This window comes from Chaetodon trifascialis, chromosome 24, assembly GCF_039877785.1.
Source record: "Chaetodon trifascialis isolate fChaTrf1 chromosome 24, fChaTrf1.hap1, whole genome shotgun sequence".
Classification (NCBI taxonomy): Eukaryota; Metazoa; Chordata; class Actinopteri; order Chaetodontiformes; family Chaetodontidae; genus Chaetodon; species Chaetodon trifascialis.
In genome coordinates, this window is record NC_092079.1 from 1,149,484 (window position 1) to 1,406,811 (window position 257,328).

Consider the following 257,328-nt stretch of genomic DNA (forward strand, 5'->3'; position numbering starts at 1 on the left):
CAAATGAACTGAATTTCTACCCCCTGCAACTGAATTACTGTTTGCTCAAACAATATTTCATGTCTTTTACACGTTTCAACTATTTTCTCAATATGTATTTTCCATGTAATCTTCTTGTCAAAGCAAATCCCTCAGTACTTAAAGCGATCTACTGTTTCTAGATCTTGTCCATGTAGTTTAAGACTGATTTGGTTTTGTGTTTTCCTTTTAGAAAAGATGACTGCCTTTGTCTTTGTAACTGAGAACCTGAAGCCCCATTCCAAAGCCCAGCTTCTACCTTCCTTATTAGGGCCACGGGGCAATCGCCCGAGGCCTATTGCCCCCTACAGCTCTGAAATAGCTATGAAATAACTGTAGGGTAATAGGGCTCGGGGCTTCGCTTGCACTGATTCTCATGATGTGCCTGGCTAAATGATAGGACTTACGGTTTTTGACTTGTGAGCCTCTGAGCGAGGAGAGTACCTCTGACTTGGCCCATAAGGTCCAATACAAATCAAAAACAGGAGAGACAGAAACCAACCATGTATTTAACTCGATGTAAAATCCGCATTTTTGACCACAGCGAAAAAAAGAAAGTGATCAGCATGTACAGCAAAGCCTTGTGGCTCTAATGGTGAAGAAATTTCGGGAATAGGAGTTTTGGTCTTTGAGTGAGAAGCGTTTGTTCGGGGGGTGCGCAGAGGCCAAATTCAGACGTTTCTGTCTCTGCTCCTCATTGACTCCAATACAAAGATTTTCTGAGAGAAGCAGAACGGACCCCTGTTTTAAACTCTCAAGTGTCTGCGAAATATTGACTTCAGAAACACCGAAATCACACCGAATCGTTCAGGAAGTCCTGACAACAATGACGGTCTGTGTTTTTTTCTGATAGGAGCTACCGTTTGGTGATCATAAGCCCAAATGTCAGACCAGTGCAGAGGCAGAAAATCACTTTTTCTCCCTCTGAATGCATGTGTGTCTGCACCTGTGTCTGAGTGGGTGACATCATTGATCAGGCCACCTCAAGTTGCCGTGGCAACCTCCGAGCCTCTGTACTTCTCTCAGCACTCCTCTCCCACATACACACACATATGTAGCTTCAGCTGCAGCTATGCAGTGGCTTGACAATGAGCCACAGCCTAGCCTATTACTGGTGAGGTAATGAGTGATGTTGGCCTGTTAGCATTAGCCACAATGCTAACATGCTAATGCTAATATGAGGTCCTATTAACTTCTTGGTGCATGGAGGTTTAACTTTCGATGTCAGGTTGTTGTGCTAATATGCAAATGATTAGCATGCTAATGCTAACATGCTAACCTTGGCTAAAATGATTGTTAAGGGCATTCTAATGGTGGCTCAGATGTTTTTAATGTGTTATTTGACACACTAATGTTAGCATGCTAATGCTAACATGCTAACCTTGGCTAAGATGATTGTTAAAGGCATTCTAATGATGGTTCAGATGTTTTTAATGTGTTATTTGACATGCTAATGTTAGCTTAGCATTAGCAGCTGTCCAGCAGTAGCCCCCGTGGCCCTTTCATAATTTCCCAGGGGGAAATTGTCTAGTTTGTTCTTGTAATTTCCAAGCATTGAATGCCTCGTTCCCTCTCCTTTTCCACAAAACTCCATCATCTGCTCATAAAGATGTCCGTATGGACCTGTCTGTATTAATGAATATCTCATTGATCATTGATCTGAAAACAAAAGTGGACTTATAATAGAGCCCTGAGCAGTTCCATTCTCTACTATGTATTTCCACTGTAAGTGTTTCCCCTCTCACTGACGTCATCCTGTCTGTTAAAAAAGCTTAATCCACCTGTACATTTCCCCCTTATGCCCATATGGTACAGTCTGATTAGCAGCCCCTCCCTCCACATCGTGTCTCAGGCTTTGTCCACATGGAAAAACAGCCACTACATTCTCTTTATTTCCCTGAGCTTTCCTGATTTCATGTTGTAAACACAGAGCGGGATCGACAGGACTCCTTCCTTTCCTGAATCCTGTGAGGATTTTCCTTGGTCAAAAATAATATTTCAGGACTCAAGGTGCAGAGCAAAGACAGAGACAATGTCGCAAAACACAAACTAGATTTATTACAAAAAGGAGGAACAGAAGGCGAACTCAAACTGAGTGGAGATAAGCAAAAACACCACGCTGGAACTGAGGCTGAGAGGCACACCGAGCGGGACTGAGCACACTGAAAGAAAGAGCAGAACAAAGAGAAGTCCAAAAACCCACTGGATAAGTCCCAGGACAAAAGGCTTTTCTTAGAAGTTACTCACACTGAGACAGGACAGACACACGGTACAGATCAGGACGAACTGGCAACTACAAGACCAGAGAGCGTCCCCTAAATGCTGCCAGCAATCAGCTCCAACACGCCTCAGGTGTGCAGGTAATGAGGTCGTCATGGGGGAAGGGCTGCCCATTCTCAGACAGACAGGGGAGACAGACCAACAGACAAAGAACACTGGGGACAAAGGAAGGGAAGGGACACTGGGAAAAGACACATCCTAACAAATCCCCTCTGATAGCATTTTATTTCTCCCTCCTTTCTAAATAACAGAGCAGCCTTTCGCTCATCCATAATTTGACCAACATGTGATGTTCGGGCTCTCGGTCTGTAACTCTTCCAAACTTGGATCCTGACCTGGTTTACAGACAGGAACAGTTATGGACTCTTTCCACTCATCTGGCAACTTCCCGTCTTCCCACATCCTGTTATACAATTTCAGTCACATCTTTTGACTTTGGTCACTGAGATTATTGAACATACAGGAACTTATTTGATCTTTTCTCGGAGTTGTCTTTCCAGATTTTTTAAGGCGTTATTCAGCTCTGTCATTGAAAACTGCAGCTTCACTGTATTTTCATCCTCCTCTTCATCCTGTACAGTCTCCATGTTTCTTCATATTGTCCCTCCTCTACCTCTCTTTTCTTCATCACTCACTCAAATTTGCTGTGCTATGCACTTTAACAGAAGTCTTTGCTCATAGTTCTGCTTTTCCTCATTATTTCTGACCATTTTCTGATCACTGTTCATTATTGGCTGTCCACACTCTTTCCTATTGGCTGACATTGCTTTCATCACAGCCCACACTCTGTCCAATGGAGTCCTCATTCCAATGACTCAACACCTCCTCCAACACTCTCTTCTTGTATTCCTTATTACTCTCCTCACTCCTGCTTGTTGCTTCTTGTAAACGATTAAATTGTGAACAGAAAGATTTTTTAAAGGATTTGTTTGGAGCCTTTATTGCTTTGGTGCATTTGCTTCATTCAAATCTCCACACCAGATTACTTTCCCTCTCCAATCATCTCAGATGGATTCCATCTTTTCTTTGTCTGATTGCTGACAGGGATTATAAAATGAATGATCTTCATACTTCCTGCCTTCATCCACACCTCAGTGACGACGACCTCTGACTCTTGTGCCATCACTTTTTGCCTGAATTTCATACCTTGTCTAATGAAACCACCATTTCCACCAGGTCTGTCTTTCCGAATGCTGGAGGATCCTTTCATAATAAAGTCCAGAGTTGGTTTGAGCCGTGTTTCCTGGTTTTGCTGCTGATTCCCTGATATCTCCTTTAACTCTTGTCCATTAGCAAAGAGACTTCTAGCATTGCGTTGCAGAATGAGCGTTATGGAATAAGTTGCTGCCTGCTGGCTGACGTCTCGTCTCCTTGACTGAGGTCTGGGATGTATTTTTTTCCCAACATCAATCTTTCATGTTCAAGAACTTTGCTGCTGCTTTCACAATGATCTCGATCTTTTCACTTTCTCTTCGTGCTTGTTCTGAGTAGTTAATGCCAAGAACAGAACCAGTCAGTCAGTGGTCAGTCGTGTCTGATGATGCGTGGACTTTCTTCCTGGTGTTGAGCCGTAGGTCTGTTCTCCTTTCTGTTTTCCTTGCCAACCATCTTCACGGCCTCTGCATCAGTCACTCTCTGTTCTGCTCTCACCTGCTGGATTTCACTCTGTTTCTTCACTCTGCAGCCTCCATATGCTGCTGTGTGATTTCCTCCACGATTACAGCGTTTAGCTGCTGTGTTATCCCACATTCTCCATCAGCGTGCTCCCTCACACCTTCCACACCTCTGCTTCCCTCTGCACGCCGTGGCACCGTGTCCATATCTTTGACATGTGAAGCGTCTGAGTGCAGGTGGAGGTACGCTCCAACCCTGAAGCTCATGTGTCCCACCATGACCTGATCAGGGACAGTCTGCTCTTTGAACTCTGTCACTGCTGATGTTCTGTCAGTTTTCTCATCGTTCCTGAACGCCTGCAGCCTTTTATTGCTGCCACATTTCCTCCTTTGATCAGCTTCTTCACCTCTGCCAGCATCTCCTGCAGCTTTTCCTGATATCAGTCCTCTGACGCCGCTTCCCCTCCCACTGCTTTCCTCTCTGCTGCTTCTTTCTTGCTCACACTTTGTAATGGAGGTGCTTTGTCTCTCTGCCCAGCATTCTTACATTTCACACACAAACTGCCGTCTCTGAACACTTTCGCCACTTCAGTATCTGCAAGCGCTTTCTTCAAAGCTTGGTTTGTTAGAGTGATCGGACTCACAGGTGAAATATCACGCCCTGCTTTCAGTTTCACAATAATCTTGTTCTCCTCCGTCATGAGTTTGTTCCTCACATCATGTCGCTCTTCATCGTCTGTAAGACACCGTTTGTTTGTTTGTTTGTAGGCGTTCTTCTTCCTGCTTTCTGTCTCTGACTCTGAAGTGGAGTCCAACCCATCATCATCATCATCATCATCATCATCATCCTCATCATCCTCATCATCATCATCCGATCCACCACCACTGCTACTTGCCATCCAGTCATCCTGCTGCCATCCATCACAGTCCAGATTATGTCAAATCCACCAGCTCATTTTTTATGTTTGTTTGTTGGATTTATCTCTCTCGCTCTCCGTCGACTCTCAGCTCGCCTTCATCTGGATTTCCTCCTTCTCGCTGAGACCTGGATTTAATCTGCAGAGTTGTGCCCTCTAGTGGACCGTTTCTCAGAAACATCTCACTTTTATTCCTTTTGCTTTTGGTTCTTTTATCAGGAAGATGTTTTTGGTGTTTCGCTGGCTTCTCGTTGCTTTTAGCTGCATATATTCTCATCTCATCCGCATCATCAGAGTCTTCCTCAGCATCATCCTGCAGGAGAACAGACCTCCAGCTGACCTTTGCCCCCCGCATCCCTTCAGGAGGTCTGAGGAGGAAGGACACTCACAGACAAAGGGTCACCTATTATTGAAACTGACCACCATGAACACAGAGTCAACAGAACAAAGACATTATTCTGTGTCCTCTCCATCATCTCTGTTCACTTCTTGTCTGACTTCCTGTCCAAATGTCCTCAGCCTGTGCACTTCCTGTTCAGACAGACCTCCTTTCCCTCTGCACTTCCTGTTTGACCTGGCTGACTCCATCAACAGCTCTTTGTCTGGGAAATACTTCTCCACTTTCACACCTTTCACATGTTTTGGTTTCCACTTCATGTTGAACATCTGACTGAACTTCAAAACAAAGCAGCTGATTCAAGCCTTCAAAATAAAACATGAAGACCTTTTGTCTGAATTCAACATTCAGACATCAAACAGCAGCAGAAACAGCCCGTTTGGATGAACATCGTGTCTTCTTTGGAATATTTGGATGAACTTAATGAAGGTTCAGCTGATTGATCGACTGAATTTTTGACCAAAGTTTTGCAGTTTTAAGATGAAATTTGACATTTTTCAGATCAAACTGTTGAACAGAAACTTGAAATAAAGACCAAATGGACCAACTGGATGATTTAAATGCAGCTCGGTTCAATAATTCAGCAGCAACAAACGACTCAGTGATTTCAGCTGTGACTGAATGAAACTAGTTTCCAGTAAAGTTTGAATGAAACGGAACAAAAGTTCATCTGATTTCATGAATGTGATGAAAGAGGAAGAGACTCAGCGTGTGTTTGTGTGTTCAGGAGGCTGAAAGTGACGATGGAGCAAACAAAAAGTCAGAATTTAAGAAGAAAAAGTGACATATTTTAAACGTCTGGAGGACAGAGTCACACCACAATACACAACAACACACAGAAACACACACAGAGACTCAGTCAGTACGACGCTGCAGGAAAACGGTGAAAAGGTGAAATATTTTGTGGGAAACATGGAGAGAAGGTTGAATTTTAGAGGAAGTTTCTGAATATTGAGCAGAGATTTTGCAGGAAAACCAACGTTTGTTGGTGTGTTTCAGCTTCATCTCAGTCTGCGCTTTGGCTGTTTGTCACACGGTGGCCAAAAGTATGTGGACGGCCGAACTTTCACTCAGTGTGTGATTAACGTGACTGTGACACCGTGTTCATGACTGTGCTGCACATCAACCTCCAGTCTTCTGCGCTCAGCCTTTGCAGCAGATATTGGAGCTGCTGTTTGATCCTGATCGGACACCAGAGCATCACTGAGGTCCAACGCTGATGTCGGTGATCAGCATGAGAAACGTTTCTCCGTATCTTTCAGCTGAGTCCGGTCAGCAGTCCTGACCTGAAGAAAGACCATAAAACACTCACAGCAACATTCAGCTTTGACTGCAACAAGATCCACAACTGAAATCAACACACAGCTGAAGGTTCAAGCCAAACAGCGTTTCCAGACTTTAATGATCACAGCTTCCATCTTTAAAGGACTGGAAGTGGAAGAAGTTTACAAAGTAAATGAGCAATCTTTTCAATCGTGTTCAACAAAGTTCATTGATCAATTTATTCCAATAACCTGAAAGACTGATGTGACTGAGATCCTGCACAGACTCAACTGATCTGTTCAGCAGTGTTTGTCTAACAGGAGGAGACTGTCCCTCCTACAGACGACACAGAGACACTGAGGAACCAAACCAGGACCAGAGCCCAAAGCCAAAGCCAGGATAAAGAGGTTCAGTGAATGTGGTGTTGAAGGTGTGGAGGTGGATCAGTGAGTCAGAGGAGACTCTGTAGAAGGACAGAGTGCCAGCAGGACAGTCCACATACACTCCTACTCTGTGAGAGACAGAGGAGGAGGAGGAGGAGGAGGAGGAGGAGGAGGAGATGGATGTTGTTCTGTCATTGTGCCAGACAAAGTCAGGACCATCATCAGAGCAGAACAGACTCCAGGACTGATCATTCAATCCAAACAAACACTCTTTACTGTCTCCTTTCCTTTTGATTCTTCTGTAACTCACTGATACAAAAACGTTTCCTCTCCACTCGACCTCCCAGTAACAGCGACCAGTTAAACCAGTTCCACACAGCAGCTGAGGCCAGTGGTCAAACCTGTCTGGATGATCAGGATATGACTGATCCTCCTCCACATACGTCATCGTCCTGTTGTTGTCAGACAGTTTGATCTCTCTGTTCACTGTGTTTGTGTCCAGTTTGAGTTCACAGGAATCTGATGGAGAGAAGAAGAAGAAAACAGCTGCAGTTATTGATCGATCAGCTGTTGATTGATGGACAGTTTGATGATGACATCAGAGATGTGAATGAGTGATGTCACAGTTTGAAGATGGCTGAATGTGCTCTGCTCTGTTGTCATCAGTCAAATTAAAGACACACTTACACTTCCTCAGACATGGGCTCAACCATCGGACTCCAGCAGGCTCCACCCTGAAAGGAGGAGGGGGGTCAGAGCAGCACCTCCTCTTTCAGCATGCAAACATGGACGTTACATCACTCTCACACACACAAACACAACATGTTGATGCGGCCTGCTTCTCCCTCTTCAGCTCTGCTCAGACACTGACAGCGACACTGATTCTCTCTCATCATTAAATCTGCCTTCATCAGCTCATTTCCTCATTTCAATCTGTTGCTGACTTCTATTCTGAGCTGCTTCACTCATTGATCGCTCTCTTGCTCTCCCACCTGTGATGATCAATAATCAGTCTGACTTTGTCTTCACTCAACAAACCAACAGAGCTTTAATCATTGACTGTTGGACACAATTGTCCTCATCATGTCCCATATGTGACCGTGCTTCATGTCTTCATTACAAGTGTGAAAACTGTCAATGAATTCAACATCTGAGACGAGTCATCACGACTCTGTTGTGTGGAAATCTTTTCATGTCAAACTTCCTGAAGTTCACCAGAACAAGAAGAGCCACTTGACGGGCTCTATTTTCGACTCCGCCGCTGGCGCGGCACAAAGTCAGGTCCACTGCGCCGATGGGGCATGGCGGCGCAGACTCTGGTATTTTCGTGTGCTGCGCCACATCTCCACCTCCTTCTCATCTCAGTCCCACCCAGCGGCGCAACTCGGAAAGAGGGAGGGGAGAAGGCGTGGAGTGGGTTCGGCACAGCCGAGTCAAATCTTCACCAATCACAGCAGCTCCTCGCCTCATCTTTAAGAACCCCACTGGCCAGGCGCATGGCAAGTTTCCAGGAGACTGACGTCACTCATATCTCCTGACACCCGTTTGTAGCATGTGCGCACTAATCTAGGGCTAGTTCAGAAGATGAAGATGAGTTTGGCTCTCGGAGTGAAGAGAGGAAGAGACTGAGACAGAACTTGCTGTTTAAAATGGTATATTGAAAAAAATAGAACAAACAAACAAAGGGAATGGCCACCCACAAACAGAAACAGAAATCCCAAATTCAAACCAACATTCAATACAATCTGATCAGTTCAACAGTTCAATGAGCCCCATCAGCCTGGTGAGTTCAATCGATTCACACAAGGAGCTCAACAAAAGTTCAGATTTGCCCACAACGCGAAGGGCTGCAACATAATGACCGGAGGCGGCCTGAGTGTCCAGAGGGGCAGTGTCCAAAGTGGGGGAAGGGAATGTGTGTGTGCATGCGTGTGTGACAGGCCGCTCAAGCGCACAAGCTGCGGGGGCATATAATGAGAGAAGAACTGGCTACAATAAAGAGCCTCCTACCAGCCCGACCAGAGCAGGAGGATCGATTCCTGGTAAGTGAGTAGTGTAGCAGGTGACTTGCAGACTCACTGCCCAACGTGCATAGATTCAGTTCACATGGATTAGCTCGCCACCTGGCCAGTTCCGCAGTTTAAACGGATTTACTGCTTTGTCTTCCGGCGCTGGTAGTCGGCTCCTGCAGCGTTTGTCTATCTTCGCGTGCCCCACTCGCATCGCCCCACTGACTTCCTGCAGCGCTGTTTTATGGACGCGGATAGGCCGCACGCGGTCATGTGATGGCGTGACGTATGACGCCCAGACTGACGCTAGGAGACCGCTAGAATAAATGCATGAACTCGTTTTTTTCCACATTTGTTTATCTTTTCTCAGTATATATATATATAGTTTTATATTCTGTACTATATTTTGTTTATATATATGTAAGGCAGCTAATTGATGGCGGGCAGTTGCCTCTTTATGTCAGAGGGCGGCACTGTTGTGCTGTTTATTCTATAGCAGATTCGCTCTGTTTGTCCCCTTAAGGGCACCGTAGCTTGGAGATTTGTCTCCGTGTAGACGCCATGTTTTTTTAAGTTTATTTTTACTTGCTCCGCAAGGTGTTGAGACCAGCAGCTACTGCAAATGCAGACGGCAGAGTTGAAGAGTGTGAATGTGGAATAAAAGGGCAGCCAAGGCCTTGAACCACAATCCCAAACCCTGTGTCCGGTGCCTCCTTCTCTCCGCACAACACTCCACCACAAACACAAAATAAATCACAACGCAGAGTCCAGGGGTGGTGCAGAGAGTCTGACAGCAGGCAAGCAGAGACAGTGGGTTACTCTCAATATAAATATTTTGTTTTTATATTTGCTTTTTATATATATAGTTCTCTCTCTTTTCTTTCTTTTCTAATTTTATTCTAATATGAGGTCCTTAGATGGTAAATCCTCGGCCTCCTCCTCCTCATCCTCATCCTCCTCAAAGCAATGATGTACTCCATCTTTGTAGATAACGTTAAGCATTACTATGATAACATTTGTATTTGGAATGAAATGACGTGGGTAACAACGGACAACGATCATCACACGTTTTTCCATGTGTCTGTCTCTCTCTGTCTCTCAGTGCTCTGAGAAAAATGCAGTATATCTGCTCTGTAGGATGCCACGGCTGTTTCTGGTTGGCACAGCGACGTTAACCGATTAGTTCTAATCCCTGTTTCACCTGTGTACATTCAGTCAGGTTGAGTGACCATCACGCGTGCCCAACGCGCTTTCGATGTGGTCACATGAGAGACGGATCAAAATATATAAATTTAGGTCTGACTGTATGCGCTGACTCAGATCGTTGCATTGAACTACGGCTGTTGCTAATAATTGATCGCCGTGAAATGCCAGACACTGTGGAAACCTGACTGTGAGGTGTTGGTGACGTGAGCGCACGACTCCGCCGGTTTACGAAAATCCACTTGCGCCGCACCGAGTTGACCAGGTCTGAGGTGGCGAGCTTTCAGCGCACTTTTACGCTCATTATGCCGACACCTCCCCCCTACTGCGCTGCAACGCCCATCCTGGCGCACCTCTGTATGCCTCGGTTTACCAAAATACCAAGTGCGCCATGCGCCTGCCTGCGCCGGTCGAAAATACTACTGCGCCGGTGGCGCATCCTGCGCCGCGCTGGTGGCGGAGTCGAAAATAGAGCCCGACGTCTGCACAGGGAAATATTTACAAGTCATGTTTGCTGTGAAGACCATGTTCAGTCCAATTGTTGTCCACTGATGAAGGAACAGTCCAACATTTTGAGAAAAACACTTGAATGAAGCATCTCAAAAGTCCTGCTCTGTCCTGTGGCTGTCAGGTTCCAGTAGTTTGAACTAAATACAACTGCTTTGGACCTATTGGAAGCTTGTTTTTATTTCTTTGAGGACAAAAAGGACATTTGTCACACTGACAAACAGTTTTACCATGCAGCAATCTGTCCAAACTGCATCAATGATGACCAACAGGTCATCATCATGTTTGTTCCTGGAGATGTTCTCCTTGAGACCTCCAACACAAATATGTCCTTTTCATGTTCAACCAGTGTTTATGTTGTGATCAAAGGACAAAGGTTTCCTACATGTCTGACTGTTCATGTCTCACTCACGTCCACCATCAAGCAAAAAGTCAGACAACATGTTCCAGCTCTTCCTCCTCTTTCACACTGACTGACTGTGGCTGCAGCAGCCTCTTCATACCTGACAGTGTCCAGTCTGCAGTGAGGATCCTCCAGTCCAGCAGACAGCAGCTTCACTCCTGAGTCTCCTGGATGATTGTAACTCAGGTCCAGCTCTCTCAGATGGGAGGGGTTGGATCTCAGAGCGGAGGCCAGAGAAGCACAGCCTTCCTCTGTGATCAGACAGCCTGACAGCCTGAAAACACACACAACAACACACATGGAAGATCATCTGAGGGTACTGCTGTCCGTCCAATCGTTGCTCTCAGAATGCAGAGATCTGATAGGCTGAGCAGCATCACGTGGGAGGAGTTACAACACATAATAATTCTCAACAGTTTCTGTGTTTCAGGTCAACGACTTCACACTCGACACTTCACTTCCTGAGTTCCTCAATGACACCTTTGTGCTAATTAATCACAACTGAATCAGGAATAAAGTGACGTCCACTAATCAAAGTCACATGACAACAAAACATAAATGAGGATTTCCATCTCAACCAGACTTCATTCATAAAAGGTACATTGAGAGAAAACATCTGCCAATCAATGAAAGTCTGCGTCAAATGTGTGGACTTCTGAGGTTAAAGAAAGTCTCAAAATCATCAATCTCAGTCAGAGATCTGAAAATAAAGAAACCAGACTGAAAGATTCAAATCCTGACATGAGAGAGACTGTTTAAACTAAATGAATCTCTAAATGTATAAAACTAACTTAAATCTGTCAACACAAACAGTAACTTGATCTGACCTGAGAGTTTCCAGTGCACAGTGTGGACTCTCCAGTCCAGCACACAGCAGCTTCACTCCTGAATCCTGCAGGTTGTTGTTACTCAGGTCCAGCTCTCTCAGACTGGAGGACTGGGATCTGAGGACTGAGGACAGAGCTTCACAGCTTCTCTCTGGGAGGTTACAGCCACTCAGTCTGAAGAACAAGAAGAAAAAGAGCATTTATTTCAAAATGTTGAGTCTCTTCTCAGCATGTGTTCAAATCTTTGCTGTTCCATCATAACATGTTGCAGATGTTCATTCATTGTCTTCATGTCTGTAGAAACACAGTCATGTATCCTCCATGAGGGGACAGTGTCACACCTGAATCCACTTCCTGATCTCATGTTTAAACCTGCTGGATGAAGCTTAAAGTGAGGTTAAAGAGAGGTTACAGCCACTCAGTCTGAAGAGACACAGGAAGGAAGCAAACAGTAAGTTAGATATCAGAGTATTTATTGATGAAGAAACTTCACTATCTCTGTACTTACAGAGCTTTCTTGGAGGCTTTGACCACTGGCAGCAGCATCAGAAGAGCCTCCTCTGAAGCAGAGAATTTCTTCAGGTCAAACACGTCCAGATCTTTTTCTGATGACAGTAAGATGAAGACCAGAGCTGACCACTGAGCAGGAGACAGTTCATCTGTGGAGAGTCTTCCTGAACTCAGAGACTGTTGGATCTGATCCACCAGAGAACGATCATTCAGTTCATTCAGACAGTGGAAGAGATTGATGCTTTTCTCTGCAGAGGGGGTCTCTTCAATCTTCTTCTTGATGTACTCGACTGTTACCTGATTGGTTTGTGAGCCACTTCCTGTCTGTGTCAGCAGGCCTCGTAGGAGACTCTGATTGGTCTGCAGAGAAAGACCCAGGAGGAATCGGAGGAACAAGTCCAGGTGTCCATTTGGACTCTGTGAGGCCTTGTCCACTGCACTCTGGTAGAAGTGTGTCTCTGCAGATTCATGGTAGGTTGTTTGTTCTTCTGACAGCAGATTGACTCCAGACTTGATGAAGGTCAGATGGACATGAAGAGCAGCCAGAAACTCCTGAACACTCAGATGGACGAAGCAGAACACCTTGTCCTGGTACAGTCCTCTCTCCTCTTTGAAGATCTGTGTGAACACTCCTGAGTACACTGAGGCTGCTCTGATATCGATGCCACACTCTGTCAGGTCTGATTGGTAGAAGATCAAGTTTCCTTTCTGCAGCTGCTCAAAAGCCAGTTTTCCCAGACACTCAATCATCTTACTGCTCTCTGGAGTCCACTGAGGATCTGACTCAGCTCCTCCATCATACTTGATGTTCTTCACTTTGGACTGAACCACCAGGAAGTGGATATACATCTCAGTTAGGGTCTTGGGCAGCTGTCCTTTCTCTTTGGTCTTCATCACATCCTCCAGAACTGTAGCAGTGATCCAGCAGAAGACCGGGATGTGGCACATGATGTGGAGGCTTCGTGATGTCTTGATGTGGGAGATGATTCTGCTGGCCTGCTTCTCGTCTCTGAACCTCTTCCTGAAGTACTCCTCCTTCTGTTCATCAGTGAACCCTCTGACCTCTGTCACCATGTCAACACAAGCAGGAGGGGTCTGATTGGCTGCTGCAGGTCGTGTGGTTATCCAGAGGCGAGCAGAGGGAAGCAGGTTCCTCCTGATGAGGTTTGTCAGCAGCACATCCACTGAGGTGGACTTTGTAGCATCAGTCAGGATCTTATTGTTGGTGAAGTCCAGAGGAAGTCGACTCTCATCCAGACCGTCAAGGATGAACAAAACCCTGAACTCTTCAAACCTGCAGATTCCTGCTTCTTTGGTTTCAGGAAAGAAGTGATGAACAAGTTCCACCAAGCTGAACTTTTTCTCTCTCAGCACATTCAGCTCTCTGAAAGTCAACGGAAACATGAACTGTATGTCCTGGTGGGCGTTGTCTTCAGTCCAGTCCACAGTGAACTTCTGTGTTAAGACCGTCTTCCCAATGCCAGCCACTCCCTTTGTCATCACTGTTCTGATTGGTTCATCTCGTCCAGGTGAGGCTTTAAAGATGTCTTCTTGTCTGATTGTGGTTTCTGGTCCGTGTGGTTTCCTGGAGGCTGTTTCAATCTGTCTGACCTCATGTTCATCATTGACCTGTCCAGTCCCTCCCTCTGTGATGGAGAGCTCTGTGTAGATCTGATTCAGGAGGGTCCACTTTCCTGCTTTAGCGATCCCCTCAAACACACACTGGAACTTCTCCTTCAGGTTACATTTAAGTTTACACCCACAAACAGCAGGACTTCCTGAATGAAGACACAACAAATAAATCAATGAGTGATTGTTAAAGTTCAGATGAGAATTTAATATCCTTGTCTGAACATATTTTGGACATCAGTGAATGTTCATTGATCCAGCAGTTAAACCTTTAGAGAAATCCTCTTACTGCTCTGCAGACGCTCAGCCAGCTCCTCCTCCTTCATTCTCCTCAGGAAGTGCAGCGTGATCTTCAGAAATATCTCTCTGCTGCTCCTCCTCTGCTCTGCATCCTCATCCTCATCCTCCCCCTGACTCTCTAAGCATTCTGGGTAATCTGGACTCAGAACCATCATGATCTTCTTCAGCTCGTTCCTCACAAAAGAGACAATGTTCTCCTCCAGCAGCTGGAACAGAAGATGATATGAATGACACAAAGTGAAATCATGGAAGCAAACATCAGATCCATGTTGGACAGACTGATGGTCCACTGGTCTAAAAAGTGCAGTGTGGACACTATTGTGGACAGAACAGATGTGAAAGCAGCTGTTGTACATGTACAGACCAGATGAGTCTGATGCTGCTGGGCAGACTGACCACTGGGAACCTCTGAGCTCTCCTGGTGGACTCTGTGGAGGAATCATGAAGAATTAGCTCACATCATGCCCGTCCAGACAGTGACAAACACCAGCTGAAGGTCCTTTGAGCTAAAGTGTTGATTCCAACATTGAATCAGATGGTTTCCACTGACATTAAAGTGTCGCTCGTACTGCTGATCCCACCGTGAATCAACAGTCCAGCCTGCATTTCTGTGCAGCTTTCACTTTACTGTGTTGGTTGAGCAGCTTGTCTGCTTGAGTCCCTCCAGTTCTTATTGAGCCCTATAATACTGTGGACAGCATCACACAGCTCACACAAGCTAACTGGATGCTACCTGTCCAGCACAAACTGGCAGTGAGTCCCAATAAAGTGAGTGAAACCTGAGCAAAGCAAAGAGAGAAGCAGAGAATACTGGATGAAAGCAAAGCTGAGGCTGATTTCACATCCAGCTGTGTTTCTCATGAAAGCTGGAACGTTCTTCTCTGGACGGCATGAAGGAAACAGCTGCAGCTGTTGCTCATACAACTTGTTCTGGCTCTTTCTTTTATTCTTGGACAACATGTATTTCTTCTTGTCCACTTTTTGGACACACAACACATCTTTGAGCTTTGTCTCCTCCCTGAGGCACAACTCCAGCCTGAGGTGAGATGCCATGATGCCGCCGTCAGTGTTGTTCTTGACTTTGTGAATCCATCAGCAGCATCAGTCACAAACAGATTGTGTGTTTCCACACACTCTCTGTGTTGCTTCACTCTGTGTTTCACAGCAGCTGATCTCAGTCCAGCTGTTATCACTGACATGTTTGTGTTTGTGTTGACACATGACTGAAAAGCACAACATGTTGATTTGATGGAGGAACTCAGTGGAATCAGGGTTAGTCTTCGTTAGTGTAGCAGAACCGGCCTCCAAATGACCTCTTCCTTTCCCTCCTTTTTGTTGATACTCAAGGGAAATGCAGGTGTAAACCCGCCAACTATAGATTATAGATCTGGTTTACCTATAATGCAATCTGGTTTCGAAGAGAGACAGGAAGTCTGGCTCAGTAAACTACTTTACTCACACACTGAAGAAAGAAAGCCAAAAGGTCAACGCCTATCTCTAAATCAGGATGTCCCACTCTATGCTAATTACTTCCCCAATAGCCCGAGGACTCCATACAACAAGGCTGCCTGAAGAGACAAATGGCAGGCCTCAGAGGAATCCACAAACATCAGCAAATGCTGATGGGTCGTAAACCGGACATCCCTTGAAGCAACTAGTGACTCATGTTTGTGTGCTCTTTCCTCAACACTCCAAGATAACCAGATTTTATGTCAAACTTAACTTTTCATGTTTTCAACTTACAGGACTCGGGGTACGCATAATATTGATGTTTTTCCCGTATCTCTGACCCGAAGTATGACCAAGTTGTGATTTTAACGGTTTTATAAAAAGTTGTATGAATAGTCACCACAAAACTATACTGCCATCCAGAGTTTCCTAACCGTCAGATTGAATATGCTTGACTTGGTACATTTATCGATAAGTAACCGTAATCGTGATAATCATTTTTGGCAAATATAATCTGCCTCTCTTTATTATTACCTTTATTTTTGTATTAGTTATTCATTGAGTTATTATACCTGTTGGGATAAAACTGTACCATGATTGTCATTTAATGTTGTTCCCCAACCATAGAAAGTATCTAATGCCTGCTGTGAACAATGTTGAAATGCCATTGAAAATTTGTCATTGAAATTACATGTGATTGACCATAGTGAGAAGCAGATGAGCCCCTCTTTGATTAGTTCAGCTCCATGAGGCGAGATTACACCGCGCGTCACAAAGAGTCTCGCGTGATTCGATGGCCTGCCTTTCGACACGCCCCGGAGCGACCTTTAAAAACTGCGTGTAGTGCGCTTTACAGTCAGTAGATTTTTGGTTTTGTTAGTTGGTTTTAGTTCTGTTCCTTTGTTTCTTTTCACGTCTAGTTACTCTCAGCTGAGTTCTTTTCTTTGCTTTTGTCTTAAGTTTTGCACAGTCGTTTTGCTCCTTAAGTTTTCGTCTTCGAGCTACTCCAAGCCATTCCGAGTAGCGTAAATTATCTTCAGAAGACGTATTCTTATAATTTGCCGTAAGCTTCAAAGTTAACTTCCTCTTTAGCCCAACGTTTTGTTTTGTTTTTCATCAGTAAATTTAGGCAAGTAATACTAATTTTGTAGCCTTCTTCGATCGGCCATCGAAGAGACTCTTAATTTGTACTATCAGTCTAAAATAATCCGTCATGGACTCAACCGAACCAAACCCTGCGGTCAGCTGTTGATCCTTGGTCCGGTTCACAACCATCCGGAGCAGTCCATCATCTGTAACCGACCGCCGAATCAGTTCCAGAGACGCCCCGTTCAGCACCAGCTCGTCATCTTGGAGGCCTGGGCCTTCCACCAGATCACCAAGCAGATCGAGCCACGGACAAACATCTGGAACGTCTTCGAGCCAGTTCGGAGCAGAGCACAACGGGACGCCAGCAACCAAGTAGGCACGCTAAGCGGGTTTGAATAAGAGTTGGTCCGTGAGGTTAAGAGTAGGTCAATTCGTCCAAATTCTCTCCATTAATCGTTCATTCCCTTAACTCTGCGTTCGCGTCCCCATTATTCCCTTTCGACTGCCTCTCACTATCGCCAATTCATTTACCATTGTGTTGCCATAAGTTTCTTGTGTGTTCTGTCATATCACCTCCCATCTTCTGTGTTATTATTCATGGTACATTATCCATTATCCACAATTCTGCTTAATAAATGATATTTTGATTTAAGTCCTGGTTAGACGGTGTCCTTTTGAACTGAATATATACGATCCCTGTATCCAGAATTTACACTTCAGGTTATCAGACTGGTTTACTGTTAGTCCATTCGTTAGTATTTATCAGCGTTATAGCAGTTAATTTCTGCAGTCCTTCTTAGCTGAGGAAGATGGTGCCCCGACATTTTATCAACGAATGCAACATCAAATTAAGGTAGTACACACTACATTAGCATCTGTTAGCCTCAATCATGTCACTGTTTCATACTCATGCAGTCATCAGTCAGAACGTGTGTGTGGAGGAAATGTTCAACTGGAGTCAAGAGCTGAAGACTGGTTATACTGGGCAGCTTCCACATGTGAGAATAGAAACGACTGAGAAGAAGAACGACGCTGAAAATAAAGGTCAAACTGTCCAACACGATTTTAACACTGAGAACAACTTACTGTCTGTCAGAGACATGTTGCTGTTTAAAGTCAATGAAGTCAACCTTTGACTGGGCACTCTTCAAGGACACACAGCTGGGTTCAGGTCCAGGTCCAGCAGAGGGTTTTCTGCCATAGATCCTGTCAGACACACAGGAAGACCACCATTATCCTCAGCTTTCATTGTCCACATGTGGACATGGCAGTGCTATTTAGGAACAGACTGGACAAATGTCCTTTAACACTAATCTAGCCCTAACCTTCATTGTCATTCTAGGACAACATGAACATTAGAATGACAACTGGTCAGACTGGATTAAATGAGGACAAACATCAGCAGTGGACAACATGAGGAGGACATATGGACATTTCAGGTCAAATTGTCCAACACGATTTTAACACTGAGAACAACTTACTGTCTGTCAGAAACATGTTGCTGTTTAAAATGAATGATGACACCCTTTGACTGGTCACTCTTGAAGGACACACAGCTGGGTCCAGGTCCAGGTCCAGGTCCAGGTCCAGGTCCAGGTCCAGGTCCAGGTCCAGGTCCAGGTCCAGGTCCAGGTCCAGGTCCAGCAGAGTCTGGTGGGTCCTGCTGCTCTGGCCTTCAACACAACACACACGGAGCTTTGAGTGTGAATAATGATGGTGGACAGATTCGAGTGCTCTGACATGGAGACGAGTCCTGGACAGTCAGAGATCCTCGTCTCACCTCTGAGCTTCGGTCTGGACGTCATCGTCCCCACACAGACTGGTTTTAGAGGGACGGACTCCCTCCTCTCGGTCCTCACACCGATTCATGCTGCTGAACTCACGTCAGCTCACACACACTTTGATCTGGAGAGGAAACACAAATCATCCATGTGCACATCAGCTGAAATCATCCTTTCACGGTTTCTCCTGTCAAATATCAGCTGCTCCTCCTCTGATTGGCTGTTATCTCGTCTCTCATATCAGTGTCAGCTGAATGCAGTCGGACAGCAGCGTGAGGCCGAGCTGCTGTACTTCTATCAGTCCATTAGATGGCGCCATGAAGCTGCAGTGAAGTGAACACACACTTGATGCCTGGACCACCGTTGACATCCACTGACACACACTGACTGAATCTGACAGGAAGCCTCAGTTTGTGGAAGATTCAGTAAATTCAACATGACTGAAAGTTTCTTTAAGCCTCAATGATCCTCGATCATCGATAAGTGAAGGAGAAAGTCAAATATTTACTTTCTACTTACTTTATATATTTAGGAGAAACAGAAAATAGCACAAATATTCAAGTACAAGTACAAGTACTTCCAGACTGTACTGAATTACACTACTTGAGTTTGGAGAAAAGATGGACGGAGCTGCAGATCGATGCCGTTTGTGCTGAAGCTAAGCTAACGACAGTTTGAGTAAAAAACACGAGTTACTTTACCTTCAGCTGGAGCTTCAGAGGAGAAAACAAACTGCTACACACCGAAGACAGGAAGTGAAATTAAAGTTCAGACAGGAAGGAGCAGAGAGAGAGAGAGAGAGAGAGAGAGAGAGAGAGAGAGAGAGACATGAGTCGAGCTGAGGACAGAAAACTCTGAGCCTCCATCAAGTGAGAGTAAATCAGGCAGGAAATGAGACACAGACACAGTCTCATGTCCTTCACAAAGAGCTTTAATCTCCTTTATCTCATCAATTTCTCTTTAATCCTCAGAGAAAAAAACAAAAAGCACATTTTATGACTGAAAACCTTTATTTCAAATGTGCATCAATGACAGGAAACAGGAAGCAGAAAGTCTGAACGGCTCCAGCTTTTCATTCTGCCTTTTATTCACATTTCTATATTTCTGAAGTACTCACATCAACATTGTACTGCAGTACAAGTACAGAAGGAGCCTACTTAAAGAACAAAGTAATAGTACTCGTTCTGCAGAATGGATCATCTCACAGTACTTTTATACTGCAGTTTCATCTGTAATTTTACTTCATCATTAATTATCTGATCATATTTTGAGAAATAATGTGAATCTCCAAAGTAACTGAAGCTTTAGAAGAAATGCAGTGCAGAGCAGAAGAAAGTAGCAGGAAGTACAAATACTAAAGTAAAGTACAAGTACCTTACAATTCTTAACCCCCTCCGCTCCACTTCACAGACTACATTCACCTCCCCTCACGTCACTCTACAGGAGCCACCCCCAAGTCCCCCCCAGCCTCTCCATGACAGCCGACCAGGTGAGGAAGGAGCTCAGGAGGATGAAGGTGAGGAAAGCTACAGGCCCGGATGGCATCAGCTCCAGACTGCTCAGGGACTGCAGAGATCAGCTCTGCGGGGTCCTCCTGCACATCTTCAACACAAGCCTCAGTCTGGAGAGAGTTCCTGCCCTTTGGAAAACTTCCTGTGTAGTTCCTTTTCCAAAGACTGTGCAACCCAAGGAGCCCAACCACTTCAGGGCAGTGGCCTTAACCTTCCACCTGATGAAGATCTTGGAGAGGATTATACTGAACCACCTCCGTCACCTGGTGGGCAGCACGCTGGAGCCCTACAGTTAGCATACCATCCAAGCATCGGTGTGGAGGATGCAGTCATCTACCTGCTCCATCGACCTCTTTCTCATCTGGAGCACACTGGAAGCATGATGAAGGTCATGTTCTACGACTTCTCCAGAGCTTTCAACACAATCCAACCATCACTGCTCAGGGGCAAACTGGGAGGGGCTGGTGTAGACTGCCACCTGGCTGCATGGACCATCAACTACCCCACCAACAGACCACAGTATGTGAGGCTTCGCGACTGCGTGTCCAATGTGGTAATTTGCAGCACGGGGGCTCCACAGGGGACAGTGCTGTGCACTTTCTCTTCACCCTCTACGCATCAGACTTCAGACACAACACCAACAGCTGCCACATCAGAAGTTCTCCAATGATACAGCCATCGTTGGACGTGTATCACAGGGGAATGAACTGGAGTACAGGGAGGTTGTAACCAACTTTGTTGACAGGTGTGGACTGAACCACCTGCACATAAATGCCAGCAAGACAAAGGAGATGGTGATTGATTTCTGAAGGAATGTACCACAGACTACACCAGTGAACATCCAGGGCTCGGACACTGAGATCGTGGGGGATTACAAATACCTGGATGTTCACCTCAACAACAAACTGGACTGGACAAACAACACAGACGCCCTTTACAGCAGGGCATACCTGCACCTGCTCAGAAGACTGAGGTCCTTTGGAGTTTGTAGGACACTGTTAAAACATTTTATGACTCTGTGGTTGTATCTGCAGTTTTCTGTGCTGTGGTCTGTGGGGCTGTGGGAGCTCAGAGAGGGACAGGAAAAGACTAAACAAGGAGGTGGGTGAGAGGAGGATGTTAGCCAAGCTGACATCGATCATGGACAACTCATCCCACCTCCTGCATGAGACAGTGGGGGGCTTCAGCAGCTCCTTCAGTGACAGGCTGCTGCATCCAGTCTGTAAGAAGGAAACTGCCACAGGTCCTTCATCCAACATCTGTCAGACTGTTTAACTCCAGCATCATGTCATGTCACTCTTTGTTGATGCTTCTTTCTTTCTCAACTCTACATCATTAACCTGTTTTTGATTTGCACTACTGTTCAAGGCTAACATCTGCTCTAATGCTAACATCTGCTCTAATGCTAACATCTGCTAACATTTGTCCATCTCACCTAGTGCAGTTTCTAAATTTCTTGGTTGTATGTTTCTCTCAGCTGTGCAGTAATACCATTTATGATCCAAACTGGGAAATGTATTTTAATAAACTGTTTATATTGTGCAAATACACAGACCCAGTATTTCCCAAGTGAAGTAGTATTTTCCTAAGGTGTAATACAACACGTCATGTCAGTAGTTAGTTTTTCTCAATAATACTACGAGCAACACTTTTTTATGGCAGTAGGATTCTTTGGCATTTATGTTTTTAACAATCTGCATAAAGGTACAAAGTCCATCCATCCATCCATTTTCTATGCCGCTTATCCCTTTCGGGGTCGCGGGGAGCAGAAAAGAAGCACAGTATGTCGTAGGTACGAACAGCTCTCTGTATCCTCCTCAAGAAGGGCAGAGGTGAATCCACACTTCCAAACAGACAATAAAACAGCATACAAAGGAAATCAACAACATATGTGTCTACATGATATCATACAAAAAGAGTATGCAAATAATATTGCCTTGGCAAGGATGGCTCATGCTGGTGATAACAAATTTCTCCGAAAGAAGCACATGTCAGCTGTTGGTTAGGGGACACATTGAACTTTGCTCCATCAGGCCCGTGTGTGCAAAGAAAAGTATATCCATTGATTGACTTGTCTTCGGGTGCCGATATAAACGCCGAGAATATATGAGCTGACAATGCGCGACGGAGTTGGTCGTGATAAAGTGATGGACGGATTTAAAATTAGAAACACCACCGTAACAGCGAAAGGACTGAGTAATGATGAGTTGGTAGTCTCATTTATAAACCTACCAACCTACACAGAGGACGAGGAGATTTTGGAGAAACTGAGGGAGTGGGGAGTAAAGGCGCTCTCCCCCATTAAGAGACGCATGTGGCCAGGTACTGAAATTGCAGACGGAACAAGATTTCTAAAAGTGAAATTCACAGACACCGTTAAGTCGCTGCCTTATTCTACTAAATTCGAGACGGCGGCCGGATCAGAATACTTTCGGGTTATTCATGACAGGCAAGTGAAAGTGTGCCGCTTGTGTATCCAGCCAGGCCACATCGTGCGAGACTGTCCTGCTTTCACATGTTTCGTGTGCGGGGAGCAAAGCCACTACGCCAGAGAGTGTACTGGGAGCCAGAATACATGCTTGACATGCATGGAGAAGAGCAACAGGTGCATCTGTGAGGCGGCGTCAGGAGGAGAGCCGACTGACAAGAGCTACGCTGAAATCGCTGAGGAAGGAGAGACGGAGAGAGGAGGGGACCCCGGTGCGCACGGGAGAGGACGAAGGCTTCCCACAAGGGCTGTCGGCAGGGCTGGAGGAGTCCGGAGCTGGCGGCGGAGGATCTGATGAGGACGTCTCTAGGAAGGTGCGGTCCGAGGACGGCAAGGAGCGGAGGAGATCGGCGGCAGCCCCCCTCATGGTGATGAGCCTGCTGGATGGCCAGACAGACGGCCCCGAGGATCACCTGTCAGTGGTCACGAGAGAGGGACCGAGCAGTGACAGTGGTGCGGATGCGGAGAGAGACGGCGAAGGAGGAGAGGGAACTTCTGAAACCGGGAGGAAGAAGATGAAAAGCTAGAAGATCAGTTGGGGTGTGATGTGGACTCCGGAGAGGAGATGGATATCACGGAAGAAACGATTAGGAAGATCAAAAGAAGGAAGCCAGAAATGAGAAAGATGAGCAAAAAAGACAAGGTATGAGGGCTGACCTTTGGACTGAGAGATAAGAACAAAGCAATATTAATTGAGAATGCGTTAAAGGCAGACATAGTGTGTCTGCAAGAGACGCACTGGACGGATGAGATGATGGAACAGATGTAGGTGAAGTGGACGGGAGATATTTACGCAAATCATCGTGAAAGGTGGGAGGGTAGGGGTGGGGGTGTGTGGTGTCTGAACTCAAGCATGCTGACAGAGGAGGCGTACAGGAAAATGATCAGAAACTGTGTGGAAAAGGGGAAAAATCAGCTTGAGTATGAAAACAATGTGTGTGCATGGTGGGAGATGATAAAAAGGAAAATAAAACGTAAAAGCATTACATATGCAAAACAACATAGCTTTGAGAAGAAGGAAAAGGAAACCTACTTGAGGGAACAACTAGAGTGTGAGGCGCAGAAATTGGACCAACACCCAAATCATGGGAGCGCACGATTCCTGAAACTCCAAGCTGAGGTTGAATCACATGAGAAGGAAAAATGTAAAGGGGCCATCATAAGGAGCAGAGCACAGTATATGGTGGAGGGGGAAAAATGCACGAAATTCTTTCTGGGTTTAGAAAAAAAGAGGCAAAGAAAAACTTTCATAACAGAAATTGAAAATGAGAAGGGCGAGAAAATAAGTGATTTGGTGGGAATATTAGATGTGGTAGAGACTTTCTACAGGAAACTCTTTCAAAAAGATAATACTGAACAAAACTGTATCGAGAAAGTTTTGGGGACAGTGAGTGCAAGGATATCCGAGGAAGACAAACAGGCATGTGATGGAAATATCACTGTAGAAGAAATTAAATTAGCAATCAAACAAACAAAACCCAACAGGAGTCCCGGATCGGATGGATTAACACGAGTTCTACAAAACCTTTTCAGACAGTCTCGCACCAATTCTGTTAAAAGTGTATACCTGTATGGAGGAAAGGGGGAGGTACCAGATACTATGGCTACGGGGGTAATCACCATCCTGTATAAAAACAAAGGCAGTCCAATGAAGCTGGAAAATTACAGACCACTCAGTTTACTAAATACAGATTACAAAACAATTGCAAAAATTCTAGCAAATAGAATGAGAGAGGTTATAGGGAACATTATTGCACCGACGCAAGCATACAGTATACCAGGGAGGGAGATCACAGACACCATATGCACCATTAGGGATGTAGTGGAGAGGATGGACAGGGGAGGCCAGACAGGGCTAGTTCTGAATATAGATCTGAACAAAGCGTTTGATAGAGTGGAGCACAATTTCCTGGAACAGACAGTAAGTACTTTTGGATTTGGGCATAGATTTAAAAATTGGATCATGCTGTTGTATAGAAATGCAAAAAGTCAAGTAAAGATAAACGGAGTGCTCACTGATCCCTTCCCTTTGGAGAGGTCGGTCAGACAAGGATGCCCTCTGTCTGCAATGTTATACACGATAACTGCCGAACCTTTGGCAACACTGGTCAAAGGTGATTCTTCCTTGAAGAGTATCCAGACTCCGGGTGATGCGGGCAGCCTAATCCATCAATATGTGGGTGACACAACGTTCACAGTAAGGGGATGGGAGGACATTAAGAGAATCACGGACCTCATGGACATTTATGGGAGAGCGTCGGGAGCAAAGGTGAACGTTGAAAAATCAGAAATCATGTGTGTGGGGCAGGTGGAAACTAACAAATGCAACTTGCCATTCAAAATAGTGACGGACTATATTCGAGTGCTGGGAATAAACATAGGAGTGAAAGCAAAGGAAGCCAGGGATGCCACATGGATAGGGACATTGAACAGAATAAAACAGACGTTAAATTTTTGGAAATCAAGAGGCCTGAAATTCAAGGGGAAAGTAGTAGTGGTTAATGCATTGATGTTATCGAGACTGAATTATGTGATGGGGGCGCTGGATATGCCAGAGTGGGTGTTACGCGATATACAAAAAACTGTAAATGACTTTCTTTGGGGAGGTAAAAAGTGGATGTTTGGATGCTGTTTGAATCAAGGGTGAGGAGGGAAGTGTCATCTATGTGTAAATATTTGTCAAAGGAAATGTATGAAAGATGGTATGTGAAAGGATGTAAACTAATCTCGGTTGATGATAAGGGAGGGTTTAAGATAGACTTTTGAGTTAACGTTTTTTTCTTCTATGTTACTATGGATTCAGGTCGTGCTATACTGAGAGGTTTGTCTTGTATGTTTATTTATCTTTTGCATTGCTAGGGTGTTTGGGATTTCTGTGTATGTATGGGAAAAGAGGATGTAAATTTATGTAGTAAGAAACATTGTGAGACTGAATGTGAATATTTCTTGTTTGTTAATTTTTTTGATAAATAAAAGAAAAAAAAAAAACAACGCCCGATCTTGTCCAATCTCGGAAGCTAAGCAGGGTAGGACTTTGATAGTAGTACTTGAATGGGAGACCGCCTGGGAATACCAGGTGCTGTAAGCCTTTTCTTCTCGACTTCGGTGCAATGGCCATCCACACTGAGAAGAAAGTAGCACCACGGAACAGGGGGCTTGCAACACACAAGTGAAACCATGAGAGGCTGCTCACTCATTGTACCTTATTTATTAATAGTGGGCTACTGTTAAGTCAGTTTCACTGTTATTTTTCCTTTGATTTTGAGACAAACATTTGTCAAATTCACTTCTGATGTATCTTCCTTTTATCAGGCCAGAATTTTTGTTTCACATTCATGTTAAATATTTTAAAATAATGTTTGCATGGCAATTGCAGTTTTGTCATAAAGATTTTACTGATTATCTGTTGCTGACTTTTTGTCTCTCTCTTTCACCCACCCTGTTTATTTGCAGTGCAGTGCTGCAGATCAACACTGACTTTAAGTTTTGATCAGAAATGTGTTTAAAGTTGATCATAAAAATTAACTGCAATTCTGTATTGGTGAACAAATGAGCTCTTTAAGAGATCACCAATAAAAGTTTTACTGGAGTCAAATAAATGTTACTTGATGGTTTACAAACAGCTTATTAACCATTTACAAAGTATAATGAACATATGTTGCAACTTTACGATAACCATCAAAGTAATGATTATAGATGGTTTATAAACAAAATATTAACCATTTACAAATTATAACAAATATCTGTTGCAACTTTACAATAACCATCTAAGTAATGTTTATAGATGGTATATAAACCAAATATTAACATTTACAAGTGCTACAAATAAGTGGTCTTCTACATATTTAATCTTTATAGATGTTTTACAACTAATTTCTTAAAGGTATATAAATCATTAACAAACGCTTAATATAGTGTTAAAAATGTTACGAGTGCAACTATAAACTGTTAATAAATAGTCCATTAATAATTAATAAACATTACTAATTCTAATTTAATTGTTTGTTAATGGTAAAGAAACTATTAACTTACATTAATAAACTAAATATTTGCAATTTATAAATTATTGTTAAACATTAATAAATCATCTATGTACTATTTATAAATGGTTTATATGCAGTTTATAAAAATTATTAAATATTAATAAACTATCTGTTAATCATTTATAAATGGTCTCTTAACCATTTATAAATGATGGTTATCGTGAAGTGTTACCCAAGAAGCTGCCACTCCATCTGAAAAACAGGCATGGAGTGAAAAAGGAGCCACAAAAGATTCTCTAGGGCTCTGGAGAAATCATGAAGGAAAAATAGTAGCTCCGGCTGGACTACTAAATATGCTGTGTCAAGAAGCACACAGCAGAGGTCACTTTGCTAGTTCAAAGGTGACAGCTCTCATTTCACAACATTGGTGGCACCCCCATCTTAAAGACATCACCACATATTTTGTGCAGTCTTGTGAGATATGCAATCAGTTCAATCCAAAGGTTTGCCTCAAAGCTGGGTTAGGCAGCTACTCTTATCCTGTCTGTGAGTTCTGAAGCTGAATGGTGTTAACAGGGCCGGAGTGGGACTCATTTTCAGCCCTGGAGTTTCATGCCTCAGACCGGCCCACTTTAGATCACAACCTATTATTATTAAAATCATGTATACATTTTAAGTTTACCATAGCGCACTGTTATGTAAAGCCTTGTAATTCAGTGTATTTTTCTAAAATATTTCCAATTCAGTGCAAGTAAGGGTTGCTTCACAATGTAGATTTATATCAACATGAGTGCACAACCTCAACATTATTCATTACAACACATCCTTTTCAACAATATCTGAATCTATATTCTGTTCAGTAAGTGTTCGTTTGGACATCGAAAGTGGTTATATTGGAACTACTTCTTGCTTGTTCACACACTCTGTTACAACAGCTCACCTGTTCCTTCCAGAGTGGCATCGCATCATACTATAATTTAAATAACGTTATGTTATACCACAACGCTACACAATTCATTGACATGATAATTAACTTGAACGGTGGTTTGCAGACAAAGTTCAACATCTTGCTGTGCCCGTTTCATCATCCTCATTTGTCGTTTCCAACTACAAGCTCATTTTACTGAAAAAGTTGTCAATTTTAGCACATTTGGCTGCGTCTGTTTCCAAAGCTTTCCTCTTTTTAATTCTTGCCTTCTCCGCGCCACCCTTGCTCTTCCTATTTTCCATCTTTCAAACACCACTGACCGAGCGCACGGACGTGTTACGTCAGGGTGCGTTTGCAAAAAAAAAAAAAGAAAGAAAGAAAGAAAAAGAAAAAAGTGCAGCAGCAGCGACAGCGATAGCAGAATACATGATCAACCCAGTGCCATGACACTGGCCAAAAATAAAAAGAACAGTGAACATGGCCCTCGCGGCCCAAACATCAGACCGGCCCACCGGGAATGGTCCCGGTCCTCCTGATTAGCCACTCCGGGCCTGGGTGTTAATTTTCTGCATGTTACGCTCTTGAATTTGAAGCTTCCTCTTTAAATCTGTAAATCAGTGCTGTGAAGTGGAGTTTTGTTGCGCTCATTGATTAGCGAATGGCTCCTTCCACCTTTTGCTTTTTGTGACGTGCTACAAGTTTCCCAGCAGAGCGACGCCCTCATTGAAATCCCCCCCCAAAAAATAAGGATTCAGTTTCATTGTTCTTTCAATGCATTTAGTCTCTGAATGTAAGGGAACATTTGCCTCATAAAGGCTCAACATGGCGCATGGCTCCAGCTGTAGCTCATTGGCTAACAGTTCAGCACCTTTGCAGCAGGTGCACTGTTGTACCTGGATATAAAGGTGCTTTTTGTCACTTGGGGTACAGAAATGTTCTTTCAGAGGTAACAGACAAGAAAGAGCCAAGATGTCTCATCATCCTGAGTCATTAAAACAGAAATGAATTCCAATGGACAAAGACACCATGACAAAGACACAAACATGTGTCCGTCCTGACAACACTGGACAAAAGTCCAATCTGACGGCCACAAGGGTGTTTGATGAGACCCCAAATCTCACAAAGCTGTAAACTTCAAGCACTTGTAGATCACAGTAAAGCAGCATTTCAGCCGTTATGCACACAAAACACAGCAGGTGTTGGTGTCTGATGAAAATACACACTCAAATCTGAAGAGAGAACCACACAGACGGTCTCAGCAGTCGAAGAACAGAGGGTCTGTTATAGCTGTTCATTGTTTTGTTCATCTTTAGTTCATATCATGAAGTCCCTTGACTCCATCTGACGTCTGCAGCATCGTTCCTTTTGCTGCTAAACAGCTAAAATAACCCACTGACCGACTCTGTCAAGTCGTCTGACTGCGATCATCATCAGAAGCAGCCAGACCAGCTGTCTTTGCAGCTGCAGTGTCCCGAACCAACGAAGCAGCTTCAAACAGACCTGCAAGTTCAGGCTCGTAGAGTGTTCAAAGTTTACTTTCACTTCCTGCCTTCGGTGTGTCGCAGTTTGTTTTCTCCTCTGAAGCTCCAGCTGAAGGTATAGTAACTCGTTTCAGGTGTTTTTCACTCAAGCTGTCGTTAGCTTAGCTTCAGCACAAATGGCATCGATCTGCAGCTCCGTCCATTGTTTCTCCAAACTCTGAGTTTAACTGTGAACTCTGGATGCAGAGCCAGTTGATCCTCAATAGTTGATGTGGAGACAGCAGGAAGGAGCATTCAGAGGCTGTGAGGAGCTGAAAGCTTTTATTTCTCAGTTCAATCTGTAACTGTGTCACTAAATGAGTAAATGAATCTTCCACAAACTGAAACTTCCTGTCAGATTCAGTCAGTGTGTGTCAGTGGAGGTCACACTCGTCCAGGCATCAAGTGTGTCTTCACTTCACTGCAGCTTCATGGTGCCATCTAGTGGACTGATAGAGGTACAGCAGCTCGGCCTCACACTGCTGTCTGACTGCATTCAGCTGACACTGATGTGAGAGACGAGATAACAGCCAATCAGAGGAGAAGCAGCTGATATTTGGACAGAAGAAACCATGAAAGGATGATTTCAGCTGATGTGCACATGGATGATTTGTGTTTCCTCTCCAGATCAAAGTGTGTGTGAGCTGATGTGAGTTCAGCAGCATGAATCGGTGTGAGGACAGAGAGGAGGGAGTCCGTCCCTCTAAAACCAGTCAGTGTGGGGACGATGACGTCCAGACCGAAGCTCAGAGGTGAGACGAGGATCTCTGACTGTCCAGGACTCGTGTCCATGACAGAGCACTCAAATCTGTCCATCATCATTATTCACACTCAAAGCTCTGTGTGTGTTGTGTTGAAGGCCAGAGCAGCAGGACCCACCAGACTCTGCTGGACCTGGACCTGGACCTGGACCTGGACCTGGACCTGGACCTGGACCTGGACCTGGACCTGGACCTGGACCTGGACCCAGCTGTGTGTCCTTCAGGAGTGACAAGTCAAAGGGTCACCTCTTTGACTTTAAACAGCAACATGTTTCTGACAGACAGTAAGTTGTTCTCAGTGTTAAAATCGTGTTGGACAATTTGACCTGAAATGTCCATATGTCCTCCTCATGTTGTCCACTGCTGATGTTTGTCCTCATTTAATCCAGTCTGACCAGTTGTCATTCTAATGTTCATGTTGTCCTAGAATGACAATGAAGGTTAGGGCTAGATTAGTGTTAAAGGACATTTGTCCAGTCTGTTCCTAAATAGCACTGCCATGTCCACATGTGGACAATGAAAGCTGAGGATAATGGTGGTCTTCCTGTGTGTCTGACAGGATCTATGGCAGAAAACCCTCTGCTGGACCTGGACCTGAACCCAGCTGTGTGTCCTTGAAGAGTGCCCAGTCAAAGGTTGACTTCATTGACTTTAAACAGCAACATGTCTCTGACAGACAGTAAGTTGTTCTCAGTGTTAAAATCGTGTTGGACAATTTGACCTTTATTTTCAGCATCGTTCTTCCTCTCATTCGTTTCTATCCTCACATGTGGAAGCTGCCCAGTATAACCAGTCTTCAGCTCTTGACTCCAGTTGAACATTTCCTCCACACACACGTTCTGACTGATGACTGCATGAGTATGAAACAGTGACTTGATTGAGGCTAACAGATGCTAACGAAGGCTAACCCTGATTCCACTGAGTTCCTCCATCAAATCAACATGTTGTGCTTTTCAGTCATGTGACAACACAAACACAAACACAAACAGGTCAGTGATAACAGCTGGACTGAGATCAGCTGCTGTGAAACACAGAGTGAAGCAACACAGAGAGTGTGAGGAAACACACAGTCTGCTTGTGACTGATCACTGCATGAAAAACCACATTTTCGACCCGTAAATCCCCGCGAAGTTCGTTGATTTTCGGCGATTTACGGCAAGTTTACGGGGAACTTCGCCGGCTCCGAAAATTGTCGGAAACGAACCATCTGTCGGCGGGGGGCGTGGTTAATCGCGCCTTCGCGAAGGTGCGAATAGCTCTAATTAGCACATGAATGCTACTGACGTTGATCTACTCAGGCTGGCCTGCTGACTTCACAAACAACCATTGGATGATTCCACAGGCATTTTAAAAGGAAACCATCATGTGATTGGATGACAACTCTGCTGCTATTGGTCATCTGTGCGCCACAAATAATAATAATAATAATAAATGCATATTAATTTAAATACTATATAATAAATTCATATATTGAAAATAATTATTATATTGTTATATTTATGTATATATAAAATATAAATGATATATATTTTTTATTTGATTGATGATTCATTGATTTATTTGGCGATCCAGCTTCTACACTACCACACAGTAGAACACAAAGAACACAGTTGACAGAAACATTTTGGAAAAAAGTCTTTAATGAAATTGTGACACACACATTAACAAGGATCAACCAAGAAAAATTAGTGACTACTGGGGAAAAAAGCAAGGAAATGTGCAGAGGGGTTCACTGATAAGAGTCTCTGGGTTGGGCCATGCCGCTCGACCATGGTGCATGAAAAAGAGTCTAAGGCCTCTGGAAATGCTTCTTTGCTGCCTTTGGGTCATACTGGTTTGGAGCATGTCGCTTTGAAGGGGACTTGATGCGAAGCCTCTTGTGGTGTGTCACCACATACTTTGGGTCACTCTCCAGCCGCTCTTGCAGTGTCTGGCAGAGTTTGGAGAGCTAGGACACTCCTTCTTGCTTCCAGCAGCTGTAAATACAGGTGTTAATATAATATTAGTATTGCTAAGAAACAATAACACATGATAACATATGTGACCATGTTTGTCAAAAACAATGCAGCTAATTAATAAAATTCAGCCCATTTTTACATTGTTGTGAAAATAAAGCGCCATTCATGGGACTCTTACCCGCTTCCTTCTCTGTCTGCTGCGAGCTGAAATCTTCACAGCTGCTGCCTGAACTGAGAGAGCTGGCTGGGCATACCTGAAGCACCTCCACACCATCTCATAATATGTCTTACAGGCCGCTGGAAGAAAATATATATTGGTTTGAAATAATTAAGACAGGCTTCAGTAAAAACAACAACAAGAAACAACAGAAAGGGTTTAAAACAACAACAACAAAAAACAACTTACATAAAAAGACTGCTGTCCACACCATCCATGTCTGGACTCCCAGTTAAAGTCGCCATCAAATATGACGTCACCGTTTCGTTGTGGGGCGAGTTTAGTCTGTAAAACACAAAAAGTACAGGTCACGCAACGTTTATATTTACTTACATTCTGCAGAATATTTCCTGTGTATTTTATTAACTTACCCCTGCTCATGTTCATATCGCCTGTTGTGTCCGTCACTATTGTGCAGACGTCGCACCTTTTCCTTTAAAATACAAAATACATTGTAATGTTAAATGCAACGTGAACGATTACCAAACGTTCGGAACGTAGTAGCGCCCTAAAAACTGCACAATGGAGTACTAAATGCTAACGTTACTTACGTAACTTACGCACCCGTCTCTTCGTCTCCGCAGCTGCAGTTCGGTCGGGGCTGCTCCTCCAGAGCGAGCAGTCTGGGTTTTATCACCGCCATTTTCCTCGCCAACTGCGCGGTCAGCTGCGTTAGCAACCGAGACAATCCACTGAAGGCGCTCAGCAGTTTCTTCTCTAAATTGTTTGGACTTTCTGGATATGGTCGCTCCGCAACCAGGCCGTCCACTCGTCGCAGAGGAGTGCCTTCTGGGATGAACTGAAGAAGACGTCCGGCCATTGTATGAACAGAGTTAAAGTTTAGCAGGATCCGAAACATAACTGTTGTAATCCAAGCTCGATTCGCGTTCACAGACGCGCCGAGGTCGTTTTCTGCCGACGTCATGCGTCAGAGGAGGCGTCCAATCATATGCGAGGTCGTGCTCTCGGAATTTCTCGCGAGACCATTTTTGTTGCGTAGAATGAAAAACATGCTGTGATTTTGTTAGGTACTTTGATTTTCTATTTTTGTACCAGAATATTTTATAAAACATGTAAACATCATCGAAAATAAAGAAAGAAAAGTTACTTTGGTGTGTTCCCTTCTTATTCCTACTTAAAGAATCATCAGTGGACTTACCCTGCTGGAATTTTGTAAGCTAATCACACAAGCATTGTTCATCTGGTGTTGTGGTGGCAAAATGCGAAAAATTGTGACCAGTGTCCAAGAACTGTAGATGCTTTAATTTTCACAACTTTGATTTAGCAATTTAAGTGGAAAATTAAAGGCCTTTGAGAGTCAGGACACTTATCCTGTATGTAACCTACAAAATTATTTAAACACACTTTTAAATCCTCATGAAAAAAAAAAACATCTTTGTATTCTGCAGGCACAGAACACACACACACACACACACACACACACACACACACACACACACACACACACACACACACACACACACGCACACAAAAAAAATCCAATTTGCATTTGTATAGCTTCGCAGCATTTACATTTGCATTTTAACATCTCATGGTCACAGTGGCTGAGAGAGAACTTCCACTGCAATTTACAGTTCACGGTGGGATCAGCAGTACGAGCGACACTTTAATGTCAGTGGAAACCATCTGATTCAATGTTGGAATCAACACTTTAGCTCAAAAGGACCTTCAGCTGGTGTTTGTCCCTGTGTGGACGGACATGACGTGAGCTAATTCTTCATGATTCCTCCACAGAGTCCACCAGGAGAGCTCAGAGGTTCCCAGTGGTCAGTCTGCCCAGCAGCATCAGACTCACCTGGACTCCATATTTCTGGTCTGCACATGCACAACAGCTGCTTTCACATCTGTTCTGTCCACAATAATGTCCACGCTGTACGTTTTAGACCAGTGGACCGTCAGTCTGTCCAACATCTGATGTTTGCTTCCATGATTTCACTTTGTGTCATTCATATCATCTTCTGTTCCAGCTGCTGGAGGAGAACATTGTCTCTTTTGTGAGGAACGAGCTGAAGAAGATCAAGACGGCTCTGAGCTCAGATTACCCAGAATGCTCAGAGAGTCAGGGGGAGGATGAGTATGAGGATGCAGAGCAGAGGAGGAGCAGCAAAGAGGCATTTCTGAAGATCACACTGCACTTCCTGAGGAGAATGAAGGAGGAGGAGCTGGCTGAGCGTCTGCAGAGCAGTAAGAGGATTTCTCTAAAGGTTTAACTGCTGGATCAATGAACATTCACTGATGTCCAACAGATGGACCAACATATGTTCAGACAAGGACATTAATTTCTCATCTGAACTTTACCAATCACTTATTGATTTATTTGTTGTGTCTTCATTCAGAACATTTTGCTCCAATTTGTCGGCGTAAACTTAAATGTAACCTGAAGGAGAAGTTCCAGTGTGTGTCTGAGGGGATCGCTAAAGCAGGAAAGCGGACCCTCCTGAATCAGATCTACACAGAGCTCTTCATCACAGAGGGAGGGACAGGACAGGTCAATGATGAACATGAGGTCAGACAGATTGAAACAGCATCCAGGAAACCACACGGACCAGAAACCACAATCAGACAAGAAGACATCTTTAAAGCCTCACCTGGACGAGATGAACCAATCAGAACAGTGATGACAAAGGGAGTGGCTGGCATTGGGAAGACGGTCTTAACACAGAAGTTCACTGTGGACTGGGCTGAAGACAAAGCCCACCAGGACATACAGTTCATGTTTCCATTGACTTTCAGAGAGCTGAATGTGCTGAGAGAGAAAAAGTTCAGCTTGGTGGAACTTGTTCATCACTTCTTTCCTGAAACCAAAGAAGCAGGAATCTGCAGGTTTGAAGAGTTCAGGGTTTTGTTCATCCTTGACGGTCTGGATGAGAGTCAACAGAGTCCACCTCAGTGGATGTGCTGCTGACAAACCTCATCAGGAGGAACCTGCTTCCCTCTGCTCGCCTCTGGATAACCACACGACCTGCAGCAGCCAATCAGATCCCTCCTGAGTGTGTTGACATGGTGACAGAGGTCAGAGGGTTCACTAATGAACAGAAGGAGGAGTACTTCAGGAAGAGGTTCAGAGACAAGAAGCAGGCCAACAGAATCATCTCCCACATCAAGACATCACGAAGCCTCCACATCATGTGCCACATCCCGGTCTTCTGCTGGATCACTGCTACAGTTCTGGAGGATGTGATGAAGACCAGAGAGGAGGGACAGCTGCCCAAGACCCTGACTGAGATGTACATCCACTTCCTGGTGGTTCAGTCCAAAGTGAAGAACATCAAGTATGATGGAGGAGCTGAATCAGATCCTCAGTGGACTCCACAGAGCAGGAAGATGATTGAGTCTCTGGGAAAACTGGCTTTTGAGCAGCTGCAGAAAGGAAACCTGATCTTCTACCAATCAGACCTGACAGAGTGTGGCATCGATATCAGAGCAGCCTCAATGTACTCAGGAGTGTTCACACAGATCTTCAAAAAGGAGAGAGGACTGTACCAGGACAAGGTGTTCTGCTTCGTCCATCTGAGTGTTCAGGAGTTTCTGGCTGCTCTTCGTGTTCACCTGACCTTCATCAAGTCTGGAGTCAATCTGATGTCAGAAGGACAAACAACTTTCCATAAACGAACAAAAGCTAAACTCCGGTTGTTCTTTGACAGAGAACCTGAAGTAACACACTTCTACCAGACTGCAGTGGACAAGACCTTACAGAGTCCAAATGGACACCTGGACTTGTTCCTCTGATTCCTCCTGGGTCTTTCATTGCAGACCAATCAGAGTCTCCTACGAGGCCTGCTGACACCGATAGGAAGTGGCTCAGAAACCAATCAGGTAACAGTCAAGTATATCAGGAAGAAGATTGAAGAAGATTTCTCTGCAGAGAAAAGCATCAATCTGTTCCACTGTCTGAATGAACTGAATGATCGTTCTCTGGTGGATCAGATCCAACAGTCTCTGAGTTCAGGAAGTCTCTCCACAGATAAACTGTCTCCTGCTCAGTGGTCAGCTCTGGTCTTCGTCTTACTGTCATCAGAAAAAGATCTGGACATATTTGACCTGAAGAAATTCTCTGCTACAGAGGAGACTCTTCTGAGGCTGCTGCCAGTGGTCAAAGCCTCCAACAAAGCTCTGTAAGTACAGAAATAGTGAAGTTTCTTCATCAATAAATGCTCTGATATCTAACTGACTGTTTGCTTCCTTCCTGTGTCTCTTCAGACTGAGTGGCTGTAAGCTCTCAGAGAGAAGCTGTGAAGCTCTGTCCTCAGTCCTCAGATCCCAGTTCTCCAGTCTGAGAGAGCTGGACCTGAGTAACAACAACCTGCAGGATTCAGGAGTGAAGCTGCTGTGTGCTGGACTGGAAACTCTCAGGTCAGATCAAGTTACTGTATTGACAAGCATAGAGGCTGTATCACGTGTAGCTCTGGAGGATGAACTACAAAATAAGTTTGACAAAGCAGTTTTCTTTGTTAACTGAGGTTCCTTCATCAGCCTCTGTGCAGATTCCTGTAAAAAGAGATGTTTGGTTCATCAACACTGTCACTGCAAATAAGACAAGAGAGACATGCTGACAGAAAACTATGAGCCGATGATAAATAACAAGATACTCATTAGTTGTTCTATTAGCTGCAGTACCAGCAGTGTCACATGAAACTGACAGTAAATCAGGACCAAACATAAAACCAGAATCCAAAGTGGTCTCTAAATTCTGTACCTTCATCATTCTTTTAGTTTGTTGAAGATCTGCTTTGTCAGATTTAAAGTGTTAATATGACCTGAAGCAAACAGGGACAAAATGATTGATTAGTTCAGCCCTCTGGTTGTGTTTTTCTCTCGGTTTCTTTGTAAAACAAACAGCCGGTGGTGCATGATTATGAGCTGTAGTTTCCCCATGAAACACACCGACCTCTTTGGCTGTCACAGTCCCTGTCACTACCCGGCCTGAGTGGGTAATCCTGACCACAAACCATCCTCAGATCAGGCAGTGATCATCCCTCCAACCTGGCCTGGTGCTGCTCCACCCTTTGCTAATAGAGTGTCTCTGGGCTGGACAGAGCGGACAGGCCAGAGTCCACAGCACCACCTGCCGCTGGGTGCCCGTCCACACGCACCGAGCCTCAAAACATCACTGATGCGGCAGGGCAGCGTTTGTTTTGACCAGAGAGAGAGGACTCGTCAGGGAAGATGGCGACTGCAGGGTCCATCCAATGGCTGGACAGACTGCTGTTGGCAGGTGCTGGTCCAGTCTCAGAGCTGGATCTGGGTCCAGTTCACCAGAGAATGAAGAGAAGTGGTGCTTGATGTGTGTGGCCATCAGGAGGGATTGTGACAGCCTCAACCACAGACACAAGCAGCTGCACAGAACACAGCCTCTATGGCTGACTCCAACTGTTCCTCTGAATACATCACACAACTCTGAGCTTTCAGTCAGTGGAACAGCAAGCTGTGTTCTTATAGACATGAAGACAATGAATGGACGCCTGCGTGGATTGAGAGATGCTCAGTGAATTATTTCCAACCAGCTCAGTCAACTTGTAGCTTGAACCTTCAGTGTCACTCACAAACATAGGAAATTTGTGTTTCAGTCTGTCAGACTCTGAAACTTCACTGCTGAAAATATCTGAAGTATATTCAGGATCTGTTTGCACAAAACCTTTTCAAACATGGTAAACTATTTCTACAGCTAAACTTTCATTTGTGCGATTTTTTTCAGTCAAACTCACACATTCAGATACGTGCATACTATTTTTTCCACATGCACACAAAAGATGATGTTCGACTGAAGGCTGTGAAATTATTTCTGAACATCATTTCACAAAAACTCAAAATATCAATGAGCCTCATTTTCTCCCGGATTTATTTTTTACATCATGACGTTGGTTTCTGGATGTCTGTTTATTCGATGTATGTAATGATGTATTGTCACATCTACAACATGTTTATGATGGAACAGCAAAGATTTGAACACATGCTGAGATGAGACTAAACATTTTAAAATAAATGTTCTTTTTCTTCTTGTTCTTCAGACTGAGTAGCTGTAACCTCTCAGAGAGAAGCTGTGAAGCTCTGTCCTCAGTCCTCAGATCCCAGTCCTCCAGTCTGAGAGAGCTGGACCTGAGTAACAACAACCTGCAGGATTCAGGAGTGAAGCTGCTGTGTGCTGGACTGGAGAGTCCACACTGTGCACTGGAAACTCTCAGGTCAGCTCAAGTTACTGTTTGTGTTGACAGATTGAAGTTAGTTTTGTACATCTAGAGATTCATTTAGTTTAAACAGTCTCTCTCATGTCAGGATTTGAATCTTTCAGTCTGTTTTCTTTATTTTCAGATCTCTGACTGAGATTGATCATTTTGAGTTTGTGAAATGATGATCAGAAATAATTTCCCAGCCTGCAGCTGTAGATCATCTTTTCTGTGCAAATCAGAAAAATGTGTGCACGTCTGAATGTTTGAATTTAAAAAAACCCTCAAATTCAAGTTTGCGGATGTATCATAAAGTTTTGTCGCTGTAGAAATATTTTGCATATCTGTAATTAAAATCTGTGCAGGAATATTTTCTACAGTGGGGTTTCACAAAGTGCAGCATGGCTCATTAAATCTGATGAATTTACTGTTGATCAGAGTGCTGAGTCATGGGAAACATGAATCCTGAAGCACTATGAGTCATCAGTTTGAGTCCAGCACAGAGGCTGTCTCATGTGAAGCTCAGTGGGATGAAGGACAAAACAAATTGGACCAAGCCAGGCTTCTGTTGTGTGAGCTGCCTCAAATAAACATGAACTCTAGGCAGAGATAACGGCATCACGATGGTGGTTATCAGCTTCCTCTGTGAACTCAGGAGTCCTTCATCAGGCTCTGTGCACGTTCCCATAAAAAGAGACGTTTGCTTCATCATTTGAATCTTTGTCACCACAAAAAGGACCAATCATGTCCCCCCTCCTTCAGTCCAGAGGGATAGGCTGTTATCATGGAGAGCTTTGGAGAATGTAAAAAATAAAAGAGGAAAATCAAGACTGTTGCTGCACATAAGACGAGAGAGGAATGCTGGCAGAAAACTGTTGATCCTTTCAATCATTCACTTCATACATTTGTTTCAGCACTCAGTCACTCTCAGAGCCTCCTGTTTATTTCTAACTGCACATTCGAGAGTCTGAAACTTTAAACTTCATCCAGCAGCTTTAAACATGACACTCAGGAAGTGGATTCAGGTCTGACACTGTCCCCTCATGGAGGACACATGACTGTGTTGCTACAGACATGAAGACAATGAATGAACATCTACAACACGTTTATGATGGAACAGCAAAGATTTGAACACATGCTGAGATGAGACTAAACATTTTAAAATAAATGCTCTTTTTCTTCTTGTTCTTCAGACTGAGTGTTTGTAACCTCTTAGAGAGAAGCTGTGAAGCTCTGTCCTCAGTCCTCAGATCCCAGTCCTCCAGTCTGAGAGAGCTGGACCTGAGTGACAACAACCTGCAGGATTCAGGAGTGAAGCTGCTGTGTGCTGGACTGGAGAGTCCACACTGTGCACTGGAAACTCTCAGGTCAGATCAAGTTAATGTTTGTTGTCAAAGTGTTGACGTCTTTCTTTAACCTCAGAAGTCCACACATTTGACACAGACTTTCATTGATTGGCAGATGTTTTCTCTCAATGTACCTTTTATGAATGAAGTCTGGCTGAGATGGAAATCCTCGTTTATGTTTTGTTGTCATGTGACTTTGATTAGTGGACGTCACTTTATTCCTGATTCAGTCATGATTAATTAGCACAAAGGTGTCACTGAGGAACTCAGGAAGTGAAGTGTCGAGTGTGAAGTCGTTGACCTGAAACACAGAAACTGTTGAGAATTATTATGTGTTGTAACTCCTCCCACGTGATGCTGCTCAGCCTATCAGATCTCTGCATTGTGAGAGCAGTGATTGGACGGACACAGCAGGACCCTCAGATGATCTTCCATGTGTGTTGTTGTGTGTGTTTTCAGGCTGTCAGGCTGTCTGATCACAGAGGAAGGCTGTGCTTCTCTGGCCTCCGCTCTGAGATCCAACCCCTCCCATCTGAGAGAGCTGGACCTGAGCTACAATCATCCAGGAGACTCAGGAGTGAAGCTGCTGTCTGCTGGACTGGAGGATCCTCACTGTAGACTGGACACTGTCAGGTATGAAGAGGCTGCTGCAGCCACAGTCAGTCAGTGTGAAAGAGGAGGAAGAGCTGGAAACATGTTGTCTGACTTTTTGCTTGATGGTGGACGTGAGTGAGACATGAACAGTCAGACATGTAGGAAACCTTTGTCCTTTGATCACAACATAAACACTGGTTGAACATGAAAAGGACATATTTGTGTTGGAGGTCTCAAGGAGAACATCTCCAGGAACAAACATGATGATGACCTGTTGGTCATCATCATGTTTGATGAGATCTCTGCATGGTAAAAGAACTGTTTGTCAGTTTGACAAATGTCATTTTTGTCCTCAAAGAAATAAAAACAAGCTTCCAATAAGTCCAAAGCAGTTGTATTTAGTTCAATCTGCTGGAACCTGACAACCACAGTACAGAGCAGGATTTTTGAGACGCTTCATTCAAGTGTTTTTCTCAAAGTGTTGGACTGTTCCTTCATCAGTGGACAACAATTGGACTGAACATGGTCTTCACAGCAAACATGGCTTGTAAATATTTCCCTGTGCAGACGTCGGGCTCTATTTTCGACTCCGCCGCCGGCGCAGTAGTATTTTCGAGCGGCGCAGGCAGGCGCACGGCGCACTTGGTATTTTGGTAAACCGAGGCGTACAGAGGTGTGCCAGGATGGGCGTTATGGCGCAGTAGGGGGGAGGTGTCAGCATAATGAGAATTTTCGACCATTTTGGTCTGCGCCGGCGGTGTAAAAGTGCGCTGAAAGCTCGCCACCTCAGACCTGGTCAACTCTGTGCGGCGCAAGTAAGTTTTTCGTAAACTGGTGGAGTCGTGCGCTCACGTCACCAACACCTCACAGTCAGGTTTCCACAGTGTCTGGCATTTCACTGCGATCAATTATTAGCAACAGCCATAGTTCAATGCAACTATCTGAGTCAGCGCATACAGTCAGACCTAAATTTATATATTTTGATCCGTCTCTCATGTGACCACATCGAAAGCGCGTTGGGCACGCGTAATGGTCACTCAACCTGACCGAATGTACACAGGTGACACAGGGATGTCTGGTGATCTGTGGCTCAAATTGCCTGGTGACAAACGTGTATGCCACTTTCCCCGGGTCAGCACATGACTCGTTCATCGTGGAGAATTCTAGCATCCCTACAGTCTTTCAGGGGACACCCCTCTGGATGGGTGGCTGCTAGGTGAAAACGGCTATCCACTGAAAACGTGGTTGATGACGCCATATATCACACCGTCAACAAGACAGCAGCGTGGTTTTAACGGTGTTTTCAGCAGTACTCGGTCAGTCATTGAACGCACACTGCGATCAATAATTAGCAACAGCCACGATTCAATGCAACTATCTGAGTCAGCACATACAAGCGCATTCGGCACGCGTAATGGTCACTCAACCTGACCGAATGTACACAGGTGAAACAGGGATGCGAACTAGTCGGTTAACGTCGCTGTGCCAACCAGAAACAGCCGTGGCATCCTACAGAGCATATATACTGCATCTATCTCAGAGTACTCAAGAGACAGCGAGAGACAGACACATGGAAAAAAAATGTGACGATCGCTGTCCGCTGTTACCCACGTCAATTCATTCCAAATACAAATGTTATCATTGTAATGCTTAACGTTATCTACAAAGATGGAGTACATCATTGCTTTGAGGAGGATGAGGAGGAGGAGGAGGAAGCCGAGGATTTACCATCTAAGGACCTCATATTTAGACATCAGAATCAGAATCAGAAATCCTTTATTTATCTCCGCGGGAAATTGTTTTTGTTGCAGTGCTCCTTACAAGAATAGAATTAGAATAAAATTAGAAAAGAAAGAAAAGAGAGAGAACTATATATATAAAAAGCAAATATAAAAACAAAATATTTATATTGAGAATATATATATAAACAAAATATAGAACAGAATATAAAACTATATATATATATATACTGAGAAAAAATAAACAGTATATACAAACGGGTGTCAGGAAATATGAGTGACGTCAGTCTCCTGGAAACTTGCCATGCGCCTGGCCAGCAGCGTTCTTAAAGGTGAGGCGAGGAGCTGCTGTGATTGGTGAAGATTTGACTTGGCTGTGCCAAACCCACTCCACGCCTTCTCCCCTCCCTCTTTCTGAGTTGCGCCGCTGGGTGGGACTGAGATGAGAAGGAGGAGGAGATGCACCGGCAGCGCAGCGCACGAAAATACCAAAGTCTGCGCCGCCACGCCCTATCGGCGCAGCGGACCTGACTTTGTGCCACGCCTGCGCCGGCGGCGGAGTCGAAAATAGAGCCCGTCAAGTGGCTCTTCTTGTTCTGGTGAACTTCAGGAAGTTTGACATAAAAAGATTTCCACACAACAGAGTCGTGATGACTCGTCTCAGATGTTGAATTCATTGACAGTTTTCACACTTGTAATGAAGACATGAAGCACGGTCACATATGGGACATGACGAGGACAAGTGTGTCCAACAATCAATGATTAAAGCTCTGTTGGTTTGTTGAGTGAAGACAAAGTCAGACTGATTATTGATCATCACAGGTGGGAGAGCAAGAGAGCGATCAATGAGTGAAGCAGCTCAGAATAGAAGTCAGCAACAGATTGAAATGAGGAAATGAGCTGATGAAGGCAGATTTAATGATGAGAGAGAATCAGTGTCGCTGTCAGTGTCTGAGCAGAGCTGAAGAGGGAGAAGCAGGCCGCATCAACATGTTGTGTTTTTGTGTGTGAGAGTGATGTAACGTCCATGTTTGCATGCTGAAAGAGGAACGTTTTCCTGCAGCGTCGTACTGACTGATTCTCTGTGTGTTTCTGTGTGTGTTTCTGTGTGTTGTTGTGTATTGTGGTGTGACTCTGTCCTCCAGACGTTTAAAATATGTCACTTCTTCTTAAATTCTGACTTTTTGTTTGCTCCATCGTCACTTTCAGCCTCCTGAACACACAAACACACGCTGAGTCTCTTCCTCTTTCATCACATTCATGAAATCAGATGAACTTTTGTTCCGTTTCATTCAAACTTTACTGGAAACTGGTTTCATTCAGTCACAGCTGAAATCACTGAGTCGTTTGTTGCTGCTGAATTATTGAACCAAGCTGCATTTAAATCATCAAGTTGGTCTCTTCATCCCTGGTGAGAGAGCCTCCCTGCTCACCTGCTAACATGATACATATATATGTACTTGTTTGTTTTTGTTTTTTTATAAATCTATTACCATTTACAATTTCAAAACATGAATCCATGAGTCTGAAATATCCCAACTTTATTTGAACATCAAAAACACTTAGAATTCAGGAGTGTAGCAGCTGGATGTCCTTGTCCTCCTTTGTAACTCCATCTTTAAAGTTTCTTTTGCTGTAACACAAAAGTGAAACACTCATGTAGGGCATGTGACTGAGTCCTCAAACTCTCTGGAAGTAGAGAGCATCTGTGAACCACTGACCAGTGAAATCTAAAAAGATCCACAAATCTTTTGTATGATTTTAGTTATTTAGTTATCGTGATCTAATTTGATGTGAATTAAAACATCAATGATAAATACACTTGGCATTACAGCTATACTACTACTTACCTTTGGCTGATCCCTGGCTTTCACACCATGTTCCATGGATCCAGGTGTTTCTTTCTGTGAGGAACACACCTCCTAAACATAAATGATGAGGTGACACAAACTGGGTTTTGCTCTCACTAAAAATACCAAAAGAGCTGAAGCTTTCAAAATCCAAAGGCTTTATTTTTATCTATGAACTCACACAATACCTTCCAGATAAAACAGCGGTGGGAGATGGAGACGAACAAGACGATATCACAGGAGGATGGAAGGAAGTATGTACTGAAGCTCACTTAACCACAAACTCAAACTCATGGAGAGAATTTAAGTGGACAATAATAACTAGATTCTTTAGAACTACAGAAATAACAGCCAAGATGGGTCCAGGGCTTTCCAGCTCGTGCTGGAGGAACTGTGGCACACAGAATGCCAATCATACCCATATATTCTGGCAGTGTCCTAAGTTAAGCTTGTTTTGGAGGAAAATATTTCCTGTTTGAACACCTCTCAAAGAGGTGTTCAAGCAGGAAATACCACAAGATTCCACTGTGGCACTACTTGGGGTAATACCTGCTGACCTGCAGGGAAGAGCCAGGAAATAAATAAAATCTTTTTCTATCTTTTAAATATGTTGTTTATCGCAGCCTTAAAGTGTATAACCATCAAATGGTTCAGACTGGGGCAGCACGGTGTGGCAGCAGGTAGTGCGCATGCCTCACAGCAAGAAGGTTGCCGGTTCGATCCCTGGGTCGGGCAGGGCCTTTCTGTTTGCATGTTCTTCCCATGCATGCGTGGGTTCTCTCCGGGTACTCCGGCTTCCTCCCACAGACCAAAAACATGCTCATTAGGTTAATCAGTGACTTAAAATTGTCCCTAGGTGTGAGTGTGAGTGTGAATGGTTGTATGTTGCCCTGCAGTCGGCTGGCGACCGGCTCAGGGTGTACCCCGCCTCTCGCCTGTTGACAGCTGGGATAGGCTACAGCCCCCCCTCCAACCCCGGAAGGGATAGTCAGGGTATAGAAGATGAATGAATGAATGGCTCAAACTGGACCCTCCCACTTATAACATCTGGATTCAGAAAATCTGGGCCGTGTATCAGATGGAGCAAATTACATATTCACTAAGGCTGCAAAAGCCTACTTTAATAAACGATGGAGCCCTATGCTGTCTATATTGATACAGTGAACCCTGGAATACTTAACTGATACACCTGTCACTTTTTTTCTCGTGTCATTGTGAAGAGTCCATTGAGACTCTTACACTTTTGCTGTCTGAAGGGGACTCTAACTTTTATTCTAGTAGGCCTGCTATATTTATTGTATATATATTTTTGCACACCTCTGAATCCTTTTATTTTACTTTCATCCTTTGTTACTAAATGTTTCTGAGTGGAAAGTCCCATTAAGCTCTGTTTCTGTATGTTTTTTTTTTGTTTGTTTGTTATTGTTTTGTTTTGTTCAATACCCAGTGTGTAAGTGGCACATAGTTGTAAAAGAATAAAATGTGTGACTAAAATGTTTGAAGTAAGTTCTAAAAAAATAAGCAAAATAAAAAATCCAAAGGCTTCAGGCTACCACACTATGAACTGAAGACTTTCCACCTCACTGTATTCTGACACTTGATTCCTTTCATTTTTTAATTTTCATCATCAGTTTTCTTTAGTCAATCAACATCCAGCAAACAAGTCCAGGGTAAGAGAACACATCTCACATAACCACTGATCATTGATACTGATTCAGGACCACTATACTACACTGACCACAGTGATGGTGTTCTCACCTCATCTGTTTTATGACCCTTCCCATCTGGGTTGCAGATGTTAAAAAGACACATGTACAATTTTGTATTGAAGGTGCTCATACAAAGAAAATGTATGTCTCTTGTTTAAATGTCAAACGGGGTCAAACTTTCACAGACATATTGGAAGTTTTTAGAAAAATTAGATATACACTGCCTAGTAATCCAGACTAGTAATCCAGACCATTATCAGACAATATATGAAGAATGCCCTCTGCATGAGTTTGACTTTGGTGTAATTAGACTTGTTTGCAAGTTAATACATAACTGCAATTCATGTATACAACATTAAAACTACTTTGCAACCACTCACCTTTCTTTCATTACTGGCTCTTGGACCACATCTCATGGATCCAGTTGACTAGCTTGAGGAGTGGATAAATGACAAGGATAAGGAGATCAGGCGGTTGCGAAGGTTGAACCTTCAACTGCAAGAGGGTAAGTATGGAGGGGAGCCCTTGCAGTAACCTTGAACCTGTTTCCATGACAATATTATAATAATAATGCTACAACTATAATAAGTGACAACAAAATCAGTGATTTTGAATAGGTAAGTGTTCCCTCTTTGATTTAATTGTAGGGCTAGCAGATACAATCACAAAAACTGTGAAAGACGCTATACAGGCAGCTTAGCCTGCCCCCAGCCACCCGGTGCCTTCTAGCCGCCACCCAGCCCCTCTTCACAACCAAATAGGAGAGACAAAGGTATCACTTGCATAGTCAAGTGATTTCATTTGTGGACCATGCAGTGTTTCCCATACATGCATTATATTTGGCCTGCCCAAATCCTCTTGTAAGCAATGAATTGATCATCTATACTTAAAATCTGCTGTCTTTTCATTTCTTCTAATCAATGTTTGGTGATGGCACGCTAGTTGCCAGCTTCCCTCCCCCCCAGAACTGAACACCAACGAGCCTGAGGTGACTTTAGTGCCAAAGAGGAACAGTACGGCGGTTGTCTGGACCTGTTTTGACAGTCACATATTGTGTAGAACGACCCTTTCTACTGTAGCTTTAAAAAGTATCACAAGGCCATGAGTGACACTAAAAACCCGTCTTGACAGAAATGTTAGAGAGCAGAACTCCTTTTGAATGAGATTCAAAACGACACTGTGAAATGACCCCGGCGACAGCAGAGTTCACAGCGAAATATACGATGCCCTTCAATCCACATATTTACATATTACATGTTTACAACGAGGCTTATGCTGTTTTAACTTTTAACTTTGCTGTGGTAAACGTTACTGTTGCTGCTCTCGAAACAACATTTAGTTATATTTAAAATACAAATAAATTCTAGCCCTGTTTTGAATAGACTCTCAGCACACACTCATTCATCACCACGCAGTAATACTACATAGACTATTTGTGCCAAAACGATGATTTCAAATAATTCCTAAATTTTTAAGACTGCTTATAGAGACTCAGTAATAGCTAGCTGCACATGTGGGATGCAAACATAAGCTTTGCCACACAACCTGAACCCCATTAAAAAAAAAGTTCAGTCAAATCTTTTTTTCTCACCAGCACCCATGCCAATGCCACACCTTTGAGAACTGGACTTTTTTGCATTCTGGGAGTACATGCATGTATTCTAATATTTCTTCATCTTTGCAGAACGAGTCTGTAATGGATTTCATGAATCGAACCACCTTGGATTATGCTCAAAGGTGTGATGGCTACAAAAAGCAGGACTCGACAACCGGTCGAGGCAGATGGCCGCCCACCCAGAATCTGGTTCTGCTCGAGGTTTCTGCCTGTTAAAAGGAAGTTTTTCCTCACCACTGTCGCCAAGTGCTTGCTCATGGGGGAATTGTTGGTTTCTTTGTAGATAAAAGAGCTTGGTCTGTACCAGCTCTATATGGAAAGTGTCCTGAGACAACTTCTGTTGTGATTTGGCGCTATACAAATAAAATTGAATTGAATTGAATTGAATTGACTGTGATGGACTCCATCTTCACTGTGGAAGAGATGGCGACGTGCTCCATCACAGGAAAAAAGGAGATTATAGGGGAGAAAAGACAGAGCCTTGACAAAGGCAAAGTGAAGCTAGTAATTGGTAAGCATGCCTGAATATTGTTTGGGTTGGGAAAAATGCTATTGTATCAGCTTAACACACAAAGATGTTGCTCTTTTTCAATTATTTTCATTAGCATCCTCATTGACACCTATCTTACACAACATGAATTAATTGGTGAATCCCGAGTAAATTTAGTGGCATTTAATTTCTTACAGACCATGTCAAAAAAGTTCACGGAGCCATCGGACACACTGAAACCAAAGCCTGCGTGGCACAAACATGAAAAGACACCAGCAGACGAGCTGAGAGGGAAACAGGGTAACATTTTTATACTGTATATGATACTGTTGATGATACTTTGATTCGTAGAATCCAGTTTTGGATGTTTTCTAAGGGGCCTGCTGTGGGTCTGCACAGGATCTGTGCTTGTTTATATGTTTGACTACTACCAGTCATCACTTGAAAATAACAGAACCAATCCTGTAATCCAGATAGAAAAGAAATTAACCTTTACTTTGATAGAATAGACTGGTGTTTGTACTGCCCTAATCTTTGATTTTGTCTGTCAATCCCAAAACAGGGAGCCTGCTGGAGGACAGCCAGAGGACTGAGACAACACAAACACACACACCCTTTCCCCAGAAGACATTTTTTAGGGGCATTTTGATCCTTTTTATGGAAGTTCTGTTCTCACTTTTCATTGCATGTTTGCAAATAAACAGTATTTGTATCACTTATATTTGTCTTAACTACTTTATTTCTTGTAAAATTATTAAACTGAATATTAAACACTGGTTTGAAGTCTGCCTTTGTATGGATGGACAGATCATATCGTGCACCCTCATTGTCCTCTTAGACGACCTCTGCCAGCCACATCCAAGACTGCTTGCATTCCTAGTTTAAATTTGTGTTTTGTTGGTTTAAATTTTATATAGAAAATGTAAGTACTAAGACTATTTTGAAACCCACTTGGTTTCACATGGGAGTTTATATGGGTTACACATGTAAAAACATGAGTTTCACATGTAATAACATGGGTTTCACGTAGGAATTTACATTGGTTTCACATGTTACACCATGAAAAATGTTCCAAAACCACATGTTCCCATGTTTAACATGTGCAAATCACGTGTTCCACATTTTTCACATGTGGATTTATCATGTTTTCACATGTTAAATTTCACATGTGCAAAATCACATGTCTATATAATCACATGTGACCACATGTGATTTGCACATGTGACATTCATGTGGTTTTTCTGTAAGGGCAGCCATCAGTAATTAGTTTGTGCTCACTTGATTCTTACTTCAGCTCGATGTTTTTGAGTGAAATGAACCATGAAAACAAAACATGAAGTGAAACCATCAAGGTGATATCTGATATTTTAACGGTTATCCGTCTCCTTGATTTCTAATAATCTGTATCAGCCCTGAAAAAAGCATATCGGTGGACCTCCAGTCCTGATCTGAGAGACACAACAAACACTCACAGCAACATTCAGCTTTGACTGCAACAAGATCCACAACTGAAATCAACACACAGCTGAAGGTTCAAGTCAACAGCGTTTCCACACTTTAATGATCACAGTTTCCATCCTTAAAGGACCGGAAGTGGAAGAAGTTTACAAAGTAAATGAGCAATCTTTTCAATCGTTTTCAACAAAGTTCATTGATCAATTTATTCCAATAACCTGAAAGACTGATGTGACTGAGATCCTGCACAGATTCAACTGATCTGTTCAGCAGTGTTTGTCTAACAGGAGGAGACTGTCCCTCCTACAGAGGACACAGAGACATCGAGGAACCAGACCAGGACCAGGAACAAGACCAGGGCCTGAACCCAAAGCCAGGATAAAGAGGTTCAGTGAATGTGGTGTTGAAGGTGTGGAGGTGGGTCAGTGAGTCAGAGGAGACTCTGTAGAAGGACAGAGTGCCAGCAGGACAGTCCACATACACTCCTACTCTGTGAGAGACAGAGGAGGAGGAGGAGGAGGAGGAGGAGGAGGAGGAGGAAGAGATGGATGTTATTCTGTCATTGTGACGGACAGAGTAATAACCATCAACAGAGCAGTTAAGTCTCCAGGACTGATCATTCCATCCTAACAAACACTCTTCACTGTTTCCTTTCCTTCTGATTCTTCTGTAACTCACTGACACAGAAACCTCTCCTCTCCACTCGACCTCCCAGTAACAGCGACCAGTCAGACCAGTTCCACACAGCAGCTGAGGCCACTGGTCAAACCTGTCTGGATGATCAGGATATGACTGACGCTCCTCCACATAAGTCATCGTCCTGTTGTTGTCAGACAGTTTGATCTTTCTGTTCACTGTGTTTGTGTCCAGTTTGAGTTCACAGGAATCTGATGGAGAGAAGAAGAAGAAAACAACTGCAGTTATTGATCGATCAGCTGTTGATTGATGGACAGTTTGATGATGACATCAGAGATGCGAATGAGTGATGTCACAGTTTGAAGATGGCTGAATGTGCTCTGCTTTGTTGTCATCAGTCAAATGAAAGACACACTTACACTTCCTCAGACCTGGTCTCAACCATCGGACTCCAGCAGGCTCCACCCTGAAAGGAGGAGGGGGGTCAGAGCAGCACCTCCTCTTTCAGCATGCAAACATGGACGTTACATCACTCTCACACACAAAAACACAACATGTTGATGCGGCCTGCTTCTCCCTCTTCAGCTCTGCTCAGACACTGACAGCGACACTGATTCTCTCTCATCATTAAATCTGCCTTCATCAGCTCATTTCATTTCAATCTGTTGCTGCGCAGATTTTGGTATTTTCGTGCGCTGTGCCGCCGAGGCATCTCCTCCTCCTTCTCATCTCAGTCCCACCCAGCGGTGCAACTCAGAAAGAGGGAGGGGAGAAGGCGTGGAGTGGGTTTGGCACAGCCAAGTCAAATCTTCACCAATCACAGCAGCTCCTCGCCTCACCTTTAAGAACGCCACTGGCCAGGCGCATGGCAAGTTTCCAGGAGACTGACGTCACTCATATCTCCTGACATCCGTTTGTGTATACTGTTTATTTTTTCTCAGTATATATATAGTTTTATATTCTGTTCTATATTTTGTTTATATATATATTCTCAATATAAATATTTTGTTTTTATATTTGCTTTATATATATATAGTTCTCTCTCTTTTCTTTCTTTCCTAATTTTATTCTAATTCTATTCTTGTAAGGAGCACTGCAACAAAAACAATTTCCCCTCGGAGATAAATAAAGGATTTCTGATTCTGATTCTGATGTCTAAATATGAGGTCCTTAGATAATAAATCCTCCTCCTCCTCCTTATCCTCCTCAAAGCAATGATGTACTCCATCTTTGTAGATAACGTTAAGCATTACTATGACAGCATTTGTATTTGGAATGAAATGACGTGGGTAACAGTGGACAGCGATCAGCACATGTTTTTTCCATGTGTCTGTCTCTCTCTGTCTCTCAGTGCTCTGAGATAGATGCAGTATATCTGCTCTGTAGGATTTCACGGCTGTTTCTGGTTGGCACAGCGACGTTAACCGATTAGTTCTAATCCCTGTGTCACCTGTCTACATTCGGTCAGGTTGAGTGACCATTACACGTGCCAAACGCGCTTTCGATGTGGTCACATGAGAGGCGGATCAAAATATATAAATTTAGGTCTGACTGTATGCGCTGACTCAGATCGTTGCGTTGAACTACGGCTGTTGCTAATAACTGATCGCAGTGAAATGTCAAACACTGTGGAAACCTGACGTGAGCGCACGACTCTGCCGGTTTACGAAAATCCACTTGAGCCACACAGAGTTGACCAGGTCTGAGGTGGCGAGCTTTCAGCACACTTTTATGCCGCCGGCGCAGACCGAAATGGTCAAAAAATTCTCATTATGCCAACACCTCCCCCCTACTGCGCCGCAACGCCCATCCTGGCGCACCTCTGTACACCTCGGTTTACCAAAATACCAAGTGTGCCGTGCGCCTGCCCGCGCTGCTCGAAAATACTACTGCGCCGTGCCGGCGGAGTCGAAAATAGAGCCCGACGTCTGCACAGGGAAATATTTACAAGCCATGTTTGCTGTGAAGACCATGTTCAGTCCAATTGTTGTCCACTGATGAAGGAACAGTTCAACATTTTGAGAAAAACACTTGAATGAAGCGTCTCAAAAGTCTTGCTCTGTCCTGTGGTTGTCAGGTTCCAACAATGTGAACTAAATACTACTGCTTTGGACTTATTGGAAGCTTGTTTTATGTCTTTGAGGACAAAAAGGACATTTGTCAAACTGACAGACAGTTCTTTTACCATGCAGAGATCTGTCCAAACTGCATCAATGATGACCAACAGGTCATCATCATGTTTGTTCCTGGAGATGTTCTCCTTGAGACCTCCAACACAAATATGTCCTTTTCATGTTCAACCAGTGTTTATGTTGTAATCAAAGGACAAAGGTTTCCCACATGTCTGATTGTTCATGTCTCACTCACGTCCACCATCAAGCAAAAAGACAGACAACATGTTTCCAGCTCTTCCTCCTCTTTCACACTGACTGACTGTGGCTGCAGCAGCCTCTTCATACCTGAGAGTGTCCAGTCTGCAGTGAGGATCCTCCAGGCCAGCAGACAGCAGCTTCACTCCTGAGTCTCCTGGATGATTGTAGCTCAGGTCCAGCTCTCTCAGATGGGAGGGGTTGGATCTCAGAGCTGAGGCCAGAGAAGCACAGCCTTCCTCTGTGATCAGACAGCCTGACAGCCTGAAAACACACACAACAACACACATGGAAGATCATCTAAGGGTCCTGCTGTGTCCGTCCAATCACTGCTCTCACAATGCAGAGATCTGATAGGCTGAGCAGCATCACGTGGGAGGAGTTACAGCACATAATAATTCTCAACATGTGTTTCTGTGTTTCAGGTCAACGACTTCACACTCAACACTTCACTTCCTGAGGTCCTCAGCGACACCTTTGTGTTAATTAATCACAACTGAATCAGGAATAAAGTGACGTCCACTAATCAAAGTCACATGACAACAAAACATAAATGAGGATTTCCATCTCAACCAGACTTCATTAATAAAAGGAACATTGAGAGAAAACATCTGCCAATCAATGAATGTCTGTGTCAAATGTGTGGACTTCTGAGGTTCAAGAAAGACGTCAACACTTTGACAACAAACAGTAACTTGATCTGACCTGAGAGTTTCCAGTGCACAGTGTGGACTCTCCAGTCCAGCAGAAAGAAGCTTCACTCCTGAATCCTGCAGGTTATTGTTACTCAGGTCCAGCTCTCTCAGACTGGAGGACTGGGATCTGAGGACTGAGGACAGAGCTTCACAGCTTCTCTCTGAGAGGTTACAGCCACTCAGTCTGAAGAGACACAGGAAGGAAGCAAACAGTCAGTTAGATATCAGAGTATTTATTGATGAAGAAACTTCACTATCTCTGTACTTACACAGCTTTGTTGGAGGCTTTGACCACTGGAAGCAGCCTCAGAAGAGCCTCCTCTGAAGCAGAGAATTTCTTCAGGTCAAACACATCCAGATCTTTTTCTGATGACAGTAAGATGAAACCCAGAGCTGACCACTGAGCAGGGAGTGGAGAGTCTTCCTGAACTCAAAGACTGTTGGATCTGATCCACCAGAGAACGATCGTTCAGTTCATTCAGACAGTGGAACAGATTGATGCTTTTCTCTACAGAGGGAGTCTCTTCAATCTTCTCCATGATGTACTCGACTGTTACCTGATTGGTTTCTGAGCCACGTCCTGTCTGTGTCAGCAGGCCTCGTAGGAGACTCTTATTGGTCTGCAGAGAAAGACCCAGGAGGAATCGGAGGAACAAGTCCAGGTGTCCATTTGGACTCTCTAAGGCCTTGTCCACAGCATTCTGGTAGAAGTGTGTCTCTGCAGATGCGTCTCTTCTGGATTTAGATAACTTTGAGGTTCTTTTTTCCTTTGACAGCAGATTGACTCCAGACTTGATGAAGGTCAGATGGACATGAAGAGCAGCCAGAAACTCCTGAACACTCAGATGGACGAAGCAGAACACCTTGTCCTGGTACAGTCCTCTCTCCTCTATGAAGATCTGTGTGAACACTCCTGAGTACACTGAGGCTGCTCTGATATCGATGCCACACTCTGTCAGGTCTGATTGGTAGAAGATCAGGTTTCCTTTCTGCAGCTGCTCAAAGGCCAGTTTTCCCAGAGACTCAATCATCTCCTTGCTATCTGGAGTCCACTGAGGATCTGACTCAGCTCCTCCATCATACTTGATGTTCTTCACTTTGGACTGAACCACCAGGAAGTGGATGTACATCTCAGTCAGGGTCTTGGGCAGCTGTCCTTCCTCTCTGGTCTTCATCACATCCTCCAGAACTGTAGCAGTGATCCAGCAGAAGACCGGGATGTGGCACATGATGTGGAGGCTTCGTGATGTCTTGATGTGGGAGATGATTCTGTTGGCCTGCTCCTCATCTCTGAACCTCTTCCTGAAGTACTCCTCCTTCTGTTCATCAGTGAACCCTCTGACCTCTGTCACCATGTCAACACACTCAGGAGGGATCTGATTAGCTGCTGCAGGTCGTGTGGTTATCCAGAGGCGAGCAGGGGGAAGCAGTTTCCTCCTGATGAGGTTTGTCAGCAGCACATCCACTGAGGTGGACTCTGTAGCATCAGTCAGGATCTTGTTGTTGGTGAAGTCCAAAGGAAGTCGACACTCATCCAGACCGTCAAGGATGAACAAAACCCTGAACTCTTCAAACCTGCAGATCTTCCCAATGCCAGCCACTCCCTTTGTCATCACTGTTCTGATTGGTTCATCTCGTCCAGGTGAGGCTTTAAAGATGTCTTCTTGTCTGATTGTGGTTTCTGGTCCGTGTGGTTTCCTGGATGCTGTTTCAATCTGTCTGACCTCATGTTCATCATTGACCTGTCCTGTCCCTCCCTCTGTGATGAAGAGCTCTGTGTAGATCTGATTCAGGAGGGTCCGCTTTCCTGCTTTAGCGATCCCCTCAGACACACACTGGAACTTCTCCTTCAGGTTACATTTAAGTTTACGCCGACAAACTGGAGCAAAATGTTCTGAATGAAGACACAACAAATAAATCAATAAGTGATTGGTAAAGTTCAGATGAGAAATTAATGTCCTTGTCTTAACATATGTTGGTCCATCTGTTGGACATCAGTGAATGTTCATTGATCCAGCAGTTAAACCTTTAGAGAAATCCTCTTACTGCTCTGCAGACGCTCAGCCAGCTCCTCCTCCTTCATTCTCCTCAGGAAGTGCAGCGTGATCTTCACAAATGCCTCTTTGCTGCTCCTCCTCTGCTCTGCATCCTCATCCTCATCCTCCCCCTGACTCTCAAAGCATTCTGGGTAATCTGACCTCAGAACCGTCTTGATCTTCTTCAGCTCGTTCCTCACAAAAGAGACAATGTTCTCCTCCAGCAGCTGGAACAGAAGATGATATGAATGACACAAAGTGAAATCACGGAAGCAAACATCAGATCCATGTTGGACAGACTGACGGTCCACTGGTCTAAAAAGTACAGCGTGGACATTATTGTGGACAGAACAGATGTGAAAGCAGCTGTTGTACATGTACAGACCAGAAATATGGAGTCCAGGTGAGTCTGATGCTGCTGGGCAGACTGACCACTGGGAACCTCTGAGCTCTCCTGGTGGACTCTGTGGAGGAGTCATGAAGAATTAGCTCACATCATGTCCGTCCACACAGTGACAAACACCAGCTGAAGGTCCTTTGAGCTAAAGTGTTGATTCCAACATTGAATCAGATGGTTTCCACTGACATTAAAGTGTCGCTCGTACTGCTGATCCCACTGTGAATCAACAGTCCAGCCTGCATTTCTGTGCAGCTTTCACTTTACTGTGTTGGTCAAGCAGCTTGTCTGCTTGAGTCCCTCCAGTTCTTATTAGCCCTATAATACTGTGGACAGCATCACACAGCTCACACAAGCTAACTGGATGCTACCTGTCCAGCAAAAACTGGCAGTGAGTCCCAATAAAGTGAGTGAAAGCTGAGCAAAGCAAAGAGAGAAGCAGAGAATACTGGATGACAGCAAAGCTGAGGCTGATTTCACATCCAGCTGTGTTTCACGTGAAAGCTGGAACGTTCTTCTCTGGACGACATGAAGGAAACAGCTGCAGCTGTTGCTCATACAACTTGTTCTGGCTCTTTCTTTTATTCTTGGATAACATGTATTTCTTCTCGTCCACTTGTTGGACACACAACACATCTTTGAGTTTTGTCTCCTCTCTGAGCTCCTGCAGCCTTTAGTTACCCATAACACCCTTCTCTGCATCAGACGTCTTCACAGAGGCACAACTCCAGCCTGATGTGAGGCGCCATGATGCCGCCGTCAGTGTTGTTCTTGACTTTGTGAATCCATCAGTAGCATCAGTCACAAACAGACTGTGTGTTTCCTCTGTGTTGCTTCAGTCTGTGTTTCACAGCAGCTGATCTCAGTCCAGCTGTTATCACTGACATGTTTGTGTTTGTGTTGTCACATGACTGAAAAGCACAACATGTTGATTTGATGGAGGAACTCAGTGGAATCAGGGTTAGTCTTCGTTAGCATCTGTTAGTCTCAATCAAGTCACTGTTTCATACTCATGCAGTCATCAGTCAGAACGTGTGTGTGGAGGAAATGTTCAACTGGAGTCAAGAGCTGAAGACTGGTTATCCTGGGCAGCTTCCACATGTGAGGATAGAAACGAATAAGAAGAAGAACGACGCTGAAAATAAAGGTCAAATTGTCCAACACGATTTTAACATTGAGAACAACTTACTGTCTGTCAGAGACATGTTGCTGTTTGAAGTTAATGAGGCGACCCATTGACCGGTCGCTCTTGAGGGACACACAGCTGGGTTCAGGTCCAGGTTCAGATTCAGCAGAGGTTTGTCTCCCATAGATCCTGTCAGACAAACAGGAAGACCACCATTATCCTCAGCTTTCAGTGTCCACATGTGGACATGGCAGTGCTGTTTAGGGACAGACTGGACAAATGTCCTCGAACACTAATCTAGCTCTAACCTTCATCATCATTCTAGGACAACATGAACATTAGAAGGACCACTGGTCAGACTGGATTTAATGAGGACAAACATCAGCAGTGGACAACATGAGGAGGACATATGGACATTTCAGGTCAAATTGTCCAACACGAGTTTAACAGTGAGAACAACTTACTCTCTGTCAGAGACATGCTGCTGGTTAAAATGAATGATGCCATCCGTTGACTGGTTGCACTTAACAGTTTACCTCTTTGCAGCAGACAGTTGATCTGCTTTAAAGTTATCAACACGACCCATCGACCGCTCACTCTTCAAGGACACACAGCTGGGTCCAGGTCCAGAGTCAGATCCAGGTCCAACAGAGGCTGGTCTCCCATGGATCCTGTCAGACACAGAGGAAGACCACCAGGGATGGAAATGGACTTTTTCTTCTTCAGACTCAGAAGCTGCTGGAGAAACTAGCAGCTATCAACAAGAAAAAGATCAACACACCAAAGTTCAATCAAACATGAAGCTGAATGATTTCAGTCTGTGGATCATCACTTCATTTGTCCATCAAATCTTGGACCAAGGTAGGAATCAACACACTGATTTGTGAGCAGATTTTACTGTGATTGACAGACAACAAACTAAACTGTGGAGTCCATCAGCAGCAACTCTGTTGGTCTGTTTTCTAACGTTTGCATCACGAGACTCAGCACAAATATCCTGACTGTTATTTACAGACGATGGTCGCTGAAGCATTTAGTCCAACATTCAAAGAGGGCGTTTGATGGTAAAGACACTGTGGAAGGTCCCCACTGGATTTGTGCTGAAGCCTCATATTATCCTCAGCTTTCAGTGTCCACATGTGGACATGGCAGTGCTGTTTAGGGACAGACTGGACAAATGTCCTTGAACACTAATCTAGCTCTAACCTTCATCATCATTCTAGGACAACATGAACATCAGAAGGACAACTGGTTAGACTGGATTTAATGAGGACAAACATCAGCAGTGGACAACATGAGGAGGACATATGGACATTTCAGGTCAAGTTGTCCAACACGAGTGTCACACTGAGAACAACTTACTGTCTGTCAGAGATATGTTGCTGTTTAAAGTTAATGATGGCACCCTTTGACTGGTCACTCCTGAAGGACACACAGCTGGGTCCAGGTCCAGGTCCAGGTTCAGCAGAGTCTGGTGGGTCCTGCTGCTCTGGCCTTCAACACAACACACACAGAGCTTTGAGTGTGAATAATGATGGTGGACAGATTTGAGTGCTCTGACATGGAGACGAGTCTTGGACAGTCAGAGATCCTCGTCTCACCTCTGAGCTTCGGTCTGGACGTCATCGTCCCCACACGGAATGGTTTTAGAGGGACGGACTCCCTCCTCTCTGTCCTCACACCGATTCATGCTGCTGAACTCACGTCAGCTCACACACACTTTGATCTGGAGAGGAAACATAAATCATTCATGTGCACATCAGTTAAAATCAGCCTTTCATGGTTTCTCCTGTCCAAATATCAGCTGCTCCTCCTCTGATTGGCTGTTATCTCGTCTCTCATATCAGTGTCAGCTGAATGCAGTCAGACAGCAGTGTGAGGCTGAGCTGCTGTACTTCTATCAGTCCACTAGATGGCGCCATGAAGCTGCAGTGAAGTGAACACACACTTGATGCCTGGACGAGCGTTGACATCCACTGACACACACTGACTGAATGTGACAGGAAGCTTCAGTTTGTGGAAGATTCAGTAAATTCAACATGACTGAAAGTTTCTTTACGCCTCAATGATCCTCGATCATCAATAAGTGAAGGAGAAAGTCAAATATTTACACAGGAGAAACAGAAAATAGCACAAATATTCAAGTACTTCCAGAAGTACTTCCAGACTGTACTGAATTACACTACTTGAGTTTGGAGAAAAGATGGACGGAGCTGCAGATCGATGCCGTTTGTGCTGAAGCTAAGCTAACGACAGCTTGAGTAAAAAACACGAGTTACTTTACCTTCAGCTGGAGCTTCAGAGGAGAAAACAAACTGAAACACAGTGAAGGCAGGAAGTGAAAGTAAGGTTCAGACAGGAAGGAGCAGAGAGAGAGAGAGAGAGAGGGAGAGAGAGAGAGAGAGAGAGAGAGAGAGAGACATGAGTCGAGCTGAGGACAGAAAACTCTGAGCCTCTGTCAAGTGAGAGTGAATCAGGCAGGAAATGAGGACGTGAGACAAACTAACCGACTGTCCTCACTGTTGTCAGACACAGAAACAGTCTCATGTCCTTTACAAAGAGCTTTAATCTCCTTTATCTCATCAATTTCTCTTTAATCCTCAGAGAAAAAAAACAAAAAGCACATTTTATGACTGAAAACCTTTATTTCAAATGTGCATCAATGACAGGAAACAGGAAGCAGAAAGTCTGAACGACTCCAGCTTTTTATTCTGCCTTTTATTCACATTTCTATATTTCTGAGGGAGAAGTACTCACATCAACATTGTACTGCAGTACAAGTACAGAAGGAGCCTACTTAAAGAACAAAGTAATAGTACTCGTTCTGCAGAATGGATCATCTCACAGTATTTTTACACTGCAGTTTCATTTGTAATTTTACTTCATCGTTAATTATCTGATCATATTTTGAGAAATAATGTGAATCTCCAAAGTAACTGAAGCTTTAGAAGAAATGCAGTGCAGAGCAGAAGAAAGTAGCAGGAAGTACAAATACTAAAGTAAAGTACAAGTACCTTACAATTCTTAACCTCCTCCGCTCCACTTCACAGACTACATTCACCTCCCCTCACGTCACTCTACAGGAGCCACCCCCAAGTCCCCCCCAGCCTCTCCATAACAGCCGACCAGGTGAGGAAGGAGCTCAGGAGGATGAAGGTGAGGAAAGCTACAGGCCCGGATGGCATCAGCTCCAGACTGCTCAGGGACTGCAGAGATCAGCTCTGCAGGGTCCTCCTGCACATCTTCAACACGAGCCTCAGTCTGGAGAGAGTTCCTGCCCTTTGGAAAACTTCCTGTGTAGTTCCTTTTCCAAAGACTGTGCAACCCAAGGAGCCCAACCACTTCAGGGCAGTGGCCTTAACCTTCCACCTGATGAAGACCTTGGAGAGGATTACACTGAACCACCTCCGTCACCTGGTGGGCAGCAAGCTGGAGCCCTACAGTTAGCATACCGTCCAAGCATCGGTGTGGAGGATGCAGTCATCTACCTGCTCCATCGACCTCTTTCTCATCTGGAGCACACTGGAAGCATGATGAAGGTCATGTTCTACGACTCCTCCAGAGCTTTCAACACAATCCAACCATCACTGCTCAGGAACAAACTGGGAGGAGCTGGTGTAGACTGCCACCTGGCTGCATGGACCATCAACTACCCCACCAACAGACCACAGTATGTGAGGCTTCATGAGTGTGTGTCCAATGTGGTAATTTGCAGCACGGGGGCTCCACAGGGGACAGTGCTGTCCACTTTCTCTTCAACCTCTACGCATCGGACTTCAGACACAACACCAACAGCTGTCACATCCAGAAGTTCTCCAATGATACAGCCATCGTTGGACGTGTATCACAGGGGAATGAACTGGAATACAGGGAGGTTGTAACCAACTTTGTTGACTGGTGTGGACTGAACCACCTGCACCTAAACGCCAGCAAGACAAAGGAGATGGTGATTGATTTCTGAAGGAATGTACCACAGACTACACCAGTGAACATCCAGGGCTCGGACACTGAGATCGTGGGGGATTACAAATACCTGGACGTTCACCTCAACAACAAACTGGACTGGACAAACAACACAGACACCCTTTACAGCAGGGCGTACCTGCACCTGCTCAGAAGACTGAGGTCCTTTGGGGTTTGTAGGACACTGTTAAATACATTTTATGACTCTGTGGTTGTATCTGCAGTTTTCTGTGCTGTGGTCTGTGGGGCTGTGGGAGCTCAGAGAGGGACAGGAAAAGACTAAACAAGGGGGTGGGTGAGAGGAGGATGTTAGCCAAGCTGACATCGATCATGGACAACAAATCCCACCACCTGCATGAGACGGTGGGGGGCTTCAGCAGCTCCTTCAGTAACAGACTGTTGCATCCAGTCTGTAAGAAGGAAACTGCCACAGGTCCTTCATCCAACATCTGTCAGACTGTTTAACTCCAGCATCATGTCATGTCGCTCTTTGTTGATGCTTCTTTCTTTCTCAACTCTACATCATTAACCTGTTTTTGATTTGCACTACTGTTCAAGGCTAACATCTGCTCTAATGCTAATATCTGCTCTAATGCTAACATCTGCTCTAATGCTAATATGTACTCTAATGCTAACATCTGCTCTAATGCTAATATCTACTCTAATGCTAATATCTACTCTAATGCTAACAACTGCTCTAATGCTAATATCTACTCAAATGCTAACATCTGCTCTAATGCTAACATCTGCTCTAATGCTAATATCTGCTCTAATGCTAACATCTGCTCTAATGCTAACATCTGCTAACATTTGTCCATCTCACCTGGTGCAGTTTCTAAATTTCTTAGTTGTATGTTTCTCTCAGCTGTGCAGTAATACCATTTATGATCCAAACTGGGAAATGTATTTTAATAAACTGTTTATATTGTGCAAATACATAGACCGAGTATTTCCCAAGTGAAGTAGTATTTTCCTAAGGTGTAATACAACACGTCATGTCAGTAGTTAGTTTTTCTCAATAATACTACGAGCAACACTTTTTTATGGCAGTAGGATTCTTTGGCATTTATGTTTTTAACAATCTGCACAAAGGTACAAAGTCATATTTGTTTTTTCTATTCTGTATCTTGTAAACTTCTTTATTTTTATTTTCACCTTTTCATGCTACTGTACTTGCTTTCCTGCTTGCTGCTGTTACAACTTAGTGTCCCCTGTGTGGGATCAATAAAGTCTTATCTTATCTAAGAGAAAGAGAAAGAAAGTCGAAAGAAAGAAGTCAAATGATGACTTAAAAGAAAGATGAATGAAGGAGGCTGAGTGTAAATGTACAGAGACAGCGAAGAGTTTTCACAGTTTTCCTGAAAATGAAGGTTCAAGTTCAAGAAAGCAGCAGAAACCAGACACTAGAACTCATCTGTAACTGTGAGAGGACACAAAGAGAACCATGAAAACAACGAAGAAGCAGCTCACACACACTTTGATCTGGAGAGGAAACACAAATCATCAGATCGATTGAGAAATGAAAGCTTTCAGCTCCTCACAGCCTCTGAATGCTCCTTCCCGCTGTTTCCACATCAATTATTGAGGATCAACTGGCTCTGCTTCTGCTCTTATTCCAGCGTTTACACTCATAAACATCCACACAACATGGCCGATGTTTTTAATGGAGCTGCTTTCACCTCCTTCGTCCAGAGTTCACAGTTAAACTCAGAGTTTGGAGAAACGATGGACGGAGCTGCAGATCAATGCCATTTGTGCTGAAGCTAAGCTAACGATAGCTTGAGTAAAAAACACCTGAAACGAGTTACTTTACCTTCAGCTGAAGCTTCAGAGGAGAAAACAAACTGCGACACACCAAAGAGGAAGTGAAAGTCAAGTTCAGACAGGAAGGAGCAGAGAGAGAGAGAGAGAGAGAGACGTGAGACAAACTAACGGACTGTCCTCACTGTTGTCAGAAGGATTCTTTGTCATTTACTGTTTTTAACTGCATCAGAACAACACTAAAAGCCACTGCAGCTCGTTCAGACTCAAACTGTGGCCTTCACAAACTGAATGACCTCGACTGGAAATGTTTATTTTACAGTGGCAGCAATTTCATGACATCCAACATCACAACATCAGTGAGTGACACCTGGAACGGCGTCTTTCAGGAGACATTTGCTGAGGACATCCCTTCCTCAACTTCACGGCGTCTCCTGGAGAACGTTGACGGTCAAGACGTCTTTATGTGTCTTCAGACGCTCATTTTGTCGACATTCACGCGAAACTCAGCAGACACCAACATGGATTTCTGCTGTCTGAAGACAGAAAACGCTCAGATTGCGATCCCAGTGTCCTGGAACCAGTTCTGATGGAGTGCAGAGAGAAATCCTGTCCATCGTCCTTGTGAGTGTCCTGGACTCTCAGATCACTGCATCATACAGATGGTCCCAACATTGAGACAGCACCTGAAGAGGACTGAACCATCCAGGACCAGAGGAAGTGATGGACTCCAGAAGCAACTGACATGTTCCAGGACTGCATGGAGTGTCCTGACTGGGAGTCTCTGATGGCCCACTGTCCCCCACTGAGGGTTCTGCATGATGCCAGAGCCAGACAGCAGGCCAGGAGGACAGTGGCAGTGGTTTGACTCTGCCTTCTCTGACACATTGGACCTTTATTGATACTTGAATCATTGACATTAACGCTGCAGCAAGTCTGTCTTTATTTCTGATGGTTCACACTGGATTCAGAATCCAGGATCCAGGATTTCAGAAACTGAAGAGAAAACCAATCAGCGTCTTCAAAAACTCTGGATGTGCTCATTTCTGCCTGCGACTGAGCTTTAAACACAGTTTTCTTCAAACCAATGAAAACATGGTGTGAAGCTGTGAGAATATTTGAAGCTGTTCCAGTAAAAAGCAGCAGAGACAGACTCCTGTTTAAATCAAGCTTCATGAACAGAAAGAAGACAAACATCAACATCCAGCAGCAACTCTTCAAAGTCAACCATCACAATGAAAATCCACACAAAACATCAGCAGCACAGACTGCTGCAGCATCACACTGAGCTTCAAAGACCGTCAGAGGAACGTGGCTCTTCACAGGCCGGCTGATCGTTCCTCTTTCTACACAAGCAAGAAAAGCTAAAGAGCAGCTTCCTGCAGAGAAACAGAGGAGGCGAAGAGAAGGAACTGAGCTGAAACCTTTTGAGTGTCCTGGAGGAAACATCAAGATCTGATCTGAAGTTGTGCTGAAGTAATGGAGTAAATGTACTCAGTTACTTTCCACCATTAACGAGGACAATAAAATGAAGATGACAGAAGAATAACTGAGTTTTCTGTTCAGCTTGAAGTGACTGTGTGAATTTTCTCTTTTTCATTTCCATCTTTCACCTTTGAATCTTTTGGTTTCTGACTCGAGATGATAAACTCTGCTCGTCAGTTGTTTGCTAAAAAGGCCCAAACTTTCATTGAGCTCAGTCTGAAGTTTCTCTTTTCAAAGCAACAAAACATGACAAAAACTGGGACCATGAAGCTGAAAAGCAGCCAACAAGTATGAACTTCACCCAGAGCCCAAAATGAAAGAGCAGTCAGCATTAAAGGTCCAGTGTGGAGGATTCAGAGGATCTGTTGGCAGAAATGGAAAATAATCTTCATACTTCTGTTTTCATTAGTGTTTAATCACCTCAAAATAAGAATCAGCGTGTTTTCGTTACCTTATGATGAGGTAACGAGGTGCACAGAGTCCACCATGTTTCTGCTTCTTCTTCTGCTTGTTTTATGGCGGTTGGCAAACAACTGTTAGGTGCATTAGCGCCACCTTCTGGACTGCAGTGTGGAGCAGGACAGCTTGTAATCCAACATCAGATCCTAATAATAACCCTGTGCTGTGTAAAAACCTGAATACAGGCCTGTACCCAACATCTCCTGAAGCCCTCCTGAACAGCTCAGTCACACTCAGTGTTCGTTGACTCCTTTGGAGTTCTGGTTGGACTGTTTGTCTCTGCTGTCGGGACCTTGGACAGCGTAAGAAGACATGCTCCACTGTGTCCTGTCATCCACAGTGTCCACAGTTCCCTGTAGCATGTTTCTTTATGATGTGTAGTGTTCAGGCCAGTGTGACCAGTTTAATCTCATCCAGGATATTCTGTCTTTTTCTTTTCTGCTCCTCTGACTTTCTCTCATGTCTCCAGCTTTCCTTTGAATCCTATAGAGGTGTCCACCTTTACTCCCTCTCTGCCATCGTTCCTGCCATTTCTTATTTCTGTTTGATGTGATTACACATTTAATCTCAGACTTTCTGTGTTTTACAGCCATATTTATTTCTCTCCTCTGTGTTGCACTCGCAGCATATTTATCTGCCAGTTCATTTCCTTCTAATCCAACATGTGCTGGAAGCCAAATGAACTGAATTTCTGCCCCTGTCCTCCTGATTCTGTGGATTATTTGTCTCTCGTACGATGTCCAGCCTGGTGTTTGAATGGTTGTGTCTAATACTTTCTAATGCACTGCTTGAATCTGATCCTGTGAAGACTTTCTGTGCTCTGACCTCCTCTATCCAATTCAATGCTGCAGAACAGCCAATCAGTGGCCTGCATGCACTGCTGAGTCATCACTAATTCTTTGACTTGACGTTGTGTCTGAATGTGGTGTTACAAAAGCTGCTCTACCTTCTTCTTCTGTGACTTGGATGCATCTGTGTCTGCTTTAACAGACTGTGAGCAGTTTCTCTTTCTGTACTTGTTCACTTTGTTTTGCACTTCAAATCTTTCCTTTTTGCTCCTTTAACAGTTTCAGATCGACTTTCTCTTCTTCCGTTGTCCACGGTGGCTCGACAGAGAGACGAACAGTCTGGCCTGTAGTTTTGTTTGCAATCCCGACTTCCTGAACTCGCGTCTCAATTGTCCATCCAAAACTCCTCGTCTGTCCTTTTGCTTTCTCTTGCCGTGGTTTGATCGTACTCTGACCCGGATGATTGTCCTCATGTCCTCTTCGGTTTGCCCAGTAGTTTCATGAAATCTGTTCTCTTCTTCACTCCAACAGCATTTCACCATGACACCAAGTTTTCTCAGCGTTGTATTTGATGCTGATTCATACACTAAACATCCATAATCAATAACTGAACCAATTAAAGCCACATTTAATGATTTCAAAGATGCTCTGTTTGCTCAAACAATATTTCATATCTTTTACACGTTTCAACTATTTTCTCAATATGTATTTTCCATGTAATCTTCTCGTCAAACCAAATCCCTCAGTACTTAAAGCGATCTACTGTTTCTAGATCTTGTCCATGTAGTTTAAGACTGATTTGGTTTTGTGTTTCCTTTTAGAAAAGATGACTGCCTTTGTCTTTGTAACTGAGAACCTGAAGCCCCATTCCAAAGCCCAGCTTCTACCTTCCTTATTAGGGCCACCGCCCGAGGCCCATTGCCCCCTACAACTATGAAATAGCTATGAAATAGCTGTAGGGTAATAGGGCTCGGGGCTTCGCTTGCGCTGATTCTCATGATGTGCCTGGCTAAATGATAGGACTTACGGTTTTTGACTTGTGAGCCTCTGAGCGAGGAGAGTACCTCTGACTTGGCCCATAAGGTCCAATACAAATCAAAAACAGGAGAGACAGAAACCAAACATGTTTTTAACTCGCTGTAAAAGCGAAAAAAGCGTGTACAGCAAAGCCTTGTGGTGAAGAAATTTCGGGAATAGGAGTTTCGGTCTTTGCGTGAGAAGCGTTTGTTCGAGGGGTGCGCAGAGGTCAAATTCAGACGTTTCTGTCTCTGCTCCTCATTAACTCCAATACAAAGATTTTCTGAGAGAAGCAGAACGGACCCCTGTTTTAAACTCTCAAGTGTCTGTGAAATATTGACTTCAGAAACACCGAATCGTTCAGGAAGTCCTGACAACAATGACGGTCTGTGTTTTTTTCTGATAGGAGCTACCGTTTGGTGAGCATAAGCCCAAATGTCAGACCAGTGCAGAGGCAGAAAATCACTCTTTCTCCCTCTGAATGCATGTGTCTGCACCTGTGTCTGAGTGGGTGAATCGTTCAGGAAGTCCTGACAAGGAAGTCCTGACAACAATGACGGTCTGTGTTTTTTTCTGATAGGAGCTACCGTTTGGTGAGCATAAGCCCAAATGTCAGACCAGTGCAGAGGCAGAAAATCACTTTTTCTCCCTCTGAATGCATGTGTCTGCACCTGTGTCTGAGTGGGTGACATCATTGATCAGGCCACCTCAAGTTGCCGTGGCAACCTCCGAGCCTCAGTACTTCTCTCAGCACTCCTCTCCCACATACACACACATATGTAGCTTCAGCTGCAGCTATGCAGTGGCTTGACAATGAGCCACAGCCTAGCCTATTACTGGTGAGTTGTAAGTGTTAGTGAGGTAATGAGTGATGTTGGCCTGTTAGCATTAGCCACAATGCTAACATCCATCCATCCATCCATTATCTTCCGCTTATCCGGGGCCGGGTTGCGGGGGGAGCAGAGGCGTTCCCAGGCCAGCCGAGTGACGTAGTCACCCCAGCGTGTCCTGGGTCTTCCCCGGGGCCTCCTCCCGGTGGGACATGCCTGGAACACCTCCCTAGGGAGGCGTCCAGGGGGCATCCGATAGAGATGCCCGAGCCACCTCAGCTGACTCCTCTCGATGCGGAGGAGCAGCGACTCTACTCTGAGCTCCTCCCGGGTGACAGAGCTCCTCACCCTATCTCTAAGGGAGCGCTCCACCACCCTGCAGAGGAAACTCATTTCAGCCGCTTGTATCCGGGACCTCGTTCTTTCGGTCATGAACTTTGGGTCATGACCGAAAGAACGAGGTCCCTCCATAGGTGAGGGTAGGAACGTAGATTGACCGGTAAATCGAGAGCTTCGCCTTTCGGCTCAGCTCCTTCTTTACCACGACAGACCGATACAGCGACCGCATTACTGCAGCCGCTGCACCGATCCGCCTGTCAATCTCACGTTCCATCCTTCCCTCACTCGTGAACAGGATCCCAAGATACTTAAACTCCTCCACTTGAGGCAGGAACTCTCCTCCAACCTGAAGGGAGCAAGCCACCTTTTTCCGGTCGAGAACCATGGCCTCGGACTTGGAGGTGCTAACTCTCATCCCAGCTGCTTCACACTCGGCTGCGAACCGCCCCAGCGCATGCTGAAGGTCCTGGCTCGAGGAAGCCAACAAGACAACATCATCCGCGAAAAGCAGAGACGAAATCTGCCGGCCCCCGAACTGAACCCCCTCCGGCCCCTGGCTGCGCCTAGAAATCCTGTCCATAAAAATGATGAACAGAACCGGTGACATAGGGCAGCCCTGCCGGAGTCCAACATGCACTGGGAACAGGTCCGACTTACTGCCGGCAATGCGGACCAAGCTCCTGCTCCGGTTGTACAGGGACTGTACAGCCCTCAACAGAGGGCCTCCAACCCCATACTCCTGGAGCACCTCCCACAGAATGACGCGAGGGACACGGTCGAATGCCTTCTCCAAGTCCACGAAGCACATGTGGACTGTTTGGGCAAACTCCCATGAACCCTCAAGCACCCTGTGGAGGGTATAGAGCTGGTCCAGTGTTCCACGGCCAGGACGAAAACCGCATTGTTCCTCTTGAATCCGGGGTTCAACTATCGGCCGGATTCTCCTCTCCAGTACCCTGGAATAGACTTTACCAGGGAGGCTGAGGAGTGTGATCCCCGATAGTTGGAACACACCCTCCGGTCCCCCTTTTTAAAAAGAGGGACCACCACCCCAGTCTGCCAGTCCAGAGGCACTGTCCCCGTCTGCCACGCGATGCTGCAGAGGCGTGTCAACCAAGACAGTCCTACAACATCCAGAGACTTGAGGTACTCAGGGCGGATCTCATCCACCCCCGGCGCTTTGCCACCGAGGAGCTTGCGAACTGCCTCAGTGACTTCAGCCCCGGTGATGAATGAATCAACCTCCAAGTCCCCAGTCTCTGCTTCCTCTACGGAAGACATGACAGAGGGATTGAGGAGATCCTCGAAGTATTCCTTCCACCGCCCGACAATATCCCCAGTCGAGGTCAACAGCTCCCCACCTCCACTGTAAACAGTGTTGACAGAAAGCTGCTTCCCCCTCCTGAGGTTGCCAGAATTTCCCCGAGGCCAACCGGTAGTCCTCCTCCATGGCCTCCCCGAACTCCTCCCAGACCCGAGTTTTTGCTTCTACAACCGCCTGAGCTGCCGCACGCTTGGTCTGCCGGTACCCATCAGCTGCCTCAGGAGTCCTATGAGCCAACCAGGCCCGATAGGACTCCTTCTTCAGCTTGACGGCATCCCTTACTTCCGGTGTCCACCACCGGGTTCGGGGGTTGCCGCCACGACAGGCACCGCCGACTTTACGGCCACAGCTATGGACGGCTGCATCAACAATGGAAGTGGAGAACATGGTCCATTCGGACTCAATGTCTCCAACCTCCCTCGGGATCTGGTTGAAGCTCTCCCGGAGGTGGGAGTTGAAAACTTCCCTGACAGCGGGTTCCGCCAGACGTTCCCAACAGACCCTCACGGTACGTTTGGGTCTGCCAAGTCTGTCCCGCTTCTTCCCCTGCCAGCGAATCCAACTCACCACCAGGTGGTGATCAGTTGACAGCTCAGCCCCTCTCTTTACCCGAGTGTCCAAGACATACCGCCGAAGGTCAGATGATACGACTACAAAGTCGATCATTGACCTCCGGCCTAGGGTGTCCTGGTGCCACGTGCACTGATGGACACCCTTATGCTTGAACATGGTGTTCGTTATGGACAAACTGTGACTAGCACAGAAATCCAATAACAGAACACCACTCGGGTTCAGATCGGGGAGGCCGTTCCTCCCAATCACTCCCCTCCAGGTGTCACTGTCGCTGCCCACGTGAGCATTGAAGTCTCCCAGCAGAACAATGGAGTCCCCGGTTGGAGCACTTTCCAGTACCCCTCCCAGGGACTCCAAGAAGGCCGGGTACTCTACGCTACTGTTCGGCCCGTAGGCCGAAACAATAGTGAGAGACCTATCCCCAACCCGAAGGCGCAGGGAAGCGACCCTCTCGCTCAGCGGGGAGAACTCCAACACATGGCGGCTGAGCTGGGGGGCTATAAGCAAGCCCACACCAGCTCGCCGCCTCTCACCGCGGGCAACTCCAGAGTAGAAGAGAGTCCAGCCTCTCTCAAGGAGTTGGGTTCCCGAGCCCAGACTGTGCGTGGAGGTGAGCCCGACTATCTCTAGCCGGTACCGCTCAACCTCCCGCACTAGCTCAGGCTCTTTCCCCCACAGTGAGGTGACATTCCATGTCCCCATAGCCAGAGTCGTTGTCCAGGATTTGGGTCGTCGTGGCCCCCGCCCACGACTGCTACCCATTCCACATAGCACCGGCCCCTTCTGATCCTTCCTGCGGGTGGTGGGCCTACGGGAAGGCGGGCCCACGTCGCTCCTTCGGGCTGTGTCCGGCCGGGTCCCGTGGGCAAAGACCCGGCCACCAGGCGCTCGCCTGCGAGCCTCAACCCCAGGCCTGGCTCCAGGGCGGGGCCCCGGTGACGCCAATCCGGGCGACGTACGCTTCCTTGCTTTAATTTCTTTCATAGGGGCTTCTTGAACTGCTCTTAGTCTGACCCGTCACCTAGAACCTGTTTGCCTTGGGAGACCCTACCAGGGGCATTAAGCCCCGGACAACATAGCCTCTAGGATCATTCGGGTACTCAAACTCCTCCACCACGATAAGGTGGCAGTTCAAGGAGGAGCAATGCTAACATTCTAATGCTAATATGAGGTCCTATGAACTTGTTGGTGCATGGAGGTTTAACTTTTGATGTCGGATTGTTGTGCTAATATGCTAATGATTAGCATGCTAATGCTAACATGCTAACCTGTGTTAAAATGGTTCTTGAATGCATTCTAATGATGGTTCAGATGTTTTTAATGTGTTATTTGACATGCTAATTTTAGCATGCTAATGCAAACATGCTAACCTTGGCTAAAATGATTGTTAAAGGCATTCTAATGATGGTTCAGATGTTTTTAATGTCTTATTTGACATGCTAATGTTAGCTTAGCATTAGCAGCTGTTCACATTGTCCAGCAGTAGTCCCCGTGGCCCTTTCATAATTTCCCAGGGGGAAATTGTCTCATTTGTTCTTGTAATTTCCAAGCATTGAATGCCTCGTTCCCTCTCCTTTTCCACAAAAGTCCATCATCTGCTAATAAAGATGTCCGTATGGACCTGTCTGTATTACTGAATATCTCATTGATCATTGATCTGAAAACAAAAGTGGACTTATAATAGAGCCCTGAGCAGTTCCATTCTCTACTATGTATTTCCACTGTAAGTGGACATCATCCTGTCTGTTAAAAAAGCTTAATCCACCTGTACATTTCCCCCTTATGCCCATATGGTACAGTCTGATTAGCAGCCCCTCCCTCCACATCGTGTCTCAGGCTTTGTCCACATGGAAAAATAGCCACTACATTCTCTTTATTTCCCTAAGCTTTCCTAATTTCATGTTGTAAACACAGAGCGGGATCGACAGGACTCCTTCCTTTCCTGAATCCTGTGAGGATTTTCCTCGGTCAAAAATAATATTTCAGGACTCGAGGTGCAGAGCAAAGACAGAGACAATGTTGCAAAACACAAACTAGATTTATTACAAAAAGGAGGAACAGAAGGTGAACTCAAACTGAGTGGAGATAACCAAAAACACCACGCTGGAACTGAGGCTGAGAGGCACACCGAGCGGGACTGAGCACACTGAAAGAAAGAGCAGAACAAAGAGAAGTCCAAAAACCCACTGGATAAGTCCCAGGACAAAAGGCTTTTCTTAGAAGTTACTCACACTGAGACAGGACGGACACACGGTCCAGATCAGGACAAACTGGCAATCACAAGACCAGAGAGCGTCCTCTAAATGCTGCCAGCAATCAGCTCCAACACGCCTCAGGTGTGCAGGTAATGAGGTCGTCATGGGGGAAGGACCGCCCATTCTCAGACAGACAGGGGAGACAGACCAACAGACAAAGAACACTGGGGACAAAGGAAGGGAAGGGACACTGGGAAAAGACACATCCTAACAAATCCCCTCTGATAGCATTTTATTTCTCCCTCCTTTCTAAATAACAGAGCAGCCTTTCGTTCATCCATAATTTGACCAACATGTGATGTTCGGGCTCTCGCTCTGTAACTCTGCCAAACTTGGATCCTGACCTGCTTTACAGACAGGAACAGTTATGGACTCTTTCCACTCATCTGGCAACTTCCCGTCTTCCCACATCCTGTTATATAATTTCAGTCATATCTTTTGACTTTGGTCACTGAGATTATTGAACATACAGGAACTTATTTGATCTTTTCTCGGAGTTGTCTTTCCAGATTTTTTAAGGCGTTATTCAGCTCTGTCATTGAAAACTGCAGCTTCACTGTATTTTCATCCTCCTCTTCATCCTGTACAGTCTCCATGTTTCTTCATATTGTCCCTCCTCTACCTCTCTTTTCTTCATCACTCACTCAAATTTGCTGTGCTGTGCACTTTAACAGAAGTCTTTGCTCATAGTTCTGCTTTTCCTCATTATTTCTGACCATTTTCTGATCACTGTTCATTATTGGCTGTCCACACTCTTTCCTATTGGCTGACATTGCTTTCATCACAGCCCACACTCTATCCAATGGAGTCCTCATTCCAATGACTCAACACCTCCTCCAACACTCTCTTCTTGTATTCCTTATTACTCTCCTCACTCCTGCTTGTTGCTTCTTGTAAACGATTAAATTGTGAACAGAAAGATTTTTTAAAGGATTTGTTTGGAGCCTTTATTGCTTTGGTGCATTTGCTTCATTCAAATCTCCACACCAGATTACTTTCCCTCTCCCATCATCTCAGATGGATTCCATCTTTTCTTTGTCTGATTGCTGACAGGGATTATAAAATGAATGATCTTCATACTTCCTGCCTTCATCCACACCTCAGTGACGACGACCTCTGACTCTTGTGCCATCACTGTTTGCCTGAATTTCATACCTTGTCTAATGAAACCACCATTTCCACCAGGTCTGTCTTTCCGAATGCTGGAGGATCCTTTCATAATAAAGTCCAGAGTTGGTTTGAGCCGTGTTTCCTGGTTTTGCTGCTGATTCCCTGATATCTCCTTTAACTCTTGTCCATTAGCAAAGAGACTTCTAGCATTGCGTTGCAGAATGAGCGTTATGGAATAAGTTGCTGCCTGCTGGCTGACGTCTCGTCTCCTTGACTGAGGTCTGGGATGTATTTTTTTCCCAACATCAATCTTTCATGTTCAAGAACTTTGCTGCTGCTTTCACAATGATCTCGATCTTTTCACTTTCTCTTCGTGCTTGTTCTGAGTAGTTAATGCCAAGAACAGAACCAGTCAGTCAGTGGTCAGTCGTGTCTGATGATGCGTGGACTTTCTTCCTGGTGTTGAGCCGTAGGTCTGTTCTCCTTTCTGTTTTCCTTGCCAACCATCTTCACGGCCTCTGCATCAGTCACTCTCTGTTCTGCTCTCACCTGCTGGATTTCACTCTGTTTCTTCACTCTGCAGCCTCCATATGCTGCTGTGTGATTTCCTCCACGATTACAGCGTTTAGCTGCTGTGTTATCCCACATTCTCCATCAGCGTGCTCCCTCACACCTTCCACACCTCTGCTTCCCTCTGCACGCCGTGGCACCGTGTCCATATCTTTGACATGTGAAGCGTCTGAGTGCAGGTGGAGGTACGCTCCAACCCTGAAGCTCATGTGTCCCACCATGACCTGATCAGGGACAGTCTGCTCTTTGAACTCTGTCACTGCTGATGTTCTGTCAGTTTTCTCATCGTTCCTGAACGCCTGCAGCCTTTTATTGCTGCCACATTTCCTCCTTTGATCAGCTTCTTCACCTCTGCCAGCATCTCCTGCAGCTTTTCCTGATATCAGTCCTCTGACGCCGCTTCCCCTCCCACTGCTTTCCTCTCTGCTGCTTCTTTCTTGCTCACACTTTGTAATGGAGGTGCTTTGTCTCTCTGCCCAGCATTCTTACATTTCACACACAAACTGCCGTCTCTGAACACTTTCGCCACTTCAGTATCTGCAAGCGCTTTCTTCAAAGCTTGGTTTGTTAGAGTGATCGGACTCACAGGTGAAATATCACGCCCTGCTTTCAGTTTCACAATAATCTTGTTCTCCTCCGTCATGAGTTTGTTCCTCACATCATGTCGCTCTTCATCGTCTGTAAGACACCGTTTGTTTGTTTGTTTGTAGGCGTTCTTCTTCCTGCTTTCTGTCTCTGACTCTGAAGTGGAGTCCAACCCATCATCATCATCATCATCATCATCATCATCCTCATCATCCTCATCATCATCATCCGATCCACCACCACTGCTACTTGCCATCCAGTCATCCTGCTGCCATCCATCACAGTCCAGATTATGTCAAATCCACCAGCTCATTTTTTATGTTTGTTTGTTGGATTTATCTCTCTCGCTCTCCGTCGACTCTCAGCTCGCCTTCATCTGGATTTCCTCCTTCTCGCTGAGACCTGGATTTAATCTGCAGAGTTGTGCCCTCTAGTGGACCGTTTCTCAGAAACATCTCACTTTTATTCCTTTTGCTTTTGGTTCTTTTATCAGGAAGATGTTTTTGGTGTTTCGCTGGCTTCTCGTTGCTTTTAGCTGCATATATTCTCATCTCATCCGCATCATCAGAGTCTTCCTCAGCATCATCCTGCAGGAGAACAGACCTCCAGCTGACCTTTGCCCCCCGCATCCCTTCAGGAGGTCTGAGGAGGAAGGACACTCACAGACAAAGGGTCACCTATTATTGAAACTGACCACCATGAACACAGAGTCAACAGAACAAAGACATTATTCTGTGTCCTCTCCATCATCTCCGTTCACTTCTTGTCTGACTTCCTGTCCAAATGTCCTCAGCCTGTGCACTTCCTGTTCAGACAGACCTCCTTTCCCTCTGCACTTCCTGTTTGACCTGGCTGACTCCATCAACAGCTCTTTGTCTGGGAAATATTTCTCCACTTTCACACCTTTCACATGTTTTGGTTTCCACTTCATGTTGAACATCTGACTGAACTTCAAAACAAAGCAGCTGATTCAAGCCTTCAAAATAAAACATGAAGACCTTTTGTCTGAATTCAACATTCAGACATCAAACAGCAGCAGAAACAGCCCGTTTGGATGAACATCGTGTCTTCTTTGGAATATTTGGATGAACTTAATGAAGGTTCAGCTGATTGATCGACTGAATTTTTGACCAAAGTTTTGCAGTTTTAAGATGAAATTTGCCATTTTTCAGATCAAACTGTTGAACAGAAACTTGAAATAAAGACCAAATGGACCAACTTGATGATTTAAATGCAGCTCGGTTCAATAATTCAGCAGCAACAAACGACTCAGTGATTTCAGCTGTGACTGAATGAAACTAGTTTCCAGTAAAGTTTGAATGAAACGGAACAAAAGTTCATCTGATTTCATGAATGTGATGAAAGAGGAAGAGACTCAGCGTGTGTTTGTGTGTTCAGGAGGCTGAAAGTGACGATGGAGCAAACAAAAAGTCAGAATTTAAGAAGAAAAAGTGACATATTTTAAACGTCTGGAGGACAGAGTCACACCACAATACACAACAACACACAGAAATACACACAGAAACACACAGAGACTCAGTCAGTACGACACTGCAGGAAAACGGTGAAAATGTGAAATATTTTGTGGGAAACATGGAGAGAAGGTTGAATTTTAGAGGAAGTTTCTGAATATTGAGCAGAGATTTTGCAGGAAAACCAACGTTTGTTGGTGTGTTTCAGCTTCATCTCAGTCTGCGGTTTGTCTGTCACACTGTGGCCAAAAGTATGTGGACAGCCGAACTTTCACTCAGTGTGTGATTAACGTGACTGTGACACCGTGTTCATGACTGTGCTGCACATCAACCTCCAGTCTTCTGCGCTCAGCCTTTGCAGCAGATATTGGAGCTGCTGTTTGATCCCGATCGGACACCAGAGCATCACTGAGGTCCAACGCTGATGTCAGTGATCAGCATGAGAAACGTTTCTCCGTATCTTTCAGCTGAGTCCGGTCAGCAGTCCTGACCTGAAGAAAGACCATAAAACACTCACAGTAACATTCAGCTTTGACTGCAACAAGATCCACAACTGAAATCAACACACAGCTGAAGGTTCAAGTCAACAGCGTTTCCACACTTTAATGATCACAGCTTCCATCTTTAAAGGACTGGAAGTGGAAGAAGTTTACAAAGTAAATGAGGAATCTTTTCAATCATTTTCAACAAAGTTCATTGATCAATTTATTCCAATAACCTGAAAGACTGATGTGACTGAGATCCTGCACAGACTCAACTGATCTGTTCAGCAGTGTTTGTCTAACAGGAGGAGACTGTCCCTCCTACAGACGACACAGAGACACTGAGGAACCAAACCAGGACCAGAGCCCAAAGCCAAAACCAGGATAAAGAGGTTCAGTGAATGTGGTGTTGAAGGTGTGGAGGTGGATCAGTGAGTCAGAGGACACTCTGTAGAAGGACAGAGTGCCAGCAGGACAGTCCACATACACTCCTACTCTGTGAGAGACAGAGGAGGAGGAGGAGGAGGAGGAGATGGATGTTGTTCTGTCATTGTGCCAGACAAAGTCAGGACCATCATCAGAGCAGAACAGACTCCAGGACTGATCATTCAATCCAAACAAACACTCTTTACTGTCTCCTTTCCTTTTGATTCTTCTGTAACTCACTGATACAAAAACGTTTCCTCTCCACTCGACCTCCCAGTAACAGTGACCAGTTACACCAGTTCCACACAGCAGCTGAGGCCAGTGGTCAAACCTGTCTGGATGATCAGGATATGACTGATCCTCCTCCACATACGTCATCGTCCTGTTGTTGTCAGACAGTTTTATGTGTGTGTTCACTGTGTTTGTGTCCAGTTTGAGTTCACAGGAATCTGATGGAGAGAAGAAGAAGAAAACAGCTGCGGTTATTGATCGATCAGCTGTTGATTGATGGACAGTTTGATGATGACATCAGAGATGTGAATGAGTGATGTCACAGTTTGAAGATGGCTGAATGTGCTCTGCTTTGTTGTCATCAGTCAAATTAAAGACACACTTACACTTCCTCAGACCTGGGCTCAACCATCAGACTCCAGCAGGCTCCACCCTGAAAGGAGGAGGGGGGTCAGAGCAGCACCTCCTCTTTCAGCATGCAAACATGGACGTTACATCACTCTCACACACACAAACACAACATGTTGATGCGGCCTGCTTCTCCCTCTTCAGCTCTGCTCAGACACTGACAGCGACACTGATTCTCTCTCATCATTAAATCTGCCTTCATCAGCTCATTTCCTCATTTCAATCTGTTGCTGACTTCTATTCTGAGCTGCTTCACTCATTGATCGCTCTCTTGCTCTCCCACCTGTGATGATCAATAATCAGTCTGACTTTGTCTTCACTCAACAAACCAACAGAGCTTTAATCATTGATTGTTGGACACAATTGTCCTCGTCATGTCCCATATGTGACCATGCTTCATGTCTTCATTACAAGTGTGAAAACTGTCAATGAATTCAACATCTGAGACGAGTCATCACGACTCTGTTGTGTGGAAATCTTTTCATGTCAAACTTCCTGAAGTTCACCAGAACAAGAAGAGCCACTTGACGGGCTCTATTTTCAACTCCGCCGCGCAGACTCTGGTATTTTCGTGTGCTGTGCCACCGACGCATCTCCACCTCCTTCTCATCTCAGTCCCACCCAGCGGCACAACTCGGAAAGAGGGAGGGGAGAAGGCGTGGAGTGGGTTCGGCACAGCCGAGTCAAATCTTCACCAATCACAGCAGCTCCTCGCCTCACCTTTAAGAACCCCACTGGCCAGGCGCATGGCAAGTTTCCAGGAGACTGACGTCACTCATATCTCCTGACACCCGTTTGTAGCATGTGCGCACTAATCTAGGGCTAGTTCAGAAGATGAAGATGAGTTTGGCTCTCGGAGTGGAGAGAGGAAGAGACTGAGACAGAACTTGCTGTTTAAAATGGTATATTGAAAAAAATAGAACAAACAAACAAAGGGAATGGCCACCCACAAACAGAAACAGAAATCCCAAATTCAAACCAACATTCAATACAATCTGATCAGTTCAACAGTTCAATGAGCCCCATCAGCCTGGTGAGTTCAATCGATTCACACAAGGAGCTCAACAAAAGTTCAGATTTGCCCACAACGCGAAGGGCTGCAACATGATGACCGGAGGCAGCTTGAGTGTCCAGAGGGGCAGTGTCCAAAGTGGGGGAAGGGAATGTGTGTGTGCATGCGTGTGTGACAGGCCGCTCAAGCGCACAAGCTGCGGGGGCATATAATGAGAGAAGAACTGGCTACAATAAAGAGCCTCCTACCAGCCCGACCAGAGCAGGAGGATCGATTCCTGGTAAGTGAGTAGTGTAGCAGGTGACTTGCAGACTCACTGCCCAACGTGCATAGATTCAGTTCACATGGATTAGCTCGCCACCTGGCCAGTTCCACAGTTTAAACGGATTTACTGCTTTGTCTTCCGGCGCTGGTAGTCGGCTCCTGCAGCGTTTGTCTATCTTCGCGTGCCCCACTCGCATCGCCCCACTGACTTCCTGCAGCGCTGTTTTATGGACGCGGATAGGCCACACGCGGTCATGTGACGGCGTGACGTATGACGCCCAGACTGACGCTAGGAGACCGCTAGAATAAATGCATGAACTCGGTTTTTTCCACCCGGGTTACACGTTTGTATATACTGTTTATTTTTTTCTCAGTATATATATATATATATAGTTTTATATTCTGTACTATATTTTGTTTATATATATGTAAGGCAGCTAATTGATGGCGGGCAGTTGCCTCTTTATGTCAGAGGGCGGCACTGTTGTGCTGTTTATTCTATAGCAGATTCGCTCTGTTTGTCCCCTTAAGGGCACCGTAGCTTGGAGATTTGTCTCCGTGTAGACGCCATGTTTTTTTAAGTTTATTTTTACTTGCTCCGCAAGGTGTTGAGACCAGCAGCTACTGCAAATGCAGACAGCAGAGTTGAAGAGTGTGAATGTGGAATAAAAGGGCAGCCAAGGCCTTGAACCACAATCCCGAACCCTGTGTCCGGTGCCTCCTTCTCTCCGCACAACACTCCACCACAAACACAAAACAAATCACAACGCAGAGTCCAGGGGTGGTGCAGAGAGTCTGACAGCAGGCAAGCAGAGACAGTGGGTTACTCTCAATATAAATATTTTGTTTTTATATTTGCTTTTTATATATATAGTTCTCTCTCTTTTCTTTCTTTTCTAATTTTATTCTAATTCTATTCTTGTAAGGAGCACTGCAACAAAAACAATTTTCACGCGGAGATAAATAAAGGATTTCTGATTCTGATTCTGATGTCTAAATATGAGGTCCTTAGATGGTAAATCCTCGGCCTCCTCCTCCTCCTCCTCATCCTCCTCAAAGCAATGATGTACTCTATCTTTGTAGATAACGTTAAGCATTACTATGATAACATTTGTATTTGGAATGAAATGACGTGGGTAACAGCGGACAACGATCATCACATGTTTTTCCATGTGTCTGTCTCTCAGTGCTCTGAGACAGATGCAGTATATCTGCTCTGTAGGACGCCACGGCTGTTTCTGGTTGGCACAGCGACGTTAACCGATTAGTTCTCATCCCTGTTTCACCTGTGAACATTCAGTCAGGTTGAGTGACCATCACGCGTGCCGAACGCGCTTTCGATGTGGTCACATGAGAGACGGATCAAAATATATAAATTTAGGTCTGACTGTATGCGCTGACTCAGATCGTTGCATTGAACTACGGCTGTTGCTAATAATTGATCGCAGTGAAATGCCAGACACTGTGGAAACCTGACTGTGAGGTGTTGGTGACGTGAGCGCACGACTCCGCCGGTTTACGAAAATCCACTTGAGCCGCACAGAGTTGACCAGGTCTGAGGTGGCGAGCTTTCAGCACACGTTTACGCCGCTGGCGCAGACCGAAATGGTCGAAAATTCTCATTGTACCGACACCTCCCCCCTACTGCGCCGCAACGCCCATCCTGGCGCACCTCTGTATGCCTCGGTTTACCAAAATACCAAGTGCGCCGTGCGCCTGCCTGCGCTGGTCGAAAATACTACTGCGCCGCGCTGGCGCAGCCTGCGCCGCGCTGGCGGCGGAGTCGAAAATAGAGCCCGACGTCTACACAGGGAAATATTTACAAGCCATGTTTGCTGTGAAGACCATGTTCAGTCCAATTGTTGTCCACTGATGAAGGAACAGTCCAACATTTTGAGAAAAACACTTGAATGAAGCATCTCAAAAGTCCTGCTCTGTGCTGTGGTTGTCAGGTTCCAGCAGTTTGAACCAAATACAACTGCTTTGGACTTATTGGAAGCTTGTTTTTATGTCTTTGAGGACAAAAAGGACATTTGTCACACTGACAAAGAGTTCTTTTACCATGCAGAGATCTGTCCAAACTGCATCAGTGATGACCAACAGGTCATCATCATGTTTGTTCCTGGAGATGTTCTCCTTGAGACCTCCAACACAAATATGTCCTTTTCATGTTCAACCAGTGTTTATGTTGTGATCAAAGGACAAAGGTTTCCTACATGTCTGACTGTTCATGTCTCACTCACGTCCACCATCAAGCAAAAAGTCAGACAACATGTTTCCAGCTCTTCCTCCTCTTTCACACTGACTGACTGTGGCTGCAGCAGCCTCTTCATACCTGACAGTGTCCAGTCTGCAGTGAGGATCCTCCAGTCCAGCAGACAGCAGCTTCACTCCTGAGTCTCCTGGATGATTGTAGCTCAGGTCCAGCTCTCTCAGATGGGAGGGGTTGGATCTCAGAACTGAGGCCAGAGAAGCACAGCCTTCCTCTGTGATCAGACAGCCTGACAGCCTGCAAACACACACAACAACACACATGGAAGATCATCTGAGGGTCCTGCTGTCTGTCCAATCACTGCTCTCACAATGCAGAGATCTGATAGGCTGAGCAGCATCACGTGGGAGGAGTTACAACACATAATAATTCTCCACAGTTTCTGTGTTTCAGGTCAACGACTTCACACTCAACACTTCACTTCCTGAGTTCCTCAGTGACACTTTTGTGCTAATTAATCACGACTGAATCAGGAATAAAGTGACGTCCACTAATCAAAGTCACATGACAACAAAACATAAATGAGGATTTCCATCTCAGCCAGACTTCATTCATAAAAGGTACATTGAGAGAAAACATCTGCCAATCAATGAATGTCTATGTCAAATGTGTGGACATCTGAGGTTAAAGAAAGTCTCAAAATCATCAATCTCAGTCAGAGATCTGAAAATAAAGAAACCAGACTGAAAGATTCAAATCCTGACATGAGAGAGACTGTTTAAACTAAATGAATCTCTAAATGTACAAAACTAACTTAAATCTGTCAACACAAACAGTAACTTGATCTGACCTGAGAGTTTCCAGTGCACAGTGTGGACTCTCCAGTCCAGCACACAGCAGCTTCACTCCTGAATCCTGCAGGTTGTTGTTACTCAGGTCCAGCTCTCTCAGACTGGAGGACTGGGATCTGAGGACTGAGGACAGAGCTTCACAGCTTCTCTCTGGGAGGTTACAGCCACTCAGTCTGAAGAACAAGAAGAAAAAGAGCATTTATTTCAAAATGTTGAGTCTCTGCTCAGCATGTGTTCAAATCTTTGCTGTTCCATCATAAACATGTTGCAGATGTTCATTCATTGTCTTCATGTCTGTAGAAACACAGTCATGTATCCTCCATGAGGGGACAGTGTCACACCTGAATCCATTTCCTGATCTCATGTTTAAACCTGCTGGATGAAGCTTAAAGTGAGGTTAAAGAGAGGTTACAGCCACTCAGTCTGAAGAGACACAGGAAGGAAGCAAACAGTCAGTTAGATATCAGAGTATTTATTGATGAAGAAACTTCACTATCTCTGTACTTACACAGCTTTGTTGGAGGCTTTGACCACTGGCAGCAGCATCAGAAAAGCCTCCTCTGAAGCAGAGAATTTCTTCAGGTCAAAAATGTCCAGATCTTTTTCTGATGACAGTAAGATGAAGACCAGAGCTGACCACTGAGCAGGAGACAGTTCATCTGTGGAGAGACTTCCTGAACTCAGAGACTGTTGGATCTGATCCACCAGAGAACGATCATTCAGTTCATTCAGACAGTGGAACAGATTGATGCTTTTCTCTGCAGAGGGAGTCTCTTCAATCTTCTTCTTGATGTACTCGACTGTTACCGGATTGGTTTGTGAGCCACTTCCTGTCTGTGTCAGCAGGCCTCGTAGGAGACTCTGATTGGTCTGCAGAGAAAGACCCAGGAGGAATCGGAGGAACAAGTCCAGGTGTCCATTTGGACTCTGTGAGGCCTTGTCCACTGCACTCTGGTAGAAGTGTGTCTCTGCAGAGTCATGGTAGGTTGTTTGTTCTTCTGACAGCAGATTGACTCCAGACTTGATGAAGGTCAGATGGACATGAAGAGCGGCCAGAAACTCCTGAACACTCAGATGGACGAAGCAGAACACCTTGTCCTGGTACAGTCCTCTCTCCTCTTTGAAGATCTGTGTGAACACTCCTAGGTACACTGAGGCTGCTGTGATATCGATGCCACACTCCGTCAGGTCTGATTGGTAGAAGATCAGGTTTCCTTTCTGCAGCTGCTCAAAAGCCAGTTTTCCCAGAGACTCAATCATCTTCCTGCTCTCTGGAGTCCACTGAGGATCTGACTCAGCTACTCCATCATACTTGATGTTCTTCACTTTGGACTGAACCACCAGGAAGTGGATATACATCTCAGTCAGGGTCTTGGGCAGCTTTCCTTCCACTCTGGTCTTCATCACATTCTCCAGAACTGTAGCAGTGATCCAGCAGAAGACCGGGATGTGGCACATGATGTGGAGGCTTCGTGATGTCTTGATGTGGGAGATGATTCTTCTGGCCTGCTTCTCATCTCTGAACCTCTTCCTGAAGTACTCCTCCTTCTGTTCATCAGTGAACCCTCTGACCTCTGTCACCATGTCAACACAAGCAGGAGGGATCTGATTGGCTGCTGCAGGTCGTGTGGTTATCCAGAGGCAAGCAGACGGAAGCAGTTTCCCCCTGATGAGGTTTGTCAGCAGCACATCCACTGAGGTGGCCTTTGTAGCATCAGTCAGGATCTTATTGTTGGTGAAGTCCAGAGGAAGTCGACTCTCATCCAGACCGTCAAGGATGAACAAAACCCTGAACTCTTCAAACCTGCAGATTCCTGCTTCTTTGGTTTCAGGAAAGAAGTGATGAACAAGTTCCACCAAGCTGAACTTTTTCTCTCTCAGCACATTCAACTCTCTGAAAGTCAATGGAAACATGAACTGTATGTCCTGGTTGGCTTTGTCTTCAGCCCAGTCCAGAGTGAACTTCTGTGTTAAGACCATCTTCCCAATGCCAGCCACTCCCTTTGTCATCACTGTTCTGATTGGTTCATCTCGTCCAGGTGAGGCTTTAAAGATGTCTTCTTGTCTGATTGTGGTTTCTGGTCCGTGTGGTTTCCTGGATGCTGTTTCAATCTGTCTGACCTCATGTTCATCATTGACCTGTCCAGTCCCTCCCTCTGTGATGAAGAGCTCTGTGTAGATCTGATTCAGGAGGGTCCCGTTTCCTGCTTTAGCGATCCCCTCAAACACACACTGGAACTTCTCCTTCAGGTTACATTTAAGTTTACGCCCACAAAAAGCAGCAAGATGTTCTGAATGAAGACACAACAAATAAATCAATAAGTGATTTGATAAAGTTCAGATGAGAATTTAATGTCCTTGTCTTAACATATTTTGGTCCATCTGTTCAGACATCAGTGAATGTTCATTGATTCAACAGTTAAACCTTTAGAGAAATCCTCTTACTGCTCTGCAGACGCTCAGCCAGCTCCTCCTCCCTCATTCTCCTCAGGAGGTGCAGCGTGATCTTCAGAAATGCCTCTCTGCTGCTCCTCCTCTGCTCTGCATCCTCACCGTCCAACACCTCCTCATCCTCCCCCTGACTCTCTAAGGATTCTGGGTAATCTGGACTCAGAACCGTCTTGATCTTCTTCAGCTCGTTCCTCACAAAAGAGACAATGTTCTCCTCCAGCAGCTGGAACAGAAGATGATATGAATGACACAAAGTGAAATCATGGAAGCAAACCTCAGATCCATGTTGGACAGACTGACGGTCCACTGGTCTACAAAGTGCAGCGTGGACATTATTGTGGACAGAGCAGATGTGAGAGCAGCTGTTGTACATGTACAGACCAGAAATATGGAGTCCAGGTGAGTCTGATGCTGCTGGGCAGACTGACCACTGGGAACCTCTGAGCTCTCCTGGTGGACTCTGTGGACGAATCATGAAGAATTAGCTCACATCATGTCCGTCCACACAGTGACAAACACCAGCTGACGGTCCTTTGAGCTAAAGTGTTGATTCCAACATTGAATCAGAAGGTTTCCACTGACATTAAAGTGTCGCTCATACTGCTGATCCCACCGTGAATCAACAGTCCAGTCTGCATTTCTGTGCAGCTTTCACTTTACTGTGTTGGTTGACCAGTTTGTCTGGTTGAGTCCCTCCAGTTCTCATTGACCCCTATAATACTATGGACAGCATCACACAGCTCACACAAGCTAACTGGATGCTACCTGTCCAGCACAAATTGGCAATGAGTCACAATAAAGTGAGTGAAACTTGAGAAAACCAAAGAGAGAAGCAGAGAAGACTGGATCAAAGCAAAGCTGAGGGTGATTTCACATCCAGCTGTGTTTCAGATGAAAGCTGGAACGTTCTTCTCTGGACGACATGAAGGAAACAGGTGCAGCTGTTGTTCATACAACTTGTTCTGGCTCTTTCTTTTATTCTTGGACAACATGTATTTGTTCTTGTCCACTTGTTGGACCCACAACACATCTTTGAGCTTTTTCTCCTCTCTGAGCTCCTGCAGCCTGTAGTTACCCATAACACCCTTCTCTGCATCAGACGTCTTCACAGAGGCACAACTCCAGCCTGATGTGAGGCGCCATGATGCCGCCGTCAGTGTTTTTCTTGACTTTGTGAATCCATCAGCAGCATCAGTCACAAACAGACTGTGTGTTTCCTCACACTCTCTGTGTTGCTTCACTCTGTCTTTAACAGCAGCTGATCTCAGTCCAGCTGTTATCACTGACATGTTTCTGTTTGTGTTGTCATATGACTGAAAAACACAACATGTTGATTTGATGGAGGAACTCAGTGGAATTAGGGTTAGCCTTCGTTAGCATCTGTTAGCCTCAATCAAGTCACTGTTTCATACTCATGCAGTCATCAGTCAGAACGTGTGCGTGGAGGAAATGTTCAACTGGAATCAAGAGTTGAAGACTGGTTATACTGGGCAGCTTCCACATGGGAGGGTATAAACAAACGAGAAGAAGAACGATGCTGAAAATAAACAAACAGGTTTAAAAACTTTTCTAGATAAATAACAGTTCAAACAAGAATCTGTAATTATTTATTATTAACTATAATTATTAAGTATTTTAATGTTATTGACAGTTTACCTATTTGCAGCAGACGGTCGATCTCCTTTAAAATCAATGAAATGACCACCGACCATTCACTCTTCAAGGACACACAGCTGGGTTCAGGTTCAGGTCCAGCAGAGGCTGGTCTCGATCCTGTCAGACACAGAGGAAGACCACCAGGGATGGAAATTGACTTTTTCTTCTTCAGCCTCAGAAGCTGCGGGAGAAACTAGCAGCGATCAACAAGAAAAGGCTCAACACACCAAAGTTCAATAAAACATGAAGCTGAATGACTTCAGTCTGTGGATCATCGCTTCATTTGTCCATCAAATCTTGGACCAAAGCAGGACTCAATGGACTGATTTCTGAGCAGATTTTACTGTGATTGACAGACAACAAACTAAACTGTGGAATCCATCAGCACTGACTCTGTTGGTCTGTTTTCTAATATTTGCATCACGAGACTCAGCACAAATATCCTGACTGTTATTTAGAGATGATGGTCGCTGAAGCATTTCAGTCCAACATTCAAAGAGGAAGTTTGATGGTAAAGACACTTTGGAAGGTCCCCACTGGATTTGTGCTGAAGGCTCATATTATCCTCAGCTTTCAGTGTCCACATGTGGACATGTCAGTACTGTTTAAGGACAGACTGGACAAAGGTCCTTTAATACTAATCTAGCTCTAACCTTCATCATCATTCTAGGACAACATGAACATTAGAAGGACAAATGGTCAGACTGGATTTAATGAGGACAAACATCAGCAGTGGACAACATGAGGAGGACATATGGACATTTCAGGTCAAATTGTCCAACACAAGTTTAATACTGAGAACAACTTACTGCCTGTCAGAGACATGTTGCTGTTTAAAGTCAATGAAGCGACCCATTGACCGGTCACTCCTGAGTGACACACAGCTGGGTCCAGGTCCAGGTCCAGGTCCAGGTCCAGGTTCAGCAGAGTCTGGTGTGTCCTGCTGCTCTGGCCTACAACACAACACACACAGAGCTTTGAGCGTGAATAATGATGGTGGACAGATTTGAGTGCTCTGACATGGAGACGAGTCCTGGACAGTCAGAGTTCCTTGTCTCATCTCTTAGCTTCGGTCTGGCCGTCATTGTCCCCACACAGACTGGTTTTAGAGGGACGTACTCCCTCCTCTCTGTCCTCACACCGATTCATGCTGCTGATATGAATCGGCAGCATGACACATCAGTGTGTGTGAGCTCACATCAGCTCACACACACTTTGATCTAGAGAGGAAACACAAATCATTCATGTGCACATCAGCTGAATCATCCACTGACCCACTGAAGGACTGAGATGGATTGATGTGGTCTGACAGAGTGTCTCCATCCACAGAGTCCCTGCAGAAAACAACTCGATGCAGCTGATTATTTCACAGCAACACCTGGAATTAAACCTCCACTATAGTAACATTCAATCATTTCCCGTCATTGACCAGAAAACATCACTTCAAAGAGCGTTCTGCAGTCACAAACACTGATAATCTGGACTTTTTCTGGCTCATTAATGACAGACTCAAACAGAGACAGGGCTCAGTTGGTGCTCCTCTCATGAATGAATTGAAATGAAGTGATGAGTTCTGGTGACCTTCATCTACAAATACACAGTTCAACATATCTGAAAGACGAGAAGCTTCACTGAAGAAAAACTACCAATACAACAACGTACAAATTCTACAGTCCAAGTAAAAGTCCTGCTTTCAAACTCGGACTCAAGTAAAAGTACTCAACTATTCCAAGGTTCATGTATTCAAAGCATCCGCAGTAAAAGTACTTGTTCTGTAGTAAAATGTCTCCTCTGACTGTAAGTAAAGTCCAAGTACCTGAAAACTGTACTTCAGTACAGGCTCAACATACTTAAAGAACGAAGTAGAAGTACTCGTTCTGCAGAATGGATCATCTCACAGAACTTTTATACTGCAGTTTCATCTGTAATTTTACTTCATTGTTTATTATCTGATTAACTTTATCGCTGATAGCGACTGAAACACACAAACAATGAAACAGCGCCATCAAGTGACGAGTCAAAGAAACAGCAACAAAGAGAGAAAAGAGGAGAATGAAATGGCTGCGAAGAGAAAGAGAAAGAGTCAAAGAAAGACGTCAAATGATGACTGAAAAGAAAGATGAACGAAGGAGCGGAGCGTAAATGTACAGTGACAGCGAAGAGTTTTGACAGTTTTCCTCAAAATGAAGGTTCAAGTTCAAGAAACCAGCAGAAACCAGAAACTAGAACTCATCTGTAACTGTCAGAGGACACAAACAGAACCATGAAAACACCGATGTAACAGCTCACATACACTTTGATCACAAACACAAATCATTCATGTGCACATCAGCTGAAATCATCAGATCAAAAAATAGAAATAAAAGGTTTCAGATCCTCACAGCCTCTGAATGCTCCTTCCTGCTGTCTCCACATCAGCTGCTTTCAGCTCCTTCATCCAGAGTTCACAGTTAAACTCAGAGTTTGGAGAAACGATGGACAAAGCTGCAGATCAATGCCGTTTGTGCTGAAGCTAAGCTAACGACAGCTTGAGTTAAAAACACCTGAAACGAGAAACTTTACCTTCAGCTGGAGCTTCAGTAGAGTGAAATCGAGAGAAGAGAGAGAGAGAGAGAGAGAGAGAGAGAGAGAGAGAGAGAGAGAGAGAGAGAGAGAGAGGCTTGATTTTGTATAAAGTCTTTATTCGTGACATTTCACACCTACATGCTTCTTCCCAGAGGTGTTACAGTCACATCAGCACGTGATCAAAGATGATTTGTCCCCCCCATAACCACACACTGCCTGGAAACTGTCCAAGTCCTGAGCAGCTCCCTAAAAGCTGAACTCAGCAGTGTGGACTTCCGCATTCTCAACCACAGGAACCAGCATTCAGCCCAACCAATGCCACAGAGCAGAAGAAACTAGATCGTTAATTACCAGAACACGGCCTCTGTAAGACATTTTGGGTAAAATCCACTTCTACTTCATCAGCTGATCTTTGACCTTTTCTTAAACTTCATCCCGGTTTTTCTGTAAAAACTGTTGTTGCCCAGAAGGACTCCCAGATACCTTAGCCCCCCCTTTTCCAGACTAATCCTCCAGGTAACCTGAGCCAATCTCCCAGCCTGTCCCCCACCATGACCGCCTCACTCTTCCCCTAGTTTACTTTGGCTGATGACACAGGAGTGAACAGGTTCACTCGTTCATCGATGTCTTTCTGTGTGTTGCCCAGGACGACGACATTGTCTGCGTACGCTGACAGTTTAAAGAGACGTCACAGTCAGCCAAACGAACACCTCTCAGATCATGTCTCAGCGTCTGAAGCAGAGGCTCGATGGCTGACGAGTAGAGCATGCCGGACAAAGAGCAGCCCTGTCTGACCCCCTCTGAACACTAAAAGGAGCACTCAGACCTCCATTAATTTTCAGAACACTCGAAATGTCACTGTACAGAACCTGGATCTTGGCTATGAAACCTCGCAGAAATACTCAAGTAAAGTACAAGAACAGCTGCATCTCAAAAAATAAATATCATTGAAAAGTTCATGTTTTCCTGTCATTTAATTCAAACTGCAAAAATTTCATATATTTTAGATTTATTACACTTAAACTGAAATATTTATAGCCTTTTTGTTTTAATTTTAACAATTATGGCTTACAACTCATGAAAATCAAAAATCCAGCATCTCAAAAAATTGGAATATTTCATGAGATCGATCCAAACAAAAGGATTTATAACACAAAAAAGTCCAACTTGTGAAAAGCCTGTTGATGTTTTTCACACTTGATTTCAGGCAACTTGGATTCTGGGCCTCTCCACTCTTCCTCCACACTCTGGGACCTTGATTTCCAAATAAAACACAAAATGGACTTTCATCTGAAAAGAGGACTGGGGACCACTGAGCAACAGTCTTTCTTCTCCTCAGTCCAGGTAAGACGCTTCTGACGTCGTCTCTGGATCAGGAGCAGGTTGACACGAGGACTGTGACACTTGTAGCCCATTTCAAGGACACGTTTGTGTGTGGTGGCTCCTGATGCACTGACTCCAGCCTTGTGGAGGGTGTCAATGAGTGTCTTCAGGACATCTGTCAAGTCAGCAGTTGTCCTCATGATTGTGTCAACTACTGATCCAGACTGAGACCATTCAAAGGCTCAGGAAACCTCTGCAGGTGCTTTGAGTTAATTAGCTGACTTTTTCACAATATTCTAATTTTCTGAGACTGAATTTTGGGTTTTCATTAGCTGTAAGCTAATGTAAGCAGAATCATCAACATTACAAGAAATACAGGCTGCAATATTTCACTCTGTGTGTAATGAATCTTTATAATATGAGTTTCACTTTCTGAAATGACTGAAAAAATATTCAACTTTTTCATGATATTCAAATTTTTGTATATCAACTTCTATCAGCAGGTCTGCCTCACAACCAAAACCATCATGAGGTCCAAAACCACAAGCCCTGGTTTGCCAAACAGCTCAGTGAAGTCAGAGCTGATTCAAGCACCAAGACCAGAACCAGCAGCCATCTGGAACCCACTCAGGACCATCACTGACTACAAGAAGAAAGGTCCTGCTATCAGGCCGTCCTCCAGAGCAGCTGAGGAACTCAACACCTTCTACACCAGATGTGAGAGGTCCCCGACCACAAACTCTGATGGCCCACTGTCCCCCACTGAGGGTTCTGCATAATGCCAGAACCAGACAGCAGGCCAGGAGGACAGTGGCAGTGGTTTGACTCTGGAGTTCTGGCCATCTCTGACACGTTGGACCTTTATTGATACTTGAATCATTTACATTAATGCTGCAGCAAGTCTGTCTTTATTTCTGAGAGTTCACACTGGATTCGTTTCAGAAACTGAAGAGAAAATCAATCAGCATCTTAAAAAAAACTCTGGATGTGCTTATTTCTGCCTGCGACTGAGCTATAAACAGATTTCTTCAAACAAGTGAAAACATGATGTGAAGCTGTGAGAATACTTGAAGCTGTTCCAGTAAAAAAGCAGCAGAGATGGACTCCTGTTTAAATAAAGCTTCATGGACAGAAAGAAGACAAACATCAACATCCAGCAGCAACTCTTCAAAGTCAACCATCACCATGAAAATCCACACAAACCATCAGCAGCACAGATTGCTGCAGCCACCAGAGGGCAGCATCACACTGAGCTTCACAGGCTCACCTGGTCAGTGACCAAGTCACCACGCAGGAGTTCTGGGTAATGAAGTTCAAATCAAAGACTGTCAGAGGAACGTGGCTCCTCACAGGAAATATCAGACAAGAGTACAAGTATAAGTAGGACAAAGAGGAAATACAGGTATCTAAATTTGTGCTGAACTAATGGAGCAAATGTACTCGGTTACTTTCCAACACTAACAAGGACAATAAAATGAAGATGACAGAAGAAGAATTGAGTTTTCTGTTCAGCTTTAAGTGACTGTGTGAATTTTCCCTTTTTAATTTCCATCTTTCACAGTTGAATCTTTTGGTTTCTGCACTCGAGATGATAAACTCTGCTCATCAGCTGTTTGCTAAAAAGGTCCAAACTTTCATTGAGCTCAGTCTGAAGTTTCTCTTTTCAAACCAACAAAACATCACAAAAACTGGGACCATGAAGCTGAAAAGCAGCCAACAAGTATTAACTTCACCCAGAGCCCAAAATGAAAGAATCTGAACCTCCTGCAGCGTGCAGGATCATCTGAACCTTGTCTTCCTTCTGTCCTTCTTTGTTAATCTTCTTACTTCACAAACAGCTGAGACATCCTGAAAATACTTGGCTTTCACTGACTGTGGTCCGCCACTCACCACTCCCTTCTTCCCTCCCTCTGGTCCAGGTAGCAGTAAATAGACCCAATTACAAATCTTGGAGATCCACACACTGAAGCTGACGAGTAGGCGGAGATTGGACAGGCCAAGAGGGAGTCCAGTTCCAGAGACTCACGGTCCAGACTGACAGGGCGTCGGCTGGAGCGCGAGGTTGGCAGCTGAGCACAAGGAACAGGAGTCATGGAGGCAGACAGGAAGCAAGACAACAATGAGCAAAAGGTACTTAGAAGATCAGGGGCCTCATTTATAAAACATTGCGTGGAATCCATACTAAAAGTGTGCGTACGCCCAAAAGCTGGAAATGGCGTACGCCAAAAAAATATTCGGATTTATAAAACCGTGCGTACTCACACCTGCACGCAATTTTCCCTTTATAAATCACACTCCACCTGGAAGATTGCGCAGGTGGATTCACCTCACATCCCGCCCCCGACAGACCCACATTTTACCATGAATGGTCAATGCAAAGTACCTCATGAATGTCTTTGCATATAAATATGCCTGCTGATCAATGGCACTTTATGTTCGATCATGGCAGAAAAAAGAAAAAGAAATTTTACGGAGGGTGAAATCGAGGTGCTTGTGGGTGAGGTTGAGGCCAGAAAAGATATTTTGTTTGGTGGTCACAGTAGTGGCGTCACGAATAAAATAAAAAGAAATGAGTGGCAGCACGTCGTCACCGCAGTGAACAGTTACAGTGCCACAGAGCGTTCTGTGGCAGAAATTAAAAAGAAGTGATCGGATTTGAAGGTGGAGGCCAAGAAGAAAGTGGCATGGCACCGTCGAAGCGCATCTGCTACTGGTGGGGGCAAGGGCGCACCTGAACCCACACCGCTGGACACCAAGATAGCCTCGATCCTTGGTACGGCCAGCGTGTATGGCATAGTGTCAGAGAAGGAAGGAGACACCGATTTGGCAGAGACCACAGAGGAGACTGGTAAAGTACAGTTTTATCTGTTTATTAAAGTAAATATTTTAAGACTTGTGAAAAGGTAGTTGACTTCTTTGTGTCCCCAGTCATTGTGGAGTTGGAAGCGGTGGGTGACGAGGAGGTTCCGGGCACGGCGTGTCCTGGCACCGTGGCTGAAGGCCTGGCTGTACCCAGCACCAGTGCGTCCCGACCGCATGGCGCGCCTAGAAGTGGTCGGATCCTGACAGACGCTGTCCTTCAAACAAAAAGGGACACCATCAGTGCCATTAATGAAATCCGTGACGAGCTCCGGAAAATACGCACAGTGATGGGCAACATGTGTGAGGTCATGTCTGACATTGCCAGCTCCATTAAAGATCTTGTTAAAAAATGAAACATACTTGCCGTCTTGTTTAAAACGCCGCATGACACCTTCACGGAGCCTTGCTCCCTGCTGAAATTCCTCATGTCGGGGAGGTGGTTGTGGATCCGGGTCCTCGTGGTGTGGGGGAGGGGGGCCATGCGGGAAGGGAACAGCATTCCCCAGTGCCACATTGTGCAGAACTCCACAAGCCATTATTATTTTACACACCTTTGTAGGGTGATAAAGCAGTCTGCCCCCCGAGGCATCCAAACACCTCCACCGAGCTTTGAGGAGACCGATGGCTCTCTCCACGACGGAGCGCGCGCGAGAGTGTGCCACATTGAAGCGCACCTCCTCTGCGCTCTGCGGGTTGGTGAAGGGGGTGAGGAGCCAGCGCTTTAGGGGGTAGCCACTGTCACCTGCAAGGTATAACAGAGGAGTAATTATACATCAGGCTTTAATGGGTAGAATCTATACAATGGTGTTTATGTACTTACCCAGGAGCCAGCCATCACGCGCAGCGCCTGCCTGCAGCCTGCTCCCTACACTACTGTGCGTCAGGATGAATGAGTCATGTGTTGACCCAGGCCACCGTGCCACTACATTCGTCAAGATCATGTACGACGTACAAATAATTTGTACATTGAGTGAATGCACATTTTTTCGGTTCACATAAGCAAATTCATTTTCACTCGGAGCCCTTATAGCAATGTGAGTACAGTCAATTGCGCCGATTACATTTGGGAAACCGGACATTGCTGCAAATTGCCTTTTAATGTCGGCCTGTTCACCCACAGTGTAAGGAAACCTGATGTATCGACTGGTCATTTTTATAATGCCATCCAAAACGGCTGGCATTATGGCGCTGAGGGATGGCTGCGATATCCCAGACCTAAGGACATAATTTAACTGAATTATATCATACCCAAAAGGGGCTTTAGACAGACAATGTAACATTATATAATATATAATAATATAATATAATATTATATTATATTTATAATAATATATAATAATAATCATATCAAACACTTACCTGTCGGCTAATTCCCGCTGAAAGGAGCCAGTCGCCAGGAACCCCAGAGTGGTCAGCACCTGGATATGCACCGGGATGGCGCGGTTCCGGCGGGTGGGTCTATCTAACACTGGGCCCAGTTCAGCACATAGATCCAAGAGCACCGCTCTAGGAAATCTAAATCGGCTTATTAGCCAGTCATCATCACGGGCCAGAAAATCTCCGTGGTCCCTAAAACTTCTCTCCATCCTGATCCTACCATTTGCGTGATCTTCCAGCAGTGCCAGCGCATCCATTATGCAGCATTACGCACGAGTGTCACCGCACTATTTATATGCTTACTCAGCAAATTGAATGATTGTTACACACCTTGTCACAATTACTACTAATCAATCAGTGCCATCCACCGTTCTGTATCATTTGAAGATGGAAGTATGACATATGAACATTGTGCATAGAGTAGTAGGCCTAACGGCTCACTAAAGGAACATATGTATAACACTGCAGACTTAGGTGTTTATGATTACGCGGGTCTATAAGTCTGATATGTGATGACATTAAATGTATGAGATCAGTCTGGCTTCAATTCACCACCTCACCATCTGCACCGCCAGTTCCCCCTGTCTCCAAAATGTTCTAAGCAAGCATCAAAGTTGGCGTACCGGTGCGCACATTCTCACGCTGTTTATTTTTATAAATCACAACCTTTGCGTAGGAAGTTGCGTACGCAATTTTTATGCCCCGTTTTGTGTGTAAGCAAGTTTTATAAATGAGACCCCAGGACAAACTCACGCTAAGTTTATTTTTATAAATCACAACCTTTGCGTAGGAAGTTGCGTACGCAACTTTTATGCCCCGTTTTGTGCGTAAGCAAGTTTTATAAATGAGACCCCTGAACAGTCCGGATGGCAGCAGGTGGGTCTTGAATGAGTGATTGGTGTCAGGTGTGCTCAGAAGAGGAGGAGGCCGGACCAGACCTGCCGGCCACGCCCTGCAGTAAAACAAATCCTCTCGTGTCTTCATGTTGAAATTTGTTCTCTGACACCACTTCTGCCATTATAATCATCCCAGACTTCTTCTTCTCCTCGTGTTTTGGTGACCTCAGAATGAGTCTTGATAACTAGAGAGGCAGCAGGTCCTCCATCTTGCACCACCATGTTTCTACAGGAGCCCTGAACAGACAAATCACACACTGACTCCAAAGAGAGACTTTGTCGCCATAGGGAAGGTGAGGCGATGTGGATTCAGTTGGCTGCAATCTGCAACCTCATCACTTCCACTGAATCCTCCTCACTGGACTTTTCATTGGTGGTGATGTGTCACCCTCTGGTGGTGAAGAGATAAACTGCATGATGTCAGTTTGACACAGATGACATGAAGTGTTTTTCAATGATAAAAAGGCTGAAATATGTTATTAGCAGTGTCTGAGCGACTGCTGTTAACCACACTGATACCAACAGTGATGTGATCAATACAAACATTAATGCTTCACATTGATCTGGATGGAACTGGACTGTTAAAGTGACTCACAAAGACACCATCATCAACACACATATTCATACCGACCCTCATACTGATGTGGACGATATCGCCAATCCTCATCTCTCTGCTGTCATCAATACCGATCAGAACATATTGATCCGAATGATCAGTGTGAATCCTGGTCCACACAGCATCAGTCAACTGTTAGTTCCTCAAGACAAACTGATGTTTAATGTCTGTTTTTAACATCCAAAACCCAAATGAGGGGCAGAGAATCAAGATTGATGAATAAAGATCTGCAGGATCTGGACTCACCTGGAGACTCTTCCACAGCTCCTACAGACCATCAGAACACCACCTGCAACCTGCAAGTCCACCTGCAACCATCTCCACCATCCAACACTCAATAAATAGTCAGCACAATAAACCAGCCTTGATGGAAGACACAATAAGAGAAATTATCTTTCATTTCATATAATTTCTATTATTTTGTGGTTCATTTTTGGTGATGATGAAGCCTCCTCAGTCCAGTTTTTCAACCCATTTTTCTGTTGTTGTTTTTCCTCTTTTTACATCGAATATGAAAAAGCTGCAGGACAGAAAAACTCCAATAAAATCAAACTAATTTTTCTCAATAAATTCTGCATCTCTGATGTTGATAAAGTTTTCTTCCTTTCGGTTGTTTCTTACGTTCCGTTGAAGTTTGAAGACTTTTCTAAAAGTCGATGAAAAAAGCTTGATGTTGTTGAGTAAAATGAACCATGAAAACACAACTTGAAGTGAAACAATCAAGATGATATCTCATATTTTAACGGTTATCTGTCTCCTTGATTTCTAATAATCTGTATCAGCCCTGAAAAAAGTGTATCGGTGGACCTCAAGTCCTGATCTGAGAGACAAAACAAACACTCACAGCAACATTCAGCTTTGACTGGAACAAGATTCAGAATTAAAATCAACACACAGCTGAAGGTTCAAGTCAACAGCGTTTCCACACTTTAATGATCACAGCTTCCATCTTTAAAGGACTGGAAGTGGAAGAAGTTTACAAAGTAAATGAGGAATCTTTTCAATAATTTTCAACAAAGTTCATTGATCAATTTATTCCAATAACCTGAAAGACTGATGTGACTGAGATCCTGCACAAACTCAACTGATCTGTTCAGCAGTGTTTTTCTAACAGGAAGAGACTGTCCCTCCTACAGAGGACACAGAGACACTGAGGGACGAGAACAGAACCAGGAAATGAACCAGGACCAGCGTCCAAAGCCAAAGCCAGGATAAAGAGGTCCAGTGAATGTGGTGTTGAAGGTGTGGAGGTGGATCAGTGAGTCAGAGGACACTCTGTAGAAGGACAGAGTGCCAGCAGGACAGTCCACATACACTCCTACTCTGTTAGAGACGGAGGAGGAGGAGGTGATGAATGTTTTTATGTTATTGTGACGGGCATAGAAACAACCATAAGAGCACAACAGACTCCAGGACTGATCATTCTCTCCAAACAAACACTCTCTCCTGTCTCCTTTCCGTCTGATTCTTCTGTAACTCACTGATACATCAACTCTTCCTGTCCACTCGACCTCCCAGTAACAGCGACCAGTCACACCAGTTCCACACAGAAGCTGAGGACAATGGTCAAACCTTTCTGGGTGATCAGGATATGACTGATCCTCTCTCACATGTGTCATCTTCCTGTTGTTGTCAGACAGTTTGATCTTTCTGTTCACTGTGTTTGTGTCCGGTTTGAGTTCATAGGAATCTGATGGAGAGAAGAAGAGGAAAACAGCTGCGGTTATTGATTGATCAGCTGTTGGTTGACAGACAGTCTGATGATGACATCAGAGATGTGAATGAGTGATGTCACAGTTTGAAGATGGCTGAATGTGCTCTGCTTGGTTTTCATCAGTCAAATTAAAGACACACTTACACTTCCTCAGACCTGGTCTCAACCATCGGACTCCAGCAGGCTCCACCCTGAAAGGAGGAGGGGGGTCAGAGCAGCACCTCCTCTTTCAGCATGCAAACATGGACGTTACATTACTCTCATACACACAAACACAATATGTTGATGCGGCCTGCTTCTCCCTGCTGCCCCTAAACCTCTTCAGCTCTGCTCAGACACTGACAGCGACACTGATTCTCTCTCATCATTAAATCTGCCTTCATCAGCTCATTTCAATCTGTTGCTGACTTCTATTCTAAGCTGCTTCACTCATTGATCGCTCTCTTGCTCTCCCACCTGTGATGATTAATAATCAGTCTGACTTTGTCTTCACTCAACAAACCAACAGAGCTTTAATCATTTATTATTGGACACGGTTCTCCTCGTCATGTCCCATATGTGACTGTGCTTCATGTGTTCATTACATGTGTGAATACGGTGAATAAATAAGTCCTGCTCTGTCCTGTGGTTGTCAGGTTCCAACAGTTTGAACTAAATATAACTGATTTGGAGTCATTGGATCAATGATGACCAACAGGTCATTATCATGTTTGTTCCTAGAGATGTTCTCCTTGAGACCTCCAACACAAATGTGTCTTTTTCATGTTCAACAAGTGTTTATGTTGTGATCAAAGGACAAAGGTGTCCTACATGTGTGATTGTTCATGTCTCACTCATATCCACCATCAACCAAAAAGACAGACAACATGTTTCCAGCTCTTCCTCCTCTTTCACACTGACTGACTGTGGCTGCAGCAGCCTCTTCATACCTGAGAGTGTCCAGTCTGCAGTGAGGATCCTCTCGTCGAGCAGACAGCAGCATTACTCCTGAGTCTCCTGGATGATTGTAGCTCACGTCCAGCTCTCTCAGATGGAAGGGGTTGGATCTCAGAGCTGAGGCCAGAGAAGCACAGCCTTCCTCTGTGATCAGACAGCCTGACAGCCTGAAAACACAGAACAACACACATGGAAGCTCATCTGAGAATCCTGCTGTGTCCGTCAAATCATTGCTCTCAGAATGCAGAGATCTGACAGGCTGAGCGGCATCACATGGGAGGATTTACAACACATAATAATTCTCAACAGCTTCTGTGTTTTAGATTAACGACTTCACACTCAACACTTCACTTCCTGAGGTCCTCAGTGACACTGTTGTGGTAATTAATCATGACTGAATCAGGAATAAAGTGAAATCTACTTATCAAAGTCACATGACAACAAAACATAAATGAGGATTTCCATCTCAGCCGGGCTTCATAAATAAAAGGTACATTGAGAGAAAACATCTGTCAATCAATGTATATATGTGTCAAATGTGTGGACTTCTGAGGTTAAAGAGAGACGTCAACATGATCTGACCTGAGAGTTTCCAGTGTACAGTTTGGACTCTCGAGTCCAACAGACAGCAGCTTCACTCCTGAATCCTGCAGGTTGTTGTTACTCAGGTCCAGCTGTCTCAGGTTGGAGGACTGGGATCTGATGACTGAGGACAGAGCTTCACAGCTTCTCTCTGAGAGGTTACAGCCGCTCAGTCTGAAGAGACAAAGGAAGGAAGCAAACAGTAAGTTAGATATCAGAGTATTTATTGATGAAGAAACTTCACTATCTCTGTACTTACAGAGCTTTCTTAGAGGCTTTGACCACTGGCAGCAGCCTCAGAAGAGCCTCCTCTGAAGCAGAGAATTTCTTCAGGTCAAACACGTCCAGATCTTTTTCTGATGACAGTAAGATGAAGACCAGAGCTGACCACTGAGCAGGAGAGAGTTCATCTGTGGAGAGTCTTCCTGAACTCAGGGACTGTTGGATCTGATCCACTACAGAAGGATCATTCAGTTCATTCAGACAGTGGAACAGATTGATGCTTTTCTCTGCAGAGGGAGTCTCTTCAATCTTCTTCTTGATGTAGTCCACTGTTACCTGATTGGTTTCTGAGCCACTTCCTGTCTGTGTCAGTTGGCTTTGTCGGAGAGTCTGAGTGGTCCGCAGTGAAAGACCCAGGAGAAATCGGAGGAACAAGTCCAAGTGTCCATTTAGATTCTGTAAGGCCTTGTCCACAGCACTCCGGTACAAGTGTGTCTCTGCAGATTCATGGTAGGTTGTTTGTTCTTCTGACAGCAGATTGACTCCAGAGTTGATGAAGGTCAGATGGACATGAAGAGCAGCCAGGAACTCCTGAACACTCAGATGGACGAAGCAGAACACCTTGTCCTGGTGCAGTCCTCTCTCATCTATGAAGATCTGTGTGAACACTTCTGAGTAGATGGAGGCTGCTCTGATATCGATGCCACACTCTGTCAGGTCTGATTGGTAGAAGATCAGGTTTCCTTTCTGCAGCTGCTCAAAAGCCAGTTTTCCCAGAGACTCAATCATCTTCCTGCTCTCTGGAGTCCACTGAGGATCTGACTCAGCTCCTCCATCATACGTGATGTTCTTCACTTTGGACTGAACCACCAGGAAGTGGATGTACATCTGAGTCAGGGTCTTGGGCAGCTGTCCTTCATTTCTGGTCTTCATCACATCCTCCAGAGCTGTAGCAGTGATCCAGCAGAAGACCGGGATGTGGCACATGATGTGGAGTCTTCGTGATGTCTTGATGTGGAAAATGATTCTTTTGGCCTGCTCCCTGTCTCTGAACCTCTTCCTGAAGTACTCCTCCTTCTGTTCATCAGTGAACCCTCTGACCTCTGTCACCATGTCAACACACTCAGGAGGGATCTGATTGCCCGCTGCAGGTCGTGTGGTTATCCAGAGGAGAGCAGAGGGAAGCAGTTTCCTCCTGATGAGGTTTGTCAGCAGCACATCCACTGAGGTGGACTTTGTGACATCAGTCAGGATCTCATTGTTGCGGAAGTCCAGAGGAAGTCGACACTCATCCAGACCGTCAAAGATGAACAAAACCCTGAACTCTTCAAACCTGCAGATTCCTGCTTCTTTGGTTTCAGGAAAGAAGTGATGAACAAGTTCCACCAGGCTGAACTTTTTCTCTTTCAGCACATTCAGCTCTCTGAAAGTGAACAGAAACATGAACTGTATGTCCTGGTGGGCTTTGTCTTCGGCCCAGTCCAGAGTGAACCTCTGTGTTAAGACCGTCTTCCCAATGCCAGCCACTCCCCTTGTCATCACTGTTCTGATTGGTTCATCTCGTCCAGGTGAGGCTTTAAAGATGTCTTCTTGTCTAACTGTGGTTTCTGGTCCGTGTGGTTTCCTGGATGCTGTATTAATCTCTCTGACCTCATGTTCATCATTGACCTGTCCAGTCCCTCCCTCTGTGATGAAGAGCTCTGTGTAGATCTGATTCAGAAGGGTCCGGTTTCCTGCTTTAGCGATCCCCTCAAACACACACTGGAACTTCTCCTTCAGGTTAGATTTAAGTTTACGCCGACATACATCAACAGAACTTCCTGAATGAAGACACAACAAATAAATCAATGAGTGATTGATAAAGTTCATATGAGAATTTAATGTCCTAGTCTAAACATATTTTGGTGCATCTGTTGAGACCTCAGTGAATATTCATTGATCCAACAGTTAAACCTTTAGAGACACCCTCTTACTGCTTTGCAGACGCTCAGCCAGCTCCTCCTCCTTCATTCTCCTCAGGAAGTGCAGCGTGATCTTCACAAATGCCTCTCTGCTCGTCCTCCTCTGCTCTGCATCCTCACCGTCCAACACCTCCTCATCCTCCCCCTGACTCTCTAAGCATTCTGGGTAATCTGAACTCAGAGCTGTCTTGTTCTTCTTCAGCTCGTTCCTCACAAAAGAGACAATGTTCTCCTCCAGCAGCTGGAACAGAAGATGATATAAATGACACAAAGTGAAATCATGGAAGCAAACATCAGATCCATGATGGACAGACTGACGGTCCACTGGTCTAAAAAGTGCAGCATGGACATTATTGTTAACAGAACAGATGTGAAAGCAACTGTTGTCCATGTACAGACCACAAATATGGCGTCCAGGTGAGTTTGATGCTGCTGGGCAGACTGACCACTGGGAACCTCTGAGCTCTCCTGGTGGACTCTATGGATGAATCATGAAGAACTCGCTCATATCATGTCCGTCCACACAGAGACAAACACCAGCTGAAGGTCCTTTGAGCTAAAGTGTTGATTCCAACATTGAATCAGACATTAAAAGTGTTGCTGGTACTGCTGATACCACTGCGAATCAACAGTCCAGTCTGCATTTCTGTGCAACTTTCACTTTACTGTGTTGGTTGACCAGTTTGTCTGGTTGAGTCCCTCCAGTTCTCATCGACCCCTATAATACTGTGGACAGCATCACACAGCTCACACAAGCTAACTGGATGCTACCTGTCCAGCACAAATTGGCAGTGAGTCACAATAAAGTGAGTGAAACATGAGGAAACCAAAGAGAGAAGCAGAGAAAACGGGATCAAAGCAAAGCTGAGGGTGACTTCACATCCAGCTGTGTTTCAGATGAAAGCTGGAACATTCTTCTCTGGACTACATGAAGGAAACAGGTGCAGCTGTTGCTCATACAACTTGTTCTGGCTCTTTCTTCTCTGCATCAGACGTCTTCACAGAGGCACAACCTAATGTGAGGCGCCATGATGCCACCGTCAGTGTTTTTCTTGACTTTGCGAATCCATCAGCAGCATCAATCACAAACAGACTGTGTGTTTCCACACACTCTCTGTGTTGCTTCATTCTGTGTTTCACAGCAGCTGATCTCAGTCCAGCTGTTATCACTGACATGTTTGTGTTTGTGTTGTCACATGACTGAAAAACACAACATGTTGATTTGATGGAGGAACTCAGTGGAATCAGGGTTAGCCTTCGTTAGCATCTGTTGGCCTCAATCAAGTCACTGTTTCATACTCATGCAGTCATCAGTCAGAACGTGTGTGTGGAGGAAATGTTCAACTGGAGTCAAGAGTTGAAGACTGGTTATACTGGGCAGCCTCCACATGGGAGGATATAAACGAATGAGAAGAAGAATGATGCTGAAAATCAACAAATAGGTTTAAAAAACTTCTCTGGATAAAAAAAACAGTTCAAACAAGAATCTGTAAGATTTTAATGTTATTAACAGTTTACCTCCTTGCAGCAGACGGTCGATCTTTGGAGATATTAAGGCAACCAAATGGCCGTTTCCTCTTCAAGGACACACAGCTGGGTCCAGGTCCCGGTTCAGGCTCAGGTCCAGCAGAAGCTGGTCTCCCATAGATCCTGTCAGACACAGAGGAAGACCACCAGGGATGGAAATTTACTTTTTCTTCTTCAGACTCAGAAGCTGCTGGAGAAACTAGCAACTATCAACAAGAAAAGGATCAACATACCAAAGTTCAATAAAACATGAAGCTGAATGACTTCAGTCTGTGGATCATCGCTTCATTTGTCCATCAAATCTTGGACCGAAGCAGGACTCAATGGACTGATTTCTGAGCAGATTTTACTGTGATTGACAGACAACAAACTAAACTGCGGAGTCCATCAGCACCAACTCTGTTGGTCTGTTTTTGAACGTTTGCATCACGAGACTGCAAGAAGTTCGATGGTCAAGAGACTTTGGAAGGTCCCCACTGGATTTGTACTAAAGCCTCATATTATCATCAGCTTGCAGTGTCCCATGTGGACATGTCAGTGCTGTTTAGGGACAGACTGGACAAATGTCCTTTAACACTAATCTAACTCTAACCTTCATCATCATTCTAGGACAATACGAACATTAGAAGGACAACTGGTCAGACTGGATTTAATGAGGACAAACATCAGCAGTGGAGGACGGAAATGAGTACGGAAATATGAACATTTCAGTTCAAATTGTCCAACACGACTTTAATACTGAGAACAACTTACTGTCTGTCAGAGACATGTTCCTGTTTAAAATTAATGATGGCATCCATTGACTGGTTACTCCTGAAGGACACACAGCTGGGTCCAGGTTCAGCAGAGTCTGGTGGGTCCTGCTGCTCTGGCCTTCAACACAACACACACAGAGCTTTGAGTGTGAATAATGATGGTGGACAGAATTGAGTGCTCTGACATGGAGACGAGTCCTGGACAGTCAGAGATCTGCGTCTCACCTCTGAGCTTCGGTCTGGACGTCATCGTCCCCACATAGACTGATTTTAGAGGGATGGACTCCCTCCTCTCTGTCCTCTCTGTTCATGTTGCTGAACTCACGTCAGCTCACACACACTTTGATCTGGAGAGAGAACACAAATCATTCATGTGCACATCAGCTGAAATCATCCTTTCATGGTTTCTTCTGTCCAAATATCAGCTGCTCCTCCTCTGATTGGCTGTTATCTCATCTTTCATATCAGTGTCAGCTGAATGCAGCCAGACAGCAGTGCGAGGCTGAGCTGCTGTACTTCCATCAATCCACTAGATGGCGCCATGAAGCTGCAGTGAAGTGAACATGCGATGCCTGGACGACCGTTGACATCCACTGACACACACTGACTGAATCTGACAGGAAGTTTCAGTTTCTTGAATATTCAGTAAATTCAACATGACTGAAAGTTTCTTTACGCCTCAATGATCCTCGACCATCGATAAGTGAAGGAGAAAGTCAAATATTTACACAGGAGAAATATAAAATAGCAGAAATACTCAAGTAAAGTACAAGTACTTCTAGACTGTACTTCTTCAAAACAGCAGTTGAGTCAATGAGTTACTTTCCACCACTGAGAGATCCTTTCAAAATAAAAGCCTGTCTCAATCAAGCCCTCTCAGGTCATATTAAAAGAGGAATCTTTCATTTAATTCCTGTTCACTTGTCTTGAAGCACAAAGAGAGAAAAAGAAGCGACACTGGTTGCTGTTGGAGGAGAGTTCAGAGCTCTGACAGCTCATTTAGCGACACAGTTACAGACTAAATTCAGAAATAAAAGGTTTCAGCTCCTCACAGCCCTCTGAATGCTTCTTCCTGCTGTCTCTACATCAACTATTGAGGATCAATTCGCTCTGCTTCTGCTCTTATTCCAGCATTTACACTCACAAACATCCATGGCCGATGTTTTTAATGGAGCTGCTTTCAACTCCTTCACCCCGAGTTCACAGTTAAACTCAGAGTTTGGAGAAACGATGGACAAAGCTCCAGATTGATGGCATTTGTGCTGAGGCTAAGGTAACGACAGCTTGAGGAAAAAACACCTGAAACGAGTTACTTTACCTTCAGCTGGAGCTTCAGAGGAGAAAACAAACTGCGACACATCGAAGGTAGGAAGTGAAGGTAAACTTTAAACACTCGTCCAACTGGAGAGACCAGTTTACACCAACAAAAGTGATCAAACTGGCCGACAAGCCCAAACTTGCAGGTCTGTTTGAAGCTGCTTTGTTGGTTCGGGACACTGCAGCTACAAAGACAGCTGGTCTGGCTGCTTCTGATGATGATCGCAATCAGACAACATGACAGAGTCGGTCATTGGGTTATTTTAGCTGTTTAGCAGCAAAAGGAAGGTCACTGTAGACGTCAGATGGAGTCAGTGGAGTCACTCCATGTTGTGTCTTTATGAGGCACAAATGTTACCTTACATTCAGAGACAAAATGTACTGAAAGAACAATGAAACTAAATCCTTTTTTACATGTGAACCCATCAGTTTTCAGTGGATTTCAATGATTGCGTCGCTCTGCTGGGAAACTTGTAGCACGTCACAAAAAGCAAAAGGCAGAAGGAGCCATTTGTTAATCAATGAGCACAACAAAACTCCACGTCACAGCGTGGTTTCACACACGCAACAAAACTGAGAACCAACGACATGCAAACTCCTGATTCACATGCAGGGTTAGACTCAGTGTTTCAGCACTGACGCTGGAGGCATCAGGCTTTGAGACGTTCATCAGTCATCTCTGAAGGCCAAACACACACGTGGAGCACTGATTTACAGATTTAAAGAGGAAGCTTCAAATTCAGAGCGTACCATGCAGAAAATTAACACAATTCAGCTTCATAACTCACAGGCAGGATATCAATTCTGTATCAAACACAGTCAGGAAATTCAAATGTGGGATGCATTTCGACTCCTTCCAGGAATTCCTTGAAAGAAAAAACATGAATTGAAAAATTAGAGCTCGAAAACAATCAGTTAATGAGTTACTCAGTTAATGAGTTCCTGATTACTGGCAGCAAATCAGGATTTGTCAGTGTGACGCTGGAGCCTCCTGGGTTCAAGCCCTGAAGTGTGAAAATTCTGGATGATTTGCAGCAGCAACATGAAGAGAGTTTCCAAAGATGAGATGTTTCAGACGGCCCAGACGGCACACTCGCTGCATCAGCTGTTTTTATCATCAGAGGTTTTAACAGGAAGGTTTAAAAGTGCAGCAGCATGAAGAGCATATGACACAAGGAGGTCTGAACTGAGAACGAACTATTCTGGAATGAAAACAAACTCAGTTTATATGACGTAGTACAGTACTTAGTTTAGTCTTAATCATAAAAAGTGAGAAATCATATGGACTTAATCTGTATGTGATGACCCACTGAAGACATAATTCCATCAAGCATTAAAAGTTAAACAACAAAATGTCAAACAAGACATTAACATTTATATTATTATTATTGTTATTTTATTTAGTTTAGCCATATTTTTTCAGGATAAATGCAGCAAATTTACCTTGAAAGTTCCCTTTGTTTTTCAAACTACGCTCATGAAAAGAAGAAGCAAAGAAAACACAAACACAGCTGACCACGTCTACAAAATCCAAGCTTTAAATCAAGCATGTCTGCAGGAGACAGTTCGTTCCTGAATCCAAGCAATCGTTTAGTGTTTGTGTGTTTACGTGAGGTGGATCGTCAGTATTGCAGGACAGTCCAGATGCCTCCTCTCCCACAGTGATGGTCCATCTGTCCTCTGAAGACAGACGTCAGGAGGTCCAGTCTGTCCCTGAAGTCCATTCCTGCACTGCATAAGAAGAACAACGCTAAAAGTCATTGCAGCTTGTTCAGACTTTAACTGTGGCCTTCACAGACTGAATGACCTCAACTGGAAATGTTTATTTTACAGTGGCGGCAATTTCATGACTTCCAACATCACAACATCAGCGGGTAACACCTGGAACATTCAGGTGTTTTCACCAAACTCACTCCAGCCGGCATCCTTCAGCAGATATTTGCTGAGGACATCCCTTCCTCGACTTCACGACGTCTCCTGGAGAACGTTAACGGTCGAGACTTCTTTATGTGTCTCAGACGCTCATTTTGTCGACGTTCACATGAAATTCCACAGGCACCAACATGGATTTCTGCTGTCAAAAGACAGATAACGCAACAGATAACGACAGCGACATGTTTTTACACCACCAACAGCTGGATGCAGTGAAAACACATCAACATTACTCCAGTGTCCTGAAACCAGTTCTGATGGAGTGCAGAGAGAAGTCTTGTCCATTGTCCTTGTTAGTGTTCTGGACTCTAAGATCACTGCATCATGCAGATGCTCCCAACACACAGAAAACACCTGAAGAGGACTAAACCATCCAGGACCACAGGAAGGTCATGGACTCCAGAAGCAACTGACACGCTCCAGGACTGCATGGACTGTCCTGACTGGGAGTCTCTGAGGACAACAACAACATATGTCAACACATACACAAGAGCAGGTCTGTGCTTCAACACCTTCTACACCAGGTGTGAGAGGTCCCCGACCACAAACTCTGATGGCTCACTGTCCCCTACTGAGGGTTCTGCATGATGCCAGAGCCAGACACCAGGCCAGGAGGACAGTGGCAGTGGTTTGACTCTGAAGTTCTGGCCATCTCTGATACATTGGACCTTTATTGATACTTGAATCATTTCCATTAACGCTGCAGCAAGTCTGTCTTTATTTGTGATGGTTCACGCTAGATTCATTTCAATAACTGAAGAGAAAACCAATCAGCGTCTTAAAAAACTCTGGATGTGCTCATTTCTGCCTGCGACTGAGCTTTAAACACAGTCTTCTTCAAACCAATGAAAACATGGTGTGAAGCTGCGACAGTATTTGAAGCTGTTCCAGTAGAAAAGCAGCAGCTGTTTAAATAAAGCTTCATGAACAGAAAGAAGACAAACATCAACATTGAGCAGCAACTCTTCAAAGTCAAACATCACAATGAAAATCCACATGAACCATCAGCAGCACAGACTGCTGCAGCCACCAGAGGGCAGCATCACACTGAGCTTCACAGGCTCACCTGGTTAGTGACCAGGTCACCATGCAGGAGCTCTCAATACTGAAGTTCAAATCAAAGACCATCAGAGGAACGTGGCTCCTCACAGGCCGGCTGATTGTTCCTCTTTCTACACAAGTAAGAAAAACTAAAGAGAGGCTTCCTGCCACAGAAACATGGAGGAGACAAAGGAAGGAACTGAGCTGAAACCTTTTGAGTGTCTTGGAGGAAACATCAAGATCTGATCCAAATCTAGTCCGAGGACAATATTATCCATGTGGAAGTAGCCTGGAAACATGATGAAATCTGATTTGTCTTCAGTGAACAACAATAACAAGTAGTAACTTCACCCAGAGCCCAAAGTGAAAGAACAGTCAGTGTTGAAGGTACAGTGTGGAGGATTCAGAGGATCTGTTAACAGACATGGAAAATAATATTCAGAGTTCTGTTTTCATTCGTGTTTAATCACCTCAAAATAATAATCAACATGTTTTCTTTACCTTAGAATGAGTCTTTATGTCCATAGAGGCAGCAGGTCCTCGTCCACCATGTTGCACTACCATGTTTCTGGTTCTTCTTCTCTTCTGACTTTTATGGTGGTTGGCAGCCATGTGGGTTTCATTACTGCCAACTGCTGGATTAATTCAGCATCACAGTGAGAACTATTTCCAGTGTCCACCCACAGTGATCCACTCATGACACTGTTCAGTCCAGAACTCAGACCAGGTTGTCTGAGTTGGTGTGAATCCTTCCCTCAGTGCAACATCGAGATTTTCTCCAAATTTATCAACAACATTCATGAACCTCCAGCAGAATCCAGCACCATCTGAACCTTGTCTTCCTTCTTCTTCTGTCCTTCTTTGTCGTTCTTCTTCACAAACAGCTGAGACATGCTGAAAAGACTTGGCTTTCACTGACTGTGGTCCTCCACTCACCACTCCCTTCTTCCCTCCCTCTGGTCCAGGTAGGAAACACTCCACACAGCAATCATCTCCAAACTTACCAACCATGATGGACCATTCCTGTTATGTTTGAGACAGCAGTAAACAGACTCAAATGAAAATCTGGGGGATCCACACACTGAAGCTGACAAGTCGGCAGAGAGTGGACAGGCCAAGAGGGAGTCCAGTTCCAGAGACTCATGGTCCAGACTGACAGGAAACAGGAAGTAGGAAGTCTGAACGGCTCCAGCTTTTTATTCTGCCTTTTATTCACATTTCTAGTATTTCTGAGGGAGAAATACTCACATCAACATTGTACTGGAGTACAAGTACAGAAGGAACATACTTAAAGAACGAAGTAAAAGTACTTGTTCTGCAGAGTGGATCATCCCACAATACTTTTATACTGCAGTTTCATCTGTAATTTTACTTCATTGTTTATTATCTGATCATATTTTGTAATAATAATGTGAATCTCCACAGTAACTGAAGCTTTAGATGAAATGCAGTGGAAACCAGAAGAAAGTACAAATACTCAAGTAAAGTACAAGTACTTTCAGACTGTACTGAATGACAGCACTCTGATTGGATGAGGATTTCAACCAGTTGTAAAACCGTTTCTACCGGACACAAACTGAACATTTCACATCACTCTTCTGCCAGTCCGTGACAGCGACCTGTGGCACGTGAAGCGTCCATGCAGACCGCCAGCACAATTCTCTGTGCGTGCAAACATTTCACAATAAGAGCTTCCACAAAAAAAATGCAGCAGGCTTTTAATTTGAAATGGATACAGGAAGTGCTGAGTGAAAAAACGTGCAAATAATTCAAGTTCATCATCGAACAAGCTGCTCGGCTTAAGGTGACCAAAGAGAACAGAGACAAAGCTCAGAGGTGGTTCCTGCTCCAGAAGGACAGATGATGGCAGGTAACAGGTAAGTTTCTGACAGGACAAACCACCCACAACGTCCCCACTGGACAGGCTGATGGACATGAAACACTCATGGGTTCAAAACAACACATTTTGTCCAAAGTGAAATAAAAGACTTTTGTCTCATTTTAATCGGTTGTAAAGCAGAGAATATGCGCGAGACTGAAAGGCAAAGTTCCCGGTGTTGGGAATCAGGTCATGAAGCCTTTGGTTTAATGTTTGCACTCGTTCATGTAGAAAGGGACACCAACCTTCCTCAGCTCCGAAGGATTTTACTTATTCTTTTCTTGTAATGCTGATTTAATAATAACTAATGAATTAGTGGCAGATCAGTCTCATCACCTGGACCGTAAGCTCTCGATACAGTGATTGTCTATTTCCAGCTCAAAAGGACAAACAGCTGACCTGATGCAGCGGGCTCCAGGGGACAAACCCTCCGGCGCACGTCTGAGACAAACAGGCCTTTGCTCGCGTTACAATGATTTAAAGGGGGATGCTGCTGTTTCATCCTACAGAGAGTGTGGTGGAGAGGACACTACTCTGTCTGGTAGGGTGCTGGCGCAGGGTTTGACCGCCAGGTTAACACAGGGAGTGCCGGCCAGAGCACTGCTTAAGGCCGTTCAGAGTCTGTGCGAATAAAGGACTGAGAGGCTGATGTGATGTTCTCCTCTTCTCTTTACTCTCTTATAAGCATCACATACACAGTACAAGCCTTGGGTATGTGTGTGTGTGTGTGTGTGTGTGTGTGGTTTTTCTACAAGAAAGAATAACAAATACAACTTAATGAAGGATAAATAAACATATCCATTAATTGACTCAACCTATAACATATCACCAGTCTAATATAAATTCAATTCAATTCAATTCAATTCAATTTTATTTGTATAGCGCCAAATCACAACAGAAGTTGTCTCAGGACACTTTCCATATAGAGCTGGGACAAACCAAGCTCTTTTATCTACAAAGAAACCAACAATTTCTTGGTTAAACAGACAATAATCAAATGAGGTAGATAATAAACAAACACTTTAACACACTCAGCACACAGATCTCACAGACTTGTCTCACTCTGTCAAGTCACAATCATTCACTAACATATCACTTCCGGTAACCGATCTGGCATGACGCTCTTATTGTGAAAGTCAAACGTGTGCTACTTGCGGTGACAATGAGGGTTAAACATCGATGATAAACGCTACTTTAAACTAGTTCTGCCGCATTTTAGTGCAGCAACAACACCCCCTAAACTGCACCTGAAGCAGATAATGAACAAACAACAGTAATAAGAATTAAACATGACATCTTTACACTCAACGTGCAGGACAGGTGAACTAAGTGGCTATCTGGCAGGCATGGACACAGAGCCGACACGGCAGGTAATCAAAGTGATTGAGCTCCGAACTCTCATCAACATCAGTCAAGGTCAGTTACAGGTCTGGTCTCCTCCACTGGAAAAACAACCAATTGTTGCAACAGAAGTGAAACATTTTCTACAAAAAATATGATTCGGTTTCCACAAAATCAGTGAATTTAGAGTTAGAAAGCAGAGTTTTTGGTCAAGTCCAGCCTCCAGAAACAATCCATTACAGCTGCCTATCCTTTAAAAAAACAAATTCTTGTTACAGTGGATCACAGTTTTGAACCAAGTCTTGTCGCCAGAGCTTCAGTCCCGCTGGAAGAAACCGTCTCAACAAGCGTCTCTGCAGCTTCATCTATTTCTGGTGCTCTCACCAACACACTTGTGATGGTTGATATGAGCGAGCTCAGTGACTCTTTTACCACAAACAGAGCAGATGAAAGGTTTGTCTCCTGTGTGGACAGTCGAGTGTTGTCTCAGATGGTCCTTTAGTCTGAATCTTAAACCACAGACAGAACAACTAAAGGGTTTCTCTCCTGTGTGAATCCTCATGTGTGTCACCATATTTTCTCTCCAATGAAAAGTTTTCTCAAAAACTCAACAGCTGAAATATTTTCCCTCTGAATGACGTCTCATGTGAGACGTTAAGGAGTTCTTTTGTTGGTATCTTTTACCACAAACTGAGCAATTAAACGGTTTCTTTCCTGTGTGGACAGTCGAGTGTTGTCTCAGATGTGCCTTTTGTCTGAATCTTAAACCACAGACAGAACAACTGAAGGGCTTCTCGCCTGTGTGAATCCTCATGTGTGTCACCATATTTCCTCTCTGCTGAAAAGTTTTCTTACAAACTGAGCAACTGAAGGGTTTCTCTCCCGTGTGGACAGTCGAGTGTCGTCGAAGACTTGGCTTTTGTGTAAATCTTTTACCACAAACGGAGCAGCTGAAAGGTTTCTCTCCTGTGTGGATTCTCATGTGCCTCAAAAACAATCCTCTCTGCGGAAAAGTTTTCTCACAAACTGAGCAGCTGAAATATTTTCCCTCTGAATGAAGTCTCATGTGAGACGTTAAGGATTTCTTATGTTGGTAACTTTCCCCAAAAACTGAGCAACTGAATGGTTTCTCTCCTGTTTGGACTCCACTGTGGTCATCATTGTTTTGCAGAGAGTTTAAACCTGACTGAGGTTCTCCGGTCTCCTCCCAATCACAGCTGTCATCAGTCTCAGGTTCAGAGGACTGAGACGTCTGGTCGTCAGTGTCGGGTTCTAAATGTCTGTCTGAATCTGAGCTCCTGGCTGGTTCTGGTCCTCCACAGTCCTCTCCACCAGCTTCTGTCTTCATGTCTTCAGTGTGTCTCTGATGAAGATGTGAGCACTGAGGTTTCTCTTCATCCTCTTCTTCACTCTTCACAGGGACAGGAGGGAATGTGGACTTGGTGATATCTGCCTCCTCCGGCCCTGGAAGCTGCTCTCCCTCCTGACTGGTCCAGAGTTCCTCCTGTTCCTCTTTAATGTGTGGCAGCTCTGCTGGGTCCCCCTGGTCGAGACTGGGGCTCCACTCCTGCTGCTCAGGGGGATCTTCTTCTTGACTCACCGACAGCAGCTGGACGTCTGTGGAGAAGCATCAAACACAAACACACCTTTTAGAAAACGGTCATTTCCTGTTAGCATTTAAACCACTGACATCTTAACACTCTTGATCATCAATTTCTGATTTATGTCATCAATTTTTGTCAATAGCCTCTTGGTCATGTGACATAATGATTCAAAACCTGTGCAGGATCACACTGACACATCTCTTTTTATTGCTTTTCAATAACCCACATTTTATTTTGAAAACCAAAAGGTGGTGCACGCTGTAGCATCCTAGCGCTGACTTTCTCAACCGCATCCGTCTATTCACCGTAAAGTCTACAGTACGGGAGCACTTGAGATGTTGGAGCAGCTGGCTTGACCGCAGTTCTTTATGACAGAACTCCAGCGTGAGCTCTGTCACTCCGGGCCCAGCACTGCTATACTTCATCTGTGACCAGGGGCAGCTGGCCCATAGTGGGCGATAGTGCACCGCCCTCCTTAAGCCACATGACAAAAAGAGAGAGCCAGTCTGAGTCTTAATATTATTCACTAATCAGAAGCCCCTCCCCATCGGGGCGATTTCAGTCAGATTGAAAATCGCCCCAGACGCTCTCATAGACTTACATGTTAAGATTTTTTGTTGTTGTTGTTTTGTTTGATTTTTTCAATTTTTGGATCTTAAAATTAATTTCTATGGGCTCCAGGAGGGCTTGCCCCAATGTGATTTTGTCATACGCACTGATGCGTGCTCGGACGATACGCACGTGTCGGGACTCAGGAGACTGCAAGATCAGCATGGCTAGCAACTGTAACATTGGCCTTGCTTTCTATGGGGGGAACACTCGTCAGGAACATGTCTGATTTCAATGAGATCGTAATTGATCACTGCCCTGCGACCAGCTGGTGACCGGCTCAGGGTGTATCCCGCTTCTCGCCCGTTGACAGCTGGAATAGGCTCCAGCCCCCCGCAACCCCTCAAAGGGATAGTCGGGTATAGACAATGGGTGGAGGGTAATTGATCATTTTGCCTGCTTGAAAGAGAGGTGAGCAAAATTTCAGTACAAGTGATGAGTGAATGTATTATTAAATAGTGAGTTGAATTGTAAATAGTGTATTGATTGCATATTGCCAGCCAAATACTGTATATACTGAATATGTTCTGGAAAGATTTGATTAATTACAGTTACAAGAAGAATATTTCTGGACAGAGAAGACAGATGGTTTGAAAGAGGAGTGAGAGAGGCCATCTATGTCAAGGTTGAAAAACCGTCTCTGAACAGAGGGGGAGGTCTGAGACACCACCTATCTCCCACATACAATGCTGTCCTTTCATCTCTTCCAAAGAGATTCAAAAATTTAGCCTATGAAAAACAAAGCCATACACACATGGCTCTAGGAGCCTCCCAATGACAAGAATGGGACACTAACGAGGCAGACGACTGTCGTTGACACCCAAGGGTTGCACCCTACCCTGCCTTACTGGGGGATTGTTTGCCTCACAATAGAGTGATACCGTCCTTGGTTTTGGGGGTTGGCCTCACTCAGATGATAAATACTTGAATCTAACACCATTTCATTAGACTAGAGCTGTCCTATCTAGTCTGATGCGCATGAACTGATGAAGCCTGCTTGGATGAGAGGCGAAACATTTTCCAAGACAAACTGACAAAGTCCAGTTGCGAACGATTGAATGCCCTGAAGCTTACAATGGCCTGGATGAATGAGAATATCCACAGTGATGATAGTATAATTTGATTTGATTATTGCTATAGCATTCATGGTGCCTATTAATTGTAGACTGTGCTAAACAGTGATTTCATGGACAAACTAGTAAATGACAGTGTATCTGCTGATGGCCACAGTGGAAGTGTTTTATTGTGGAATCAAATTTATTGTGAGACATTTACCTTGATAAAGCTAGACAAAATACTGTACAGTATGTACAATACATGTCTGGTGTCTAGTGGTTGAACATGAAAACCAAATTAAACAATACTATGTAACACTGTAAAGTTAGCTATATGACTTGTATTTAATATTATTTTGCTCATTGAACGGGTCATCCTAGCCATCATCACAGCAGTTGCCCCCCCTGACAAAATCGGATCAGGAGCCGCCACTGCCTGTGACCTCAGGGCTAACAACATACAATCTGGAAAACGACTGCAGCCTCAACGCAGGCGCTCGTTTTTCTTCAGACAATGAAGAAGAAAGGAGCCTTTAGAAAGAGCACAGTCTCACACCCTCAGCTCGTTTTACGCTCAAATAACTCAAGTTCTGCTGCTTTGCAGCAGTTTGCAGTGAGAATAAGCAGCAAAGAGTCAAACCTGTTCTGTGTAACCGGACATCAAGCTGGAAAACAGCGTCCAGCCGTTTTCGTTGTCGACAAAGTTCCTCCTCGTACTCCGCTATCGTTCTTTCAAACAGCTCAATTATCTCTTCAGCAGCCGCAGTTAGTCGCTGCTCCACAAAAGCTCTCAGCGTTTGGACTTTAGACATTTTCACTGATTCACAGCGACTTTTCCTCCAGACACACTCCGTTAAAGGCTATCTGCTCTCTTCGGTCTCTATAGAAGCTACTCCCACTCGCACCGTGAGGCCGGGCTCCGTCTACTTCCTGCTAGCAGACTAGGCTAACTTCCGGTAGCATTGCTGGCTAACAGGAGATGAGGCTGCGGTGAATCATCACGGAAGTTCACACAAAGTCCACTTCAACACGTTTATCCGCACATACAGACTCTGCTGGGTCACTGCGACTGAATCTGATGAGAACAACGTGATACGGAACGGAAGAAATTAGCATGCTAGCCGCAGGAAGTACCACTGCTCCCCGGTACCATTGGTTCGCTGATTTTCAAAATAAAAGTTTCCAAACTTTCATGTATATGCCCGTATCTCTTTGGTACGAATCAACAACAGCAGAAATACTTACAAACTCTCAGTCTGTGGCTCGTAAATCTTTCATTCTCAACGACCTAATTACATTCCATAATCTGGATTTCCTCCTTCTCGCTGAGACCTGGATTTAATCTGGAGAGTTGTGCCCTCTAGCGGAACGTTTCTCAATTCAATTTAATTCAGTTCAATTCAGTTCAGTTCAATTCAATTCAGGATTCTTTTATTAAAAGATTCCAATTTACAGCAGCACCTATAAAGCAGATAAAGCAGTGTAACAAGTGCATGCAGATTAAAAACAAGAAGTATATACAAAAGAGTGAGATAAAAAGAAATGTCATCTTAAAAAAATTGTAAATAGTATTTACAGGCTGTTAAGTACAGTAACAGGTTGTATTGCATAGATTATTGCACTGATAACTTGGAGCAGTTTTTGTTGTGCAGTCTGACAGCTGCAGGAAGGAATGACCAGCAATACCGTTCCTTCAAACATTTTTGATGTAACATCCTATCACTGATGGAGCTCCTCAGTGCAGTGAGTGTGTGTTGGAGGGGGTGGGAGTCATTGACTGTTATGGAGGACAGCTTGCCTGTCATCTTCATCTCCCCCACCTCCTCCACCAGTTCCAAAGGGCATCCCAGGACAGAGCTGGCCTTCCTGATGAGTTTGTCCAGCCTCTTCCTGTCAGCTGTTGTGATGCTGTTCCCCCAGCAGACTACACCATAGAACAAGGCAGAGGTCATAACAGAGTCATAGAAGGTCTTCAGGAGTGCCCCACGCACCCCAAAAGACCTCTGCCTCCTGAGCAGATAGAGTCTGCTCTGTCCTTTTTTATAAAGTGCAGTGGTGTTATGAGTCCAGTCAAGTTTGTTGTTGTTTGTTGCTCAGATGAACACCCAGGTACTTATAAGATGTCACCATCTCAATGTCCCTTCCCTGGATGTTCACTGGTGATGGGGGAGAGTACGGGCGCTGATGGAAGTCCATAACCAGCTCCTTGGCTACAGCAGCTAGGGTCCTTGGGATGTGGGGTCTTTGGCACAGGTACCACACAGGACGTCTTCCAGAGGCGTGGCACCCTTCCCAGTCTCAGGCTCAGGTTGAACAGATGTCCAATGATCCCACTCAGCTGATCAGAGCAGGATCTGAGGAGTCCAGCTGCATCCGGTCCTGCAGCCTTCCTGGTCTTCAACCTCCTGAGCTGATTCCTCACTTGCAGAGGTGTGAGGGACAGTTGAAGCAGGGGGCTGAGTGTTTTGTGAAGTGGATGGGGGACTGGGAGGAGCAGTGGGGGTGGCGTTGGTGGCGGTGAGCTGAATACAGTGGTGGTGGTGGGGGGGTACTTGGGCAGAGTGCTGGCAGATCAAAAGAGGACTGCTGCAGTGCTGGTACAGCTAGGGGAGGGGCAGATGTTTCCTTAAAAAAAAGGTGTTCAGCTCATCTGCCCACTTTGGATCCCCAGCTACCTGGGAGTTTGGCTCCTGGTGGCCTGGGATGGTTTTCAGGCCTCTCCAGACTCCCCTGGTGTTGTTCTCCTAAAGCTGTTCCTCCATTCTCTTCCTGTATCTATCCTTCCCCTCCCTGATTTTCCTTCTGAGCTCCCTCTGAACAGTTTTCAGCTCCTCTTTGTTTCCTGACTTGAAGGCCCTCTTATTCTCCTTGAAAAGAGCCTTAATGTCAGGATTAATCCAGGGTTTGTTGTTAGAGTGGCACTGGACAGTCCTGGAGGGGACAGTGTTCTCCACTCAGAAGTTTATGTAGTCCATGATGCTGTCTGTCAAACTGTCGATGTCCTCCTCATGAGAGTCACTGAATATTTCCCACACCGTTGTCTCGAAGCAGTCCTTCAGAGCCTCTTCAGCCTTGTCAGACCACCTCTTCACTGTGCGGGACACAGCTGGTTGCCTGTAAACAAGGGGCTTGTAGACAGGCAGGAGATGAACCAGTTTGTGATCAGCTCTTCCCAGAGGAGGGAGGGGTGATGATTTGTATGCCTCCTTGGTGTTGGCATAGAATAAGTCCAGTGTTTTGCTGTCTCTGGTGGCACATGCGACATACTGGATGAAATTGGGCAGAGTGGAAGACAGAGAGGCATGGTTAAAATCCCCAGAGATCAGTAAGAGGGCCTGTGGTTTCTGAGTCTGCAGCCTGCTGATCACGGTGTTGAGGACGTCACAGGCTGCATCGGCGTTAACAGAGGGAGGAATATACACAGCCACCACTATGGCGTGTGAGAACTCCCGCGGCAGATAATATGGCCTTCACAAACAATGCCAGCCCTCTTCCATTCCTCTTACCACTCCTCTCCCCTCTGGTCTGCCCATATGAGTGAGAATCCATCCAGCACTACAGTCGCGTCTGTGTGCTACATTCCCAGCCATGTCTCTGTAAACAATAACAAACTGCACCGCCGGAATTCCTGACAATGCCGGGTCAACGCCGCCAGCTCGTCCATTTTATTGGTGAGAGATCTTATGTTCCCCATGATGATGGACGAGAGAGTCGGTCTAGAAGCTCTCCTCCTGTCGCGGCTTTTGATCCCAGCACGGCACCCCCGCATCCTCCTCCTTAGCTTGCGGGGGACATCAGGTCGTTCCTCCGGCCACACAGCTGTGTTATGCAGGGCCAGCAACTGATCCCTACTGTAAACAATGGGCCCCATTGTCTCTCACGGACCCACAGACACAGAGAAAGTTGCACAAGATGTAAAAGTGATGAAAAAGTAGTACCAGAGATATGGGGCTTTTGATATCTCTCAACAAAGGGTCACCAATTATTTAAACTGTTGTCATGCAGATGCTGATCTTTCCTTACAGCTCCACACAGGATGAAGGTGTTAAAACCGTCAGGATGGACAATCAACAGGCCTCAAGAACCAGATAACACTGACGAGTTGGAAATCAGACATTCCTAGAGCAAACTCTTTGTGTGTCTGTGTGCTTTCTTTTCTACCACATCAGGATAATACAAACGACATGTTTGATTCAGCTTTGGATGTTCCCACAGCAGTACTTAAACTACCACTGACCACTGCTTACTTACCTGGCAGAGGAATCTCGGCTGCATAATTTGTTGTTGTGGGGGACTGCGTACTCGCTCTCCCCTCTCTTTTTTTTCCCCCACTATCGTCCTCAGTACTGGTGTTCCTCAGGGCGGAGTGCTGAGTCCAGTCTTGCACGCACTGTACACTTTATGGCTTCAACACCCTCATCAAATTTGCGGATGATACAACCATTGTGGGGCTTAACAACGGTGACGAGGCACCAAACAGGGAAGCACTGGTGGCCTGGTGCAATGACACCACGAAGACAAAAGAAGTCATTACTGACTTCAGGAAGTGGAGGACCACACTGCACTCAGGCCTGAGCATCAATGGGGAGGAAGTGGAACGGGTCACCAGCTTTAAGTTTCTTAGCCTGCACATTTCGGAGGACCTGGGCTGGACTGTGAACACCACCCACATCATCAAAAAGACCCAGCAGCGTCTCTTCTTTCTGAGGACACTGAAGAGAAACAAACTCCCCTCACCTCTGCTGAAAAACTTCTACCACTGCACAATAGAGAGTGTCCTCACCTATGGATGTACGGTGTGGTACGCCAGCTGCACTGCACATGAAAAAAACAACTGCAGTGGATCATCAGCTCCCCACCTCCACGCCGAGAGGAGATCGACTCCAGCCGTCTCCTCCAACGGGCCACAAAGATCCGGGATGAGCCCGCCCACCCAGGACGCTATTCACCAGCCTTCCCTCTGGCAGACTCAGAGTCATGAAGGCCTGCACCAACAGACTGAGACACAGCTTCTTCCCCATGGCTGTGAAGAGACTGCTGCAGGAACCATGATCCCAAGGTCAAGGTGGCAAACCTGAAACTGCTGATGGGAAAAAAGAGAAGACCACCCATAAACACAGTGTCAAAAGAACAGACATTATTCTGCGTCCTCTCCATCATCTCTGTTCAGTTCTTCTCTGACTTTCTGTCCAAATGTCCTCAGCCTGTACACTTCCTGTTCAGACAGACCTCCTTTCCCTCTGCACTTCATGTTTGACCTGGCTGACTCCATGAGCAGCTCTTTGTCTGGGAAATACTTCTCCACTTACACACCTTTCATATGTTTTGGCTTCCACTTTATGTTTAACATCTGACTAAACTTCAAAACAAACCACCTGATTCAAGCCTTCAAAATAAAAATGAAGACCTTGTCTGAATTCAACATTCAAACATCAAACAGCCCGTTTGTATGAACATTGTGTCTTCTTTGGAATATTTGTATGAAGTTAATGAAGGTTCAGTTGATTGACGGAATTTTTGACCAGTTATGTAGTTTTAAGATGAAATTTGACATTTTTCAGATCAAAATATTGAACAGAAACTTTAAATAAAGACCAAATGGACCAACTTGATCATTTAAATGCAGCTTGGTTCAATAATTCAGCACCAACTAGTGACTGAATGAAATCGGTTCACAGTAAAGTTTGGATGAAATGGAACAAAAGTTCATCTGATTTCATGAATGTGATTAAAGAAGAAGAGACTCACCGTGTGTTTGTGTGTTCAGGAGGCTGAAAGTGACGATGGAACATCTGAGTTTAAAGTGAGAATCAGCTGATCACATGATGAACGTCCTCATGACAACAGCAGCAACGACACACTGATGCAAAAAAAGCAACACAAACTGACACACACAGACACACACCAACGCTCAGTCTTTAAAACACAGAGAGGAAGAAATACATTTGACAATAAAATCACACAATTTAGAGGATAAAATGTACAAAGTCATATTTCCATCCATCCATTGTCTTCCGCTTATCCGGGGCCGGGTTGCGGGGAGAGCAGTTTGAGCAGGGACGCCCAGACTTGCCTCTCCCTGGACACTTCCTCCAGCTCTTCCGGGGGGATCCCGAGGCGTTCCCAGGCCAGCCGAGTGACATAGTCACCCCAGCGTGTCCTGGGTCTTCCCCGGGGCCTCCTCCCGGTGGGACATGCCTGGAACACCTCCCTAGGGAGGCGTCCAGGGGGCATCCGATAGAGATGCCCGAGCCACCTCAGCTGACTCCTCTCGATGTGGAGCAGCGACTCTACTCTGAGCTCCTCCCGGGTGACAGAGCTCCTCACCCTATCTCTAAGGGAGCGCCCCGCCACCCTGCGGAGGAAACTCATTTCAACCGCTTGTATCCGGGACCTCGTTCTTTCGGTCATGACCCAAAGTTCATGACCATAGGTGAGGGTAGGAACGTAGATTGACTGTTAAATCGAGAGCTTCGCCTTTCGGCTCAGCTCCTTCTTCACCACGACAGACCGATACAGCGACCGCATTACTGCAGCCGCTGCACCGATCCGCCTGTCAATCTCACGCTCCATCCTTCCCTCACTCGTGAACAGGATCCCCAGATACTTAAACTCCTCCACTTGAGGCAGGAACTCTCCCCCAACCTGAAGGGAGCAAGCCATTTTTTTCCGGTCGAGAACCATGGCCTTGGACTTGGAGGTGCTGACTCTCATCCCAGCTGCTTCACACTTGGCTGCGAACCGCCCCAGCACATGCTGAAGGTCCTGGCTCGAGGTAGCCAACAAGACAACATCATCCGCGAAAAGCAGAGACGAAATCTACCGGCCCCCGAACCAAACCCCCTCCGGCCCCTGGCTGCGCCAAGAAATCCTGTCCATAAAAATGATGAACAGAGCCGGTGACAAAGGGCAGCCCTGCCGGAGTCCAACATTCACCGGGAACAGGTCCGACTTACTGCCGGCAATGCGGACCAAGCTCCTGCTCCGGTTGTACAGGGACTGTACAGCCCTCAACAGAGGGCCTCCAACCCCATACTCCTGGAGCACCTCCCACAGAATGACGCGAGGGACACGGTCGAATGCCTTCACTAAGTCCACGAAGCACATGTGGACTGGTTGGGCAAACTCCCATGAACCCTCAAGCACCCTGTGGAGGGTATAGAGCTGGTCCAGTGTTCCACGGCCAGGACGAAAACCGCATTGTTCCTCTTGAATCCGGGGTTCGACTATCGGCCGGATTCTCCTCTCCAGTACCCTGGAATAGACTTTACCAGGGAGGCTGAGGAGTGTGATCCCCCGATAGTTGGAACACACCCTCCGGTCCCCCTTTTTAAAAAGAGGGACCACCACCCCAGTCTGGCAGTCCAGAGGCACTGTCCCCGTCTGCCACGCGATGCTGCAGAGGCGTGTCAACCAAGACAGTCCTACAACATCCAGAGACTTGAGGTACTCAGGGCGGCTCTCATCCACCCCCAGCACTTTGCCACCGAGGAGCTTGCGAACTGCCTCAGTGACTTCAGCCCCGGTGATGAGTGAATCGACCTCCAAGTCCCCAGTCTCTGCTTCCTCTACAGAAGAAAAAGTGACATATATCAAATGTTTGGAGGACAGAGTCACATCACAATACACAACAACAGAGAAATACACACAGAAACACACAAAGTTACTCAGTACGACGCTGCACTAAAAGGGTGAAAATTTGAAATATTTTGTGGAAAACATTGAGAGATGGTTGAATTTTAGAGGAAGTTTCTGAGTATTAAGCAGATTTTGCAGGACAACCAGCATTTGTTTGTGTGTTTCCTCTCAACGTTTCCAGTTGGTCATATCTTCAGTGTGAAATCAGAACAGTTTCATGAAGGTGTCAGCGACTCAAAACCTGACAGGACAAAACACCTTTACTGAATTAAAGAGAGCAGCTTCATCTCAGTCTGCGCTTCGGGTGTTTGTGACACTGTGGCCAAAAGTATGTGGACGGCTGAACTTTCACTCAGTGTGTGATTAACATGATTGTGACACTGTTCATGACTGTGCTGCCACATCAACCTCCTGTCTTCTGCACTCAGCCTTTGCAGCGGATATTGAAGCTGCTGTTTGATCCCAATCGGACACCAGAGCATCATCCAACACTGATGTCGGTGATCAGGTCTGGCTCACAGTCAGTGCTCCAGTTAATCCCAAAGGTGTCGGATGTGGTTCCAGTCATGGCTCTGTGAAGACCCACTGAGTTCTTCCACACCAAACTGGGAAAACCATTTATTTATGGACAACAGCATCCAGAAACATTTCTCCGTATCTTTCAGCTGAGTCCGGTCAGCAGTCCTGACCTGAAGAAAGACAATAAAACACTCACGGCAACATTCAGCTTTGATTGGAACAAGATCCAGAATTGAAATCAACACACAGCTGAAGGTTCAAGTCAACAGCATTTCCACATTTTAATGATCACAACTTCCATCTTTAAAGGACTGGAAGTGGAAGAAGTTTACAAAGTAAATGAGGAATCTTTTCAATCATTTTCAACGGAATTCATTGATCAATTTATTCCAATAACCTGAAAGACTGAATGTGACTGAGATCCTGCACAGACTCAACTGATCTGTTCAGCAGTGTTTCTCTAACAGGAGAAGACTCTCCCTCCTACAGAGGACACAGAGACACTGAGGAACCAGACCAGAACCTGAACCCAAAACCAGGATAAAGAGGTTCAGTAAATGTGGTGTTGAAGGTGTGAAGGTGGATCAGTGAGTCAGAGGAGACTCTGTAGAAGGACAGAGTGCCAGCAGAACAGTCCACATACACTCCTACTCTGTGAGAGACAGAGGAGGAGGAGCAGGAGGAGGAGATGGATGTTCTTCTGTTATTGTGACAGACAGAGTCGTGACCATCAGAGCAGTATAGTCTCCAGGACTGATCATTCTCTCCAAACACACACTCTCTCCCATCTCCTTTCCTTCTGATTCTTCTGTAACTCACTGATATATCAATCTCTCCTGTCCACTCGACCTCCCAGTAACAGCGACCAGTCAGACCAGTTCCACACAGCACCTGAGGACACTGGTCAAACCTGTCTGGATGATCAGGATATGACTGATCCTCCTCCACATGTGTCATCGTCCTGTTGTTGTCAGACAGTTTGATGTTTCTGTTCACTGTGTTTGTGTCCAGTTTGAGTTCACGGGAATCTGATGGAGAGAAGAAGAAAACAGCTGCAGTTATCGATCGATCATCTGATGATTGATGGACAGTTTGATGATGGCTGAATGTGCTCTGCTTTGTTGTCATCAGTCAAATTAAAGACACACTTACACTTCCTCAGACTTGGTCTCAACCATCGGACTCCAGCAGGCTCCACCCTGAAAGGAGGAGGGGGGTCAGAGCAGCACATCCTCTTTCAGCATGCAAGCATGGACGTTACATTACTCTCATACACACAAACCCAATATGTTGATCTGGCCTGCTTCTCCCTGCTGCCCCTAAACCTCTTCAGCTCTGCTCAGACACTGACAGCGACACTGATTCTCTCTCATCATTAAATCTGCCTTCATCAGCTCATTTCCTCATTTCAATCTGTTGCTGACTTCTATTCTAAGCTGCTTCAATCATTGATCGCTCTCTTGCTCTCCCACCTGTGATGATTAATAATCAGTCTGACTTTGTCTTCACTCAACAAACCAACAGAGCTTTAATCATTTATTATTGGACAGGCTTGTCCTCGTCATGTCCCATATGTGACCATGCTTCATGTGTTCATTACAAGTGTGAATATTGTCAATAAATTCAATATCTGAGACAAGTCATCATGACTCTGCTGTGTGGAAATCTTTTCACATCAAACTTCCTGAAGTTCACCAGAACAAGAAGAGCCACTTGATGTCTGCACATGGAAATATTTACAAGCCATGTTTGCTGTGAGGACGAAGTTCAATCCAATTGTTCTTTACTGATGAAGGAACAGTCCAACATTTTGAGAAAAACACTTGAATGAAGCATCTCAAAAGTCCTGCTCTGTCCTGTGGTTGTCAGGTTCCAGCAGTTTCAACTAAATAGAACTGCTTTGGAGTTATTGGAAGCTTGTTTTTATGTCTTTTGAGGACAAAAAGGACATTTGTCACACTGACAGACAGTTCTTTGACCATGCAGAGATCTGTCCAAACTGCATCAATTATGACCAACAGGTCATTATCATGTTTGTTCCTGGAGATGTTCTCCTTGAGGCCTCCAACACAAATATGTCCTTTTCATGTTCAACCAGCGTTTATGTTGTGATCAAAGGAAAAAGGTTTCCTACATGTGTGATTGTTCATGTCTTACTCACATCCACCATCAACCAAAACGACAGACAACATGTTTCCAGCTTTTCGTCCTCTTTCACACTGACTGACTGTGGCTGCAGCAGCCTCTTCATACCTGAGCGTGTCCAGTCTCCAGTGAGGATCCTCCAGTCCAGCCGACAGCAGCTTCACTCCTGAGTCTCCTGGATGATTGTAGCTCAGGTCCAGCTCTCTCAGATGGGAGGGGTTGGATCTCAGAGCTGAGGCCAGAGAAACACAGCCTTCCTCTGTGATCAGACAGCCTGACAGCCTGAAAACACAGAACAACACACATGGAAGATCATCTGAGGGTCCTGCTGTGTCCGTCAAATCATTGTTCTCAAAATGAAGAGATCTGATAAGCTGTTTCTGTGTTACAGGTCAATGACTTCACACTCGACACTTCACTTCCTGAGGTCCTCAACGATACCTTTGTGGTAATTAATCATGACTGAATTAGGAATCAAGTGACATCCAGTAATCAAAGTCACGTGACAACAAAAGATAAATGAGGATTTTCACCTCAGTCAGACTTCACTGATAAAAGGTACACTGAGAGAAAAAAATCCTCCATTCAATGTATGTATGTGTCAAATGTGTGGACTTCTGAGGTTAAAGAAAGACGTCAGCGCTTTTTCAACAAACAGTAACTTGATCTGACCTGAGAGTTTCCAGTGCACAGAGTGGACTCTCCAGTCCAGCAGACAGAAGTTTCACTCCTGAATCCTGCAGGTTATTGTGATTCAGGTCCAGCTCTCTCAGACTGGAGGACTGGGATCTGAGGACTGAGGACAGACCTTCACAGCTTCTCTCTGAGAGGTTACAGACACTCAGTCTGAAGAACAAGAAGAAAAAAAACATTTATTTTAAAACGTTGAGTCTCTTCTCAGCATGTGTTCAAATCTTTGCTGTTCCATCATAAACATGTTGCAGATGTTCATTCATTGTCTTCATGACTGGCACAACACAGTCATGTGTCCATCATGAGGGGACAGTGCCAGACCTGAATCCACTTCCTGAGTCTCATGTTTAAACCTGCTGGATGAAGTTTAAAGTTTCAGACTCTCGAATGTGCACTTAGAAATAAACAGGAGGCTCTGAGAGTGACTGAGTGCTGAAACAAATATATGAACTGAATGATTTGAAGGATCAGCAGTTTTCTGCCAGCATTCCTCTCTCGTCTTATGTGCAGCAACAGTCTTGATTTTCCTCTTTTAATTTTTACATTCTCCAAAACTCTCTATCACAACAACCTGTTCCTCTGGACTGAAGGAGGGGGGACATGATCAGTCCTTTTTGTGGTGATAAAGAGTCAAATGATAAAGCAAACATCTCTTTTTATGGGAACATGCACAGAGCCTGATGAAGGAAACCTGAGTTAACAGAGGAAGCTGACAACCCCGGTCGTGATGCCATTATCTCTGCCTGGAGTTCATGTGTAGTTGAGGCAGCTCACACAAAGGAAGCCTGGCTTGGTCCAATTTGTTTTGTCCTTCATCCCACTGAGTTTCACATGAGACAGCCTCTGTGCTTGACTCAAACTGCTGACTCATAGTCCTTCACAATTCATGTTTCCCATGACTCAGCAATCTGATCAATAGTAAATTAATCAGATTTAATGACCCTTGCTGCACTTAAATATTTCAACAGCGACAAAACTTTATGACACATCCACAAATTTGAATTTGAGGGATTAATTTTTTTTTTTAATTCACACATTCAGACACGTGCACAAATTTTTATGACACGCACAGAAAAGATGATCTGCAACTGCAGGCTGGGGAATTATTTCTGATCATCATGTCACAAAATCAAAATCATCAATCTCAGTCAGTGATCTGAAAATTAAGAAAATAGACTGAAAGATTAAAATCCTGACATGACCAAGACTGTTTAAACTAAATGAATTTCTAAATGTACAGAACTAACTTAAATCTGTCAACACAAACAGTAACTTGATCTGACCTGAGAGTTTCCAGTGCACAGTGTGGACTCTTCAGTCCAGCAAACAACAGCTTCACTCCTGAATCCTGCAGGTTGTTGTTACTCAGGTCCAGCTCTCTTAGACTGGGGGATCTGAGGACTGAGGACAAAACTTCACAGCTTCTCTCTGAGAGGTTACAGCCACTCAGTCTGAAGAGACAAAGGAAGGAAACAAACAGTAAGTCAGATATTAGTATTTACTGATGAAGAAACTTCACTATCTCCGTACTTACAGAGCTTTGTTGGAGGCTTTGACCACTGGCAGCAGCCTCAGAAGAGCCTCCTCTGAAGCAGAGAATTTTTTCAGGTCAAACACCTCCAGATCTTTTTCTGATGACAGTAAGATGAAGACCAGAGCTGACCACTGAGCAGGAGACAGTTTATCTGTGGAGAATTTTCCTGAACTCAGAGACTGTTGGATCTGATCCACTAGAGAACGATCATTCAGTTCATTCAGACAGTGGAACAGATTGATGCATTTCTCTGCAGAGGGAGTCTCTTCAATCTTCTTCTTGATGTATTCAACCGTGAACTGATTGGTTTTTGAGTCTCTTCCTGTCTGTGTCAGCAGGCCTTGTAGGAGAATCTGATTAGTCTGCAGTGAAAGACCCAGGAGGAATCGGAGGAACAAGTCCAGGTGTCCATTTGGACTCTGAAAGGCCTTGTCCACTGCACTCTGGTGGAGATGTGTTAGTTCATTTCTAAATTGTTTAGCCCACCAGGTTCTTTGTTCTTCTGACAGCAGATTGACTCCAGACTTGATGAAGGTCAGATGGACATGAAGAGCAGCCAGGAACTCCTGAACACTCAGATGGACATAGCAGAACACCTTGCCCTGGTACAGTCCTCTCTCCTCTTTGAAGATCTGTGTGAACACTCCTGAGTACACTGAGGCTGCTCTGATATCGATGCCACACTCTGTCAGGTCTGATTGGTAGAAGATCAGGTTTCCTTTCTGCAGCTGCTCAAAAGCCAGTTTTCCCAGAGACTCAATCATCTTCCTGCTCTCTGGAGTCCACTGTGGATCTGAATCAGCTCTTCCATCATACTTGATGCTCTTCAGTTTCAACTGAACCACCAGGAAGTGGATGTACATCTGAGTCAGGGTCTTGGGCAGCTGTCCTTCATTTCTGGTCTTCATCACATCCTCCAGAACTGTAGCAGTGATCCAGCAGAAGACCGGGATGTGGCACATGATGTGGAGGCTTCGTGATGTCTTGATGTGGGAGATGATTCTGTTGGCCTGCTCCTTGTCTCTGAACCTCTTCCTGAAGTACTCGCCCTTCTGTTCATCAGTGAACCCTCTGACCTCTGTCACCATGTCAACACACTCAGGAGGGATCTGATTGGCTGCTGCAGGTCGGGTGGTTATCCAGAGGAGAGCAGAGGGAAGCAGTTTCCTCCTGATGAGGTTTGTCAGCAGCACATCCACTGAGGTGGACTTTGTAATATCAGTCAGGATCTCATTGTTGGTGAAGTCCAGAGGAAGTCGACACTCATCCAGACCATCAAAGATGAACAAAACCCTGAACTCTTCAAACCTGCAGATTCCTGCTTCTTTGGTTTCAGGAAAGAAGTGATGAACAAGTTCCACAAAGCTGAACTTTTTCTCTTTCAGCACATTCAGCTCTCTGAAAGTGAATGGAAACATGAATTGTATGTCCTGGTGGGCTTTGCCTTCAGCCCAGTCCAGAGTGAACTTCTGTGTTAAGACCGTCTTCCCAATGCCAGCCACTCCCTTTGTCATCACTGTTCTGATTGGTTCATCTCGTCCAGGTGAGGCTTTAAAGATGTCTTCTTGTCTGACTGTGGTTTCTGGTCCATGTGGTTTCCTGGATGCTGTTTCAATCTGTCTGATCTCATGTTCATCATTGACCTGTCCAGTCCCTCCCTCTGTGAGGAAGAGCTCTGTGTAGATCTGATTCAGGAGGGTCCGCTTTCCTGCTTTAGCGATCCCCTCAAACACACACTGGAACTTCTCCTTCAGGTTACATTTAAGTTTACGCTGACAAAAAGCAGGACTTCCTGAATGAAGACACAACAAATAAATCAATGAGTGATTGATTAAGTTCAGATGAGAATTTAATGTCCTTGTCTAAACATATTTTGGTCCATCTGTTGAGACATCAGTGAATATTCATTGATCCAGCAGTTAAACCTTTAGAGAAATCCTCTTACTGCTCTGCAGATGCTCAGCCAGCTCCTCCTCCTTCATTCTCCTCAGGAAGTGCAGCGTGATCTTCAGAGCTGCCTCTCTGCTGCTCCACCGCTGCTCCTCATCCTCACCATCTAACACCTCCTCATCCTCATCCTGACTGTCTAAGCATTCTGGGTCATCTGAACTCAGAACCGTCTTGATCTTCTTCAGCTCGTTCCGCACAAAAGAGACAACGTTCTCCTCCAGCAGCTGGAGCAGAAGACAATATGAAAGTCATAAACTGAAATCATGGAAGCAAAAATCAGATCCATGTTGGACAGACTGATGGTCCACTGGTCTAAAAAGTGCAGCGTGGACATTATTGTGAACAGTACAGATGTGAAAGCAGCTGTTGTACATGTACAGACCAGAAATATGGAGTCCAGGTGAGTTTGATGCTGAGGGGCAGACTGACCACTGGGAACCTCTGAGCTCTCTCCTCTGTGGAGGAATCATGAAGAATTAGCTCACATCATGTCAAAAAATTCACTTTTTCTTCTTCAGACTCAGAAGCTGCTGGAGAAACCAGAAGCTTTCAACAAGAAGAGGATCAACACAACAAAGTTCAATGAAACATGAAGCTGAATGATTTCAGTCAGTGGATCATCGCTTCATTTGTCCATCAATTCTTGGACCAAAGCAGGACTCAACGGACTGATTTCTGAGCAGATTTTACTGTGATTGACAGACAACAAACTAAACTGTGGAGTCCATCAGCACCAACTCTGTTGGTCTGTTTTCTAATATTTGCATCACGAGACTCAGCACAAATATCCTGACTGTTATTTAGAGACGATGGTTGGCGAAGCATTTTAGTCCAACATTCAAAGAGGAAGTTTGATGGTAAAGACACTTTGGACGGTCCCCAATGGATTTGTGCTGAAGCCTCATATTATCCTCAGCTTTCAGTGTCCAGCTTTCAGTGACAACATGAAAATTAGAAGCACAACAGGTCAGACTGGATTTAATGAGGACAAACATCAGCAGTGGACAACATGAGGAGGACACATGGACATTTCAGGTCATATTGTCCAACACAAGTTTAATACTGAGAACAACTTACTGTCTGTCAGAGACATGTTGCTGTTTAAAAGAAATGGGGAGATCCTTTGATCGGTCACTCTTGAAGGACACACAGCTGGGTTCAGGTCCAGGTCCAGCAGAGTCTGGTGGGTCCTGCTGCTCTGGCCTTCAACACAAAACACACACAGAGCTTTGAGTGTGAATAATGATTGTGGACAGATTTGAGTACTCTGACATGGAGACGAGTCCTGGACAGTCAGAGAACCTCGTCTCACCTCTGAGCTTTGGTCTGGCCATCATCGTCCCCACACAGACTGGTTTTGGAGGGACGGACTCCCTCCTCTCTGTCTTCACACCGATTCATGCTGCTGAACTCACGTCAGCTCACACGCACTTTGATCTGGAGAGGAAACACAAATCATTCATATGCACATCAGCTGAAATCATCCTTTCATGGTTTCTCCTGTCCAAATATCAGCTGCTCCTCCTCTGATTGGCTGTTATCTCGTCTTTCATATCAGTGTCAGCTGAATGCAGTCAGACAGCAGTGTGAGGCTGAGCTGCTGTACTTCTATCATTCCACTAGATGGCGCCATGAAGCTGCAGTGAAGTGAACACACGTGATGCCTGGACGACCATTGACATCCACTGACACACACTGACTGAATCTGACAGGAAGCTTCAGTTTCTTGAATATTCAGTAAATTCAGCATGACTGAAAGTTTCTTTACGCCTGAATGATCCTTGATCATCGATAAGTGAAGGAGAAAGTCAAATAATTATACAGGAGAAATATAAAATAGCAGAAATATTCAAGTAAAGTACAAGTACTTCCAGACCGTACTTAATAACAGTACTTGAGGAAATTAGTCACTTTCCACGACAGAGATCCTTTCACAATAAAAACCTGTCGCAATCAAGCACTGTGAAGTAATATTAAAAGAGGAATCTCTGATTTGATTCTTGATCACATTTAAGGTCAAAGTGAGAAAAAGAAGCGACACTGGTTGCTGTTGGAGGAGAGTTCAGAGCTCTGACAGCTCATTGAGTGACACAGTTAAAGACTGAATTGAGAAATAAAAGGTTTCAGCTCCTCACAGCCTCTGAATGCTCCTTCCTGCTGTCACCACATCAACTCTTGAGGATCAACTCGCTCTGCTTCTGCTCTTATTCCAGCGTTTCCACTCACAAACATCCACACAACATGGCCGATGTTTTTTTAAAGGAGCTGTTTTCACCTCCTTCGTCCAGAGTTCACAGTTAAACTCAGAGTTTGAAGAAATGATGGACAGAGCTGCAGATCGATGCCATTTGTTCTGAAGCTAAGCTAACGACAGCTTGAGTAAAAAACACGACTTACCTTACCTTCAGCTGGAGATTCAGAGAACACAACCTGCGACACAATGAAGAGAGGAAGTGAAAGTAAACTTTAAACAGGAAGGAGCAGAGAGAGAGAGAGAGACAGAGAGAGAGAGAGATTTCATTTATAACCTATTGTTTATCTTTTTGTTCTCTGTAAAGTCTTTATTCGTGACATTTCACACCAACATGCTTCTTCCCCAAACCCATGATCAAAGACTTCACCATTCTCACAAACACAGGAACCACATCAGAATTCAAGGCTTCCTCCACCTTCCTCCTCCGGCTCACATACACCGCCATCTGAGCCTGTCCTCAGACAAAGTTCAGTAACTGACATTTGTTCTTTTGTTGGCGAGTGTACTTAAAACCAAAAATAAAAACCTGCTGCATAAAAACTTCTCCACATCTGCTGAAAAAGGCCTCCAGCAGCACAAACAGAGTCCTGAGACAAGTGCACTCTGAGAAGCGGTGAAACACCGTCTCTCTGTGGCTGCAGAAGGGACATTTGTCCTCTACAGCAGCGTTGACCACAGAGATGAAGGAGTTCACTGCCACAGTGCCATGGAGGGTCCTCCACTGCAAGTCTGCGTGTTTCCTTGTTAAAAGAGGCTTTTATAAAGACCTCCATGCAGGTTTAAAGTCAGGGTTTAAACTCCAGTACGTCCTCCACAGGATGTCACTGCACCCCTTCAGTTTGCTCTGATTCAAGGTTTTTACCATCAGTTTGAATGGAGTCTTCCCTGAGGTGTCTTCCAGAGCAACACCTGCAGGGTCGACAGGCTCCAGTAAAGGACCAGAACAGTTTTTAAAACCAGTGAACAGTTTGACGAGCAGCCAGTGCAGCAGGCTTGTCCAACCCAGGTCCGGTCACCTCCACCACCTGGCCCAGAGAGGAAACTCCCACCCCTGCTGGGACCGTCCAATCGTCCTCCATGCAGCACAAGTTCTTGCAGGAGGCAGCACAGAGAGTCGGGCTGCTCCTGCCTCTGTCAAGCCCACACTGTAAAAACACTTCTGCAGAAGGCTGGCGGAGATGAAGTGTTCAGCTTGCTGGAGACCATTAGAAACAGAGGTGGGCCCAGTCCCAGACCACCACCCCGCTTCAGGATGCAGCAGGATGCTGTTCTCCATACCAGGTCCATAGGCCCAGTGAGCAGTCTCTGGATGAATTGGAGGCAGAAAGCAGCTCCCCTGCTGGCCAGATGGACTAGACCCTGTCCAGTCTCCTCCTTAGGAAGGAACAGGACACTCTGAGCGACCCAGTGAAACCTGTCCCAAAAAAAAATCCACTCAAATTCTTCTGGTTGATGAAGTGAAGTGAACAGGTTGACTGTATTCACTAAAGTATCTACGTCCCTCTGCCTGTTGACCAGGACGATGACATTGTGTGTGTACGCTGACAGGTCAAAGAGATGTCATAGTCAGCCAAACGAACACCAATCAGATCAGGTCTCAGCATCTGAAGCGGAGGCTCGATAGCCAACGAGTAGAGCATGCTGGACAAAGAGCAGCCCTGTCTGACCCCCTCTGAACACTAAAAGGGGCACTCAGACCTCCATTCATTTTCACAGCAACAAGAACAGCTGCATCTCAAAAACTAAAATATCATGGAAAAGTTCATGTTTTCCTGTCATTTAATTCAAACAGTGAAAATTTCACATATTTTAGATTTATTACACAGGCTGAAATATTTATAGCCTTTTTTGTTTTAATTTTGATAATTATGGCTTACAACTCATGAAAATCTAAAATCCAGCATCTCAAAAAATTAGAATATTTCATGAGATCAATCCAAAAAAGGATTTATAATGCAAAAAAGTCAAACTTGTGAAAAGTATGTTGATTTATTTCACACTGGACTTCAGGCAACGTAGATTCTGTGCCTCTCCACTCTTCCTCCAGAATATGGGATGTTGATTTCCAAATGAAATCCAAAATGGACTTTCATCTGAAAAGAGGACTGAGACACTTGTAGTTCATTTCAAGGACACGTTTGAGTGTGGTGGCTCTTGATGCACTGACTCCAGCCTCTAGCCTTGTGGCGGGTGTCAATGAGTTACCTCTGTCCAGTCAGCAGTCGTCCCCATGATTGTGTCGCCTACTGATCCAGACGGAGACCATTTAAAGGCTCAGGAAACCTTTGCAGGTGCTTCAAGTTAATGAGCTGATCAGAGTGTGACACCATGAGTTTCCAATATTGAACTTTTTCACAATATTCTAATTTTCTGAGACTGAATTTGGGGTTTTCATTAGCTGTAAGCCACATCAACATGACAAGAAATACAGGATGCAATATTTAACTCTGTGTGTAATGAATCTATATAATACATGAATTTCACTTTCTGAAATGACTGAAAAAATATTCAACTTTTTCACGATATTCAAATGTTTTGAGCAGCACCTGCAAATCAACTTCTGTCAGCAGGTCTGCCTCACAACCAAAACCATCATGAGGTCCAAAACCACAAGCCCTGGTTCACCAAACAGCTCAGTGAACTCAGAGCTGATTCAAGCACCAAGACCAGAACCAGCAGCCATCTGGAACCCACTCAGGACCATCACTGATTACAAGAAGAAAGCTCCTGCTATCAGCCCGTCCTCTAGAGCAGCTGAGGAACTCAACACCTTCTAAACCAGGTGTGAGAGGTCCCTGAGCACAAACTCTGATGGCCCACTGTCAGCTTGAAGTGATTTTTTTTAATTTCCATCTTTCACGTTTGAAATTCATGCTCGTCAGCTGTTTGCTAAAAAGGTCCAAACTTTCATTGAGTTTCTCTTTTCAAACCAAAAACCTCACAAAAACTGGGACCATGAAGCTGAAATGCAGCCAACAAGTATTAACTTCACCCAGAGCTCAAAGTGAAAGAACAGTCAGTTCAAGGTACAGTGTGGAGGATTCAGAGGATCTGTTAACAGAAATGGAAAATAATCTTCAGAGTTCTGTTTTTATTCAGGTTTAATCACCTCAAAATAAGAATCAGCGTGTTTTCTTTACCTGAGAATGAGTCTTTATGTCCACAGAGGCAGCAAGTCCTCATCCACAGAGTCCACCATGTTGCACTGCCATGTTTCTGCTTCTTCTTCTTCTGACTTTTATGGTAGTTGGCAGCCATGTGGGTTTCATTCCAGCCACCTGCTGGATTGTAAAAGCTTCACAGTGAGAACTACTTCCAGTGTCCGCCCACAGTGACCCACTCATGACAGTGTTCAGTCCTGAACTCAGACCAGGTTGTCTGAGTTGTTGTAAATACTTCCCTCAGTGCAGCATCGAGATCTTCTCCAGATTTATCCACAACATTCAAGAACTTCCTGCAGCACCATCTGAACCTTCCTTCTGTCCTTCTTTGTCAGTCTTCTTCCTTCACAAACAGCTGAGACATCCTGAAAAGACTCGTCATTGACTGTGGTCCTCCACTCACCACTCCCTTCTTCCCTGCCTCTGGTCCAGGTGGGAAACACTTCACACAGCGATCATCTCCAAACTCACCAACAATGATCAATCCATTCCTGTTATGTTTGAGACAGCAGTAAACAGACCCAAATGCAAATCTGGGAGATCCATACACTGAAGCTGACGAGTAGGCAGAGAGTGGACAGGCCAAGAGGGAGTCCAGTTCCAGAGACTCACAGTCCAGACTGATAGGGTATCAGCTGGAGCACGAGGTTGGCAGCTGAGCACAGGGAACAGGAGTCACGGAGGCAGACAGGAGGCAAGGCAATAATGAGCAAAAGATGCTTCGAAGATCTGAAGAGTCCTGATGGCAGCAGGTGGGTCTTGATTGAGTGATTGGTGTCAGGTGTGCTCAGAAGAGGAAGAAGCCGGACCAGACCTGCCGGCCACGCCCTGCAGTAAAACATCCTCTTGTGTCGTCATGTTTACATTTGTTCTCTGACTCCTGCTCTGACACCATTTCTGCCATCATAATCCTCCCATACTTCTTCTTCTTGTGTTTTGGTGACCTCAGAATGAGTCTTGATATCTAGAAAGGCAGCAGGTCCTCCAACTTGCACCACCATGTTTTGACAGGAGCCCAGAACAGACAAACCACACACTGACTCCAGAAAGAGACTTTGTCACCGTAGGGAAGGTGAGGTGAGGTGGATTCAGTTGGCTGCAATCTGCAACCTCACCACTAGGTGCCACTGAATCCTCCTCACTGGACCTTTCATTGTGATGATATGTCGCCCTCTGGTGGTGAAAAGATAAACTGCATGATGTCAGTTTCACTGACAAAGATGACATGAAGTGTTTTTCAATGTTAAAAAGGCTGAAATATGTTATTAGAAGTGTCTGAGTGACTGCTGTTAACAACACTGATTCCAGCAGTGATGTGATCAATACAAGCATTCATGCTTCATATTGATCTGGATGGAACTGGACTGCTAAAGTGACTCGCAGAGACACCATCAACACACACAATAATACTGACCCTCATACTGATGTGGACAATATCACCAATCCTCATCTCACTTCTTTCATCAATACCGATCAGAACATATTGATCCCAATAATCAGTGTGAATCCTGGTCCACACAGCATCAGTCAACTGTTAGTTCCTCAAGTCAATCTGATGTTTAATGTCTCTCCTTAACATCAAAAACCCAACTCAGGGGCAGAGACTCAAGATGAATGATTGATGAATAAAGATCTGCAGGATCTGGACTCACCTGGAGACTCTTCCATAGCTCCCACAGACCGTCAGAACACCAAGTCCACCTGCAACCGTCTCCACCATCCAACACTCAATCAATTAAGTCAGCACATTGTGCATTAAACCAGCCTTGATGTAAGACATAATAAGAGAAATGATCTTTCATTTCATATCATTTCCATTATTTTGTGGTTCATTTTTGGTGATGATGAAGCCTCCTCAGTCTACTTTTTCAACCCGTTTTTCTGTCATTGTTTTTCCTCTTTTTTACATCAAATACGAAGAAGCTGCAGGACAGAAAAACTCCATTAAAATTAAACTGATTTTTCCCAATAAATTCTGCATCTCTGATTTACGTTGATCAAGTTTTCTTCTTGTCAGTTATTTCTCACGTACCGTTGAAGTTTGAAGACTTCTAGAAGTCTTTGACAGATTTGTTTAACAATGATTTCCAAACTTGTTTCTCTGCTTTCGAAGATGAAACTTGACTACAAAGTTGAATCAATCAAAGTTTGAGTGACAAATAGCATCACAACGTGTTATCAGCCCCCAAACTTCTACTGGTCTAAACTGAAGATTTGTTGGTGGTAATGAAGTTGTTTGAATGAAGCGGACGTCTGCTAACGAGGTCCACGTCCCTCAGGTTGTCTCTCGTGTTGAGGGAAACCTGTGCTGCTCTCGCTGTTGTCACTTCTTGGAGGTTGTGTCACCTTCCTCATGTTTTAATATGTCAGCAAACAGTTCAAGTGTTATCAGCCATCAGGAAGTAGTTTGTGCACACTTGATTCTTGGTTCAGCTCGATGTTGTTGAGTGAAATGAACCATGAAAACACAACATGAAGTGAAACGATCAAGATGATACTGATATTTTCATGGTAATCTGTCTTCTTGATTTCTAATAATCTGTATCAGCCCTGAAAAAAACCATATTGGTGGACCTCTAGTCCTGATCTGAGAGACAAAACAAAAACTCACAGCAACATTCAGCTTTGATTGGAACAAGATCCAGAATTGAAATCAACACACAGCTGAAGGTTCAAGCCAAAAGCGTTTTCACACTTTAATGATCACAGCTTCCATCTTTAAAGGACTGGAAGTGGAAGAAGTTTACAAAGTAAATGAGGAATCTTTTCAATCATTTTCAACAAAGTTCATTAATCAATTTATTCCAATAACCTGAAAGACTGATGTGACTGAGATCCTGCACAGATTCAACTGATCTGTTCAGCAGTCACTACGTTTACACGCAGTCAATATTCGGGTTATGGTCAATATTCCGGTTTCTGAAACATTCGGAATAACCTGTTTACATGCGTGAGTAAACAGGGTTATCAATTGGGATATCCCGATCAAAACAGCGCTGCACGGACAACGTCTCGACGCACGGACAACGTCATGGTGCAATGCACGTCATTTCAGCTTCTTCTTCCTGTATCCAAAAACAACAACAACGACAGCAGCACGGTGGAAAATGAAAAGCCCGGGGCTGGTACTGACCCACCACCAGTACTTGACACTATTCTGTCTCACTTTCTTCATTCATGGAAGGCAAGAATGTGAAGAAATAGGAAATGGAGCCGGAGCTGTGCCATCCATATCCATGCTACCTGCACTCAAAAGACCAAGATTTCTTGCGAGTAGAACATGCGCAGAACACAAATTAATGTTCCGTTCGATGGGGATATTCCAATAGGCCAAATGTTTGGGTTAGAAAAGGAGTAACCCAGGGGTCTTATTTGGGTTTGTAAAAAACGGAATATGAGCATATTCGGGTTTTTCAAAAGGGTTATTGGTGTTTACATGGCCGTGTGCAACCGGGTGATTGCTGATATTCCAGTTATGAAAGGGTTACTTGACTGCATGTAAACGTAGTGTCTGTTTCTCTAACAGGAGGAGACTCTACCTCCTACAGAGGACACAGAGACACGGAGGAAACAAACCCGAACCTGCCCCAGAGCCCAAAACCAGGATAAAGAGGTTCAGTGAATGTGGTGTTCAAGGTGTGGAGGTGGATCAGTGAGTCAGAGGAGACTCTGTAGAAGGACAGAGTGCCAGCAGGACAGTCCACATACACTCCTACTCTGTGAGAGATGGAGGAGGAGGACAAGGAGGAGGAGGACAAGGAGGAGGAGGAGGACATGGATGGATTTCTGACATTGTAACAGAAATAGTAACCTTTATCATCAGAGCAGAACAGACTCCAGGACTGATCATTCTCTCCAAACACACAGTTTGAATATTCTCCTTTCCTACTGAGTCTTCTGTAAGCTACTGATAGATAAACATCTGTCCACTCGACCTCCCAGTAACAGCGACCAGTCACACCAGTTCCACACAGCAGCTGAGGCCACCAGTGAAATCTGTCTGGATGATCAGGATATGACTGATCCTCTTTCACATGTGTCATCTTCCTGTTGTTGTCAGACATTTTGATGTTTCTGTGTACTGTGTTTGTGTCCAGTTTGAGTTCACGGGAATCTGATGGAGAGAAGAAGAAGAAAACAGCTGCAGTTATTGATCGATCATCTGGTGATTGATGGACAGTTTGATGATGACATCAGAGATGTGAATGAGTGATGTCACAGTTTGAAGATGGCTGAATGTGCTCTGCTTTGTTGTCATCAGTCAAATTAAAGACACACTTACACTTCCTCAGACCTGGTCTAAACCATCGGACTCCAGTAGGCTCCACCCTGAAAGGAGGAGGGGGGTCAGAGCAGCACATCCTCTTTCAGCATGCAAGCATGGACGTTACATTACTCTTATACACACAAACACAATATGTTGATCTGGCCTGCTTCTCCCTGCTGCCCCTAAACCTCTTCAGCTCTGCTCAGACACTGACACTGACACTGATTCTCTCTCATCATTAAATCTGCCTTCATCAGCTCATTTCCTCATTTCAATCTGTTGCTGACTTATATTCTAAGCTGCTTCACTCATTGATGGCTCTCTCCTACCTGTGATGATTAATAATCAGTCTGACATTGTCTTCGCTCAACAAACCAACAGAGCTTTAATCATTTATTGTTGGACACGGTTCTCCTCGTCATGTCCCATATATGACCATGCTTCATGTGTTCATTACAAGTGTGGATACTGACAATAAATGAAGTTCACCAGAACAAGAAGAGCCACTTGATGTCTGCACATGGAAATACTGACAAGCCATGTTTGCTGTGAAGACCATGTTCAGTTCAATTATTCTCCACTGATGAAGGAGGAGTCCAACATTTGGAGAAAAACACTTGAATGAAGCATCTCAAAAGTCCTGCTCTGTCATGTGGTTGTCAGGTTCCAGCAGTTTCAACTAAATAGAACTGCTTTGGAGTTATTGGAAGCTTGTTTTTACGTCTTTTGAGGACAAAAAGGACATTTGTCACACTGACAGACAGTTCTTTGACCATGCAGAGATCTGTCCAAACTGCATCAATTATGACCAACAGGTCATTATCATGTTTGTTCCTGGAGATGTTCTCCTTGAGACCTCCGACATAAATGTCCTTTTCATGTTTAACCAGTGTTTATGTTGTGATCAAAGGACAAAGGTGTCCTACATGTGTGATTGTTCATGTCTCACTCACATCCACCATCAACCAAAAAGACAGACAACATGTTTCCAGCTTTTCCTCCACTTTCACACTGACTGACTGTGGCTGCAGCAGCCTCTTCATACCTGAGAGTGTCCAGTCTCCAGTGAGGATCCTCCAGTCCAGCCGACAGCAGCTTCACTCCTGAGTCTCCTGGATGATTGTAGCTCAGGTCCAGCTCTCTCAGATGGGAGGGGTTGGATCTCAGAGCTGAGGCCAGAGAAGCACAGCCTTCCTCTGTGATCAGACAGCCTGACAGCCTGAAAACACAGAACAACACACATGGAAGATCATCTGAGGGTCCTGCTGTGTCCATCAAATCAAGAAGAAATTGTCTCCAAATAAATAAATCAATAAACTGAACGACTGAATCAATGTGTTAGGTCATTGTGACCTCAATGTCAAAGTCTGCAGTCTGTGAGGCTGCACTTAAACACAGCAGTGCTTTGAGACAAATGCTAATTTCAGCATGCTAACATGCTCACCATGACAATGCCTGCATGTTCATGTTCAGCAGGTACAGTGTTTGTTTCTAATGAGCTAGTGAGCAGTAAAGACAAAGTACAGCTGAGGCTGATGGGAATGTCTTTAGTTCTGCAGGTATTTGATCATAAAACAAAATACTGAACACTTTAAAATGTTGACCTGATGATGGTGCTCGATGAAACATCAGAGGATCAAAGTGATTAGAATTCATCCTGAGGGGAACATGAATGTCTGAACATGTGGAGGTCTGACTGACTGACCCACATGACCATCCACAAAGACATGCTGTTGGCATCGTGTTTCTGAAGAGTTCAGTTTCAATGTTAAAGGTCATGCAAACTACTTCAAAGTCGACAATGCACTTCCTTGGGTCATCACCAATACATCCACCAAGTGGGAAGTCGATCGGATGATGATCGATTAGTTGTGGAGAAAATGGAGGGGCAGACCGACAGAGAGAGATTTGTTGTTTTGTCATTATTAATCACAACTGAATCAGGAATAAGGAGGCATCTTTATGGTTGAGAGCAGTAATCAAAGGAACATAAATGAGGACCTCCATCTCAGCCTGTGTTCATTCATATTTGATTCTGTACAGCAAATGAAGCTGAATTCGTTTAAGATACATTGAAAAAAAAAATGGAGGGAAAAAAAATCTACCAGTCATCAGAAATGACATTAGAGAAGCTGAATAAATTGTATGAACCCAAACAGTAACTTGATCTGACCTGAGAGTTTGCAGTGCACAGTGTGGACTCTTCAGTCCAGCAGATAACAGCTTCACTCCTGAATCCTGCAGGTCGTTGTTACTCAGGTCCAGCTCTCTCAGACTGGAGGACTGGGATCTGAGGACTGAGGACAGAGCTTCACAGCTTCTCTCTGAGAGGTTACAGCCACTCAGTCTGAAGAGACAAAGGAAGGAGGCAAACAGTAAGTTAGATATCAGAGTATTTATTGATGAAGAAACTTCACTATCTCTGTACTTACACAGCTTTGTTGGAGGCTTTGACCACTGGCAGCAGATTCAGAAGAGCCTCCTCTGAAGCAGAGAATTTCTTCAGGTCAAACACATCCAGATCTTTTTCTGATGACAGTAAGATGAAGACCAGAGCTGACCACTGAGCAGGAGACAGTTTATCTGTGGATCTGTGTCTTCCTGAACTCAAGGACTGTTGGATCTGATCCACTACAGAAGGATCATTCAGTTCATTCAGACAGTGGAACAGATTGATGCTTTTCTCTGCAGAGGGAGTCTCTTCAATCTTCTTCTTGATGTACTTGACAGTTACCCGATTGGTTTTTGAGCCACTTCCTGTCTGTGTCAGCAGGCCTCGTAGCAGAGTCTGATTGGTCTGCAGTGAAAGACCCAGGAGGAATCGGAGGAACAAGTCCAGGTGTCCATTTGGACTCTGTAAGGTCTTGTCCACTGCACTCTGGTGGAGATGTGTTAGTTCATTTCTAAATTGTTTAGCCCACCAGGTTCTTTGTTCTTCTGACAGCAGATTGACTCCAGACTTGATGAAAGTCAGATGGACATGAAGAGCAGCCAGAAACTCCTGAACACTCAGATGGATGAAGCAGAACACCTTGTCCTGGTACAGTCCTCTCTCCTCTATGAAGATCTGTATGAACACTCCTGAGTACACTGAGGCTGCTCTGATATCGATGCCACACTCTGTCAGGTCTGATTGGTAGAAGATCAGGTTTCCTTTCTGCAGCTGCTCAAAAGCCAGTTTTCCCAGAGACTCAATCATCTTCCTGCTCTCTGGAGTCAACTGAGGATCTGACTCAGCTCCTCCATCATACATGATGTACTTCAGTTTGGACTGAACCACCAGGAAGTGGATGTACATCTGAGTCAGAGTCTTGGGCAGCTCTCCTTCCTCTTTGGTATTCATCACATCCTCCAGAACTGTAGCAGTGATCCAGCAGAAGACTGGGATGTGGCACATGATGTGGAGGCTTTGTGATGTCTTGATGTGGGAGATGATTCTGTTGGCCTGCTCCTTGTCTCTGAACCTCTTCCTGAAGTACTCCTCCTTCTGTTCATCAGTGAACCCTCTGACCTCTGTCACCATGTCGACACACTCAGGAGGGATCTGATTGGCTGCTGCAGGTCGTGTGGTTATCCAGAGGAGAGCAGAGGGAAGCAGGTTTCTCCTGATGAGGTTTGTCAGCAGCACATCCACTGAGGTGGACTCTGTAGCATCAGTCAGGATCTCATTGTTGTGGAAGTCCAGAGGAAGTCGACACTCATCCAGACCGTCAAGGATGAACAAAACCCTGAATTCTTCAAACCTGCAGATTCCTGCTTCTTTGGTTTCAGGAAAGAAGTGATGAACAAGTTCCACCAGGCTGAACTTTTTCTCTTTCAGCACATTCAGCTCTCTGAAAGTGAACGGAAACATGAACTGTATGTCCTGGTGGGCTTTGTCTTCGGCCCAGTCCAGAGTGAACTTCTGTGTTAAGACCGTCTTCCCAATGCCAGCCACTCCCCTTGTCATCACTGTTCTGATTGGTTCATCACGTCCAGGTGAGGCTTTAAAGATGTCTTCTTGTCTGACTGTGGTTTCTGGTCCGTGTGGTTTCCTGGATGCTGTTTCAATCTGTCTGATCTCATGTTCATCATTGACCTGTCCAGTCCCTCCCTCTGTGATGAAGAGCTCTGTGTAGATCTGATTCAGGAGGGTCCCGTTTCCTGCTTTAGCGATCCCCTCAAACACACACTGGAACTTCTCCTTCAGGTTACATTTAAGTTTACGCCCACAAAAAGCAGCAAGATGTTCTGAATGAAGACACAACAAATAAATCAATAAGTGATTTGATAAAGTTCAGATGAGAATTTAATGTCCTTGTCTTAACATATTTTGGTCCATCTGTTCAGACATCAGTGAATGTTCACTGATCCAACAGTTAAACCTTTAGAGAAATCCTCTTACTGCTCTGCAGACGCTCAGCCAGCTCCTCCTCCTTCATTCTCCTCAGGAGGTGCAGCGTGATCTTCAGAAATGCCTCTCTGCTGCTCCTCCTCTGCTCTGCATCCTCACCGTCCAACACCTCCTCATCCTCCCCCTGACTCTCTAAGGATTCTGGGTAATCTGGACTCAGAACCGTCTTGATCTTCTTCAGCTCGTTCCTCACAAAAGAGACAATGTTCTCCTCCAGCAGCTGGAACAGAAGATGATATGAATGACACAAAGTGAAATCATGGAAGCAAACCTCAGATCCATGTTGGACAGACTGACGGTCCACTGGTCTACAAAGTGCAGCGTGGACATTAATGTGGACAGAACAGATGTGAGAGCAGCTGTTGTACATGTACAGACCAGAAATATGGAGTCCAGGTGAGTTTGATGCTGCTGGGCAGACTGACCACTGGGAACCTCTGAGCTCTCCTGGTGGACTCTGTGGACGAATCATGAAGAATTAGCTCACATCATGTCCATCCACACAGGGACAAACACCAGCTGACGGTCCTTTGAGCTAAAGTGTTGATTCCAACATTGAATCAGAAGGTTTCCACTGACATTAAAGTGTCGCTCATACTGCTGATCCCACCGTGAATCAACAGTCCAGTCTGCATTTCTGTGCAGCTTTCACTTTACTGTGTTGGTTGACCAGTTTGTCTGGTTGAGTCCCTCCAGTTCTCATTGACCCCTATAATACTATGGACAGCATCACACAGCTCACACAAGCTAACTGGATGCTACCTGTCCAGCACAAATTGGCAATGAGTCACAATAAAGTGAGTGAAATATGAGAAAACCAAAGAGAGAAGCAGAGAAGACTGGATCAAAGCAAAGCTGAGGGTGACTTCACATCCAGCTGTGTTTCAGATGAAAGCTGGAACGTTCTTCTCTGGACGACATGAAGGAAACAGGTGCAGCTGTTGTTCATACAACTTGTTCTGGCTCTTTCTTTTATTCTTGGACAACATGTATTTGTTCTTGTCCACTTGTTGGACACACAACACATCTTTGAGCTTTTTCTCCTCTCTGAGCTCCTGCAGCCTGTAGTTACCCATAACACCCTTCTCTGCATCAGACGTCTTCACAGAGGCACAACTCCAGCCTGATGTGAGGCGCCATGATGCCGCCGTCAGTGTTTTTCTTGACTTTGTGAATCCATCAGCAGCATCAGTCACAAACAGACTGTGTGTTTCCTCACACTCTCTGTGTTGCTTCACTCTGTGTTTCACAGCAGCTGATCTCAGTCCAGCTGTTATCACTGACATGTTTCTGTTTGTGTTGTCATATGAATGAAAAACACAACATGTTGATTTGATGGAGGAACTCAGTGGAATTAGGGTTAGCCTTCGTTAGCATCTGTTAGCCTCAATCAAGTCACTGTTTCATACTCATGCAGTCATCAGTCAGAACGTGTGCGTGGAGGAAATGTTCAACTGGAATCAAGAGTTGAAGACTGGTTATACTGGGCAGCTTCCACATGGGAGGGTATAAACAAACGAGAAGAAGAACGATGCTGAAAATAAACAAACAGGTTTAAAAACTTTTCTAGATAAATAACAGTTCAAACAAGAATCTGTAATTATTTATTATTTATTTATTATTAACTATAATTATTAAGTATTTTAATGTTATTGACAGTTTACCTATTTGCAGCAGACGGTCGATCTCCCTTAAAATCAATGAAATGACCACCGATCATTCACTCTTCAAGGACACACAGCTGGGTTCAGGTTCAGGTCCAGCAGAGGCTGGTCTCCCGTCGATCCTGTCAGACACAGAGGAAGACCACCAGGGATGGAAATTGACTTTTTCTTCTTCAGCCTCAGAAGCTGCGGGAGAAACTAGCAGCGATCAACAAGAAAAGGCTCAACACACCAAAGTTCAATAAAACATGAAGCTGAATGACTTCAGTCTGTGGATCATCGCTTCATTTGTCCATCAAATCTTGGACCAAAGCAGGACTCAATGGACTGATTTCTGAGCAGATTTTACTGTGATTGACAGACAACAAACTAAACTGTGGAGTCCATCAGCACTGACTCTGTTGGTCTGTTTTCTAATATTTGCATCACGAGACTCAGCACAAATATCCTGACTGTTATTTAGAGATGATGGTCGCTGAAGCATTTCAGTCCAACATTCAAAGAGGAAGTTTGATGGTAAAGACACTTTGGAAGGTCCCCACTGGATTTGTGCTGAAGGCTCATATTATCCTCAGCTTTCAGTGTCCACATGTGGACATGTCAGTACTGTTTAAGGACAGACTGTACAAAGGTCCTTTAATACTAATCTAGCTCTAACCTTCCTTCTAGGACAACATGAACATTAGAAGGACAAATGGTCAGACTGGATTTCATGAGGACAAACATCAGCAGTGGACAACATGAGGAGGACATATGGACATTTCAGGTCAAATTGTCCAACACAAGTTTAATACTGAGAACAACTTACTGTCTGTCAGAGACATGTTGCTGTTTAAAGTCAATGAAGCGACCCATTGACGGTCACTCCTGAGTGACACACAGCTGGGTCCAGGTCCAGGTCCAGGTCCAGGTCCAGGTCCAGGTCCAGGTCCAGGTCCAGGTCCAGGTCCAGGTCCAGGTCCAGGTCCAGGTCCAGGTCCAGGTCCAGGTCCAGGTCCAGGTCCAGGTCCAGCAGAGTCTGGTGTGTCCTGCTGCTCTGGCCTTCAACACAACACACACAGAGCTTTGAGTGTGAATAATGATGGTGGACAGATTTGAGTGCTCTGACATGGAGATGAGTCCTGGACAGTCAGAGTTCCTCGTCTCATCTCTTAGCTTCGGTCTGGCCGTCATCGTCCCCACACAGACTGGTTTTAGAGGGACGTACTCCCTCCTCTCTGTCCTCACACCGATTCAGGCTGCTGATATGAATCGGCAGCATGACACATCTCACAGCTCACAGCTCACACACACTTTGATCTAGAGAGGAAACACAAATCATTCATGTGCACATCAGCTGAATCATCCACTGACCCACTGAAGGACTGAGATGGACTGATGTGGTCTGACAGAGTGTCTCCATCCACAGAGTCCCTGCAGAAAACAACTCGATGCGGCTGATTATTTCACAGCAACACCTGGAATTAAACCTCCACTATAGTAACATTCAATCATTTCCCGTCATTGACCAGAAAACATCACTTCAAAGAGCGTTCTGCAGTCACAAACACTGATAATCTGGACTTTTTCTGGCTCATTAATGACAGACTCAAACAGAGACAGGGCTCAGTTGGTGCTCCTCTCATGAATGAATTGAAATGAAGTGATGAGTTCTGGTGACCTTCATCTACAAATACACAGTTCAACATATCTGAAAGACGAGAAGCTTCACTGAAGAAAAACTACCAATACAACAACGTACAAATTCTACAGTCCAAGTAAAAGTCCTGCTTTCAAACTCAGACTCAAGTAAAAGTACTCAACTATTCCAAGGTTCATGTATTCAAAGCATCCGCAGTAAAAGTACTTGTTCTGTAGTAAAATGTCTCCTCTGACTGTAAGTAAAGTCCAAGTACCTGAAAACTGTACTTCAGTACAGGCTCAACATACTTAAAGAACGAAGTAGAAGTACTCGTTCTGCAGAATGGATCATCTCACAGTACTTTTATACTGCAGTTTCATCTGTAATTTTACTTCATCGTTTATTATCTGATTAACTTTATCACTGATAGCGACTGAAACACACAAACAATGAAACAGCGCCATCAAGTGACGAGTCAAAGAAACAGCAACAAAGAGAGAAAAGAGGAGAATGAAATGGCTGCGAAGAGAAAGAGTCAAAGAAAGACGTCAAATGATGACTGAAAAGAAAGATGAACGAAGGAGCGGAGCGTAAATGTACAGTGACAGCGAAGAGTTTTGACAGTTTTCCTCAAAATGAAGGTTCAAGTTCAAGAAACCAGCAGAAACCAGAAACTAGAACTCATCTGTAACTGTCAGAGGACACAAACAGAACCATGAAAACACAGATGAAACAGCTCACATACACTTTGATCACAAACACAAATCATTCATGTGCACATCAGCTGAAATCATCAGATCAAAAAATAGAAATAAAAGGTTTCAGATCCTCACAGCCTCTGAATGCTCCTTCCTGCTGTCTCCACATCAGCTGCTTTCAGCTCCTTCATCCAGAGTTCACAGTTAAACTCAGAGTTTGGAGAAACGATGGACAAAGCTGCAGATCAATGCCGTTTGTGCTGAAGCTAAGCTAACGACAGCTTGAGTTAAAAACACCTGAAACGAGAAACTTTACCTTCAGCTGGAGCTTCAGTAGAGTGAAATCGAGAGAAGAGAGAGAGAGAGAGAGAGGCTTGATTTTGTATAAAGTCTTTATTCGTGACATTTCACACCTACATGCTTCTTCCCAGAGGTGTTACAGTCACATCAGCACGTGATCAAAGATGATTTGTCCCCCCCATAACCACACACTGCCTGGAAACTGTCCAAGTCCTGAGCAGCTCCCTAAAAGCTGAACTCAGCAGTGTGGACTTCCGCATTCTCAACCACAGGAACCAGCATTCAGCCCAACCAATGCCACAGAGCAGAAGAAACTAGATCGTTAATTACCAGAACACGGCCTCTGTAAGACATTTTGGGTAAAATCCACTTCTACTTCATCAGCTGATCTTTGACCTTTTCTTAAACTTCATCCCGGTTTTTCTGTAAAAACTGTTGTTGCCCAGAAGGACTCCCAGATACCTTAGCCCCCCCTTTTCCAGACTAATCCTCCAGGTAACCTGAGCCAATCTCCCAGCCTGTCCCCCACCATGACCGCCTCACTCTTCCCCTAGTTTACTTTGGCTGATGACACAGGAGTGAACAGGTTCACTCGTTCATCGATGTCTTTCTGTGTGTTGCCCAGGACGACGACATTGTCTGCGTACGCTGACAGTTTAAAGAGACGTCACAGTCAGCCAAACGAACACCTCTCAGATCATGTCTCAGCGTCTGAAGCAGAGGCTCGATGGCTGACGAGTAGAGCATGCCGGACAAAGAGCAGCCCTGTCTGACCCCCTCTGAACACTAAAAGGAGCACTCAGACCTCCATTAATTTTCAGAACACTCGAAATGTCACTGTACAGAACCTGGATCTTGGCTATGAAACCTCGCAGAAATACTCAAGTAAAGTACAAGAACAGCTGCATCTCAAAAAATAAATATCATTGAAAAGTTCATGTTTTCCTGTCATTTAATTCAAACTGCAAAAATTTCATATATTTTAGATTTATTACACTTAAACTGAAATATTTATAGCCTTTTTGTTTTAATTTTAACAATTATGGCTTACAACTCATGAAAATCAAAAATCCAGCATCTCAAAAAATTGGAATATTTCATGAGATCGATCCAAACAAAAGGATTTATAACACAAAAAAGTCCAACTTGTGAAAAGCCTGTTGATGTTTTTCACACTTGATTTCAGGCAACTTGGATTCTGGGCCTCTCCACTCTTCCTCCACACTCTGGGACCTTGATTTCCAAATAAAACACAAAATGGACTTTCATCTGAAAAGAGGACTGGGGACCACTGAGCAACAGTCTTTCTTCTCCTCAGTCCAGGTAAGACGCTTCTGACGTCGTCTCTGGATCAGGAGCAGGTTGACACGAGGACTGTGACACTTGTAGCCCATTTCAAGGACACGTTTGTGTGTGGTGGCTCCTGATGCACTGACTCCAGCCTTGTGGAGGGTGTCAATGAGTGTCTTCAGGACATCTGTCAAGTCAGCAGTTGTCCTCATACGCTGCAGCACGTGTTCTGACAAAAACCAGGAAGCGAGATCATATTTCTCCAATACTTGCCACTTTGCACTGGCTCCCTGTAAAGTTTAGAATAGAGTTTAAAATTCTCCTCCTTACTTACAAAGCCATAAATGGCCAGGCACCTTCTTATCTTAAAGAGCTCATAGTACCTTATTGCCCTACTCGAACACTGCGTTCCCAGAATGCAGGTCTACTTACGGTTCCTCAAGTCTCAAAAAGCAGAACAGGAGTCAGAGCATTTAGCTATCAAGCTCCTCTCCTGTGGAACCATCTTCCAGTCTTTGTCCGGGAGGCAGACACTGTCTCTACATTTAAGAGTAGGCTTAAAACTTTCCTTTTTGATAAAGCTTATAGTTAGGGCTGGCTCAGGCTTGTCCTGGACCAGCCCCTAGTTATGCTGCTATAGGATTAGACTGTCGGGGGACATCCAAAGATACACCGAGCTCCTCCGTCCTTCTGTCCCTCTCCATCCGCACGCTCTCATGTCCTACCACGGTGTGTTACTAACTTAGCTCCTTCCCCGGAGTCTCTGTGCTTTGTCGTCTTGCAGGTTCCCATGGACAGTGGCTGAATCTGGATTGTGGATTTCAGCTGCATCTCCTGCCTTGGCCCTGCCTGACATCCACTGCAACTGCTACTGCTATTATTACATCCACTGTCACTGTTACTGTGACTGCGTGTCTGTCTCTCTGTCTCTGTCTCTGTCTCTGTCTCTGTCTCTGTCTCTGTCTCTCTCTCTCTCTCTCTCTCTGACTGCTTTTCTGTCTGTCTGTCTGTCTGTCTGTCTGTCTGTCTGTCTGTCTGTCTGTCTGTCTGTCTCACTCTCCCTCTCTTGCTCTTCCTCTCTCACCCAACCAGTCGAGGCAGATGGCCGCCCACCCAGAGTCTGGTTCTGCTCGAGGTTTCTGCCTGTTAAAAGGAAGTTTTTCCTCGCCACTGTCGCCAAGTGCTTGCTCATGGGGGAATTGTTGGTTTCTTTGTAGATAAAAGAGCTTGGTCTGTACCAGCTCTATATGGAAAGTGTCCTGAGACAACTTCTGTTGTGATTTGGCGCTATACAAATAAAATTGAATTGAATTGAATTGAATGATTGTGTCGACTACTGATCCAGACTGAGACCATTTAAAGGCTCAGGAAACCTCTGCAGGTGCTTTGAGTTAATTAGCTGACTTTTTCACAATATTCTAATTTTCTGAGACTGAATTTTGGGTTTTCATTAGCTGTAAGCTAATGTAAGCAAAATCATCAACATTACAAGAAATACAGGCTGCAATATTTCACTCTGTGTGTAATGAATCTTTATAATATGAGTTTCACTTTCTGAAATGACTGAAAAAATATTCAACTTTTTCATGATATTCAAATTTTTGTATATCAACTTCTATCAGCAGGTCTGCCTCACAACCAAAACCATCATGAGGTCCAAAACCACAAGCCCTGGTTTGCCAAACAGCTCAGTGAACTCAGAGCTGATTCAAGCACCAAGACCAGAACCAGCAGCCATCTGGAACCCACTCAGGACCATCACTGACTACAAGAAGAAAGGTCCTGCTATCAGGCTGTCCTCCAGAGCAGCTGAGGAACTCAACACCTTCTACACCAGGTGTGAGAGGTCCCCGACCACAAACTCTGATGGCCCACTGTCCCCCACTGAGGGTTCTGCATAATGCCAGAGCCAGACAGCAGGCCAGGAGGACAGTGGCAGTGGTTTGACTCTGGAGTTCTGGCCATCTCTGACACGTTGGACCTTTATTGATACTTGAATCATTTACATTAATGCTGCAGCAAGTCTGTCTTTATTTCTGATAGTTCACACTGGATTCGTTTCAGAAACTGAAGAGAAAATCAATCAGCATCTTAAAAAAAACTCTGGATGTGCTTATTTCTGCCTGCGACTGAGCTTTAAACAGATTTCTTCAAACAAGTGAAAACATGATGTGAAGCTGTGAGAATACTTGAAGCTGTTCCAGTAAAAAAGCAGCAGAGATGGACTCCTGTTTAAATAAAGCTTCATGGACAGAAAGAAGACAAACATCAACATCCAGCAGCAACTCTTCAAAGTCAACCATCACCATGAAAATCCACACAAACCATCAGCAGCACAGACTGCTGCAGCCACCAGAGGGCAGCATCACACTGAGCTTCACAGGCTCACCTGGTCAGTGACCAGGTCACCACGCAGGAGTTCTGGGTAATGAAGTTCAAATCAAAGACTGTCAGAGGAACGTGGCTCCTCACAGGAAATATCAGACAAGAGTACAAGTATAAGTAGGACAAAGAGAAAATACAGGTATCTAAATTTGTGCTGAACTAATGGAGCAAATGTACTCGGTTACTTTCCAACACTAACAAGGACAATAAAATGAAGATGACAGAAGAAGAATTGAGTTTTCTGTTCAGCTTTAAGTGACTGTGTGAATTTTCCCTTTTTAATTTCCATCTTTCACAGTTGAATCTTTTGGTTTCTGCACTCGAGATGATAAACTCTGCTCATCAGCTGTTTGCTAAAAAGGTCCAAACTTTCATTGAGCTCAGTCTGAAGTGTCTCTTTTCAAACCAACAAAACATCACAAAAACTGGGACCATGAAGCTGAAAAGCAGCCAACAAGTATTAACTTCACCCAGAGCCCAAAATGAAAGAATCTGAACCTCCTGCAGCATGCAGGATCATCTGAACCTTGTCTTCCTTCTTTGTTAATCTTCTTACTTCACAAACAGCTGAGACATCCTGAAAATACTTGGCTTTCACTGACTGTGGTCCGCCACTCACCACTCCCTTCTTCCCTCCCTCTGGTCCAGGTAGCAGTAAATAGACTCAATTACAAATCTTGGAGATCCACACACTGAAGCTGACGAGTAGGCGGAGATTGGACAGGCCAAGAGGGAGTCCAGTTCCAGAGACTCACGGTCCAGACTGACAGGGCGTCGGCTGGAGCGCGAGGTTGGCAACTGAGCACAAGGAACAGGAGTCATGGAGGCAGACAGGAAGCAAGACAACAATGAGCAAAAGGTACTTAGAAGATCAGGGGTCTCATTTATAAAACATTGCGTGGAATCCATACTAAAAGTGTGCGTACGCCCAAAAGCTGGAAATGGCGTACGCCAAAAAAATATTCGGATTTATAAAACCGTGCGTACTCACACCTGCACGCAATTTTCCCTTTATAAATCACACTCCACCTGGAAGATTGCGCAGGTGGATTCACCTCACATCCCGCCCCCGACAGACCCACATTTTACCATGAATGGTCAATGCAAAGTACCTCATGAATGTCTTTGCATATAAATATGCCTGCTGATCAATGGCACTTTATGTTCGATCATGGCAGAAAAAAGAAAAAGAAATTTTACGGAGGGTGAAATCGAGGTGCTTGTGGGTGAGGTTGAGGCCAGAAAAGATATTTTGTTTGGTGGTCACAGTAGTGGCGTCACGAATAAAATAAAAAGAAATGAGTGGCAGCACGTCGTCACCGCAGTTACAGTGCCACAGAGCGTTCTGTGGCAGAAATTAAAAAGAAGTGGTCGGATTTGAAGGTGGAGGCCAAGAAGAAAGTGGCATGGCACCGTCGAGGCGCATCTGCTACTGGTGGGGGCAAGGGCGCACCTGAACCCACACCGCTGGACACCAAGATAGCCTCGATCCTTGGTACGGCCAGCGTGTATGGCATAGTGTCAGAGAAGGAAGGAGACACCGATTTGGCAGAAACCACAGAGGAGACTGGTAAAGTACAGTTTTATCTGTTTATTAAAGTAAATATTTTAAGACTTGTGAAAAGGTAGTTGACTTCTTTGTGTCCCCAGTCATTGTGGAGTTGGAAGCGGTGGGTGACGAGGAGGTTCCGGGCACGGCGTGTCCTGGCACCGTGGCTGAAGGCCTGGCTGTACCCAGCACCAGTGCGTCCCGACCGCATGGCGCGCCTAGAAGTTGTCGGATCCTGACAGACGCTGTCCTTCAAACAAAAAGGGACACCATCAGTGCCATTAATGAAATCCGTGACGAGCTCCAGCAAATACGCACAGTGATGGGCAACATGTGTGAGGTCATGTCTGATATTGCCAGCTCCATTAAAGATCTTGTTAAAAAATGAAACATACTTGCCGTCTTGTTTAAAACGCCGCATGACACCTTCACGGAGCCTTGCTCCCTGCTGAAATTCCTCATGTCGGGGAGGTGGTTGTGGATCCGGGTCCTCGTGGTGTGGGGGAGGGGGGCCATGCGGGAAGGGAACAGCATTCCCCAGTGCCACATTGTGCAGAACTCCACAAGCCATTATTATTTTACACACCTTTGTAGGGTGATAAAGCAGTCTGCCCCCCGAGGCATCCAAACACCTCCACCGGGCTTTGAGGAGACCGATGGCTCTCTCCACGACGGAGCGCGCGCGAGAGTGTGCCACATTGAAGCGCACCTCCTCTGCGCTCTGCGGGTTGGTGAAGGGGGTGAGGAGCCAGCGCTTTAGGGGGTAGCCACTGTCACCTGCAAGGTATAACAGAGGAGTAATTATACATCAGGCTTTAATGGGTAGAATCTATACAATGGTGTTTATGTACTTACCCAGGAGCCAGCCATCACGCGCAGCGCCTGCCTGCAGCCTGCTCCCTACACTACTGTGCGTCAGGATGAATGAGTCATGTGTTGACCCAGGCCACCGTGCCACTACATTCGTCAAGATCATGTACGACGTACAAATAATTTGTACATTGAGTGAATGCACATTTTTTCGGTTCACATAAGCAAATTCATTTTCACTCGGAGCCCTTATAGCAATGTGAGTACAATCAATTGCGCCGATTACATTTGGGAAACCGGACATTGCTGCAAATTGCCTTTTAATGTCGGCCTGTTCACCCACAGTGTAAGGAAACCTGATGTATCGACTGGTCATTTTTATAATGCCATCCAAAACGGCTGGCATTATGGCGCTGAGGGATGGCTGCGATATCCCAGACCTAAGGACATAATTTAACTGAATTATATCATACCCAAAAGGGGCTTTAGACAGACAATGTAACATTATATAATATATAATAATATAATATTATATTATATTTATAATAATATATAATAATAATCATATCAAACACTTACCTGTCGGCTAATTCCCGCTGAAAGGAGCCAGTCGCCAGGAACCCCAGAGTGGTCAGCACCTGGATATGCACCGGGATGGCGCGGTTCCGGCGGGTGGGTCTATCTAACACTGGTCCCAGTTCAGCACATAGATCCAAGAGCACCGCTCTAGGAAATCTAAATCGGCTTATTAGCCAGTCATCATCACGGGCCAGAAAATCTCCGTGGTCCCTAAAACTTCTCTCCATCCTGATCCTACCATTTGCGTGATCTTCCAGCAGTGCCAGCGCATCCATTGTGCAGCATTACGCACGAGTGTCACCGCACTATTTATATGCTTACTCAGCAAATTGAATGATTGTTACACACCTTGTCACAATTACTACTAATCAATCAGTGCCATCCACCGTTCTGTATCATTTGAAGATGGAAGTATGACATATGAACATTGTGCATAGAGTAGTAGGCCTAACGGCTCACTAAAGGAACACATGTATAACACTGCAGACTTAGGTGTTTATGATTACGCGGGTCTATAAGTCTGATATGTGATGACATTAAATGTATGAGATCAGTCTGGCTTCAATTCACCACCTCACCATCTGCACCGCCAGTTCCCCCTGTCTCCAAAATGTTCGTAAGCAAGCATCAAAGTTGGCGTACCGGTGCGCACATTCTCACGCTGTTTATTTTTATAAATCACAACCTTTGCGTAGGAAGTTGCGTACGCAATTTTTATGCCCTGTTTTGTGTGTAAGCAAGTTTTATAAATGAGACCCCAGAACAAACTCACGCTAAGTTTATTTTTATAAATCACAACCTTTGCGTAGGAAGTTGCGTACGCAACTTTTATGCCCCGTTTTGTGCGTAAGCAAGTTTTATAAATGAGACCCCAGGACAAACTCACGCTAAGTTTATTTTTATAAATCACAACCTTTGCGTAGGAAGTTGCGTACGCAACTTTTATGCCCCGTTTTGTGCGTAAGCAAGTTTTATAAATGAGACCCCTGAACAGTCCGGATGGCAGCAGGTGGGTCTTGAATGAGTGATTGGTGTCAGGTGTGCTCAGAAGAGGAGGAGGCCGGACCAGACCTGCCGGCCACGCCCTGCAGTAAAACAAATCCTCTCGTGTCTTCATGTTGAAATTTGTTCTCTGACACCACTTCTGCCATTATAATCATCCCAGACTTCTTCTTCTCCTCGTGTTTTGGTGACCTCAGAATGAGTCTTGATAACTAGAGAGGCAGCAGGTCCTCCATCTTGCACCACCATGTTTCTACAGGAGCCCAGAACAGACAAATCACACACTGACTCCAAAGAGAGACTTTGTCACCTTAGGGAAGGTGAGGCGAGGTGGATTCAGCTGGCTGCAATCTGCAACCTCATCACTTCCACTGAATCCTCCTCGCTGGACTTTTCATTGGTGGTGATGTGTCACCCTCTGGTGGTGAAGAGATAAACTGCATGATGTCAGTTTGACACAGATGACATGAAGTGTTTTTCAATGATAAAAAGGCTGAAATATGTTATTAGCAGTGTCTGAGCGACTGCTGTTAACCACACTGATACCAACAGTGATGTGATCAATACAAACATTAATGCTTCACATTGATCTGGATGGAACTGGACTGTTAAAGTGACTCACAAAGACACCATCATCAACACACATATTCATACCGACCCTCATACTGATGTGGACGATATCGCCAATCCTCATCTCTCTGCTGTCATCAATACCGATCAGAACATATTGATCCAAATGATCAGTGTGAATCCTGGTCCACACAGCATCAGTCAACTGTTAGTTCCTCAAGACAAACTGATGTTTAATGTCTGTTTTTAACATCCAAAACCCAAATGAGGGGCAGAGAATCAAGATTGATGAATAAAGAACTGCAGGATCTGGACTCACCTGGAGACTCTTCCACAGCTCCTACAGACCATCAGAACACCACCTGCAACCTGCAAGTCCACCTGCAACCATCTCCACCATCCAACACTCAATAAATAAAGTCAGCACAATAAACCAGCCTTGATGGAAGACACAATAAGAGAAATTATCTTTCATTTCATATAATTTCTATTATTTTGTGGTTCATTTTTGGTGATGATGAAGCCTCCTCAGTCCAGTTTTTCAACCCATTTTTCTGTTGTTGTTTTTCCTCTTTTTACATCGAATACGAAGAAGCTGCAGGACAGAAAAACTCCAATAAAATCAAACAAATTTTTCTCAATAAATTCTGCATCTCTGATGTTGATAAAGTTTTCTTCTTTTCGGTTGTTTCTCACGTCCCGTTGAAGTTTGAAGACTTTTCTAAAAGTCGATGAAAAAAGCTTGATGTTGTTGAGTAAAATGAACCATGAAAACACAACTTGAAGTGAAACAATCAAGATGATATCTGATATTTTAACGGTTATCTGTCTCCTTGATTTCTAATAATCTGTATCAGCCCTGAAAAAAGTGCATCGGTGGACCTCAAGTCCTGATCTGAGAGACAAAACAAACACTCACAGCAACATTCAGCTTTGACTGGAACAAGATTCAGAATTAAAATCAACACACAGCTGAAGGTTCAAGTCAACAGCGTTTCCACACTTTAATGATCACAGCTTCCATCTTTAAAGGACTGGAAGTGGAAGAAGTTTACAAAGTAAATGAGGAATCTTTTCAATCATTTTCAACAAAGTTCATTGATCAATTTATTCCAATAACCTGAAAGACTGATGTGACTGAGATCCTGCACAGACTCAACTGATCTGTTCAGCAGTGTTTTTCTAACAGGAAGAGACTGTCCCTCCTACAGAGGACACAGAGACACTGAGGGACGAGAACAGAACCAGGAAATGAACCAGGACCAGAGTCCAAAGCCAAAGCCAGGATAAAGAGGTCCAGTGAATGTGGTGTTGAAGGTGTGGAGGTGGATCAGTGAGTCAGAGGACACTCTGTAGAAGGACAGAGTGCCAGCAGGACAGTCCACATACACTCCTACTCTGTTAGAGACAGAGGAGGAGGAGGAGGTGATGAATGTTTTTATGTTATTGTGACGGGCATAGAAACAACCATAAGAGCACAACAGACTCCAGGACTGATCATTCTCTCCAAACAAACACTCTCTCCTGTCTCCTTTCCGTCTGATTCTTCTGTAACTCACTGATACATCAACTCTTCCTGTCCACTCGACCTCCAGTAACAGCGACCAGTCACACCAGTTCCACACAGCAGCTGAGGACAATGGTCAAATCTTTTTGGGTGATCAGGATATGACTGATCCTCTCTCACATGTGTCATCTTCCTGTTGTTGTCAGACAGTTTGATCTTTCTGTTCACTGTGTTTGTGTCCAGTTTGAGTTCATAGGAATCTGATGGAGAGAAGAAGAAAACAGCTGCGGTTATTGATCGATCAGCTGTTGATTGATGGACAGTTTGATGATGGCTGAATGTGCTCTGCTTTGTTGTCATCAGTCAAATTAAAGACACACTTACACTTCCTCAGACTTGGTCTCAACCATTGGACTCCAGCAGGCTCCACCCTGAAAGGAGGAGGGGGGTCAGAGCAGCACCTCCTCTTTCAGCATGCAAACATGGACGTTACATTACTCTCATACACACAAACACAATATGTTGATCCGGCCTGCTTCTCCCTGCTGCCCCTAAACCTCTTCAGCTCTGCTCAGACACTGACAGCGACACTGATTCTCTCTCATCATTAAATCTGCCTTCATCAGCTCATTTCCTCATTTCAATCTGTTGCTGACTTCTATTCTAAGCTGCTTCAACTGAGACAAGTCATCATGACTCTGCTGTGTGGAAATCTTTTCACATCAAACTTCCTGAAGTTCACCAGAACAAGAAGAGCCACTTGATGTCTGCACATGGAAATATTTACAAGCCATGTTTGCTGTGAGGACGAAGTTCAATCAAATTGTTCTTTACTGATGAAGGAACAGTCCAACATTTGGAGAAAAACACTTGAATGAAGCATCTCAAAAGTCCTGCTCTGTCCTGTGGTTGTCAGGTTCCAGCAGTTTCAACTAAATAGAACTGCTTTGGAGTTATTGGAAGCTTGTTTTTATGTCTTTTGAGGACAAAAAGGACATTTGTCAAACTGACAGACAGTTCTTTTACCATGCAGAGATCTGTCCAAACTGCATCAATTATGGCCAACAGGTCATCATCATGTTTGTTCCTAGAGATGTTCTCCTTGAGACCTCCAACACAAATATGTCCTTTTCATGTTCAACCAGTGTTTATGTTGTGATCAAAGGAAAAAGGTTTCCTACATGTGTGATTGTTCATGTCTTCCTCACATCCACCATCAACCAAAAAGACAGACAACATGTTTGCAGCTCTTCCTCCTCTTTCACACTGACTGACTGTGGCTGCAGCAGCCTCTTCATACCTGAGAGTGTCCAGTCTGCAGTGAGGATCCTCCCGTCTAGCAGACAGCAGCATTACTCCTGAGTCTCCTGGATGATTATAGCTCACGTCCAGCTCTCTCAGATGGAAGGGGTTGGATCTCAGAGCTGAGGCCAGAGAAGCACAGCCTTCCTCTGTGATCAGACAGCCTGACAGCCTGAAAATGCAGAACAACACACATGGAAGATCATCTGAGAATCCTGCTGTGTCTGTCAAATCATTGCTCTCAAAATGCAGAGATCTGACAGGCTGAGTAGCATCACGTGGGAGGATTTACAACACATAATAATTCTCAACAGCTTCTGTGTTTTAGATCAATGACTTCACACTCAACACTTCACTTCCTGAGGTCCTCAGTGACACTGTTGTGGTAATTAATCATGACTGAATCAGGAATAAAGTGAAATCTACTTATCAAAGTCACATGATAACAAAACATAAATGAGGATTTCCATCTCAGCCGGGCTTCATAAATAAAAGGTACATTGAGAGAAAACATCTGCCAATCAATGAATGTATACATGTGTCAAATGTGTGGACTTCTGAGGTTAAAGAGAGACATCAACACGATCTGACCTGAGAGTTTCCATTGTACAGTTTGGACTCTCGAGTCCAACAGACAGCAGCTTCACTCCTGAATCCTGCAGGTTGTTGTTACTCAGGTCCAGCTGTCTCAGGTTGGAGGACTGGGATCTGATGACTGAGGACAGAGCTTCACAGCTTCTCTCTGAGAGGTTACAGCCGCTCAGTCTGAAGAGACACAGGAAGGAAGCAAACAGTAAGTTAGATATCAGAGTATATATTGATGAAGAAACTTCACTATCTCTGTACTTACACAGCTTTGTTGGAGGCTTTGACCACTGGCAGCAGCCTCAGAAGAGCCTCCTCTGAAGCAGAGAATTTCTTCAGGTCAAACACGTCAAGATCTTTCTCTGATGACAGTAAGATGAAGACCAGAGCTGACCATTGAGCAGGAGAGAGTTCATCTGTGGAGAGTCTTCCTGAACTCAGGGACTGTTGGATCTGATCCACTACAGAAAGATCATTCAGTTCATTCAGACAGTGGAACAGATTGATGCTTTTCTCTGCAGAGGGAGTCTCTTCAATCTTCTTCTTGATGTAGTCCACTGTTACCTGATTGGTTTCTGAGCCACTTCCTGTCTGTGTCAGTTGGCTTTGTCGGAGAGTCTGAGTGGTCTGCAGTGAAAGACCCAGGAGAAATCGGAGGAACAAGTCCAAGTGTCCATTTGGACTCTGTAAGGCCTTGTCCACTGCACTCTGGTACAAGTGTGTCTCTGCAGATTCACGGTAGGTTGTTTGGTCCTCTGACAGCAGATTGACTCCAGAGCTGATGAAGGTCAGATGGACATGAAGAGCAGCCAGAAACTCCTGAACACTCAGATGGACGAAGCAGAACACCTTGTCCTGGTACAGTCCTCTCTCCTCTTTGAAGATCTGTGTGAACACTCCTGAGTACACTGAGGCTGCTCTGATATCGATGCCACACTCTGTCAGGTCTGACTAGTAGAAGATCAGGTTTCCTTTCTGCAGCTGCTCAAAAGCCAGTTTTCCCAGAGACTCAATCATCTTCCTGCTAACGTTACTTACGTAACTTACGCACCCGTCTCTTCGTCTCCGCAGCTGCAGTTCGGTCGGGGCTGCTCCTCCAGAGCGAGCAGTCTGGCTTTTATCACGGTCATTCTCCTCGCCAACTGCGCGATCAGCTGCGTTAGCAGCCGAAACAATCCACTGAAGGCGCTCAGCAGTTTCTTCTCTAAATTGTTTGGACTTTCTGGATATGGTCACTCCGCAGCCAGGCCGTCCACTCGTCGCAGAGGAGTGCCTTCTGGGATGAACTGAAGACGACGTCCGGCCATTGTGTGAACAGAGTTAAAGTTTAGCAGGAGCCGAAACGTAACTGTTGTAATCTAGGCTCGATTCGCGTTCACAGACGCGCCGAGGTCGTTTTCTGCCGACGTCATTGCGTCAGAGGAGACGTCCAATCATATGCGAGGTCGCGCTCTCGGAATTTCTCGCGAGACCATTTTTGTTGCGTAAATGAAAAAAATGCTGTGATTTTGTTAGGTACTTTGATTTTCTAAATTGATTTTCTAAAGTGACATCATCGAAAATAAAAAAAAGAAAAGTTACTTTGGTGTATTCCCTTTTTATTCCTACTTAAAGAATCATCAGTTGACTTACTCTGCTGGAATTTTGCAAGCTAATCACACAAGCATTGTTCATCTGGTGTTGAGGTGGCAAAATGCGAAAAATTGTGACCAGTGTCCAAGAACTGTAGATGCTTTAATTTTCACAATTTTTATTTAGCAATTTAAGTGGAAAATCAAAGACCTTTGAGAGTCAGGACACTTATCCTGTATGTACCCTATAAAAGTATTTAAACACACTTTTAAATCCTCATGAAAAAAAAATAAAATCTTTGTATTCTGTAGGCACAGAACACACACACACACACACACACACACACACACACACACACACACACACACACACACACACACACACGCACAAACACACACGCGCGCGCGCGCACACACACAAACACACACACACACACACAAAATCCCAATTTGCATTTGTATAGCTTTGCAGCATTTACATTTGCATTTTAACACCTCATGGTCACAGTGGCTGAGAGAGAACTTCCACGGCAATTTGCAGTGACGGAAATTGACGGAAATGTGACTTTTCATGCAGTGATATTATTTACTGTCCTCCTGCAAAAAAGAAATAAACAACAACAACAACAAAACTCTGCAGCTTGGCTAACCAAAACCAAGAGGAGAGAACACTATTCAGGTATTAACTGCTCTGCATTGGCCTCCTGTAACATTTAGAATCAATTTTAAAGTCCTCCTCCTACAAATCCTTTAATGGGCTAGGACAAAGCTACATTTCTAAATGCCAATTATTTACCTTCAAGAATACTGCCATCATCTGCTGCAGATTTATTGGTTTAAAGCAACAGTTGAAAACTGGATGTGGATGTAGGCTTTGTCCCAAAGGACCTGAAAACACTACTTACAGATATCGGGGAAGTCGGCTCCCAAAACATTTCTAAAAGAAAGCTACAAACTCATCTCTTCACATTAGCCTTTAACTAGCTGTGACTGCCTGGTACAGGCCTGAAACTTGTACTTTGCCTTGCACTGTAGTTAAATTGTTGCATTTTACTTGATTTTCTGCATTCTACATAATCTATTTTTACCTATATTTTTATCACTATTATTGTATTTGTTTCCCATCTCATGTTATGCATCGTCTTTATTTTCATCCTTACTCTAACTATTATCAAGTGTTTTTATGTTCATATGTCTTTTCTATGTGAAGCACTTCATGCATGTGATTTGTCATAAAGCACTTTGAGCAGCAATACCTGTATGAAAGGTGCTGTCCAAACAAAGTTAATTATTACTACTGCTACTACTACTACTACTACTACTACTACTACTACTTGTGGGGAAAACCTCAACAAGTGTTGTCACCTCCCACTGAGTCTCTTCACTGATAAGTGAAAAGAAACAGCTGCCACAACTCTTATGTGAACTGGAGCACAGAAATGGTTTTCAGCACCCTTCCATCTTAAAAAATATGGGGAACTTTGGTGCTTTGGTGACACACGTAAAAAGCTAAATCACATTCAACAGGCATTATTACCAAGAAACAGAACGCAGCTTCTTCTACTACATAAAATAAATATAATCTTTATTTGCGTTTACACATTTTCAGAAGGTTATTTCCATAAAATTTAACAGCCTCTTTTATGAGAAACATTTTGTTTGGAGGAGGCCAGGGCACAAATATAATATTAGGACCAACAGAAAAGTTGCTAACCAACAACACACAGTCATTTACATACTATTTTTCATAACAGCCCAACTATCTTGTTTGGTTCTGACCAACAACAAATCCATTGTAGAGAAACTCATATCTGGTCTAGGGTTAGACTATTAGTATTGGTCGGGCTGAAATGCTACTATATGATACATCATTATACATACATATACATATGCCATACACTTTTAATAAAGTGGAGATTTTTGCCCAATCCTTGCAACCTGGCAAAACTTTGCCACTTTGTCGTGAGCATAGTGACTTAAAAAGTGTGATTTTGTAGATATGAAGTTGCTTCAGTACAAAGATACTTTCAACTGAAACTATAATAGTCTTCATGGTTCTCACTGTCGTGTACCTAGAGTATTTATTCATTTCTTAGTACATAAAAAAGCTACCAGAGTGGCAACAATGGACTGATTATTTAATGTGAGTGAAAGAAAACCATTCTGTCAGTGTCCCACTACTGAAGAGAGAATGTAATCAGACAGTTGAACTAAGTAGAATATGTTAGTCCCTCTATTATATGCACGTCTACGTAGAAAACAGGGGGCCAGTAGAAGCAGCAGTGAAAACAGGGCCAGTGTAGAGTCCTGGGCCATCAACAGGAACCTATGAAAAAAATGAAACACATTTGAACACAAACAGGCATAGAATTAATCAGATATTTTATAGATTTACACATTCTTCAAATGTACACCAGGATTTAAAAAAAAAAGTAGCAACACAATTTCTGTATTTAGTAAAGCCATTAGGACACATTAAGTCTGGTAACAGTGATGGTGGAACGGTTGTCCAGTCTTAACACTTGTTTTTAGCCTTTTAACTTAGTCCTGAGAGTTGGATTTTTAGCCTGTCTTAGCGCTTCAGTTTTTAAGTCTTGGGCATTTTAACTATTTTTAGTGTTAAGCCGGTCAAGAGAACTTTGTGTGGCTTGTGAGCCGCCATGCCTTCACCAGGCGCTGCCGAGTCACCTGGAGAGCTGGAAGAACTTTTAAAAATAGCACACAAAACGATCGCTGACCTTCTAGCGGACAAAAAATGAATATCGGATGAGCTGCTGAGGAAGGATTCCACGCTGTCCACCCTCAGGTCTGGTCTCCCAGGGGTGTCCAGCTGGCTGGAGTCCTCACAGACTGGTGAGTCTGCGCCAAAAAATGCCACCTCTGCACTCGGGTACACAGTCCTCTAGGAACCATCCTTCTCCTGCCATCGACCCGTCTGCTCCACTCCAAGCAAGGCGACCCCCTGGACCGAAGTGGTCATCCGAAGGCAGAAGAGGGCTCTAAGCGGGACCCCTGGCGGGGCTCCTTCTCCCCGTAGCCTGCTGCTTTCCAAAAAGTATGTGGCCTTATCCGTGGGCGAGAAGCCGGTGGCCCGGGACCAGCACCAGGAAACTGCACCCGTTTCTGCGGCCTCTGGCATCATGCCCCCGCTGACGGACACCACAGCCTTCCCTCCGCTCATGGGCATCCAACAGGGGGCCGTTCGCCTCTACCATCCCGCTCCTCATCCTCATCCCAGCGCAGGCAGCTGGTTAAGGACGCGGTGCACTGGCACTCCTCACGTTCCTCCCACCAGGCGAGGGATCACTCCCGGGGTCCTGGTGTGGGTGGCGGGGGGCTGAGCTGGCTTGCCCCCTGAAGATCGAGCGGACGCTCCCACAACCCTCGTTATCAGGGACTCCATAGTGAGGCACGTCCTCGTGAGGGGGGCGTCCACCCTGTCCTTCCCCGGCGCCACTGACATAATGGAGAAAATCCCGGACATCCTGAGATTGCATCCACTGGCAAAAAGGATTATTATCCACGCGGGAGTGAACGACATCGCCAGGCAGCAGTCCGATCATTTAAAATGGGACTTCGCCCGCCTTTTCAACACTGTGTAACAGTCCCAGGTGAGTGTTTTCATCTCCAGCCCTACCCCCACCTGTGGCAGAGAGATAGGCAGCTTCAGCAGGCTGCTCAGCCTCAACACCTGGCTCTCCTCTGCCTGTAACTCTCACCATGTCGGCTTTATTGACAATTTTGATGCATTTTGGGAGAGACAGCACGTCTTTGGCCCAGACAGGCTCCATTTGAACAAAGCAAGTGCCCGCATGCTGTCTGTCAACCTGGCAAACGGTGTGCAGCATGCCAATCTCCCGAAATCAGCACCAGCTGATCTGTCCGCGGCACAGTCACACCCATGTGACTGACTCCCTGCACGTGACCCCCCCCCCCCACACCCCCCGTCTGCCCACAGAAGTACCAGACAGTGCCATCCACACCATTACAACCGTCATTTCCCACAGAACGCACAAACCAACGAATGTTTTCAGACCACGCACACAGACTGTCATTCAACCGTTTCACTACAATGAGCGCACATCAGCACGAACATTAACTTGGCGGTGCTGAACATGCACTCTCTTTTAAACAAGACCTTTTTAGATTACAAGTTAGACTGTATTCCTTTATCCGAGACATGGCTTGGCACTGATGCACCTGTTGTTCTCACCGAGGCTTCCCCTCCAAATTTTAATTTTTTAATTTTTACTAGAGGGGGGAGAAAAGGAGGTGAAACTGCATCAGTCTTAACTAACGCACTGACTTCTACCGCACTGTCTTTTAACAGTTTCACTTCATTTGAGCACCACACCTTTGTTTTTAGCAGCCTTCCAATTCTGTGCACAACTGTATATAGACCACCCCATTACTCTAACTCTTTTATCAGTGAATTTTCAGATCTTTTTGTCAATCATTCACACCACCTATAACAGGATTTTAATAACTGGTGATTTTAATTTACATGTTGATGACACCTCGGACCCAATGTCCACAGAATTTTTAAATCTTTTAAACTGTCTCGATTTTAAGCAGCACGTCACACAGCAAACTCACAACAGGGGACACACCCTGTCTGACCACTACTGTGTGTTTTTTAACATCATCAGTTTTAACCAGCGCGAGGCCCCGGTGAGAACAGTGAAGAAACGCAACCTAACTTCTGAAGTGGCTGCAAATTTTATCAAAATTTTACAGAGTACTCCTGCTGAAATTTTACCTGCACCCTGTGATTTTATCGTTGATTATTTTAACAGCAAACTGAAATCCACTCAGTAGCTCCACTTTTAACCAAAACAATCACAAGAAAACCTACACCCCCGTGGAGAAACAAGGATGAAATACACAAACTGAAAAGACAATGCAGGAACACTGAGAGGAGGTGGAGGAAGTCTAAACTAACAGTCCACCTCGAAGCTCTACGGCAACAACTCAAAATCTACAATAAAGCAGTTAAACAGGCAAGAATTTCTCATTTTTCACAACTCATCATAGACCACAAAAACAACCCCCGGTTCCTCTTCTCCACCTTTGATATTTTAACTAGCACAAATTTTAATAAAGTTCTTAACATACCATCTGACGCTCTTTGTGAGAACTTTGCAGACAACTTCAAAACCAAGATCAAGGACATCAGATCCAGCCTTTTATCCCAACAAGTTTTATCTGTTAACACACTGGAATTGGAGAGTTTTGCCCTGGTTGATGTGAGGACACTTGGTCGAGTATTCTCCCAAGTAAACCCAACAACCTGCCTTTTAGATTCAATTCCCACATCACTTTTAAAATCATTATATGGATACATGCTGACGAAGACCAGGGGGCGGGCCCACATTACACCAGTTTTACAGTCCCTGCATCAGGATTGATTTTAAGGTTCTTTTACTAGTTTTTAAATGTCTTACGGGCCTCGCGTCCTCTTATTTATCTGACCTGCTTTTACCATATCAGCCCTTGTGGACCCTGACTCTCGGTGTGGACGACCCCAAAGGTGGCATTCTCCACAATCATTAGTGCCCCGCCATGTCTTGTTGCCCCTGCTATTGTCTGCGGTGAGAATGTCTGTGTGTGTGTGTGTGTGTGTGCATGTAATTGAGGGTGGGTGCTTGTACATATGGAGGGTGGGAGGGATGGGTTTTTATTGTTCTATTTTGATTTCTATTGCTTTTAACTCTCGTGAAGCACTTTGTATTGTATTTTATTATGTATGAAAAGTGCTATATAAATAAAGTTTGATTTGATTTAAAATAAAATTTATTGATCCCACACTGGGTATATTAAGTCGTAGGCCACCAAGTATTTGACATTGCCATAACTCTATGCGTTACATTAATGCTCAACTTGGATTTCCTTGTTCGCATTTGCACGTTTGTGAACATTTGATTTTTTGTACTGTATCACTGTCAGCTGTAATACTCTTTTTATTCTGAAAAAAACACTGTGTATATATATTCATATTGTTATATTTTTTTTACTTTTTAATAGTTTCTTTTTTAGAAGATTTGTCATGTACCAACACCACCAAAACAAATTCCTTGTATGTGTAAAGTTGTACTTGGCAATAAAGCTTTTTCTGATTCTGAAAAAGCAAAAACAGCAAAAACAGAGAGATAAAGAGTATACAGTACAGGACACAGAATAAAAACAAACTTAAAAAACTATGTATATGTACATTATGTACATATTCTAAAAATACTAATTGCCATAAAAAATACTATTGCCCATAAAAATACTATTGCCAATATTCTTATGAGAAAACTGTTGAAATTGCACCTGAGAAATACTGTGTCATAAAAAGAAAATTGAATTGCACAGGTCTATGTACAATATGTATGGTTTCTAAGAATACTGTTGCCAAAATGAATAAATACAGTGTTGCACACAAAATTATACAACAAATCAATCAAAAATTGCACAAGATGTAATGGTTTTACACCAGATGTAATGAAAAATGTGAGCATGTACTGTGCAAAAGCTTTAGGAAGGTGTGGCAAAATGCCGTAAACCAAGAATGTTCTAAATCTAAATGAATCTAAATCTGAATCTAAATAGTAATTGTTTTTTTTTTTTTAGTAATTTACAGAATGCAAAGTGAGCGAACAAATCAAATCAATACTTGGCATTACTACCCTTCGCCTTCAAATCAGCATCAATTTCTTATAGGTACACTTGCAAGTCGCAGATTTTGTAGAATTACACTGCGTGCACAATTATTTGGCGAGTATTTTGACTTTATTGTCATTTTCATACATTTTTCCAACTCCAAACCATATAAACTTGAATGCTAATTGGATTTAAGCATTCTCAGGTGATGTGTATTTGTGTAATGAGGGAAGGTGTGGCATAAAGTGATCACACCCCATATTAGGATGTGCATAATTATTAGGCAGCTTCTTTACCTCAGACAAAATGGGCTGAAAAAGAGATTTAACAGACTCTGAAAAGTCAAAAATTGTAAAATGTCTTTCAGGGGGATGCAGCACTCTCGAAGTAGCTAAGATATTGAGGCAAACAATCAAATGGTTTGTTGAAAATAGTCAACAGGGTCGCAAAAAACGTTTGGAGAAAAAAAAAAGACTCAAATCAACTGCTAAATACTTGAGAAGAATTAAGTGTCCAGAAGTACAAGGTGTTTGGTGTTCAGAGACGGTAAGGAAGGCTGAAACATGACCACCACTGAACAAGACTCATAAGTTGAAACTTCAAGACTGGGCAAAGAGATGTCTGAAAATCAGATTTTTTCAAAGTTTTATGGACAGATGAAATAAGAGTGACTCCTGATGGACCAGATGGATGGGCTCGTGGCTCCACTTCGAGTCAGACGCCAGCAAGGTGGAGGTAGGATACTGGTATGGGCTGCTTTTATTAAGGATGAGCTAGTTGGATTTTTTGGGGTTGAAGATGGACTTAAAATCAATGTCAACTGTCAACTGACATGGCCCTCTTCCTCACCTGACCTAAACCCTATTGAGAACTTGTGGGCGCTTCTTAAAAGTGAGCTTTACAGTGAGGGAAGACAACATCATTTGGAAGGCCGTGGTTGCTGCTGCACCAAAAGTTGATCATCGACAGATGAAGAAACTAACAGATTCCATCGATGGAAGGTTCATGACAGTTACTGAAAAGAAGGCTGGCTATACTCGTTGCTGAATATTTGTTGAAATGTCAGAAGTGTTTATTTGTAAATTTTGAGTTGAACAAGCTAGGTTGTGGATGATAGGAGTTGACAATTGATCAGTAAGTGATTTTCTGTCATTATTTCTGGCTTACATTAGGGTCCAGGCTGTTTGCTGTTATTGTTGTTGTCACAAAGCACTCCTGGTGGCACGGTGGAACAAGTGGTAACATTGTCGCCTCACAGCTAGAAGGTCCCGGTTTGAATCCCATTGTGGGCACTGGTGGTGTGTCCTCCACCATACCTTCGGTGCCTGCTGCTCGAGGGAAGGGGCCTTTCTGTGTGGAGTTTGCACGTTCCCCGTGTTCACCTGGGGTATCCTCCATAAAATGTACCCCCACTAAAAACATGCGAGAAGATCACCACCTGACCAATGATGACAAAGGAGAACTGGGTCTCCGGGTGCCGCTGTCGGCTGGCAGCCCACCCCTCCTGGTCTGCCATGCAGGAACAACATTCCAGGATGTGTGGAATGTTGTTCCTGCATGCAGGACTTTCGATAATATGCTCAGCTGACGCAGGTCACACCCTCTATCTGTCACTGGCTGGCAAAATCCTGAAGTGGCGGGATTTTCACTAAACTTGTAAAAGAGAGACTGAGCATACCACTTTTTAATTCAATTCAATTCAATTTTATTTGTATAGCGCCAAATCACAACAGAAGTTGTCTCAGGACACTTTCCATATAGAGCTGGTACAGACCAAGCTCTTTTATCTACAAAGAAACCAACAATTCCCCCATGAGCAAGCACTTGGCGACAGTGGCGAGGAAAAACTTCCTTTTAACAGGCAGAAACCTCGAGCAGAACCAGACTCTGGGTGGGCGGCCATCTGCCTCGACCGGTTGGGTGAGAGAGGAAGAGCAAGAGAGAGAGAGTGAGACAGACAGACAGACAGACAGACAGAAAGAAAGAAAAGCAGTCAGAGAGAGAGAGAGAGAGAGAGACAGAGACAGAGAGACAGACATGCAGTCACAGTAACAGTGACAGTGGATGTAATAACAGCAGTAGCAGTTGCAGTGGATGTCAGGCAGGGCCAAGGCAGGAGACGCAGCTGAAATCCACAATCCAGATTCAGCCACTGTCCATGGGAACCTGCAAGACGACAAAGCACAGAGACTCCGGGGAAGGAGCTAAGTTAGTAACACGCCGTGGTAGGACATGAGAGCGTGCAGATGGAGAGGGACAGAAGGACGGAGGAGCTCGGTGTATCTTTGGATGTCCCCCAACAGTCTAATCCTATAGCAGCATAACTAGGGGCTGGTCCAGGACAAGCCTGAGCCAGCCCTAACTATAAGCTTTATCAAAAAGGAAAGTTTTAAGCCTACTCTTAAATGTAGAGACAGTGTCTGCCTCCCGGACAAAGACTGGAAGATGGTTCCACAGGAGAGGAGCTTGATAGCTAAATGCTCTGACTCCTGTTCTGTTTTTTGAGACTTTAGGAACCATAAGTAGACCTGCATTCTGGGAACGCAGTGTTCGAGTAGGGCAATAAGGTACTATGAGCTCTTTAAGATAAGAAGGTGCCTGGCCACTTATGGCTTTGTAAGTAAGGAGGAGAATTTTAAACTCTATTCTAAACTTTACAGGGAGCCAGTGCAAAGTGGCGAGTATTGGAGAAATATGATCTCGCTTCCTGGTTTTTGTCAGAACACGTGCTGCAGCGTTCTGGAGCAACTGGAGAATATTCAGCAGCGAATTTGGGCAGCCTGATAGTAAAGAATTGCAATAATCCAGCCTGGAAGTTACGAATGCATGGACTAGTTTTTCTGCATCATTTTGAGACAAAATATGCCTGATTTTTGCGATATTACGTAGGTGAAAAAAGGCAGTCCTTGAAATTTGTTTTACATGGGAGTGAAAGGACATGTCTTGGTCAAAGATAACTCCCAGATTCTTTACAGTGGTGCTGGAGGCCAGCGCAATGCCATCCATAACTGCTATGTCATCAGAAAGTGACCTTCTAAGATGTTTAGGGCCTACTACTATAACTTCAGTTTTGTCCGAGTTTAGCATCAGAAAATTGCAGGTCATCCAGGTCTTTATGTCATGAAGACATGCTTGTAGTCTAGTTAACTGACTGGTTTCTTCCGGTTTCATTGATAAATATAGCTGGGTATCATCTGCATAGCAATGAAAATTTATTGAGTGCTTCCTGATAATCTTACCTAAAGGAAGCATATATAAGGTGAAAAGAATTGGTCCAAGCACAGAACCCTGCGGAACTCCATAGCTGACTTTAGTGAGCACAGAGGAGTTGTCATTAACGCGTACAAACTGAGAGCGATCTGACAAGTAGGATTTAAACCAGCTTAGCGCAGTTCCCTTAATGCCAATGAAATGTTCCAGTGTCTGCAATAGGATGCCATGGTCAATGGTGTCAAATGCAGCACTAAGATCCAGTAAGACTAGTACAGAGACAAATCCTTTATCAGATGCAATTAGAAGGTCATTTGTAACTTTAACCAGTGCTGTCTCTGTGCTATGATGCACTCTAAATCCTGACTGGAAATCCTCGAATAAACTATTATTGTTTAGAAAGTCGCACAGCTGATTGGCAACTGCTTTCTCAAGAGTTTTTGAGAGAAAGGGAAGGTTGGATATCGGTCTATAGTTGGCTAAAACCCCTGGATCAAGAGTAGGCTTTTTCAGTAGCGGTTTTATCACAGCTACTTTAAAGGACTGTGGTACGTAGCCTGTTGATAAAGAGAGATTGATTATGTCTAAAACTGAAGAGTCAATTAGAGGTAATACTTCTTTAAACAGCTTAGTCGGGATAGGATCTAAAATACAGGTAGATGATTTTGATGATGAAATTATTGAAATTAGTTGGTGAAGGTCAACAGGAGTAAAACAGTCTAAAACTGCGACAGACTGAGTAACAGTTTCTACGATTTCTGCGTTTGAAGACAAAACAGTACCTGTTAACGGCAGGAGTCGATGAATTCTGTCTCTAATAGTTAGAATTTTATCATTAAAGAAGCTCATGAAGTCATTACTGTTCAGAGCTAAAGGAATACATGGTTCACAAGAATTATGGCTCTCTGTCAGCCTGGCTACAGTGCTGAAGAGAAACCTGGGATTGTTCTTATTTTCCTCTATTAGTGCAGAGTAATAGGCTGCCCTGGCACTGCGGAGGGCTTTCCTGTATATTTTAAGACTGTCTTGCCAGGCGGACCGAAATTCTTCCAATTTGGTAGAACGCCATTTCCTTTCTATTTTCCGTGAAGTTTGCTTTAATTTGCGGGTTTGAGGAGTATACCATGGAGCTAACCTCCTATGTTTAATTTTCTTCTTTTTTAGGGGAGCAACAGAGTCAAGTGTCATACGCAACGATCCTGTAGCACTATCAACCAGGAAGTCAATCTGGGAGGGACTAACGTTAGCATAAGACTCCTCTGTTGTATTGAGACATGGCATTGAATTAAATACTGATGGGATCATATCCTTAAATTTAGCTACAGCACTATCAGACAGGAGTCTGGTATAAGAATTTTTGCCTACTGGCTGGTAGTCTGGTAATATGAATTGGAAAGTTATTAAATGATGGTCTGATAAAAGAGGATTCTGTGAGGAGACTATTAAGTCTTCGATTTCAATGCCATATGTCAGAACAAGGTCGAGGGTGTGGTTAAAACAGTGAGTCGGTTCATGTACATTCTGGCGGAAGCCAACTGAGTCTAATACTGAGATAAACGCAGTGCTAAGGCTGTCATTATCAACGTCGACATGTACATTAAAGTCACCTACAATAATTACTTTATCTGCTTCAAGAACTAAGCTTGATAGAAACTCCGAGAACTCAGCTATAAATTCGGAGTAAGGACCAGGAGAGCGGTATACTACAACAAATAAAAGTGGCTGCACTGTTTTCCATTTCTCATGAGAAAGAGTGAGAACAAGGCTTTCAAATGAGTTGTAGTCGAGTTTAGGTTTAGGGTTGATCAAAAGGCTTGAGTCAAAAATGGCTGCAACTCCACCTCCTCTGCCGCTGCCTCGAGGAATGTGAGTATTAATATGGCTCGGAGGAGTAGCTTCATTCAGGCTCACATACTCTTCAGGACACAGCCAGGTTTCAGTCAGACAAAATAAATCAACATTATGGTCTGATATTAACTCATTTACTAGAACAGCTTTAGAGGACAGAGATCTGATGTTAAGGAGTCCACATTTAATTCTCCTATCTTGTTGTACTATTGCAGAGGTTGTTCTAATTTTAATTAGATTCTTATGTTTAACTCCTCTTCTCTGTACTTTTGGTTTACTTAGTTTACGTGGTCGGGGGGCAGACAGTCTCTATGGAGTGTTGGGTGGGTAACTGCTCTAATGGAGGCGCAGAGAAGCGTGTAGGACTGCAGCTCTGCCTCCTGGTCTCAACTCTGAGTTGTCAGGGGTTAGGTTCATAAATAAAATCGGTCAGATTTCTAGAGATGAGAGCTGCTCCCTCCAAAGTGGGATGGATGCCATCTCTCCTAATCAGACCAGGTCTTCCCCAGAAAGTCTGCCAATTATCAATGAAGCCCACACCGTTTGCTGGACACCACCTCGACAGCCAGCGATTGAACGATGACATGCGGCTAAACATATCATCACTGGTCAGATTTGGCAGGGGTCCAGAGAAAACTACGGAGTCCGACATCGTTTTAGCATATGTACACACCGATTCCACATTAATTTTAGTGACCTCCGATTGGTGTAACCGGGTGTCATTACCGCCGACGTGAATAACAATCTTACGGTATTTACGCTTATCCTTAGCCAGCAGTTTCAAATTTGATTCGACGTCGCCCGCTCTGGCCCCCGGCAGGCATTTGACTATGGTCGCTGGTGTCGCTAACTTCACATTTCTCAAAATGGAGCTGCCAATAATCAGAGTTGGTTTCTCAGCGGGTGTGTCGCCGAGTGGGGAGAACCTGTTAGAAACATGAAGCGGTTGGTAGTGACCCGTGGGCTTCAGCTTGGGACTATGCTTCCTTCGAATAGTCACCCAGCCTCCCTGGTTTCCCGGCTGCTCGGGAGCTGTCGAGGGACGGCTAGCCAGAGCTGCACTTGGTCGGTCCGCACCGACTACGGGGGCCTGGCTAACTATAGCTAATGGTTTTGTTTCCATGGTGCGGAGCCGAGCTTCCAATTCACTAAGCCTCGCCTCCAACTCACCAAATAAACTACATTTATTACACGTACCAGTATCACTAAAGGAGGCAGAGGAGTAGCTAAACATGTGACACACCAAGCAGGAGAGAGCTGGAGAGGGACTGAGAGAAGCCATCGCTAGCTGCTAGGCTAAGTTGGTATAGCTAGCAGAGCAGACAAGCGCGTAGACAAATAAAATTGACGGTCGCTAAATAAACAGACTTATGGGTGCTTGAGCAGAACTAATGTTACTCTAGAGTGCGGACAAAAGGCCGCTGTAACAAAACACAGAGCAAATTACACTCAGAGGAACAAGAGCGACAAACGCACACTACTCGTAAGGCAGCAACCAGAAACAGGAAGTGAGACGATACGCTTACCTCAGCACGTCAGCACGTCCAGCACGTCAGCACGTCAACACATCATATCAGACACAGTCAACCCACTAACAGAAGAAGCTGGGTTGTGGATGATAGAGTTGGCAACTGATCAGTAAGTGTTTTTCTGTCGTTATTTCTGGCTTACATTGGGACCCAGGCTGTGAGCAGGCTTTGCTGTTATTGTTGTTGTTGTTGTCAGAGAGCACTCACTCTCACTCTCTGAGTTTCGATTGCAGGGTCAGCTGATGCAGGTCACGCCCTCTATCTGTCGCTAGCCAGTGAAATTCTGAGGGGGCAGGATTTTCACTAAACTCGTAAAAGAGAGAGAATTTTAGTTTTTAATTTAGTTGTATAATAATTGTGCACACTAATAGTTGCCTAGTAATTGTGCACAAATAGATATTCTCTTGAGAAAGCCAGAACTTTTTTGTTAAATATTCAGTTTTTGAGGTTTATTAACATTTTTGGATTGGCTGAGAGTAGTGTATTTGTTCAAAAATAAAACTGATCCTCAGGGACACAACTTGCCTAATAATTGTGCAGGCACTATGCAGGTGTATGATCAACAAATTATACCAAAGAGGTGCTAATCATCATCAATTCAATTTCACATGTAGGACGAACTACAGTCATTAACTGAAACAGAAACAGCTGTGTAGGGGGCTTGAAACTGGGTGAGAAACAGCCAAACTCTGCTACCACAGTGAGGTTATGGAAGACAGTTTCATGTCACAGGTCATACACTGTGGGAAGACTGAGCACAGCAACAAGACACAAGGTAGTTATACTGCATCAAGGTCTCTCCCAGACAAACATTTCAAAGCACACCAGGGTCTCAAGATGTGCTGTTGAAGCTCTTTTGAAGAAGCACAAAGAAACAACAACAAGACAACACTGCTTTTGGAATGAAGGACCTGCAGAAGCATGCTGCTTAAGCCCCCCACTTTCTCATGCAGGGGTTGGAATGGGTTTTCCATGATCGATGTCAGCTTGGCTAACATCCTCCTCTCACCGACCTCCTCGATGTTGTCCAGAGGTCAGTCCAGGACAGAGCCAGATCTCCTGACCAGTTTGTTCAGTCATTTCCTGTCCTCTCAGAGCTTCCACAACCCCAGATGCCACCACAGAGTCACAAAAAGTTTTTAACAGTGTCCTACATACTCCAAAGGACCTCAGTCTTCTTAGAAGGTGTAGACGACTGTGGCCCCTCCTGTGCCGGACATCTGTGTTGTTTGTCCAGTCCAATTGAGATGAAAGATGAACATCCAAGTATTTGTACAATTTCACAATCCCAATGTGTTTAGTTATTTAGTATTTAGGTCAGGGTACTTTGGGGGCACAATCTTCATCTTGTGACTCTTGAGGTAGTCCATTGTGGATAATGGTGTGTGTTTAGGATCACTATCCTGTTGTAGCCTGTTAGGTTGTCCTGGTTGCACCAGGTCAACAGATGGTCAACCACCCACCTGTAGGCGGACTCGTCACCATCAGAGATGAGTCCGATGAGGGTGTTGTTGTCCGCAAACTTCAGGAGCTTGGCGGACTGGTGACTGGAGGGGCAGTTGTTCGTATACAGGGAAATAAATTCTATTTCTTAACTGTATTTTTGGTAACTGTGTCACAATGCTTGTGCGCAGTTTTATAACTTTTTTGGCTGCCTTTCTGTTACTTTTGGCACTCTTTGTAATGGAGGGCTGTACAGAGGGGAGTGGGGGCATTGTCTACACACGTGAGCAGCTGATCACATTGTGTAAACCCACGCTGCTCCCCGAGAGAGAGGATTGTAGTCCTGGACGAGCTGAAGAGATGACGTTGGGGCTGCAGAGCCCGAGCCAAATGGAGGACAAAGGCACAGAGATACAGACCTTCTGTCCTGGTGATCATCATGGGGAACATAAGGTCCTTAGCAACCAAGATCGACAAGCTTGTTGTGCTGGTCAGGACTGGGACAGTGCAGCCTTACGGCCTTCACTGAGTTGTGGCTACATTCAGACGTCCCGTACGGGAGTGTGGAGGTACCTGGCTTCAGCTGTGTGTGGTTGGACAGAGACGTGGCTCAGAGTGGTGAGAAGACGGGAGGAGGGATTGTGCTGTTTGTGGATGAAAAGTAGTGAAATCCAGGTCATGTTACCATTAAGGAACGTTTCTGTAGCATTGGTGGACAATGAGCTGGACTTCTGACATTGAGCTGCTAGCTGTGGGGATGCGGCCTTATTGTTTGCATCGGGAGTTCATGTCCACCATTGTGATCACTGTTTACATCCCTCCGAAGGCTGACAGGGAAGAAGCGCGTGACATCATCCACTCCAATGCAGCAACCAAACCAGAGACAATGCTACACTAGACCTACTCTGCAAAGGATGCATACAGTGCTACAGGATTACTAACTACCTGACAGACAGACCTCAGTTTGTCCAACTAGACAATGTTCTGTCTGAGACGGTGGAAAGTAGCGCAGGAAGAGGGGGTGTTCTGTCTCCTTTTCTCCTCACCTTGTACACCTCAGACTATCAGTACAACTCTTCATTGTGCCACCTACAGAAGTTTTCAGATGACTCAATGGTGGTGGGGTGTATAAAGGATGGACAAGAGGAGGAATACAGAGCAGTGGTGGACGATTTTGTGGAATGGTCTGGTCGAAATCACCTGCTGCTTAATGTGACCAAGACCAAGGAAATGGTTAATAATTTAAGAAGGAACAATTTGCTAGGGAGCATGAAAATTGGCGTCTGGGGGCAATGGAAGAAGGTCATGTGGTCTGATGAGTCCAGATTTACCCTGTTCCAGGGTGATGGGTGTATCAGGGCAAGAAGGGGGGAGATGAAGTGATGCACCCATCATACCTAGTGTCTACTGTACAAGCCTGTGGTGGCAGTGCTATGGTCTGGGGTTGCTGCAGTTAGTCAGGTCCTGGTTCAACAACATTAGGTGTCCAATGAATGAGGTCAGCTCACTACCTGAATATACTGAATGACCAGGTTATTCCATCAATGGATTTTTCTTTCCTGATGGCACAGGCATATTCCAAGTAGCAATTAATCAACCTAATCGATTACATCGATTATGTAAATACGTCGACGCATACAACATACCGTCGATTACACAATTTACGCAAACGTTTTTACGCTTTATGTTCAAAAACCAAATGGTGGAGTCTTGACATTCTAACATCTCAGATGGAGAAAAAGGCAAAGAAGTCAAAAGTATGGACATATTTTAAAAAGAGGATAAATGACCTGGTCATCTGCAGCATTAGCAAAGCTGAGATGGCGTACCACAGCAGCACCACAGTTATGAATGAGCACCTGAAGCGGCGACATCCAGGTGTGCTGCTGGAGGACGACACAAAGCAAGAGACTGGAGAATCGTAAATCTAACTAACTAACTAACTAATGCGAATTTAGATAAGAGTAGCATGAATAAGTTGGTTTTGCAACGTTGACGGTAATGTGCGTTAACATAATGTTACCAGACCGTTCTTTCAATTTAACCTATTAAGCTTTGTACATTATTTAGCGGAGCTGATACAGAACATTTCACTAGTCAAATTGTGTAGGTACTTTGACTGGTTCCGTTGCTTTATGCATTCATAGATATAAACACGTGTTATCTATTTTTGTATGTACTCCGTCGCCGTTCCAACAAGATCTCTGTAGCAGCACAGACCCCAGACACAGCACAGTATGCCAGATCCTATTTAACTGGGGGTAAAGGTGATGTCCTGCTCCCGCTGCTTGAAAAACAATCCAAGAGGAAACACTGGTCTGCTTAGTGCCTTTGGTGCCTGCTGTTCGAGGAAAAAGGGGGCCTTTCTGTGTTGAGTTTGCATGTTCTCCCCGTGTTCACCCGGGGTATCCTCCTTAAAAAACTCCTACTAAAAAACATGCACTTCTTTGTGCACACCAAACAGCACTGAGTGGAGCGGGTGACCGGTCCAAGATGACGGCCCCACGACTCGTCAGTGCCAATAGGCAGTAGCGGTCGATGCGGTGTCTACTCTTTATATCTCTATGGTCTGGTCCTACAGGACCGGTCCATCCCTCAGGTCGAGTGCCCATAGTGGCCTGGTGCACTTTCGTTTTGTGGAGTGAATTTGCAGTGTTTCTCGCTTGCAGTTGTTTTGGGGTTGTGTGTGTTTTGATATTTGCAGCATTTTTCTATCGCATTTGTTTTGTGTGTTTGTAAGTTTTTGCTTCTGCTTCGTTTCTGTGATCGATTCTGTGCATTTTTCTGTAGTATTTGTTTTATGTGTTGGTGTGTTTTTGGCTTTACATCATTCCTGTGTTTGCAGTGTTTTGCCGTTTGCGGCGCGTTTGCCCTTGTCAGCCACCGTACTTGTTTATGATTTATTTCTAATGTTTCATTAATACATATAAAGAGAGGCAACAATTACATGAACCACATTTTATCTTGCATTTCGATATCAAAACATAACAGATAAGCAAAATTACTATTAAATCCTGCTAAATGTGCAGTTATGCCAGAAGTTATGACATGACACCTCATGGTTGCTTGTTCTCTGAATGTCTCACAGAGACACCAGCAAGGCTATAAACAAGAAAGTAGTAGTCTTGTTGTGAATGTTACTGCACAGATATATGAAGATGGTATTAGTGACATTTGAGCTGTATTTAATGTACTTTAATGTACATGTGTATATATTCTGTGTATTTTAATGCTTGATCTAACTGACCTGACATGGTAAATATCCAAACGGAGACAATACAGGTAAAATAAAGTAAAATAGAATTTTATTTCCTCTATGTTGGAGAAACATGACAACTTGCTTGTATTACTATTTTTTGTATTACCTCTCCCAGAGCCTGCAGGGCAACTGTTGCTGCCATGGCCTTGGCATGTTTCTTATTGGGACTAGCTGTCTGGGGTTGGTAGTCCACACCATTCACTGTGACCTGGAGACAAAACATAGGGTTCAATGATCAAGTGTCAGAATTGAAGCATCAGAGGATACAATAAATAAAAATGCCTGTGAATATTCTCATTCATCCAGGTCATTGCAAGCTTCAGGGCATTCAATCGTTCGCAACTGGACTTTGTCAGTTTGTCTTGGAAGACGTTTCGCCTCTCATCCGAGCAGGCTTCATCAGTTCATGCGCACCAGACTAGATAGGACAGCTCTAGTCTGACTAGAGCCAAGACTAGAACCAAGAAATGTCTTCCAAGACAAACTGACAAAGTCCAGTTGCGAACGATTGAATGCCCTGAAGCCAATAAATAAAAACAGCATGTGAATGAAATCATTAGTGCAGAGGAGGGAAGCAAACCTCATCCATATAATTAAAAAAAAAAAAATTCTCACTGTTTTCAAAGTGGTGGTAAAAGGACACGCTATTTTTTGTGTTTTGTATTTATGTGCAATGATGTGTGGGTTACTGGTTTCCACAGTAGGTGGCGCATGTACAATGGTGTCTGCAGGCAACCTACAAATAGAGGAAGAGTTAATTACTCTACAGGTGTGCTGCTTACTGGGGAGAAGCACAAAGTTTTTTGACGACTGTTTAGTGGCTAAACTTTGAGCCTTTTGTTTGTTTTGCATATAAGTTATTGGTATTAAGTGTATGTAGATCGACAAGGCTATGGGGACCATTTGTTGAAATAAATTGCCTGCGTTTGAGCACACCGCATGGACTTTGATTCATTCATTGGAGCTGCCACAGATGACGTGTCAACTGGTAATTCCCGGTAGCAGCCCCTCAGTGGCTTAGGTTTTTGTTTTGAAGAAAATCAAGTCACTACAGGACAGAACAACTGAATACAGCTCTCTCCATCTCCAACGACACAAATGTTGCTCTTCTTATTCTTATTCTGTCTCACCATTTATAATTAGAGACTACTGAAAGATTATTGTTTTGTTGTGGAGTCATACAAACTGCCCACCACATGGAATGATTTCTACCTTTAAGTCCACTGGAAATTGTTTTTAGCCATGCTAGAGCATGGTAATATTGGCCTGTTAGTTGTTTAGTCCATGGCTCTGGTCCAGACTGAAACAGCTACTGGATGCATTTCCATAAAATTGTGGACAGACATTCATGTTGCAGAGACAATGAATCCTGGAAATATTGGTGATCATCTGAATTTTCTAAATCTAGTGCCTGCAGCAGGTCAATGTTTTAAAATGTAGTATAGACAAATGATGAATCCTATTAACTTCAGTGGTCCCATGAGTTTTCCTCAAGCACCACCATGAGGTTGACATTTGTGGTTCTGAGTAGGGCTGGGCGATAAAATGATAGCGATATGTCTCGCGATAGACACGTAATCAATATCAATAAAAAATGCGTTTGATAAAACATTCGACAATTTTTTTTTCTTCGTCGGAAGAAACCTGAGGTTGCGAAGAGAGGCTGGCTGCATGAACAAAGGCACTCGCTCTCAGGTAACCGAGCAACGTACGGAGGAATCGCTGATCAGTGATAGAGACACGCTAACACGCCAATCATGTAACAGTGTCAAGTTCGGTTGCGTCATCTCGTTGTTTCATGTTTGATGCTCTGCGCGGAGTGATATGAGAAATAGAAAGTGAGCACTGCAGCGAGCGAAGAAACTGTCAATAAAACAGGGAAAGTCAGCTCACCAGTATGGCAGTTTTTTGGATTTTATAAGTTGGACCGTAGTCAGACCAATGTGGTCTGTAAATTATGCAAGACTGTTGTCCCCACCAAGACTGGTAATACCACAAACTTGATTAACCACCTTAGCTGCGCTCACTCTTTGGAGCGCAACCGTATTCGCCAACGTCCAACAACATCTGCAACCGCAGCGCCACCGCACAAGCAGCAGACTACCATGCAGAGGTGCTCTGCTTCAGTGCCTTATGACAAATCATCTAAAAGGCAAAAAGACATAACGGAGGCAGTGGCATATCATATAGCTTAAGACATGCTTCCGCTGAGCACTGTGGAGAAGCCAGATTATAAAAATGTGGAGAAAAAGAATTTCAAAGAAAGCATGGCGTGTAGTGTGCAAATAACACTGCGTCAAGTGATCAATAAAGTATGTTTCTTCTTCTTCTTCTTCTAAACCTGCAGAAAAAAAGTTGTCAGGTTTCTCTCTGTTTTCATTTTTACACTTTTTTTTACATTTATTATTTGAGTGTTTTCCATAGTTGTGTTGATATTTCTTTTCTGCCTTGATAGCTGAGGGGATTAGAATCAGAGAAAGGTTAAATTTAAAATAAAAATGTTTAAATAGAATGTATTTTTCTCCTGGTCCTTATTATTAAATAGGTAATAAAAAATATCAATAATTATTGATATCGACCGATATAAAACACTTATATCGTGATAGAGTTTTCAGCCATATCGCCCAGCCCTAGTTCTGAGGGACATTTCTTTACAGCGGATGGAATGTCTTGAAATCTGATAAACACATTCATGTCCCCCATTGGATGAATTGGAGTAACTTGGGTGATCCTCTGACCCCTATAGCACCACCATGACGTCAAATTTTGTACGCATTCAATACTATGGTTTATGGGCAAATACCTACAAACCTACTGACATTTATACCAGCCTCTGTTAATCAGCAAATATTAGCATGCCAACATGCTAACAGGGGTTGAACAGGGTAAACATTTTAGCTTAATGCAGTATACCATTAGCATGTATGTCACACCACGGTGAGGTATTGTCTTGTCTTGGGTTTTTGTCTCGTCATTTCCTGTTTATTTTGAAAAGTAACTCTCCTCTCGTTCCAGGTCACTTGCCCTTCCTCATGTCTCCAGTCTGATTGTCTCCCCAATTACCTGATTGTTTCCACCTGGTTCCCTTGCCCTCATGTGTTCAAATAGTTTGCGTTTCCCTTTGTCTTGTGCCAGTGTGTTTCGTCCCTGTATGATCACGCCAGCGTTCCTTGCCACAGCCTCAGGTTTTGATATCGAAGTTCTTGTTTTTCTTCCTCTGATCTAGAGTGATTTTTTGTTGTATATTTAATAGACCAGTTTTAGTTTTCGTAGATTCCCTGACATAGGTCTTTCCTCGTTTTCGAGTGATTTTTAGTTGTAGTTTGTATTGTTTTGTTTATCCTGTTTATTCCTCCATTGGAGTGATTTTCTGTCTCACTAGCTTGTATAGTTATTCCTCCCTTTGGAGTGATTTTCTGTTATTTGTTGTAGACGTTAGTTCTTTAGATTATCCTCCCTTTTGGAGCGCTTTCTGTTTGGTAATTTTGCATAGTCGGTTTTGGTTTCTTGTTTCTTTGTTAATGTTTCACAGCCGTGTGATTTCCCCTAGGGAAGATCACGCGTCAGATAATTTCATAGCCTCTTGTTTTATCACTCTGCCCAGAGGTTTTTTCAAGACTTCTCTAATAAAGTCAGAACTTGTGAACGAGTCTCTGCATCTGAGTCCTGCTTTGAGCCCTAGCCTGATAGTACACACTGGACACTCTTCCTATTCCGTCCAGGCCGTGGGCAGAGATATCTGTGGACTTCGTCACGGAGCTTCCGCCCTCTCGAGGTAACACCACAGTACTTACTGTGGTGGATCGATTTTCCAAGATGGTCAAGTTCATAGCTTTACCCAAGTTGCCATCTGCCAAGGAAACGGCTGAAATCATGCTTAACCATGTGTTTCGAGTTCATGGGTTTCCCAAAGACATTGTCTCTGACAGGGGTCCTCAGTTCGTCTCTCACTTTTGGAAGGAGTTTTGCCGTCTCATCGGAGCTAAAGCCAGCCTGACCTCAGGGTACCACCCGGAGTCTAACGGCCAGACCGAGCGCCTCAACCAACAACTGGAGACGGGCCTCCGCTGTCTGGTGTCCCAGAATCCCTCTACATGGAGCAACCACCTGGTCTGGGTAGAATTTGCTCACAACACTCTGCCTACTTCTGCCACTGGGCTTACCCCGTTTAAGTGTGTTTTTGGCTTTGACTCTCCTCTTTTTCCCGAGAACGAGCTGGAGGTGTCGGTCCCTTCAGCCCATGCCCAGGTACGCCGATGTCGGCGGATCTGGGAGGCAGCTAGGCAGGTGCTCAGTCGACAGGGGGACCAGGTTAAAAAAGCAGCTGACCGCAGGAGGAGACCCGCCCCTGCTTACCAGCCAGGACAGAGGGTGTGGCTTTCGGCTAAGGACCTCAACCTGAAGGTACCTTCCAAGAAGCTGGCACCGCGGTTCGTGGGTCCCTTCCCCATCACTCAAGTCATCAACCCCGCTGCAGTTCGCCTTCACCTTCCTCGCTCCCTACGCGTCCACCCCACGTTCCACGTAAGCCAGGTCAAGCCTGTTCGGGAGAGCCCCATGGTTCCTGCGGCTCCTTCACCTCCTCCTCCTGAAATAGTGGATGGCGGACCTGTCTACCGGGTTAAGCAACTCCTCGCCGTCCGCAACCGTGGCCGGGGAAGACAGTTCCTGGTCGACTGGGAGGGTTATGGTCCTGAGGAGCAGTCATGGATTCCCTCTCACTTCATTGTAGACAGGACTCTCATTGATGACTTTTATCGGGACCATCCTGAACAGCCTGGGCCGTCAGGAGTCGGCCCTAGAGGGGGGGATTCTGTCACACTGCGGTGAGGTATTGTCTTGTCTTGGGTTTTTGTCTCGTCATTTCCTGTTTTATTTTGAAAAGTAACTCTCCTCTCGTTTCAGGTCACTTGCCCTTCCTCATGTCTCCAGTCTGATTGTCTCCCCAATTACCTGATTGTTTCCACCTGGTTCCCTTGCCCTCATGTGTTCAAATAGTCTGCGTTTCCCTTTGTCTTGTGCCAGTGTGTTTCGTCCCTGTATGATCACGCCAGCGTTCCTTGCCACAGCCTCAGGTTTTGATATCGAAGTTCTTGTTTTTCTTCCTCTGATCTAGAGTGATTTTTTGTTGTATATTTAATAGACCAGTTTTAGTTTTCGTAGATTCCCTGACATAGGTCTTTCCTCGTTTTCGAGTGATTTTTAGTTGTAGTTTGTATTGTTTTGTTTATCCTGTTTATTCCTCCATTGGAGTGATTTTCTGTCTCACTAGCTTGTATAGTTATTCCTCCCTTTGGAGTGATTTTCTGTTATTTGTTGTAGACGTTAGTTCTTTAGATTATCCTCCCTTTTGGAGCGCTTTCTGTTTGGTAATTTTGCATAGTCTGTTTTGGTTTCTTGTTTCTTTGTTAATGTTTCACAGCCATGTGATTTCCCCTAAGGAAGATCACGTGTCAGATAATTTCATAGCCTCTTGTTTTATCACTCTGCCCAGAGGTTTTTTCAAGACTTCTCTAATAAAGTCAGAACTTGTGAATGAGTCTCTGCATCTGAGTCCTGCTTTGAGCCCTAGCCTGACAATGTAAGCATTGTCTTCTTCAAATCTGATATTATAGAACTTATAGGAAGAGATACAGAAGGTTTATTTATTGTGGATAAACCTCAAAGGTTGAAAATGTAAGTTACATGGTTCTGAAAAGGAGTAAGACTACTGACAGAATCAAAATGGCCTACCTTGAAGAGGAAATTCTTGCGGTGGTCAGGACCACTGTGGTGAACCATGACAAAGTCTGGCTGCATTATCCGTCTCTTGTTACACAATTCAATGAGAGCTGACACCGGGTGCTTCCCTGCACACAGACAAAAGGCCACAATAAGATGAAGGGTGAATGCTAGTCAGTACTTGATGAACAAAATTCTGACATAGGCATTGCTTTTGTGCAGGTGTGAGTGGGCAGTGTGGACAGCTGTGGAAACTGTACAATTTGTTCACCAGTTTAATATTAAGCCAAATAATGGACAAGAGTGGTAATACAGAATTTTATCACATGGCTCAGCTGCTTGCAAGAGAAACATAATGAGAGCCCATGAATGACTGTGTCGTGGCACCACAATCAGAACAACTGAGTGGCACAATGTGTTTTAGGAAGCACCTCTTGCTTGTACAGCATTGATTTTAGACAGATAAATTAGTCTTGTTGAGAAGCATTTATTGCACTCACAGTAACGTAACACATGTCACCTTTCTCTCCTCTGCTCTGCTCCACATGTGTGGAGGGGCTAAGCCCTGCCCTTGGTGAAACATGGAGCAATGTAGAGAAACTACACTGTTTCTACAAACTACACTGAATTTTGCTCTCTCTCTTCCTTCCCTCTACCCACATGCTTACACATAGAAGCACACACACAGAGGATAAAATAGTGTGCCTGAACTTGCACTGGACGTCATTCTACCTACTGCTATTATGTGCATTTGCTTGTATTACAGTTTCTTGTTGAATAGTTGGACAACAGATGTTTACTGATTGATTATTTCTGGATTGTTGATCAGTTTTGCTGAAGTGAAATTAATGCTACTTTACATTTAAAGAGCAGTTGTCTGTGATTATTTGTGCATTTGTGCTAACAGTGGTAACAGCTGGTTGTGATTTTTTCAGTTTCATTCAGTCAAGTTGACACCAGAGAAACACTCCATGCAAGTATGGTAAAGAAGGACAGTAAGATCTTCATTGCTGATAGACAGATGATAGATATTCAGATTTGAGGCTAAGCAAAAAGTGAGTGTGCATACTGTCATTCCTGATCATCTAGTCTTCACTGCTCAGATAGGGGCAGGGGCGAGGTGGAGTGGATGGATGACCATATTTTGTTTAAACCAATGTAAAAAACAAACACCTATAGTTCGATTTATAGTGTCTTGCCATATTTGACTCAGAGATTGAGATTTTTCAATTTTCTTGGCTACAAGTGATCAGTCTGAGTAGACATTATGAATCCTGACTTTCGAAACAAAGGCCTGGTCCAACTTGATGTCAGAGTAAAGGAATTAATCTCTACATATGGAAGAAAGTGCAAGGTCAAACTTTACAGCTTCAGAATTTTAGTAGCACAATATTCAGGTTTATTTTCACTGTACATGCTGTGACTGTGCTGCTGTATCTGTTACCCATTAGATCCTTTGTTACCACCAGTCCTCCTGTCTGCTTCTGAGGCTTCTCTCCTTCAGCAACTAGTCCTGAAACACATAAAAGTCATCGTCATTATCATCACAATTAGTACCATTATTCCAATCATTAATAAAAAAAACCCTTTTCCCTAAAGAGTGTAAAGTGTATCAGTCAGAATGGCCTGATGTAATTTTGCAATGAAAGCAGCATGACACTGAGGATACTACTGTGAACCAGCAGTATTTGCAGCCTCACAACCATGAGAGGACACGTTTTCACTTTATCGGACAGAGACCTGCAGTCTAACAGTAAACTGTCTTTTTACTGGCTGATGAGACACTAAATATCCAGAATGCTTACTTCTGTTCCACCTTTCCCTTTTCCCAACTGGGACTGGGGCAAGTACCGATGAGGCACTGTGATAGGTCTGGATGCGGTGTGACACAGGTACAGTGCTCAGAATAAATGAGTACACCCCCTTTGAAAAAGATTTTAATCAATATCTCACTGAACACAAGAACAATTTCCAAAATGCTGACAAGACTGAGTTTTACAGAACATTTGTTCAAACTCATAACATGAAAGAAGGTTAATAATATAACTTAGATCACAAAATCTTCAGTTTTACTCAAATTAGTTGATGCAAAAATGAATACACCCTACAACAAAAACTACTACATCTAGTATTTTGTATGACCTCCATGAATTTTAAGGACAGCACCAAGTGTTCTAGACATGGAATGAACAAGTTGGTGACATATTGCAACATCTATCTCTTTCCATTCTTCAAAAACGACCTCTTTTAGAGCCTGGATGCTGGATGGAGATTGATGCTCAACTTGTCTCTTCTGAATTCCCCACAGGTGTTCGATTGGGTTCAGATCAGGAGACATACTTGGCCACTGAATCACTTTCACCCTGTTCTTCTTCAGAAATGCAACAGTGGCCTTAGATGTGTGTTCTGGATCATTGTCATATTGGAAAAGTGCACGACAACCAAGTGCACAGACTGATGGTAGCATATTCTCTTCAAAAACATTTATCTTGGTCTCATCACTCCGGAGTATAGAGTCCCAGTAGAAAAGAAAATCGACATGCAAGTTCACTGCAGTTAACTAAAAAAGTAGAATGCCAAACTGGGGTGACTGTTTCCCGTGACACAGTACGGCGAACACTGCAGAGGAATGGCATGCATGGGTGTCGTCCACAAAGGAAGCCTCTCCTAAAGCCCATGCACAAAAAAGCCTGCCTAGAATTTGCCAGGGCTCATGCTGAAAGAGATGAAGACTACTGGGACTCTATACTCTGGAGTGATGAGACCAAGATAAATGTTTTTGGAACTGATGGCTTCAAAATTGTATGGCGTCTCAAAGGTGAGGAGTACAAATAAGAATGCATGGTGGCTACAGTGAAACATGGTGGTGGCAGTGTCCTTATGTGGGGCTGCATTTCATTGATGGTATCATGAAATCACAGATGTACTGCTCTATATCGAAAGAGAAGATGCTACCATCACTCTTGGTCGTCATGTGCTTTTCCAACATGACAATGATCCAAAACACACATCTAAGGCCACTGTTGCATTTCTGAAGAAGAACAGGGTGAAAGTGATTCAGTGGCCAAGTATGTCTCCTGATCTGAACCCAATCGAACACCTATGAGGAATTCTGAAGAGACAAGTTGACAAACGCCCACAAATGCTACAATGGGAAAGTCAAAGGAGCTCAGCACGGTTCTGAAAAAGTGAATCATTGACTTGAACAAGTCAGGAAAGTCACTTGGAGCCATTTCAAAGCAGCTGCAGGTCCCAAGAGCAACAGTGCAAACAGTTGTTTGTAAGTATAAAGTGCATGGCACTGTTTTGTCACTGCCAGGATCAGGAAGAAAATGAAAGCTATCACCTGCTGCTGAGAGAAAATTGGTCAGGAGGGTGAAGAGTCAACCGAGAACCACCAAAAAGCAGATCTGCCAAGAATTAGAAGCTGCTGGAACACAGGTGTCAGTGTCCACAGTCAAGCGTGTTTTGCATCGCCATGGACTGAGAGGCTGGCGTGCAAGAAGGAAGCCCTTGCTCCAAAAGCGGCACCTTAAGGCTCGACTGAAGTTTGCTGCTGATCACATGGACAAAGGTAAGACCTTCTGGAGGAAAGTTCTGTGGTCAGACGAAACAAAAATCGAGCTGTTTGGCCACGATGCCCAGCAATATGTTAGGAGGAGAAAAGGTGAGGCCTTTAACCCCAGGAACACCATGCCTACCGTCAAGCACAGTGGTGGTAGTATTATGCTGTGGGGCTGTTTTGCTGCCAATGGAACTGGTGCTTTACAGAGAGTAAATGGGATAAAGAAGGCGGAGGATTACCTTCAAATTCTTCAAGATAAGCTAAAATCATCAGCTCGAAGGTTGGGCGCAGTTGGGTGTTCCAACAGGACAATGACCCCAAACACACATCAAAAGTGGTAATGGAATGGCTAAATCAGGCTAGAATTAAGGTTTTAGAATGGCCTTCCCAAAGTCCTGACTTAAACCCCATTGAGAACATGTGGACAATGCTGAAGAAACAAGTCCATGTCAGAAAGCCAACAAATTTAACTGAACTGCACCAATTCTGTCAAGAGGAGTGGTCAAAGATTCAACCAGAAGCTTGCCAGAAGCTTGTGGATGGCTACCAAAAGCGCCTAATTGAAGTGAAAATGGCCAAGGGACATGTAACCAAATATTACAGCATTGCTGTATGTATATTTTTGACCCAGCAGATTTGGTCACTTTTTCTGTTAAATGGAAGTTTTCACTATATTGACTAGTATGATTCCAGTGAATAAATTCATTCATTCATTCATTCATTCATTCATTCATTCATTCATCCATCTTCTATACCCGCCTATCCCTTTCGGGGTTGCAGGGGGCTGGAGCCTATCCCAGCTGTCAATGGGCGAGAGGCGGGGTACACCCTGGACCGGTCACCAGTCGATCGTAGGGCAACATATTCAGACAGACAAACACTCTCACAATCACACCTAAGGGAAATCTAAGAGCAACCAATTACCCTACTGAGCATGTTTTTAGTCTGTGGGAGGAAGCCGGAGTGCCCGGAGAGAACCCACGCAAGCACGGGAAGAACATGCAAACTTCGCACAGAAAGGCCCCTGCCCGACCTGGGGATCTAACTGGCGACCTTCTTGCCTTGTGAGGCACGCGCACTACCTGCTGCGTCACCGTGCCGCCCTCAATAAATTCCAGTGAGAAAAAAGTTGTCTTTACTTAAAGACTATTTTTACAGAGAAGTCCAGAGGATCGAGAGCTTCACCACATGGTACAATGCAATCACCTGAAGCTCAATATCAACCACACGAATGGTTTGATCCCTGGCTTCGGCAGTCCACATGCCGAAGTATCCTTCGGCAAGATAATGAACCACATGCCGAAGTATCCTTCAGCAAGATAATGAACCTTCAAACTGCCCCTGATGCTGATGCCAGAGTTGTTCAGAAGCGACACAGAGGATGAAGAATTCAATGGATTCAGTGATGTGGAATGAGATTGGGAGCTTGGTAAACTTGCTTACCGGTAACTAGCTTGTTGGACTTGCTGGCTTGTTATGTTAATTTAGCCTATTCAGCCTCCCAGGTATGTTCTTTACGCTGTTGTGTAGCTAAATAACTGTTAATGTGTTACGTTAACATGGATTTTGTGAAATTAATTTTTAAATAAATGCGACTTATAGTCCAGTGCGACTTATATATGTTCTTTTCCTCTTCATGACGCATTTAAAATTGGCAATGTTTAATTACATCATCTATATTGATAGACATTGTTCAAAAGAAGATCAAACACTGATATGTCCATATCTCTGAATAAAACATCATTATTTTATGGGATGTCCTAATTTTCAATGTGACTGTATGTGTCTCTCTTCATGTGAGATCAGTTTTCCTTCACTATCCGTCCATCCATTTTCTATACCGCCTATCCCTTTCGGGGTTGCGGGGGGGGGGGGGGGGGGCTAGAGCCTATCTCAGCTGCCTTCACTGTTCTCTCCATGTAAAGTATATATTGCCAAGACCCATTATCAAAATCTATGTCACTAGGTTGTTGGTCCAGTATTCTGTTGCCTCAGACCTTTGCGGTCGACCTTGAAGTCAATAATGATTGGCTCCACGGTACCCTCACGGTTCCTCCCTAGGCCCTCTCCCGTCTTCCAGCCCATCTTTCTCATCAGGAACTCCCCGACACCCCCGGATACTGGAGCCGCCCGGAGGAACTGGTCCTAATCAAGAAACATACAGACAAAGTGAGACAAAAGGAAAGAGGGGAAAAATAAACCGGAAACAAAAGACGCTTGTCAACCAGTCGGTGTCCAGTGACAAGGCCTCAGCTGCCAGACCTCTGACACATATGGGGATGTGACAAGTCCATCATCCTTGCTTGTAGGTTTAATTTGTGTATCTTGTATTTGTGTGTGTCTTACCTTCTTCAGCCATGCTTGGGGTCCACTGGTGGACAGCTCCTCTGAGCTCAGGACCTGGGCTCCAGTCGAACCAGTGAAAAGACCAGGAACAGTGTTGGATTGGGCCCATGCATCTACCTATCACAGAAGAACATTTCCATTCGATCTGACAGTCAGAATATTTATCAGATTAAATAGTCCAATCAAGCAGATGGTGAACAAGTCTGAACAAGTCAACAGATGTTCCATTGTTTCTGTTAAGTCATTGCACAGTTAAATAGAACTTCACTGAGATCCTTCTGCCTCGACAAACACTATAGTATTTACTATCTGACTTCATCTAAAGAAAAACGTTTGTCATCTTGAATAAAGAAATGTGTCTCATATACTGTCAAATTTAGTTTCCGTGGGTGGCATATTTAAAAAATTCCATTACTGTGCATAATAATAGGCCCCTATATGAAATTTGTTATCATTATATTACTAAGTTTGGAAAGTGACAGGGGATGTGTCATATTATTGACAGAATTCAAATGTAAGCACTATGTTGGTAAAATGGGAAATGTGGCCAACTATTGATGACTTCTTGAAAAATAAAAATCTGCACGTTAGTACATATAGGTATCTAGTTGGTTCAGTAATGTTACAGTGAACTTAACATACATTACACTCTTTTGTGTAATTTATTTGTTATTATTATTATTATTGTGGTGCATGCATGAACCTATTAACTGCAGTGATTTAAATAATTTATGTGGGATAGTGATTTCTGATCTCTTTGTTTGTCCTGTGACGCCAGCCTGTCCTTGAAATGTTAGTACTGACGTATTTACAACTGGCTCTTTTCACTACAGCGACAGGCTTGCCAGTAACTTAACACATTGCTTTCTAGTTTCCTGGACTCAATTGCACCTCTTAATACCAAAGGCAGGCTTTCAAAGAGTTCTACACCTATTTCCTGTCTCCTCTATCGAGTCAGTCTTCTCTGTGCTAGACCATTGATGATCCTGGGACCTCTTATTCTCCCGGCCTATTGGAGCCTAATTCCAGATGTTTTGGATCTTTGTCCTTCAGGAGACTCTGCCTTACGTCGTCCCTCTGTCCCTCTGTGTTTGACTAGTTTTCTTTCTCCGCTCAGTGTGCATGGTGTGCTTGAGTTTTGCCTCGTGTGTTTGTGTAGTCTATCCTCTTTCCATGTCTCCATGATGGAGAGGAGATCATGTGACTCAGGTCCTGTCTGACAGCACCTGGATGTTGTTTGATGTCCTTCCAGGTCATATTCTTTAGATAGGTTTCTAGTGGGTCAATGAATTTGTCATCCTTGTCAAATTGTATATTTAGCTATTTAGTGTAATTTTGCTCAGGAAGAGCAAAGGAGGAGGAATTAATTCATTATTATTTAAATTTCTAAGTGTGTATTTCTAATAATCCTTAAAATATATGTATTATACCTGCTCTTGTGCACGGGTGAGCATGCAGATGGCATTGACATCATAGGGGTTCTCGGCCAATCGCCTCTGAGCTCTGATTCTCTCAGTTACAGCTTGAGAGATATCTACTGGCTGTAGAGCGACAAAGAAAGAGACAGAAACAGAAGCAATTTTGAGAGAGAAAGAGGTAAAGGGGAAAGAAAGCTTGATTTTAAAATTTCAAACCTAACAAGCTGTAAGGCAAATGTGACAGGGTTATGTGTCTGCACACTCAGGTTCCGCACTTCTCACAGGTTTACAAGCACTTTTCACCTTTATCACATTTGAGGCTGCAGGTTTCATCTGCATATATCACTTACTGCTGTTAGGATTCAACTGAAAATATTTCACACAGTATGGAGGAGCTGTGGATGAAAGATACTAGCAAGAATCTGTCTGTTATAATTAGCTTACACTGAATTTTGCAGAATGGTGATAATGTTTAATCTAAATTGTCTAATTTTTTTTTAGTTGTGATTATCCAGCATTATTTTGGAAATGCTGCATTTTTTCCTCAAGCATGTAGGGAAATAGCATGTACTTTATGATTGGAAACATCACAGAATTCTGAATTACAACCAGATCAGATTAGGCATCTCAGAGGAGGAAATCAGTTAGAACTGGCCAAAAATTCTGAGAGTAATGCATACTTGCTCATGCTATACTATTTTGACTAAGAGCCCAACCTTCATAAACCAGGAAATAACTGTAATCATAATTAGTCACCAGTCACCAGTCTGTCAAGCTCCCGAAGTTTGCGGATGACACCACCCTCATCGGACTCATCTCTGATGGCGACGAGTCTGCCTACAGATGGGAGGTCGACTATCTGGTGACCTGGTGCAACCAGAACAACCTAGAGTTCAATGCTCTAAAGTCAGTGCAGATGGTTGTGGACTACAGGAAGAACTCAGCCTCACTTGCCCCCATCACCCTCTGTGACTCCACTATTGACACTGTGGAGTCTTTCCACTTCCTGGGAACTAATCGAACATCAGCTCCCTCATCAAGAAAGCACAGCAGGGGATGTACTTCCTACGGCAGCTGAAGAAATTCAATCTGCCAAAGACAATGATGGTGCACTTCTACACAGCCATCATTGAGTCCATCCTCACCTCCTCCATCACCATCTGGTACGCTGCTGCCACCGCCAAGGACAAGGGCAGACTGCAGCGTGTCATTAGGTCTGCAGAGAAGGTGATCGACTGCAATCTCCCGTCTCTTCAGGACCTGTACACCTCCAGGACCCTGAGGCGCGCAGGAAAGATTGTGGCTGATCCCTCCCACCCCAGAAACAAACTCTTCGAGACACTCCCCTCTGGCAGGAGGCTGCGGTCCATCAGGACCAAAACCTCACGCCATAAGAACAGTTTTTTCCCGTCTGCTGTCAGCTTTATCAACAAGGCCCAGAACCCCCCCAACACTCTTCACACTGACATAACTCTATGCATTACATTAACTTTAACATTACTTGTGTATATATATTTACATTGTTAGATTTTTACTTTAACAGCTTCTTTTTAATAGATGTGTCATGCACCAACCTCACCAAAGCAAATTCCTCTTATGTGTAAAATCATACTTGGCAATAAAGCTTTTTCTGATTCTGATTCTCTCAGAGCCCACAAATTGCCAGAACATGAAGACACATTCTGTGGAAGGAGAGCTAGTTTGAAAACACTTGAGGAAAAGAAAAGTCTATTTTGACAAAAAAATAAATATTCATTGTGACTGACCATGAGAGGGACACAAGAGGGTCAACATGGTCTTTACAGCTTTGAGCTTTTTGGCAGAAAATACAAGTTCATCAGCAGAATGTAGGAGTATGTTGGTGGAGGAGCTCAGTCAGGTAGGGTGGGGCCAGGTTATTGAGGGCTTTGTAGGTCATAAGGAGGATTTTAAAATGGATTTTCTGGGGGATGGGGAGCAAATGGAGCTTGCAGATCTTTTTTTTTTATTTTTTCTCTTAGAGCAGAGATTCAGTCATATGCCCTGCATTTAGCACAAAAAGATAGAACAACAAGCTGCATTCATGCAAATGGATGGTTAATGCATACATTTAGATCTTGCAGTGGCAGTTCCATTAATATTTGATAGATGTGCTCTGTTGGGAACACACCACATGGATGAGCAAAGAAAGACTACAACCAAAAACTGAAAGCCTGAACAAAAAAACGGAACCAAGAAATAGCAGCCAAATGCTTGCAAATCAGTGTAGATTCAATTTGAATCCAAATCCTGGTTTCCCACTGGGCAAGACCCACCAGAACTCAAGGAATCCCCGAAACACAGCCATGACAACATTAAGGATATAAGAATCAATGTGCCCTGCTCCACCTCACCTTTCCATTGCAACATCGAATTGCTACAAGAGGTATCTTGCGCCTAATCAAACTAGGCAACAGTCCTTTAACTCACTAAATGAGTAACAGACTCTTTGTGTTCACCGAACATGTCTGGATCCTGAAACAGATCAGTTGTTTGTGTAGCCGGCAATTTCACTATGCCCGCAGAAGGAAGACACGGATCAACTTAATTGTCTTCAAGAGAGAGAAGGATAAATTCTGCGTCTTGCTTTCTTTCAGTTAATCATTGTTGCTGCTTGTTTATGCTTAGCCCTTTACATTGATTGTTTCTAATGCACTTTATTTTTCTGTCTTATCTTATTTCATCTTACTTATTTCTACTACTACTTTTTCCTAAAATTTTCATTCATAACAGGGTTTCTGAGATAAATTTATCATGTCCTGGACCCATGTTTATCATATCGTATCATTAAAAGAATGAGAAAAGATTTAACAATAAAGCTACAAAGGCAAAAAAAAAAAGACCCTTTCACATACATTGTGAATCAGCATGATCAGTGTTATCTGTATGCTCCACATTATCTGTGTACTTACTGATACACCACTGGACGCTACAACTTCAAATGTGAGCCATGCCCATATATAATAATTGGAAGACATCTGCTGTATTTGCAAACATATTAATTCCATTAAATGCATACATACAAACAGTACACACATCCACAGCATACTGTGTATATAATGCTCACCTGCAGCGCTGGATCAGGAAAAACACTGTCATTATCAGGCACAAACGGTGGCTGTTCGACAATCTCTGGCAACCCTGCTGCTGTCACTGTTTCACCTGATGATGTCGCTGTCACAATAGGAACAGTGTTCAGGGTCTTTCTGGAGGTAGCTGCAGCTTTGTCTGTTGTTTTGTCAACAGGAACCCATTCTCCATAGACACCCAGTGTCTCGCCCTCCTGGAGAATATAACACGTTACATTACTCAAAAAGCATTACTTAATTGTTGCATGACAATATTATGAAATATAGAAATTGTAACAACTGAGACAGTAACACATCTTTATGAACATATCATTACTTTCATTGCTTGTAATTTGGAACACAGTAATGAATTCCCCACACGTTGAACATTTGCACCTCCCTTTAACATATTTGCGATGTAGCTATTCACACAAATATACACAGATATTAGTAACATTAACAAAACTATACAGATAAAGAACAAGTAACATTCCAATCAATAAATAAAGCTATGATCAATAAAGTGGCATTATGCAGGAAAAAATATTGAATACAGCAAGAAAAAGCACTCTACCAACTAAATACACTATTTAGTTCTCCTACCCATGCTTAATTAAAATCAACTGGATTACTGCATTTCAGTCATGGTAACATCACTGTTAAGCAATAAAACAATGGCACTGGTTATTGAAGGACTTTTAAACTCCAAAATGGTCCGATAAGCACTATTGGGGTCATTGTTACAAAGTGGAAGCCGCATCAGATCTCCCGCCATGGCTGCGCCTGGTATGCAACTACTATTAGTCATACTTCCATTATTGCTAGATTCATCATGTTGTATTATGTACATATGCAATCTGTTACTAATGTGCATATATCACATATTAATGTATTGTTACTGTCACTGCACCCCTTTCTCCCTACCTCTCCTCACCTTTCCCTCTAACCCAACCGGTCAAGGCAGATGGCCGCCCACCCAGAGCCTGGTTCTGCTTGAGGTTTCTGCCTGTTAAAAGGAAGTTTTCCTCACCACAGTCGCCAAGTGCTTGTTCATCAGGGAATAGATCAGTTTCTGTTGATAAAGAGTATGGTCTGTACCAGCTCTATTTAGAAAGTGTCAACTTTCACAACTTCTGTTGTGATTTGACGCTATATCAATAAAACTGAAATGAAATGAAATTGACTTGAATTATTCTAGTGCCACATAGTGGACACAGGAAGTGACACTGAACTTTCACGCAGTATTCAAAACACGTTAAAATTCCGAACCAGTCGGTGACCAGCAACAAGACTGGTGTCCTGAGACAACTTCTGTTGTGATTTGGCGCTATATAAATAAAACTGAATTGAATTGAAGTTCTACTGCTATCCCAGCCAATTTCTAATTTCACTTGGTAATCATAGCAACAGCTCAAAACTGTCTGTTCATTGTGTCAAACACAACTAGCGACTAAAATCACTTTTACTGCCTGACTAGCCTACTATAAGTATGTGCTAATGTTAGAAAGACCAAGAGCAGCAATCTAATTAAACACAGTGTAACATCAAGCAGTGGAGAAACTATTAGTCAACTTAATGCATCGTAACATCAGATAGCACATAAACTACCGTCGTACAAAGTACATGTTTTCTGTATGCTTATAATCAGTTTAAACCTATACTCATACTCTCCACCAACTCACCAAATGTAAGGAAAATTTAGCTCAGTTTGGGAAAATAGTGGGGAAATAAGATAAAATAATCCTTTATTAATCTTTGGTGGTGTTAATCAGAATTATCAAGCAACCACAAATGTTTCCCAGCAATAATTCATATTCATACTATTCTCTTGGTGGTCAGGCAAGTGTACTACTAACTACTACTGACAAACAATGAATAAATGCAACAAATACAGTGATGACAATAAATGAGAGTATGAGGACCAGTGTAAACCTGAAGAAGCAAAGAAAGATGGTAAAATGTGTTTGGTTGGGTCGGTCTTTATGTTCACATCTTGAACTACCCTAGCCGGCTATGTGTGCCAGGTTCAGAGTTTCTTCAGTTCAAATTTTGTTGTATTATAACATGGAAATTGAGCAGGCTGCTTTCAAAGAAAGTTGTTATTTTTTGAGCTATCTTCTGCAAGTTCTGTGCGGCTCATGTTTGACTGGGCACTAGGCAGGCCCTGACAGCCAGTGCTCCAACACCAGAGGATTGAAAGAAAGACAAGACACAAGAGCCAACATTCAAAAGAGTGATCCTTGGATTCCTTTTTTTTTTTGTAGTCTTCTGTAAAAAGTGGACGCGGTGTGACGTCATCAGCATGACACGTCACTCCTTACCTTCTGTGCTTCTCCTGTCTTCAACTTGCTCTAATTTCTTCCTTAAGATATAAAACATTTTCAAAATAAAGGATTATTTTGTCTTATGTCCTAAAACTGAGCAAAATTCTCCCCCAACACAAAATTGGGCGTAGCGAAATGGCTCTATAGCACCCCTCTAATCCCAAGAGGAAGTCAACCATTATGAAGAAAATGGTGAGCCTGAAGACCTTGATCATGCTACATTGAAAAGCCAGTGAGTTTTCATTGCCATGGCAGCATGGCAAAAGCATGGAAAACTGATATCTATTTAATATGGGTCTCAGAATTTGGGTTTGGCAAAATGGTTTGAGAGCACCCCCTATAAAATTTCCATTAGATAGCCCTTGTGGTATGCTTAATCTAGATTAAAAATTGTTCTAGGTGCACCGATTACGGAGAGAGGACTGTAGTCCCAAAAGAGTTGAAGAGCCGGCGTCAGGGCTGCAGAGCCAAAGCACAGAGAGATGTAATGCATCCATTTCGGTGATGATCACGGGGAACATTTAACACATCTTCAACCTGAGCCTGAGCCTGAGCCTGCAGAGAGTCCCAGTGCTTGGTGGCACAGTGGAAACACTGTTGCCTCACAGCTAGAAGGTCCCGGTTCGATTCCCGCTGTGGGCGTGTCCTCCACCATGCCTTCGGTGCCTGCTGCTCGAGGAATAAGGGCCTTTCTGTGTGGAGTTAGGTTTGAGTAAAGGCTAAACGTTAGGGTTAGGGCTAACCCTTCACCTGGGGTATCCTCCATAAAAATACTCCCACTAAAAACAAGCAAGAAGATCACCACCTGAACAAGGGTGACAGAAAGGAACTGGGTCCCAGGGCGCCGCTGTGGGCTGGCAGCTCACCGCTCCTCATCTGCCACTTAGGAACAACATTCCAGGATGGGTCAAAGGCGGAAAAATAATTTCACAAAAAGCATGGCGGGTATGCATGTAGTGTGTGCATGTTTATGTGTGATAATAAAAGTACATCTCTTCTCTCTTCTCTTCTGTGGAAAACGCCACTGTGTATTCTGGGGGGGAATGTCACAGTGGCGGAGGATTACAAATACCTCGGAGTGCAGCTTCACAACAGACTGAACTGGAAAACTAACATCAATGCTGTCTACAAGAACGGGATGATCAGACTGAGGAGGCTCAGATCATTCAATGTGTGCAGCAAAATATTGGAGATCTTCTACCAATCTGTTGTTGCCAGCGCACACTTCTTCGCTGCAGTGTCCTGGAGGAGTACCATTGGAGTCAGTGACACCAACAGACTGAACAAACTGATCAGGAAGGCTGGCTCTGTTATTGGCTGAAAATTAGACACCTTTGAGGAGGTGGTGGAGAGGAGGACACTGGTCAGACTGTTATCCATCATGAGTAACCCTCAACATCCGCTTCACCATCTCATGGACAGACAGCAGAGCTCCTTCTCCAATAGACTGCTCCAGCTCTGCTGACATAAGGATCGCTTCAGGAAATCGATCCTTCCACGAGCCATCACACTACACAACTGTAATTTCAACACTTAATTTCCACCAACCTTACAAACTTTAATAATTCAGTGTTTACACATTACTGTTGATTGTTTACATTTTATTTATCACTTGCAACTTGCACATATTTTTTCTGGCAGTATAGTTTATAGCTCTGGCTCTCTCTCTCTCTCTCTCTCTCTCTCTCTCTCTAAGAACTGCTGTTAATCTTTGTTTTTCACTCTCACTCTCATCCTTATTCTTCTATATTGTATATATTTTATGCTTATGTGTATGTGTATGTGTATGTGTATGTGTATGTGTATGTGTATGCTTATCCTGCTGCTGCAATCAAAGAATTTCCCAAATTGGGATCAATAAAGTAAAGTCTAAGAGTAAGTCTAAGTCTAATGCACATCTCTTCAGACCTTTTTGCGATGTTGGGATCCTGATGACACTGGAAACTCCTTGGCCATGCCTGCATCACTACGTATTGCTGGACGAACTGTTGTGTTCTGGAGGGAAAAGAGGACAGTGTTTTTGTTTTTCTCTAATGAGGTCCATTCATAGTTAAATGTAATTAATAAAGTATTCACCCACTTAGCACAGAAGAAGGCTGCACTGATTGGCAGGCAGGCAGGTGTGCATTAAAATAATGCCAGGATACCTCTAACAGACACGCTAAATCATGGTACATGATGCATTATACAGCAGGAAATCATAGTAAAAATACTTGTCTAACCCTGCACTGTCATTCATCTCACCGGTGAAAGTAAAAAGACCATGAATCAAATCGACCATAAAGAACTAGAAAAAACTAGTTCGCTGTGATCAGGCTAAGGGTTACATTTTCTTAACAATAAAGGTAATGTCAGTGGAATATAAGGGTAGCAATGGGGGTAGCAGTACGATTGGGTAATATTATTACCAGTGAATGGACAACAAAGGGTAATAATAGGGTAATATGCTAACAATAATTATTGGTTTCATATTTTTATCATTAGAAAATAATGGTGAGTTGTTTTTTTTCATTGTTATTTCTGAGCTGTAATTGTCATCTGGGTAAGGTTTACCACATATTCACATACATTCACAAGAGGGAAAACTGTCATTCATAGTTATTTATAAATTTGTATGAAGCACAGTGTAGCCCGTGTATGTATGTTACATTGATACTGAAGCTGATGGCTTTTTGCTCCCGAAGAGCTGATCCTCCAAAAGGTTTCCCATCATCCTCTTCATCTGAAACATGAGGCATTGCCACTGGTAGCTCTCCTTTACTGTCCACAATCATCTTGCATTTCTACAAACAAATGCACACACACGCACGCACGCACGCACGCACACACACAAACACACACACACACACACACACACACACACAACACACAAAGCAAATTAGGGACCATTTGCAAACCATAGTTTTTAACATGCCCACAGTTTGGAAGTTCTGCATGGTTATGTGCTGTCCACATCCTGTGCTGTACAACACTTCACAATGCAATATTATGAAACTCAACATCACAGTTGGGTGTGGTCTGAAGCACAACAGACTCGACACTTTCAACCTACGAGGTACAGCAGCAGGGCTTTTAACAAGATAGTGGAAAATCCACATTTTTTCTGGGATTTCAAAGAACAAGCTATATATAGTATTTTGCTTAAAAATGTTCATGCCGAATAGAGCAGGGCATGAAAAATGCAGCCCCAGCAGTCATTTCAATGGCACTGATTTAGCAGGGGTGCTGGCACAATGGGCTCAAGCAAAAAATATGGGGTCCTCTCGCAAGAACTTTAATCTGGCTCAAGCTTTGCTGCAACACAGAGCTGCTTTGGCTATTCAAATACATGCAAGCTAAAGTTGCTTCTCTGACATGAAAGGGATAAATCTTCTGTTTACCTCTCTCTATCACTGCAACATTGCAGGGGATAAAATGACTGATTGAAAGATTTTATTCTCAGCATATAAAGATAACTCATGTTCTTTGTCTGCTATCCCTACTATTATGCTGTTATGTTTATGGATTGTCATGGCCGGTGGCTCAACTTCTACCATATCGTGAGTAAGAAGTGTGATAGTAGGTTGCAAACTACTGGTTCTAACTACCATTTAGAATATCAGCCTGTGCATTAGAAGAGAGACAAAATCTCTTACATTTTTCCCAATTCCTATCCTTTCAAAAATATCAAATAAATATTGTTATTCAGTTCAATGAAAAGCATTCTCATCATCCAATGACTCAATAGTATCATTCCTTTCAGGACTTCTCATGTTTACTCATTTATTATGAATTAATTATGCCTTCTCAGGACAAAGCCCTTGTGTTCAGAATTCTTGGCCTCAAACTTCAATGTGTAAAGGCTCAATGTATTGTAGTGAAGACAATGGAACTTGTATGATTTTTTTTCCACGTCATAAGAGTGTCATTATCAGGACAGCGCTCAGAGGACTCTCGACGACTCTCGATATATACAGCATGCGACAAAGGTAGATTAGTTTCATTAAAAAAAAAAAAAATCAATTGGAATTCTGTTCGGTCCAGATCTCAACGGTACTTCCCGACTGGGCTTGGATATGTTTGCTCATCCAGTATGTCCCTTAGCCTGCTCCACATCTTTCTGCCTCTTAGGCTGTTGATGCAATTACTCTGCAGAATGAAAATGAAGCACCAACGGGACTGGTGGCAAACACCAGAGGACCCTGGCATTCGGAGGCCAGTGACTTGGATCAGCCATGACCGATGCCTTCACCTGATCCAAGACCAGCCTACAGAGCGGTTTCAGGGAGGGAGAACCAGAGAGGTTGACCCCAGATGGGGTGAGATGACAGAGAAATCCCTACTTGAAACCGCTCTGTAGGCTGGTCTTGGATCCGCCATGACCAATGCCTTCACCTGATCCAAGACCAGCCTACAGAGCGGTCGCATGCATCGGTCATGGCTGATCCGTGAAGACCAACAGAACCGGGACATGACATTGGTTTAATCTACGTCCCCCTGTCAGCTGGAGTCTGAGAACAGAGCGAGACTCTAAAGATGGGCCAGAGGAGTCCTGCTGCAGGACATTAGTCCACAGCCCTGGTTCAGTCTCTGAGACCACAAAATATTCTTTCTATCATCGACAGCCAGGCTTTTATTTTGGTAGTTTTCAGCCTACAGAGACCAGACCGAGACCAGCCTACAGGGGTTTCAAGCAGGGATTTCTCTGTCATCTCGCCCCATCTGGGTCTCATGCTTTTACAGCTGAGAGGCAGAACCTTAGAGGCCTAAGCCCCCCAGCTATAATGATTCCACTGAAACGCATGAACCTCCTCCATCAACAGGAGGTATGGGATGCTTTACGTGTGCGTTCACAGCTCTGGAAAAGGACAGCGCACTTGATCTGTTTTCTTGCCTTCAGCAGGATGTGCTGCATCCTTGAATGTTTGTCTGACTAGATTTATGCCTTAGGAGTGTTTGCCAGAGTGATTGCAGCTGGCTGTAGAAGCTTTAATCGCTTCACTTCGGGGAGATAACCAAATCTGATGTGTAACAGAGGTTTTGCAGACTGTGGCCCTCCATTTACTGCCTGGTTCCCCAGTGCAGATCCCACTGGGTTAGGGTCTGTACTAGACCACGCAGTGGGTACTTCTCTGATGGCTTGGCAAATGGCTCTTGGTTGTGTGCTGTGATTTGCACAGGTTATGTGCAGAGGTATTGCCTTGCAAATTTAACTTTACAGTGAACTTTTTGGAGGACACTGGCTGCCTTCTTCACAGTCTTTCATCTCTTCCTGTGTGCTGTCAAATATCGAGGAATGATGTTAGATTGTATGTCGCACTTTGTACTAGGTGCAAAGTCAGTGCGCTGTTTGGAAGTACAGTTTATGTTCAGCTTCAAGCTAGTGGTTAGGCTGCAGGAGCCCCCATTCAGCCAGTGCTGTCCCACCCATTTTATTCTGAACATGGTTCATATTCTGTTGGTGTCTATATTAGTTGTAGCATTGACAGAAACCTCAAAGTCTTTTCTTTTAAGCAAATATAATGGCAAACAATCATTTGGGAAGTAAAATAACTGAAAGACAGACAGTGCAAGACGGTGCAGTGCAGCGGGTGGTGCTAACTCAATCTTACAATTTGGAACTCTGTTCATATGCTGACTAGTTATATGTAAAGGAATGATTCCTTTGCATATCTAGTGTAAAAAGTCACATCAGACACAGAGCTGTGAAGCTTCACATACTGTTTGTCCACTACAGCTCCTTCCAGCTTCACCTTAAGCAGTGATGGCTGATTGTTCTGAAAACACTCAAGAAGTCAAAAAACATGACCCTCATAGTGCTCCCAGTGTTCTCCAGGTGGGAAAAAGATATTTGCCTGTGCAGCACGTAGATGACTATGTCTTCCACACCAATGCCTGGTCGATTTGCAAACTTTAGGGGGCCCAGTTCGCTGCTCATCAGGTGATAGAGGTGGTTGAGTATGATCCTCTCCAAGGTCTTCATCATGTGAGAAGTTAAGGCTACCGGCTTGAAGTGGTTGGGCTCCCTGGGATGCACAGTCTTTGGGACTGGAGCCACATAGGAAGATGTCCTCAAGACTGGCTTCTGTTGAGTGAGGTGGGGGGGGGGGGTTGCAGTCTCTGATGTGAAGTGGAAGGGGGTTAAGTGGTGTGAGGAGGGTGTATCAGGGATTCTCCAGCAAAGAAGGAGGAGGTATGGAATAGTAACACTGTCTGGTCTGGACTTTGGTGGGTGGGGAATGGAACAGGGTCAAATGAAATCTGTTGAAAAACAGATTCAGCTCATTTGCCCATTCCCAGTGTCCAGATGTCTGGGTCCCTCCTACTGTTACTGCCATGGCCTGAGATGGTTTTCAGGACTCTCCAGACCTCCTTGGCCTTGTTCCCCTGAAGGTCTTCCTCCAGCTTCCTCCTGTAGCTAATTTTGCCTCTCCTTATTTCCATTTTCAGCTCCCTCTGCATTCTCCTAAGCTAGTTTTTTGTCCCCAGATCTAAAAATCCCCTTCTTCTCATTCAATAAGGTTTCTTATTCGGGAAACTCAATATCTTCCTGGTAGGCCAGAGTTTTTCACACAGATGTTAATGTAGTCCATGATGCAGGCTGTCAAACTATCAATATTCTCCCTGTGTGGACTGCACAATACTTAATAATAATAATAATAATAATAATAATTAAAGCAAGGAAGCGTACGTCGCCCGGATTGGCGTCACCGGGGCCCCGCCCTGGAGCCAGGCCTGGGGTTGGGGCTCGCAGGCGAGCGCCTGGTGGCCGGGTCTTTGCCCACGGGACCCGGCCGGGCACAGCCCGAAGGAGCGACGTGGGCCCGCCTTCCCGTAGGCCCACCACCCGCAGGAAGGATCAGAAGGGGCCGGTGCTATGTGGAATGGGTAGCAGTCGTGGGCGGGGGCCCCGACGACCCAAATCCTGGACAACGACTCTGGCTATGGGGACATGGAATGTCACCTCACTGTGGGGGAAAGAGCCTGAGCTAGTGCGGGAAGTTGAGCGGTACCGGCTAGAGATAGTCGGGCTCACCTCCACGCACAGTCTGGGCTCGGGAACCCAACTCCTTGAGAGAGGCTGGACTCTCTTCTACTCTGGAGTTGCCCGCGGTGAGAGGCGGCGAGCTGGTGTGGGCTTGCTTATAGCCCCCCAGCTCAGCCGCCATGTGTTGGAGTTCTCCCCGCTGAGCGAGAGGGTCGCTTCCCTGCGCCTTCGGGTTGGGGATAGGTCTCTCACTATTGTTTCGGCCTACGGGCCGAACAGTAGCGTAGAGTACCCGGCCTTCTTGGAGTCCCTGGGAGGGGTACTGGAAAGTGCTCCAACCGGGGACTCCATTGTTCTGCTGGGAGACTTCAATGCTCACGTGGGCAGCGACAGTGACACCTGGAGGGGAGTGATTGGGAGGAACGGCCTCCCCGATCTGAACCCGAGTGGTGTTCTGTTATTGGATTTCTGTGCTAGTCACAGTTTGTCCATAACGAACACCATGTTCAAACATAAGGGTGTCCATCAGTGCACGTGGCACCAGGACACCCTAGGCCGGAGGTCAATGATCGACTTTGTAGTCGTATCATCTGACCTTCGGCGGTATGTCTTGGACACTCGGGTAAGGAGAGGGGCTGAGCTGTCAACTGATCACCACCTGGTGGTGAGTTGGATTCGCTGGCAGGGGAAGAAGCGGGACAGACTTGGCAGACCCAAACGTACCGTGAGGGTCTGTTGGGAACGTCTGGCGGAACCCGCTGTCAGGGAAGTTTTCAACTCCCACCTCCGGGAGAGCTTCAACCAGATCCCGAGGGAGGTTGGAGACATTGAGTCCGAATGGACCATGTTCTCCACTTCCATTGTTGATGCAGCCGTCCATAGCTGTGGCCGTAAAGTCGGCGGTGCCTGTCGTGGCGGCAACCCCCGAACCCGGTGGTGGACACCGGAAGTAAGGGATGCCGTCAAGCTGAAGGAGTCCTATCGGGCCTGGTTGGCTCATAGGACTCCTGAGGCAGCTGATGGGTACCGGCAGACCAAGCGTGCGGCAGCTCGGGCGGTTGTAGAAGCAAAAACTCGGGTCTGGGAGGAGTTCGGGGAGGCCATGGAGGAGGACTACCGGTTGGCCTCGAGGAAATTCTGGCAAACCGTTCGGCGCCTCAGGAGGGGGAAGCAGCTTTCTGTCAACACTGTTTACAGTGGAGGTGGGGAGCTGTTGACCTCGACTGGGGATATTGTCGGGCGGTGGAAGGAATACTTCGAGGATCTCCTCAATCCCTCTGTCATGTCTTCCGTAGAGGAAGCAGAGACTGGGGACTTGGAGGTCGATTCATTCATCACCGGGGCTGAAGTCACTGAGGCAGTTCGCGAGCTCCTCGGTGGCAAAGCGCCGGGGGTGGATGAGATCCGCCCTGAGTACCTCAAGTCTCTGGATGTTGTAGGACTGTCTTGGTTGACACGCCTCTGCAGCATCGCGTGGCAGACAGGGACAGTGCCTCTGGACTGGCAGACTGGGGTGGTGGTCCCTCTTTTTAAAAAGGGGGACCGGAGGGTGTGTTCCAACTATCGGGGGATCACACTCCTCAGCCTCCCTGGTAAAGTCTATTCCAGGGTACTGGAGAGGAGAATCCGGCCGATAGTCGAACCCCGGATTCAAGAGGAACAATGCGGTTTTCATCCTGGCCGTGGAACACTGGACCAGCTCTATACCCTCCACAGGGTGCTTGAGGGTTCATGGGAGTTTGCCCAAACAGTCCACATGTGCTTCGTGGACTTGGAGAAGGCATTCGACCGTGTCCCTCGCGTCATTCTGTGGGAGGTGCTCCAGGAGTATGGGGTTGGAGGCCCTCTGTTGAGGGCTGTACAGTCCCTGTACAACCGGAGCAGGAGCTTGGTCCGCATTGCCAGCAGTAAGTCGGACCTGTTCCCAGTGCATGTTGGACTCCGGCAGGGCTGCCCTTTGTCACCGGTTCTGTTCATCATTTTTATGGACAGGATTTCTAGGCGCAGCCAGGGGCCGGAGGGGGTTCGGTTCGGGGGCCGGCAGATTTCGTCTCTGCTTTTCGCGGATGATGTTGTCTTGTTGGCTTCCTCGAGCCAGGACCTTCAGCATGCGCTGGGGCGGTTCGCAGCCGAGTGTGAAGCAGCTGGGATGAGAGTTAGCACCTCCAAGTCCGAGGCCATGGTTCTCGACCGGAAAAAGGTGGCTTGCTCCCTTCAGGTTGGAGGAGAGTTCCTGCCTCAAGTGGAGGAGTTTAAGTATCTTGGGATCCTGTTCACGAGTGAGGGAAGGATGGAACGTGAGATTGACAGGCGGATCGGTGCAGCGGCTGCAGTAATGCGGTCGCTGTATCGGTCTGTCGTGGTAAAGAAGGAGCTGAGCCGAAAGGCGAAGCTCTCGATTTACCGGTCAATCTACGTTCCTACCCTCACCTATGGTCATGAACTTTGGGTCATGACCGAAAGAACGAGGTCCCGGATACAAGCGGCTGAAATGAGTTTCCTCCGCAGGGTGGCGGAGCGCTCCCTTAGAGATAGGGTGAGGAGCTCTGTCACCCGGGAGGAGCTCAGAGTAGAGTCGCTGCTCCTCCGCATCGAGAGGAGTCAGCTGAGGTGGCTCGGGCATCTCTATCGGATGCCCCCTGGACGCCTCCCTAGGGAGGTGTTCCAGGCATGTCCCACCGGGAGGAGGCCCCGGGGAAGACCCAGGACACGCTGGGGTGACTACGTCACTCGGCTGGCCTGGGAACGCCTCGGGATCCCCCCGGAAGAGTTGGAGGAAGTGTCCGGGGAGAGGGAAGTCTGGGCGTCCCTGCTCAGACTGCTACCCCCGCAACCCGGCCCCGGATAAGCGGAAGATAATGGATAATAATAATAATAATAATAATAATAATAATAATAATAATAATAATAATAATACATTTTATTTATAACGCACTTCACATTCCCCGGAATCTCAAAGTGCTACAGCACACATACAGTAAAAACATAAAAAATATGAAAAGAGTACTTAAAGTATATTAAAAGCCTCCCAATCACTGGTTTCAAAGCAGACCCTCAGTGCCATACTGGACCACTCAGACCATCTTCTCAGACACCTTATGGTTGTCGGTTATTTATTCACCAAAGGTATGTAGGTAGGGTGCAGATGAACCAGGTTCTGATCAGAGCAGCCCAGCAGGGGGAAGGGGGAAGAATTGTAAGCACCCTTCTACACCTTTTTTCCCAATCAGCAGCTGGGTATGAGTTACTGTGTGCATAAATTCAGATCCAGTTAGAGGGTGCATCATGTAAGAAAACAAAAACAGTACTAACTGGTTTTAAGCAGTTCCTGGAAAGCTATGCACAGTCTCTGAGTACGAGTGTAGTATTCTAACTACAGGCTCAGCTGGGCCCTGTCCCATTCCTGTTGATGAGTCCAAAAGGAAGATTAACTGAGGGTGTGCTGTTGTTTTATATTGGGCGGATGCTACCTCCTGACTAGGCACTAACTGCAAAAATCCATCTGAGGTTACCGTGGCAGAGACTTGGTGGGGTTAACCAACAGAGAGGGCTGTGAGATGGCTTTTTATGTACTTGTAGAAATGGCGTTAGATCCAGTAACTACTGTTAAACATGTTTAATACAAGCTCTGTAACCTTACATCAGTAAACTCCTTAATGCTGATGCTGTTGGCCTGCTTCGTGACTTTCCTCTTCACTTCCTCCAAAGCAGAAATGCTGGGTTGAGCGGGAGCAGGGGGTGGCTTGTTGGTAATGGAAGGTAGTGGGAGCAGTGAAGACAGAGTGCCCATGTTAGACAAGGCTGCTGTCATGGTGGCTATAAGGATGGCAGAGAGAGAGAACAAAGATGGGAGCCAACGAAAAGTACAGGAGCTAATTCAAATTGAATTCAAGCCTGTCAACTGTTTGTCTGACATACATATGAATTTGAAAAAGATAATTTTCCCTTATTCTTAACAATTAATGACAACATAGAAATGACAAAAATCTGTAACACCCAAGGCAAAAACAACTTGCCTAGCCTGATCATGTGCCATCCCTCTGAAAAATTACTCTCAGATCAGTGATGGGTATAGGTAAGCATGGACAGTGAAAAAATGATTAATAAAAAACACTAACTGTGATTCAGTTCATTTTAGAATACAAGGTTCAACAATAAGGATTACCCAATTGCCCAAAAAATGACACATAAGGCAAATAAATGCAGTAAATATAGTAAAGAAAAATTAAATTAAAATTAAACACTGTTTTTTCCAGCCATCCTGCCACCTTTTCATCTTTGTTGAGATCTGCACGAGGAACACTGATCAGGAACTCGTGAAAAAACATTAAAAAAAAAAAAGGAAGTTGTTTATCAAACGCATATCAAATTTCTGAAAACATTGCTGGGGTGCCACAACAAGAGCCAGCAGCATCTTGTTTGCATGGCAGCTAAGAGGACTGCCAACAATTCATCCGGGGCCATGATCGCTGAGGCAAGTTAGGTAATTATAAAACTGAATACTAAAATTCTTTAGAAAAACGTGCAATCATTTACTGCACACTACAGTATGATTGCTCTTCAACAGAAGAACAGGATTGTCCTTAGTACACAGTAGCAGCAGTATAGAAATTAAACATGATAACTAACTTTTGTCTTTAATGTTATTTGATAACTGCTAATAAATAGTCAATTTGTAAAGTAAAAATTGACCTTGAGCAAGTCAATTTCTGACCCACTTGCCTGGAAGGGCATGTGACAAAAATTCGTTACCCCTGGAATATATGGAGTATATAGTCAAGCCAAAGATTTTTCACCCCATTTCATCACTAATGTTAAACAGCAGCACAAACTACAACCTCCAAAATGACAATAAAGTTCAATCAACAAAAACCTAACACTAGATCCTTTATGAAGGTGAACATAAAATAGATCCTCATTACATTAGCATCAAAGTCTTTATAGATGCCTGCACAGACAGAAAATACAATTGATGAATCACTAGTTTTAGAAGAAACACCATGCAGAAAGATTCAAGATCATACCAGCAGTCATACTGGCCATAGCAGCATTCACGGCCATACTTGGCAAAGCCAGGGGAAGCACTGTGGATCTCAGGCTGGCAGGGATGGGCATACCTGCTTTGGCACACATTGCAGCAGCATTGGCCTTGGCAATTTCCAACAACTGGTCTTTATCTGATGAAACACAAAAAATAAACATAAATACAATAAAGGACTCAATGAATTAAATCAATGCGTGGATGCAATAACTGTTTTTACTAAGTTTCATTACACTGTGATGTTCAAAAGACATTACAATATCTCCTCACAAACCAACTTAATTATTTCTAGGCTATATACCCGTTACTGTTTTTGGAAGTGCTGAGCAGAAGCTGCAAACATACTTGACTAGACAGCGTAACATGAAAACTACATAAAAAAAAGCAGTGGCTATTTAACATTATACAGTCCCTCGGAAACATGTTGCTTCTCCTCGGTTCAGCCGTTGAATTCTTTCAAAACATATTGTGCTTCACAACAGCTTTCTACCATATCAGATACATTTTCACTTTCTCTTTACATGTGGATGCATAAAACCAGGAGTTTTATACTTGGGGAGATGCCTGTAGGGTACAGTAAGTTCATGACATTGATTATGTCATAATGCAAAGGCAAATGAATCTTGGCTGCAGTTGGTATATAATATTCAAATGAGTGATTTCATGTTATCTGACCCAGTTCACTGATGCGTTGAGGGCTGTTGCTCGAACTGCAGTATTTCCAGTTGGGGGATCTCTTTTTGCGGAGAATGAGTACAGGGGACTGACTCGGCTCTCGTTTCCAGCGGTCCCTCTGGCTATATGTAGCCCTCCTCCGACTCCGTGACACTGACCGTGAGCATGACTTCCGTGTCCTCCGGCCTCCTGACCTGCACGTACAACACGTAATTTACAATGAAGTAACTGCTAAATCATATTGGCACATGAAGTCCCCTCAAAAACAAAGTAGCTACAAAATGTGCGGTTGGACAGTGAACAGAGCATGGAATACAGGGATCCCAGTGATGACAGAAAAGACACAACCACTGTGCAAAATATTGAGTTGATGCAGGATCTTGGACCCCTAATTAACAACTAGACCCAGTGTGCAAAATGCACTATAAATGTACAATAACAATGTTGTAAAATGTTGGGTTCACTCGCAAAAACAAGGACTTATTAACATATATATAACTGGAGCTAATTATGAAATACGTGCATAACGGCACACATTTTCAGACAGTATGTCCTGGAAGGCAGGACAAATTGTTGTGGAAAGGATGAAAAAAGAGAGCTTGAGACAGAAGTTCAAGCTCTCCTAACCTTTTCACTGGCCACCTTTGGTAAGCACTTCCGCAGAAGTATACCAGCGACTTAAATACAGTCTTTTATCATGACCATTTTAGACCATACTGACACCCCATTGGCTTCACTTTAACATCACCCTGAAAAGTACAGGAGGCAAGCCAATGCTAATAATGCTAGCAATAATTGCTAGCAAAAAAATGCTAGCGATTAATGGTTGTGGAATTATGATTTTATAAACTTCCAAAGCATTCAAAAAACATCTGACATCGGTTGATGTTAGCTATATTTTGTAGTGTAGAAACTACAGAATGCCCCACTGAAATGTAGCAGGATAGTAATATAAAGCACAGTTGTATGACATTTGCACCTAAGTACATTGTTTGAATCAACATATTTATTTATTTTCCATCACTAAATGTACTTAATCCATAATTCATGAGAATCAACTGATGTTCACAGCTCATCACTTCACTCAGTATTTAAAGAGGGGGTGCAATATTAAATGCAATACGGTAATGAAATGCATTTTCAAAATAACATTATCACTAGGTATCACTACACATTTTGGTTCATGTAGCTATAAGACCAACAGATTTAAGGAGATCCTAATAAAGACACATCACACTACCTCGACCTTGATCTTTTCGTCTTTGAAGGGCTCCTGGATCTCGTTTCCCTCCTGTGGCTCTTACAGGGTGACTTGGATTTTTTCTGCTTCTTTGATGACTTTGCTTCTTTTTTCCTCTGTGGGCATTTTGAGGGTTTCCTCCTCTTCTTAGCTGGTGATTTAACATTAGTGAAAGACCTGGGGTATTCTGATGCTTTAAATTGGGGCTCAGTGGTCTGGTCACTTTCAGCAGATGTGGACTGGGATGCACCGGAACCTAGAGATTAGACCACAAAAACACATTACTTGGACACACCTTGAAGAACTAAACAACCTACTTTAAAAGGTGTGTCTGTGTATAAGGTAAAGAGTTGGCATAAAAAGATAGGTACAAATTAATTATTTTACTTCTACATATATAATAACCACACTGAAACTTCACTTAAGCCATCTGAGCCTGAAATTAAAAATTTTTAACCCTCATTTTCATGGTGTTGCTCTGAGGCATCAAAAAAAGAAAAGTAATGTTTTTCACATTTTTTCCTCAATTCCTAGACATCAAAATTGACAATGCAAGCAGGAGTAGTAGCCATAAAAGAGTGAGACATGTAAGTAAATGGTCTAAGCACAGAGAAAGATATTAATGTCTGATCATATTAAACATGTAAAATGAGAATCTAAAACAATTATGCCTATCATTGATGGATCTTCAAAAAATAAACTTGATGGAAAATAAATTAAAACAAAAGAACAGAAACAACAGAAAAGAACAAAGAAACACTGGACCTACTGTATGCCAATGCAAAGGATGCATACAGTGACACAGCCATTACATATTATTTGCACTACTGCAATATTGCACATTAGTGTTTATTGTTTACATGTATTTATCACTCGCAACTTGCACATATTTTTTCTGGTACATAGGTTTATAGGTTTATAGCTCTGGCTCTCTCTTTAACAATTGCTGTTATTCTTTGTTTATATACTTAGTAATATCTTAAGAATTGCTGTTATTCTATGTTATATACTTAGTTACATTGTATCATATTATATCATTTTATATTATTATGTTATTAGAATACATATTATACAACTATATACTTCGTTATACTTTTTATTAGTGCTGTCAATAAGGCGTTAACGCAAATCAATTTTAACGGCGTCATTTTTTTTATCGCGTGATTAACGTTCTTTGTGACCTTGTGAACTTATAGTTTTTTATAAGCTGTGGCCACCATAGACAGGTGGCCACTGCTAGTAACGTTACAAAAACTACAGGATCCGATTGTAAACCGGAAACAAAACAATAGACACGCCCCACGCATGTTTTGGTCTTGCCTGCGTGCGAGCTGTGAAAGTGTAGGCGGAAGAGTTGAGAATGCTTTGAATGCACTTTATAGCGTGATTTCCTCATTTGTAAATTTTATGATCTTGATTGCTTAAAGGAAAATGTCATTTCCTCTGTTTTATATATTTTTTCGCCTGTTTTGGCGCTGGTGGTTCCGTTTCTGAATGGTAAGATTTTATTTTGAAGACCAGTGTTTTCCTTGCTTCCTGTATTGCACTACCGGGAAAAATAAAGGCATTTGACAATGGCATTTAAGAGCTAACGGCAAAAAACACTAAGTTTAAAGACAAGGTGAAACGGAAACTAACATTTCAAAGGCTGTATGTTTTCTAGCTACCCCCGAGGAGGCACAAGGTTGGTGTGTTATGGTCTTTTACTCAACTATATGTCGGTTTATATCGGAAATATGTTAACTCTGTTGACCGCTTGCTTGGTAAATTGGCGGCTTATTGCGTGTTATAATGCTGTGTTGTGTTGTGAGTGCTGTGTTTGTTTGCCATCTATTACAGATACAAGCAGAAAATTTATTGTTTTGCTTTTGTTTATTTGACAGTTCTCACATTGGTTTAAAGGAGGTTTGTGACAACAATAAACATTAAACCATCAGTCGAGTCTTTCACCATCTCTCTGCGGGTATGCTACATAAGCCATGGTTTAACTGCACTATAGGCTGAATCCTAGTTTACAATGATGTACACTTTGTGACTTTATTTTGTATCACCCTGTTTTGATCCCTTAGAAAGGATTGTTGAAGGGGCTTTTTTGCAACCAAGCATTTATTTTTTTGTCATCTGTTTATTGACAGTGTTAAAATGTGTGAGATTTGATTCATTCAAATGTGAATGACTGCTCAAAGTGAGAATGTTAGTGTGAAATATAACACTACACGTATTTGTTTTCAATAAAAAACATTTGTACAAAGCAAGCCTATCCACTTTCCATGTTGATAACAGTATTAAAATGATAATTAATGGGACACTTGGAATAGATAAAAATGTGCGATTAATTTGCGATTAATCGTGAGTTAACTATGACATTTATGCGATTAATCGCGATTAAATATTTTAATCGATTGACACTACTACTTTTTATTCAACAATATTTTTCATATTTAACTGACACTGAACCCTGAACAAAACAATGACAATACTTGAAATAGACATAAAATAAAATAATATATAAAAATAATATACTAAACATATTTGACAAAAAGTAAAACAAACACATCAAAACAGACTATTACACATAACTAAATATGAATGCACTCAGCAATTGACTAATTTCAAACTCACTGTGCACCTTGAGGGCTAAGAAATTCCATTAGAGGTTTCCATACTGTTTCAAATCCTTCTGCCTTTTCCCTTGTTATGTAAGTCAGCTTCTCCATTACAATACAAGATGCCATCTCTTTCATCCATACATGTATCAAAGGTACATCCAGTTTTTTCCAATATAAAGCAATCATCCTCCTGGCCGGCAATAGTCCAAAATCAATTAAAGTTGCCTGTTTTGAATTGATGATAATAATAATTTTATTGTTGTATATTGTATATTTACCTAATATACACACTTTTGCTTGGTAAGGGACTTCCACATTAACAATGTCAGATATGTTTTGAAAAATTGTTTTCAAGTATTGTTTTAATTTGGGACATTCCCATACATAGTGTAACAAAGTGACTCTCTCCTCTAAACATTTGCTGCAAGTATCAGGGACGCTAGGGGACCATTTGGTTGACTGGAGGAATGCAAGTTCTCATCAACCACTTGTATTGTAATAGCTTCATTCTCGTATTAATTATGAAAAGCATGCCTTTTCCCATTCAGTCTCTTCTATGCTCTCATATATCTTGTCTCCATGCCTCTAATCTGTGGTAGACTCGCTATCATGTGATGATAGGGCTGTATAAAATAAAGAAATCTGTCTCCTCCCATTTTGATCAAGAGCTATGACATTTTCAAGATGGGATAGTGGTGGTTTAGAAGTTATCCGCTTATATTTTGATAATATGAAATGTTTCAATTGTAGATATTTAAAAAATGTTTTTTTAAGAATACAGTATCTCTGACACTACTTCGTTATATTTTCAACAATTGCTATTACTCTGTTTATATACTTAGTTATATTTTTTAAGAAAATTTCTTTCTCTTAGTTTTATTCTCATCTTTATTGTATATATTTTATGTTTATGTGTATGTTTAACCTGCTGCTGCAACAAAAGAAGTTCACCAATTGGGATCACTAAAGTAAAATCTAAGTCTAAGTCTGTTTTTGTTACACTTCAGTACCAAAGAATGAAACCAGCCCCCCTGCCTGGAATTGGAAACATACCACCAAGGTGCTCAGTTCACCTTAACAAAAAGTATAAATCTTGCCCTCCTCTTTTTTGCTCAGGGAGATGCAGCAGCAGAGCTTCAAGCATCCTCATCACTGATGACAGATTCAGGTTTGGTGCATTTAAAAAAAACATTTTTACCTGAATTTCAGCTGTTTATCTGGACGGTTTGCTTTCATAATTTACTGTTGTTGGGAAGCTTTTGTTGCACTTACAGTAACGTAACAATTTGTAGTCAACTTCAGCAAATGCCTCTTCTCTAATCCATTCCATATTTCGGTAGAGTGAAACAAGCAACCTCAACTAGCCAGTTGGCATAACACTTGGAGAAGCATATTTCCAAACTACTCATTTCCAAATTATGAATTTGTGACAAGGGGAAGGGGTGTTTAACTTCACCAGATTTGAGTCAGTAATTCGTAAACAGAACTCGGTCTCTGCAAGAGCCAGTTCTGAAAAGAAATGCTCACATTGTAGATTGTTGCTTTGCAGCTTAATGATTTCATATTGTAGGTTGTCAGGCACATCAGTTGGTTCCACATTAAACAGCGTAGCAAATACAGTACTGTACTGTATAACTACAAAAGTCAGATGTGAAAAATGCTGTAAACTAAGAATTCTTTCAAAAATAAAAATAATAATTGTTTATTTTTGTCAATTTACAAAATGCAGTGAAAAATCTAAATCAAATCAGTATTTGGTGTTACTACTCTTTGGCTTCAAACCAACATCAATTCTTCTAGGTAAACTTGCACAAAGTCGGGGATTTTGTGGGATTATAGTCAGGTGTATGATCAACCAATTAGCACTGTCCCGATTAATCGACCTAATCGATTACGTTGATTACTTAATACGTCGACGCGTACAACATACCATCAATTATGCAATTTACACAAACACATTTTACGTTCAAAAACCAAATGGCAGACTCTCGACATTCTAACGCCTCAGATGGAGAAGAAGGCAGAAGTGATATCACTAAACGAAAAAAATGATGTGTGGGGTGCCACAAGGGTCCATTCTCGGACCACTTCTTTTCAATATCTACATGTTTCCCCTAGCTCAAATTATGGAGCATCATAATAGTTCTTATCATACTTACGCAGATGATACACAACTTTATATTTCTGTGTCATCACATGACTACAGTCCCTTACTTTCACTGAGTGAGTGTATTCATCAAATCAATGAGCGGATGTGCCAGAATTTTCTTCAGCTTAATGCAGATAAAACAGAAGTGATTGTTTCTGGCCCCAAAAATTAAAGGTCAAAGATCAGTGCTCAACTTAACTCCATGTCACTGACAACAACAGAGAAAGCCAGAAATCTTGGTGTAATTATTGATTCGGACCTGAATTTTAACAACCATTTACAGCTGATTACCAAATCAGCCTACTACCACCTGAAAAATATAACCAGAATCAAGGGATGTCTGTCCAAAGAAGACATGGAAAAACTTGCATTCATTTTCAGTAGGTTGGACTATTGCAATGGAGTCTTTACTGGCCTAAACAAAAAATCAATTAGACAACTACAACTGATTCAAAATGCTGCTGCACGAGTCCTTACAAACACCAGAAAAATGGACCATATCACACCAGTCCTCAGATCACTACATAGGCTTCCTGTGAGTAAAAGAATAGACTTCAAAATCTTACTGTTGGTCTACAAAGCATTAAATGGTCTAGGACCAAAATATATTCTAGATTTATTAACTCCATATGAGGTATCCAGACCTCGCAGGTCATCAGGGACAGGTCTATTGTGTGTTCCCAGAATGAGAACCAAACAAAGTGAAGCAGCTTTCGGTTATTATGCTCCTCACCTGTGGAACATTCTCCCTGCACACCTGAGGTCTGCACCAACTGTCAGCTCATTTAAATCAGGGTTGAAAACATTATTATTTGATACAGCTTTTACTTAAAGTAAATGTATTGCTCAATGGTTTTAATCATTCTAAATGCTAAATTATTGTTTTTTACTGGCTTCTGTTTTTAATTTTCCTTTAATTGTATTTTATTTTAATTTTTATATTCTCTTCTACTCTCTTTCTTTCTTTCTTTGAAATGTATGATTTTAATGTATTTTTATGCTTCTGTAAAGCACTTTGAATTGCCTAGTACTGTTTTTCGACCTGCCTGAGCCTATAGTGGCCTCAGGTATGATGGCGGTGTGCAAGTCCTGCCTCCCCACCCTCTCAAAACTGAGGGAGAGCATCTCCGGTCTGCGGGCCGATCTCAGAGAGAAAGATAAAATCCTCCTGGATATCTCCACTGTCGCCACGACGCAGGCGAAACATATCGCCTACCTGAGGCGATCCGGCGCTGGTGACCGGAACATGACGGCCACAAACAACACCACCCTGCCGTGGACGTGCTCGATCACCACCGGTACTCCGGCACCAACACAGGCCGAGTCCCGCTGGCACTGACAGGGAGCTAAGCCTAAAACATCGGCACCTTCCACTTCTTGCCCTCGCCCCGATGAGACGCACTGCTTCACCGGGGAGGACGGGGTGAAGGGCCCGGTGAGCTCAACCCCACTCAGGCCGAGGGAGCCCTGGTCGGTGGTGCACCGGGGTGCTGGAGCTCGGCCATCTCCTCCTCCACCGCCTCCAGATCTGCCACTGGACAACAGGTTCGACATCCTAAGCCTGCAGGATTTCCCTCCCGTCGGTGCCTGGCCCAGCTCGCCTCCAGGACCTGTCCACCCAACTGGCCGTGGCTCTCACCAGCCCAAGACCCGGGATCCGCCAGTCCAACATGGCCGCTCCCCTCCAGCTCGGCCCGGAGCACCCGCGTCGCGACGCCAGCAGGTTCCACCTCACCACCGCCGCACCCCCAGGGAGCCAGTGGGGCAGCGCACCTTCCCCTCGGTGCTGGTGGTGGGGACCTCCATGGTCAGGCACGTGGCGGTACTCGGCAGCCGGACCTTCTGCCACCCTGGAGCCCGCGTCACGGATGTTGCATCCGCCGCTCTCCAACTGTGTGCGGAACACAGCCCAGCCTCCACACTGGTCTTGGAAGCAGGCATCAATGACCTTAGAAACCAGCAGTCGGAGATCCTAAAAAAGGATTTCGTGTCGCTGATCGACTGCCTGCTGGACACTGGGAAGCGACTAATTATCTCCGGCCCGCTTCCCCCACCACGTTATGGTGACGTCATCACCAGCCGGCTTCGCCAGCTGCACTTGTGGCTGAAGGGTTACTGCCTGACGAGAGACATCCCGTATGTGGACAATTTTATAGCGTTTTTAACAGGCCTTGCCTTTTTAAACGGGACAACCTACACCCCAACCAGGAGGGCTCACGGCTTTTATCAGTCAACATTGACCTCACTGTCCGGTCCTGCACTTCAGCCACCTCCTGACTAACTGGTATGACTCATGCACACAAGCACTCTGCTCCACACTCACCCTCACCCACTACATGTTTCACCCACACCATGCACACTTTCCCTGCAGTAACCCCTTCTTCTCCACCGAAACCTCAGAACATTCACATTATTACATCAGTCACTTCACACAGACATTCAAAGCCCAGGACTGTCTTTAGACCCAACACTGTTTTTAACATTCCTTTAAAACACCATGATGAGTGCACATTCAGCACAGCTATCAAATTGGCTGTGCTGAATGTGCGCTCTCTTTTAAACAAATCTTTTATCATAAATGACTTAATTTTAGACAAAAACCTAGATGGTATTCTCCTTACAGAGACATGGCTTGGCACTGATGCACCTGTTGTTCTCACTGAGGCTTCCCCACCAAATTTTAACTTTTTATTCTCTACTAGGGGTGGCAAAAAGGGAGGCGGCACTGCATCTATCACTAGAACTTCAATGTGTGCAAATGCAGTTCCTTTTAACAGTTTTACATCATTTGAGCACCATGCCTTTGTTTTTAGCAGTCCTCCTATTCCTTGCATAACGATCTATAGACCACCCCAGTATTCATCCTCTTTTATCAGTGAATTCTCTCTCTTCTCTGAGTTCTTATCAATCATTCATACCACCTACAACAGGATTTTAATAGCTGGTGATTTTAATCTACACATTGACAACAACTCGGACCCAGTATCCAGAGAATTTTTAAACCTCTTAAACTGTATGGATTTTAAACAGCACGTTACACAGCCGACCCACAACAGGGGGCACACCCTGGACCTGATCATAACTTATGGCCTGTCTGGGGGGGTGTCCTCTGTTGTGGATCTGGCTGTGTCCGATCACTCATGTGTGCTTTTTAACATCGCCAGTTTTATTCAGCGGGAGGCACCAGTGAGAACAGTGAGGAAACGCTACCTAACTCCTGAAGTGGCTGCAAATTTTATCCAGATTTTACAGAGCACTCCTGCAGAGATTTTACCAGCACCCTGTGATTTTATCGTTGACAATTTTAACAGTAATCTGAAGTCAACGCTGGACTCAGTGGCTCCGCTCTTAACAAAAACAATTAAGAAAAAACCTACACCTCCGTGGATAAATGAAGATATTAGGCATCTGAAAAGAAACTGCAGGAGTGCTGAGAGGAAATGGAGAAAATCAAAGCTGACAGTCCACCATGAAATTTTACGTCATCACCTCAAAACTTACAATAACACCATTAAACAGGCAAGGATTTCTCACTTCAAAAAACTAATCTCTGACCATAAAAATAATCCCAAATTTCTCTTCTCCACAATTGATCTTTTAATAAACAGTAATTTTAACAGATCTCATAAGACAATAACAAATACCTTGTGTGAAGACTTTGCAGACCACTTCAGGCGTAAAATTGATAACATCAGATCCAGTCTTTTATTGCAACAGGTTTTAACTACCAATACGTCTGGATCACAGGTTTTACCTGAGGAAACACTGGAGAGTTTTGCCCTGGTTGACGCAAGGACACTTGGTCGAGTTTTCTCCCAGGTAAACCCCACAACCTGCCTTTTAGACCCAATTCCCACACCGTTTTTTAAAACGCTCTATGGGTTCTTTGAGGAACAGCTGTTATACATGGTGAATTGCTCTCTTCAGACGGGTATCTTCCCCGCCTCCTTTAAAACAGCGGTGGTGAAGCCCCTTCTGAAGAAGAGCAATTTAGACCCCAATATTCTTAATAACTATCGACCTGTATCCAACTTACCTTTTTTAAGTAAAATTTTAGAAAAACTGGTTTTTAACCAAGTAAATGATTTTTTAAACAAAAAGAACATCTTAGAAAGGTATCAGTCTGGTTTTAGGATGAACCACAGTACCGAGACAGCCCTATTAAAGATTTTAAATATCAGGTGCAACTTAGATAAACACAAGCTCACAGTCTTGGTACTACTGGATCTAACTGCCGCCTTCGATACAGTAGACCATCACATTTTATTAAACAGATTGAGGCACCTGGTCGGCCTCTCAGGTACTGCTTTTTTGTACACTTCTTTGTAAGTTGGGATGCATGTTCCTCAGGTACCCATGAGATCAAGTGTGGGGTTCCCCAGGGGTCAATTTTAGGTCCAACTCTTTTTAATCTGTACATGCTACCCCTCGGGGACGTCATCAGGAGGCATGGCATCAGCTTCCATAGTTATGCTGATGATACGCAACTGTACATTGCCGTGTCTCCTGATGACACAGGGCCTATTGATGCCCTTTTTAACTGTATTTTAGACATCAAGTCATGGATGGCAGAAAATTTCCTTCAGCTCAATCAGGACAAAACAGAGGTCTTAGTCATTGGTCCTGAAGGCCAGAGAGAGAAACTTTTACCAAAACTAAAAGATCTTAAACCAACACATTCTGTAAAAAGTCTGGGCGTGATTTTTGACTCTGAGCTTACTTTTATTCCACACATCAAAAACATAACAAAGATAGGTTTTTACCATCTTAAGAATATAGCCAGAGTCCGCCCGTTTCTCTCTCAGGCCAGCACGGAGGTGCTGATGCATGCTTTTATCTCTTGTCTATTGTAATGCCCTGCTCTCTGGTCTTCCTAAAAAGAGTACTTCAAATTTTCAACTACTACAGAACTCAGCCGCTCGCGTGCTGACGAGGACCAGAGGGCAGGAGCACAATACACCAGTTTTAAAATCGCTGCATTGGCTCCCCGTGCGTTTCAGGATAGATTTTAAGGTTCTTTTATTAGTTTTCAAATGTCTTAATGGTCTCGGGCCTTCTTATTTATCTGACCTTCTTTTACCATATCAACCCTCGCGACCCTGAGGTCCTCCAACTCCGGCCTCTTAACCATACCAAAAGTAAGAACTAAAACACACGGGGAGGCGGCTTTTAGTCATTATGGCCCCCGACTGTGGAACAGCCTGCCGGAGAACCTCAGGGCCGCAGAGACTGTTGATGTTTTTAAAAAGAGGCTCAAGACTCATTTCTTTAATCAGGCTTTTAATTGATATGTCTGATTTATCTCATTCCTTTAATCAGGCTTCTTATCTTATAGTTTATTTACTATTTATTCCTTTTATTCCTTTACTCATCTCATTTCATTCAATGTTCATGTTTTATATATTGTATTATTTTACTCTATTTTATCTACTTTACTTATTGTCTTATGAACTTTTCTTCTTTTAAATGTTTATTCATTTATTTTTTCAACTCATTTATTTATTTTTTTAATTCCAGTGTTTCCTCGGCGGGTCCTCCACACTGAGAGATGTGTCTGATCTGTTGCAGGGGGTGCTGTCCTCGGGCCCTCTTGGCCCGGCTGGTTGGGGGACTCCCTACCTTGGTGTGGGGTCCACCGGTCTGTCGGGCTCGGGTGGGCCCGGGTGCGGGTGCCCCCTGTGCTCACAGTCCCTGATGTCTCTCGGTGTGAACGATCCCAAAGGTGGCCTTTTCCTCAGTCATTAGTGCAGTGCGATGTCTCGTTACCCCTGCCATCGTCTGCAGTAAGAATGTGTATATGTGTGTGTGTGTGTGTGTGTGTGTGTGTGTGTGTGTGTGTGTGTGTGTGTGTATGTGCGTGTGTGTGCGCATGTGTGCGTGTGTGTATGCATGTAGTTGAGGGTGGGTGCTTGTACATACGGAGGGTGGGAGGGATGGGTTTTTATTGTTGCTTTATTTTGATTTCTATTGTTTTTAAATCCTGTGAAGCACTTACGTTACATTTTAATATGTATGAAAAGTGCTATATAAATAAAGTTTGATTTGATTAGTGTATGAATTGTGCTATACAAATAAATTTGCCTTGCCTCGCCTAAACAGCAAAAATAAAATTTAAAAAAAAAAAAAAAACGGTCAAAGAAGTGAAAAGTATGGACATATTTTAAAGAGAGGATAAATGACCTGCTCGTCTGCAGCATTTGCAAAGCTGAGATGGCGTAACACAGCAGCACCACAGCTATGAATAAGCACCTGAAGCAGCGACATCCAGGTGTGCTGGTGTTTGTAGCTTAGAGTGTTACAATCCTTGTTTGGGGGATTTTGCCCATCCTTCCCGCAAAAGAGCTCTAGTTCTATGTTCTAGTTCCATTATGCAAAGCACTGCTCTTTTGAGGTGTACCCACAGATTTATTTTGACGATGCTTAGGTCAGGGATTCTGTGAGGACAATGGCAGAAGCTTCAGCCTGTGCCTCTTGAGGTCATCCAAATGTTCTCTATGCAACTGGCTGCAACACAAGTCCAAAGCATGTGCGTAACAGTTGGAGAGATGTGCTTTTCATAAAATTCTGCAATCTTTTTTCTAAAAGCATACCTTTGCTCACTGTGACTGGGAAGTTCTATTTTAATTTCATCAGTCCACAAGACATATTTTGAAAATGCATTAAGCTTCTTTAGATGTTCTTTTCTCAAGTTCTGATGCTGAATTTTGTGGTGAGGATGCAGACAAGGTTTTCTTCTGATGCCTCTTCTATGATTTGAGCAGGTATTGCAAGGTAAAACAGTGCACCACCACTCCAAAGTTTGCTTAATCTTCTTGGTGGTCTTGTGCAGTCAAACAGGGGGTTTGATTTGTCGTTCTGAAAATTTTATGGGCAGTTCTCTCAGAAAGTCTTCTTGGTCTTCCAGACCTCAACTTGACCTCTACTGTTCCTGATAACTGCCAGTTCTTAATTACATTACGAGCTGAGTAGAAGAAGAAGAATTCCTTTATCCATCACATTTTTACACACAACATGCAGAGTTGAGGGGAAAACTGTATACACCATGCATCTGTGAAATTCTTTCCCGCTTTTTGACCCATCCATGGTCAGTCCTTCCTCCATGGCAGACCAGGGGGCTGCCAGTCGACCAGCGCCCGGGGACCAGCCACCATTGGTCAGGTGATGATCTTCTTGCATGTTTTTAGTGGGGGTATATTTATGGAGGACACCCCAGGTGAACACAAGGAGAACATGCAAACTCCACAGCAGGCACCAAAGGCATGGTGGAGGACACGCCCCCAGCGCCCACAGTGGGGACCCTCTAGCTGTGAGGCGACAGTGTTACCACCGAGCCACCGTGCCACCCAACTACTAGAGTAAACTACTACTATGCTAATTAAGGTCAGAGACCTTAAAGCTCAACTCTCTTGTGGTGCCCATATTTTTGCATGGTACCACTTACAAAAGTAATGGACAAATGCTGCTTAAAATGTTGAGTGTTTCATCTTGAATTTTATGACTGTTGGAGATCAGACCATCTTCTACTCACTTTAACTGTCACAGTAACAGACATTTTGATCAAGGGTGCCCAAACTTTTATATATAACATCCTTCAAGGGCCGTACTTCTGTTTGACAATGCGTCTGATGTCAAATAATAATAATAATAATAATAATAATAATAATAATAATAATACATTTTTTTAGAAGCGCCTTTCAAAACACTCAAGGACACTTTACAGAGTGGGTAAAAACACAAGCAAAATACACGGAATAAATAAGAACACAATGATAAAAACACATCAAGTTAAAAACAAGCTAAAAGGAGAAGTGAAATTAAAGAGAGAAAGCAGTCTGGAACAGATGAGTTTTGAGTCTGGATTTGAAGATGGGGAGAGAATTGGTGTTTCTGATGTCAGCTGGCAGTGAATTCCAAAGTTGAGGAACAGAGCGACTGAAAGCTCTGCTCCCCATGCTGCTGAGACGGGCGGAGGGCACAGAGAGGTGGAGAGAGGACGAAGATCTGAGGGAGCGAGAGGGGGTGGCAATGGAGATGAGGTCAGATAGATATGGGGGGGCGAGGTTGTGGATGGCCATTAATGTATACAGCAGGATTTTAAAAGTGATTCTAAATTTGACCGGGAGCCAGTGAAGCTGCTGCAGGATGGGGGTAATATGGTGCAAGGAGGGGGTTCTGGTAATAATGCGGGCTGCAGAGTTTTGAACGAGCTGAAGTTTATGGACGGACTTGTGAGGGACACTGAAAAGGAGTGAATTACAGTAGTCAAGGCAGGAGGTGACAAGGCTGTGAACCAGGATGGCAGTGGTGTGAGGGGTGAGAGAGGGGCGGAGACAATTGATGTTACGTAGATGGAAATAGGTAGACCGGGTAATGCTATTGATGTGAGAGTGGAAAGATAGTGAGCTGTCGAGGATGACACCCAGACTCTTAACCTGAGGGGAGGGGGACACTGTGGAGCTGTCAATGTTGAGGGAGAAACTGTCGGTTTTGGATAGGGTTGATTCAGTGCCAATGAGAAGAAGTTCTGTCTTGTTACTGCTGATTTTAAGGAAGTTGGAGGTGAACCAGGATTTGATCTCAGAGAGACAGAGGGTGAGGGAAGAGGGTGGGAGAGTGGAGGTTGGTTTACTGGAAAGATAGAGCTGGGTGTCATCTGCGAAGCAGTGGAAATGGATATCAAATTTACGGAAGATATTGCCAAGAGGGAGAAGATAAATGATGAAGAGAAGGGGCCCCAGGACAGAGCCCTGGGGCACACCAGAAGAGACGGGGGAGGGCTGGGAAGTGAAGGATTTGAGTTGGATGAACTGAGTGTGCCTGTGAGGTAGGAGTGAAACCAGTGCAGGGGGGTGTTGGTGATGCCTAGGAAAGTCTGTTGAGGAGAATGGAGTGAGAAACGGTGTCGAAGGCCGCACTCAGATCAAGGAGGACGAGGATGGAGATTAAACCAGAGTCAGCTGCCATGAGGATGTCGTTCGTGATTTTTATGAGGGCCGTTTCTGTGCTGTGACGGGGACAGAAACCAGACCGGAATTGTTCATAAAGACTATTGTTGGTGAGATGGGAGTGGAGTTGAGAAGCAACAGTTTTTTTTTTAATTTTGGAGATGAAAGGAAGGTGAGAAATGGGGCGGAGGTTATTGAAGTCATTGGGGTTTGATCCAGGTTTCTTGAAAATGGGACTCACAGCTGGCTTTACAGGTTTGGGTCAGTCAATCTTGAGCAGAACCAAGTCTTTGTAACAGTCAGTCCTTCTCCTTACCTACAGTTCAAAATGGTCAGGCATCATCTTATCTTAAAGAACTCATAGCACCCAATTATCCCACGAGAACACTGTGTTCCTTCAATACAGACTTCCTTATGGTTCCTAAAGTCTCCAACAGCTGAACGGCAGCCAAGCCTTTAGCTATCAAGCTCCTTTCCAGTGGAACCATCTTCCAGTCTCGGTGCAGGAGGCAGACACCCTATCTACATTAAAGAAGTAGGCTTGAAACTTTCTGTTTGATAAAGCTTACATTTAGGGCTTTTTCAAACTAGCTTTGGACCAGCCTCTAGTTATGCTTCTATAGGATTTGACCGCCGGGGGACTTGCCATGATACACCAAGCTCCTCTCTTCTACTTTACCTCTCCATCTGTATGTGTTCATGTCCTACTGCGGCATTATGCACTAAGCTTATTCCCCGGAGTCTTTGTAATTTCTTGTTATGCAGGTTCCCATGGATAGTTGTTGAACCTGGACTGTGGATTATAGCTACTTGTCCTGCCGTGGCATCCATTGCAACTGCTATCATTATTCGTCAGATTTACATTATTATTATTAGATTCTTAGAGTTATCATTATGTACATACAGACGTGCTCAAATTTGTTGGTACCCTTATAGCTCATTGAAATAATGTTTCATTACTAGTAAAACGTGATGACATTAAAAGCTATTTTGTCATGTATACTTGCATGCTTTTGGTCTGTCATAAAATAAATCAAAGAAGCTGTGAGAAGAGATAAATTATTGCTCATTCTACAAAGATGTTCTAAAATGGCCTGAACACATTTGTTAGTACCCCTCATAAAAGAAATAATTGGATTATAGTGATATTTCTAACAAACAAGTCACTTAATTAGTATCACACATGTCTCCAATCTTGTAATCAGTCATCCAGCCTATTTAAATGGAGAAAAGTAGTCACTGTGCTGTTTGGTATCATTGTGCGCACCACACTGGACATGGACCAGAGAAAGCAAAGGAGAGAGTTGTCTGAGGAGATCAGAAAGAAAATAATAGACAAGCATGATAAAGGTAAAGGCTACAAGACCATCGCCAAGCAGCTTGATTTTCCTGTGACAACAGTTGCAAATATTATTAAGAAGTTTCAGGTCCATGGAACCGTAACCAACCTCCCTGGGCGCAGCTGCAAGAGGAAATCGACCACAGATTGACAAGAAGTGTAGTGCGAATGGTAGAAAAAGATAACTGCCAAAGAGGTACAAGCTGAACTCCAAGGTCACGGTACGTCAGTTTTCTGCTTTTTGACTGAAAGTGGGCTTCATGGAAGAAAACCCAGGGGGACTCCACTTTTGAAAGAAAATTCTAAAATTCTAAAAAAGACAGATTGGAATTTGCTAAAATGTATATGGAAACGCCATAAACCTTCTGGGAGAATGTCCTTTGGACAGATGAGTCAAAAATGGAGCTTTTTGGCAAGTCACATCAGCTCAACATCAGTTCACAGACGTAAAAATGAAAATGAAATGAATCTGTGCAGGGCACAATGAAATCTCAAGCCTATCAAGGTATTCTAGAGTGAAACGTACTGCCCAGTGTCAGAAAGCTCAGTCGCAGGTCATGGGTCCTCCAACAAGATAATGGCCAAAAACACACAGCTAAAAACATCCAAGAATGGATAAGAACAAAACATTGTACTATTCTGAAGTGGCCTTCTATGAGTCCTGATCTGAATCCTATCGTAAATCTATGGAAAAAGCTGAAACTTGCAGTCTGGAGAAGGTACCCATCAAACCTGAGACAGAGTGCTGTGCGAGGTATTTTGATTTTTTTTTTTTTTTGTCAGTTTCAAGTTATTTCAGTGAAAATTGTGCATTCTTAATTTTTTGTGGAGGGGTACCAACAAATTTGAGCACGTCTGTATATTATCTGTTACTAATAAGTGCATAGATAACATACATAATCATACAGTGGTGGAAAAACGTTTTCAGACACCCCATGCATTTGTGAAATATTGCATTAAGAATCACTCATGTCTTCAAGTGCAATTTCTTTTAGTACAGTCACAGCTAAAATACTTAACAAATCCTAAAAAAAGCCATTAAAAAATAAGAATTGATTGGTTCCATAAAAATACAAAAGAAATTTTGAGTATTGGGTCATTTTGGTACCAGTGATCCACTAATGAAGGTCGTGCTTTCTATTAAAAGACACAATTTTTGTTGCTGTGCATCATGTCTATATAAAGCCAGCATATTTGAAAGTTCTTCAGAGACAAAAATGGCTAAAACAAGGAACCTAATGCAGGAAACATACCGGAAGATAGAGATTCTCAGCCAGGAAAGGTACAGCTGCCGCTAGATCTCCAGGAAGTGCAGATGCAGTCCTTCAGCAATTGGATACACTCTGCAGAAATACAGACAAACCAACAGCTTGGAAGACAAACCAAGATCTGGGCATCCAAGGGTTTCTTCAGCAAGAAATGACTGCATCCTGATCCGCCTGTGCAGGGAAAACCGCTGAATGACATCACAGAAGCTTCAGCAGCAGTGGTCAAACCAAACTGGTGTCCAGTGTTCCACCGGCACTGTACATGGCTGACTTTTAGATCACGGCTTAAGGACCTACAAGGCTGTCAAGAAGCCCCTGATCAATGAGAGACAGAGGTTAGCCTGGCGTTGTTGGGCCCAAGCACACAAGAAGTGGACAGCCAGGAACTGGAAGAAGATTCTGTGGTCAGATGAGTCCAGTTTCCAGCTTGATCTTCCTCCTGCTAATGTGAGGATACGCAGAAGGCCAGGCGAAGCATTATCTCCAGCATGTACAGTACCTACTGTCAAGCATGGTGGAGGCAGTATCATGGTTTGGGGATGTGTGAGTGCTGCTGGTGTTGCTCATCTCACTGTCTGTGATGGCACATTGAACTCTGCCAAGTATTGTGCCATTCTCGAAACCCACATGCTCCCTTCTGCACCTGCACTGTTCCGTCGAGGTCAAAACCGGATGTTTTAACAAGATAATGCCCCATGCCACACATCCAGGGCCAGTAGAACTTGGCTGCAGGAGCACAGTATCCAGGTCTTGAGTGGCCAGCTCAATCCCCGGACATGAGCCCCATTGAAAATCTGTGGTGGATTATCAAAAGGTCTGTTTTTAAAAGCGTAAACCAAAGAATTTAGAAGAATTAAAAGCGGTAATTCAAGAAGAATGGGACAAGATTACCCCTCAACAGTGTGAAAAGGCTCGTGGGGAACATGCTAGCCAGGATTAGAGCTCTACTGCGTGCTAATGGCAAGACTACTAAATATTAATTTGATGATGTGATGGTTTATTTATTTTTTGTTCAGTTTTGAACACATTCTCTGTTATTTGTTGATTTTGATACCAACAATGTTGAGAACTGACATATTGAAACTGTCAAGGATTTAGTTCTGTTAGTTTTTCTTGTAAACAATAAACAAAAAAAAAAATATCATTTGTATTTGTTTGTGTCTGTCTAATGCAGCCACACCTGTTGAAACACAAAAAAGATTTTTCCACAAATATTTCATTATAATATTGAGATGTGTTAAACTTTAAGGGTGTCTGAAAAATTTTTTCCACCACGGTATATGTGAATGCTATGCTATATATACACTACACACACATGTCTGTCTGACATTGCACAAGCAAAATGAATCACCCGAGAGGCCTGTTGTTTTTGTAATCTCAACTTTTTCTGAGAAAATCCAATGTTTTGCTGCTAGCATCTGCTGGCATTAGCATAGCCAGTGAGCCACCATGCCCAAACTGGATGCTGCCGACTCACCCGGAAAACAAGGCATACAAAAATATCGCTGACCTTCTTGAGAACATTGAACAGATGTCGGAGGAGCTGCAGAGGAAGGATTCCCTGCTGACCACCATCAGGTCTCGTCTCCCAACGTTGACCAACTGGCTGGAGACATCACGGACCATTGAGCCCACACCACAGAACACCATCTCTGCACTCAGGCACACAGTTCTCTGGGAACCACCCTCCTCGTGTCAATGACCTGCCTGCTCCACTCCAAACAAGGGGACCTCCTGGACCGAAGTGGTCGTCCGAGCAGGACCAATAGCGGGGCTCCCTCTCTCCCGAGCATGCCTCTCTCCAACAAGTACACGGCTTTGTTCATGAGTGAGAAGCCGGCGGCCTGGGACCCGCACCAGAAAACTGCGCCTGTTTTTGTGGCCACACAGCTAGCTGCCCTCCTGCAGGATCCCAGGTGGTGTCCAGCAGAAGGAGAGCTGCGGCCGATGATACCTGGCCCCCTCTCAAACTCCAGAACCGCTTCAACTTGCTGTCACAGGCCGGTGAACATGCAGGTGGGCTTGGTGATACCACCTCCAGTGGGCCACTGCTGGCAGGCAGCGTTCCCGCGTCTACATGGCATGGAGGCCTGGTCTCCTCCCAGCCGGTACCCAGTGGTGTGGAGCTCTGGCTCTAGCCCCTCTCCTTGCCTGGCACCCAGAGCTGTCCATTGAGTGCCCCCCCAGCTCCGGACTCTGACACAGGTCGCTCGGCCCACCTATTGTTTACATTGGCACAAACCTCAGCACGAACACCTGGCTACAGCACACCTGCACATTGCGCAACCTGGTTTTTATTGACAATTTCAACCTTTTCTGGAATTGCCCTTCCTTTTATCGCCACAACAGACTTCATCTGAGTACACTGGGCAGCTCTGTTTTAACAGGTAACATTCACCGCACAGCATCATCCACACTATCCCAACCATCATCTCCTACAGATGGCACAAACCCACGACTGTTTTTAGACCGCACGTTATTTCTCACAACTCATCATAGACCATAAAAACAACCACCAGTTCCTCTTCTCCACCTTTGATATTTTAACAAGCAAAAATTTTAATGAAGTTTTTAACATGCCATCAGACGCTCTTTGTGAGAACTTTGCAGATCACTTCAAAATCAAAATCAACGACCAGATCCAGCCTTTTATCCCGACAAGTTTTATTTGTTAACACGCCTGAATTGTTGTTCTTGCCCGAGGAAACACTGGAGAGTTTTGCTCTGGCTGATGCGAGGACACATGGTCGAGTTTTTTCCCAAGTAAACCCAACAAAACCCAGTTTCTCAGGAACTCATGAAATTAGGTGTGGGGTTCCCCAAGGCTCAATTTTAGGTCCAATTCTTTTTAATCTTTACATGCTTCCTCTTGGGGATGTCATCAGGAGACACGGCATCAATTTCCATAGCTACACTGACGATACACAGCTGTACATTTCCGTGTCTCCTGATGACACAGGGCCAATAGATACCCTTTTTAACTGCATTTTAGATATCAAGTCATGGATGGCAGGGAAATTCCTACAGCTCAATCAGGAAAAAACAGAGGTTTTAGTTATAGGTCCTGAAGGCCAGACTGAGAAACTTTTACCAAAAATACAAGATTTTATACCAACACACTCTGTAAAAAACCTAGGTGTGATTTTTGACCCCGAGCTGACTTTTATCCCACATATCAAAAATATAACAAAAATAGGTTTTTATCACCTGAAGAACATAGCCAGAGTCCTGGTGCCAGTGCCCCCTGTGGTTATAGTCTGCGACAACTCCTCTCAGTGTGGACAGCCCCAAAGGTGGGAAAGGTGGTGTTTTCCTCGACCATAAGTACCTTACCATGTCTCCATACTGTCAGTGGTGAGAATGTCTGTGTGTGCGTGTGTGTGTGCGTGCATGTGTGTGTGTGTAGTCGTGGGTGTGTACTATATGTACACACGGAGGCTGGGAGGGATGGGTTTTCTCTGTTTTTCTGTTTTCCTTTATAATGTTTTTAACTGTTATAAAGCACTTTGTGTCGCATTTTATTATGCATGAAAAGTGCTACATAAATAAAGTTTGATTTAGTTTGATTTGATGTACCAAACAAATTTGGGGTGGGCAATGTGACCAAAAATTTCTATCATAGTAATTTTTTTTGTTTTTTACAGTGATGGTCTTATAACCAGATATTGCAAAAATAAAAGGGACTAATGAATGTATTATGGTTCATTCTTGGATTTAGACATGGGATAAGGTTTGGCATCTCAATGGCATTTATTTGACAAATAACCCTAAGTACATTATTGAGGTATAACAATCATGGGGCATGTCTATGAAGTGCATTTCCATACAGCAGCAACAGATACACATACCGATGCGGCACACATTAGAGGGGTCTGTCCTGTAACAGCAAAGCCAGCTTGTGCTGCAGTATGAACTGTGGCGATGACATTAGATCTGGCAATGCAAGACGGTGCAAAAACCAATGTGAAAAAACTGTTACTCACATCCAACTTTCACTAGATGAAGACTTGTTTTGGTTCCTGCGGCCGACAATGGAGAAACTGACGTGCGTAGCTCATAATCTTACCCTCCACATCTCTGTGTTACCAGAATTGGCATTATACATAAGTGCGTATCACTCTACCTACATGTTACTGCAGCCACAGTAACACACATTTTTAATACTCTAAAACACTTGTCACAGTAATGACGGCACATTACCTGTAAATAATGATTTTGCATTGCTGTGTGGTGCAATAGCAACAAAAAAATCCGGTTTGGAGGACATCTACAACTTTAATGACTTCTATATCAAACCCATTTTTTAAGAAATACCCTGCTATTTTATCAAAACCATTGAAGGAGCAGAAGGTTGACATAGCATATCAAACTATTATAAGAGTATCTGTAGAGTTTAGTTATAACACACCGTCAGTTGTTTTATTATAAGCCTGGAGTATAAAACTGTATTCAGGCCGATAAACTGATTTGATACCAACACAGGACACTGTGCAGTATAAGTACAATGTCATCAAGCTGGTCCTACCTAGTTTTTGTATTGTGTCCACTGCTTTCTCTTCCTTTTTCTCTGATGGCTTTTCACTCTGACCAAGGCTCTGCAGTTCTGTGCTTGACTCTGTCAGCTCCTGTGATTTGATGTTTTTTGGGGTAGGATTGGAAACCCGCTGAGATGGCTGGAGGCCTTCTGAAGGACCTTCGGTGGATTGTTTGGTTCCATCCAATCTTCCTCTCTTCTTGGAAGAGCTGCCATTAATCAGATCATGGCAGAATAAAGCAACATAACAGTGAGAAAAGGCAGGTTGTTGTGCCACTAGTTATTGTAGGCAAAATATCATAATAGTATCATATCATGAATGATCCAGTGATTTACAACTCAACTTTAAAACAGGTTAAACACATAGGTCCTATCGTATGTCACTACAGCACTGTCTTCAGAGTCCAAATTAAGTCAAGTCTGGGGAAAATTTGAAAAATCACTCTACAAGCTATAACCAAAGCAATACACCGTTAAACAAAAACCCACTTCCAGCAATCAGAACCAAAATATAATATGAGGATAGGTTAAGAGTACCATGAGCACTGTGTAAAATCATGTCACTGAATGAAGAGTTTATCCAAAGTCATTCAGCAATGAGCTGCAGTGGCCAAGCGTACATTTCCTGGCAGCAAATCAATACTGAATGTGTTACATAAACTGGACAAGGTATCGTCTAAAAAAGAAGTACATTTTCAAATTGCAATGTTACATTCCCTGTTTGACAAACTGAGATCATCACTGTCCTGTGTTTTCTGTCAATTATTTAACATCCATCCATCCATTTTCTATACCCCCTGTCCCTTTCGGAGTTGCAGGGGGGCTGGAGCCTATCCCAGCTATCAACGGGCGAGAGGCGGGGTACACCCTGGACCGTTCGCCAGTCGATCACAGGGCAACACACATGACAGACAACCGTTCACGCTCACACTCACCTAAGGGCAATTTGGAGTATAGTAGAGAATTAACCTAATGAGCATGTTTTTGGTCTGTGGGAGGAAGCCGGAGTGCCCAGAGAGAACCCAAGCATGCACCGGAAGAACATGCAAACTTCACACAGAAAGGCCCCGCCCGGGAATCAAACTGGCAACCTTCTTGCTGTGAGGCATGCGCACTACCTGCTGCGCCACCGTGCAGCCAATTATTTAACATCTAACAGGAAAATGAGTAAATGCACAGTGAGGACATGAACATAATGAGGGAAAACCTTCCATGTTAAGTGATATGGGCCAAAACTCTCTCAAGAATCAATCAATCAATCTTCCATACCTGGAATGGGTCCTGAGACGCTGTGAACTGGATAGGGACCGAGTACTAGATCTTCTCTGGTGGTTTCTAGACCAAGAACAAGAGTTCCTCCTCACTGAACAGGAATGTGAATGAGAATAGGAATGTGACCGTGAACAACTCCTCCTGCCATGTCTTTCCTCAACTCCTCGTTTGTTATTCGAGCTGTCCTGTTAAGAAGCAAAGACAGAAATCTAATTCTATCATGAGTCTTTTATGTTACTGATGTGTAGGTGGCATAATTTTATCAGTATACATGATGTGGTTTGCACTCATCACACCATAAGGAGAGAGCTCTATCCATAATGTTATCTTCCACCAAAAGATGGAGCCCACAAGTATAGAGGGATAAGATTAGGTTTTTAGGTTAAGGTTGGGGATAAACATATGGTGGTTATATTTCAGGTTTATTATGTTAATATAATAATAACATTTCAGGTTACACTGATGTAACTGTGTCATACATTCTCATTGATGGTTAGCAATTCTCTCCCAAAATGCACAATGTTACTGAAAAAATACGTTTTTTGTTATTATTTTTTAAATGCCTCCAAATTCCTTTGAATGTCCATCTAACATTGTGGAGACCCAAAAGGCAACACAAAGCAATAACAGACTACACCAAGGGGAATTCAAGGAAAAGTATATAATGTTTCATTTCTTTTAACAAAATTTTAATTATAAGGTGTGTGAGCACTATTATCCTGCATCACAAAATTTGCCCACATTTTGCAATTTTGACAGCATGCTTATTTCACTTCTCCACATTTCATTTAAACTGGGTACACACCATTATTAGGTGAGCTCTAAAATTATTCATGTATTTATCCAACAACACTCCATACCGTTCCTTCTACAATTGGTCACCTTAGTCTTGTAGTCATATCCATAACTACAAACTATTACACGTTTTCAACGTTTGAATGCATCAGCCATTTTGTAATCAAATTATGCTGATGTCCACATATTGCCACTGAACAGTTCTGTATGTCATGTACAGGTGGTGATGTAATGGGAGAGACAATGGGGCTCCCATGTCTCAAATTCATCCTCAATTCATCCTGTTTGGGTTTTTTTTTGTTGTTGTAATGCTCATGCTTTAAAAAGTAAACCATTGTCCATGACCCAAAATGACCAAAACTCTGCATGAAGGATTACGTGCTCTTGTAAACTGACGTTTTAGAATTCCAACTACATTTTGCAACTGGAAAGCAGGATTTGGACCAAAAAAAAAAAAAAAGAGAGAGACCAATATACTAAGGGAGTACTTCCAGAGAAAGGGCAGCCTTTCAAATTGATGCGTGACCTTTTTGGTTTAGTCACTAGCTCAGATCCAAACCTGACTTCCAATATTCTGAGGATCTTTAAGTATCAGCTATACTATACTGCACTCAGATCCAATATTATTATTTGCCCTTCTTATATTTAAAGGAACAATATCTATTCCATTTTAAGTAAACTAAACACAACTATGTACTGTCCACATTATCAAGACAGCATGTGCTGACACTTACTGTTATTTGTTCTTGAGGTTTTTTGGTGTTTTTACCTGTTTTGGGATGATATCAGGCAACTCCTCTCGTCGCCCTGGTTGTAAGCTTTGACCACATTTACTACCTCTTTGCTTTGACACAAACTCTGAGTCAGAATCTGATGAGTTCTCTTCATTTTTCCTCCTTCTCTTCTTCTTCTTCTTCCTCTTGCCTGTAGAGCACCTCTTGTGGCATCTGGACTTATTCTCGTTATCCTCACCTGGACAAACAGTTCAGCAGCTCTGTGCCAGTATAGCATGTTTTGTACAACAGAAATTACTGTATATTATTATGTATTACTATGCAGTAACTGTACAGTCAAAATAACTGATAACATGCTGCAGCAGTTTAATATAGTTTCCTTGAAAAAAAAAACCAAACATATCCCAAGGCAAAAATAATGCAACACTGTATCACATTGCATAAAATAATGAGACAGACTTACCTTGCTCCACATTCACCTCTACTGGTGTTCCTCTTCTATGAAGCAAAGATAAAACCTGAGTTAGGCACAGTTGAAAAGCAGGCATTAATAGTAAAATGGAAGGAAACCAACTGTTTTTTGTCTACAGTAACTAAGATTTGAAAATGTAACCAACCCCTCTCACAAAGTACCTAACCTCTCACAAGCCAAACTTTGCATATCTAAGGTTGTATACCATATGGCCCATGATGCACTGGAGAACTAGGCCATGCCTTAAGCTTTACCCTTTTCTCTAGGATGAAAGACTGAACCTTTTAAACTTCTTTTAATGCCTGTCCAATGTTTATCCAGCCCCAAATGCTTTAGGAGAAGCAAATGGTTATTCCAATTTTTATATTTTTAGTTTTTATATTCACAGTCTGTTAAGTTTCAAGATTTACTCCATAAGAGGGCAACTCATTTCACAAGTTTTTCAGAAATCTTTTACCAGAGGTGGGCAGCATCATAGGGAATTGACTGAGGCAAAAAAATGATAATTTTTGTCAAAAAATGACTTAGGCAGTTATTTTAAGAGGGTGACAATGTGTCTACATTTGAGGTCATTGAGAAACAATGTCTCCATTACATAGTATGTCCACTAGATAGCACTGACTTATTTTTCAGTACATGTCTTGGTCACACTTCTTGAAAAAAGGTTTTTTTCATCTGCCATATGTACGTCATGTCAATCATATTAAAGGTGACATGAAGCTTTTTCAGTAAGTTACATAGGTCTATAATTTCCATAAAACATGTTTCTGAAGCTGTTTGCTGGAAATAGCTTTCAGGAAAAGATTCTTTCCTCCCTCTATTTCCCTCTGTTTCAGTCCCTTTCAGAATGTGCTGTTTCTGGTGTCTGTAGTTTTAAATGCAAATGAGCTGCTGCTGTCCCACCAAAGTTACCGTGGCAACGGGGAGAGTGGAGAGCATAAGCTCACGTTGCACTACGCATGTGAAAGTAGCGGACATGGCGGCAGTAAACAGACCGAGTTCATCAGTAGTTGAACCGTACGTGTTCGAACCTGAATCGAATCCTGAAGGAGGGGAGGCTCCTACAGAACCTCAGAGAATTCAGCAGGACGCTTCTGAAAGGTTCGTCTAAAAACGTCTTTCTATTTTTTTCTCTTCAGTATTAGCACTGCCTGTACAGGAGGCAGCGTGAGAGGCCCGCAGTTCAGACGGTTAATGCTCACGCTAGGAAGCACCAATCCTAACTTGTAGCATACCAGAATGACGGGGAGAAACTCAACTAAAAGCCTCTACCAAGCATTTGCACCCGAAAGAAACATAATTCATACAGCAATAAATCATATGGGCATGTGACAAAAACAAGGAAATAGCTTATGTCCACTTTAGCGCGTCTGCAGATTTCACCAGGTCACACAAATCACACAAGCCTGGTATCATATGAAAGCAGAGAGTCCGAAGTTCCTGGTTGTTTACATAAAGAGGAGGGGGTTTCTAGTAGTCACTGAGTTGCTGAGACATTGACCAGTCTAACTGCGCTGTTAGTTTCAGCACCCCATCTCATTTACACATGCAGGGGCAGAGCACACAGACGACACTGCTGAGCAGCACTACTGACCATTCAGCTCAGGATGAGGAAAAGTAGCTAGCTAGAGCACACACATTCAAATGTAAAAAAAAGGGGTACTGTTATTGGCTGAAAATGCTGGTATGCAATGTTTCTTATTTCTTTGGCTTTATACATGCATGAATTGCCTTTTTTTTTATTTGATTGTATCAGTACACATGTGGAAATTGTGCAACAATGCAGTCAGAGCCTGAGAACATACGCTGCCAGGAGGTGCCACAGGTCACAGTATCTTTACCTGCACTTACAGTATGATCGCAGTGTATGATTGCAGATAACATGCCACTGCAGATACTGACCTTATGTTATGCATAACAGGTTACAAGACGGCTGCAGCAGCTGGATGAAAGGCCTCCAGGCATGATCGAGCATCCAGGTTTAGAACCTGTTTGCCTAAATGTGCATACAACACTTACAGGGTTGACTACGGTCCTTTACAGCTATGGGGGACAGAGCAGTGAGTTTCATCTTAACCAACTTCATTGTCCATACGCCATAATAAACTAAATAAAGTCAGTCATATCTTTTCTTGAACATATAGCCAAGTTTTTCCTTAGCAAATACTGTATATTACACATTTATTCACATGAAACATTTTCTAGATATACAATAAATATTTATTGACTGCAGTCATGAATATTTGTACATGGAAATACAGTACAAGTGAACATAATGTTCAATTTTCTCAGTTGTTACAGGTATCTAGCCTATATGAGTTTTGTGAGCTGGTGCTGGAGGTTCCTTGGCCAGAAGATTTGTGTAGTCATCCCATCACGTGCATGTCCATCAAATCATCAATATACCCTGTGCAATACACAGACACACAGAAAACATGAATCATTGGTATCATTTATTGGATTATTCAACAACTGTTGAATATAGTGACATTTTGCACTTTGAATTCTTTGGTTAAGTGTGTCGTTTTTGGTTTATTTATTGTGTGACACGTACAATATAAATGTTTGTTTTTTGGGTTAAAAAAAAGCTAACACGAATGTAGCCTCAGTCTTCACTGGTTTGGCTCTGCACTCTCTCTTCATGAACTTTGGAAAGCTGATGATGTGGTGGTTTGTCCTCTAACAGCATTCTCGCTGTAATGCAGTGCAAAAGTATATTTTTATGATAACAGGCCAGACTAAAAACATGACAGCACTGTTACAGTGTAAATTCAAGCACTAAAGGCTGCAACAGCTCACTGCTACACTTGATCAACAGCAGGTAACTGTAATGATGCACTGGCCTATGTAAAAAGAGAGAAGTGATATCAGCTTTATCTTACGTGTATAGCTATGCCAACAGCTGCATGCAATGTAAAAAAGGATCACTCATGAATAAAATTCAGAGAAAAAACGCTTGGATTGTAAATTGTGCTGGGATGTAGCAGTCTCAATCATACACTCATTTTGCCCTGGGCTTTTCTAACATACGCCAGTTTAGAAGATATTTCCAAATGCATTATTTTCACAAATTCCAAAGCTTAGACCCGGTGAAGCGTCCATGTATGTATCGCTTGACCGACCTGGTCACTGGGATTGCATATGAAGACCGTGCTGATTACTAACTAGAAGCTAGCGGTTAGCGTTAGCTCGTGCTATATGGCAAAACGCTACTTTGTTAGTTCGTGTAGAACTGAAAAATGAACACAGCTAAACATTTGTAAATGCTGGCATCTCCCTCGGACATGCACTAAATCTTTTACAAGACCAGAAACGTGGTGTGATGTACCAGAAGCTACGGTAGCAGCGAGCTAACGTTTGATGGCTGAAGCCGTAGTCTCGAAGCTAGCGGTTAGCCTTACATCATTCTCAATGGCAAAACAAACACGCTACAACACGCAAGAGTTCACGCTAATCTACAAAAGAAACACACAGCTAATTTTTTGCATACTTACATGTCCTTCCTCTGCAGGTATTCCACGCGAAGTTGGAAGTGAGCCCTCCTTTAGATGAAGTCTCTCGGCTAATCCTGCCTCTTACTGAGCGAGGTTGGAAAAACAGTCAGCCTTGAAGTGGTTAGCACACACCAGCAGGTTTTTGCCAACTGTAGCGGAGACGTTGCCTTCAAAAATGAATTCAATCCACGCCGCTCTTTCATCCTCTGCGGCTGGGAGCCAATGGAGCGGTTTGTGCTGGTCTTTACAACCAACAACACAACAATGCGTGTAGCGCCTCGACATGATAACTACTTACACAGTGCTTTCGATAACGAAATGGCGTATCTGTGGTAGCGCTGTATCTGGTGGGTGGAGAGACACCAGAGAGATGGGGAGGCAGTGGTGACTGGTGGGCGGGAACATGTTCCCCTATTGCGTATTAGCGAACGACAATTGCGAATGGCTCGTTTGGAATGGTGTTTTCAGAAATCCTTATCTCACCCGAAAAAGCGTGAACGGTCTTATTTCACACGTTGTATGTGTGTGGTAGTGCCAGAGACCCAAAATAACACCCCAAAACCCAGAAAAAGTTGTTTTTTCATAATATGGGACCTTTAAAATCTTGTTTGAACAATACCACACACTCGATGCCCGATGTTTCCATGTTGATACTTTGTTTTAGGGTTGGGCGGTAATCCGGTAATAAGGTATCCCGCAGTATCTAAAAAAAGCAACGGTATCAGTTTCATTACCGTCATTAAAAAAAATGCTGCGCATATAGGTCTATATATACAATTTGCCCTCGGGGATCAATAAAGGAACTCTGAATCTGAATCTGAATCTGAATATAGGGGTCTAACATAATTGTAGCATCGTCATAACAAAAATGAAGTCCACTCCGTTCAGTGTATCCGGTTGAATTTTTACTCGAGAAAAAGGTGACAAAAGTGCAAAGTGCAAAAGTACATGCTAAAAAAAGAACCTGAGCAGTTTTACAGATGTTTTAACACAGGTATGTCCAGGAGCTCATATGGGCGCGTCTGGGCAGAGTACTGTTATCTCGTCCAAGCATACAGAGACACTTTTCTGCTGAAAACACTTTTTCAACCTTTTTTCTGCTTGCTGTTTTTCTTAGCTGTCATAAAAGGACGAAATGCAAATTTAACAGTAAAATAACACTTCGGGCTGCTCAGCAGAGTCCTCTGTGAGCGCTCTGCTCATTCATGAGACGGAGCGGTGAAACTAACTGCGTGGTTACGCCGGTCAATAGCGACCCATCCAAGTTCACCATAGTAACACCAATGACGATCCAGAAGGAAGCCCAGAGATAGGTTACTGTATGAAGAGTGCTCCCTCCATTCTAGAAACCCCCTCTATTTTATGTAAACAAGCAGGATCTTTGTGATTGATCTCAAACTAACGCAGAGTCATAGAAGACATTAGCAGCGTTTTTTCGGGCTGGAATATAACTTTTGACCGCAAAAAAGCAAAGGTAAGACATACTGTATGATTTAGCAGAAGTTTTTTTCTGCTACTCCTTGGCTGCTAGCTCACCGAGTGTTTGTTTGTGGAGGCACAGTGTGGAGGCAGACATCTTCGTGATCATCAGACTCTCTGCTTTCATATGATACCAGGCTTTGGTGGTTTGCATGAAGTGGTGAAATCAACAGATGCAGTGCCTTTGACGTGCTCTATTTTCGTGTTTTCGTTACATGCGCATACAATTTCATGGGGTATGAATTATGTTTCATTTGGGTGACGATGCTTGGTAGAGGCTTTTAGGACTGGTGCTTCTTCGCGTGAGCATTGACCGTCTGAACTGTGCGCATGTCACGCTGCCCTGCAAAGTGATTTTTAATTAGTCACGGTAATACTGTATACCCCGGGAAAATGTGGGGAAAGTTTGACAGTATCAAAATTTGGATACCGCCCAACTCTACTTTGTTTTATCAGTCTTTGTGCCATTAAGATAAGACTATTGATCTCACATCAGGGAAATTAAGTATCTCATTTCACAACGTGCCTGTGAATGTTCTCATTCATCCAGGTCATTGTAAGCTTCAGGGCATTCAATCGATCGCAACTGGACTTTGTCAGTTTGTCTTGGAAGACGTTTCGCCTCTCATCCGAGCAGGCTTCATCAGTTCATGCGCACCAGACTAGATAGGACAGCTCTAGTTCAATGAAATGGTGTTAGATTCAAGTATTTATCCTCTGAGTGAGGCCAACCCTCAAAACCAAGGATGGTATCACTCTATTGTGAGGCAAACGATCCCCCATTAAGGCGGGGTAGGGTGCGACCCTTGGGTGTCAACGACAGTCGTCTGCCTCGTCTGCCTCATTAATAATAATAATAATAATAATAATAATAATACATAAAATAATACATTTTATTTGAAAGTGCCTTTCAGGAGACCCAAGGTCGCTGTACAGAAAATATACAAACTGATATAAAATACAAGATAAAAACAAGATACAATCAATAGGGACGGGGGACCGTGTGAAGCAGTTTATAGAGAGTAGGCAAGTCTGAATAGATGAGTTTTGAGTTTGGATTTGAAGATGGGCAGGGTGGCAGAGTTACGGAGGTCAGGTGGGAGTGAGTTCCAGAGTTGGGGAGCAGAGCGGCTGAAAGCTCTGCTCATGGAGCTAAGACGGGCAGCGGGTACAGTGAGATGGAGGGAGGAGGAAGATCTGAGGGCACGGGATGGAGTGACAACGTGCAGGAGGTTGGAGAGGTAAGGAGGGGCGAGGTTATGGATAGCCTTGTAGGTGTACAGAAGGATTTTGATCGTTAGTGTCCCATTCTTGTCATTGGGAGGCTCCTAGAGCCATGTGTGAATGGCTTTGTTGTTTATTTTCAGAGGCTAAGTTTTTGAATCTCTTTGGAAGAGATGAAAGGACAGCATTGTATGTGGGAGATAGGTGGTGTCTCAGACCTCCCCCTCTGTTCAGAGATGGTTTTTCAACCTTGACATGGATGGCTTCTCTCACTCCTCTTTCAAACCATCTGTCTTCTCTGTCCAGAATATGCACATTTTTATCCTCAAAGGAGTGTGCTTCCTTCTTGAGGTGCAGGTAAACAGCTGAGTCTGGACCTGAAGAGTCAGCCCTTCTGTGTTGTGCCATGCGTCTGCTCAGTGGCTGTTTTGTTTCGCCACTATATAAGTCTGTGCATTCCTCACTGCACTGGACTGCATACACCAGATTGTTCTTCTGAGTATGAGGTGTCCGGTCTTTGGGGTGCACCAGCCTTTGTCTGAGAGTGTTCCCAGGTTTGAAATGTACCGGGATGTTGTGTTTGTTAAAGATTCGCCTGAGTTTCTCTGATACACCAGACACATATGGAATGACAATGTTATGCCGTCTGTCTCTCTTTTCTTCCTCTGTCACCCTGTTCTTTCTGGAAGGGGCTGAACTTTTCACAAAAGACCAGCTGGGATAACCACAAGTTTTGAGAACATTATCAGCTCTGTGCTGGAGAGTTCTGATAACACCTAGTTTGTGTTCCAGTGGGTGATGTGAGTCAAAAAGGAGGTACTGGTATGTGTGAGTAGGTTTTCTGTAAACCCCAATATGGAGGCTCCTGTTCTCTCCAATGTGGACATCACAGTCCAAAAAAGGCAAACTCATGTCCTTGACATCGTCTCGAGTGAATTTGATGTTCTTGTCCACTGAGTTAATGTGCTCGGTGAAGGCTTGCACTTCTTGACTTTGGATTTTTACCCATGTGTCATCCACATATCTGTACCAATGACTTGGTGTTGTTCCTTTGAAAGAGTTCAGGGCCGTTCTTTCCATGTCCTCCATGTGCAGATTAGCCACAATGGGGGATACTGTTTGGGTGTGCGATGGGTTCACCAGTACCCCCCATTGTGGCTAATCTGTACATTACAATGATAAATGTTTTAGCACATTAAAAATAATTCTGTGGCTGCGTTAACATGCAGATTAAGTGCTACGCACTTACTCATAGAACTGGTGTTACATCAAGTTACTACTACTTCTCTCACAATGACATCGACCCCAGTAACACAAAGATGCAGAAGGTAACATTACAAGCAATCTACGGCAATTTCTGTTGTTGGCTGCAAGAACCAAGATAAAAGTCTTCATCTTCTCCCACCATTCAAGGACGTGAAGCGTGATGGAAAGGTCACACAACAATAACTGGAGAAGTCTTAGGCTATATGTATGCACTAAATCACCATACACAACTTTTAAGGCCAATGTAAAGCAGGATTCGCTTCAATACTTAAGCTGAGGGATGGATTGAGACCAACTTCAATCTTAGAACCTGTAAGTTTTGCTGTTTTTATGTTGCTTTACTGTTTATTTTGCTGATTAATCTGCTGAATCCCATGGCTAATGTGGCCAGTGTTATCTATTGTAGACCCACACTCTGGAGCAATGTTGGCGTATTTAATATTGAGGGACAGTCATGAGAAACTGTGTGAATGGTAATTTTCATTTGAAGCCAATTAAATTACCAGAGTGGTACAACGGTTTTAGATAACTGTTTTTTAAGGTTACTTGTTGCATAGTCTTGCATAGCCAGACCTACCGCTATCTCCAAACTTCATAGTGTAATGCAAGCTCAGCTCGGTTTGTTGTTACATGAAAACCCCCCTCTGCTGTGTGCCTTGCCTTGCCTCCGGATGTGTGTCTGTTGCTGCTGTATGTAAATGTAAATGGGTTTTTCTGCCATATAGATGCTGTTGAGATGTCGAATCCTACCCCTCGTTTCTAACTCTGAGCATGAATTACAATACAGTTTCTCATTAGCCTACATTATGGGGCAGGCTACTCCTTCCAAACATACTTCATGTAGGCCTATAACTCAATTTCATTCGTATTTGGAAGAACATAACACATGCTAATAAAGTGAAAAGAGGTAGAATCGTGTTTTGAATGGAGTATCCTTTTCATTTTTGTAATACCATGTGGTATAAATTTTAGGTCTCATCACTAATCTCTAATCTCACTTGTTTTGGAAGATTACATTAACAAAAGCATGGAAGTGTTTGAGCAAGTGCTGAAGTGCTGACTATCAATTTACTCACAGCTGCAAAAATTGGCATTGCCTAAAATTGGTCATCATGATGTAGTTGTGTACGACAAAAACCAACAAATGTAACAGTCACACTTTTATATCTACTGCTTGCCTCTTACTGCTCAAAAAAATTAAGGGAACACTTAATCATCATAGTATCATTATCATCCATCCTACTTTGGAGCAACTCTCATCTATAGAAATCTTACGGATTTTATTCATGAACCAAATCCTTGACAACTCAGAGTTGAGATCAGGAGGCAGAGCTGCAGTCCTACGTGCTTGCCTGCCCATGCATCAGCGATGGGGACTCGAGTTTGCGACTCAGACTCGAGTTGCGCTTAAGTCATACACAGAGAGGCTTCAGACTTGACTTGGACTCGTGCTCAAAAGACTTCAGACTCGACTCAGACTCATGTTTTGGGAATCGTGAACAATCATCATGTTTTCTTTTTTCCTTTCTTTTCTTTTTTTGGGCGTATTAACATTGGGGAAACTCTGAAACGTCTGACAAGCTTAATGTCATTCCCTCCTTTTTGACATGGTAACCATGATAACCATATTACACATCGGGTGCGCGGCTCACAGCCCCACGCATTAGTACCTCAGATGACACTATTGGCGCATTTCCATTACACAGTTCCAGCTCTACTTGACTCGGTTCTACTCTACTCGGTTTGGTTGAGTTTCCATTACAATTGAGTACTTCATAGTATCTCCTCAACGTAGGCGGGGTTGACATACCACGGCTGCGCAAAACTGCCATGACGTCAATTTGTACGCGACGCAAACAGAGTCGACCTTTACGAGCAGCCATTTCCCTCGAGTGAGAATAAAGAATAAAGTCAGCGGTTGCTGTTGCCCAGCATTACAATGGAGGGGGCGGGATTGTTTTTCCGGTGTTGGACTTCGCAGACCAGTGACGACACTCTCCGGCCAATCAGTGGCCGACAGGCTGTTGACGTCACACATATAGTATCGCTTCTACTCGCTTGGAACCTCGCCAGAGCAGGTCCTAAAAATAGTATCGGGTACCAGGTACTATCCCTAATGGAAACACAAAACAACCGGGTAGAGTAGAGTCGAGTCGAGTCGAGCTGTGCTAGTGGAAATGTGGCATATGGCAACGGACACATCCGCAGCTGCTGCTGTACCCTTTGTAATTACGTTTGGTTACAAAAACTTCAAACAAGATGGCACCAACAAAAGAAGCGCTGACTGCAAAGTCTGCGGTACCAAGATTAAGGATGCTGGATCAACCACATCAAATTTTATCAGGCACCTGAAAACTCACCCGGATAGGTCAGTCACATTAGCGCATATGGACGGTTAGCAAACATGTTTAGCTCAGCATCAGCTATGTTTAACTTAGCTTGCTACCAGCTTTGTAACTAAATATTTGTATAGATGAGTGAATGTTAGTTTGCTTGTCTCACTTATTTGCATTGAGCGTTAACATGACGTTTATTGGGTAATATCTATGTTCTGTTGCCACCATCTACTGGCCAATTTTAAACATAGAAAAATACAGTTACACTGTTGGTTTACAGGCAGGTTACAGGTTAATTGTTGGCACATAACGTTAATGTTGTAGGTTTACCAGGTTACCATTTCACTGGGTTTGAGTGAGAGGATAGAGGAATGTTTTAATGTATAGCAGACTTAAAAGATGTCATTAGACACCCAGTGTAAACGATATGGTTGCACAGTTAAAAAAAAATTTTCCACTAAAGTTAGCCATAGTGAATGTTGAAATTTTACCAGCCACTCAATAGATTACCATTCTTATTTTGGCTGGTGAGTGCAGCATACAGTACCAGCCACTTGCATAATTTCCCAGCATTTGAATGGTGTTAATTTTGTGTCCAGCAGATGTAGCGTACTATAACTGTGATTGGATGATTAGTTATTGTAGCAGAACTGGCCCCTAACTGACCTTCTCTTACCCTCTCTGCATTCCTTCAGAAGAAATGGAGTTTCCAACTTTCAAGAGCTATTGACCATTTGAACTGTTTACAGGGAAGGTGTTAATTTCAGAGACAAGATGTCTGGCCCAGAAAAATCTCCTCCACGCTCTTTTCGGCAAGAGGCACAGATATCTCAACATCAAAGGTTGCCTTTTTGCCTTTCTGAATCTCTATGTTTGATTTAACTTTGGATTTTCTTCCAGTGCCAAGCCCATAATCTGGATGATATCAATGTTCTTCCCGTGTTCCTAGCTTATGAAATGACAAAGCTGTGATTTTAACTTTCTTACAAAGTTTGTCTGAGTTTTTACCATAGAACCATACTGCCATCTAGAGGCTCGTAATGGTTAGGTTTAATACACTTGATGTGATTTATTTATTAATAAGTAACCGTACTAGTGATAATCATTTTTGGGCAAATATAGTCTGCCTTTCTTTATTTCTTTATTTTGTGTTAGTTATACCTTGAGTCATCATATATATTAGGATGAGTATCAGAAATTGTTATCATGATTATCGTTTAATGTTGTCATCCACTCGTAAGAATTGCCTGACGCATGTTGTGAACAGTGTTGAAATGCCATTGAAAATCGTCCATTCAAAATACATGTGATTAACCATAGTGAGAAGCAAATGAGCCCCTTGTATGAATCATTAATTACGTGAGCGACGGCCTATCCATTAGACACATCCCGGAGCGAGTTTTAAATGTCTGCAACCGCAGCGCGAAGTTAGTCAGTTTTTATCTCAGTTAGTTTTTGGTTGTCCTTAGTTTCTATTCTGTTCTCATTTCTTCAGTTCAGTTCTTAATTTTTCTTTCTAACGTCTAGTTGTCCTTTTTGTCTTCATGTTTTTGTTCCATCGTTTTGTAAGTCTCTTGTACTGAATTCATTTTTCAGAAGACGTATTTTTCTAGTTTGCTCTCCTTAAAACTAGTGCTGTCAATCGATTAAAATATTTATTTATTGAATCGCGATTAATCACATAAATGTCATAGTTAACTCGCGATTAATCGCAAATTAATCGCACATTTTTATCTATTCTAAATGTCCCATTAATTATCATTTTAATACTGTTATCAACATGGAAAAGCGGATAGGCTTGCTTTGTGCAAATGTTTTTTTTACGGAAAACAATATATAGTGTTATATTTCACACTAACATTCTCACTTTGAGCAGTCATTCAAATTTGAATGAATCAAATCTCACACATTTTAACACTGTCAATAAACAGATGACAAAAAATAAATACTTGGTTACAAAAAAGCCTCTTTAACAACCCTTTCTAAGGGATCAAAACGGAGTGATACAAAATAAAGTTACAAAGTGCACATCATTGTAAACTAGGACTATGGTGCAGTTAAATCATGGCTTAAACTTTCCTTTCTTAAGTTTCCGCTGAACATACAAGCAGTCAGACTATATAGTGTTAATTTACCTAGATTCTCTTACCATTTATTCAAGAAATTAACTCTTCATTTGCATCCCCATTGTTCCCTTAAAACTACTTCTCACTATCGCCAAAACTCATTCTGCCATTGTTTTGCCATAAGTTTCTCTCTCCAATTGTTTGTGTTATGCGCAAACAACCTTCCGTAGTCAGCTCTGGCTGACGTGCTGACGTGCTGAGGTAAGCGTATCGTCTCACTTCCTGTTTCTGGTTGCTGCCTTACGAGTAGTGTGCGTTTGTCGCTCTTGTTCCTCTGAGTGTAATTTGCTCTGTGTTTTGTTACAGCGGCCTCTTATCCGCGCTCTAGAGTAACATTAGTTCTACTCAAGCACCCATAAGTCTGTTTATTTAGCGACCGTCAATTTTATTTGTCTACGCGCTTGTCTGCTCTGCCTAGCAGCTAGCGATGGCTTCTCTCTGTCCCTCTCCAGCTCTCTCCTGCCCGGTGTGTCACATGTTAAGCTACTCCTCTGCCTCCTTTAGTGATACTGGTACGTGTAATAAATGTAGTTTATTTGGTGAGTTGGAGGCGAGGCTTAGTGAATTGGAAGCTCGGCTCTGCACCATGGAAACAAAACCATTAGCTATAGTTAGCCAGGCCCCCGTAGCCAGTGCGGACCGACCAAGTGCAGCTCCGGCTAGCCGTCCCTCGACAGCTATCGAGCAGCCGGGAAACCAGGGAGGCTGGGTGACTGTTCGAAGGAAGCATAGTCCCAAGCTGAAGCCCACAGGTCACCACCAACCGCTTCATGTTTCTAACACGTTCTCCCCACTCGGCGACACACCCGCTGAGAAACCAACTCTGATTATTGGCAGCTCCATTTTGAGAAATGTGAAGTTAGCGACACCAGCGACCATAGTCAAATGCCTGCCGGGGGCCAGAGCGGGAGACGTCGAATCAAATTTGAAACTGCTGGCTAAGGATAAGCATAAATACCGTAAGATTGTTATTCACGTCGGCGGTAATGACACCCGGTTACGCCAATCGGAGGTCACTAAAATTAATGTGGAATCGGTGTGTACATATGCTAAAACGATGTCGGATACTGTAGTTTTCTCTGGACCCCTGCCAAATCTGACCAGTGATGACATGTTTAGCCGCATGTCATCGTTCAATCGCTGGCTGTCGAGGTGGTGTCCAGCAAACGGTGTGGGCTTCATTGATAATTGGCAGACTTTCTGGGGAAGACCTGGTCTGATTAGGAGAGACGGCATCCATCCCACTTTGGAGGGAGCAGCTCTCATCTCTAGAAATCTGACCGATTTTATTTATGAACCTAACCCCTGAAAACTCAGAGTTGAGACCAGGAGGCAGAGCTGCAGTCCTACACGCTTCTCTGCACCTCCATTAGAGCAGTTACCCACCCAACACTCCATAGAGACTGTGTCTGCCCCCCGACCACGTAAACTAAGTAAACCAAAAGTACAGAGAAGAGGAGTTGAACATAAGAATCTAATTAAAATTAGAACAACCTCTGCAATAGTACAACAAGATAGGAGAATTAAATGAGGACTCCTTAACATCAGATCTCTGTCCTCTAAAGCTGTTCTAGTAAATGAGTTAATATCAGACGATATTGTTGATTTATTTTGTCTGACTGAAACCTGGCTGTGTCCTGAAGAGTATGTGAGCCTAAATGAAGCTACTCCTCCGAGCCATATTAATACCCACATTCCTCGAGGCAGTGGCAGAGGAGGTGGAGTTGCAGCCATTTTTGACTCAAGCCTTTTGATCAACCCTAAACCTAAACTCGACTATAACTCATTTGAAAGCCTTGTTCTCACTCTTTCTCATGAGAAATGGAAAACAGTGCAGCCACTTTTATTTGTTGTAGTATACCGCTCTCCTGGTCCTTACTCCGAATTTATAGCTGAGTTCTCGGAGTTTCTATCAAGTTTAGTCCTTGAAGCAGATAAAGTAATTATTGTAGGTGACTTAAATGTACATGTCAACGTTGATAATGACAGCCTTAGCACTGCGTTTATCTCAGTATTAGACTCAGTTGGCTTCCACCAGAATGTACATGAACCAACTCACTGTTTTAACCACACCCTCGACCTTGCCCTGACATATGGCATTGAAATCGAAGACTTAATAGTCTCCTCACAGAATCCTCTTTTATCAGACCATCATTTCATAACTTTCGAATTCATATTACCAGACTACCAACCAGTAGGCAAATATTCTTATAACAGACTCCTGTCTGATAGTGCTGTAGCTAAATTTAAGGATATGATCCCATCAGCATTTAATTCAATGCCATGTCTCAATACAACAGAGGAATTTTATGCTAACCTTAGTCCCTCCCAGATTGACTACCTGGTTGATCGTGCTACAGGTTCATTGCGTATGACACTTGACTCTGTTGCTCCCCTAAAAAAGAAGAAAATTAAACAGAGGAGGTTAGCTCCATGGTATACTCCTCAAACCCGCAAATTAAAGCAAACTTCACGGAAAATAGAAAGGAAATGGCGTTCTCCCAATTTGGAAGAATTTCGGTCCGCCTGGCAAGACAGTCTTAAAATATACAGGAAAGCCCTCCGCAGTGCCAGGGCAGCCTATTACTCTGCACTAATAGAGGAAAATAAGAACAATCCCAGGTTTCTCTTCAGCACTGTAGCCAGGCTGACAGAGAGCCATAATTCTATTGAACCATGTATTCCTTTAGCTCTGAACAGTAATGACTTCATGAGCTTCTTTAATGATAAAATTCTAACTATTAGAGACAGAATTCATCGACTCCTGCCGTTAACAGGTACTGTTTTGTCTTCAAACGCAGAAACCGTAGAAACTGTTACTCAGTCTGTCGCAGTTTTAGACTGTTTTACTCCTGTTGACCTTCACCAACTAATTTCAATAATTTCATCATCAAAATCATCTACCTGTATTTTAGATCCTATCCCGACTAAGCTGTTTAAAGAAGTATTACCTCTAATTGACTCTTCAGTATTAGACATGATCAATCTGTCTTTATCAACAGGCTACGTACCACAGTCCTTTAAAGTAGCTGTGATAAAACCGCTACTGAAAAAGCCTACTCTTGATCCAGGGGTTTTAGCCAACTATAGACCGATATCCAACCTTCCCTTTCTCTCAAAAACTCTTGAGAAAGCAGTTGCCAATCAGCTGTGCGACTTTCTAAACAATAATAGTTTATTCGAGGATTTCCAGTCAGGATTTAGAGTGCATCATAGCACAGAGACAGCACTGGTTAAAGTTACAAATGACCTTCTAATTGCATCTGATAAAGGATTTGTCTCTGTACTAGTCTTATTGGATCTTAGTGCTGCATTTGACACCATTGACCATGGTATCCTATTGCAGACACTGGAACATTTCATTGGCATTAAGGGAACTGCACTAAGCTGGTTTAAATCCTACTTGTCAGATCGCTCTCAGTTTGTACGCGTTAATGATGACTCCTCTGTGCTCACTAAAGTCAGCTATGGAGTATTTCTGTCTGTCTGTCTGTCTGTCTGTCTGTCTGTCTGTCTGTCTGTCTGTCTCACTCTCCCTCTCTTGCTCTTCCTTTCTCACCCAACCGGTCGAGGCAGATGGCCGCCCACCCAGAGTCTGGTTCTGCTCGAGGTTTCTGCCTGTTAAAAGGAAGTTTTTCCTCGCCACTGTCGCCAAGTGCTTGCTCATGGGGGAATTGTTGGTTTCTCTGTAGATAAAAGAGCTTGGTCTGTACCAGCTCTATATGGAAAGTGTCCTGGGACAACTTCTGTTGTGATTTGGCGCTATACAAATAAAATTGAATTGAATTGAATTGAATTATGCCATATCATCTATATCTTCTGTCGTACTATTCATGATACATTATTCATTATCCATAATTGTGTTTAATAAATAAGACTTTGATTCAAGTTGTGGTTAGACGGTGTCCTTTTGAGCTGAATATAAACGATCTCTGTATCCAGAGTTTACACTTCAGATTATCAGACTAGTTTACTGTTAGTTCATTCGTTAGTATTTCATCAACATTATAGCAGTTAATTTCTGCAGTCCTTCTTAGCTGAGGAAGGTGGTGCCCCGATATTTTATCTACGAATGCAACATCAAATTAAGTTAGTTCCCCTACATTATTATTGCAATATTTTCCAGTTACCCTGAGATTGTCTATGCCATTTTTTAGCAACCCTTTCTTTATTCAGAAATAAAAGACTCTTTCTTAACTCAGACAAAAGATGTGCAGATATACAGCCAGGGCCATCCCAGACAGAAGGCCATTACTGAATCCATACTGCCCAGTAAGTCGAATCACCATAACCAGACATCTCAGTGAGCTAGCAGCAGACAAGGAGTCCAAGACCAAATCTAAACTAGAAAAGACAGACAACGTGTCTGTAACTGTTGAAGCCATAACAGCCCACTTCATGGAGATGGAGAAAAACAGCCCAAGCCTGCAGACAGTTCTCTTGAGTTGTGAACGATTCACAGGGTCACACAGTGGAGAACGAATAAGTGAGAAATTTGAGGAGATATGTGACAACTTCAATATAAAACACAAATTAGATTACATTATCTGTGACAATGGGTCAAATATGAGAAAGGCCTTCACAGTTTGTTTCAACTCTGCAACAACAACTGAGACCGAAGATGGTGAAGACGACTTGGAAAACAGCAACTTATGGGAGGATTTTAGTGACAATTTCCAGGATGATGTGAAATCTATTCAGTGCAACTGCCGTCAACAGCGACTACAGTGCTGTGCACATTTATTACAACGCATGGTGGAGAAAGAGACTAAGACTCTGAATGGCAATGGCAAAAGTTACAAAATTCTGCAGTCTACTTCATTCCACATGCGGGCTGAAAGAAGCATTTGAGAGAGAGAGTATGGAGCCAATCGCAGCATCCCCTCTGCTGTGTCAACCCGATGGAATACAACTCTCCGCCTTGTGGAGTCAATCACTGACCTGGACCCTCAAAGCCTAAATACTCTTCTGGAAGCCCAAGGACATAAAGGCCTGTGCCTATCAGCAAGAGAATTGAGTCAGCTGAAAGAGCTTGGAAATTTCAAGCAACAGACCTCACACAAGGGGAGAAAGTGGTGACTCTAAGTGCAGCTCTGCCTTGCGTTCTCTCACTCAACAGCCACCTCAACAGTATGCTGAATACAACTTGGCATCTGGGCGGTTTTGTGAAAGCTCCCCAGAAGTCACTGCAATGCTGTTTTCAGGGGATCTTCGCAAATATCAGAATGGATGACTCAGCTCAACCCGCAGGAGATCTTCCATTTGGAGATGTGGTCTATATGATGTCTGCACTACTCAACCCATCATTTTGCTTTTCTTGGCTAGAGCAAGATGTCCTTGCACCAAATGAAGAGTGAGGTGAAGGAGATGATAATAGGTAGGTGAATGCACACCATTTCCAAACACATCATCACATTATGAATCATTCAGGACTTGAAGTTCTCAGACACCAAATTAATGCTTAATTCAATGCATTGTCTACATTTCCTTCTCCTCCCAAACTTCAGTCACACAAATCTTTTCTCGCCTTCAATAACATCAGTAAAATCTCATTCATACTTACTTATCGCTCATTAACTTAACCATCACCACTGTGAGTAGTGTATATCAATCAACATCATAATATTGTAACTAACCATGATTTGTATGCAACAGTTTCAGACCTTGTCTTGGCCTAGGCTCCGAAAGTCACCATACTTGCTGAGAGCAGTGGTGGAGAGGATGATAAGGATGAGCCACCTGCTAAAACATCATACCTTTTCACCGGCTACAGGAGGAAAAGTAACGAGAAGGATGACCATGGGCTGTCAGGGCTGAGCTCGTTCGACACATCCAGGTGTCCTCTGATGAAGAAGAAGTGGACTGCCTAGGTTTCTGGAAGAGGAATGCCAAAGTCTTCCCAAGGCTCTATCTTGTGGCTATGACAGTGCTTGCTGTTCCTGCCACCAGTGCACCAGTGGAGAGGGTATTCAGTCACGGAGGCCTAATAATGCGCCCTCACCGAGCCAGGCTTAGTGCAAGGACATTGTCCAGCTTGATCTTTTTGAAATGTAACCATTCTGTTGCCTAATTTTTTTCTAGGTCTTACAGTAGAATAGAATAGAATAGAACAGAATAGAATAGAATAGAATTGGAACAAAACTGGTCATGTTTTGATATCACCAGTTTATAGACTTACAGTATTTTTCAGATAATGTGGCAGTGATTTGCTTTTTTTTTGTGAAAATTTTTTTTTTAGTTGCAAATGGCACAGAAGTAACATATACAAGTGTTTAAAGTACTTTTAAGTGTTTTGTTTTCAAGTTTTTTACATTAAGCGAAAGTGTGATGTTTTGCACTAATCAGAAGGATGTTAATTAGTCTACAATACCTTTGACTGGGTGAGGTAACATTTTCTATATTTTTGTTCTTTTTATGGTCCGACTGAGCCTGCACAAAAGGGGGCAAGATATATTATAACTGTATGTTCATGTAGGAAGAATACAGTTTCCTTTAAATGAAATCATTTATTGTGTGTTTTCTTCATATTGTATTGTAGTACCCTGTTTAAAGTGATCATATAACAAACAACTAATCAGTACTGATACTTTATGCTAATAGATAAAGGAGGGATAATAATACAGCAGATGCTTTGAATTTCTTAGATATAGCTGTACAGTATTCTTAGTAGACCAAATAGCAGCAGATGATAGAAGGCTCATTAAAACAAGAAGAGACATGAGAGATTTATTTTTTAAAGACTTGAGACTTGACTTGGACTCGTGACCAAAGACTTGAGACTTGACCAAGTCTCACTCCACAAAGACTTGAGACTTGACTTGCAGTGTTTTCCCTACCACTGTACAGCCCCCCCCCCCCCCAAAAAATACATATACAATATGCCAAAAATAAGCCACCTATGCATTCATTCATAAATCAATAATCATTTACATTTAGGAGCGCCTCTGTGCAGCGCAATGCGAGTCAACCTGCTTCATTGCGTAGTAACGATGCAAGTACCGCTGCTGAGAGCGTGGGCATATTTTATGGGATGTTTACAGTTTGTAGCTAGCCAACTAAGGTGCCGCGGAAGAAAAGAAAAAATATCCACCATCCCACGCATCTCGTCTGTTTAGGGTTTTTTCAGTGGGTGCCACCGGGCCTAAAAAATATTCTAGGGGAAACACTGACTTGGACTCATGACCAAAGACTTGAGACTTGACTTGGACTTGCAAAAAAAGACTTGTGAACATCTCTGCCATCCATTAGAGCAGTTACCCACCCTACACTCCACAGAGACTGTGTCTGCCACCCCAACCACGTAAACTAAGTAAACCAGTACAGAGGAGTTAAACAGAAAAATCTAATAACATTTTAAACAACCACTGTAATAGCACAACAAGATAGGAGAATTAAATGCGGACTCCTGAACATCAGCAGAAAAATTAATAAATAAAACCACAAGTGGTGATTCCAGGTTCAAGCCCTTTTCACACTCATCAGAAGGAAGCAGGGGCCAGTGGGACAATATTAAAGCCAAAAGCAGCCACAGGTGGGTTTCAGGTTTCACAAAGGTGAGCAGTAACTTTGACCAACTTAATAATTTTTCTTTAAACGAGGACCAATTACAAACTTGTTTTATCTTCACAAACCCTGCAGGATTTCAATGCACACTCAAAGTTACACCCTGAAAGCTTTGTCATTCTCTTACCATCAGACAGTTCCTTTCCTTTTTGGTTGTTCTGTAATTTTTCACTACACAAATAAATGGGGCTATTAAAATACTTTGCACTGATAATGCCTGGTGTACAGCTGCTGAATATGTGTCCAATCTCTTGTAATCTGTCTCTGAAACTCTGTTTCACACTAAAATTCTCACTTTGAGCAGTCATTCACATTTGAATGAATCAAATCTCACACAATTTAAGACTGTCAATAAACAGATGACAAAAAAATAAATACTTGGTTACAAAAAAGCCCCTTCAACAACCCTTTCTAAGGGATCAAAACAGGGTGATACAAGATAAAGTTACAAAGTGCACATCATTGTAAACTAGGACTCAAGCTATAGTGCAGTTAAACTATGGCTTAAACTTTCCTTTCTTAAGTTTCCTTTGAACATACTAGCACCCACATACCTCTGTCGAAAGCCATCCATTGTCGCCTGGTTGTGACAAGGAGGCGGAGGAGAATTCGCATTGGACGTGTGTTTGGACATCAAGTGGTATTTCAGACTGGATGTGCTACGGTGATAACTCAGTTCACACCAATACACACAGATAACTTTGGTCTTGTCAGTCGACCCATCTGGCAACTTTTTAAGAATGTTAGTGTGAAATAAAACACTACATGTTGTTGTTTTAAATTAAAAAACATTTGCACAAAGCAAGCCTATCCACTTTTCCATGTTGATAATAGTATTAAAATGATAAAGGGACATTTAGAATGGATAAAAATGTGCAATTAATTGCGAGTTAACTTTGACAATCATGAGATTAATCACGATTAAATATTTTAATCGATTGACAGCACTAATTTTCTTATATAGTGCCTAAAGATATTTAAGGATACCTTTCCTATAGAACAGGTCTACACCTTGTCTTTTTATTAAACAATTTAAATAGCCTTATGCTATTTATCTTATTTACACAACGTCGTATCATTTCTGTCTCTACATGGTCATACGTTTACAATTTCTCCTCTGCTCTCTGCATCATGCCCTGATGCGTCTGTCTGTGTGTGTGTGTGTGTGTGTGTGTGTGTGTGTGCGCGCGCAGGCGCGCACAGGTGAGCATACTCCCACCAGCGGACAGAGAGCTAATGTTGGAAAATATGTCACGTCAACCCCCCCAATTAGTGGATGACCCACTTTACCTCCTGAGCATCAGCAGGGCTATTAGCATTCAGCAACATCTTCTTCAATTATCAATCATCAATATGGTCATCAATTACCACAAGACTAGATTAGTACAAAAAACTCAATGAACAACCACTGTGTTGCATAGCCATGGTGTTATGTGTTATGTGTTATGTGTTTGTGTGAGTGTGAGCGCACTCTTGTTTTCCTTCACTGTGTATGTGTGTGTTTGTGGACTACAATTGCTGTTTGTATTTATATTGCTTACCCCTATGAGTTGTCTGTATTATTCTGTCAGCCGTTGTGTAAGAAGTGTTTGGCAAATTGATTTATGTAGCCTATTTCCATGTGTTGTACCCACTGCAGTGTCCAAGACCTTTCACTGCTGGTATTTTTTTGTAATTACAAGTTTTGTGATCTTTTCTTGTTAAGAAAAAAAATATACAGGCCTGTGGTGTGGTTCATATCCAGTCAGATTTAGTGAGGTTAACCGATTGACACCATCTATCGTAGTCAGCCTATGGTAACAGAATTTTCAACGCATGCATATTTATGCATAGTGTTATGAATGTGTAACCACTGTGCTATTAAATAATTGGAAAAAAAAAACAAAAAACTGTGATTATTGACAGCCATTCATTAATCAAGTTTCACCTTGGCTGATGTTTGGTTCCTGCCATCGATTCTGTGCCAGACTCTGAACTGCTCTCTTTCCCTTGGTTCCTCCTCTTCTTCTTACTTTTGTGTTTTTTGTGCTTCTTATGTTTCCTTTGTGAACCATGGCCCCTTAGGTCTCCCTGTTTGTCTCTCACAGAAGTGGCTTCCTCTGCTCCAACCATTTCACTGTTAGCACCCACTCCTTCAGCAGCACTAATGGACAAATAGGACATAAAGACATATTACTATTTAGTTGCATTTGTTTTTCTCACTGCACCTTAGGCAATGTTTGTTAAACATCCATTACAGAAAACCCGGTCTTAAATGTGGAAGTTCATTCAAAAGGACTGTCCCAAGAAGAGAATAAATCTGGGTAAATCCCAGGGCAAATCAAGTTTTGCACAATCTGGATTCTGGTTCTATTAAGTCCAGCTACTAAGTCAAGCCTGGAGCTATTTCTTCTGAAAAACTGAGAATCTATGCTGTATCAACACAATGTCCGATTTAATATTGAATTTCATGTTTATTAAATATGGCGATTGGTCGGAACGGCAAACTTATCTCAAGAACAAATTTCTTTATTTGCAAAAATGCCTGGTAATTTATGAAATCTCAGAAGCAGACACGAATCGTAATTTGTCCGTTCCCTTCTGTGAAAGCGAGCAGAGAAATAATCCTTCAAGTGGAATATACAGAATACTTCTGTATAATTACATACATAAGTAAATTACACTTTATGCATGCTGGCAACCATGCATGTACGGTGCACGTTAGTTAGCTAACCGGAACAACTGTTTGTATTGGACATCGTTGTCACAATAAAGAGATATGTATATTTAAACCACTTGACAAACTACTTTCAACCGGAGTTTTATTTGCAGTCCACCAGCCCTGCTAATAACATTGCCAGCATTGCATCCCACTGTTTACACGTATGTATTGTTAACGTTAGCTTGTCTGGTAACATATGGTAAGTTAACCAGAGCGGCAACCGGCCGCTGAAGATGGAAAACTATGTTAGGTTGTATTCACTAGCTAGCTAACTGTATTTAATTATCCTTAAGACGACTAAAAAACGCAAGAGTGACATACGCCTTGTCTTCATTCTGGTCTTCAACTTCTCTGATTTTATTCAAAATAAAATCTTGGAAAATTTGCTCTATGTTAGCCGCCATGCTGAAGTGTGCATTTTTATAGGTCCGGGTAGGAACTGTTCAGCCTCTGCTAAGTTCCGGATGTCAGTCGATGGAATCAGACTGTTCACACTGACGTGTACATCTCTGCATTACATCACTGTATTAATAACAATATTACCCATCCAAGCCACTATACCTTGCTACTCACAAATGTAAAGTGTTATTATTAGCAATATTTGACATTACCATTTTGTGGCAAATCAAAATGAAGTTTGTTTGTGGTTCATGTTTTATTTGCGAGAATAATAATAATAATAATGAAATAATAATAATAATAATAATAATAAAAAGAGTTAAAATAAATATTCAAATCAAAGATGGAATGGCCAATGTTTGCAGCTGTCAGTATACTTAACAGTGAAGCAGAATGGGAGGCTGTTGAGATAAGCAGGCGACATCAAGTGACAAGAAACACGAGAAGAAAGAGGTGCTATCTTAGCATTTGTCTCTAGTTATGTATCTGATCTTGTAAAGTTTAAAACAGAGCTTAACTTTAATAATGGAAAATGAGGAAACTAAATAGGATACAGTCGATATGTTAGGATCTGCCCTCATGTCTGTCCCTACTAGGGCTGGGCAATATGGCTGAAAACTGTATCACGGTATAAGTGTTTTATATCGGCCGATATCGATGATTATTGATATTTTTTATGACCTATTCAAAATAGGGACCAGGAGAAAAACACATCAAATTTAAACATTTTTATTTTAAATTTAACCTTCCTCTGATTATAATCCCCTCAGCTACCAAGGCAGAAAGGAAAGGAGATGTCAACACAACCATGGAAAACACTCAAACATTTTTACACTTAAATAAAAGTGTAAAAATGTAAACAGAGAGGAACCAGAGAACTTTTTTCTGCAGGTTTAGTGCCAGGAAGTTCACAAGCTGATTCACCTTCTGGTGAATAAAATGTTTTCAAATATGTGCAGTGTTTTGTAAACATAACAGGAACTGAGGTACACTTGACATTTGTATTATACAAAAAAAACCAAACATGATAGACAGTACAGTAAGATTGATTGAACTATAAAACCAGCATAGACATATGAAAAACTTTAGTCACTCTTCTTACTCTAAACATACACAAACTATTCAATTATATTTTTATTGCAAGTGTGTTTAAAAAAAGCACGTGTAAGAGATTTTTATAGCCAGGCTTCTCCACAGTGCTCAATGGAAGCATGTCTTTAGTTATATAATATGCCACTGCCTCCGTTATGTCTTTGTGCCTTTTAGATGATTTGTCATAAGGCACTGAAGCAGGGTACCTCTGCATGGTGGTCAGCTGCTTGTGCGGTGGTGCTGCGGTTGCAGAAGTTATTGGATGTTGGCGAATACGGCTGTGCTCCAAAGGGTGAGTGCGGCTAAGGTGGTTAAACAAGTTTGTGTATTACCAGTCTTGGTGGGGACGACAGTCTTGCAAAATTTACCGACCACATTGGTCTGACTACGGTCCAACTTATAAAAT

General features: G+C 43.8%; 7 protein-coding genes, 1 long non-coding RNA gene and 5 pseudogenes across 9 annotated transcripts; 3 read left to right on the forward strand and 10 right to left on the reverse strand.

Annotated features, from left to right (window-relative positions):
* Window positions 1–2,257: 2,257 nt before the first annotated feature.
* LOC139328041 (NLR family CARD domain-containing protein 3-like) lies at window positions 2,258–19,357 on the reverse strand (annotated as a pseudogene).
* A 9,654-nt stretch (window positions 19,358–29,011) lies between these two features.
* LOC139352081 (uncharacterized) lies at window positions 29,012–29,944 on the forward strand. Its single transcript, XR_011603622.1, has 3 exons — window positions 29,012–29,084; window positions 29,636–29,760; window positions 29,868–29,944. It is a non-coding gene; the product is annotated as an uncharacterized lncRNA (long non-coding RNA).
* Window positions 29,945–30,285: 341 nt separating this feature from the next.
* On the forward strand, window positions 30,286–34,834 carry LOC139328042 (NACHT, LRR and PYD domains-containing protein 3-like; the record flags this gene model as incomplete). The annotated part of the gene is made up of 4 exons (XM_070958157.1): window positions 30,286–30,375; window positions 32,529–32,606; window positions 33,933–34,149; window positions 34,302–34,834. Coding segments are annotated over exons 1-4 (918 nt in total), but the record flags the coding sequence as incomplete, so codon positions are not given.
* An 11-nt stretch (window positions 34,835–34,845) lies between these two features.
* LOC139328043 (protein NLRC3-like) lies at window positions 34,846–39,567 on the forward strand. Its single transcript, XM_070958158.1, has 5 exons — window positions 34,846–35,619; window positions 35,719–36,080; window positions 36,166–36,318; window positions 39,323–39,496; window positions 39,552–39,567. Exons 1-5 carry the CDS (start codon window positions 34,966–34,968, stop codon window positions 39,565–39,567), a joined length of 1,359 nt encoding a protein of 452 aa, XP_070814259.1. The 5' UTR covers window positions 34,846–34,965.
* Window positions 39,568–39,747: 180 nt separating this feature from the next.
* Window positions 39,748–128,720, reverse strand: LOC139352064 (NLR family CARD domain-containing protein 3-like). Of its 2 annotated transcripts, XM_070994113.1 has the most exons (10): window positions 128,616–128,720; window positions 128,381–128,506; window positions 101,283–101,414; window positions 100,164–100,242; window positions 99,777–100,005; window positions 97,841–99,623; window positions 97,582–97,755; window positions 96,993–97,166; window positions 96,208–96,254; window positions 95,256–96,039 (listed from the first exon to the last, which is right to left on the reverse strand). In XM_070994113.1, exons 1-10 carry the CDS (start codon window positions 128,702–128,704, stop codon window positions 95,480–95,482), a joined length of 3,393 nt encoding a protein of 1,130 aa, XP_070850214.1. In that variant the 5' UTR covers window positions 128,705–128,720; the 3' UTR covers window positions 95,256–95,479. The 2 variants fall into 2 exon arrangements, with proteins under 2 accessions (XP_070850215.1, XP_070850214.1); XM_070994114.1 differs by lacking the exons at window positions 95,256–96,039; window positions 96,208–96,254; window positions 96,993–97,166 and adding an exon at window positions 39,748–39,986.
* On the reverse strand, window positions 49,111–61,988 carry LOC139328028 (NLR family CARD domain-containing protein 3-like; annotated as a pseudogene).
* Window positions 75,289–84,812, reverse strand: LOC139352066 (protein NLRC3-like; annotated as a pseudogene).
* On the reverse strand, window positions 109,077–113,953 carry LOC139352074 (zinc finger protein 260-like). The gene is made up of 2 exons (XM_070994125.1): window positions 113,465–113,953; window positions 109,077–111,173 (listed from the first exon to the last, which is right to left on the reverse strand). The coding sequence occupies exons 1-2, from the start codon at window positions 113,634–113,636 to the stop codon at window positions 110,164–110,166; spliced, it is 1,182 nt and encodes a 393-aa protein (XP_070850226.1). The 5' UTR covers window positions 113,637–113,953; the 3' UTR covers window positions 109,077–110,163.
* Window positions 121,187–127,353, reverse strand: LOC139352068 (NLR family CARD domain-containing protein 3-like). Its single transcript, XM_070994117.1, has 6 exons — window positions 127,299–127,353; window positions 125,354–127,145; window positions 125,103–125,270; window positions 123,235–123,408; window positions 122,134–122,180; window positions 121,187–122,009 (listed from the first exon to the last, which is right to left on the reverse strand). The coding sequence occupies exons 1-6, from the start codon at window positions 127,333–127,335 to the stop codon at window positions 121,465–121,467; spliced, it is 2,763 nt and encodes a 920-aa protein (XP_070850218.1). The 5' UTR covers window positions 127,336–127,353; the 3' UTR covers window positions 121,187–121,464.
* Window positions 128,721–133,261: 4,541 nt separating the features above from the next.
* LOC139352069 (NLR family CARD domain-containing protein 3-like) lies at window positions 133,262–142,654 on the reverse strand. Its single transcript, XM_070994118.1, has 7 exons — window positions 141,958–142,654; window positions 141,757–141,835; window positions 141,370–141,598; window positions 139,418–141,215; window positions 139,159–139,332; window positions 138,031–138,204; window positions 133,262–133,546 (listed from the first exon to the last, which is right to left on the reverse strand). Exons 1-7 carry the CDS (start codon window positions 142,011–142,013, stop codon window positions 133,327–133,329), a joined length of 2,730 nt encoding a protein of 909 aa, XP_070850219.1. The 5' UTR covers window positions 142,014–142,654; the 3' UTR covers window positions 133,262–133,326.
* Window positions 136,192–136,782, reverse strand: LOC139328030 (neoverrucotoxin subunit alpha-like; annotated as a pseudogene).
* Window positions 142,655–155,051: 12,397 nt separating the features above from the next.
* Window positions 155,052–157,656, reverse strand: LOC139328031 (cytolytic toxin-beta-like; annotated as a pseudogene).
* A 2,719-nt stretch (window positions 157,657–160,375) lies between these two features.
* On the reverse strand, window positions 160,376–255,866 carry LOC139352067 (protein SON). The gene is made up of 20 exons (XM_070994116.1): window positions 255,753–255,866; window positions 254,658–254,873; window positions 233,234–233,268; window positions 232,806–233,008; window positions 231,239–231,426; window positions 229,961–230,178; window positions 209,126–209,381; window positions 207,886–208,079; window positions 207,194–207,346; window positions 205,810–205,985; window positions 197,851–197,985; window positions 197,111–197,197; window positions 192,878–193,093; window positions 189,805–189,915; window positions 188,375–188,491; window positions 188,026–188,173; window positions 183,908–183,976; window positions 182,476–182,591; window positions 176,849–176,950; window positions 160,376–161,137 (listed from the first exon to the last, which is right to left on the reverse strand). The coding sequence occupies exons 1-20, from the start codon at window positions 255,833–255,835 to the stop codon at window positions 161,060–161,062; spliced, it is 2,901 nt and encodes a 966-aa protein (XP_070850217.1). The 5' UTR covers window positions 255,836–255,866; the 3' UTR covers window positions 160,376–161,059.
* Between the last annotated feature and the right edge of the window lie 1,462 nt (window positions 255,867–257,328).

Coding starts and splice junctions, on each gene's coding strand:
- LOC139328043 (XM_070958158.1), top strand. CDS start 34,966: ATGGTGACAGAGGTCAGAGGGTTCACTAATGAACAGAAGGAGGAGTAC. Junction 35,620..35,718: donor TCTTTGACAGAGAACCTGAA/GTAACACACTTC, acceptor CTTTCATTGCAG/ACCAATCAGAGTCTCCTACG. Junction 36,081..36,165: donor AAAGCCTCCAACAAAGCTCT/GTAAGTACAGAA, acceptor GTGTCTCTTCAG/ACTGAGTGGCTGTAAGCTCT.
- LOC139352074 (XM_070994125.1), bottom strand. CDS start 113,636: ATGTCTAAAGTCCAAACGCTGAGAGCTTTTGTGGAGCAGCGACTAACT. Junction 111,174..113,464: donor TGTCCGGTTACACAGAACAG/GTTTGACTCTTT, acceptor GCTTCTCCACAG/ACGTCCAGCTGCTGTCGGTG.
- LOC139352068 (XM_070994117.1), bottom strand. CDS start 127,335: ATGAAGGAGGAGGAGCTGGCTGAGCATCTGCAGAGCA. Junction 127,146..127,298: donor GGCTGAGCATCTGCAGAGCA/GTAAGAGGATTT, acceptor GTCTTCATTCAG/GAAGTCCTGCTTTTTGTCAG. Junction 122,010..122,133: donor GAGACCAAGTCTGAGGAAGT/GTAAGTGTGTCT, acceptor TCTCTCCATCAG/ATTCCCGTGAACTCAAACTG.
- LOC139352064 (XM_070994113.1), bottom strand. CDS start 128,704: ATGAATCGGTGTGAAGACAGAGAGGAGGGAGTCCGTCCCTCCAAAACC. Junction 100,243..101,282: donor CGACCGTCTGCTGCAAGGAG/GTAAACTGTTAA, acceptor ATTCATCCATAG/AGTCCACCAGGAGAGCTCAG. Junction 96,040..96,207: donor GAGACCAGGTCTGAGGAAGT/GTAAGTGTGTCT, acceptor TCTCTCCATCAG/ATTCCTATGAACTCAAACCG.
- LOC139352069 (XM_070994118.1), bottom strand. CDS start 142,013: ATGCAGACTGGACTGTTGATTCACGGTGGGATCAGCAGTATGAGCGAC. Junction 139,333..139,417: donor AAAGCCTCCAACAAAGCTGT/GTAAGTACAGAG, acceptor TTGTCTCTTCAG/ACTGAGTGGCTGTAACCTCT. Junction 133,547..138,030: donor TGGAGACTGGACACTCTCAG/GTATGAAGAGGC, acceptor GTTTTACTGCAG/GGCGTGGCCGGCAGGTCTGG.
- LOC139352067 (XM_070994116.1), bottom strand. CDS start 255,835: ATGGCGGCTAACATAGAGCAAATTTTCCAAGATTTTATTTTGAATAAA. Junction 254,874..255,752: donor GACCAGAATGAAGACAAGGC/GTATGTCACTCT, acceptor TTTGTCCATTAG/TGCTGCTGAAGGAGTGGGTG. Junction 209,382..229,960: donor GGACACAATACAAAAACTAG/GTAGGACCAGCT, acceptor TCTAATCTCTAG/GTTCCGGTGCATCCCAGTCC.